General features: G+C 35.2%; 3 protein-coding genes across 3 annotated transcripts; 2 read left to right on the top strand and 1 right to left on the bottom strand.

The window, feature by feature from the left end:
- The first annotated feature begins 43,699 nt into the window (after positions 1-43,699).
- On the top strand, positions 43,700-44,089 carry LOC150093035 (protein ZBED8-like). Its single transcript, XM_090414130.1, has one exon. It carries the CDS (start codon positions 43,700-43,702, stop codon positions 44,087-44,089), a length of 390 nt encoding a protein of 129 aa, XP_090270256.1.
- A 127-nt stretch (positions 44,090-44,216) lies between these two features.
- LOC150093034 (protein ZBED8-like) lies at positions 44,217-44,795 on the top strand. Its single transcript, XM_090414129.1, has one exon. It carries the CDS (start codon positions 44,217-44,219, stop codon positions 44,793-44,795), a length of 579 nt encoding a protein of 192 aa, XP_090270255.1.
- A 33,649-nt stretch (positions 44,796-78,444) lies between these two features.
- Positions 78,445-228,866, bottom strand: Mob3 (MOB kinase activator 3). The gene is made up of 7 exons (XM_090413795.1): positions 228,808-228,866; positions 185,329-185,479; positions 158,669-158,762; positions 139,665-139,798; positions 139,469-139,584; positions 127,148-127,234; positions 78,445-79,236 (listed from the first exon to the last, which is right to left on the bottom strand). Exons 1-7 carry the CDS (start codon positions 228,847-228,849, stop codon positions 79,186-79,188), a joined length of 675 nt encoding a protein of 224 aa, XP_090269921.1. The 5' UTR covers positions 228,850-228,866; the 3' UTR covers positions 78,445-79,185.
- Between the last annotated feature and the right edge of the window lie 1,331 nt (positions 228,867-230,197).

The raw sequence follows: 230,197 nt of genomic DNA, 5'->3' as shown, positions 1-230,197 counted from the left end.
ATTCTTAGGAAAGTTTGGGTGCACCATCCTAAATGTGAGAACAATATTCTAAGGTTGGTCAGATTTGAAATTTATAATTAGCAGTTGAGCAAGAGAGAGAAGTAGTGTTTTGAATGAAAAAGAATACCAAATATTTTAGAGATTGAGGAGGCTATTGGTTAATACATGCTTATGCCAGAATAATCTTGATGTGACAGTCAGCCCAAGAAGAGAAAACTAATTTTGAAAAGATATTGGATGTATCAAAAGTAAGAGAAAGTGAAGCATGAACTTTCTTGCAAGTAATAAGATAGGGCTGTGTTTTAGTAACTTTGAAATTCACTCCACTTAAGAATGGTGAGAAGATCAGTATTTAATACCTTAATTATGGAAGCGCTTGAATCATTTGAGCAACCATACTATATGGTTGCTCAAATAAAAAAGAAGAGGAATGCAAAGTATTGTTATCAGCAAAACTATGAATAGGATTTGAAGTTAGAGAGAGATACTGAACGTCATTGATGTAAAGGAGGAAGAATATGGGTGAGAGTACAAAAACATGGGTACTCTAGCATGGATAAAGAAATCTGATAAGAGGAAGCCATCGCCCATGAAATGTAATGAACAGTCAAAAAGGGGACAGAGGAGAGGGACCATAAGAAAGCAGCTTGCTCAGAAGTAGAGCAGGTTTCTTCAAATGTTTTTGTAGCCTGTGTCCAAAAGTGGACAAAGTTAGTGTTGATGTGTGCTGAATGGTAGAATCCATATTGGTGATTACTAATTAACTGGTAGATGTTCAGGTAGTACAGAAGCTGGTTTGTGATTACCTCCTCCATCAGTTTTTTTATAGCAATGGCAGTTTGATGGCTGACTTTATCTTCCTGTTTAGTTACAGGCTAGATAAAGGATTGCTATTGGGTAGGTGCCAAATGAATATTTCAGCTTTTGTATGCAGTACTAGATGGATGTTAATTCTTGAGCACAAAAAAGTTTTGAACATGACTGGTGGGATACCATCTAGACCAGAAGACTTATTAATATCAAGACTAATGAGGATTTTTCTGATATCCTTTTGGTGAAATATCAGAGGAAGCATGCAATGTGTTTGCAGTATTACAACTTCCAAAGTAGCTCATGGTATTGGGAGATTATTTGCCTTGGTCATCAGGAGGAGTAGGAGGAAAAGACTGATGTCAAGAGATCTACTTTTATCTTTGAGTAATGTTACCATGTTCTATCACGATGTTGTTGGGGGGGGGGAAGAAACAAGGAAGGGCAGAAGTTATGCCAACAGCTTTAGTAAGGAAGGGTGACCATCAGTTGGGCAGGGGAAGGAAGGTTGTTGTATTTCACCTTTCAGAGGCAGACTTTGGATCAGGAGAGCAGAAATAGTAATCTGATCATGAAAAAAGCATTAGAAATCTTAGAGTTATTTCAGTTGGTACTGTTTTAGTGCCATAGGTTACAAGCCTGAAATTAAAAGTATCATAAATTACATGTGAACATGGTGGAGAAACAGTTAAAAAGTTGTAGTTAATTATGCTGATATTTCAGTTCCACTATCTTAAACCATCAGTGCAACAAAATAGATGACAAATTCGAAAAATAACAGTATAGATGCATTGAAGGAAATGGTATCTTTTTCATGTGTAGTCATGAGAGAGAGAACCAGGTAAACAATACTATTAGGATCTGATATAGATATGTGTGTGTGTGTGTAACAATATTAAAGTGCAAAAAAAAAAAAAAAAAAAAAAAATTACAATTATTGATAATTTCCTAAATTTTGGATGTACAATCCATCATTGAAGTTGTGCTTTTGGCAGTGAAGGACCTTAGCACTTTCTTTGAAATATCATTCAAATTTGGGGGGCATCTGTGCAGTAATTTAGCATTATTCCAGAGGATCCTGTAGCTAGTACTGATTATTCCATATTCAGCAAGATTACTCCATATCTAGATTTGTGATGTTTTGTGATGGATCTGCCTTGTTTAACCATAGCAAAATAGCTTGCAATCATGGAAATTGAATAGCCTCCAGATAGCAGTATTAGTTACACTTTATCCTTTAGAGATGATAACAAAGAGCTGATTTGAATGTGGTTAAAAATGTGAAATTTCCTAGAGAAATTTTCAACTATATTCAAGATGAAATTTTCTAAGAATGTGAGCAGCATGTTCTGAAGTGCCTGTAACATAAGATTGGATATCCTATGAGAATTATCTCTTCATTTCACTGTTGAAATGAAGCAAGCATTTAATAATGTGAAATGCTGATATTTGACAAATATAACAGTTGGATATAGAATCAATAGATTCAGTTGGATATAGAATCAAATGGAATTCTGACCTTTCTGCATCTTGAAAGAAACAGATGACTGTATCCACTTCAGTCTACTGCAAACCATCCTTTTTTGGTCATTATATTCATCAAACATCCTCCCCCCCAAAAAAAAAGAGATTTGGTATTATTAAATGCCTGCTATCAAGAATTCCTTCTTAGCATTCAGGGAAGTATCTAATTTAGCATTATTAGATGATGCAGTAATTTAGCATTATTCCAGTGGTGGTACAGTCACTTAAACAGGAATAGGAGAAGAAAAATTAGCAAAACAGATGTCAAGGAAAAGACCTAGAGGCCAAGGTCCAGGTAGACCGATTCATTCAGAAGTGCCCTAGAAGACAAATATAAGATATGATAATATTGAAGTGCTGACAAATAAGAGATTAATTTGGAGGAAAATTGTTGTAAACTAAATCTCATAGTACTGTCATAGTATCCTGTACATCCCTTGAGGGTACATATCATGAAATTGATGAAGCAATCAAGAGCCCGTGTTATCTTCATCTGAATATCTTCAAGAAATTTCCACCATCAAACAAATCTCCTCTATCAACTTAAAATAATTGTAAAAAATTGTCTAATGTTTTCTTCCTAATTTCACAAGAAAATGACCCCCCCCCCCAATAGAATATCCATCTCTTGTATTGGAGGCATTGTTGAATGTGTTGCTTGTATTGTTAGGAAATTCCATATTTCAACCACATTTAAATTTATTAATCAAATCAGCTTTACCATTTTCAGAGGATAAAGTGCCTACTACCTAAAGTCTGGTCAATTCCGTGTAATTGCAAGTCATCTTACTATAGTCAAACAGTCTGCTCTGTTATAAAACATATCTGAACACAGTCCTATACTTGATGTCTTTGAACAAAGAAAGTGCTGAGTCCTTCTTCAGTGTCCAAATCTCATCCTCAATTGATAGATCATGTGCTTTCAAAATTTGGAAAATCATAATCGATAATTATATTTCTTAGTTTGTAACATAGTTGCACAAATACACACCTATATTATGTCATAATAGTATTATGCTTACCTGGCTCTCTTGTGACAACATATGAAAAAGTACCATTCAAAAACAATGCACTTAGATTGTTTTTAATTTCTCATTATCTGTTCAATTGCACTGATGATAGTAGTTTAAGATACTTAAATTGAAATATCTGCATTATTAAGTGTTTCAGTTTATTAAGTGTTTCTTTACTGTGTTTACATGCACTTTACAATAGTTTTGGATTCAACACTATTATCTCTTCCTCTTCATTGAAGATGGCTGAGATTGATCTATAGAAAAGATGTGGGTAGGATTCTGGTCAAAGTACCAAGAGGAAAGAAGACATTTACAGTATATTTGGAGGGCAAGCTGGTTAAGAAGGGTCCTGAGTGTTGGAAGAATGATGAAAATTCTTTGTTGATAGTGTTGAACTATCTGTGTTAGATCATGACTGGTAGAAAACAATTCTGCTTCTCTTCTGGCTTGACCTGTGAAGTTAGAAAATGGAAGGCAGTTTGTATTATGAATATTAGTCTCCTAGGAAGATAATCTTGCAATCTGGGTTAGACTGTATTGAAATTAACTTTTAGAGATTTGGAAACACAAGATTTTGCTTATAAATTTTCATAAAATGCATACTAATGAGTAAGCATGCCCTCCACTCTTCTTCAGACAAACAGCTTGTATCATCACAAAATATATTTTGTGAATTCTTAGCTGTTCATTTTATTATTACAGTACACTTTCAAGGAAATCCAAGGATTCATTATGGGAGGGCACTCCAGTCCACACAGCTCATGTCTATACTACTCAATCCTCTGTCTACATACTAAATCATACTGGTGAACATCTATGCAGACCACTATCTTCTGTCCAATAGAATTAAAAACCTGAGTTTCCAGGAGGAGGAAACCCTGCTGTTTCCATATTTTCATGTTAATTTGTATCTCCTCATTTTGAAAACATTCTGCTTTCCTAATTATTGATTTTTTTTCTTTTAATTTTTCATAAAAAAATGTTAGTGGTACTCTCAGTAGGACTCCTATAACACCTAAATTCATTGCATCCTCAATTGAACATGATATTTATTTCATATTAAGCAAAAATTCATTATTTCACACATATTTGCTATACTTTTTCTCACTATATCCCTTCCCCATTGGAATACATTTTAGACATTTATTAGAACTGTATAAGCATAATGGTATGACTAAGCTTTTTTTTTTTTTTTTTTTCAAAATAAATCATGTTATACTCATTATTTAGAAGGAATTTAGAAATCTTACCTCTTTGTGAGATATTTCCAAGTTCTAAATCATCCATTCTTCTAAACAGGAATCTCAACCTTTGAAATTCCTGTTTTGGTCTGCTAAGCCTTGTTCACTCCAGTTATGGTATTTCTCTAAAATTCATCCATGAGCTGTTACTGCTTTGCTATTAATTCTTCTTACATTGATTTTAGCTTGCTAAAATTCATGCAGTGAATTTATCAGGTTAAAGTATAAAGACAATTTATTTCTTCTCAAAAACCATTGTTATAATTTTCTAGAAATGTTTCTATATTAGTGATATATTTTTATCACACTGCTTGTGTCAGTAATCTTGTCAAGTATAAAATATCAAATATTTTCTCTTAATTTCAAAAAAACTATATATATATATATATATATATATCATGCAGTATGATTCTAAGTATTGATTTTTTTGTTTGACGTACTTATGTCATGTGTAGCTGAATTCTCCTACAGGAGATTGAGAATTATGTTATGGATGTCACAAATCTGATATTTTACGGATAGGGATATAAAGTAAAAACAGAAATAATTATTTACAAAAAATTAATTCAGTATCATAGATCTCTGTAAAAATAGTTCAGAATGCTACCTACAAAACATGCTGTTACTCAAATCCATCCTATTCATGTGTATTTTCCCCTCCCTTATTTAGGTGGGGAAGGTGCAGTAGGCTACATAGCAATTTTGTTCCTTGTATAGAAGATGGGAGTGTTAAATTGGAGGAACAAGAAGTTATAAATTGTTCTTGATCCAAATTAGTTGCATATTAAGATATAAAAATGTAAGGTATTAAAAAAAAAAGATAAGTAGAAAAAAGTAGAAAAGTTTTTCAGCTGCACAACAAACATTTCTTGCTACTTGTGTGTGTAATGAAAGGTATTTATTTATTAAATTATTAAGTTTATTGTTAAAATTATTATTATTATTGTATGGACACCTCCATGGAGTCCAAAGACTCATCACAAGAGACCCAAACTGTCCACACAATCTATTAGACCTCTCCCTGAACCCATCAACAAACAAAGCACTCAAAACCGACCCCTGCAACCCATTCTGCCCATTCACAACTCCCCAAGCAAAAAACTCAGTCCCCACACCACTATTCAACACAGATGATCCCTTGTTCTGTCCCTCCAGCCAAGTGCCGAAACATTTCCTCTGCAACAGTCCTATATTTAAGCAACTTAAATGTCTCCATCGTATCCCTCTCCCATCAACCAACCTCTGCAACCCACATATCTCCAATCCACCTCCCAGGGAACATTTCACAGACTATTCACCATCCTGGCTGCTCACCCCTGAATCTTCTCCACCACCACCTCACCCCTCAAGAAACCCAGGAGACCAGACCTGAGCACAGCAATCCAGATGTAGACGTTTCAGGAGAAATAACAACCTCCCTATCCCCCACCCATCAATGCCCTCTCTGATAGCAAGCAATCCTATGGGTCACCTTACCAACATGTCCTCCAAACCCCAAATCCCCATCCACCCCCCACCCCCCCCCGAAGCACAGCACCACCAGTACTATATACAGCCCACAACCTATTTATCCCCAAATGCACAACCTTACACTTCTCCGCACCAAAACTGACAACCACTATCCACACTGACAGCCTACTCATATCTTCCTGCAAGTTCTCCACGTTGCCTTAATTAACTTTACTCTATCCAACTTTGCATCATCAGCAAACAACTGAACATCTCCTCCCAGATTATCTCCTATATTACTTATGTATAAATCAAAATATCTAAGTATTTATCTGTTGTGGTTGTTTTTAATACTTATTACGATATACTGAAACACTTTAAAACATTGTTACACAGATATCAAATAAAAATAACTACAATCAAATAACACAAGAATATCTTATGTTGTCATTAAAATTAATTGAACACTCTCTGGTTTTGTCAGTGCCTTCTGTTTAACTTGTGACCTTTGAGGTCAGTTGAGTTTGTTTATTTCATTTGCAATATTTCTTCTGTTTCCAGTAATATGGAAACAGGTTAACTGATAGCAAATACACCTATAGTGAATTCACCCACTATAGCAAACAGAAACCATAGTATTGATGCTACAATAAAGAAAACTTGTTATAGCAAACCAAACACTGTAATAAACTTTGATTCCTATAAATTCTTTAAAGCAAGAGTCAACTGCATAGCAACTAGTTTGGCACTCTAAAACTATCACTTTAATATGTCCTCATATGGTATATTCAAGAACTGATGCTTATCTTTTTGAGGACTTGTGTGTCATTTTATTATTATTATTTATATCAACAATAAACGGTTTTGCTTTGTGTGTGGGAGAGAGAGAGAGAGAGAGAGAACTTCAAATCATTTAATATTGGTAAGAAAGTAAGATGTCGTTTTCTGGACTCTTAAGGAGATGTATATTACTAGTGTCACATTAACAAGTTTTTCCATGTTAATTTGGTCCCCAATATTGGTGCATCTTTAAACTTCCATATTTTCAAATTAACACTCATTATTATCCTGCCTAAAACCAAATGGTGATCACTTACTATTTTTAAATTCTCTGCATATACAGTCAGGCTCTAAACCAGTCTAAAGATTATATTAAGACTTTATTTCTTGTGTATTTTCTCCATTTTTGCACATTTTTATCCTGGAACATGTTAGTAATGATTAATCTATCCCAATCAGAAATTGAGCTGCTACTTATTGTTATTATTAGCTTTGCTTTCTTTTCTCTGAATTTTTTGAAAATATTTCTGTATATCTGGGTTTCATTTCCTACTCTGCTGCTCAATTCTCCAACAAGAACCAACTGATCTTTTCATTTGTCCATTGTCCTCCCTAATGACTAATTTCTTCCCTACAAGAGAACCATCTCTGGGACACCATAGATACAAATAGATCCCATTGTTCAGGTTCCCATATTCAAAATTGTCCACATCACTAGTTGAAATTATCCATCATTCAGTTTTTATCTTTGTGCTTAGTGTTGAATACTCTGACTACTCTTTCTTTCCTGTGATTATAGCTGCCTGAATATGGCATCCTTAATTATTATTCAGAAGCATCTAATCTTTTTGTGTTCATCTCAATAACACAAATTATGTCAACATGATGTTTTATTAATTCTTCTTCCAGCTTCACATCTTTTCCACCAATACTTATGCTGGTGCTTATCTTCAATTCTCTTGAATTGAAGGTCATTATAATAACTGACTTCACTGTTTGTCCTGGTTTTCTGATAAAAACAATGAGGCCTTATTTAACCAGGTAATGCCCTAGCCAAATCACATTATACCAAAATGTGTGTGTGTGTGTGTGTGTGTGTGTGTGTAGTTTAAGCAAAATGGAATAAAGTGGTCATTTAAGTTTATCCTAAAGTGGTTTTGTAACTAGGACACTGGAAAGCCTCTGTCTCTAAATTCCTTGCATGTGGTGGAAAGGTTTCCTCCCTATTATCTAGTTTTGACATTTAGCGACTTAAAAATGTAAAGTATTTATCTGTTTTTTATAATTGCCATTTACATTACTATTTTCTAAATAGAATTGCTCATAAATATTTCACAAATAAACTCAATTTTTATTTAGTTTTTAATTTTAATATATTCATCTGTCTCAATTAAAATGATATTTTTGTAGATTAATAACCAGTGAGATTCTAGGTTTGATTGAAATGATAATTTTTAGCAGTTGAAACTATATCTTAACAAGAACATTATACAATTCTGGTTAAGTAAACAATTGCAATTCAGTTATTGCCCTTGTTTTGGCATGACGTTTGCATGTAGTCATAAAGAAAACAAATTTCTCTTCTTGCTGAAATAGGACTTATTTTGCTTACACCTGGTATGGATAAGTACAGAGATTCAGGTCCTATTTTTATTGAGGAGAAGCAGATACATTTGTCTTTCCTTTCTACATTAATGTATATTTTATTTTAAATATTTTGTTAAATTTGATAAATTTTTCATACTATTTTTTGAAAATTCTGAAAAATATTTCTGAGGACTGTTATGCTATTTGACAAGAAATTTTTTTTAATCCTTTACCCAACTGCACTGATGGAATTCTCAATATTTTGTTACATTAAGCTGGTTTTTTTTTAGTTGGGGGGGGGGGGGGCATTCTGGTTATGCAGCTTTTCTTTTTCGTTATTTCTACATACAACAATTTAGATAGCACTTATCTGCAGATCATAACTTTAATGTATTTATATATTAAATCCTTTTTCATATATATTATATATTTCTCCAGTCACTTGAGCTCTCATTACTTTCAAGTACTTCCTTCAAACTCTCAGTCATATTTTGTGCACTATTACTCACTGCTTCCACTACTGCATTCTCCACGACACCTTGACAATCCTGCCTTATATCCATATTATCAATCACTTCATTCTTTTGAGACTCGCATTTCTTATATTCATTTACAAAACATTTCTGACAAATATTTTCTCCATTCTCTCTCTCGTGTCACAAACCATTCACTCTCAGCAACGAATACATCAGACACAATACGTTGAACTAAATCCTGCATGTTGATATCGGCCAACATTGGTGTCTTGGTTGCCAATTTTCTCTTGTGCATCGGTGCTATAACAAAAAACGATTCTGTAAAGAAGATCACTTAATAATAGATAACAAAAATAACACAACTTAACTGTACAATCAAAATAAACAAAATACCACCAAATATGTATATTACAATTTCACTAATATCTACTAAAAAATAATAATAACCTAGCTGACGTGTACTGCATCCACTCTATACATAATAATAATTAAATAATAAAAATCTGACCAGATGAAGAAATTGTGTCTTAGCAGATCTTTTGTTCACGTCTATAGAATTTGGTCAGTTTGCTTGTGTAATTAATATCATTGGTGAACCATTCAGTTTCAACCCTTTGGAGGTGCGTGCACGCACACACACACACACACACACACACACACACACATATATCGGGTGAATATTCAGGGTGTGCTAGGTCTGCGGTGCACATCTACAGAAAGCAATATCACCGATATTATATTTTTGCATTTATTCCCATTAAAGACTTCGCGAATTGTTTTGTGGCTTTGCATGATTCCTAAAATTAAACACAATATATTGATGCTTCATGAAGAGGACACTTTTCAATGCATAAACATTGCATCGTATTCGTGTTAATAGCCCTGGTATGCAGTCACAAATACATACACCTTTGAACAGACATACAGATGCCACAGCAGGTCAAATTCTTAGAGTTCTAGTGGTTTTAAACCACCCAGAAGGCAAGCGCTGAGACAATAGTACCTAGAAATCAGTGATTGGTTATTGTGTCAATGAACACAATCAAACATTGTCATTTGCCATGAGTTATTTTTTTTTTGTTTTCTGAGTTTCATCTGTTTTGCATGTGTGAACTGACATGGTAGGCAAGTTTGTATATTTAATATATAATTTTCCATAAATTTATAACTTTTTTTTTGCACATATTTATAGTGGGAAACAGTGACGATCTAATGAATGTCATATTTTCTGCCAGAACTTTTTGCTGATTGTATGCCTGTAGCCGAAGGAAGTAAGCCTCATCCTCCTCTTTCAAATTTACTGAGCAAGCACAAAAATGCAAAAACTGAGTACACGAGACATTTCTCTATTTCACAATATGATACAGTAGAATGGTTAACTGGATGTGAACTGCAGTCAAGACTTTTTTGTTGGCCTTGTTTATTACTCTCTAGTGAGAAAGGCATTTGGAATTAGCATGGTTACAATAAATCTGTTCTGTTTGCATGCATGCAGAATAGTCTGTGGGATGCAGAGTTTTTTCAGTAAGCAAGTCATTCGAGTTGTTTTGTTTTGTTTCTAATTACGCTAATTGTTCCTAACTGTGGTACACATATGCTAAATGTCTGTTTACTGTATTCAGTGATAAACAAAACTACTTGTTTTTCTTGCTTGTGCAGTATAGCATCTGCTGAGGTTGGAATGTTTTTAACAGCATAGGGACATTTTTATTCTAGTCTTTGGAAACAACAGACATAGTAAAAATTTATCTATTCCTGAATAAAAATGAATACTTCTGTGTATTATAAGAAGTTGTTGATGTACCACAAAATACTAGCATATGTGAGATATCTATTGTTGATAAGACAATAGATATCCCAAAGAGCTGCTAACACTTAAAAAATAAAATAAAATAACAAAAAACTAATGAATGTAAGAGTACTGAAAGTGTGGATAATTCCAATAATAATCAGATATTTTGTATCCTAGTATTGCATAAACTGTATACTGAGCTCAGTAAACAAAAGAAAATTCTGAGAAAACGATGCAAAATATACATAAACCACAGAAATACACATAATGTGCATAACAAATTTTACAAGATGATTTTCTGCTCCATCAAACCACATGTATTACTGCCACTCCTAAATGAAACACCTGATCAGTATTAGTAGTTCATTTGATTAGCCCCTCCCTATAGTTTTTAACTGAACTACTACATGTATATAGTGACTGTTTATTATCAGTTATTTATACTTTGCAAACAAATCTCTTTCCCTCTCATAAGTTTTTAATTATGCTATCATAAATTCATTTATTCATGTCTAGACTTTATAAGAACACATGCTATTCACTCTACCCAGTGACTTATAGGACACACATCACAAATGTTAATTATGAATAATTTGTTTGCCATTAATGAAAGTATTTCTACTCACACTTATTCTTTCCTTTACATTTCCCATTCTTATATGGTTCACATATTTACACCTTTGAGTAATTCAAATATAGCATTCTCCTTCATTATTGTTTTCTAATATACCTTTAAACAAACACATTGTCCCCCACTCTACACAGATTTCATTATAATTAATTGATAAATTAAAGCATTCAAAGTTATCCTACAATTAATTGCATTGAATCAATTAAGATGAGCGCAGATTGGCTATGTGCTCTCAAAATTTTCATACGTCAATAAAATGCAATCATATGGTCAAATTGATGTGAATTTTGTAGTGTGGGTTGCATAAGCCACATAACAGCACACACCAAGCGAAATGAGCATGCGATGCCACTGATATATATATATATATATATATATATATCTTTTCAACTTGTAACACTACTGACACTCTAAGAGACAAGTGTTTTTTAGAGTGTCAGGGTTAATTCCTTGAAAATATAAAATATTTAATTTATACAATAGTAGTTCTGATATTGATAAAAATAATATTATAATAACTTCTGTAAGTTTATTTCTGTGACCCTTTATCTTCATCATACCTATTTGCAAGATTGTTTTATTTCTTTTTACCCTTTTAAATTAATGTTTCTCAGATTGCTTCTACGATTCATATTCATTAAGTTCACTAACTTGTTTTGGTTTGTTGATAAGCAATACCAGGAAATCACAATTATATTCCAGTGTGAAACACACTCCAACAATTAAATGTTACCTTGTAATCTTCATAGCACTATACAGGTTACTGATTGTTTCATAGAGACCTCAGGTGCAGTTTGATATAACCAGCATCAGTTTCTTTACAGTCGTATTTCAGTCTTTCTGAAATAACCACCTCTTATTATTTCAGTTGATTCTTTAAAAAGCCTTGCATAATAATAGTAAGGTATAGTTGGTCATTTGCTAATTAATGGTGGGTGTGTGGTGACTTTGAATGCTCACTAATATTCACTGTCACCAGTCAGGAGGATGTGCATCATTTGTTCTTTGATTTGAAAAGATCATCTGCATTCAGATCTTGTCTAAGACAGGAGGAACCTTTATGAGGGTTTTTCATCTGAAGGCATTTAGTTGGTCATATAGAAGTGGCAGAGTGTTTCCTCTCCTATAAAACAGCCACCAGCTAGAAAACTTGAGCAATTAATTTTAACGCATACTGGTCTTACAGACTTAGTGCTATTTGAGCTGTAATTTTAACTCTAGGTATTTTTTCAAATGGTGGCAGATCTTGGCTAATATATTAAGCAAATTAATCTCTTGAATTATTTCAAAACTGTCTTTATACTGCCTGTCTTGATGAAAGTGGCAGCCATTACAAAGGAATGTAATATCAAGGCAGTTTATAATGGTTATCTGAATAGTAAGACACACATCCTGCATAAGATATAATGAACCAGTCCTAGCAGGATCTAACAGATCTATCTCTACTCATAAGGTAAATCTCTAGAGCAGTGCTTCCAGACTATGTAAAAATAAATTAAAAATTACAAAAATATATATAATGTTGATTAAAGTAGAGGTTCTTAGCCCACCTATGGTACAAATGTACAATTGGTTTACTAATAAGTTTTCATGAGTGGCAAGCATATAAAAAAAAAAAAAAAAATCCCCATCATGAAAGAAATAACAGACTCAGATTTGTGTATTTTTAAGCTTCTTTATAAGCTGACTCATCTCCTAGTAGTCTCTGGTCTTCTGATGATTCTCAGTTTTTGGCCTGTGTAGGAATAGGCACTAACACCTATATAGCACTCAATGTTGGTCAGATTTCATCATATTCAGGAAGAGAGGAAAAAAAGGAAAGAATTAAAGAAATTTATACAAACTTGAATTTGTATAAATTTGTGTATTATTATTGATAAATCTCTAAGTAATCCCTCTTTATTATTATTACATGTGAATTTCCATAGAGTTCAGAATATCCACAAACAATTTTTGTATCATATGCATTCACTGATAGAGTACTCACAAGACTCTGACAAATCCATTCAACTCATTTTCTACTTTTCAAGTGAAAAATTTAGTCTTGAAATCTTATTTAGCCACACTCATACTGAATTTCCAGAGATGATCCCTAGTTTTTCTGCTTCTAGCCAAGCAATGCCGAAAAAAATTTTTCTTTATCAATCCTATAAAACCATTTTAGTAACAAATGTTTCTAACATCTTTTTTTTTTTTTTTGCCTATCAAGCAACTTTTGCAATCCACAGATTCTCACTTTCCTTATATGGAGTATTCTACAGACCACTCATCTCTGAATCATTTCCACTACTTCCTCATCCTCAAGAAACCCAGATGATCAGACCTGTACATAGTAATCTAGATGTGGCCATATCAAAGTATTATATAAGAGAATGAAGATATCCTTATCTTTGCTTGTTAATATGTTATACTTTTGCAATATCCCTTCTGTACTTCCCTTCTATCAACATATAGGAGCCTCCTTAGCTCAGTTGGTATCAACGGTGCCCTTTGGTTGGAAAGACTGGGATTCAAATCCTACCTAGAATGCGAAAAACCTGTATCAGGGCTTTTCAGCACGAGGTGAATTAGCTCATAGAGAGGTGGTAGTTTCCCTCCCAGACACTCGGGTTTTTCATCCTGCAAAACATACAAACCAGCCAGAATGACATACGCAGTTTACAGACATAATACACCGGCCTCATAGCCTTAGTTGCTTTAGCCGTAAATCGAAACAACCATCCACCCAGCATACCCTCCAAATACCTAGTTTCATTAATTTCTTGGGGTATTCTGTTATGGTAGCACAAAGCTTGTAATCTTTTCATCCCAAAAGATACATAAATTTATACTTTTCCACATTACACTGAAACACATTATTATTTGCCCATGGTATCATTTTGAAAACTCTCTGCATCACATTAACTATTATGCTATCTAATTTTGCATCATCAGCAAACAACTATGTCCCTTCAAATTATTGCCTCTATCCTTGATGTACAAATTAAATAGCACTGGTCCAAGCACAGTGTTCTGCAGTACCATTAATCATTTGCCTTCTCCTGGATTCTGTTCCTCCATATGGTACCTTTTTGGTACCATTAACCATCTCATATACCATTCTGTTACAAAAAGTAAATTATTGAGGCATGACCTAACCTTCAGAAAGCCATGCCCCACAGAGTAACATATTCTTGTCCACCCATTATTGAATTCTATGACCAACTGTTCTAATACATTTATCACCAACCCCTGACAAACTGATTGCTCTATAATTTGCTATCACAGTCTTGGAGTCTCCTTTACCCAATGGAACTATTTTGTCCTCTTTCCCTATTCCTTTGGGACTTTTCCAGAGCTTACAGCCTACTCAGCAGTTCCAATTCCTTAGCACATTCTTGTAATATGCTTGCTAATAGCCCATCTATTTCCCCCCCCCCACATACAATGTCCATATTTGCATTCGGATTCTGCAATATCTTAAGTACTTGCAATTCATTAGCCTCTATTCTCACATCAGTTTCTTTCACATCTGTTACAGCAAGATCCTCACTTTGATGATAGACCATTGCAAAAGTGATCACTCAGTACTTCAACCATTTTGTCTGCTTCTGTCACCTTATCATCAGCACACATTAAAGTTATCCTTCTCTAGTCTTTCTTCCTTTTACTTTTCAAGTAGTGAAAGAGCTCTTTGGGGGTTTCTTTTGGTCTGCTCAGCTAATTTCCTCTTATCTGATTTTGCTTTCTTTACCATGCTGGTCACCTTTGTGAGCTTCTTTGTTCACCTTTTTTCCTATAACCTTCACAGCATTTTCCCCTCCATCTCTTGCTTAATGATATTGCTCATCAAATAACTGCTTGATTTATCCCTTTTAACCTTGTGTATACATTCTGATATTGCTTCTTTGAGGTGCTTTAACCATCTCCCATGCACTGCTAACATCATTCCTTGCAGGTTCTTATGCCATGATACTGCTTCAAGCTACCTCCTGATCTTGTCATAATCAATTGCCCTGAAGTTCTACATATATCACTTCTCTAATGAAAATTCCATATGTTTAGCAAACTCCCAATGATGTGTGGTCTTGAGGCAGTATGGCTACCTTAGTTACAGACAGATCCTCCAATGCTGTCATCAAATTCATCACTTTAAACACTGAATAAATTCCATATCCTTCCCACTATGATCTTTCCTCCTCCTAATCTATGTCCCCATAGTTGAAGTCTCCTCTCCCAAAATAATTACTTGGTCTGTACTCATGCTAATTTGCTGATATATGTCATTCACATCTTCCCTTGCAATCCTAGCCTGTAGTAGCAACTGTGTATTTTGTCATGCTGGCCTCTATCTCACACCAGATTACCCAAATGCAGTCTTTCACACTGCCGCTATGCCCCTGACATTCTATTCCTGTAGCTACATCATCTGTCAATCATAATAATTGTAAATTATAAAGCAGAAATAATCATCTTACTTCTTGCAGCTTTCACTTAACCACCAAGCCACTAACAAAAAAAAAAAAAAAATTCCTTTTGCACCACACTAAAGGATGTATGGAGGAAGAAGGAGAGATCTCAACAGTTCACTGCATGAAATCAAAATACCTCAGCATCTTAAATCTAACCATTTTATACAGTTGACACTTTTGTAACAAGTAATATACATGCATCATTTGCTTCATTTTATGAACTAAAGATGAGCACAGACAAATAGTCCTGCAGGATTCTAACTCTCATAATAAAAGTGGAGTCTTAAGATTACTCTTGTGATTAAAATACAGATGACTTGCATAACAACCCCTTTTCTCCCTCAAAAAAAAAAAAGAGTCTTGGCTAAGGCCTTATAGCATCATGCTCTATTCCGAAGGGAATTCTTTACATTTCGTTACAATGAATTGGTCCATCTCTATGAATTTATCATAGTCAGGGTTGACATGTCTTACATAATGCATAGCCAACCAGACTAGCTGTCCTGGTGTGTCTGATGGTGTCTCTACTCTTCAACTAGTAAGTGACAGCTTCAAATCACACTGTCGTTATGGGTGTTTGTGAATGTCTAGTGGGAGATGAATTTCTTTGCACCATATAAACTCCCACTGAAGTGGCTTAAAAAATATCCATTTGATCTCTATAGCAGGTTTTCTGAAGTATTTACTCCATAGTCCATCCATGTTACTAACGTACAATAGTTTTCAGCCTTTTGTGTGGGATTCACATAAAGAAAATAATACATATATGTTAATATTAATATAAAGTTTTATGCCATGTTATACTAGTATAGAATTGTCAGTGTTGGACTATAGTTTTTACATTCAGAAAAATAACTCTACGTTGATCAGTGGAATTATTTTAAAAATGTTGTATGTGCTTGGAGGAATGTTGTGCCGAGTTGCATCATGTATACTTGCTCATTCACAAAAAAAATTGAGTGTTCTTGATTATCTGCCAATGTTTTGAAATATTTTCCAAACATATCAGTTTGGTGTTTTTTCAGGCCATAGTTATGCAGTTTTCATTTAGGACTGTTCTTATTTTTAATCCTTAAAACAAAAGCCACCAGTGTATACAATTCTGAAAGCAGCTGCATCCTTAAACTAGACTTCAGCATTTCCATGGTTTGTGAATGAGAAATTAAGAAGATACATCATTGTTAGAACTCAGTGTCGATTATTTATTCTTTACTGACTGGGAATAAATTGACCTGTGGGAACTCTAATTTCAGCCATCTTTAAATGTCATCATGAAAAAGTTTTGTTCTAAATGTAAAAATTTGCAAGTTGTGGTAATCACGGAATCATAAAAAAAAAAATGTACAGTTGGCTCTCCCTATAGCAAACTACGGAAAAAAGTCGTGATGAAAGCCCTATAAGTACAATATTATGCTAAAAGAAATTCGCTATAGCAAATTAATCCTGTGATTCTTATACTAAAAAAGTGCTACCCAAAAGTTTGGAAAGTTGACTATTTTAAAAAAAAAAAAATAAATAAAATATCCTAACTTCCACTGTCTCCTTTGAAGTAGTCCCTTTAGGCATGTATACAGCAATCCCAGTAATTTTTCTGTGATTCCATACATCCCTGGAAGTTCTCAAGTGTGACTGTGTTGAGCAAATGGGGGGGGGGGTCATTTTTATTTTTGGAAGCCAGGAACTGTCAGTAATGTGTGCACAGCCTGTTGTCATGGAGAACTTACACTGTTATGGATGTTTGTGCTGAATGCTCTCCCTTGGCTGTTTTAAAATTCCACAGTAAAACTTGCCATTGACATTTTGACCATGGGGGGAGGAATTTCTTGTGAACACCAAAAAAATAAAATAAAAATAAATATTGACTTGGCACCGCAAACTTGATGCACTTTTTCAGCCACAGTGACCGCCAAATTTTTTTCCTTATGCATTCATTGGGTTTCTGAAGCAGTTTTTTTGAGGTTGAAACAAAATTTGATGCAGACTCTTTGCTCCTTAAAATCTGCCATTTCAATTGGAGAAGAAAATTGCTAAACCATGACATTACAAAAATGCACATAACCCAAGAACAGAACTTTTCCTACTGTTGGCATACTGATTTACAAAGGGCACTGTTCCCCCTTACATGTTGCTCTAATTCCCTGAACTTTTGGGTAGCACCTTGTACAGTGAAAGTTGACTTTACTTTTACTTAAGATATTTTGTGTCTCTGAATACACTAGGAAAATGAAGCTCTGTGCTTCAGTTCAAAGGATTCTGATGTTTTGTTTGCATAGTCAAGTCACATAACATTGCATTTAATTTAATATCTTTGTTTAATCACAGTTATTTCAATTTGGCTCTCGTATATCATATGACATTTTACTGAGTTGTAATCCCCATGATAGAACAATTAAGCTAGTCTGTTCTTTTTTGTTTTGTAATCTTGCGTTGTGTTTGAGTTTCTGTAATATTTGTTTACATAGTTATAAGTAAGATTTCATGATTGCAATGGGAGAAGAGCATCTTGAGTGGTACAACATATAGTTGCATATGTAATTGATAGTTTGTACAAATTTAATTTTACATGTTTAATGTAATATAACAATCACTGTTTGATTCCAAATATTAAGCGATAATTTTTGTCAGGATGCTAACATAGCTTATTTGATGCTTAGATTAGTTTGAGTTTAGAATTACGCTTAGTATTTCATATCCAACCAAGTCATTTTATAAGATCTCCTCATTGTAATGTATTATAATCTTAATGGTGCATGAGCCCCCCCCCCATAATTTGTACTATTTTGGAAAAGCTGGAAGCAAGAAACCTGGCCATCAATTTTTGCTGAATATTTTGACATTCAGAAAGTTTGAATATTTTAATATTGACTACTATAGTTTTCCAAATAAGTGATTTTTTTTTCTTGTATTTTGCCAGTCACATTGCAAAACTGTTAGATCTGCTGGTTCTGTTAATTCATTTTGGGAGAAATTGACTGCTGAATGAGTTCTAAACCTAAATGACCTGTCACAATAAGCAGTGACAGCAAATTGATTAATTGATGGGAATGAAAAGGAATCTGAATTGTGTTGTAAGGATTGTATGTGTTTGTGGACACATCCATTTTGTTTTGTTTTTAAAGGCATGGTAGAGGAACTGGGAGATGTAATATATAGTCATTTCCAGAGTTAAAAAAGAATCATCTGATTAAAGCTCCTTCTCAAAAGGATTTGAATGTTCTGGTACTGGCAGAAAATTGAAGTTGTAAATTTAATTATCATATTAAGCTAGGGTAGAAACCATAGTGATTTGGTATATGTAAATATAGCTAACTTGTTTAATTTTATAGTGTGTGGAGTTTGTTGCACCATACATTGCTATTGTATTACTTCACAGGAACATCTTGATTAATGAAGTTTTAAAGTTTTCTTGTTTAGTGAAATATTATTTTGTGAAAATTCCATGTTGATCAGATTAAATCACTTCACAATTTTAATTATTTGAGATATATATCGCAGTTGGAATTACATTTAATCTATTTTACAGGAAACTAGTCAGTGCCAAAATGGCATTTCTTACATCATCTGTTTAAGAAATGTACTCCATTTCCCACGTCTTTTTAATATGACCTTTTTTTTTAAAAAAAAAAATTCTCTTAATTTTGGTTGCCTTGTTCTATCTGCTTTCATAGTGATGAAAAAATTAAAAGATGGTTGAACCCTAATTGGGTTTCATAGATGAATGGTAGATTAGAAATAACTGAATATCTGATTGGATGGTGTATTGTTTCTGCATATTCTGACAAAATCTAGCAAAATATGAAATTATAGTAAATCGGTTGAATTATAGCTCTGGAAATACTATGAAATATGCAGAGATATTGCAGTGAATTAGAACAGTTGAATATTGAAACTGAAGAATCATATGGTGAATAGTGGGAATTTGCATAGTGTTAGTAGTTGTTCAAAAGTTAAAATAATATACTCGTAATGGAGAGAGAGATCATAATTTATTGGATGCTATAAAAAAAATTAAATCTTATTTCAAGGAGAGAATTCTCACCTTATATGAAAGAATTGCCATTATAAAAGTTAGGCTGTGTGAAAGAAATTCTTTTACATGAAGTTAAACACATCTACTCAGTGCTAAAATCTCTTCACTTTGTACATCATTTGCTTTAGAAATGTACTCCATTCCCCTACCTCTTCTTAATGGCTTTTTTTTTTTCAGTATTATTTTTGGGTGGTACTAACATTGTTCCTTTCTGGAGAATAAGCTTATGCCATGTAGACATTAAGTAATATGTGTAGTGGATAGAATCAACATTTAATCCTTTATTAAGCACATGGATGTATCATACTCTGTGAGAAGAAGAACTATTACAATTTATTTATTATGGATGAAGTGCCAAGATCTTGTTGCTATATTTTAAAAAAATTTTTTAGCAAAAAATATTGGAAGGAAATTAAAAAGTTAAAAATTTCCTAGTGTATACAGAGTGCTCTTCTATTAAGTTAACTGTTTTGTTACATTAGTCTTTTTGTTTTGTTGTTTTAATAAATGCTTATTCTCTAATTTCTAATCTGTTTCTCTAAGTATATGTTTTATAAGTATTTTTTTGAAGTTACATTTCATTAGCTCCTCCAAATATTGGTCTCATAATCTCTCTCTCCAGAAAATGGATAAAATTCTCACTTTTTAAAATGTAATAATTGTTTTTTATAGTGTTTTGCAATTAAAATACTATAGGATTACTTAAGAGTTAAGAATCTAGAAGTGATCTCTAGCCTAACCATGAAATATATCTATTGCTTGATAAGTAAGGGTTATTAGAGAGGAGTGTAGTGTATTTCCTCAGTAAAATTGGAGTGCTCTGCATTGGAGTAATAAGCTTGTGAAGCACAAAAGAAAATAGCTGCGATTTGAAACAACCCTGCAAATGGTTGGACAGGAACTTGAAAACTATGTTACAAAACAAAGTAAATCTTGAAATAGAATCTTAAGTGTTTAATTCTGATCATCTTGTAGGAGCAAGCCATATTTCCCTAAAGGTAAATATGCAAAAATGTAATTTATTCTAATGTAATTTTAGCTTCACAGACATTATTTAAAAATAAATAAAGAAAATTTTGCCCAAAGTGGCTCCTGAATTAGGGTTATATGTTTCTTATACGTGGATATTAGTAATATGAAGTATAATGGGAAATACTTATAAAAGTCAGTCGGTGCAGCACTTTTGATTCGTATTCATTTCTGAGTCTTCATGTACTTCCTTAATCCATCTGTAAAAAAAAATATTCTGCTTTCATGTTTGAAAGTATTATTCATGATTTTGTGCATAGAACAGTTTACACAAAGTTCATAGTTTGATAAACAGGAAAGTATTCAACTGTTTTCTCCTTATAGAATTGATATACATGAAGGTGTTTGAAGTCTATGATAATTATACAACCGTGTTATTGCCTACCTGCTGTATGATGCACATGACTTCAACATACTGAAAAAATAGTATTAGCTTTTATTAATTGATGAATGTGCATTCATTGATTAGTGTTAAAATTGGCAAACACTTCATTTTTTTAAATATGTATTTGAAATATATACTTTCTGCAGCTAATTGTTTCTAACAAAAAAGAAAAAAATATTACTGAGAACAAAGTTTTGTTTACAAAGGAATTTTGATTTTCTCTGTAAGTATTAAGAACATGTAATTATCTGTTCTGTTGAAGTTATTAGATATTGTAAGTTGACTTTGATTATAGCAAACATCATAAATTCACTTACCAACAAACAGCTGAAAAGTCCCCACCCAAATCTCCATAAGTATAGTACTGTTCTAAAGGAAATTTACTATAACAAACTATTGTTGTAGTTCCTACAACTTTGCTATAGTGAGTCAAGTGTATTTTCATCTTAAATTAACCATTGAACATTATCCTTTGTTATTTTTAATTTAGAATTCATATATCTATATCTAGTCATGGGATTAATTTAGGAAAGAAATGCCTCTATTGTAACTTTGAATTTATTATTATTTAAATTATCATTTAATACAGTCATTTTAACATTTAATAATTCTTATTTTATCACTTATCTTTGTAGAGCTGTACAATGAATTATGGGAAGTTGAATTTTTATTTTTGTTGTGTACAGTCTTGATGTAATTATCAGATGTGAAGTAAAGTCAATGAGACTGATAAACTAGTTTAATTTTTTTTTTCTTGATATATTTTTAAACCCAGAATTACAAGGCCATTCTTAACAAACAGGCAAATTTATTTCAGAGTAATAGCATTATGATAGCTTAGAGAAGAACATGCATATCCTATGGCATGAATTCCTTATTATTTGATTACTGAAAACACATTCTTGTGGGGGAAATTGTAATCACATTTTATATTAATTTAGCACATGCCTCATGAACTATTATCTAGAAATTTTGGCTTCTTAGTTGGTCTGCCCTAAGTGATTTTTTTTTTTTAACCAAGGTAACTTAATTCTTCTAACTTGCTTCTAAACTGTAATTGTTTCTACAAACATTTCTCACCAGCAAATAAATCACTTTCAAGAAGTTTTGAATGTGACCATCATGAAAACGTTTTTATTATTAATATATAATTGAATATTTTCATAACTTGCAGATTATTAATAATAATAATAGTTGCTCTTGATAGTAGCAGAATCTATTTTATAGGCTTGGCTAGTTTGACATCATCATCTGTCCACATGAAAGTTTAGCTTTGTAAATTATTTTATTAAATAATTTTTAATTTTACTTATGTGAAATTATTTTATATCATGTGAACAAAATGTTTCACTGCAATGTATGTGAAATTCATGTAATTATATACAGTATTAAAAAATGATATATGAGTGAAATTGCTATTTGTGAGACATGTAAAGCAGTCATGTTCCAGGTATATTTTGATATTTGAATTAAATGTTTTAAAAGCCCAAAATGTGCCATAAAGAAAGCCCTTGAAAGTATTGTGAAAGTCAGTTTCTGATAGAAAATGGCTTGAAAAGAGAACAATTTATAGCAGTGAGATATTTTCATTTGACCAAAGGGTGGTTACAGTGACCATATGGAACAGCTTTTTGTGGTCTTCAGGGAATCACGTTATGTGGGTAAAAATTACTTAACACAAAAATTTGCATCCTATAGTAGACTTCAAGAAAAAAACTTTTTAATAAGACTTTAAATTTTCAGAGATTACATATGAAGGGAAGTTTTTGTTGTTTTCTGATTGGAGAAAAGAAAAGCACTGATTGTCCCTTAAAATATAGTGTTTTCTGATATCACAAGATGAAATCCAAAATTTGAAGAAATGTGAGAAAATTAGGAAGAAGAAACAGATTTACAAAGTAGCTAGGCATACAGAACTTGTGTTATTAAATACTGCTGATGAGGATATCAAGGAGTCTCACCAGAAGAAATTAAACTTGTTCTGATTCACTCCAGTATAAAGACACGTAATGTAATCCTGCTGAGATCTACAAAAATTCTAATGCTTTTTCAAACAATGTTGTAAATTGACCTCCAGATGTCACAGAATTGCTTAATTCTTACCATTCTTGTTTTCCTCATTAGTATGGCCTATGAAAGGTGCAGAAATTTGGCTGTCTTTTGAAATCAGTCTCAGAGGCTGTTGTCCAACTTTGGATAGATTACCTCCCACTGTTACTGAAATATTAAAATTGTAGAACTTTCCATTCACCAGAAATTCCCTTGACCTCAAGAACAGCTAATAGCTTCAGGATTTTGCTTTACTTGAATGACATTCACAAGCATACCTGTTGAGGATCATGTTTCTCTCATCAAATAGCAGTTTTTTCTGTCATCTAGTTGTTGGTTCACATCTTACACAAGAATATTGTCTTCTCCCAAGCCTCCCATTATTAATTTTTTATAGTGGAATATTTTGAAGAAATATCCTTAAAAGTGCAAAATTGGAGTAATGTGCTATTAAGACATTATTTTTGCACTTTGGTCACATTTGCTACTTTCCATAAGATTTTTTTCTTGCTCAGCCAAATCCATTTCAACATTTTACTTTAATTGAATTTATAAAAATATTTTATTTTTTTATAAAAGACAACTCATATAAATGCAAGAAGCTATACAAGCTCATCCTAAGCAGACTTTAATGAACCTTTATGCCCAATGCAGGATTCAGATCTTCAGCTTTTGGAATAAAACAAGCAGTGGATTTTACCATTAAGCTAGCAAGATGGCTACTATTTGGGGTTAAATTTAATTGCACTTAAAATTACCATGTTTTGATCTTTATTTATGTGAAGTCATACTGAGTAATATATATATATATTGCCTAGGTATGACAGTGGTGAGGTGAGGCAGAAAGCAAGGATTATGAATGATATGTTAGCTGAAATGTGTGGGGAGAATGGAGTACAGTGTGTGGAATGAGTTTGAAGGACAAAGTGAACTATATAAGAGAGAGATGGACTGCATTTGAATGGTTTTGGTGTGAGTCACTTAGAGAGACTGCTGCTGGAAGGTAGAGAAGTGAGTACAGAGAATGAATCAGATCAAGTGGGAATTGATGTGGAAGAGCGGGAGAGTAAGACAGGAGAGATTGAAGAGGTGGTTATGAATGAGGAAGTGAGGCATGAGTATGGAAAATGAGAGAATGGGTGTGCAAGATGAACAGGGAGGCTCAGGGTGGACGGGTACACAGCGTGAGAAAGGTGGATGCTCCAAGAGGATGTGAGTGCATGTGTAGATGAAAGAATGGGATGACCTGGGATCAAGAAGAATCAGTTGGACTTGGAGACGGTTCTAAAATAAGCAGAAAGGGAAATGGTCCCAGTTGAGCATGGGGAAATCACATCGAATGAGTGGTATCAGTGAAACTAGCTGTAGATCCAGGAATGAGCTATTGTGTTTGTATACAAATGCTAGAAGTGTAAGAAACAAGGCAGATGAAATGGTTGCATTAATTAAGTCTGTTCACCCAAAAATTGTTGGAATAAGAGACATGGTTAGATGAGGATGACATCCTCACAAGAATAGAGATGGAAGGATATGATGTGTTTCGTGAGGATAGAAGGGGTTAAAAGGGAGGGGGAGTGCTATTGATGATAGAGAAAGAGTTATGTCCATACAAAGTAGAGATGCAAGAGGGAAATAGTGCTAGTGGTTTTGAGGCAGTATGGTGTGAGATAGGTGAATAGAAAGATATACTTTGTTAGATGTTTTAGACCTGGTAATGTGGATGGTAGTGACTATGAAATGTATAATCAAATTAGCCAAGCAAATAAGAAAAGAGTGATTATTATGGGCAATTTTAATTATGACAATATAGACTGGAATGATGTGATAGCAACTGGAAGTAAAGAAAATGAGTTTCTTGAGTTTTTGAGAGATAATTACCTCAAACAGTATGTAACAGAGGGCACGTGAGGATTGAGGGTCTTGGATTTGGTCATCTCATCAGAAGATGTAATTATAAATGAGGTGCCAAATCATCCACCAATTGGTGCGAGTGACCATTAGGTGATTACCTGGGTGGTTGCCAGCACTGTGAGGACCTTTGTGAGAAAAGGGTATATTTGGAACTACAAGGCATGGGGGGAGGTGATTATGAAGAGCTCGGGAGACAGCTTGCAGGTGTAGCATGGAATGAAGAGTTGCTGGAAAAGAGATCAGTGCAGCTTGGAGAATTTCAAGAACTATCTAGATGCAATGTCTAAATGTATTCCAAGGGTCAGAAGGTTAAATAAGGTAGGTGTGAAATGGATGAATAGAGAGATTAAGCATGCGATACAGAGAAAAAGAGCATTATGGAGGTAGCATAAGAGAAGTGGTAATAACCAATTCCATGAGGATTACAAGGCAGGTGACTTGGTAAGGGCAGCAAAAGTGAGGTATGAACAGCAGTTAGCTAATGAAGCCAAAATGAATCCTAAGGAATTCTTTTGATATGTAGTGTAGCCAGCAAAAGAAAGAGTGATTATGTAAGGATGACATTGATTGAAGAAAATGGTATGAAGACTGCTGTTGCAGACGAAGTGGTGGACTTAATGAGCAGTTCATAAAGGTCTTTCAATCGTGTGAGTGTGACTTCATGGAGAGATTGAGAGCAGTTGATGATGTGGAGGAGAGACTGACTGTAAGTGAGCAAGAGGTGTATGGAGAGTTGAGCAAACTAGATGTTAATAAGGCTGTGGGATTTGATAATATATCACCACATATTCTGAAGGAATGTGCCAGGGAGTTGACACTGCCTTGACATATTTTTTTAATACGAGTCTTGCACTGGGTCAAGTTTCTAAGGAGTGGAAGGAGGGCAAGATTGTGCCACTTCATAAGGGAGGGTGATAGAACTCAAGCATCAAACTATAGGCCTCTTTGTGTGTCAGGTGTGGTTAAGTTGTTGGAGAAGCTTGTGAGAACTAGGATCCAGAATTGGGTTGACAGCAATGGTATTATCTTTGATGGACAGCATGAATTTGTTAAAGGGAAGTCATGCTTTAGTAATCTACTTACTTATTACAATAAGGTGACCTCTTCCTTGGACAGAGGAGAAGGATACACAGTAATATACTCAGATTTTGCAAAGGCTTTTGATAGATTAATGCATGATAAGTTGATAGTCAAACTAGAGCTGATGGGGTTGGATATTGGATTAGTGCGTTGGATTGGAGACTGGCTATCTGATAGGTATCAACAAGTTGTGTATGGGGGAACGATATCCAGGAAAAGGAAAGTTACTAGTAGTGTGCCTCAAGGGTCTGTTTTAGGGCCATTACTGTTTAACTCGTATATTAATGATATTGGGAAAGATTTGGATGGAGATATTCAGCTGATTGCAGATAATGCAAGTTTGGGATGAACCATGAAGAGTAGAGAGGATGTGGCCTTACAAGAAGACTTGAAAGCCAGCAAAGGTTGGTCGATTGGTAGAGCCTCTGCTACTAATGGCTCAGTTAAGTAAGTTTAAGCGCGGTTAGTAGTTAGAAGGGGACCAATCGTTCGATGCTGTTGGCACACTCTCCCTCGATGAGTCTTTGGACTCCCTGGAGGTGTCAAATAATAATAATAATAAATTGAGTTAATGGCACAGGAATGGGGATGCGAGTTCAATGTTGCAAAATGTAAGGTTTTAAAATTTGGGAAACATGGGATGCAGAATTTATGCTTGGTGAAGATGAAGAAGCAGGTTTTTTTCATGACAGTTATGAATGATTAGAATGGCTTGCCTGTTGGAGGTGGAGGAAATAAGAGATCTTGGGGTGATAGTGGATAAGGATCTGAAATTTAGGGGACAAATTGCCAAAATTGTGAAAACATCATTCAGTGTCCTCTGCATCATTCCCTTTGATTCTGGGAATGATGCAGAGGACACTGACTTGTAGAAGTAGAGATTCTTGTTCCGTTGTATAAGTCTTTGATTAGGCCACACATGAATTACTATGCCCAGATTTAGTCGCCTGTTTTTCAGAAGGACGAGATGTTGGAAAGGGTCCAGAGGCGACTGATTAAGGTAGTTTCTAACCTCTGGAATGTCTAATATGAGAAAAGATTGAGAAGGTGCAATTTGCAGAGTGGTGGATAGGAGGAGGGAGATATGATAGAGACAAGTTAGTAAGGGGGGTTGTTATAGGATCAGTGTTGGAGAGCCTACAGAAAATAGTGGAGATCAGGGGAGAACCAGAGGTCATTCCTGGAAACTATAAAGAGGGTGTGAGTAGGGGAGTGAGAAGCAGGTTTTTTTCATGAGAGTTATGAATGATCAGAGAATTTGAATATGTTTAAAGCACAGTATGATGAGCTGAGTGTATGATAAAAGGACCTCCTAGATTAGTCTTTGACACCATGGGGTCTCGGGTAATAATAATATTATTATTATTATGTGACACCTCCAGGGAGTCCAGAGACTCATCGAGAGAGAGTGTGCCAACAGCATCGAATGATTGGTCCCCTTCCAACTATAACCGGGCTCAAACTTGCCAACTTTGTGCTGAGCCATCAGCAGCAGTGGTTTTACCAATCTACGAACATTTGCTAGCAAGCAAAGTTCTGTACATATATATACATGAGTACAGAAAAAAGTTAATCCAATAGTGCATCATGGTAAACCACAGTAAAACCCAGACCAACATTAATTACCTTTCATGGCAAAAAAAAAGTAATACACACACTCTCCTCACTCCCTTACTTACTACACTCTTATAACACTTTCAGGGTGGCCACTTGTTCCTTTCCTCTGTACTACACCCTCTGTCCAAAAAGAAACTGAACTTTTGATAGAAAATAAAACACAGGCCAATTATAATTATTCAAATCATTTATTTCAATCAATATACTCTCCCTCAGCTTTGATACAGCATTTGGCATGGACAATTAATTCGTTAAATTAGTTTTTTTATATCGGTTTTTGGGATACTATTGAGGGTCGTGGTAACTGCAGCTTGAACGTTTTCAACGATGTATCGGTTTTCCTTTCATCGGAAAATGAAGTTGGGGGGAGAGAAGTCACAGGGTGCTAAATCAGGTGAATACGGCGAGTGGTCAACACACAAACTTGGTTTTTGTTTGCTGAAAAACTGTCTCACAATGTTCGAACGATGAGATGGTGAATTATCGTGTACCCGAGCCAGCACTAAGGACAAAAAATGGGAATGGGTCATTTAGAATAACGTACTAAGGGGTTAAGGGATTACTGCATTTCATGTATACTAATGCCAGGAGTATTAGGAACAAGAAGAATTTTTGGCCTTGATTGGCTCTTCCTGGGCACAGGTTATTGGCATTAGTGAAACATGGCTGACGGAAGAAGATATAATTAGTGGGATAGAATGTGTAGGTTATAGTGTGTTTAGGAGGGACAGAGAGAATAAAATGGGGGGAGGGGTATTATTAATGATAGCTGATGAACTGCAGCCAAGGAGAATTGAAGTTGTATCGCAGGATAGTGAAAGGAGCTCATTTGAGGCTATTTGGTGTGAGATTGAGACTGGCAGAATAAAATATACAGTTGGGTGCTATTATAGACCAGGTGATGGAATAGATGGTGGAGATAGTATGCATAGGGAAATTGATGAAATGAGTGGAAGGAGGGTAATTATTATGGGGGATTTCAACTATGGTAACATTGATTGGAAGGAGGAGTGGACATGTGAGGAAGGAAAAGGATTTTATTCAATTATTAAGGGATAACTATCTGAGACAGCATGTAATTGAAAGTACTAGGGGTGTGAGAGTGCTTGACCTGGTAATAGCATCTGAGAATTTGACTGTAATGAATATGACCATGTTGCCACCTATTGGTGAGAGTGATCATAAGGTCTTGACCTGGGAGGTGGCTAAAGGTGTGGAATTTTCGATTAAGACAGGGTATATGTGGAATTACCGTGCTGGCAAGTATGACAAGCTTAGGAGATTGCTTGGATCAGTGCCATGGCATGTACAACTGAAAGGGCTGGACGTCGATAGAACATGGGAAGTGGTCAAGGAGCATTTACAGGAGGTAATGGCTAATTGTATACCTAGGGTCCGAATAGTAAAACAAGTAGGGGTTAAATGGATGAATAACACCATTAAGCTTGAGCTGTAAAAAAAGAAACAACTGTGGAGGGAATTTAAAGAAAGGGGTGACCTGCAGGCGCATGAACGGTATAAAGTGCAGGCCAGAAAGGTAACGAGTGTGGTAAAAAAAGCAAAAGCGGATTATGAAAGGAAACTAGCTTTGCAAGCAAAAGAGAATCCAAAACAGTTCTTTCAATATGCTGCAAGCAAGGAAAAAACTGTACACGGCAAAATGATTTTAGGGAATGACGATGGTAAGGTCGTCACTGAATCAGTCGATATAGTGGAGTTACTGAGCACTCACTTTGCAAAAGCATATCATCCAGGTGATGACATTGAAAAAATGAAGGAACCATTAGTTTATACGGGAATAGTGATGAATGAAGTGGAGGTGACTAGTCTATTACAGAACCTTAATGTGAACACATCTGTGGGATTGGATGGTATACCGGCACAGGTCTTGTGTGAAGCGGCTAAAGAATTAGTGCCCTTGACCATGTTGTTTAATCTGAGTCTCAGGTCTGGCTTAGTCCCGAAGGTGTGGAAAGAGGGGAAAATAGTTTCACTGCATAAAGGAGGATCCAAGACTACGGTTGCAAATTACCGACCGATCAGCATATCAGGAGTCGTTGTCAAGGTCTTAGAGAAAGTAGTCAAGGGAAAAATGCAGGACTGGATTGATGAAAGCAAGATACTGTACAGGGGACAGCATGGCTTTGTGAAGGGTAGATCATGCTTCAGTAACTTGCTCAAGTTTTATAACAAGGTGACGGCTGAACTGGATAAGGGAAATGGGTTTACAGTGATACTGCTGGACCTGGCAAAGGCGTTTGACAGGATACCACATGGAATACTAATCCGTAAACTACAACATATCGGAATGGATATAGGGTTGGTGAGATGGATAGGTGATTGGTTGATGGAGAGATATCAAAGAGTAGTTTATTCAGGAGTAGAGTCCAAAAGACGGCCTGTGCCTAGTGGTGTGCCGCAGGGTTCTGTTCTTGGACCACTGCTGTTTAATCTGTTCATTAACGATATAGGGAATGATCTAAGTGGAACAATTCATTTGTTTGCTGATGATGCAAAGTTGGGTAGGGCAATAGTGAATGCAGAAGATGTCAAAGTCTTGCAGGATGACTGGATGACTTAGATAGATTGGAGTTCTGGGCTAAGGAGAATGGATGTTAATTTAATGTGACAAAATGTAAGGTTATGCATTTTGGGGTGAAAAGATTACCAGTAGTATACCACATTGGTGGAACTGTACTCCAAGAGATTGATGAGGCCAGGGACTTGGGAGTGTTGGTGGATAGGGAGATGAAGTTTAGGGGGCACACTGCAAAAGTAGCTAAATCAGCTCATCAACTCACTTGGTTGTTGAAAAATACCTTGACGAGCAGAGACAAGCAAGTTATTGTACCTCTGTACTGAGCCTTCATAAGACCTCATCTCGACTACTGTGCCCAGATTTGGTCACCTCGGTTCCTTCTTGATGGGGAGGAGGTAGAGAGGATCCAGAGGCGAGTGACTAAGATGATAATAGGTCTATGGAATGAACCATATGAGAGCAGGTTGAAGATTTGTGGGTTGCAGAAACTAGTTGATAGGCGGAGGAGAGGAGATATGATCGAGACATTCAAATTGCTAAAGGCATTCTATAGGATTAATTCAGAGGATATTTTTCAGATCAGGACTGGTGGTGGGAGAACTAGGGGACACCTATGGAAGCTGGGCAAGAGTGTGGTTAGCAGGGGTGTTAGAGCTGGGTTCTTTACTTTTAGAGTGGTAAATGAGTGGAATAAGCTGCCAGAGTCTGTTGTGGGTGCTATGACGGTGAACGAGTTCAAGACAAGGTATGATAGATACTGTGAGAATGTAATCGCATAGTTGTGTGGACATGATGTTTAGGGCCTCCCTCGATGAGTCTAAGGACTCCTGGAGTCGCCCCAAATAATAATAATCGTGCAAAAGTGACCAGCTGTCTGCATCATGATATTCATGTCGTACGTGACGAATTCTCGCTATCAAATCGCTTTAAAACTTCGAAATAAAACTTACCATTGACGGTTTGGCCAAGCGGAACAAATTCTTTGTGGATAATGCCCTTGGAATCGTAGAATAGAAAAAAAAATTGGCGTTGTCTATTGTCTATACTTTTGACTTCTCCACCGACTTTTTTTCGGATGCCCCTCTTCTGGTGGTCTCCACTCTGGCGCTTTGTTATGGGCTCATACTCAAAACACCACTTTTCGTCACCAGTAACGATCGTTACAAGAATGTTTGAGATAGAACAGGTGGTGCATTTTGCCAGCCATCCTTACGAGCGGTTTTAAGGAGGTTCTTGCAGTGTTCAATTCGATGCAATTTTTGGTCGTCGGTAAACTTGTGGGGAACAAATCGCGAATTCAATTTACGAAGGCCCAAACTTTCGGTCAAAATATTATGAACAGTTGATTTTGGAATCCCCAATTCATCTTCAATCAATCTCACGGACGAATTTCGGGTTTTCTTTGATGAAATCACGCAATATTTGGATGTTAACTTCGCTCAGTCCAGTTTTTGGACGGCCCGAGTTTTCGTCGTCCTCAAGCGTCTCACGACCACTTTGAAATCGCTTAAGCTACTCGCAAACTTGAATACGGGATAAGTATTCATCACCGTATGCTTTTTGAAGCATTTGATGCATTTTGCTAAAACTTTTACAGTTTAACACAAAAGTCAATCGTAGCTCTGTGTTTGAAACTGATTTTCCGATTCGTCAAAACACACTGTCACTCTTGGGACTATAACTCGGCTTCTAATGAAACAAGTGTCATAAACAGTCGATACAACACTATTGAAAGTTTCCGCTTTCGACAACAAAAAGATACAATAAGTGGCGCCACTAGTTTCCTCTATTTCGAAAAGCTCAGTTTCTTTTTGGACAGAGGTGTAAATTCCCTCCATGTTAATTTGGTAAAAACTTCAAGAGTGGATGGGAAGAACAAGAGGCCATTCCTGAAAGTTGTATGAAGATGTGGTGAATAAGGGTGTGAGGAGTAGATTTTTTTATGCAGAGAGTTGTTGATAAGTGGAATGCAGGGAGTGTAAATGATTTCAGGGTTCAGTGTGACAAACATGCTGCTGGTTGAGTGGGTCTCCCACAGTGAGTACTGACTTTGTGGAGCTTACTTTAATAATTTAAATCTATCATATTGCCTGTTCTGCTCATTCCATTGTCCCGATGTTTTAGACCATCTCTGTGGGATGAGTTTCCTCCTCATAGTGGGATATTACTTTCTCTACTTGTCAGTTTCATCCATATCATAGTACCAGCATGCTAATTAATTCAATTCTTGCGGTGTGCCTTTGAATCTACTTTAACATAGATGTATTGTATCATGTGGTGTGAGACTATCGTGTGACTTATTGGAGGTCTGAAGTGGTTGAAACAGTTTCATGCCTCCAGAACAATTTCTGGATTATCTAGTCCTTTGCCCATGGTATAAATGAGCTTTTATGGGTATGGTTGCCGTTAAAGCTTTCTGGAGTAAAAAATCTTGCAGTTATCATCTGCCTCCATTCTTCCACTTTCCTTAAAGTCTGTATACTCATTAGCAGTTGCTGGTTAACATCTGTTCACTATCTGGTTAGACACATACCAAACCAACTTCTCATTCCCTTTTCTTTCATTCTTGTCAATTTCAGTGTTACCAAAACACTGTTCTGTATTTTTTCACATGAGAGATCAGACTTCATCCCCTCACCTTTGATAACATCAAGATCTTCCTACAAGACCACAAGAGATGGTAGGGTTTTAACTCTTGCAAACTGGCCAGAAGAATACATGCAATTAATACCTAATGTACAGGGACTTCATATCCCTAAAATATTGCTCTTTCACATTTGGGATGATATTCTTGAATGTGCTAAAAAGATTTGATGTCCCTCAGGAAAGAGCATCCTGATTAATTGTGAAGCACCTCTCAGAGACTTATTACTGCCTCATTCTCATAGCACTGGCTGCCTCCATTCCTCCACTTTAAGTCTGTAAAGTCACTAGCAGCTGCTGGGTAACATCTGTTCACTGTCTGGTTATACCATACCAACTTGTCATTTCCTTTTCTTTCATTCCATCTACTTCTGTGCTTGGGAAGGGTTTCTCCCTAAGAAATACAACTCCCAGTTATTAAATAAATGCATATATTCTTAACTATTTACACACATGATACTATGGTGTTATAGGTTTTGCAGCCTCTCATGTGGATTAATAATTAAAAAATAAAATAAAAACTCTAGGTTGCTATCCATCTCTCTCAACTTATATGCCAGCTGGCTTATGTAGCAATCTCCACAGTCTGTGAATAACAAAAATATCACCTTCTATGCATCTCCCTTGTACTGTGCATTCATCACTTTTCATAAAATGCAACTGGATTGCTAAAGTAAGACTTCTAAATAAAACTGTGAGTGCCTATTGACAGTCCTATTTCTAGCCGTATCCACTCTGTCTAGTATTCTAACTACATCTACAAATATGCAGGCCAGTCTATAATTGAAAACTTCTATATTAATATCATTATTTTGCAAAATCATTCAAGGGAAATACGTCTACAAATCTTTTGCTCATTCCATTGAAACACGGACTTGAAATCTTAAGAATGAATACTGGTGCCAATGTCATGCCTCATTCACAACTAGATCCTCTTATCACAAAATCTTTGTTCTTTTCATTGTTGATGTGTAAGGTAGTTAATACGGAAACTTCAGGTATTCATTAGGATAACATGCTTTTACTTCTCCAGCCAATTTATCTACACCTCTTGCAATTGTCCTATATATATATTCCAGGCCTCAGAATACTATTTATCCAAACCTCATACCAAATAGTCTTAAAGTTATTATTATTACGGGAGACTCCAGGGAGTCTTTAGACTCATCGAGGCAGGCCCTAAACATCATGTCCACACAACTATATGACATTCTCACAGTATCTATCATACCTCGCCTTGAACTCACTCACCGTCATAGCACCCACAACAGACTCTGGCAGCTTATTACACTCATTTATTATTATTATCATTATTATTATTATTATTATTATTATTATTATTATTATTATTATTATTTCGGGCGACTCCAGGAGTCCTTAGACTCATCGAGGGAGGCCCTAAACATCATGTCCACACAACTATGCGATTACATTCTCACAGTATCTATCATACCTTGTCTTGAACTCGTTCACCGTCATAGCACCCACAACAGACTCTGGCAGCTTATTCCACTCATTTACCACTCTAAAAGTAAAGAACCCAGCTCTAACACCCCTGCTAACCACACTCTTGCCCAGCTTCCATAGGTGTCCCCTAGTTCTCCCACCACCAGTCCTGATCTCAAAAATATCCTCTGAATTAATCCTAAAGAATCCCATTAGCAATTTGAATGTCTCGATCATATCTCCTCTTCTCCTCCTATCAACTAGTTTCTGCAACCCACAAATCTTCAACCTGTTCTCATATGGTTCATTCCATAGACCTGTTATCATCTTAGTCACTCGCCTCTGGATCCTCTCCACCTCCTCCTCCCCATCAAGAAGGAATCGAGGTGACCAAATCTGGGCACAGTAGTCGAAATGAGGTCTTATCAAGGCTCGGTACAGAGGTACAATAACTTGCTTGTCTCTGCTCGTCCAGGTATTTTTCAACAACCAACTGAGTTGATGAGCTGATTTAGCTACTTTTGCAATGTGCCCCCTAAACTTCATTTCCCTATCCACCATCACTCCCAAGTCCCAAGGCTTCATCAATTTCCTGGAGTTCCACCAATGTGGTATACTGCTGCTAATCTTTTCACCCCAAAATGCGTAACCTTACATTTTGTCACATTAAATTAACACCCATTCTCCTCAGCCCAGAACTCCAATCTATCCAAGTCATCCTGCAAGATTTTGACATCTTCTGCATTCACTATCGCCCTACCCAACTTGGCATCATCAGCGAACAAATGAACTGTTCCTCTTAGATCCTTTCCTATATCGTTAATGAACAGATTAAACAGCAGTGGTCCAAGAACAGAACCCTGCGGCACACCATTAGTCACAGGCCGTCTTTTGGACTCTACTCCTGAATAAACTACTCTTTGTTATCTCTCCATCAACCACCCATCTATCCATCTCACCAACCCTATATCCATTCCCATATGCTGTAGTTTACGGATTAGAATTCCATGTGGTATCCTGTCAAATGCCATTGCCAGGTCCAGTAGTATCACTGTAAACCAATTACCCTTATCTAGTTCAGCCGTCACCTTGTTATAAAACTTGAGCAAATTACTGAGGTATGATCTACCCTTCACAAAGCCATGCTGTCTCCTGTACAGTATCTCATTTTCATCAATCCATCCCTGTATTTTTCCCTTGATTACTTTCTACAAGACCTTGACAACGACTTCTGATATGCTGATCGGTCGGTAATTTGCAACCATAGTCTTGGATCCTCCTTTATGCAGGAAACTATTTTTGCCTCTTTCCACCCCTTCAGGACTAAACCAGACCCCTAGACTCAGATTAAACAACATGGTCAAGTTTACTGATAATTCCTTAGCCGCTTAACGCAAGACCCATGCCGGTATACCATCCAATCCCACAGATGTATTCTACTTTGTGTTGTAACCATTAGTATTTAGGTAATAACAGGAATGAACTGTAGTCTTGTTCTGTTGGGAAGGTGTACTGTTCTTCAGTTTTTTTTTTTAATATTTTTGAGTAATTAAAGTTGAGTCATGCTTGATAGGCAAAACGGGGGATGTGATAGAAAAGTTTGTCACTTAAAGGCTTTTATAGGATTGATGCAGGGGTAATATTTTAGTACTTGGCTAGAGGGAGCAGAACAAGAGGTCATCTCTGGAAGTTGGGTAAGAGTGGTAAGCGAGGGCATGAGGACCAGATTTTTCACTTCGAGAGTGCTGAATTGATGAAATGTGTTGCCTGGGTTAGTTGTGAGTGCTTTATATTTTAATAGTTTCAAGAAGAGATATGATAGATATTGTGTTGATTGTCTGGGTCTTCCATGATAACTTTTAGGACTCCATGGAGGTGCCCATGCAATAATAATAACAGGCTTTCAGAAAATACTAGCAATTTGTAATGACTCCAACTCACAAAAGTTGTAAACATTGAGTGGATTTTAGAATTTTTCTATTTCTTATATATATATATATATATATATATATATATATATATATATATATATATATATATATAAATAAATTCAGCTAATGTCTTTTATTCCCATATGGAGAGTAGGCGAGGACATTTTAGCCCAATCTAACTTTTTTTGAGAAAGTGGACGTTCAATCTCCACTGGTAGCCAATCAGAGATAGCTTTCCCAAGGCTCTCACTAAATTAAGTAGCCTGCAGAGAAGAGATGGCTCTATACTGCCATCTCGTTCTCCCTAACTCAATATTTTTAATGTCTGAAAGATTGTGGATTTTTCAGTCGATTTTCTTGAGTTCACAGGAAGAAAACCCGAGTTTCCAGGAAAAGTAACCCGCTTGCCCATTCCAGAGATTGACTAACTCAGGAACCAGCCGAAAAAAAGGTTAGAAACAGTTCCTCAGGTTAGCAACCAGATTTGAACTTAAGTCTATTTTTGGATGGTGTAGTACTGAGGAGTGCAAACACCACTTCTGCTGAGCTACACAGGCTCATTTTATTCTTCTTTCTTAATCTTTCTTTCTTTTACTGTGTCGAGGAGTTCTATTCCTTATAACTGCAGCTGTTATACAAGGATAAGGTGATTGGCCCTATGCTGGGAGACATAGGGCCAATAATTCTGTATTATCAACTTTTTTTCTCCATGCTCTTAAACCTCTTTGCATCTTTTTTATAGTAAAAGTAAGCCTATTATTCAGCATTCTCCTTCCTGCATTTCCAAAATAGTCTTCCATCAACTTATTGATACATAATCATTGAAAATTTAGTCATCATTCTTCAACAACTGGAGGGAACCCCCCCCCATTGCATTGTGGACTGCCACTCCACAATTATAACATTCTTTAGTCTACCTAATCTATCACCTATAGATATGGGCATAGAAAGATCTTGAAAAACGTTTTCAGCACAATAAAAGCCTGCCTAAGAATTCTTGATACTGTCTAGATTAGAGTAGTTTTGCCCAATTGACGACCCTTGTTTCTTACTCCAGCTGTAAGTAAGGCAGAAACAGAAATGTCGGTCAGACATTTCTGTTTCTGTTTTGTCTTCTTTATGGCTGCTTCCACGGGTACTACTTTACTGAATTGTATTTGATTATTCCTCGACTTTCTTGTAAACCTGCATCCTTGTTTTTAAAATTAAACTGGTAACCCACCAAACCTGCTTCTTTCATTCCCTCAAGTGTGATTCCTCTTCCTCCCCGCCCTATCCCAAGAAAGGTTGTTCCTCTTGAACAGCCTTTCTTGGGATAAGGCGGGGAAGAAGGAGAATGTCCCCTAGGAACTGCAATTTCCATTGAATGCATTTGAATAAGGAAGATGAAAGTTGCTGAAGACTTCATTTCAGAGAGCAAAGATTTATTCATTTTGACATACGAGGGTGGTCTGAAAAGTTCTCATTCTCGACCATAGATGGCAACACGATAGTGTTGCCATCTATGGTCGAGATTTTTTTTTCTAAGTTGGTACATCTGTCATAAGCATCCATGTGAAATTGCAAGTCATTCTATCAAGTAGTTTATTTTATACAGCTATCTGAAGCAAAAGTGTTGTCTGTATCCCTTGAAATGGATAAAATTGAGCATCGTGCGGTTATCGGTTATAAAATTCTTTGTAAAAGAATGTTTAATGCCAAACGAAATTCACTCGAAGTTCATAAAACTTTATGGGCACTCTTCTCCTTCGTTTTCGACAATCAAGAAATGAGCTGCCGAGTTCAATCGTGGCTGTACCAGTCTTGAAAGTGATTCATGTGGAGGACGTTCAAAAAGTGTAACAACATCAGAAATCATTGATCAATTCACAATATGATATTGGGTGATCGGCGAGTCAAAGTGCGTGAAATTGCTGAGACTATAGGCATTTCAAAAGAATGTGTAGGATATATTTTGCATGAAGAATTGCAAATGAAAAAGCTTTGTGCCAAGATGGGTGCTCTGCTTCCTCACACATGAAAATCTCTGAATAGTGCTTGGAGCGTTTTAACACGAATAAAACTGATTTTGAGCGTCGATGTATTACTATGAATGAGAGTTGAATTCTACATTACACACCAGAATCCAAACAGCAGTCAAAACAGGGCAGAAGTCAGTTTTTCAGCGCCAAAGAAGACAAAGTCGGTTCTATGAGAAGGAAGTGTCATGGCATCAGTGTTTTGGGATGCTAAAGGCAGTTTGTTTATTAATTGTCTTGAATAGGGTAAAGCAATAACCGGTGAATATTATTCCGATCTTTTAACCAGACTAGAAGAAAAAATTCGTGAGAAAAGACCCGATTTGCAGAAGGAAAAAAATCATCTTTGATCAGGACAATGCACCTGCCCACAAAAGTTTTTTGATAATGGGAAAATTAAAGGATATGCACTGTGAATTGTTGGAACATCCATCATGTTCTCCAGATTTGACTCCCTCTGACTTCTATCTCTTCTCAAAACTAAAACTCATCCTCACTGGTCAGCGTTTTTCTTTGAATCAAGAGGTGATTGCAGCTGTAGAGGGGTTTGCAGATCTTACTGAGAACTACTACAGGGATGGGATAATGATGCTGGAGCATCACTGGAATAAATGCATTAGTCTTAAGGAAGATTATATTGAAAAATAATTTTGAAATTATAAATTCGTTTTTTCATTGTTAGGCCGAGAACGTTTCCGACCACCGTCGTATATATCTTATGTTACTAACATTCTTATCAACGATACAATTCGCCTGCATCAAAAATTATCAGATGTCACAGTCCTCTTTGATCAGCCATGTTCTTTCATATTATTATTACTATTATTATTATTATTATTTTCAACATTTGTCCTACATGGAAACAGAGACTCATCATGGGAAGTACTCACTATTGCACACAATGATCATCCAACTGCGTCTTAAACTGATTTAATATGTCCTCATCCATAACACACTCAGGCAATGCATTCCACTTACCAACCAGCTCCATGCAAAGAACCTTCTTTTCACTCCTTTGCACACACTCTTCCTATAAAGCCTCCAGTAATGGCCTCTTGTTCTACTCCCATTCTATGAAAAATCTCTTCCATGTGTAACTGATAACAACCCCTGTCCAGCTAATATATCTCAACCATATCCCTCCCCCTCTTCCTCCTATTCACGAGGCTCTGCAACTTATATTTTCTCAATCTGTCCTCGTATATGATACTCCACATTCCAAACACCACTGACTACCTTTGTGAATCTTCCTTTATCCTTTCCAACATATCCTCGTCACATGAAAACCCGGCGACCAAATATGTGCACAATAATCCATATAGGGCCTGATCAAGCCTTATTCAATGGAATCATAACCTCTCTTTTTCTGTATGTCGGAGTTCTCCGCATCATTGCCATTATTCGATGTGATGTCTTTATAATTTGTGCAATGTGGCCCCTGAATTTCAGGTCCTTGTCCACCATCACTCCTAGATCTCTCATCTCCTCTACTTCTGTTAAAGTTTCCCCACTAAGTGTATACTTTGCATCCCATCGTTGCTTACCAAATCTCAAAACCTTACACTTGGCAATATTGAAGTGACAGTTCCACTTACCTGCCCATTCATGCAACTATTCAAGTCCTCTTGTAAGGCATTAACATCAACCTGACTGTGCATTGCTCTCCCTAGTTTTGCATCATCCGCAAACAGCCGGAATCACTAGTTAAACCGAACCCAATATCATTAACATACAAATTTAACAACAATGCCTACCTCAGCCAGTCACTGATCCAACACAGAAGTCTGTTATCCAATCCAATCTGTTTCAATGTGGTATCCATCTTTTGAACTACTAGTGGTTGATTGCCCAAAGTACTAATTGTACAGGTTTTGTTTTAGAATATTTGCATATGATTTCTCTAAAGGTGTAGATATTATTATTATTATTATTATTATTATTATTATTATTATTATTATGGGCAACTGCAAGGAGTCCTTAGACTCATCGAGGGAGACCCTAACATCATGTCAAGAACAACTATTCAACATTCACACAGTATCCATCATACTTTGCCTTGAACTCATTCACAGTCATGGCACCCACAACAGACTCTTGCAGCCTATTCCACTCATTCACCATTCTCCAAGTAAAAAACCTAGCTCTAACACCCTTGCTAACCACACTTTTTCCCAGTTTCCATGGATGACCCCATAGTCCTCCCACCACCAGTCCTGTTCTCAAAAATATCTTCTGAATTAATCTCATAGAAACCCTTCAGTAATTTGAATGTCTCAATCATATTCCCCCCCCCCCTCTTCTGACTATCAACCAATTTCTGCAACCCACAAATCTTCAACCTGTTCTCATAAGGTTCATTCCATAGATTCGTTATCATTTTGGTCACTCGTCTCTGGATCCCCTCCACCTTCTCTCCATTAAGAAGAAACCATTGCACCCAAATCTGGGCACAGAAGTCTTGATGGGGTCTTATCAAGGTACGATACAGAGGAACAATAACTTGCTTGTCTGTGCTCGTCAGAGTATTCTTCAGTAACCAAGTGATCTGTTGGGCTGATTTATCCACTTTTGCAATGTGCCCCGTAAACTTCAACTCTCTATCCACCAACACTCCCAAATCCTGGCCTTGTCAATCTCCTGGAGTACAGTTCCACCAATGTAGTATACTGCTGCTAGTCTTTTCACCCCAAAATGCATAACCTTACATTTTGTCACATTAAATTGACATCCATTCTCCTTAGCCAAGTCCTCCAAACTATCGAAATCATCCTGCAAAATTTTGACATCCTGTGCATTCACTATTGCGCTAGCAAACTTTGCATCATCAGCAAACAAATGAATAGTTCCTCTTAGATCGTTAATGAACAAATTAAACATCAGTGGTCCAAGAACAGAACCCTGTGGCGCACCACTATTCACAGGCCTTCTTTTGGATTCTACTCCTGAATAAACTACTCTCTGATATCTCTCCATCAACCACCCTTTTACCCATCTCACCAACCCTATATCCATCCCCATATGCTGCAGTTTACTAATTAGAATTCCGTGTGGTATCCTGTACAAAGGCCTTAGCAAGGTCCAGCAGAATCACTGAAAACCCATTACTCTTCTCCAGTTCAGTCGTCACTGTGTTATAAAACGTGAGCAAGTTACTGAGGCATGATCTACCCTTCACAAAACCATGCTGTCCCCCATACAGTATCCCTTGTTGAGAGGCTTATACGCTGGTTAGACATAATAACTAATATTTAAGGAATTGACAACGTATACTGGAAATATAGATTAAATAAATTTTATAAATTTTAATATAGGAAAGTGTATATTAAAATTTATTTAATCTATATTTCCAGTATACGTTGTCAATTCCTTAAATATTAGTTATTAATACAGTATCCCATTTTCATCTATCCATTCCTGTATTTTCCTCTTTACATATTAAAATATTTCATTGAAATATTCAAGTCCTCTTGTAAGGCATTAACATCAACCTGACTGTGCATTGCTCTCCCCAGTTTTGCACCATCCGCAAACAGCCGGAATCACTAGTTGAACCGAACCCAATATCATTAACATACAAATTTAACAACAATGTCTACCTCAGCCACTCACTGATCCAACACAGAAGGCTGTTATCCAATCCAATCTGTTTCAATATGGTATCCATCTTTTGAACTACTAGTGGTTGATTGCCCAAAGTACTAATTGTACAGGTTTTGTTTTAGAATATTTGCATATGATTTCTCTAAAGGTGTAGATATTATTATTATTATTATTATTATTATTATTATTATTATTATTATTATTATTATTATTATTATTATTATGGGCAACTGCAAGGAGTCCTTAGACTCATCGAGGGAGACCCTAACATCATGTCAAGAACAACTATTCAACATTCACACAGTATCCATCATACTTTGCCTTTAACTATTTCAAGGCAAAGTATGATATAATTAACTGAAGGTGGCTGGGTTTATATCCTACAAAAATCAAGCATAAGAACACACAATCAGTTGATAGCTGAGGCGCGCTATATTCATTTCTGCTTTTAATTGAATTTTCTTTTTATATTTTATTATGAGTAGAACCCACATTATTTCAGACATTAAATATATTGTGTTAGGGTAGGGACCACGAGATGGCGGCACATTTGGGCCGTCTCTCTTCACTGCGAACCGCTCAATTAGTGATAGCCTTGGGCCATCTATCTCTGATTGGGTACCAGTGGAGATTGAACTGCCCACTCAGTCTCCAAAAATTAGATAGGGGTCAATGGCCTCGCCTACTCCCGTATACGGGAATAAAAAGGCGTTAGCTGATTTTTTTATTATGAGTATTGAAGTGTGGTGTGAGGAGTAGATTTTTTACATAGAAAATTGTCAGTGAATGGAACGCATTACCAGCATGTGTCGTTAATGCAATGATTTTAAGATTTGGTATGATAAATATATTGTCTGTTGTCAGTCACTATATTATTTTTGTTCTTCTAGTGCAGGGGTTCCCAACCTGGGGGGACCCGTATCCCCAGGGGGAAGGTACGGGAACTTTGTCCAGGGGGTATAGTGAATAGCAGGTAAATAAGTATATTATGCTATTAATATATTCCAAAAATAGTTATGTTATCAACATTTCCGGGTTATTCCATGTTGGTACTGTCTGTCAGCCACACCAGCAAAATTTCAGGTCTGTTTTCGGACAGTGAGGTTGCATAGACTTTTTTCTCACTGCAGGGTCCGATAACTCAAAATGCCCAGTTAAGATTCAAGATAGCTAGTGAAATTTCCAGATCGGCGCTCCCCCGAGGCTCGGCTCTACGGCATCTGCACCTGCTGCGTATGCGCGTGACGTACTGTACGCTACACACTCCAACTGCTTCATTTCGACATGCTCACAGTACACACGTTTTAGTGATAAACGCAGGTTAGCTAAATTACTTTTGCCGACTTCACTTTTGCTGACTAAATTTTAATCTAATCGTAAGTAGCGTATAGTTTATTTTAGCCTATTCTAAAAATGAAAGGATAAATCAAAATTTAAATGCATTAAAATATTATTTATTTTTTAGCTTATTTTTAAAATGAAAGATTAGATCAGGATTTATATACAAAAAAATACATTTTTGCAGATCCAAGGAATGATCACGCCATAGAAACGTTGTTACCAAGATTCATATATGCAATATAGGTTTTACTTTTGTGCTTGACAAAGAAGGTGTGCAAAAGCCGCAGTGCTTCATTTGCTTCAAAATATTCAGCAATGGCAGCATGAAGCCATCAAAATTGAGAGAGCAACTTCAGAATGTTCATCCCAAACATTCTAACGAGTCAGAGTCCTCATTTAGAATAAAACGAGCACGATTTGGTAAGAATATCACACTTCATGACCATGGATTTATTACTGCGAAGAATCCAGCACTGGAGGCCAGTTATCGCGTCTCATTGAGGGTCACCAAAGAAAAGAAACCACTTACAATTGCTGAGACATTAGTGAAGCCGTGTGCTATGGACATAGTTGAGTTGATGTGTGGTAAAGAAGCAAAAGAGAAAATTGCACAAATCCTATTGTCAAATAATACAATTTGTGATCGGATTCAAGAAATGTCAGAAGACATATGCGTACAGGTAGTGGAGGAAATCAAGAAAAGTCCGGTATGAATTAGTTTTCAGTCAACTGAAACTAAGCACAGATTCTTGTTTTTAATAGATATATACATCAGAATGAAATAAAAGAGGAATATGTTTTTTGTAAACCTTCAAAGAAACAACAAAGGCAGTGGATATTATGAATTTGGTGAATGATTTTTTTGATTTAAATGGCCTTTCATGGGAATTAGTAGAATCTATTTGTACTGACGGTACTCCCGCTATGTTGGGGAAAAAATTGGGTTTCACCGCTTTAGTTAAAGAAATCAACCCAAATATTTTTATAAGTCATTGCATCCTTCACCGGTATGCTTTAGCATCTAAAACACTTCCACATAATTTGAAAGCCGTTTTGGATGTTGTTGTTCAAGTTGTGAATTTTATCAAAGCAAAAGCATTGAATCACCATGTGTTTAAATCTTTGTGTGAAGAGGTTGGAGCAGATCATATCATACTGCTGCTTCATACAGAAGTACGATGGTTATCCAGAGGAAATGTTTTAGGAAGGATTTTTGAAATTAGAAATTTAATTGAAATTTTTTTAGTCGAAAAAGTCTCTGCTTTTGCTTTATATTTCAAAGATCCAAACTTCGAGATTTCTCTGGCTTATCTTTCTGATGTATTTGGAATTCTTAATTCTGTGAACATTTCACACAAGGTTTCACAAGGTGCAACATTTCACTGCGAGGATGACAGATGTCATCCTCGTGGAGGCTGAAGAAAAGATACAATCGTTTCAAGAAAAATTGACTCTCTGGGGAAGAAAGGTGGAGTTAGGTAACTTTGCCAATTTCAAATCTCTTGATGAACTCCCTTCAGATCCGGCATAGGAACTAAGACAGGAAGTTCGTGGTAGCATTATATTGCATTTAAAAACTTTGAAAGAGGCACTTCCAAGAATAATTCCTCCTGACCAAATGAATGAAGTCTGGATACGTAATCCTTTTCATATTGATTTAGAAAAAATCAGTGACAACGACCCAGTGAAAGACGAACTAATTGATCTCTGCAATAACAAGAACTCCGAATTGAATTCCAATCAATGAAGTTACAACATTTTTGGTGTACACTTGGAGAAGCATATCTTGTTATCACTAAACGTGCTTAAATGGCTATAATTCCATTTATAATAACTTATCTATGTGAATCAGGAGTCTCAGTTCTGTTTTCAATCAAGTCCAAAACAAGAAACAAACTGGAGCCTGAACATGATATATGGGTATCTATTTCTAAAACTGTACCAAGAATAAAACTGTTGGTGGATAAGAAACAGAATCAAGGGTATCACTAGTCGATTTTACTGCAGTTTAATAAAGATTTTATAATTTTATTGTAATGTAAATGTAATTGATTTATTTTCCGAATAAAGCTTTTATGAAAACTTAACTACTGTTTATTTCTTATATTCTTTGAATCTCTATGGTAAACTTAAGAATTTATTTCTTATTATAATGAATGGTGGGTACCGGATAATTAACTAAAAGCCAAGGAGGTACGGGAACCAAAAAGGTTCGGAATCCCTGGTGTAGTGTTTATACATAGTCTCAATCATATGTATATTATTTCTGGGAAAACTCCCATGTTACTCCTCTTTATTTAACTATTATAATTACAGCTATTTTGCCTGCTTCAGTTTAGGAGTACCCCTGTTTGAATGTCATTGGCTATTTACTCATGGATTCTTAGGGCATTATGAGTGTAGATGTACAAAAAAAGATATGTAGCCTAAGGAATAGAAAATTGCACATACCTTTTTCTGGGTGTTGTGGCTTTTCCTCTGTCTGCGATGTCGAAAACTGCAGAGTGTGTGTGTGTGGGGGGGGTAGGCAGTTTGGTAGAATAAGTTAGAAAAACCCGGGTTTTTTCGTAATATATAGAAACATATACTTTTATATAGGGTGGGGAAAAAGTGAAAGGGTTAATTTTTTAAAATAGGGAGGGGGAAGGGGAAAGGTGGTTCACGGGGTGTGGACCGTTTCGACTATTCGTGGTCGTCATCTGAACACATTGGGAAAGTGGAAGCTATGTCAGGTCGGGTGGGTGCTTCTACCGACTGTAACACGACCGACTGTAATTATAATAGTCTCAATCATAGCAAATATGGGACTCAATTTGTTTTCATTGGGCCTGTAATGTAACAAAATTTTAGCATCAGGAATATATGCTGTTAATATTAAAAAGTAAATATATTTATTGATTATGTTTTACAAAAAAAGAAACCTACGATGAAAAACATTATTGCTTTTGTTCAGAAAAAATTTATCAAGTTTAAAATTTCTTGTTTCATGACGTTAGTTCAAGCCCTGATGAGCTCCATTTGGCTTAAGACTGACACTAATTATACTGTAAAGCACAATTTTGAATAGCCACCAGTATCTTAGCCTATCACTTTAATAATAATAATAATAATAATAATAATAATAATAATAATAATAATAATAAACATACACTAGGTATTACAAAAACTATATCATATGGAAGCTCTGATATGATTTCTGAAACAGACAGCGATTGAGTTGGGGATAATGAAAACCAAGGAAGACAGAATTGAAAGGTGAATAAGAAGCTTAATTATTTAAAACTGAACTGTGAGTGGATGTTGACCTGCTAAAATTGAGCAGATTGCAGATTTAGATGTATGGTTAAGAGTTGTAAAGGTCATGGGTACAGTCATGGATATGTGTGTGGGGGTGGGGGGGGAGAAACTATATCAATTCCTCTAAAAAATAAATCTGATCTTGTCTATTGATCTAGGTATCATTAAAGTGAGATTATGCAATGAAGCCATTGACACGTTCCTCCAGCCAGAGATCATTGTCCAAGGCATTAGCTATTAAAGATTATGAAGTGAGGAATTCTGTAACATTATGAGGCCTGTCAAATAAACAAGAGCAATAAAGTATGTCATCGACACCAGCAAAACCATGGGTAAGATGTGATGTCAGTTAGAGGGCTATCTATGTATATGAAGAAGAGTATGGGTGAAAGAATGAGTCTGGGAAGACTAACCATAGCATGAGTGCATGACCAGACAGGTGACAGCAACCCAATTGAAAAGCAGTCCATAAGATGATAGTTTGGAAATCAGGTTTCTATCAAAATATCCCTAAAATGGCAGGTGCAATTATATGAGTATCTTCAAACGCTTTCACAACTTGTGTCTTAACACGTTCATTGCCAATCACGCGTTATCGCGTGGACGTCGCTAACTAAATAAATAAAAAAAATGGCTACCACACAAAATTCCAATTTTCAGCTTGGCAATGAACGATATCGCGCGATCACGCGATGCGAGTTCTCACCAAACGGCCGATCACGCGTTATCGCGTGGACGTCGCTAACTAAATAAAAAAATAAAAAAAATATAATAAAAACGACAAAAAATAGTTATTGGAAATAGCTAAAATCCATGACAATAGAAACCAACATAGAGTACAAAAGAATACTGAAAACGAGAAATAAGGAAGCACATCCACACAGAGGTGTTGGAACAAATAGCTAACAGAATTGAAAATAATATTATTATCATTCGGGTATCTCCATGGGGACAGAAGACTCATCGTGGGAGACCCAAACTATCCACACAATATCTATCATACCTCTTCTTGAACTTGTTTACAGACGAAGCATTCACAACTCAGTCAGGTAAAGTATTCTATTCATTCACCACTCTCCAAGAAAAGAATTTAGTCCTCACACTTGTTAACAAAACTCTTACTTAATTTCCAGGGATGACCTCTTGTTTTTTCACCACTATTCCACTGCTGAAATATTTCCCCTGCATCAATCTTATAAAAGCTTTTTAGTAATTTAAATGTTTCTATCAATGTAATCTGCAATCTCTCAATGTATGGATCCTTCCTTACACCACTCACCGACTTGGTCACTCTCCTCTGAATCTTTTCTACCACTTCATTTCCAAGGAATCCAGGCGACCAGACCTGAGCATAGTAATCTAGATGTGGATGTAGCAATGCCTTATAAAGAGGAATAATGACTCCTTTATCTCTGCATGTTAGTATATTCTTCAATAACCAAATTATCTTATGCTCTTGGACATCTTAGTAATGTGTCCTCTGAACTTCAACTTCCTATCCACTAACACCCTCAAATCCTTAGCACATCAATCTCTAGGGGTACTGTTCCATCAATGTGGTACACAGTTAGTAATATTTTAATCCCAAATGCCTACTGACATCCATTACCTTTTGATCACCATTTGGCCAGCTTATTTACATCATCTTGCAAGCTCTCGAATGGTTAATTATTGTGCTACCCAACTTTGCATCATCAGCAAATAACCGATTATCTCCTTCGAGTCATTTCCTATATCATTTATGTACACATTAAACAATAACGGTCTAAGCACAGAGCCTTGAAGCACATCACTGGTCACCTGCTCTATCCTGGACACTGCTCCTCCATACACTACTTTTTGGTATCTGTTCATGAGCCATTCTCTTATCCATATCACCAGCTTACTATCCCTCCCCGTTTGATCTAATTTGCATAACAGTACTCCATGGGATATCCTGTCAAAAGCCTTAGCAAAATTCAGAAGTATCACTGATAGTCATTCTTGCTGTCCAACTCAGTTGTCATCACTCTATTACAAAAAATTAATAAATTATTAAGGCAAGACTGACCTTTAACAAAACCATGTTTGCCCCATAGAGTATCATATTCTTGTCCTTCCATTCTTTAATTTAACTGCTCTTAACCAACTTTTCCAATACTTTTACCACACTCCCAAGATGATTGCCCATAATTGCAACCACAGTCTTAGATAAGATAAGAACAAAGAAATAAAAGGCAAAAATATAAACATTTAGAAAATGAATACCCTATTTTCAAAATCTCCAGATAAAGTCGTTTTTTTTTAAAAATAAATAAATAAATAAATAAAGAATAGTCTAACAGAAAATATTAAAATGTCAGAACTAATAAATTCAGTAAATAAGCTGAAATATAGAAAAAGTCAATTATCATTATTGTAACAGCATGGACGTGTTTAAAAGTGCTGTTAAAATATTTAATGAATGACTTCCGAAATTCTTTAATAAGGCTTGGATATCTGAAAAAAAACATTGGTTATTCCAATTTATAAAAAAATGAAATAATCTACACCAACAGTATCTACTGTACTACTAATATTTTTTTTTCTTCTGTAAATTGCAGGTTTCTTCAAGGCCAATGTCTGTATGCAGGATGAAAAACTCGAGTTTCCTGGAGAAAAAGCCCTACTATATTCGTATGTGATCGGATAACTCGTTCACAATTTATAAAAAAAAAAAGAAAAAACATGCAAAGATTATTCTCGTTATGAGAATAGAACTTAGTTATCCAATCGAAGAACGCAATGCGCCGTTGTTCTTCCAATTGCAATAGGAATGCGCTTGCTAATGCCTAATGATGACTGGTATACTTCTAGAGGAATTAGTCTGCTACATTCAAGGTATAGAATATATACAGGGTGTTCGGGATAAATTTGACAGTTTCGTAAGGAAAAAGAAAATCTTCTTTGTATCTATTAAATTTAATGAATTGACAAAAAAAATTACAGGCAGAGTTAATTACAATACTATCAACAAGATTTACTCAAAATAACCACCATTAGCATCGATCACAGCTTCAATTCTGCTTCGGAACCTCGAACAAGCTGATGCTACAGTCTCCCTGGGAAGGGCCGCAAAAACTGTTTTAATTTTATCCATTAACTGGGCTTTTGTATTACTGGAAGTGCGATTGGTGTCTTTTTCAACTGCGCCCCATACAAAATAATCCATGGGGTTAAGGTCTGGGGAGTTTGGAGGCCAAACATTTGGACTGGTGAAGTCGTAGAAATTTTCAGACAACCATTTTTGACTTTTCCCAGAGGTGTGGCAAGGGGCCGAATCCTGCTGCCATACATACGGCCTACCATTGGCTACCCTTGTTATCCAGGGCTTGACTACAGTTAGCAACTCCACGAACAAAGCCCGAATTCCAATGCCAGGGTTCTTCAACACCTGTTCCTGCAGATTTGCGAGGAATTCTGCTGTACGAACGCAATCAGATCGTCTGCTAGGGATCTTTCTTCTTGCTACATCCTCGTAGTCACCATTGCAAGTCTCTAGTTCATGCCTGATTGTTTTTACTGTATTCAGGGAGCATTGGGCAGCAGTCGTAATATCCTTATTTTGATGGCGGGCACGAATCATCATGATACAAGTTATTCTCTTCCATGATTCAGGTGGGTTCCAGCTATCCATCCTTTCTGACATCTTGTATATGAATGAAGAAGGGTCCAAACTTTTAAATGAAGAGAAGTGTGTGTTAATACATGTAACTTACGGAAAAATATAATTAATTATAAATATGTCAAATTTATCCCGAACACCCTGTATGTAGGAATATTAAAAGAGGACAGTGTAGCTCAATGGAAGGGGATACTTGCATCCTCTGCATGAAGGCAGACTAAAGTTGAAGTCTAGCCGCCGATTGGAGGAACTTTTTCTAAGCCTTTCTTCGACTGGTTCCTGACTTACTCGATCGCGAAAAACCAGCACGGTATATGGGTTTTTCGTCCCGAAAACTCAAGAAAATCGACTGTAGAACCCACATTATTTCAGACAAAAAAATATCCTGTTAGAATTAGGTACCAAGAAATGGCAGCATTGTTTGACCATTTCTTCATCGGTCGCCACTTATTAGTGAACAATCATGGGCCAACTATCTCTGATTGGCTACCAGTGGAGACTGAACTGCCCATTCAGTTTCCAAAAAGCTAGATAGGATTGGAAGGCCTTGCCCACTCTCTATAAGAAAATAAAACGCGTTAGCTATTTATTATATATATATTATTTTAAATATTTCCCATTTACAAATTGTTAAAAGGTGTAATAGACACTAACATACACATCTTTATACACCTGAAATAATGTTTGATTTATGATATGAAGGTAATTAATGCGAAGCCACCAGTCTCTATATACAAACAGCCTAGCTGTGAAGATATTTCATGCATAATCTTTGCTTGTTTACACTTGGATAATGGCTTAAAGAGCTTCCATAGCTCAATCAGTATATAAGATATAAGAAGTCCTTTGGTCGTAAGAACCTGGTTTTTTTTCCAGTCTTACTTCTGCATTATTTCGAAGTAATGCAAGGTACACACACTCAAAAGGATGTGAGCCTTGCATTACGGGATACTAAGGCAAATAATGTGAAGTCACTACCCTCTATACAGAAGTAGTCTGGTCTAGTCGTTAAGATTCTTCCCGCACAAACTTTGCTTGCTTACGTCTGCAAAAAGGATGATGAAATACCAGTTTCTTGGCGTCTTTAATTTACTTGCGACTACTTAATTCGAGTTATGTCCATGAGGTAACAAAATTTGAACGCAGGTTTTCCCAGCCACAGGCCATTGCACTAAATTTTCTGAAGCCTACGAAGTTTATTAAATTTGAATCACACACAGACACCCACAAGGGAGCTACGACAAACATGTTTGTAGTTTATGTTTTAATCCACAACAGAAGGCAATAATATATTTACTTTTTATAAAAAAATAGCTGCCTTTTATTCCCTTATAGGGAGTATGTGAAGGCTTTGATTTTTTGAGTGGGCAGCTCAATCTTCACCAGTAGCCAATCACAGATAGCTGGCACATGATAAATCACTAATTGTAAGTGGCCACCAATGAAGAGACCGGTTTATAAGTGTTGCCATCTCTTGGTACATAAATAAAGGATACTATCCTTTTGGTACCTAACAGGATATGATCCTGTCTAAAATAATGCGCTGTACTGTCAATTTTCGCGTTTACAGGATGAAAAACCTGCACCAGAGATCAACTAACTCAGGAAAAAATAGCTAGGATAGTGGTAAATACAAAACGAGTTTGTAGACAGTTTATGTGTAGTTTCTGAAGAGAAAGGTCTGTAACAAACCCACTGAAACACATTCCCATCAGTTGCAATGTGATATTAATACATTGAACGAAAGCAAAGATTTGCCGACTTGCTGGACACTCAACCAATGGATCGCATTCAAATGTAAACAAACAATTGTTTATTTTGTATGAATGGCGGTTTGGGGTGTATAACATGCAGAGGCACACACCCTAGGAATAAGTTCTTCATATCAGGGTATTCAATTAGCAACAGTGGATAAATGGATTAATACATATTAAAGGGTCTAAACAAACTTCACCAGAATTAATAAAATTTTAAAAAAAAAGTTGCAACAATTTAGTAATAGCCTCACATTTATGGTCCTTAGTTTAAGGACCCCCAGAGCTTATTCGTTTAGAATTTAGCCACTGCGACGCAGGTAGATAGAATGAAAGGAAAAAAAGCAGGTTGAGCATGTGCAAGAGCACAGTAAAGAGGTGCTAGGTGGCTGCTGTTCTTGTATTAACAGGTGCAACAGAAAGTGGAAGAATAGTTGCCAGTTTAGTGAAGCAATGACCATCAAAGGTCATATATAGACAGAGCTGAAACACTGTGCCTGTGAGAGAGACTGAAGGGAATCTAAGATGCGACTCGTCTATGAACGAACTGCTGTCCTCTGGACAGTCAAGAGTTTGAGGTGATGTACCTCAAACATGTGAGCATGGGCAGATTTTATGATTTTTTTTAGTGTAAAATAGTATATTGAAGGAAAATGCAGTTTTTTTTTGGATGCTGAAGTAGCTATTGTTGAGATGAGTCTGTGCCTGGAGGTGAATGTCCAAACACTTGAAATTCTACTTGCTGTATCTATTTTCTGAAACAGCCTTTAAATCATTAGTGTTCATCAAATGGAACATTTAATATCTGACAAATATTTCTTATTCTAGATGAGAAACTTTATTTATCAAGTTCCAAATTTTCTTTAATTTTTTCACAAGTGTTATTTGTTACCATTGCAACACAACAGCTAAACAACTGCTGTCCTCTGGACAGAGTCAAGAGTTTGAGGTGATGTACCTCAAACATGTGAGCATGGGCAGATTTTATGATTTTTTTTAGTGTAAAATAGTATATTGAAGGAAAATGCAGTTTTTTGGGATGCTGAAGTAGCTATTGTTGAGATGAGTCTGTGCCTGGAGGTGAATGTCCAAACACTTGAAATTCTACTTGCTGTATCTATTTTCTGAAACAGCCTTTAAATCATTAGTGTTCATCAAATGGAACATTTAATATCTGACAAATATTTCTTATTCTAGATGAGAAACTTTATTTATCAAGTTCCAAATTTTCTTTAATTTTTTCACAAGTGTTATTTGTTACCTTTGCAACACAACAGCTAAAATCTTAAATTTCTTTATGAAAGTCTACTACTAATGAAACGTTTTCTAACTTTATCCAAAAATTCAACATCTCTACATATGTGTCAGCCGTTTATTCATTCATTACCATATCCTTTTTACTAGTACATGCTTCAGCAGCATAATACTTGGAGTTTCCGGTCAGTCAATGAAGTGACAAGCCACCACGTTTACATTATCTCCACGAAGCTTTGCTTGAAAGTTTAATCTCACACTTTCAGTGAACTAGGTTTTTTTTTTTTTAGCTTGTGTTTTAAACATACACAAACACTACTGTTATCCTTATATTTTTGAATGCACTTACATGCAAATCTTCTACATTCACTTCCTTTAAAAAAAGCTTTATAACACAAAAATGATACACATACACGCCATCTAAAGTAAGTTTTAAAACATTTCCCCAAACCACAACATTGATACAGCAATAATGAAATTAGCATGCCTATATCAATTTTACCAAAATCTGAAGTCATTTTAAGATCAATACTTAATCTCTTTATTCAACAACAGATGGCACTAATTAGGACCTTAGTTCTTTGTTGTCCATTACAATTTCACCTGTTCACTATTAACCATTATTGTTTGCATACTATACTCTGAAAATGCTTCATATCAGCGAGATGGTATTCTCATCACTTTTCAAGGATTTAGGCCCAGAGTAGTCTCTCCGGGATAATAAATTTAGGCCTCATTAATCTTTTTAGAGAACTTCCTAGTTTTCTTTTTTGTCCTACTCCCTCAGCCATACAGCTGGTGGGGATAGCTATATGTTACCATATTAGGGAGATGATTATGATCAAGGTGGTTTCCCGTTGCCTTTCTTGGCATAGTATACTTTATGATTGTAGCCGTATGTGTTCATGGGATTGGTTTGCCTGTTTTGAGAAATGAAAAACCCAAGTTACTGGGAGGAAAAGCCCTCCACCTCCGCATGAGACCGGTTAACTCACCTTTAGTCAAAAGAGACCAGATAAAGGTTCCTCACGTCACTGACGGGAATTGAACCCAAGATCTTTCCGACCAAAGGGCTTCGTCTACACTGAGCAACGTCCTTTTTAGCATGGCTGTATGTTCTTTTTCCTAATGGTTTGTAATTTAAAACTTATTTTGGTAATCTGTTTTCATTCTTTCAGCGTGTTCCATTTATATTCATATATTTTTAATTTTTTGTCTTACTAATTTCTGGTTTAATTCTTTCTTAATTTCATTTCTTTTGTGATAGTGTGTTTTCTTTTTTTAGAGTATACTGTGCAGTTTTTCTCATAAACTTCATTTCAGCTGTTATTAATCTTTGTATTTTTGTTTTATTGTCCAGATTTCACTTCCATACAATAGGACTGGTAGGTATATGGTATTCTAACCATAACAATTATAAATACAATGAAGATTTACAACTTGTAAAGCAAAACTGATACAACCATGTTTTACTTCTACTCTTCTTGGCACATTTATATAAATGTACTACGTGTTTCTTTGATTGGAAAGAAAACAGTACTTTAAGAATATGTTTTATAAACTTTACTTCCTCTAACAGTCTTATAACATGTATCCACATGATACTTCTTGTAACAAGTACAGAATGTAATTATTATATTATAGCTTTATATTACAATATGGATAATTAAAATGCAACACGAGCTTTAACTTAGTGGACTCAATGAATAATGAATTAACATAATGGAGTTTTAATACAAATTAAATTATGCAAATCCCAGTTTAAAAAATTTGAACATTATGCTGTATTTTGGTGTATAATATTTAAAAGCAGTTTTTTTTTTTAAAAAAAAGGAGACATTAAAAAATTAATCGGTATCAAAATACAGAAGCATTACTCCTGAAATAAGTTTTAATTAGAATATGAAAGTACACTTAATGGAACAAACTTGTGTATTTAGTAAAATAGTTACATTAACAAAATTTGAAAAATATTCAGAAATAACAAAATGAAGTTCCCTGTATCCATTAATACATAATAAATGCAAAAATAGGCTTATACTATATATATTGCTTGGCTGTCATCTGCCATTAGTACAAAGCAATAAAAATATTGATTCTGACAATATATATTTAAAATAGTGGACAACCAACAATTATTCTGAAAGTGCTTCTATCGTATATACACAGATGGATAAACAGCATCTACACAAGAAATGAAGGAATAAAATCAAGCAGGAATTTGAAAATCATACTGAAGTATACACAGCATTTCATTATTATTATTTATTTTTGTATTCTTCATATCAACATACAATAACTTGATGTCTTTGACAAGGTTGGCATTCCCAGTCATAATAACAAGAGAGACAAAATGCTAAAATGTCTTTCCTCCTTTTGTCTATTTTCTCATTAATAGTTTTTTTTTTGTTTTTGTTTTGTTTTTTTTAGAAAGATAAGAAGTTAAATAACAAATGACAGTCAAAGTTATAAAGGTATCTAAAAAGGATATAAATGCACATATTTGAGGTTGTAAAAGTTGAATGTTTCCAGTTTTTTCAAATAGCAATCTCCAAAGATAGGATGCTGATCTAACAAAACATCTCATATCAATAAAGGTAAATAAAATTATTTCGTATTTCAATTTCTCTTTTGACACTGCATAGCTGTTGGTAAAATTATGAACCTTTTTTTCACCCCTAAGAATATATTTCAGTTGACCATTTAATACATATAAGCTGAATAACTTGTCAAACTTCATAGTAGCAGTAGCCAGGCATTCTTTCTTCATGATCATTGGAAGATATAGTTTTAGAGCAAGTGCTGACCGGTTAATATTTGGAGAAGGAGAACAACCATTAATAAACGTTCAGATTTAAACTTTTATGAATTTGAAGGACTTCATCATTAAAGAAAAATTGCTTTGCTGAGATTCTTTATCATCAGCTATAATACATTAAAACTTGTATTTTAACAATATATAAATATACAATTTAAAGATGTTTAGACAAAAAAAAAAATTGAGATAATTACTCTATCTTAATGAACAAAAATGCTAATAAAGGTCAAAATGAATCATTTCCATACTAAAAATGTGCTAAAATGCTAAGAAAAAATCTGAATATATATATTATTCATGAAATTTATACTCAAGTAATGTACTTTATAAGCAGATAAATTGGTTAGTTATCAACTAGTCATTCAAGAAGTATTTTTACTTAAATTTTATAAACAAAATTAAGCAATTAGGAAAAAAGTATTAAACATGTTTCATGTGATGCAAGTAAAAATACCAGCACTCTTAAATATGAATTTATTTGCAATAGGATTTCAAAACTGAATTTTGTTATAAAATCGGAAATGAAATGTGAGGAAAATATTCACTAACATATGCAAATATTAAGAAACTGTCTTTGGGACTATTTTGTCCATGTGTTGTCTAATTATGGTTTGCTGATATGTATTATCTATAATTCACACTGCAATCATAACTGACTTTAAAGTTCATCTCCTTTTCTATAACAAAATGCTTCACTGACATTCCTGTATTCTTTTTTCCTTTATTTCTTCCTTCTTTCTATGTAGAAACAGTTTACTCTAGTTAATTTATCTTGTGACCTCAGACAGCAGCATGACCAATCTTACAAAATGCTGTCCAATCATAAAAATTTCATATTTTTATAACATAAAATTAAAAATAAAAAAATAACGCTTTGATATACAGATGAATGGTAATTTTTAGTTGCTCCTCCCATCTCCCCCTTTTTTTATTATTTCATTCCACTTTTTGGCTTGTATATATATTTTTTCTGATTTGAGTCATTCTTCTCATAGCAAGTTGCTCACACTGATTAAGTGGTTAATAATTCCTGCAATACCAGACGATGTGAAGATGCATGTAAATAAAGGTTCGTGTGGTTTTCCTTCTGTAAATCATATTTTTTTTATGATTTAATTTACAGAAGGGGAAAAAATCATACCCAACTATCCCCCCCCTTTGTTTCCATATTCTTTCAGTTTTCCAATGAACTCATTATTATTAAACAAGACCTCATGGAGTCAAAGACTCATTCTTTGCCTTATTTATATCTGGTAATTTTAATTCAGAAATATACTTGGTTTTCTTTCACAAATGAATTTTAGTTCTTTTTTATACTTAAACAAATTTTAAGTGATCTTAATGCATTTGTCAACCAAGCAAAAACTAAAGCTTAATAGTAAAATGTCATACGATAAATTCTGAAATAACATTAAAATCATGTAAAACTAAATTAAAAAACAAAGCAAAACAGTAAATATTAAAAACATGCACAAAGAATAATCAAGAAACTAACTTTACTAAAGCAACATTTAAAAAGAAGTTTAAAGAGCTGTAGAGTGTGTGTGGTTGCTGTTTGGGAATTATGGTTGATGCAAATGAGGGCAGTGTATCATGTAAATTGTGTATGGCCAGTTTCCTTGTTTAGTAGGGTATGCATGCGTGTGTGTGCACACACGCACAGACACAGAAAGATCTAATGGGAGGAGTTATCTATTAAGCAGAATGTCCTCCCATTATAGCATTTGCAGGAATGTCTGATGCAAATATGAAAACAGTATTGTATTCTCAAGGTTGGACAAATTCGCAATTTACAGAATGTTACAGAGCCCCTGCAGGATTCGACAATGCCTTTTGTTAAAAAGACTGGAGTTTGAATCCTGTCTAGAATCAGGGCTTTTCAACTTAAGATGAAATAGCTGGTCTCATATGAAATTGGCAGAATTTTTCCTACCAGAAACTTGCGTGTGTCATTCCATAAAAACAGGCAAAACCAACCAAAAGATTGACAGCCATAATGCACTGTGCAGATAAGATTAACCACCCTATAAGAGAGCTAATTAGGTTTTCAAGAAGCCAAGGTACTTGGCCATAACAGGAAACTGAGCCTGACACACAAGAGGTAAAAGAGTACTGTTAGGAATTGTATAGGTGAGAAGTCTTGTGTGGCAAATAACACTTTTTTTTTTTTTTTTTTTAAATTAAGGCTGAGAAGGCTATGGATGTGAAGTTGTGTGTGTCAGATAGGCCTAAATCAGTCCAAAGAGATGAGATCTTTCTTTGGAGAAATAAAACAGCTTTGTGTTTTTGAGGACATTTAGTGAACATTGAAGTTCACTAAATGTCCTCAACCTAGTGAAACTAAATTTTTAATTTTGATGTTTTTAATTTACATGGCTTTTCTGAAATGCAATTACTCTGTTAATCAAGAAACACTATGTCTAAAACAACAGAAGGATAATAGTCAAGAGAACTTCTGTTGTTTTAGACATAGTTTAAGACATCAATAATTTATGAGAAATTACACAAATTATACTAAAACATTCAAGGTATTATTGCAAAAATAACAGACAGCAGTAGCTAATAGAAGAAAATTATTATTGGTATATTAGTTAAAGGGCACTTGAAAAAAAACTGAAGAAACAAAATATACACTTTTCACATCATTTTATTATTATTCTAAGATCCCACAGAGTCAGAGTCATCTAGGAGGTCCCTTTTTTTTCACACACACAGCTCATCATACCATGCCTTAAACACATTCAAATTCTCTGCAGACACCACTCTCAGGCAATGCATTCCAATCATCACAATTCTCCATGCAAAAATCCTGCTTCTCACTTCCTCCTTATACAGCTTCCAAGGCTGTTCTCCCACAATCTCCATCATATGACAAACCGTTAAATAAATTGAAACAGATGGGATTGGATAAAAGACTCCTGAGTTGGATCAGTACTGGCTGTCAGAAAGTTGTATATGGGGATGCAGTATCCTGAAAGAGGAAGGTCATTAGTGGTGTACTGCAGGAGTCAGTTTGGGACCACTGTTGTTCAATTTGTATGTTAATGATATTGGGATGGGTTTAACTAGTGATATGCAGCTGTTTGCAGATGGTGCAAAATTGGGGAGAGCAATGCAGAGTTAAGCATATGTTATGGCCTTACAAGAGGACTTGAATAGATTGTATGAAATGGGCAGGTAAGTGGAACTATCAGTTCGGTGTTGTAAAGTGTAAGGTTTTGAGATTTGAAAAGCAACGATGGGATGCAAAGTATACACTTGGTGTGGAAACTTTAACAAAAGTAGAGGAGATGAGAGATCTAGGAGTGATGGCGGACAAGGACCTGAAATTCAGGGGCCACATTGCACAAGTTATAAAGACATCACATCGAATAATGGCAACGATGCAGAGAACTCCGACATGCAGAAAAAGAGAGGTTATGATTCCATTGTATAAGGCCTTGATCAGGTGTCATATGGATTATTGTGCACAGATTTGGTCTCACCGGGTTTTCATAGTGACAAGGATATGTTGAAAAAGGTACAGAGAAGATTCACAAAGGTAGTCAGTTTTCTTTGGAATGTGGAGTACTAGGACAGATTGAGAGAATTTAAGTTATAAAGCCAAAGCCTCGTGAATAGGAGGAAGGGGGGTATGATTGAGACATATAAGCTAGTCAGGGGTTGTTATCGGTTGCCATGGAAGTGATTTTTCATAGAATGGGGGGGGGGGGGTTATAGTAGAACAAGAGGCAATTGCTGGAAGCTGTGTAAGGAGGGTGTGAGCAGGTACTTTGCATGAAGAGTGTTAGTGAGTGGAATGCACTGCCTGAGTGTGTTGTGAACGTAGACACACTGAATCAGTTTAAGGCACGGTTGGATGAGCACTATGTTCAATAGTGTGTACCTTTCCAACAATGAGTCTGACTCCATGGAGGTCAGATGACGATAATAATTTTATGAAAAACTTAAATGTTAATCCTATAACAACTCCTTACCAACTTATAAATTATATTCTTGGTTTCATCCAAGAGTAAGCAAGCAAAGTTTGCACATGAAGTCACTTCACAACTGGACTACCTGTATATAGAGGCCTTAGTATCCCACAATAAAATGCACATATCCTTATGGGCATGTATAATGCTATGCATTATGGGAAGGGCCACAACCCAGAAGATATGGTAAGGTTGTATATGGGAAATATATGACTTCTGCACTGATTCAACCTTGATATCTCTTCTGGGTCTGGCTCCCATAGATAAGACCTCCATAAAGGTTGAAATTGGTCTGGGTAGTGGCACTTTCCGTTAATGCATAGCATTATATACATCCAAATGGATGTGTGTGCTTTGCATTAACTAAGGTAGTTAATGTGAAGTTATTAGCCTAGTCATGAAGATACTTCATGTGCAAACTGTTTCTTACACTTGGACAAAGGATAAAACAATATGATTTCATAATTTGTTCATTATTTATTTCTGTAGAAAGTTCTCTCTACTGCTTTCCAATAAGTTCTTTTGATGCAGACATATATACAGTTTCTCAAAGAATGAGGCACTAAAATGGCTGTTGCTTACAGTAAGTTAAAACAACTAATGCTCATATGCTAATTTTATAGTACATTTAAATACTACTATAAAAGTTCCTCCAATTAATATTTCACTAGAAGTACAGAGAATAGTTAAGTTGAACACACACGACAATGTCCAAATTACAGAATCTTAACTTTGCATACATTACATCTTTGATAATGGTCAGATTATAATAAACTACAATGTTACATATCTATATAACATGCATGTTGTGAGAAACTGAAATTTTATATGGTCATGGTTGATTCTTAGTATGCATTAATATTGTATAAGTCTATTATAATAACAGTTCACAATGTTCAGAAAAAATAACATTATAATTAATCTTCATTACAATTGCTCATGAAATGTACATTTTTTTTATGATACATCCATGAAGAAATGGAATATTAATTCAAATAGTAAAGATGTGAAAAAATACAAGTTGAAACAGGTGAAAATAAACACTAATTTATGAGATATGACTGGTCATGAAAGCATTTAGAGGAATGGTTCTGGACTGATAACAAATTGATATTATATTCCTTCTACTTCAAGGAATTTTAGACATGAGAAAACATTTGGATTTGCTTCCATTGTATATTGATTAATCATATTACAAACCACATGAAATATGTTACTGGCAGTCTGAGTACTACCAATGGGATAAAACTGACTCAGAATAGCAATTACCACTAAGCTATGCTGCAAGACACACACACACACACACACACACACTAATTTTATTAGATCATAGAAAACTCATACAGAGCACAGCACAGATAGCACAAATATTTACAAAATTGCAGAAATGACCAAATATGCTAGTTATATAAAAAATAATGAAACAGCAGTCTCATTTCAACTGAAAAATATTTCTATATTTAATGCTATATGTAAATTTTAAAAAAATTTAAAATTGGACTTCTTGTTAGATATGGGACTTCAATTGCATGTGTATATGTGTGTATACACACAAACACATACAAAAAGACAAATAGAAAAAATAAAATTTTTAAAAAGCAGTCCATGCTTTAGCAGCAAAATAATGTGGTACATAAACTAGACCTATGGATCAGATCCAGAATGCTTTTGTTTCTATTTGGCTTACAGAGCTGCAATGACTAATTTGTTTATTATATATATATATATATATATATATATATATATATATAATCATGTAATAAAGCATGAAGGGAAGTGTTAATAAAAAGTATAATAAATCAAGTTTAGGCAAAAACAGTCATGAAATCATAGCACTGCATATTTCCCAAAAATTATACCATGCAATACCATAAGGATCCTTACTATCTCTAATAAGTATAAAACTGAGAACAAAAAGTTCTGTTACATTATCAACTGCTAAATCTCTTTTGTAAATAACAATGCTTGAATATAAAAGCAGACTACCATCTTGCTTAATGGAGGCCTAAAATGGCTTGTGTTTATCTCGTGGATTACCCAACCCTTAGCCTATCTACAGTATTATATATATTATACATTTCCATCTTTTTTTGTGGATGGGAGTCAAAAAAAACATACAAGACAATTTTTTAGTAGACAAAATATGACTCTTGCATATTTCAAGGTTGAAACATGAATAACAGCAAATTCTGCATGGAAAATAATGTGCAACCTATCAGGATCTCCAAGATAGGGTGCGTGACCCACAACAAGCTTCAGTTGGATACCACTTAAAATTTTTCTGAAGGAACAATGGCCTCAATTTTGCTGTTGAAATGGTGGCTAAATCAAACAATTAGACAACACATGGAACAAGCTCAAAAGAAAATTCTGACCATATATCTTCAAGCTAAGAAAACTTTAGAAACATTATTTTATATTATCACTATAATTATAATCACATAACAAAAATATGGAACACAAAAAAGAAAACAGCATAGAGAAAACAAGTTTTATAAGCCAAAATTATAGAAAAGGTATGTTGATGATATATTCTAAGTCTGGAACTGTGATCTACTTTCACTTCTGAATTTCCATGAATACCTCATTCATCAACATCCTAACATAAATTTACCTATGAGTTAGAATCTAATTGTTCACTTCCATTTCTGGATCTCTGACAAACTAAAGAATTTGGTAAATTAAAAGTGTATATTTAGAAAATCTACATGCCTCTTCCCATCATTATAAACCTCAAAAATTAAGCAGGAGCCAGAGCTCACCACCTCATTACCGACGAGGATGAACTAAACAATGAACATGTTGTCTCAAAACTGCTTAACCAAAACAAGAATTGAGATAATTCTAATGAGGAAACAGAAAGTTTCTCACTCTCTTGTATATTAGCTTTATTTCCATAAAACTTGCAAAAATACTTTAAAAGAACATAATATCAAAACAGTATTCACCCCTTTATCTGTAAAACCTTAACACGGCGGCCCACAAAGATATCTAGATGTTTACACTATGGTATGAATGCTGATCATCTTACTATGGACAGACAGAAAAATTTATCGAGAAATACATTGAAGAAACATAAGAGATATTGAATACCAAAGGAAGACCTCCATTTTGTCATCACATATACTCTATCCATCTGGATCACAAGATACTTCAGCAAGAGATAAAGTGTTATGGAATAAGCCTGAGGTATTATGCTTTTGCTATAAGATAACTGAGTCATTCAGGAATCCTTAGATTTGGCTTTGGATCCTAAATATAAATCCTAGTATCAACTTGTCAGAATACATCCTAGCTATAGATAACTAAACACATATGAATGTGTAATAATCAGATTCTTGTATAACTACATAGTGGTTGTCACCTTTGTTAATCTTTACTGTTTGTTTACTAGTTTTTGTGTTTACCTGAAAAAATCCTATGTAATTAGGATGAAATATGTTTTTAATTAAAGTAACTGTTAGTATATTATTCCTTATAAACTCTTACTTATGAACTGGCAAAGTCTACATGCTTTTATATATATATATATATATATATATATATGTGTGTGTGTGTGTGTGTTCAAACACACAAGTACCCAATGAATCCCCCTTGTTTGAGTATTATATAGCACGAATAGTTTATCAGCATGGACAGCTAATTAACAAAATACAATGTCAAGTAATTTTTAAACGTTTCTTGAATATTTTGTTTTGAAATTAGGTATTGATCTCATTATGCTACAAAGAAGGGAGATTGGATCCGAATGCTTCAGTAACAAATAAAAAAATAAATAAGTAATAATAATGATATAAATAATGAAAAAATAAAATATATACAACTCAGGAAAGGTAATTAATTTTAAAGAAAGACAATATGCTGCAATCATAGTATTGAATTATGAAAGGAAACTGCTTGGATACTTGCTTTAAAATTAATTACCTTCCCTTAGAGGTTGTACTCATTATTTTTTAGTTTATGCTCATTAGCATGTTTCAAATATTCAAAGCAATTCTTCAATGTGCATAATAACTTCAGTTGCAATTATTTTATTATGGTCTATATTCTATACTCATTTCCCTCTATAAAAAAAAAAATGTTGGCAAAAGTAATGAAGATTTTGTTCCTGTCTCAGATACTTCACTCAGTAAAAAAAACTAAATATTCCCTCCAATGAAGTGTCATTTTCAGCATTTAAACAACAAATCAGATCAAAGGCAGGTTAAATGCTAAAGAAAGAAATTATGCATTTAGTTTAATAGAAATCTTACAGTTATCAGGTCCTAAAGATGAAATGCTTGTCTCTATCTTGCAAACACACAACTAGCTGCACCTCTTCCAGTTCATATGAAGTGCAAAATGGTGTCTGCCAGTTGGTTAGGAACTTATCAAGCAACCAGTTTTAAGTTGATTCCATCTAGGAAAGGGTGTTACCTCCCCCAGTACACCACTATTGATAGAGCAGATGGGCCAAGTTAGATAATCCAATAAGCAAAGTGGAGATCTCACACTGAGTGATGAAATTCATCTACCACCTAAGTTGGCATAGATGACCAATGGTTTGCAGTACAAACTGGGAGACATGCAGATTGCAATACATATATTTTTAAAATGTTTATGCACTCAGAATAAGATAGTAAACCTACAGTATATACAGAGGATTCTACTCTGGAGATAAAGCATATCACTTTTTCAAGTCACTTCAGATTTCTACCTTTTTGGATGGTGGTCTTACAATAAGTTACAAAAGTGATTTATCTACGTATATTATTTGTATATTACCTCTCCAAACACAAGAAGTTGACAAACCTGTAGCCTATCATTGTTGTGGATGTATATAGCATAACTATTTTACATTTTCATGTATCTTTCATTTCAAAATGAACTTGCTTTAAGAGATTAAATTATTTGCGTTTTTTTTTGCCTTATTATTATTATTATTATTATGTGACACCTCCATGTGACTAAAAAATAATTTCTTGTAAATTAAACTAATTTCACTTTGCAACTTATAAAAATACTATCCAAATAATATAAAAAAGATTGTATTAAAAAGAGTAAAAAAATGTACAATCTTTATTACTACAAGAAATAAAATCGAATTGGTAGACAATTAACAATTAATACATGAAACTCCAAATATTTTAAATGAAACTTTTTTTTCTTTTTTTTTTTTTAAATTTAACATGTTAATTTTTGTGAATGTAATTTTTTTTTGTTCACTTTCATCAATATCTGTTATGGAAAAATAAAGGCCATCATTTCAGTCCACAACTGTCTAAATGCTGATATATTCCTTAGAGTGATTTTCATCTTTTGAGGTTTTTTTTTTTTTATTTTTTGCAACTGCTTCATTTCTCATTAACAGATTTCAGATTTTGTATTCTCTCCAATTTTTGTACAGTCAACTACAGCACACACTTATAAATCACTGAAAGTCCCAACCAAAGAAACTTACATAGAATGCTATTCCTAAAAAAAACACCAGTCAACTATCCACAAACTATTCCTGTTGTCTTTATGAGTTTGGTATATTCATTTGGTATAGTGAAAGTTAACTATACTTCAATTTCACATCATTTTCTTTTTCTTTGGTTAATTCTAGTAATCATCAGATTTACATGTACCTTAAAAAAAATTGCGACTGCTTAATCTTTCTAATATAGTCCTGCAGTTTTCTCCTACAGAAACAACTCCAAGCATTTTTTTTAAACATGAACTTATCTTTCGGGTACTTATTATAAAAATCTGCTTAGTGCATGCTCCTTATAAGATGACAAATTCAGCAATTAAGATTCATCAGGTACTAAGGTTAAATGCTGTATACCATGTATTTATGACAGCCTCTTTTGTCATAATGGAATTAACCACATATAATCCTGAATTCAATGTTGACTTGTTTTTTTTTAAAAAAAAAAACAAGATGGGTGAGTAAACAACTCTGAATGAACTACATATAGTCCATATGTTGAAATATGCTTTGCTCATTATTGCATCACATTCAAGTATATAGTAGCATTATCTGTTAATATCTGATCAGGCTAAATAATTTGATTGCTATCTAACATATTTTTTCCCCTTCTAAGCAATTTTCATTTAGTTCATGATATTCTGCAGAATGAGTGTTAGAAACTGGTGACTAAGCACATTCCATCTAAACACTAGACTATTCTAGTTTACTGACACTGATGAAATTTGGGATCATGATTCTCATTCATTGATTGAATGAGAAAGCATTGGTTGAAAAAAAAAAAATCTTTGCAAAGCAAGGATTTTTATTACAAGATATGGCCACTGATCTGGGATTTTCTGAAAGGAACAGTGCCTCTTACAAAGGTTTGCAGATAAATGAATGCTATAATGTAAACAGAATAAAAATAGCCACAAGAAATAATATATGTAATAATATTAATAGCAAATTTTAATTTAAATCTGAAGGTGATATGCACTGCATCAGTACAACAGTTACCTCTTATAAAGGAACAACTTTGCCACAAACTTAACTAGAAAATATTACATTAGAAAACCAAAAGCAGACAGTGCAAAAACTCTGACATGGTACACTATTTTACAATTCATTATACTAAATATTCAACTATAGTGGTAGCTATTCAAGATATGAAACATTAAAATTTTGAATCTGTCCTATCCACCATATCTAACTCAGACAGGAATTTACATTTGCTATAATTACATGGTTAAAGAACTAAAATAAAGTTTTATTTTTTATGCTGTTATTATAATTTTGTTTGTTTGTTCATGATATGGCTTTGAAGCACTACTGGTTAAACTGCATTTCAAGTCAAAGAACTATGTAGAAAAATAAAAATGTCACTTAAATGGCTCAGCAGTGAAAATTTCTTACCTATATACGCATGATGAAGTATCTACATTTCTCTTGAGATTTAATTTTCAAACTGATCATGGGGCATTTATGTTCACTGTTGTTTCATAAAGGTTTGCAGAGTAATAAATGAATGGCATAATTTAAACAGAATAAAAACAGACAAATAACACATGTAATAAAAAAAAAAGATTCACAATATAATTAATAACAAATTTGAATTTTAATTCAAATGATTAAATTTAATTGAAATATGATTCAACTTATATATTGAGGAAAATTTTAAAGTGGCATTATGAATTTCACAATAACGCATTTGGAGAGTCTGCCAGTTCACTTTTGACAGGTAAATACTCATGAACAGCACTAAATACATTCATAACTTAATTACTTAAAAAAAAAAAAGGGGGGGGATTTCATATATACTTGCAGATGACCTTGTTAAGATTTATTAAAATTTCTTAAACAAGAAAAGGCAAATAGCTTTAACATTACCAAAAAAAAAAAAAAAAAAAAAAAAAAAAAAAAAAAAAAAAAAAAAGCTGCACAAAAATCTTATTACTAAATTTGACTTATTTCTTAAAGTAATAACAGAGAAGGTATTTCATTAATAAAAACAATATAAACTTTTAGTTTTTATTCAGCATTATTTTCGAGATTGTTATAACTCACAGAATAACTTACTTTGAATAAATTTCAGTCAGAAGTGAAGTATTGAAAACTGACCATTTTGACTTTTAAAAGCAAATATTCAATTAACAAGATGTCTTGGCAAAGTCAAGTGACAAATAGGTTTGCTTTTTGAATACTGCAATTGTGATATTAATCATTCTTATTTCAAAAGTTTTTTCATGCTCTGTAAAGGATGTACACTAGAATCAAACGTCAAATATGTATTTCATATTGCCATTTATACTGCAATAATTTTAATTAAATGAAAGTTTAATTTTATGCCCATTTACAAAAGAAAGATGGGAATTCATATTTCAAACATGCCAATGGGTTCAAGTAACAGTGTGGACAATAGCTACTGACTTGACAGGCTGAGTGGAAAATATCTCTGCTCTCCAACCAGACTGTATTTTAATTTTACTGTAGTATGGATGTTTGTTGATGTGTATAAGAGTTGATGACTTTCATCATCTAGTGTGCCATCATCCTGTTTATTGGCAGTCTGAAAAAAGCAGACTGCCAATGTTTGGTTCTTTGGTATGGATTCCCATATTATATAATCCTTGCTACTCAAGCAGAGTACCAAAACAATACAGGTTTATAACTTTCAATGGTTGTAAGTGGAAGCAGCAAGTCTAACTCCTATGCATTCAATTCTTTAAACTGGGAGCACTTTTGCTACAATTATATTAAGCAATAAATGTTTCACAAAATGGAATGGATAGAGAAAACTCATACGAGAATTGATGTTAATGAATCAGAGGTACTTAGGATATTGCAGAATTTAAATGCAAACACTGCTATAGGTTTGGATGGAATATTAGCTCGGGTATTACGCGAATGTGCAAGGAATTGTTAAACACCACTTACTTGGTGATTTAATTTAAGTTTGAGGTCTGGTGTGGTCCCTAGGAAATGAAACGAAGGTAAAATACCAGCCTGGTTGGCTGAGTGGTTAGCATATCCACTCTCCAGCCAAAAGGCTGTATGTTCAAATCACGCAGTGGGTATGGATGTTTGTGATTATCTGTGAAAATAGTAGTGGTGGCGGTGGTGGACAGTAGATGGCATTGGTGTAGTTGGTGGAGACAGAGCCTTAGAGTAGGTGCCCTTCCTCGATGAGTCTTTGGACTTCTTGGAAGTGTCATGTAATAATAATAATAAAATAGTTCCTTTGCATAAAGGAAGCTCTAAGTCTGCGGTAGCAAATTACAGACCAATCACCATCTCTGGCATGGAGGTAAAAGTATAGAAAAGTTGGTTAAGGACAGAATTCAAGAATAGGTGGATAAGAATATGACACTCTAAGGGGACCAACATGGTTTTGTTCAAGGTTGGTCCTGCCTTAATAATTTATTAACTTTTTATAATAGAGTAACAGTTGAGTTGGACAGGGGGAATGGCTACACAGTGATACTTCTGGATTTTGCTAAGGCTTTTGACAGGATATCCCATGGAGTACTGTTGCACAAATCAGAATGGGGATGGATATTAAACTAGTGATATAGATAAGAGAATAGCTCATGGACATATACCAAAAAGTAGTGTATGGGGGAGCAGAGTCCAGGATGAAGCAGGTGACCAGTGGTGTATCTCGAGGCTCTGTGCTTGGACCATTATTGTTTAATTTGTACATAAATGATATAGGAAATGACGTGAAGGGAGATATTGTTGTTTGCTGATGATGCCAAGTTGGATAGCACAATAATCAAACTAATGTAGAGAGCTTGCAGGATGATTTAAATAAGCTGGCAAAATGGGCAAAAGGTAATGGATATCAGTTCAATGTGGAAAAGTGTAAAGTTATGCATTTTGAGATTAAAAGATTACCAACTGTGTACCACATTGATGGAATGGTACTCCAAGAGATTGATGAGGCTAAGGACTTGGGGGTGTTGGTGGATAAGAATTTGATGTTCAGAGGGCATATTGCTAAGGTGTCCAAGATAGCTCATAGGATTACTTGGTTATTGAAGAACACATTAACATGCAGAGATAAAGTTATTATTCTCTTTATAAGGCGTTGATACATCCACATCTGGATTACTGTACTCAGGTCACATTGCCTGGATTCCTTGGAGATGAGGAAGTGGTAGAAAAGATTCAGAGGAGAGTGACCAAGTTGGTGAGCGATGTAAGGAATGTTCCCTACATTGATAGATATGAGTTTGTGGATTACAGAGGTTAGTTGATAGGAAGAGAAGAGGGGATATGATAGAAACATTTAAATTACTAAAAGGTTTTTATAAGATTGATGCAGGAGAAATATTCCAGCAGTGAGATAGCAGTGGAAGAAACAGATCATCTCTGGAAATTAAGTAACAGTGTGGTTAACAAGAGTGTGAGGACTAGATTTTTTGCTTGGAGAGTGGTGAATGAATGAAATGTGTTGCCTAACTCAGCTGTGAGTATTTCATCTGTAAAAAAGTTCAAGAAGAGGTATGATAGATATTGTGCGAATAGTTTGGGTCTCTGTGACGAATCTTCTCACTCTATGGAGATACCCATATAATAATAATAAAATGCTAAGGGATAATTTCACTGTGATCTTTCTAATTTGCAGTCCTGAACATGTTAAAAACATTTATGGCAAAAATATACAATATATATATATATATATATACGTCCTGCATATATTAAAATTTAGTTCAAAAGATAGTAATTATTGTTTTTCATAAAAGTTCTGTTAAACACCCTGACAAAAGACTTAAAATTTAAGAAATACAGTCAATACTTGAAGAATGCGGGTTTGAACAGCGTGGATCCATTTATGCATGTTTTTTATGAAAAATATACTGGAAAATTTTTTGGAGATTTGCGACAATTTGAAAAACTCTCAGACGAACCGCGTAGCTTAGAAATATCGAAAAAATTAAGTATGTTATGAATGCATCAAATATATGTAGATGCTAGTCTATTTTATCATTTACTAACATAAAGTATACACAAGTTAAAATTTATCAAAACTTACGCCCACAAACACTTACAGACCGTACAAGGCCATTTGCAGTCGAGAGAAATGTAAACAAACGTAAAGATGCAGTGTTAAATCATAACTGCATAAAATTAACTGTTATTAATTAGTTAAATTAATTAGCATAAAAGAATATAACCATGCATTCATTAGTATATAGTTTAGGCTATTGCAAAGCAATCATATCAATTGTACTAGGTTACCAAAAAGCCTAGAATGAATCCTACCATGAATCGTTATACCTGTAAATAAATAATTTCTTTTTCACATTAACGTTTTATTTTTGATGTCTAGTGTTAGTAATATGCATAACATGTATAGTGTTTTGTATCATATAAGACAATATTGATGTACATACTGATAGACATATGATTTATCTTGTTAACAGACGACAAACTTACGGCACTGATAAATACAGTACAATACTGTAAATGTATTTTCACTTCCTTATTTTCTTTTCACTAGCTTACTTTATTGTAAGAATATGGTATATAATACATATAACATACAAAATGTGTGTTAATCGACTTTTTATGTTATCGGTAAGGCTTCTGGTTAATAGTAGGCTATTAATAGTTAATATTTTGGGGAATCAAAAGTTATGGATTTTCGAACAACGCAGGAAGTTGGTGTCCCTAATCCCCACGTTGTTCAAAGGTCAACCGCAGTTTGCATTTTTTCCTCCTTTAACCACTTTATAGCTTTTATACTGTACAAATGAAAATTGAATGTTCAAGTGGTATTCAAGATGAATTATAATAATTTACAAATAAGTTATTAAAACAACAAATTTTTCCAGATTACATATGCTACTTTTCAATGCCCTCAATCTCATATAGGCAGGCTTCTACGCAAACACTTGGTTAAAGACCTTCACATTTTGGTTACTTTTTCTCATGAATAAGGAAATTAAAAAGAGCTAACCATTTATATTAAAGTAATTTCTACTATAACCACAAACAAGAAAATGTTTTATTAATTTAACTAGTTTCTCAGAATGTATGGTATGCTTCTTCAGGAATAAACAAACAAACAAAATATTAAATGGATGTTTGATACAAGAGCAAACTACATCTTATAAAGCTGAAAAATGTTAGGATAATCCAAAGATAAAGGGCAGTAGATGGCATTGGTGTAGTTGGTGGAGAGTTGTAGAGTAGGTGCCCTCCCTTGATGAGTCTTTGGATTCCTTAGTGGTGTCATGTAATAATAATAAAATACAACAGACTGTGCAAACCACTATTGCATGTGAACTTGTTGAGTTGGTTTACATACCATATCTAACTCTATAAAGTTTAACTCTTATATAAGAGGACCCTAACTGGACCATTTATATTATGAAAGATGACCTGGTTAAGAATTGTAAATTTTTCAGTTACCTAGATTTCATATTTATTGTGAAAGAAAGTGGCATTAAACCTGACATCAAACTTAGTCTCTGCAGATGATGTACTCTTAAAAAATCCAGTGCAAGTCTCCAGGATTCTTTAACTACATTGAATAATAGCCGTAATAATGAATTTTATGTGAAAATTGGCAATAAAAAAAGACAAAATTATGAAAACTGGGAAACATAAAAACTTCTCCTGCATTCTCAGTGAAAAACCAATAAGACAAGTAAAAATATTTCATCTATTTAGGCACAATTTTTTAGTGAAGATGGTAAATTAAATATGGCAGTAGAAAACAGAATAAGTAAAAGCTAGTATAGGGGGCCAATATGAGAGAGAAATAATCAAACACACTAAGTCAGCCGTAAACATGACAGTGTTCAAACCATTTTAAATTATGAATCTGGGAGTAGGATTAGAAATAAAGCAGTTCATTGGACTAAAAACAGATAGAGAGTAGTGAGAAAGCTTAGGAGACTGAAAAAAATTGCTCAAATAAAAAACAAATTACACAATAACCACAGCAATTAACTTTAACAAAAGCACAAATATTAAATACTGAAAATAACAGTACATCATCATGTGCAGAAACAAGTTTCTAACCATCAGTGTGGAGAAATAAGTTTCACACAATGATGGATATCATGTAACTTGTTTAGAGTTTAATCTTTATGCAACAGTTAAAGATTAAATTGCTTAAATATTACATCATATTAAAAATGAAGGAACTCTAAATTGTTGATAATCAAGAATGGTCATGCAGAGCTAATCTAGGTGTATGATCACTAACAAAATGGGTGAGCAAAGATTAGCAAAACAAGCATTTGAAGCAATGATGGGCAGAAAAAAGACCCAAAGGATGAACAAGATTTACTTGGATTTATGCAGTTAGAAGTGCTCTAAACGACTGAAATATAAGATCTGACAATACTGGAGTCAAAACATATAGATTAATTTGGAGGAAAATTGCTGACAGGAGTTTGGCATAAATGTCAACTGATGATTTTTTATTTACATACCTTGAGTTATATCTTATTTATATACTCTATTGCAATGTGCTAGACACCAAATCACCATTAATGCTTCTCTAAATTTACAGATAAAGCTAATGAATTGTATGGCACTGAATTCAATGAAAATCTCGAATGCCAGAGATTCCCAACATACAACCTATAATTAATACAATGGTTTTTTCTGGTCATTTTTGCATGTACTAGTTTTGAAGTTCTGATAACATTTATGTGTAATTAATTTTTTCTAGTCTTTTATATAAGTTTTGCATCCCTGATGATGTTAGTCCAATGACTTATGAAATTTGTTGGATTATATTGTTTATTTTAACAAATTTGTTTTATATTTAAAAGCAAGTGATCTTAATACCAGAAATTACATTAAATAAAATGAAAATCTATTGACTGCTTAGCAAGTTTAGATTAAATAAGTATATTTATCAATGTGCCCATGGAGACACCTTATAAGAACTCTTTCTACCACCACATTAGTCTGGTCAAACAATACATCAACAACACATTCTTTTAATACAGTGACAAGTATTATGAACAGAAAAGTTTAGCTATGGGGTGATCAATATCAACACAAGTAGCCAATATTTATACAGAATCCTCTTAAGTTACCATAAAAAACCCATAATATGACTTCATTATGCAGATGATATTTTCTTATTTAGTCAGAATATTAAGAACAGCTGATTAAATTCACCTCATACCTGAATGGATTAAACTTAAGTTCGACATTTAAAAGAGATCAAAAAGAACAGTATATCTTGCACATGTTTAATGTGTGCAAGATCAATTTTTGAACATATTAAACTCAGTTTTGAACTAGAATGAATCAGCACATACAGGAAAAAAATATAACACAGGTAGATACACATCACTTCACACCAACACCCAGCACAAAAACATGGAATCATCAAAACACTGTGTACCATATAGTGGCAAGAAAAACAAGAAACAAGAACTGATACAGAACAATATCCCAAATAAAAAATAGCCACTATGCAGATTTAATACTATCCCTATAGAAAACACCTCTAGACTACTGATAGTTATGAAAATCAAAATTACAGAGAGGCTATCACTGTACCTCACATTAAAAATGTAACAGAGAGAAATGCCTTGATTTGAAGCATCACTCCAGAAAGTGACTTTCATATCATGTGAAAAAAGTATCCACAATCTTATGATCATCAAAGCAGCCACATTCACTTTGAAGAAACTAGCATGTTTACAAGATATTCTGTTCCTGTTGTACCAGATTTTAAATGCACAAAAGAGCATTTAAAACCCATATAGGAGAGGGAAGGGAAAAAAATGCTCACAAGTCAGGTCTAGTCCTTCAACACCAGTAAATGACATTAAGTTGTTTGGCAACAAATAAATATGCTATACACTGAATTCAATAATTACTATAAAGAAGTCAGAGAGAATATTTGGTATCCAGTATGTTGCAATAGGAATCAAGGTCTTATTCTCAATCTGTTATGGTTTTCACTTAAAAACTTAGTTGGATTATGATATGGGATATACATAAACCAGTTCAACAACAAAGCTTACACAATGTCTACTGCTATATTTTTTATTGTTAGATTCACTTAATTTTTTTAGATTTAAGTCATAGTTTGTTTTTACAGTATTTTGTTTATGTTTATCCCTGAAGAAAGACAAAACAGCGCAAGAAACTCACACGTCACGTTTTCTTCACAAACAATAGCTACAGAAGCCACCTGGAAACATTTATATTGCTTAATTCATAATGCAAATTAATAGAATTAAAAAATCTAATATTTATAAACTTTTTTGGAAGAAAATCCATGTAAATTACTTTAAACATCAAAGGTCCAAGTAGTGTTGATAGTTATATGCAAGTAATTTTAATTAAACCAAATATGAAATTACAATTTACAATTTAGTTGGCCAAGAGTTCCATGAAGAATTAGGTTATTTCATAATTATGAAGATTCAGTGGTGTCTCTAATTCTGAGAAAGGCCATGATGTCTGAATACTAATAATTTACAAGAAAAGAAAGTTTGAATTGAGCATGAAGTCATATCATTTAGATAAATTACTCGAGCCTTTTTAAATTAACAAACAGGACAAATTGACTATTATCAATACTCTGCCAGAGATATATTCCATAAGCAGATCTATAGAAATGTAAATGGCTCAGACCTTCAGGATTTAATTCAAGAAAAAATGACTTGCATTGCTGCTGCTACTGTATTAGTGCCATTTTTGCTTGTGGCAGCCACAAATATGTTACTAGTTATATCAATCATATGGCTAATTTTTTTCTATGATGTATACAAATAATGACCAAACCTGATCACATAATTGGGACAGTGCATGAAATGACATTAAAGATATTGAGAGGTATATGGAACCATCTTGAAAACTAATTTATCACATGAACCAAGGATTCACAGAAGGAGATGTCATGTCAATCTTCTATTTACACACAATGGTATCTATCACCCACCAGTAATATTTTTTGTCTGTAAACTGCATGTGTTCTCTGGCTGAGTTGCCTACATGCAGAATGAAAAAAACCCTTGCCATCTACCTCCATATGAAATCTATAGCTCATCTTATAGTGAAAAAGTCGATATGTAGCAGGGAACAATGAGTCTTTGAATGCAGTGTTATTACTTAGTTGTTCAAAGCTGTCAGAGCAGAATTCCTTGTCAAAGAAACTGGAACATTTCTTATGAGATGCATTATGATTTAACATAATATGTAATTTAACATAAAAATTGTTCAGATCCTATTTTCCAAGTAAACAATGGACATAATAAAAAAAATTCTTTCATTTTTTATACATAGACACTTTCAAGAGTATGACTCAAATTTAAAATGTCTCACACGTGCTGAATAAAAGAATGAATACTGCATTTTATATATACAATAACTAATCTCTTGTTACACACAGTTTCAATTAGCATGATGCGTGGATAGGGTTGATTTATTTTTCAAAAAATATCAAGTAACTGGTCTGCAAAATAAATAACAATGCACACCACTGAAACCACCTTAGTCTGCTCCAACCATTATTGGGTGAACACAATTCTGGCTGGTTGTCTTTACTGGCAAATAAAATCATTATGGACCAAGGGATGATTACAACTTTTAAGGTGCTATCTTAGAACTTTTTTGCATAGACAAAGTTACAACAGAAGACAAAGCAATTTCATTGCTAGAATTGTGGAACAATCATATTCGAAGAGATGTTATTGAAAATATTCATGAATCCTGGCATGAAATGAAATTAAGCATACTGAGAGGCATGGAACTATCATTTCACATTGTATAAATAATTTCATTAGCTTTCAAGTAAGTGAATATAAATAGAAGTAAAGAAATAACTAACCCTGGAAGAGAGCTTGGTTCAGTTGAACTGGAACACTATGAATTTGTTCAGTAATTACCTGAATCGCATTTAGAAGAATTTAGCAATGATGACTTTAACTTGATAAACTGTATGTAGACATGAAAATACAGATGCTGAAGAGTGTGAAGCAGACAAAAACGTGCAAGCGAAGGAGATAACTCTAAAGGAATTTGATGCAATGTTTTACACTTTAGAAACATTTCAGAAATTATCTTAATAATGAGAGAAGTATGCAAGTCAGATGAAACTTGGAGAAACCTTTCACTTGTTACCATCAAATGCATGCATAGAAAAGAAAAAAATAGTTCTAACTACTCTGCAGAATTATTTCTAAAAAACATTTTTCAATTGTAAGTAATAACTTTTAATTGTAGTGATCAAATTTTATTCTCCTTCATAGTTATATTGAATTAAAAACAGTAAAAAAAAAGTGCAGTTAAAAAATTAGCAAATATTTGTTAAGTGCATGGACCAATTATGAATTTCTGTAATGAATATTATATTTGATTATATAATGTATGGTGATTTTGTATCTATATTGTGGTTTCTCGGGAACACATTAAGTGTTAATCAAGGGATTACTGCATATTGCAAACCACTATGACCAAGATATTTATAATTCTGCTTATTACTAGTTTAAAACAGATTTAACAGCTAAGCAACTTCACAAAATTCATTTTTCAGGTCTTTTTAATAATAAAATACTTCCGTGAATTGCTGCATTTATATAGAGTATCTCAATTCATCAGAAATATATAATAAAGGCTGATATATTATCCAGTCACCCATTCATTCACATACATACATAACCTGCACTATAAATCATGATGTTGTAGGTGAAGGAAAAATTGAGTTTTACTGTTTCATTTATACTCAAGTATACAAAATGACTAGAACATATGCAGTAATTATGCATTTGTTGACAAATGATATATATCTACTTTTAATATAGCAAACTAGCCTGTAATATAGAAGTTTTATGGTTTCAACTCAGATACTGAATACATTTCATACTTTTACCAGATTAAAAATTGTAATATGCACAATAATTTAAACAGCCAATGTATTTGGGGAAAAAAATACATTTTTCAGGAGAAACTTGCAATAAGATATTAATGTGAAAGATCTCAATATCAAATTTCAAAAAAAATCAGCATAAGAATTTTATTTTAATGAATTAAATTGGTCTTAACAGCCAAGTGGTATTAATTACTTTTATCATCAATATGCTGTGCATATTTATAATCCTACTGGGAGCATTTATGTTTATAGAACTCTTTTTATAAACTGATAGCTATGGGAACTTTTAAAAAAGAAAGGAAAAAAAAACATACACACAGCTGATATATGTAATAGTACTTTTTTCTTAATGAGATATAGACAAGTCAATGACTTGAAACAGGCATAGTTTCTCACCCAAGGCAGTGTCCAACAACTTGTTAGTAGGATCACCATAAACACATCTGTAATAGACACAGGCATGCACACATACACACGGATTATGCTGTGTTTCGTATTTAAAATGCAAAATGATGCATTACAATAATTTTTTCTAAGAGACCTAATGTGGTTTTTGACATAACGTACACTGGTAAGATATAAAATCAAAGTTTATATATAAAAATCAACCACTATACCATTACTTATTTGTCCTTAGTAAATGTATATCATAATAGGCATGCACGCTTTTCTTCATGCTGAAAATGCCATCCAATTTATATATTATATAGTCAAATATACATGAAATATCTCAAATTGTTGCACATATGGCTATTAAACACAATAAAAGTTAGAAAACGTTTTGTCTATCAATTTAATTTTCAGGTTTTATATAAAGTTAACCACTGCTTAAAAAAAAAAAGAAAAAAGACAGGCACTTCCTCTTATATATTTCTCTGTGTTAATGAACCAGTGCATATCCTGACATTTCCTTCTATGAGTTCTAACAGGAAAGAATACCCTTCACCTATATTTCAGGTTAGAAAGCTTTAAACATTATCGTTAGCTTCAACAGACGTTATCATTTTAAAAACATTTATTTATAGTTGGATTCTCAATCTATGAGGCATTTAAATATAAGTAATCTAGCTGATGAAACAAAGCAATTTTGCTCCATCAGATTGAAATTAAATATTGAAAAAATTATTAATGAAATATGTGTTAATCAAGCTTCATCACTCTTAACCTACTTTGTATTTACAAGTTTATTAGGGAAAAAAATAACTTGCTGTTGTCTAGATACAAACATTCATGGTTTTATATGTACAGTAAACACAGCCATTAAAGAATTACAAAATTCTTTACAGTATGTGCAAAGAAAAATCAACTTAAAATTTCGACTGATCCTAAAGAATAACAATTCTTTCCTTAAAACAACTTGATTGTTTTTTTACATTTAATATCTTAGGAATGGTATAGCCTATCACTGATGTTTTTTTTTTTTATTGTTGCTTTTCATTTAACTTCAAGCTATTCCAAGTCCTTTGATAACAAAATTGCAAATAGGCAACAGCAATAAATAATAGCACAACAAATATAAAAATCTAAGGCATTAATCTGGAATTGCAGACAAAGACTAGAATTGTGAATGTACATTTTGCACATGACTAAACTTAATGGTATGAAGTTTGCTGTATGCACTATTTTGCCTGACAGCATCGTTGGAGGAGGGGGGAAAAAAAAAAAAAAAAAAAAAAAATCACAGTGCCCAAAAGATGAGTGTTCAGATGATAGATGTAAGCAAAGTCCTGAGAAGTACACAAGCCTCTAATCTCTATACTTTTGACCCAGTAACAACTTCATCTGTAAGCATGAGGAGGATCTTTACATATTTTGGTAGTCATTTCAACCTGCAAAATGTAATGCAACATTAAACGATTTCTAAAATTTCACACCTCTTTTGTACAGGTAGCACATCTATATCAGATTCTATTAACAATACTGCATAAAAGATTCTTCTATAAATATTCTCTCTCTCTACACACACACATACACAGCTAATTCTCTTTTTACATGGCTTTTTTTTTTTTTTTACATACTTTTGAAATAACAGTTTAGAAAACAAAAGCAATTACAGTATTTGCCGGCGTATAAGACACACCAGCCTCTACAACACGCCCCTTTTTTTGTACCCATTTTTTAAGGAAGAAAACTTTATCACTGAATATTATAATGAATTTACAGTATTTCAAATATAAAGTAATAAGTAGGTCTCCTTTCAACAAATACCTAATCTAACAAGAAAGAGTATCCACCTTTTAATCTTCTTTGTCAAAACCCAGAAATTCATCTCCAGAGCTAAATGAAGAGACACTCGAAACCTCTTCTAAATCAGAATCTGAATTCTCCTGCAAACAAATTGTTCTCTGTACCATCCAGTGCATTACTAATGCCACACTTAAATGATTTAACCACAGTTTCAGTTTTCACAGCATCCCGTGACACTTTGACCCACTCAGAAACTTACGAAATGCTAGGCCTCTTTCTTCTTCCTGATGGCATAACCTCAAAATCTGAAGACTGCATCCAGCTGTTCCACTTTTCCTTCATAAATCCGTTAAATGGTTTATTAATACAGACATGTAAAGGTTGAAGCTGACTAGTTAGACCTTCTGGAATTACAGCCAACTGAGTTTTCAATTCCTTGAGTTTATTTTTAACATCTTCTGTTCTGCAAGAACAAAACTGATCCCATACTAGCAGGACAGGTTTCTTTAGCAGTCCGCCAGGGCCCCTAGGCCAATATAAAATATCCATAACTTCATTCCTCCTCCATCCATTCTTTTGATCCACTGAACTCTACGTAACCGGAATGCTCTCACACACCGCAAGGAAGCAATTGAGTGACTCGGAACAGAGAAAATGTCCAGAAATGAAAGTAATAAAAAAACTGAGTATCGGCGTATAAGAAGCACCCTGTTTTTCAGACCTATTTTCAGAGAAATAAAGCGCATCTTATATGCCGGCAAATATGGTATATTTTTACACAGTATATTTTCATTTCATTTTCATGGTTCAAATGCCGCTTATTTTTAAAATTTCTGTTTGAATTCAGTTATCTTAAAAAAGGGTGTTCCATTATAATTACCATTTCCTAGTACGGTACATAGGTACTTGAATTTTGGGGAACCCCCGCTCAATGTTTTAAATATCAGGAATTACTCTATGCTACAGAATGTAGACAAATGCCAAGTAGAACTTATATAGTGAAATCACAAAAAAAGTGTTGTTGGTGGCTTTAAAGCAGCCAAGGATTGCGTGACTATTATTTTGCAGCAATGCTTCAGGAGATCGTATATTAAAACCATTATCATTAATCGACCCCTAAGACCACGGGCAATGAAAAGTGTGGATTTTAACACGTTACCAGTGCACTGGAAGGCAAATAAAAAAAAGGTTGGGTTACAAAAGAAATTTTTAATAAAAGGTTCCATCAATGTTTTGTTCCATAAGTTAAATGCAATTTGGTGGAAAAAAATCTGGAAAAAAAGAAAATTCTACATCCTGTTTTAGAACACCCAAATGTAGAATTTTCTTTTCTGCCACCTAATACAACCACTAGACCAGGGTGTGATTGCTACCTTCAAAACTTATTACATAAGAAGAACATTCCAATGCATTTTAGATAAACTAGATAAGGATAATTTACTGACAGTTATTGATGTAAGAAATTTTCTATTTTGAATTGCATCAAACTTGCTAAGTTGGTGTTATCAGAATTGAAACCATCAACTTTAAATGCATGCTGGAAAACTACTTGGCCAGAATGTGTGAAAAAGAAAAACCCTGCACCTTTGCATACAACTCGATATCATCAGATTAGCGCATGCAGTTGGTGGAGGACTTTATGATTTTTCGTCTGCAGATATTGAAGAATTGATGGCTGACAAGGCTGTTAGTGATGACAAAATAATAAAGCTGTCTTGATGTGATAATGAAGCGATTGTACTCACTGCAGGATTAATTAAAGAAGGGCTTCAAATGGCTAGTAAAATTGCAAGCATGATCCAAATACTGAACGAACGGAACAGTTTAAATGTGAACTGAAGTTAAATATGGTGCGATACGAAGAATTAAACAAAGATCTAGTCAAAACAGAATTTCAATGATTAATTACAGCGTTTGTGATTTAAAAAAAAAAACAATCTTCAGAATTATTGGAAATTAGTGATAATTTAGTTCCTTTTATTGAGGAAAACATTTTGCTATTGCAGTATGAACAGGATGGGCAAAGTGTTTCAAGTGATGTGATATAATACCAGTCTCACACAAAAGAATGCGGCTACGGTCAGAGAGTGACATCGAATAAAATTTAACTAATAACCATATGCCCAGGTATCTGGACCTTTTCGAATTTGTTTTATTAGTGGAACACTATTTTCTTTAAGAGATGCATATATGTTTTGTTTGAAAATAACTTATTGTTCGTATCAGATTTTCACATCTGGAACCATTCTTCTATTTTTTCATATGCATGGTATTCTTTTTAACACTGTTTTCATTTACACAATTTTTTCTGAAATCAATCTACTGTGTAAATAGAAAATTGCATGCTGCATATGCTAGAAATATTGTGGCCGGTATTTAACCACAAACAAAGATACTACATAGAAACTATTTCTTTATTATTTTGACTGGTTTCATGAAATCATTTGTTTCATTTCATCAGGAGATAACGTGAATAAACTAAAAAACTAGAAAGCAAGTAAAAAAAACAGTTAACATCTCTAGTGAAAATATTTGAACTCTGAACTATGTAAATAGAAACTTTTTGTTGAAAGTTTTTCACTTGGTTATATTATAAACTAAAGATACAAAGAAATTATATACTTGGTTTAATCCATTATCCAAGTGTAAGCAAACAAAGTCTGCATCTGAAGTATCTTTCAGGAAGGCAACTCATGGCAAAGGTGGTATGACTTCTCACTTGCTTTAGTATCCATAATGCAAAGCAATCTCCTTGCAGACATGTATAAGCTATGCATTATGGGAAGGGTCAATACCCAGACTGATTTTCGACCTTTATTGAGGTCTCATCAGTACGAAATGACAATCAAGGAAAAGAAGTAGTAGCCATAGTATTCAACACAAAATACAAGTCTAATATTCTTGAATGGCGGGCAGTCTCAAGTAGTGATGTGGGAAAATATGAAAATGGGTAACTGGACAATGAGACTTATTTGTGCCTATGGTCCCACAGAAGGTTCTACTCAGGTAGAAGTGGAGGAATTTTTTGAGGCTTTAGAAAAGGCAACTGACACAATGAAAAAGGAAAAGTTGGTCCTTTGGGGATCTAAATAGCAGAGTAGGAAATGATTGTCAGATATACAAAAAATATTTTCGGAAAATTTGGAGAAAAGAGCAAAGCTAATAATAATGGCAAATACCTGTTGGATTTCTGCTCAGGACATGGACTGGTTATTACTAACAACCATGTTCCAACATAAAAATGTGCACAAATTCACATGGAGAGAAGAGGCAAGGAATAAGAAAAGTCTCATTGACTATGTTATTGTTGATAGTGATTTTTTCTCCCTGGTGCAGGACACCAGAGTATACAGAGGATTTGAAATTGGAAGCAATCACTATTTAGTCTTGAGCATGATAAAATTGAATTTCATATTGAAAAGAAAAACATGTAAGAAAGTTTTAAAGCGAATAAAAGTTGAGAAGCTCTCAAGTGTAAACTATAGACTAAAATACACAAATATTATTCAAGAAAAATGAAAGTTTGAGAACAGGTACTTTGGAGATTCAGTGGCAAATCCCAAAGAAAACATTAATTGATTCAGCTAGAGAGGCATGTGGTGAGGTTGTCTGCAAGGATAGAAAAATCAGAACTCCATGGTGGACACAAGAAGTTAAAGAGGTAGTGAAGGAAAAGAAGAAAGCATATCAAAAGTTCCTGGCAAATAAGTCAGCTTTTGCTCTTAAAGAATACAGAGACAAATGTAAGAAAACAAAACACAGTGTAAAACTAGCTAAACAAAAGTCATGAGTGGAGGACTTTGGCAAGAACTTAGAAAATAAATATCAAGAAGGTGGTAAGATATACTGGAAGTTGTTGAAGAAGCTTAGAAATGGAGCAAAGTAAAAGGAGTTAGAGATGATAAAGGTGGCATTAAAACAGGAGAAAAAGATATCTTTGAAGTGTGGAGTTTTTACTTTGAAAAATTGCTAAATGAAACAAGCAGTGATAGCACAGTGGTAAAAAACACTCGACAGGCATACAGTCAGGAATACATATCCATATACTTGAAGTAGAAAAGGTCATCAAAGGCTTGAAATGTGGAAAGGCAGCAGGACTAGATGATATTCAACCAGAAATGTTGAAGTACGGTGGTATAAGTCTTACAGTGGCTGCACTGCATAGTTCAGAGAGCCTGAACAGAGGGATGAATTCCCGATGATTGGAGTAGAGTTCTAATAGTACCCATATATAAAAATGAAATAAAACCGAATGTGAGAATTACAGAGGTATTTCTCTACTGCGTGTTCCTGGCAAGATCTATGCAAGCATACTTGATAAACGGTTGAGAAGAATTGTGGAAGAAAAGCTTGGTGAAGAACAAGCTGGATTCAGGCCAAATAGAGGCTGTCAGGATCATATCTTCACTTTACGGCAAATAGTCAAGAAAGCATGGAAATATAACAGAGATCTGTATTTAAGTTTTGTCGATCTGGAAAAGGCATATGACAAGGTGCCAAGAGAGAAGCTATTCAGTATGCTACAGTTATATGGTGTCAATGGAGCATTATATCAAGCAATACTTAGTCTTTATTTAAGTTGAAAGTCAGCAGTTAGAATTGAAGTACAGGAAGATGGTTTAATGTTAAATCTGGTGTGAGACAAGAATGTACATTATCCCCTCTGTTATTCATTATTTATGTAGATCACATTATGAAGGAAAGTGGTATTAAATATTATATCAGAATTGGAGATGCTAATGTCAGCTCTTTGCTTTATGCGGACGATGTTATACTTCTAAACAAATCCACTACAAGTTTGCAAGATTCCCCGACTAAATTGAATAACTGATGTAATAGATATGGTATGAAGGTCAGCATTAAAAAGACAATGAAAATAGGCAGAATCATTGAAAATGTCAACTGTATTGTGAATGGAGAACCTGTGGAACAAGTAAAACATTTCAGCTACTTAGGCACGATTTTTACTGAAGATGGTAAATTAAATATAGAAATAGACAACAGAATCAGCAAAGCTGGTATAGTGGGAAGTCAATTGAATAAATTCATATGGAATAAGAAAGAAATTAGTCGGAACACTAAATTAGCTGTATACAAGACAGTGTTCAAACCAGTTTTAACCTATGGATCTGAGAGCTGGGTCAGAAGTAAAACACTTGACCAAAGACTAGAGACCGCAGATATGAGAGTCCTGAGAAAGATTAGAGGTGTGAAAAGATGGCATCAGTGGCAATATCATATTAAAAACAAGGATATTAGGAAAGAACTTGATTGTCAGCATCCAGGAATGCGTTAGCAGAGCTAATCTCAGGTGGTATGGTCACTTAAACAGAATGGGTGAGGAAAGATAGCAAATCAAGTGTTTTATGCCAGGTTGGCAGGAAAATGATCCAGAGGAAGACCAAGATATAGGTGGATTGATACGGTACAAAGTGCCTTAGATGATAGAAATATAAGATCTGATAATGTTGGAGTCTTGACAAGTAAAAGACTGATTTGGAGGAAAATTGTAGATAGGAAGTTAGTAATGATGTAAATTTTTCATGTAGTACTATCATATCCTGTACACCCCTTGAGGGTACATGTCAGGAATTTGATGATGATTATACATGTCTGCAAGGAGATGTGCTTTACATTATGGGATACTAAGGAAAGTGATGTGAAGTCATATCATCTTTGCCACGAGTTTCCCCTATCCTGAAAGATACTTCAGGTGCAGACTTTGTTTGCTTACACATGGAAAATGGATTAAACATTTTACGAGGTAATACTCGTATAACGCGGATGTTAGGTTCCATAGAAATGCCGCGTTACATAAATCACGTTATGCGAGACTCAGATCACATAGAAAAAGTAGGGTTAAGTTCCGAAATCGTATTTTTTTTAAAGATTATATAAACAATGACATATCCAACAAAAATATTTCATTTAATTCAGGTAATTCCTGTAAGTTAAGAAAACATATAAACTATGAAACAAATACATAGTATAAAATTATAAAAAATTATAAATTGTCCATAAACTACATTGCACATAATGCACAAATGTGTATATTTTAATCGTCATCACTCTCTTCAAAACTAACATTTCGTAGATGTTCTTTATTATGAGTGGCCGGACATCATTTGTATAATTCTCATTGCATACTTAAACTGATTTAGTTATCAAGAAGTCTGTAATACGACCTTGCTTACCATTATGCTGCAATTTTTTTATTAAGTTCATAATACGGAGCTAAACAAATATCCAATTGTCTCGTGAATTTTCCGGAGTACTCCATTAAGAGATCATTATCCATAAAATAACTTTCTCACGAAGTTCTTTGTCAGATCTTTCCCGCCTTTGGTTCGACGTTATCTATTAGTTGTACCAGTTCCTCCTCATTTAAATCTATTTCCCCATCAATTAATTCACTAATTTCGTTTTCAAACATATCGCAAAAGTGCTCTAAGTGGCCATTACTAATACATTTTTTTACATAAAAAGCATTATATATTGTATGTAACTCACCAAAAATAACGTGCTCAGCTTGAGATTAACACACTTATTTTTAATGCGCTTTCCTGGTTAAAACGAAGACAATGTTCAACAATAAGCACTTTATATGGTAAACAATTGATGTATGTGTGTGTGCTAAAAGGTATTTCCCCTAATATAAATTCGCTACTTATAACTACATGTGCGATACGGGCTGACCCAAAGTTAACGAAGATAAAATTTGATTTTTAAGTCACATGTTGAAAAATATATGAAAAGATAAAGGGTTACTACAGTTTGTAGACCATCTTATAACGAAACCGCGTTGTATAAGTAGTGCGTTCAACAAGGGATATTACAATTTGTAGACTGTGTTATACGAGGGTTACCTGTATATAATTTCTTGGTATCTTCAATTTATAATATAACCAAGTGAGAAACTTTCAACAACTTTCTATCTCTAATCCAGAGTATTTTAATAATAAGATGTGACACCTTTTGGCAACTCATATAGGAAAATATGACTTCTGCATTACTTCAACCTTGGTATCTCACTGCCTGAGGATGATACTAGATGCCCCATGGTAAGTCAGAAACCCGCTGATCCACAGAGAAACCAGATTCCCAGACATCCATTTTCTCCTTCATGACTATGTGGAAAAGTTCTTCAGCAAGGCACATTCTCCTCCTAACCCACTAATCAGACAAGCTTCCAGTTATAGTGAACATGACTATTACAAACATAAAAGACCCAAGGCAATCCTGCTCTCAGCAGAACAGAGCTAACTTGGTATCTCACCTCTGGTTCTTCCCATAATGCATAGCATTATGGGAAGGATCTGGCCCCAACTGATAAGACTCCAATAAAGGTCGAAACAGGTCTGGTGGTTATTCATAATAGTGCTTCATGGTATAAACACTACTAAGAGGGGGAAAAAAAAATCAATTTACTGATGCTGGTTTTCTAACCAGCATTGTCAGATGTCAGAGCAACAATTCAAACCGAAAACTGAAAAGAACTAATGTATTAACATGATATCAAGTGTCCAGATAACCATAAAGTTAATCTGGAAAAGTAAGACCATATTTGCTCTCAGAATGACAGTCTCGCCCAGATCTTTAGCAAATTAATGCAGCCACACTTGTTGAGATTAAGGGAGTGCTTCATAGGTGATGCTGATTCTAAAAATAGTCCCTCAGACTTATAGTGACTTCAATGTAGCAGAGTCCTCTTCCACATATCTGATTATAAACTGGGATCATACCAAATTTCAAAATCATCAACCTCCTGATAAGTATCCTCTAGGAGTGTTTCAGCTTACTATGACATGCACTACATGATTAAGTTTACAATTTTCCTACAAATTAGTCTATTACCTGTCAGCACTCCAATATTGTTCTATTTAGCATTTCATTCTTCTAAGGCGCTTCTGACTGAATCACTCAATCTAGACCTTGGTCTGCCTCTAGTTCTTTCTCCTGCCATCAAACAACTGTTTTGCTAACTCTTCTACTTCCATTCTATTTAAGTGATCACACCACTTTAGTTTATCACTGCTCACACATTCTCGAATGCAATGTCATGTTTCTTCTTAAAGTCTCCATTTTTTAATATGATTCTGCATTGAAATCACTTGTTCAGGCCTCTAATTTTTCTAAGAACTCTCATATATGTGGTTTCTAATCTTTGAATGAGTGCTCTATTTCTAATCCAGCCATCATATCCATAACTTAAAACTGGTTTGAACACTGTCTTATATGCTCTATGCTTAGTGTTTTGGCTAATTTCTTTCTTAAGTCATATAAATTTATTCAACTGTCTCCCCACTATCCCTGCTTTGCTTGTTCTGTTTTTTATTTCCAGATTTAACCTACCATAATCACTAAAAACTGTGCCCTAAATTCAGAATGCAGCCAAAGTTTTCTATGATCCTACCTATTTTCATAGTTTTGGTCTTTTTATTGTTGATTTTCATGCCAAATTTGTTACAGCTGTTATTCAATTTAGTTAAGAGACTCTGTTAGGGTCTCACAATCCTCACAATCCCCAAATCTTTCATCTCCTACACCCTCCAAAATATCTCCACCAATCCTATACTTTGCATCCCATCTTTGTTTACCAAATTTAAAAACCTTACACTAATTTGCAAAAAAATTAAAGTCTGATGTGTTTAAAGATCTAATAACGACTTCCAAATGTCACACAAAATCATCCCATGGTTTCTGATGAGAGTGCCTTGTGAGTGGATTACCACTGTAGCATCTGATGTTTTGGGCGCTGAAGTTGTCTTCTATGTATGGCATGTCCAGTAATTTTTTCACCCCAAAATGCATAACCTTACACTTTGCCACATTAAACGTAAAGCTGAACACTGCTATAAAGAAAAAAAAAACTATGTTTAAATGTTAATGCACAACTGCACTCTGTAAGGATATCAGTTCCTTTTTGTTATAATTGGAATTTCGGGCAATTTTGAAGCACGGTATGTACATATTCCAACATAAGTACATAAATTCATGAGGCGAGAAAATAAAATAAATAAGAAAAGGTCTAATGATTATGCTACTGCTATCAGTAATATCTTCAGACGGGTTCAGGAAATATGAGTATACAAGAAATTGAGATAGGAAAAAGTGATCACAGTTTAAGTTGTGAGCAGAATAAAAATAAATATCAGATTGAAAAGAAAAATGTGCACAACTGTGCAAAGTGTCAAGTTTTAAAAATAATCAAATGTTCAAATGTTAATGGACATGAGTGAAAGGTTAGAAAACAAGAACCAAACCTTTCAGATCCAGTAGTAAAAACTGAAGGAAACACTGACTGATTCAGTCAGAAAAGCAAGAAGTGAGGATAAGAAAATCAGAATATCACAGCACTCAAGAAGATGAGGACATACTAAAAAAATAACACACACACACACACACATATATATATATATATCAGAAGTTAGTGGAAAGTTAATGCCTTTAGAAAATACAGAGAAAAATAAATGGATTGTGTTTAAGCATAGCTACAAGAGAAGTCTGGTAAGAATATAGAAGATAAATGTCAGGAAGGTAGCACAAGATGTTGTGGATGCTACTGAAAAACTTTAGCCGTTGAAAAAGAATTGAGGATTAGAAAAGATGACAAAAACCAAAGATAATACCATTATGGAAGTGTTTCCCAAACTTTCAGTACCTACAAACCCCTTTTACAAATTTAGTAATATTGGTAACCTTATTAATATTTTAGTAAGGCTGGAGGGGTGCTTAAAGGTTAAAGCTGTATAACTGAGAGGAGACCTCCACATAGCCTTTAAAGGAATGCAGAGAACCGACCAGGGCTTCTGACCTAATGTCCAATCCTCACCTTCTCATGGTGCACCCTGTTGGGTATCTACTTGGATACTGAACGAACGAAGATGGGCTGGCAATTTGGGATTTAGCCAACCAAATTGTATTCTTATTGGCTTAAACCAATATACAAAATGATGGTACAACATGACAAAAATTTCATGCCGGCTGGGGTGTCGCCCAGTTAAACAAGGCACCCGTTGCTTTCGCAAGAACCAGCGAAAAGTCGGCTACTGGATCAAATCTGAAAGCACACCCCAACTCAACATCACCAGAGTTAAAGATCGGTACTATCAACATAAGAAGCCTGAATGGCAAAGAAATGGAGCTAGCTGAGGAATTAGATAAGTACCAGATCGACATAATAGGGGTGACTGAAACAAAAAAGACAAAAACTGGTGAGATCTTTCTGAGCAATAAATACAAAATGATATATTCAGGCAATGACAATCAAGGAAAAGGAGGAATAGCCATAGTATTAAACACAAAATACGAGGCTAATCTTCTTGAACGGCAGGCAGTCTCAAGTTGAGTGATGTGGTATTGGACAATGAGACTTATTTGTGCTTATGGTCCCACAGAAGGTTCTACTAAGGTAGAAGTGGAGGAATTTTTTGATGCGTTAAAAAAAGCAACTGACACAATGAAAAAGGTAAAATTGGTCCTTGCTGGGGATCTAAATAGCAGAGTAGGGAATGATTGTCAGACATACAAAAATGTTTTGGGAAAATTTGGAGAAAAGAGCAAAGCTAACAATAATGGCAAATATCTGTTGGATTTCTGCTCAGGACATGGACTGGTTATTACTAACACCATGTTCCAACATAAAAATGTGCACAAATTCACATGGAGAGAAGAGGCAAGGAATAAGAAAAGTCTCATTGACTATGTTATTGTTGATAGTGATGTTTTCTCCCTGGTGCAGGACACCAGAGTGTACAGAGGATTTGAAATTGGAAGTGATCACTATTTACTCTTGAACAGGATAAAATTGAATTTCATATTGAAAAGAATGACATGTAAGAAAGTTTCAAAGCGAATAAAACTTGAGCAGCTCTCAGATGTGAAGACTAAAATACACAAAGATTATTGAAGAAAAAATGAAAGAGTTTGAGAACAAGAACCAAACCTTGAAGAAAACCTTGATTGATTCAACCAGAGAGGCATGTGGTGTGGTTGTATGCAAGGATAGAAAAATCAGAACTCCATGGTGGACACAAGAAGTTAAAGAGGCAGTGAAGGAAAAGAAGAAAGCATATCAAAAGTTCCTGCCAAATAAGTCAGCTTTTGCTCTTAGAGAATACAGAGACAAATGTAAGAAAGGTAAACACTGTGTAAAACTAGCTAAACAAAAGTCATGGGAGGACTTTGGCAAAATATTCTGGAGGTTGTTGAAGAAACTTAAGAATGGAGGAAAGAGTACTGTAAAAGGAGTTAGAGATGATAAAAGTGACATGAAAATGGGAGAAAAAGATATTCTTGAAGTATGGAGTAATTACTTCGAAAAATTGCTAAATGAAACAAGCAATGATAGCACAGTGGTAATCACCCATACTTGAAGTAAAAAAAGCCAAAGGCTTGAGATGTGGAAAGGCAGCAGGACTAGATGATATTCGACCAGAAATGCTGAAATATGGTGGTATAAAAGTCTTACAGTGGCTGCACTGCATAGTTCAGAAGGCCTGGACAGAGGGACAAATTCCTGATGATTAGAGTGGAGCTCTAATAGTACTCATATATATAAAAAGGGAAACAAAACTGAATGTGAGAATTTCAGAGGTATTTCTCGACTGAAAACGGCATAGAAAAAGGTGCGAAGAGAGAAGCTATTCAATACACTACAGTTAATGTAGTGTCTCGATACACTACTGTAAATGGTGCATTATATCAAGCAATACTTAGTCTTTATTTGAGTTGCAAGTCAGCAGTTAGAATTGAAGGAAGTACAGGAAGATGGTTTAATGTTAAATCTGGTGTGAGACAAGGATGTACATTATCCCCTCTGTTATTCATTATCTATAAGGATCACATTATGAATTAAAGTGGTATTAAACATGATATCAAAATTGGAGATGTTAATGTGAACTCTTTGCTTTATGTGGACGATGTTATACTTCTAAATAAATCCGCTACAAATTTGCAAGATTTCCCGACTAAACTGAATAACTGTTGTAATAGATATGGAATGAAGGTCAGCAATAAAAAGACAAAGACAATAAAAATAGGTAGAATCGTTGAAAATGTCAACTGTGTTTTGAATGGGGAAAAACATTTCAGCTACTTAGGCATGATTTTTAGTGAAGATGATAAATTAAATATGGAAATAGACAACAGAATCAACAAAGCTGGTATGGTAGGAAGTCAATTGAATAAATTCATATGGAATAAGAGAGAAATTAGTCGGAACACTAAATTAGCTGTATACAAGATAGTGTTCAAACCAGTTTTAACTTATGGATCTGAGAGCTGGGTCAGAAGTAAAACACTTAACCAAAGACTAGAGACCGCAGATATGAGAGTCCTGAGAAAGATTAGAGGCGTGAACAGATGGCATCAATGGTAATATCATATTAAAAATGAGGATATTAAGAAAGAACTTGACATTGTCAGCATCCAGGAATGCTTTAGCAGAGCTAATCTCAGGTGGTAGAGTCACTTAAACAAAATGGGAGAGGAAAGATTAGTGAAACAAGTGTTCTCTGCAGGTTGGCAGGAAAACGACCCAAAGGAAGACCAAGATATAGGTGGATTGATAGGGTACAAAGTGCCTTAGACGATAGAAAAATAAGATCTGATAATGTTGGAGTCTTGACAAGTAACAGACTGATTTGGAGGAAAATTGTAGATAGGTAGTTAGTAATGATGTAAATTTTTCATGTAGTACTATCATATCCTGTACACCGCTTGAGGGTACATGTCAGGAATTTGATGATGATGGGATACCCTTCTCTCAGGTAGAGAAAATTTTGGTAGAAATTATATTTTATTCAAACAATAATTAGTATTGGTATTCATATTAGTATTAGAATAAATGGCTCACACTCATTACTTTCATTTCAAATATATGATTCTGATGCATCAAATTGTTCTTTCACAGTTACCATAAACATTTTCATTTCCTTTATTGTTTTCTAAAACATTTCAACCAACTCATTTTTAACTATTGATTCTTATTAAAACATTTAAGAAATACAAAAGAGATATTAATATTAATTATTAGACTCCATTTCAAGATTTGTTAATGACCAAAAACACAAATGCTAAAAATGTACGAGTATTACCCATGCATGAACAACCTGTCCATCCGTCACAACTTGCTGAGGACCATTAATTGCCGATATGAATGACTAAAATTTAGTGAGGATTTCTGACTGCATGGTTCAAACCATGTGGTTGGAAGGAAATCATGCAGTTAACCAGACATGTCCCTAAATTTTGATTAAAACTTTTAGATTTTTTAGTTATTGAAAAATTAATTATAGAATACATCTGAACTTATCTGCAAACAATCAAAATTATTCATACAAATCCGCTCATAGCAAATACCTAAAAATCAAAATTTTTTTAAAGTGCCTCCATACTCACTAAAGACTTTTCACGTACCCTTTAGGGAACATACTTTGGCAAACACTGGTTTAGAGTAATTACTCTGAAAAATTATTGAATGAGAAGTTGCACTGGAATGGTAGTAAAAATTATTCATGCTTAATGCAGTTTTGAAAACGTTTCAGTATAGAAGTTAAAAACAATCCACTGGAAGGCAGAATGTAGAAAGGCAAATGGAATAGATATCTGACCAGAAATGCTTAAAATATGGAGGTATCAATATTTGACAGTGGCTACACTATTCAGAATGCAAAGAATTAAGTATAGTATTAAGAATGCATTTAGAATGTTTTGTATTTTTACAATGCAAAAATAAATAACATTACTAAAGCAAATCAGTTCAAAATGGCTGCTTGTTCTTGAATGCAGGGAGATGAACTTTTACCAAACTGGAGGCAACACTTTGAAGCATGGAGTTACTGACTGCTCTGATTGCTTCAGTAATGTTCATCTTCAGTTCATCAATTATGTGAGGATTATTTTTATACCCCCCTTACCTTTCAGGTAACCCATAAGAAGACATCAGAAGTGACAAATCTGGCGACCTTGGAGACCAAAATCCTTTAGAAATATGTCATCAAAAAAAACTTGCAATTGCAATGTTTCATTTGATATAGGGCAAGTGGCACCATCCTGCTAAAAACAGCAATCAAGTTCTTCAATCTCAAGGAGAGCCACGAACTAGGTGATGATGTCTTGGTACAGTGCAGTGTTCAATGTTGTCTCAAAGAAAATGGGTTCAACAATGCAATGGTGTGATATTGCACACCACATGCCAATTTTCAGATAATGCAAGGGCATTTCATGGAAAAACATGAGGATTTTCCAATGACCAAATTCTGTTATTTTGGCCATTGACATATCCACCTAGGTGAAACAATGTTTCATTGCTGAAGAAAATATTGTTCAGCTCATGAACTCCATTTTCTTCAACAAATGATCAAAGCACATACAGCACACAACACACCATATCCAGTGGCTTGAATTCCTGAACTTAGTGAACATGGTATGGACAAAGCTTTAATTGTTTGGTGATATTATTATTATTTGACACCTCCAGGGAGTCCAAGGACTCATCAAGGGAGGGCACCTAGTCTACAACTCTGTCTCAACCACTCAATCCATCAACGAACTACACCATCTACCATCCACCACCACTACTACTCGTATGTGATGTGACATACCTGTCTGTGGAGAGAACTTTCTAAGACCATTTGAAGGTGAATGTTGCAACACACTGTGTACTGCAGTCATTTTAGCCTCAGCCAAAATGGAAGGTCTTCAATGCTGCTGTTTGTCTGCAACTCATCCAGTTTTCCCGAAAGTGTTTGATTAATCTCCTAATTGTCAAATTTTGAGGAACAATAGAGTTAGGATACTTCTGACAAAACTCCTTCACAAGATTTGTGTAACAACAACAGGCAAAAATAATGGTTCATTGGTCCTAGGAAAGTACCATTTTGCTTTCTTCATAAACAAAACTATACATGTTGTTGTCGTCCAGTCCATTGAAGAGCTTCTAGATATGACTGTGGATCTGTAAAACTGCTTTGGCAATCTGTTGAACTTTGGAGTAGAGCTTTTCTCTAGGGTTATTGTCAATTTTCTGTAGAGCAGCAGCAATTGCTGGACAAGAATAGATATGCAGGTGTAAGTTCAACTCCTGGACAGTTCTTGCATGCTTCATAGCTCCTACTACCATATGGCTCAATTTTCATGCCTTTAAAACATTCCATCCTTAGTCTGATGATGATTGTGGTTATTTCTCTATTTACATTAATTTCACTGATTGCATTCTTCTTCTTGAGTGTTTGTTTTACCAATCTTATTTTGGCGACAGAGTTAGCATCAGTTAGTGATAGTGGGTATAATTTTTGAGGTAAATGTCTTGCTTCTTTGGCTAGACTGTCTGCTCTTTCATTGCCTTCAATATTGCATGGGCTGGTATCCATTGCATTATACAGTTCTTATTTTTCAAATTTAACATTGTTAGTTGTTCATGAATTTCCTGTGTGTTTTGTTTTTCCATTTTTTAATGTTTCAAGAGAGATTTAGAGTCACTGTAGATAGTTATTCCTTCTGTAATGTTTATTAGTTTAGAGAGACAGAACTTGAGAGCTGCTTGTATGGCTGTTAATTCACAAGTGAAGTTTGAAGCTATTTTGCCAGCTGTGGTTTTGATTTGCATTTCCTCACCTCCAGGTAGTTAGAAAAACCCCCGAATCTCCATGGTTGAGTGCTTCATCAGATACTCCACCAGTGTAAGCAATGACATGGTTTAGATTATTTAAGTGATGTACGAGTATAGTGTCAAGTCCTTTTCTTTTCTTCCTGTGAATCCTTTTTTGAATAGAGTTCTAGGAGATTTAAGTTTATCATTGTGTTTTTTGGTAGAATAGTAGAAAGGAATGGCTCTTTGCTTATTTCAATGGACAGGTGTTCTAAGTTGATCTGTTTTCTAATTTCATGATCGTATTGTAGAGTGGATGATCTCTTTAGTCTAGATTTTCTTGTCCATGCATCGAAAGTCCTGAGTGAGATGTGATCCTATTGTTAGCTCCTGATTCTGTTAGTGAATTCAACTGTGGACAGTTTTCTTCTGTCTTCTAATATGTGAAGTCCACACTCTTGTTGAGCTTTTAAATTATTTGTGGAAGAGACTGTACCTATAATAATGTTTGCTGCTCTTGATTGTACTCTGTCAAGTTTACTTATGAGCTAGTAGAAGATGGAACCCAGATTGATGAGGCATATTCCACAGTGGGTCGTATGAGTGCAGTATATGTACGGAGGCTGTTCAATAAGTTATAAGACTATATTTATACAGAAAACAGATTACCTTTAATTGTCGTCATTTACATGGTTTTTTTGAAGTAACTACCATGAGACGCGATGCATTTGTCCCAACATTGTGTCCACATCTTAAACATATGTGAAAGCCCATTTTTTGAGAGTTCTTTCAAAACCACCTCTGCAGCTTTTACACATGCTTTGTTGCTTTCGAAATGGCAGCCTCTTAGTGGTTTCTTGAGCTGAGGAAACAGTCAGAAATCGCACAGTGTGAGATCAGGACTGTATGGAGGGTGTGGTAGGATATCTATGTTGTTCTTCTGCAAAACATCCACTACACCACCAGCAATATGTGGCCTTGCATTATCGCTGTAAAACATGCACATAGTATGATCCGTTTACAGTATTCCCAGGTTCTACAGCATGTTGGTAAACAATGCTTTCGTAGTCAAAAAACATTATGGTCATAACTTTACCAGCCGATTTTACAGTTTTTGTTTTCTTGGGGATAGGCAAAGATGGATGCTTCCATTCACTGCTTTGTTGTTTCAGTGTAGGGTCATAGTGATACAACCAAGCTTCATCTGCTGTAATGATGCGTTTTAAGAAGTTGTTGCCTTCTTGTTCCACTCTTTCTTTCCATTCTGTGCACACATCCACTCGATGCTGCATTTGCTCCTGTGTCAAGAGTTTGGGAATCCATCGGGCACAAACACGTTTCAGTCCCAAATGTTCAGCCATGATTGAGTGAACACTTCCCACAGAAATATTCAGGACAACATGCAGCTGGCATACTGTAATTCTGCAATCCTCCTTGATGATAATCGCTGCTGTGTTGATCATTGTCTCTGTGATGGACGTTGAAGGTCTTCCCTCACGTTCAAGATCTTCCACATTTTGCCTTCCTTCCTTAAAAGTTTTATGCCAGCGAAAAACACCTGCCCTCGACATTGCTTCATCGTGGAAAGCTTCGCGTATCGTGTTAAAAGTGTCCGATGCTGATTTTTGCAAATGCACACAAAATTTAATTCGCATAATGCTGTTCCAAGGATGCTTCCATTTCGACGACTGGTCGTGGCTCGTAGGCACGCCGAAACAAGCTTGCGTTTAGTCACGTGACACTCTGGCACATCAGCCCGTATACACCATCTATCAACCTCTTTTGTTAATACAGACAGCAAAATTTCTTTATTCCACAAAAAATTAATATTGTGATGAATGGTTTCGTGACAGTAAAATTAATCTTATTACTTATTGAACACCCTCGTAGTTTTGAGTGTCTTTGGTTTTGCACCCCACTTTGTTCAACAAAGCCTTTTGATGACATTAAGCTTTTTAAGAGCTTTATTAGATATATTTGTAATATGAGTTGTAAATCTCCGTTTAGTATCTAGGCTTAGGCTTAAGTATTTTGGAGACTGTTTTTTCTATTTTGGTATTATATATTTTGATTTTGGGGCTGAAATTGTGTCAATTTTTTTCCTATCGGTAGAGAAGATGCTCAGTTTTGTTTTTTCTGGGTTTATGTGTAATTTAAGTTCCTTTGCCCATCTTTCTAAGCCTTTTATTGAACTATTTAAGACTTTTTCAGATTGTTAAGGACTACTGCTTGTGTACCAGATTGCTATATCATCTGCATAGCATGTTATTTTTGTGTCATTTGTTATGTGAGGATGGATATTGTTCATATAGATGAGAAATAGGAGTTTGGATTAAGACAGAACCTTGTGGGACTCCAGCATACCCAATTCCATGAAGAGTGTCTGTTCTGATCAAAACTATACATTGGATGTCTAATACAACACACAAACAGATTATACAACAGTAACCAATAGTCCTAGGGTGCCATCTATAAGCAAAATGTATAATTAGAATTGAAACACTTCAATGCAGCTTGTGAAAATTATAGAAGAATTTTCCTACTAAGTCTTCCAAGTAAGATATATGAAAGTGTACTTCAGAAACAATGAGAAACTGTAGAAGATAAAAAAAGAAAGGAAAAAGCTCGATTTAGGCCATAAGGGGTTGTCGAGATCAAATTTTTATCTCAAGACAAATCCATACTATATGGACATATAAGAAAATCTGCATGTTTGTAGAAAGTTTAGTTCATTATTGATTACTGTATTTGCTGGCGTATAAAACGCACCCCCTTTTTTTGTACACATTTTTTAGGAAAAAAACTTTATCACTGAATATTATAATGAATTCACAGTATTTGAAATATGAAGTAATAAGTAGGTCTACTTTTAACAAATACCTAATACGCAATCACACGTAGCTTGTATGCAATATTGTAGCAATGCTTATGTTTTTCAGCCATAATTTGCCAAGAAATTTAGAGAAAATTTAACGGCAGAAATTTATCGCCATTCAAAACAACCACGACAACAATTGGAAAGTTTAAACGAACAGGAACACAGCTGTGATCGTTGATGACAGTGCATGTGCATCCACTGAACTTTACGTAATTGGAATGCTCTCACATACTGCAAGAAAGTAAGAAAGAAATCGCGCAATTCGGAAAAGAGAAAATTTCCAGAAATGAAAGTAATAAAAAACTGAGTATTGGCATATAAGATGCACCCTGTTTTTCAGACCTATTTGCAAAGAAAAAAAGTAAGTTTTAAAAGAGGTAAACCGTGAGTAGACATAACTATACATAATAAATAACGGAAAAACTCACGTAGAAATATTATTTAATAGTATAATTTTCGCCTGTGTGTCACAGGCATCTTCAGTACAATTAGGCACAAAAATTAAACACTAACTGACAATTCCAAAAAGCGCCACCTAAGTAGCTGGTGTAAGATAACTAAAAAGGTCAATAACTTTCCTGAAAAAAAAAAAAAAAAAAAAAAAAAAAAAAAAAAAAAAAAAATTTAATACAATAAAAAGTTAGGAAAGATTAGCTGATTTGTAAAGTACTATCTCCCATAAATGGGATAGATGTAAGCCGTCGGATCTGTTTAAGTTAGGAGAATGAAGTAGAGTTTCACATGCTTCTTTATAAAGGCGTTCCATGAGAAACTGACTTTTGTGAAGAACTTTTGTCTTTCTCCAATGAACTCTGTGTCTAGTGAAGATGGCATGTTCTGCAAGTCCAGACTTTTCAGGTTTAAAGTATTCAATGTAAGATTGGTGTTCTTCTAGCCGAATGGAGGCAGATCTTCCCGTTTGTCCGAAATAACATAATCCACAAGAACACGGAATTTGGTAGACACCTGGATGATTAAGATGTGTAGTAAAGAAATTCTTCTATAATTTTCACAAGCTGCATTGAAGTGTTTCAATTCTAATTATACATTTTGCTTTTATTATGTATAGTAAAGAAAAAAAGTGCATCTTATATGCTGGCAAAACCTTATCATTGTTTTTGCCCAATATAAAACTAGGCTGCAGAGGTATCAGGTTTCTACACTGAAATCTAAGTACACAAGTAAGATCCTAGATATTTGTATATTGCTTTGATAATTCTTTTCTATTCTTAAAAATTAAACTTAACTTCCTCAAAATCAAGTAAATTGAGTCTACACACTTCTATACACAAAACAGGTTCAACAATACTAAAATACATTAATGTAATGAAAGTAATAAAAAACTGAATATAAGACGCACCCTGTTTTTCAGACCTATTTGCAAAGAAAAAAAGTGCGTCTTATACTCTGGCAAATCCTTATCATTGCTTTTGCCCAATATAAAACTAGGCTGCAGAGGTATCAGGTTTTTACACTGAAATCTAAGTACACAAGTAAGATCCTAGATATTTGTATATTGCTTTGATAATTCTTTTCTATTCTTAAAAATTAAACTTAACTTCCTCAAATCAAGTAAATTGAGTCTACACACTTCTATATACAAAACAGGCTCAATAATACTAAAATACATTAATGTAACATACAATATTCTGGGACTTTAATCACAGTATCTCATCTTAGAATTTAAAGAAACAATTATCCAAATTGCATCTTATCTGGGCCAAAATATGCCAGCTAAAAAGAACACTGTTTCTTAATTACAACTAGATTTCTCTTGATTGACAGTTTATTTTTTCAGCAGAAACAGTTCCTTTCCTGGAAACCACTTTATTTTAAAATAACTATAGATTTGCAATTCTTAGTAAGAGATATGAAAGTTCACACTTGAATCATAAAATCCTCGATTTCAAACATTGTGTAACATTCCTCCTTTAATGGCTTCTAGAAAAATCACACAAAAATGTTTCTACTTTCATCCTCAAGATTCACAAACTTTCTCCTCTCCCTGAACATACAAAGGATTTTCAAGGAAAAATGGCCAAACACTTAAAAATCAACTTGCTATATCTATTCTCCAAAACATCTATTAAATCATTACTGTTCTAATCGAACTTTTAACATCCAGCTTCCATCAGACAAATCCTAAAGACGGAACCCGAGCTTCCTGAACTCGTACACTCACTATCTTGGGAAGAGGTACAAATAGCCTTAAACTTACCAAGAATGGCAAAGCTGCAGGAGTGGATGGTATACTCCCCAAGTTTCTAAAACATCTTGGTCAACGTGGCCAAACATGGCTGGCTGCCCTTTTCTCAGAAATCATCATGACTGGTAAATTACCAAAGTTGTGGCGGGAAGCCAAACTAACTGCCATGCCAAAACCAGGGAAAGATCCAAATGATGTGAAAAACCTATGACCTATCTCCTTGCTTTGCACCACCTTTAAGCTCTTTGAAAGAATTCTCCTTAAAAGAATTTCACCACTCATCGAAAGAGCACTCCCGACTAAACAAGCTGGCTTCAGGCCAGGAAGAAGTTGCTGTGACCAGGTCCTAGCCCTGACAATTCAAATTGAAGCAGGCTTCCAGGAGAAACTTAAATCTTGAGCCACTTTCATTGACCTAACATCTGCTTATGACACTCTGGATCAGGGACCCTCCTCCTAAAACTAGGAAATATTATAAAGTGTAAAAAAACTTTACAACTTTTTGAATCTATTCTCTCCAACAGAAAGATCCGGGTCCATATTGGTGGAAAAAAGAGCAGGCCCAAATTACTTTACAACGGTCTTCCTCAAGGCTCTGTGTTATCCCCTATACTTTTTAACATCTACACGTATGATCTACTTCATATCAGATCAAGCAAGTATATGTATGCCGATGACTTAGCGATCTTACATCAATCCACCTCCTTTACCAACCTAGAATCAACCTTGAATACAGACCTGAACACCCTGGAAGAGTACTTCAAGCAGTGGTACTTGAAGCCAAATCCAACAAAAACAGTGTCCTCAGTATTTCACCTGTACAATGCAGAGGCGAATCGACATTTCTTTCTGTGGAAAAATGGTAGAACATGAGCCTCACCCGAAATGCCTTGGAGTGAGCCTGGACAGAAGCCTAACCTATAAAAGGCACATCATCAACCTCTCCAATAAAATTAAAACCAGAAACAACATCATTTCAAGGCTTGCTGGAACAACCTGGGGTTGTGGTGCAGAAGTCCTAAGGTCATCTGCACTAGCCCTCGCATTCTCTGCAGCAGAATATTGTGCCCCTGTCTGGGAAGAAGTACACACACACCAACATTATAGACACCCAGCTAAACTCTACCATGCGTACAATTAGTGGGACAGGGAGAAGCACCTCTCTCTCCTGGCTGCCTGTTCTATCTAACATTGCTCCACCACACATACGGAGAAGACAATCCTCGATTAAGGAATTTAATAAAGCAATGAACAACCCACTTCTGCCCCCTACACCAGACTCTCATAAACCCACCTAGTCTTTGCCTCAAATCTAGAAAGCCTATCTGGTTCATGGACGAAATCTCTTCAGCTATGCTGCCATCACTATCTGACATATGGAGAGAATACTGGTGCAACAATCCCCCAACAAACGGCTTCATGGTAGAAGATCCCTGTGTTCTGCAGCCTGGTTTTGATCTTCCTAGGAAGATTTGGTCATCAATAAACAGGATCAGAACTAATCAGGGCAGATGTGGCTACCTTCTACATAAATGGGGGCTGTCAGATCACCCTTATTGTGATTGTTCTCCCGTGGCTCAGACGATTACTCATATTGTGTACACTGCCCAATGCGCCAATTTCACGGTGATGGCCTACAGGACATCCACAAGGTGACGGATAAGGCCTTGAATTGGCTTTCCAGCCTGGACCTTGGCCTGTAGTTGGTATGATGATGGCGGTGGTTATGGAGGAAACAGAAGATAACGGTCTCGTCTCACCACGAAGACATCTCGTAGTCACTCTCATAGTATCAGCAGAACTCCTCCTCATGTTAGAAGATGATATAACATGAAATGGGCCTCCTCTAATGGATCAAGTTTTCTCACACAAGGCACAAATGCTCTCTACTTAAACCTCGGATACAGCTACATTCATGTTGTTAAGTGTTGTGAGAAGATGCAGCCTTGTCATACTTGTTGCAGCAGGATGATAATTGTCCTTGGCTTGATTATGACAAGTTACTTTTGCTTTATTTTTCTTTAAAAAAAAGAGGAAAGACTTAGAAAGCAGGTTGTGCCTTTTATGTAATGAACTTTTATATGTTAAGATTTTCATCATTTGTTTCTGGAAACTGTGATTGTACTTTTCACTTACCAGTTTCATGTAGCCATAAGCATAAATAAATAAAATAAAATATGCAGTAAATATTTCCTCTTCTATATTAGAAACTTCATTTATCAAGTTCCAAAAAATTTTCTTCAACTGTTATTCCAGTTAACTTTGCAACATTCTTCTTCTTTCTGGCTCCTCCAGTGGAAGGTGACCAATGCATAAAGAGTGACCTTTATAACGTAGCTGCTAAATAACTTTTAAAACATTTCTCTTCATGAAAGACTAGTATTAACGGAACTTTTTCTAAATGGTTCCAAAAATCATTCTATATTTCTACATATTTGTATCTCTCTCACACACAGCACTGTCTTCAGCTATTTACTAGTTACCATATTCTTTCTACTTGCACATGTTCCAGTGCTCGTAACATTTCCAGTTCCACTTCAGTCACAAAGTGAGACAAGCCACCACCATTACATGTTATCCTCACAGTACTTTGCTTGAAAGCAATAAAATCTCATGCATATTTTAATCATAAAGGATGAAATTATAAACATTAAATTAAATTATAAATTAAAATCATTATAATTAAAATCATTTATATGTAAACAATCCATTGTGCTTTTTGCACAATATAAATGCACTAATAACAGAATATGCTAATTTAAAACAGAATATTTTAGTTTACATTTATTTAATTAAATAATAATACTGTAGAACATCTGTATTCTATACTGATGGTCGATATAGGATAAGGTGCCAAAAGTGTTCCAAACACTACAATTATATGGGACATTATATTTGATCAAAGACTAAAAACTGTCAACATGAGAGTTCTGAGAAAAATTAAGGTTGTGAACAGATTGCTTCAATGGCAGAATGACATTAAAAATTTTTAGAAAAGAACCCAAAAGCATTGCCATTTATGTAAGCCTGATCAGCCGACTGGTTAGGTGTAACCATTTTCCAAACAACAGGCTGCAGGTCTGAATTCCATCCATGGATATGGATGTTTATGACTGTCTTTAGGTGGAAGATGATGAATTTCATTGCCTGGTGTGAAACCAGCTCCCTGCTTAGTGGAGGGCTAAAAGTGTCTTGAGAAAGTTCCATGCTTGGTCTCTGGAGCAGCGTGCCCAGACTATGTAAAAAATAAATTACTCCAAAAAATTATTTCTTGGTTTAAAAAAAAAAAAGAGCTCATTTCTATAATGCCAGGTGAATCGGCAGCAGTTGAGGTAGGAGATATATTAGGAAGCAGGAAGCTTCGCTGCATTTTTTTTTTTTTTTTTTCAAAGAAGGCTCGGAGTATCATCTGCTTCATTGACTATCACTTGTTTTCATTTAAAATAGCTTGATAGCAAGCAGAAGCATTATTTATTTCGCTGGAAAATTTACTAAATCATTCAAAGTCTGAATCCTGCAATTCAAAGATTGCTTGAGCTTTTTTGAGAAGATTAAATGCTTCTTCTAGGCCATTTTAAGTGAAAAACCGAGTTGCAGCTTCATATTCGTTATCTTCTTTGTTTCTTTCTTGTTCCTCTAATTCAAGGAGATCACTGGGTGACAGTTCCATAGTGTGAGATGAAGCAGCTCATTAACATCACCTTCCAAATTTCCATTTGCAACTGGTTAGCATACCTAAGATCTCGAGTTTCAGAATTCACAATCTTTGTTGGGTCTTTAAAGCATTCGAAATTATCATTCAATTAAGGACAAAGTTTATGCCTTACTCCTTTCATCGTTTTTTTGGAAACTTTATGCTAGGAGGTCTGCGTTACCAAAATGTTGAATCTCTTCCAAAAAAGTTTCCATCTTTATCAGTTGTTGCTTTATTAACATTTCAAAAGTCTCTTTGAGATAATTTGGAGGTAAAAAAGACTATTTTTACATTAGGACAAATGTAAGCTACTGATGAGGAATGGCCAGGTCAGCCAATTATCAGAAGCACTTTAAATGGAATATGTTTTTTTCTCACAATAAAGTTTCACTTCAGGAAAAAAGTGATGTATAAGCCAATCTTCGAATTGGGAACCTGTGAGCCAAGCCTTCTTATTTGTCCTCCATATTACTGGGAGAGTATCTTCATTAATTTCTTTTAAGATTCTTGGATTTTCTGATCGATGCACAAATAAGGGTTTTAACTTGCAATCACCAGCAGCATTTCATCCTAATGATGCAATCTTTTGATGCTTTAAAACATGGCATTCTTCTATTATGATGACCTTTTTCTTGACCACTAGGATTAATAATTAAAGACTTATTTTGTAAGCTAGCCAATAAATAATAGTTTAATATCCAATTTCACTGACTAATATCTGTCAGCATTTTCAAAGAAATACACTGGTAGGCGATAGAAAGTAACAAAAACTAGGAAACTAATCAACAATTCTAAAAATTATATAAAGTTATCACTGAACGTGAAACAGTGATATGATACGTGTCACAAGTACAACGTTTTATTTGTTGAGATATTTAATGTAATTTTCATGAAAGTTCATTTCTTTTTGGTTAAATGATCTGATTAGAGTTTTCCATATATCTGGTAAGATTAGGCCTTGATTCTTATTTAAGTTACCTGTTGAACAGGTGACTGAAGCAGCTTCTTCGAAAGTTCTGGAATGGTAGTTCTCTTCTATGTAGGGCATATGACTCATATCTCATTCAATATTATGGTTGGTAGAGGCAAAGTGGGAAGAAAGGCCTGATATATCATGTCTGTTATTCCTAACATAGCCTATGTGTTCCTTCTTTCTTGTTTCAAAACTTCTTGATGTCTGTCCGATGTAATTGATACCACATGAACAGGGTATGCTATAAACTCCAGAGTATTTGTAGAAATGAACTTTCATGAAAATTACATTAATTATCTCAACAAATAAAACATTGTACTTGTGACACACGTATCATATCACCGTTTCACGTTCAGTGATAACTTTATATAATTTTAAGAATTGCCGGTTAGTTTACTAGTTTTTGTTACTTTCTATTGCATACCAGTGTATTCCTTTGAAAATGCTGACAGATATTAGTCAGTGAAACATTGGATATTAAACTATTATTTACTTGGCTAGCTTACAAAATCAGTCTTTAATTATTAATGGCATTCTTCTTTTGTGATGCAAGTTCTTGCAAGCATCCATTTTCAAAAAAGCCCACCTCATCGACGTTAACAATCAGCGATACCGAGTAATTTCTTTCTTTAATTATTTCTTCTAATTTTTCTGGATAAGATTTTACAGCTTCATTATTGGTGATGGCAGCTTCACCTTGTATTTTAATGTTATGAAAGCCAGTCCACTTTTTATATTGGTCAAACAACCCACTACTTGCAGCAAAAGTCTCTTTGCAGTCATCCCCTTTTTTGGTCTTTCAGCATTTTAAAAATGGCTAATGCTTTAGTACAAATCATTGAGTTTGGTCACTTATCCAAGCAGTTACCAGTTTTTCCATATGAGGAATTATACGAGTACCGCATGTTTCTTTATTATGCAACCACATAGATGGCATAAACTACAAATTTATACTTCTTTCAAATATTTTTCTTTATCCTTTAAAATTGTGCAAGCTGTAGAAGTGGCAAGAGAAAATTTCTCAGAAAGAGCTTTAACAGTGCTATCTGCTTGATAGCTGGTAATAATTTCCTATTTCTTCTCTAACGTAATTGCTTTTCTTTGTTTCTATTTCCCATTTTCTAGTTTTGCACCATTGCTTCTTTTTGATATTGCTAAAGGGTTATAGTTAAAAAGAAAACAAAATAATAAAATAGGTGTAATCGAACAAAAATATGAATAACACACTCGCGTCGCCAAGGTTCATTCTAATGATCATTACGTCATTATATATTATTTCTTAAATATTAATTATATGATCATCATCAAATTCCTGCCTTGTACCCTCAAGGAATGTACAGGATATGATAGTACTACATGAAAAATTTACATCATTACTAACTACCTATCTACAATTTTCCTCCAAATCAGTCTGTTACTTGTCAAGACTCCAACATTATCAGATCTTATATTTCTATCATCTAAGGTACTTTGTACCGTATCAATCCACCTATATCTTGGTCTTCCTCTGGATCATTTTTAAGCCAACCTGGCAGAAAACACTTGTTTTGCTATCTTTCCTCACCCATTTTGTTTAAGTGACCATACTATCTGAGATTAGCTCTGCTAGCACATTCCAGGATGCTGACAATGTCAAGTTCTTTCCTAATATCCTCATTTTTTAATATGATATTGCCATTGATGCCATCTGTTCAGGCCTCTAATCTTTCTCAGGACTCTCATATCTGTAGTCTCTAGTCTTTGGTCAAGTGTTTTACTTCTGACCCAGCTCTCAGATCCATAAGTTAAAACTGGTTTGAACACTAAGATGAAAAGCCAAAACGGCTATTTTTTTCTGGCGAAGTTGATAAGTTAAGGGGACAGTTCGTCGGCATGAAACGTTCAGATTGTAGTTTTCGATCTTAGTTTCGCTTACTGGCTGAAAAACAATAAGGGATTTTTATCCCCTTAACTGGTTTGAACACTGTCTTGTATACAGCTAATTTAGTATTCCAACTAATTTCTCTCTTATTCCATATGAATTTATTCAATTGACTTCCTACCATACTAGCTTTGTTGATTCTGTTGTCTATTTCCATATTTAATTTACCATCTTCACTAAAAATCGTGCCTAAGTAACTGAAATGTTTTACTTCTTCCACAGGTTCTCCATTCACAACCCAGTTGACATTTTCAATGATTCTGCCTATTTTCATTGTCTTTTTATTGCTGACATTCATACCATAATATCTATTACAACAGGTATTCAATTCAGTCAGAGAATCTTCACACTTGTAGCGGATTTATTTAGATGTATAACATCGTCCGCATAAAGCAAAGAGCTGACATTAACATCTCCAATTTTGATATCATGTTTAATACCACTTTCCTTCATAATGTGATCCATGTAGATAATGAATAACAAAGGTGATAATGTACATCCTTGTCTCACACCAGATTTAACATTAAACCACCTTCAATCCTAACTGCTGATTTACAACTCAAATAAAGACTAAGTATTGCTTGATATAATGCTCCATTGACACCACATAACTGTAGCATTTCAAATAGCTTCTCTCTTGACACCTTGTCATATGCCTTTTCCTGATCTACAAAACTTAAATACAGATCTTTGTTATATTCCCATGCTTTCTGGACTATTTATCGTAAAGTGAAGATCTGATCCTGACAGCCTCTATTTGGTCTGAATCCAGCTTGTTCATCATCAAACTTTCCTTCCATAATTCTTCTCAACTATTTTAAAAGTATACTAGCATAAATCTGACCAGGAACACTGAGTAGGGAAATACCTCTGTAATTCTCACATTCAGTTTTGTTTCCCTTTTAATATATGGGTACTATGAGAGCTCTACTCCAATCATCGGGAATTCGTCCCTCTGTCCACGCCTTCTGAACTATGCAGTGCAGCCACTGTAAGACTTTTATAGCACCATACTTAAGAATTTCTGGTCGAATATCATCTACTCCCGCTGCTGTCTTTCCACATTTCAAGCCTTTGATGGCCTTTTCTACTTCAAGTATGGATATGTATTCCTGACGGTATGCCTGTCGAGTGTTTTTTACCACTGTGCTATCACTACTTGTTTCATTTAGCAATTTTTCAAATTACTCCATACTTCAAGGATATCCTTTTCTCCTGTTTTCATGTCACCTTTATCATCTCTAACTCCTTTTACAGTACTCTTTCCTCCATTCCTAAGCTTCTTCAACGACCTCCAGAATATTTTGCCACCTTCTTGATATTTATTTTCTATATTCTTGCCAAAGTCCTCCATGACTTTTGTTTAGCTAGTTATACACACTGTTTAGCTTTCTTACATTTGTCTCTGTATTCTGTAAGAGTAAAAGCTGACTTATTTGCCAGGAACGTTTGATATGCTTTCTTCTTTTCCTTCACTGCCTCTTTAACTTCCAGTGTCCACCATGGAGTTCTGATTTTTCTATCCTTGCAGACAACCTCACCACATGCCTCTCTGGCTGAATCAATCAGGGTTTTCTTCAAGATTTGGCACTGAATCTCCAAGGTTTGGTTCCTATTCTCAAACTCTTTCATTTTTTCTTCAATAATCTTCGTGTATTTTAGTCTACAGTTCACATCTGAGAGCTGCTCAACTTTTATTCACTTTAAAACTTTCTTACATGTTATTCTTTTCAATATGAAATTCAATTTTATCCTGCTCAAGACTAAATAGTGATCACTTCCAATTTCAAATCCTCTGTACACTCTGGTGTCCTGCACCAGGGAGAAAACATCACTATCAACAATAACATAGTCAATGAGACTTTCCTTATTCCTTGCCTCTTCTCTCCATATGAATTTGTGTGCACATTTTTTATGTTAGAACATGGTGTTAGTAATAACCAGTGCATGTCCTGAGCAGAAATCCAACAGATATTTGCCATTATTATTATTAGCTTTGCTCTTTTCTCCAAATTTTCCCAAAACATTTTTGTATGTGTGATAATCATTTCCCACTCTATTTAGATCCCCAACATGGACCAACTTTTCCTTTTTCATTGTGTCAGTAGCTTTTTCTAAAGCCTCAAAAAATTCCTTCACTTCTACCTTAGTAGAACCTTCTGTGGGACCATAGGCACAAATAAGTCTTATTGTCCAGTTTCCCATTCTGATATTTGCCCATATCAGTCTACTTGAGACTGCCTGCCATTCAAGAAGATGAGCCTCGTATTTAGTGTTGAATACTATGGCTACCCCTTCTGTTCCTTGATTGTCATTACCTGAATATAACATTTTGTATTTATCTTTCTGAGATCTCAGAAAGATCTCACCAGTTTTTGTCTTTTTTGTTTCAGTCACCCCTATTATTTCGATCTGGTACTTATCTAATTCCTTACCTAGTTCCTTTTCTTTGCCATTCACGCTTCTTATGTTGATAGTACCGATCTTTAACCCTGGTGATGTTGAGTTGGGGTGTGCTTTCAGATTTGTTCCAGTAGCCGACTTTTTGCTGTTCGCCCTGGTTTCATGGCGAAAACAACGTGGGCCTTGTTTAACCGGGTGACGCCCCAGCCGGCATGGAATTATGTCATGTTATATCATCATTTTGTATTTTGGTTTAAGCCAATAACAATGACAATTCGGTTAAATCCCAAATTGTCAGCCCATCCTCGTTCGTTCAGTATCCAGGTAGATACCCAACAGGGTGCACCATGAGAAAGTGAGGATTGGACATTAGGTCAGAAGCCCTGGTCAGTTCTCTGCATTCCTTTAAAGGCTATGTGGAGATCTCCTCTCAGTTATACAGTCTTGACCCTTAAACACCCCATATTAATTACATTAATTATTTATATTAATAAGGGTGTGTATGGGGAATTACATTGCATAATTCCTCATACATGCCCTTAATCGCCTTCGCAGTGCACAATTTAAAATAAAAATTTGTAAAGTGAGAATTACCTGTACTGTTATTAAAGAAAACTTCAGCTATGTGTAAAACTAGATAAACACAGTTCTGAGATTTTAAAAGAACACAAAATAAATATCACAAAAGTGACAAAATGTTTCTGGAACTACTAAATTTTCTCAGAAATCTCAGAAATAAATATTTATATTAAATCTCTAAATAATTTTTAGATCAGTTTTGTAATCTAAATACATCGCAAAACTGAGAAAAAATATGAGAAATACATTTAGGCTATCTGATACTTCTGAAATCGTTGTCGGACTAATTTATGTTCCGGCAATCATGACTAAGCGAGAAGACGGTGGCCTACCGATCTTCCAAGGGCATTTAGAACAAGAGCTATGCTAAATCTCTTTGAGAATAAAAGATGTTAGAATGCTTTTTTTTTTCTTAAAAAAAAAACTGAAATGATAATTAAACAATGGTAAAAATGTAAAGTCGTAAATCGAACAGGAGTATATATAAGCACTTCAGTGCAAAAAGTCAGAAACAAACGTAGAAAGGCATCTGGAGTATATGATGTTAACTCGAAATGTGAACGTGGTATAAAAATTCTGAAGTGGCTACACCATGTATGCCAGAGGGCACTGACAAAAGTTTTGTACTCTTCGTACCAATCTACAAAAAAAGGAAAATAAAATTTGAGGATTATAGAGGCACATCTGTATGCGAGCATTCCAAGAAATAATTATGCAAGCATAAAAAAAGATTAAGAAAAATAGTTAAAGGAAAAATTGAAAACAAGCTGAGCTAGCCAAATAAAGGTTGCCAAGAAAAGATTTTGACATGAGATGCATAAGGCGAAGTAAGGTTCAGTTAAGAATTAAAAAAAAAAAACTTAGGGAAGAAAAATTATTATTATATGTTAAAAATACCTACATATATTACTTTATTTTTCCACATAATGGCCACTGACTTCCAGGCATTTGTGGTATCGTGGTGGCACCAGCTTCTTCATACCCGTGACAAAAAAAAAAGTGTCATAGGCGAGTTCAACCACTAAGTAAAACTGTTCTTTAGTTCCTCATCTTCTTTAAATTAGTCAAATGGGAGGCGTTGCTTCATATGCAGGAAAAAAGGGTAGTCACTGGGCATGAGTGAGGTCAGGACTGTAGGCTGGGAGGAGTCAAAACGTTCCCACATACAAACTTATGGATTTGCTGGGCAGTTCGAGCTGCAGTGTGAACTTACGTGTTATCATGCAAAAGCATGACCCCTGACGACAGCATTTCACAATATGCATCAGCATTAATTGTGGCTCCTTGCTGAAGAAAATCAAAGAGCACAATCCCTTTTCAATCCCAGAAGATAGTGACCATCATTTTTTTTTTTTTTTTTTTTGTTATCTACAGTGCCTGTTTGAGTTTTTTTTGCTTTCAGAGATGATAAACAGCACTACTGCAATGATTGCTATTTTGACTCGACATTTGTGTACAAAATCCACATTTCTTTGTCAATCATGATATGAGCAGAAAGTTCATCTTCATTTTTTGTAATGCTCCAAAATTTGTTGAACTGATTCCACTCACTGCTGTTTATGCACATCAGCCATCAATTTTGTGATCCATCTGGCATGCAATTTTTTATACCCTAGCCTTTTTGTCACAATTTCATGAATGATTGAGCATGAAACCACCAGGAATTCAAAAGAAAGTTCCATAATTGTGAAACAACGATTCTCACAAATTTTCACGTTCATTCACTCTTTCCACCAAATTGTCTCAAAAATGTTCATTTCATAATGAACATTGTTGCAGCCTTTTTTTAAAGAAATGACACCATTGCCTAACTTTATTACATTAAGCCCATAAACCTTACACATTGTCAAATTTCTACATAACTACTGTTTTCTGCTATCAAAAAACCATAAACCTCACAACTGATGGGATTTTTTTTAATCAGCACTCATTATAAACTATTCGTAGAAGACGATACAGGATAATGCAATGAAAGTAAAATGGTCACCAGCTAGTTAATGAGTTACTCTATGCTACCATGCATGTGTGACCCCTCTCCCATATTTTATTTGCCAGTAAATCCTGAATGGATCTTACTTTCTGGGCATGCCTTGTAAACAGTTGAGAAATCATGTATGTACATGTGTATACACCTACTCTATCTACACACACACACACACACAGCTTGGAAAAAAGTCAACTGACATCATAGTGCAAGGAACAAACAACCATGGTGCTCACCTTAATAAGATGGAGGACTTCTTTTCAGTGAGATGACTGCAGCAATCCTACAGGTCATACTTTCCCATAAGTGTATGATAGCAATCAATGGGAATTTTAGACCATTCTTTCTGTAGGCATGTAATGAGGTGCTGGACTGTTGTGGGATAGACATCCCTTGACCTTACCTGATGCTCCAATTCATCCCACAGATGGTCAATGGACTTTCAATCAGAACTCTGTGGAGGTCAATTGTGGTGACATTCATGTCTACAAACCAAGCAGTTACAGCAGCAGTCTTATGACATGGTGCACTGTCTTGCTGAAAGAGACAATGGTCAGTTGTATCGAAACACCACAAAGTAGGAGGCAATGCATTGTTCAAAATATTCAGATACTTCTCGGGGTTCAATGTTAATGACACTACAAACAGCGGTCTGAGGCCAAACCAGGAAGAACAGGACCATACAATCACACCACTGCCTCCCAATTTCATAGTTGGGGTAAAGCACTCTGGTGAGGGATTTTAACTGGGCATCAGCTACACACCCTTCTACTCAGGTTCCAAGCCTTCACATCCCACTGTAGTGTTTGCACCACTGAAGATGACACTGCATGTTGGTTTGGGTAATGTGGGTGTTGCATATTACAGCCCTGCCATGGAAACCCATGTTGTGAGCCTCAGTTCTGAATGTTTTTGTGCAGCTTCATGTTCCAGTCAATGCCCAGAACTTCGCATTCAATGCATTGGCCAACAAGTGGCAGTTTTTATATATTATCCTTTGTAGCACCCCACAGTTAAGTTTGGTGAGTGTTGTGAGTCAATCCACTGAGAGAAGTACTTGAAGTTGACTCCCTGAACTTACATCTCAATATAGTATTGCTGATTGTTGATCTGGGATGGCCCAATTTGTCAACAGACAGGCCATGGCATCCTATCACAACTCCACTATCAAGCTCTGTCAGTTACCTTCTCACAGTTTCACCCGAACACAGTTGCACTGACTTGGGAGCATCATATTCCTCCAATTTATATGGCTACAAACATGTGACTCGTTACATGTCCTCATACAGTTACCCTCAATGTACTTTACCAATGGGGGGGGGTAGTTCTGTTGATTTCTTTACAGCAGTGTATACACATAAAGTTTATGCATACGAGTATATTTATCTATATTCTTATAGATATTCCATATATTTATCTATACATGTATGTAAGGTGTACATGTGTACATATCATACAGAAAACACTGATTCACTAAGTTTCATGCATGGTGAAGCTGTTTACAGGGTTAGCAAAATCAGAAACCCATGATAAATTCTGTAAGTTAAAGGCAATCCTGGCAAATTAAATAAAGTACAGCAGACACCACTTACTGTGATCACTTTGGAACAGTTGCTTTTCGATAACAATAACTGGATGATAACATTAAGAAAAGGATATAGAAAATTGCATCATTTATTTCAATTTATTACGATGAACATTATTTAATTTATTGTTATAAACAACTTTTTAATAAGCAATGACATAAAATTTATTTTTAAAAATGTATCTAGTGTTGTCTGTCTTGTGTTTGAATATAGTAGTTTATGAATAATTGCTCATACTCATAATGCCTTTCGAAGTTTGTTCTATGTTGCACCCTGCGACAAAGTATTCATAGAGCTTCTTGCATTTGAGCATTGGTTGGAGGCTTCTAAAATTTGTTCTTCTATACTTGTGTTAGTCTCACTTTCTTCTTCTAGTTTCAAGTTCTCATTGGAAACAGCTTGACATATTTCCGATACTGTCAGTGTAGCCACTACTTCATTATCAATATCCAACCAATTTTCAAATTCTTCTATTGACATACTATCTGGGGTTTTATTAAAAATTTCATTTGTAAGATATTCAAATTCTTTGGAAGAAAGAGATTCAAAGTTTGTTTTAAAAAATCCACCTTTCTGGAAGCAGTTTTCAATAGTCTTCTCTGAGACTCACTTCCATGACATTGCTAACAAATGCAATACATTAAGGGAAATCTTTTTTGCAATTGCATCAGATTGGTCTTTTATATAATCAAGTTCAGCTATAATTCTTACATAAACTTCCCTATGATAATAAACTTTAAAAGCTCGTGTGATGACTTGGTCATGTGGTTAAATTAAAGTAAGAACATCCAAGTAAGAAGTGTTGAGCCTGTGTAGCTCAGCGGATGTGGCGTTTGCACACTGCCGCGCTTGGCCGCACGAAGGAAGACTTGGTTTCGAGTCTAGTCAGCGACTAGAGGAAATTTTTCTAAGCCTTTTTTCGACTGGTTCCCGAGTTAGTCGATCTCTGGCACGGGCAAGCAGGTTTTTCCTCCCGGAAACGCGGGTTTTTCGTCCTGTAAACTCAAGAAAATTGACCGTAGAACCCACATTATTTCAGACATTAAATATATTGTGTTAGGGTTAGGGACCACGAGATGGCGGCACATTTGAGCCGTCTCTCTTCACTGTGTACCGCTTAATTAGTGATAGCTTTGGGCCATCTGTCTCTGATTGGGTACCAGTGGAGATTGAACTGCCCACTCAGTCTCCAAAAGTTAGATAGGGCTATATGGCCTCGCCTACTCCTGTATACGGGAATAAAAAGGCGTTAGCTGATTTTTTTTTTTTTTAAGTAAGAAGTGTGTGTACAGTGGAGTTGTCTACTAACAAGACAATTTTTTGCTTTAATTTAAGATCCCACTTAAATAACCAATTGCTGAAAACAGCATTAGTCATCGAAGCATTTGCACTAGAACAGTAGTCAACATGCAAACTTTTGATGCCTTTAAATGGGCTTTTTACTTTTTCCAATCACTAGGAGCTCTCATTTCTCACCTTTCATAATTATCACAACAAAGAATTGTCACTAGCCCTTTTAAATCTTCAAATCTTTTAGTGCTTTCATTTGTAAACTAATAAGTATGCTCAGTTGCACAAAAATAGAGTCCTGTTTTGTCTGCACTGTAAATACCCTCGGAAGAATATTCAGCAATAATTTTTGGCCACTTGGTCTTAATCCACTCATTAGCTGATAAAAAAATTAGCACTTTTTTCTTCACCATGAATACGTTTATACACAATATTCTCTCACTTTTTAACCTATTAAATCATCCAGTTGCAGTGAAATTTTCTTTGCCCATTTTTTTACAAGTTCTTCTGCTTTTTGATGCATCAAAGGTCCATTAATTGAAGTATTCTTTTCATGAACATTACCAAACCAAATTTTTAATGCTGATTCAACTTGAGTTTTGGGCTCTCTTCTGATTCATGTTCTCTTTAGTAAGAGCTGAAGTTTCAATCTGTTTTTTTAAGATCTTACACAAGAGTGGTTGTGAAATTTTTAAATGTACAGTCGCATTATGCATTCATCTGCAAAAATTCTTTGCTTTTCTTGAAAAGCAAAATCTTTACATTTTTTACTGGCTTCTGCCAATGCTAACGGCTTAAAACAGCAGCCCTTAATGAATGAGCACTTGAAGTCAAATTCACTTACTGAAAGAGAGCATGAAAATAAACTTGGAAAAAAATTACAATTCAACTGTATTTATACCCACCTGCATTTGACTGGAAGATTTAAGATTAAAAAAAGATTAACACAAAAGTCAGATTTCAACAAATATTCATTTCAAATTTTCTCCTGATTAACTCTTAAAGTTCTTAATTCTGAGATGCTAAAAGCTAAACATTCGAGGATTTTGATAATAATAACCGGAACTTTGATTATAATGACAGATTATTTTTAATTCATTTTAAACGTGTGTTTTGGGACTGGGTGATTTTGATAACAATAGCCAATTGATAATATTACCTGTGACCACAATAAGTGGATTCTTGGATTCTACTGTATATTGAAAATTCATAACAGATAAGTCAATGTAAAATACTGAGTGAATGTAAAAAAAAGAAGAAATGCAACATATAAAAGTAGCTAAAGATGGGAAGACTGGTAAGAAGACAGATGATACATACCAAGAAATTATAAATATGTCCTGAAGGTTACATAAAAAAAGCTTAGAAATAAAGGATAGAGGTACTGTAAATGGAATCAAATATGATAAAGATGATATAACTAGAAGCATTAACAGAACAGATGTAGAAAACACCGAAGAAAAATGCAGTCAGGATTATATGGTAGTTCCCCATCCACAGGGGATATGTTTCAAGACCTCCCATGTATATCTGAAACCGTGGATAGTACTGAACCCTATATATATTATGTTGTTTCTTATACATATCTATGATAAAGTTTCATTTATGAATAAGGCACAGTACGAGATTAACAACAATAACTAATAATAAAATAGAACAATTATAACAACATACTGAAATAAAAGTTATTATCTGAATAAAAACATATACCTCAGCATATGTTTTTTATTATTTATATACATATTGTTTATTATAAGTGCAGAACTTTCATCTTTTCCCTTAAAAGGAAGCACTTTATAGTTTATCTTTGGCAGCATATCCAAATTACAAGCTTCACTAGTTTTGTACTTTGGGGCCATTAAATAAAGTAAGGTTTACTTGAACACAAACACTGCGATATTGTGACAGTTGATCTGATAATTGAAAACTACTCAGAATAGTGCACAATTTAAAACTTAGGAATTGTTTATTTCAAGAATTTTCCATTTAATATTTTCGGATGGTTAAAAAGTGACTATCAGGTGGGCAGTGTATACGGTACATGGAAATGCTGGACAAAGGGGTGATTCACATCCTGGGTGAGATTGCATGAGATTTCATCATGTTACTCAGAATGCTGCACAATTTAAAGCTTATAGATTTTTTTTATTTCTGGAATTTTCCATTTAATATTTTCAGACCGGATGACGGTGTATAACTGAAACTATGGAAAGTGAACCCACGGATAAGTGGGGATTAAGGTACAACAATGTGAGGTAGAAAAAGCCATTAAAAACCCGAAATGTAAAAAATAAGCTGAAGTAGATGATATTCAAACAGAAATGCTCAAGTGAAGATAATAAAAAACTGTTTAAAACAACAGGACATCCCAGCAAAATAAATCACATTATCAGAAATCTATATATTGGAACTCAGCCAGTACAAAGGACATCAGGGAAAGGAATTCAATGGAATTTATTGTTTTCTGATGCATTAAGGAATGCATCATGATAAAACTATAGAATTAATATTAATGAAAGTAATCTAAATTATTTACATTTTGCAAACAATATTATTCTATTAGCAAAAAATAAAGATGAGGTTCAGAAAATGCCAAATAATCCTGATAGAGAAAGCAATAAAAACAGGTTAAATATAACAAACAAAATTTATAAAAAATTAAGATAAAACTGAACTAATATAAGAAGATAATAATACTACTGAAATTGTGGATAAAAAACTTACTTTAGACAATTAGCTTCAAAGGAAAGCAAGACCTTTTTTTTTAAAAGAAACACTGATCCCATACCAAGAGGGCAAAGGACCTATAAGTGTATCAGTGGTGTGAATGCGGTGCAGGTGAGGACAGCAAGACAGATTTGTTGTTTTATGGTGCAAGCACTATGTGAACAAGTGCTTGTACACGTTATTTATAGACTAAATTTTTATCTTCACTTCCTGTTGTGTGTGTATATAAATATATATCACGCACAATATTGCATGACAGTCCTATATTAGGATTATCAAATACTTGATTTGCTAATCTTCATTTCTAATTCCATTTAAGTGACTATATCACCTTTATCTCTGCTCACACGTTTGAATAGCAATAATATCGAAATAACTATTTTTGACATAATTCTGCCATCTTTTCATTCCCCTAATTATCTTCAAAACTCACATCTGTATTTCTAACCTTTAATCAAATGTTTTATTTCTACTCCCACAACTTTCACATCAATATGTTCAAATTTATTTGAATATCATCTTAAACAATATTTTGATCTTATTTTTCTGTCATTCTACAAATTTATTCAAATGATTCACTGCCATAACAGAAATTAGCAAATTAATTTCTGTTATGGCATTTGCCACTGTCACTAAAATTAATAGCAAAATTAACACTAAAATTAATAGCAAAATCACCAATGTTTTATTTGTTGTATACAATTTTCAGTTTGTCTTTTTTTTTATTGCTAATTTTCATATCAAATTTGTTAGTTATTCAGTTTAGAGTTCTGAAGGCTGATGAAATAGATATTTAGGAGAATAGCATTAATTTGCATAAAGTAAAGAACTGAATTTAATATCTACAATTCTGATAGCACGTTTAATGTCACTTTCTTTCAGAATGCAATCCATGTAGATGATGAATAGTGTAGACAGCATGTAACCTAACCAACACCTGATTTTATATCAAACCATCTACATGTAACCCAGTGTAAATTGTGTAATTTAAACATACAACTTAAGCATAAATTCAGTAAATATCTCATTTACACTACACAACTACAGCATACATAAATATTTTGGGAAAATCTGGAGAAAAGAGCAAAGCTAATAATAATGGCAAATACTTGTTGGATTTCTGCTCAGGACATGGACTACTTATTACTAACACAATGTTCCAGCATAAAAATGTGCATAAATTCACATAGGGAGAAGAGGCAAATAATAAGAAACGTCTCATTGACTATGTTATTCTTCATAGTGATGTTTTCCCACGGGTGCAGTATACAGAGGATTTGAAACTGGAAGTGATCACCATTTAGTCTTGAGCTAAATGGTGATCACTTAAAAATTGAATTGGGTGCTTAAGAGTCAAAGCTGTATTAACTGAGAGGAGACCTCCACATAGCCTTTAAAGGAATGCGAAGAACCGACCAAGGCTTCTGATGACCTAATGTCTAATCCTCACCTTCTTGTGGTGCACCCTGTTCGGTATCTACTTGGATACTGAACGAAAGAGGATGGGCTGGCAATTTGGGATTTAGCCGACCAAATTGTATTCTTATTGGTTAAACCAAAATAAAAAATGATGGTACAACATGACAAAATTTCATGCTGGCTGGGGCATCGTCCGGTTAAACAAGACCCTGTTGTTTTCGAAGAAACCAGAGTGAACAGTGAATTGTCAGCTACTGGAACAAATCTGAGAACATACCCCCAACTCAACATCACTAGAGGTAAAGATCGGTACTATCAACGTAAGAAGCCTGAATGGCAAAGAAATGGAGCTAGCTGAGGAATTAGATAAGTACCAGATCGACATAATAAAGGTGACTGAAACAAAAAAGACAAAAACTGGCGAGATCTTTCTGAGCAATAAATACAAAATGTTATATTTAGGAAATGACAATCAAGGAAAAGAAGGAGTAGCCATAGTATTCAACACAAAATACGAGGCCAATCTTCTTGGATGGCAGGCAGTCTCAAGTAGAGTAATGTGGGCAAATATGAGAATGGGGAACTGGACAATGAGACTTATTTGTGCCTATGGTCCCACAGAAGGTTCTACTAAGGTAGAAGTGGAGGAATTTTTTGAGGCTTTAGAAAAAGCAACTGACACAATGAAAAAGGAAAAGTTGGTCCTTGTTGGGATTCTAAATAGTAGAGTAGGAAATGATTGTCAGACATACAAAAATATTTTGGGAAAATTTGGAGAAAAGAGCAAAGCTAATAATAATGGCAAATATCTGTTGGATTTCTGCTCAGGACATGCACACTGGTTATTACTAACACCATGTTCCAACATAAAAATGTGCACAAATTCACATGGAGAGAAGAGGCAAGGAATAAGAAAAGTCTCATTCACTGTATTATTGTTGATAGTGATGTTTTCTCCCTGGTGCAGGACACCAGAATGTACAGAGGATTTGAAATTGGAAGCGATCACTATTTAGTCTTGAGCAGGATAAAATTGAATTTCATATTGAAAAGAATAACATGTAAGAAAGTTTTAAAGCGAATAAAAGTTGAGCAGCTCTCAGATGTGAACTGTAGACTAAAATACACAAAGATTATTGAAGAAAAAATGAAAGAGTTTGAGAACAGGAATCAAACCTTGGAGATTCAGTGGCAAACTCTAAAGAAAACATTGACTGATTCTGACAGAGAGGCATGTGGTGAGGTTGTCTGCAAGGATAAAAAAAATCAGAACTCCCTGGTGGACACAGGAAGTTAAAGAGGCAGTGAAGGAAAAGAAGAAAGCATATCAAAAGTTCCTGTCAAATAAGTCAGCTTGTGCACTTAGAGAATACAGAGACAAATGCAAGAATGCTAAACACTGTATAAAACTAGCTAAACAAAAGTCATGGGAGGACTTTGGCAAGAATATAGAAAATAAATATCAAGAAGGTGGCAAAATATTCTAGAGGTTGTTGAAGAAGCTTAGGAATGCAGGAAAGAGTGCTATAAAAGGAGTTAGAGATGATAAAGTTGACATGAAAACGGGAGAAAAAGATATCCTTGAAGTATGGAGTAATTAATTTGAAAAACTGCTAAATGAAACAAGTAGTGATGATGGCACAGTGGTAAAAAACACTGGCCAAGCATGTAGTCAGGAATACATATCCATACTTGAAGTAGAAATAGCCATCAAAGGCTTGAAATGTGGAAAGGCAGAGACTAGATGATATTCGACCAGAAATGCTGAAGTATGGTGGTGTAAGAGTCTTACAGTGGCTGCACTGCATAGTTTCAGAAAGCCTGGACAGAAGGATGAATTCCCGATGATTGGAGCAGAGCTCTCATAGTACCTATATATAAAAAGGGAAATAAAACTGAATGTGAGAATTACACAGGTATTTCCCTACTGAATGTTCCTGGCAAGATCTATGCAAGTATACTTGAGAAACGGTTGAGAAGAATTGTGGAAGAAAAGCTTGGTGAAGAACAAGCTGCATTCAGGCCAAATAGAGGCTGTCGGGATCAGATCTTCACTTTACGACAAATAGTCGAGAAAGCATGGGAATATAACAGAGATCTGTATTTAAGATTTCTCCATTTGGAAAAGGCATATGGCAAGGTGCCAAGAGAGAAGCTATTCAATACGCTACAGTTATATGGTGTCAATGGGGCATTATATCAAGCAATACTTAGTCTTTATTTGAGTTGTAAGTTAGCAGTTAGAATTGAAAGAAGTACAGGAAGATGGTTTAATGTTAAATCTGGTGTGAGACAAGGCTGTACATTATCCCCTCTGTTATTCATTATCTACATGGATCACATTATGAAGGAAAGTGGTATTAAACATTATATCAAAATTGGAGATGTTAATGTCAGCTCTTTTCTTTATGCAGATGATGTTATATTTCTAAATAAATCCACTACAAGTCTGCAAGATTCTCTTACTAAATTGAATAGCTGTTGTAATAGATATGGTATGAAGGTCAGCAATAAAAACGCAAAGACAATGAAAATAGGCAGAATCATTGAAAATGTCAACTGTGTTGTGAATGGAGAACCTGTGGAACAAGTGAAACATTTCAGCTACTTAGGCACGATTTTTACTGAAAATGGTAAATTAAATATAGAAATAGACAACAGAATCAGCAAAGCTGGTATGGTAGGAAGTCAACTGAATAAATTCATATGGAATAAGAGAGAAATTAGTCGGAACACTAAATTAGGTGTATACAAGACAGTGTTCAAACTAGTTTTATCTTAGGGATCTGAGAGCTGGGTCAGAAGTAAAACACTTGACCAAAGACTAGAGACCGCAGATATGACAGTCCTGAGAAAGATTATAGGCGTGAGCAGATGGCATCAATGGCAATATCATATTAAAAATGAGGATATTAGGAAAGAACTTGACATTGTCAACATCCAGGAATGTTAGCAGAGCTAATCTCAGGTGGTATGGTCACTTAAACAGAATGGCCGAAGAAAGATTAGCAAAACAGGTGTTCTCTGCCAGGTTGGAAGGAAAACGAACCAGAGGAAGACCAAGATATAGGTGGGTTGATACGGTACAAAATGCCTGACACGATAGAAATATAAGATCTGATAATGTTGGAGTCTTGACAAGTAACAGACTAATTTGGAGGAAAATTGTAGATAGGAAGTTAGTAATGGTGTAATTTTTTTCATGTAGTACTATCATATCCTGTACAACCCTTGAGAGTATACATGGCAGGAATTTGATGATGATGATGATGATTAAAAATTGAATTTCATACTGAAAAGAGAACATGTAAGAAAGTTTTAAAGCAAATAAAAGTTGAGCAGCTCTCAAACATTATTCAAGAAAACATGAAAGAGTTTGAAAACTGGAATCAAAACTCAGGAAGTTAAAGAGGCAGTGAAGGAAAAGAAGAAAGCATATCGAAATTTCCTGGCGTAGCTTGTGCTCTTAGAAAATACAGAGACAAATGTAAGAAAGCTAAACACTGTGTAAAACTAACTAAACAAAAGTCATGGGAGGACTTTGGCAAAAAATATAGAAAATAAATATCAAGAAGGTGGAAAAATATTCTGGAGGTTGTTGAAGAAACTTAAGATTGGAGGAAAGAATGCTGTAAAAGGAGTTAGAGATGATAAAAGTGACATGAAAACGGGAGAAAAAGATATTCTTGAGGTATGGAGTAATTACTTTGAAAAATTGCTAAATGAAACAAGAAGTGACAGCACAGTGCCAAAAAAACACTCAACAGGAATGCAATTAGGAATACTTATCCATACTTGAAGTAGAAAAAGTCAAAAGCCTGAAATGTGGAAACCCCCAAGGGTAGATGAAAATCAAACAGAAATGCTCAAATATGGAAGTATAAAAGTTTTGCAGTGGCTGCACTGCATAGTTCAGAAGGCCTGGAATTGAGAATCAGAGGTATCTCCCTACTGAGTGTTCCTGGTAAGATTTATGCAAGTATACTCGAGAAGCGGTTGAGAAGGAATGTGGAAGGGAAGCTTGGTGAAGAACAAGCTGGATTCAGGTCAAATAGAGGCTGTCAGGATCAGATTTTCACTTTATAACAAAATAGTTGAGAAATCATGGGAATATAACAAAGATCTGTATTAAGTTCTGTAGATCTGGAAAAGGCATACGACAAAATGCTAAGAGAGAAGCTATTCAAAACGCTATAGTTGTATGGTGTCAATGGGGGCATTATATCAAGCAATATTTAGTCTTAATTTGAGTTGTAAGTCTGCAGTTAGAATTGAAAGAAGTACAGGAAGATGGTTTAATGTTAAATCTGGTGTCAGGCAAGGATGCACATTATCCCCTCTGTTATTCATTATCTATATGGATCACATTATGAAGGAAAGTGGCATTAAACCAGACATCAAAATTAAAGATGTTAATGTCAGCTCTTGAATTTATGTAGATGATGTTATTCTTCTAAATAAATCCACTACAAGTCTGCAAGATTCCCTGACTAAATTGAATAACTGTTGTAATAGATATGGTATGAAGGTCAGCATTCAACAAGACAGAAAATGAAAATATGCAGAAGCATTGAAAATATCAACTGCATCGTGAATGAAGAACCTATAGAATAAGTAACACATTTCAGCTACTTAGGCATAATTTTTAGTGGTGATGGTAAATTAAATATGGAAATAGACAACAGAATCAACAAAGCTGGTATGGTAGGAAGAATAAATTTATATGGAATAAGAGAGAAATTAGTCAAAACACTAAATTAGCTTATACAAGACTGTGTTCAAACCAATTTTAACTTATGGATCTGAGAGCTGGGTCAGAAGTAAAACACTTGACCAAAGACTAGAGACCGCAGATATGAGAGTCCTGAGAAAGATTAGAGGCGTGAACAGATGGCATCAATGGTAATATCATATTAAAAATGAGGATATTAGGAAAGAACTTGATATTGTCAGCATCCAGGAATGCTTTAGCAGAGCTAATCTCAGGTGGTATAGTCACTTAAACAGAATGAGAGAGGAAAAATTAGAAAAACAAGTGTTCTCTGCCAGGTTGGCAGTAAAAAGACCCAGAGGAAGATTAAGATATAAATGGATTGACATAGTAAAAAATGCCTTAGAAGGCAGAAATATAAGATCTGATAATGTTGGAGTCTTGACAGATAACAGATTGATTTGGAGGAAAATTGCTGATAGGAAGTTAGTAATGATGTAAGTTCTTGTAGTACTATTATAATATCCTGAACACCCCATGAGGGTACATGTCAAGAATTGGATGATGTACTACAGCATTAAGATCTTTTCTCTTGACAAGTTATCTTTTTCTAGATTTACAAAACAAATATAGATCCTTTTATATTCCCATGACAACTTTACTATTTGTTCACAGGTGTATAAATTTGAATTAATCATAGTGTAACAATCAGTAGGGAAATTACACTGTAATTCTCATAATTTGGTTTTATGTTCATAAAAAGGAGGAATATTATCAGAAATGTACCCTAACCATTTGGAATTCAATCTTCTGAAGTATAAGTCTTCTTCTTTAAGAGATACATATGCCATAAGAGGTTTCTTTAATTCACACAAAAAACATGAGGAAATAAGTAATAACATTTATTTAAAGCCATATTTTCTGCCTAAACATTATGGGCCATCATCAGTGATAACGATAATTAATTACAAGATATAATGAGAACAATGGAACAGTAAGAGCTGCATAACGTTATACATAAAACAATGCAATGGTATAACGGTGGAAACATTATTAATTATTCATTTAACTGTATTAAAAAAAAAAACTTTAGTGACATGCAATTAGAATAAGATTTTCCCATATCTTAGATAATGAGAGGCAGTTGTTTCAATTTATGTTTGGATGACGAAGTAAGGTCTCAGCACTTTCTTTAAATAAACATTCAAATTTATAGAAAAAAAGACAGATGAGATAAGCATGTTTCAGAACATATATTGTGGCCTGTATCAATTCTGTGCTGTGCCAAGCTAGATTTCTCAGATTTCCTGTTGCTAATGTAAGACTGTTGTTTTTGTATTCTCATTTCTACTGATTGTCCATTTTGTCCAAAGTATGAATGATGACAGTGACAAGGAACTTAGTAGACATCAGGAAGAGCCAGAGGAGAACATTGGAAGGTGGAAACCATGATGATAATTTGTTGATTGGAAGAAAAGTAGCCACTAAATTGTATTTATTAATAATTATGGAATGGATTCTGAGATGCCAGAAATGTATGGAATTGGGATTCGACATTTGTTTCCTTGTTACGTGAGCTAGGATTATATGAAATAAAAAGCTATTGAGTTTCATATATTGTTTGATGTTTAAGAGTTCCTGGCGTAATAGTCGAGCTGTAAAAAAATACTGCGTACAGAGCAATAAATTTTCTATAATTCCAGTTTTCTGAGATGGATGGTGAGCTGATTGCTATTGTTTTAGCATCCAATGAAAGTAGGCTTTTGATAAATGGAAGTAATTAATTCAACTGATGGTGAGCGGAGGTGTAGAATATCTAAAAAGGATAATTTGTCTTTTTAAAGCTAAGAATGAACTACATTTTTACCTGTGCATGAAAAAAAGTTTCATGACTACAGCCAAATGTGAAAATAAATTCTCCAGAAATATTTAGACTGCTTTTGTATGATGTGGTGTGGGATTGTCATCCATAAAAATGAATTCTTCACTTACAGTACCATGGAACAATCGAACATGATGAAGAACTTTGTTGCAATATTCTTCACCAGTCGTAGTTCCTTTTTCCAGCACTTGTAGTTTGGTGTGTCCATTAAGCATAATGCTTACCCACACCATTAACCCAGCACTGCCATACCTATTCCTTTCAAGAACATTCTTGCAATGGTAAGCAGTACCGCTTTCACATCAAGTGCCATCTAGAATCGAAGGAAAGACAAAAACAATTCATCTGTAAAGATTACATTAGCCCACTGGTGTCTTGTCCAATTTTTATGGATACAACACCACTGAAAACATGCTCAATGATAAGCTATGGATAAAGGGATGCAGACTATTGGCCTTTGGGTATGTAGGTCTGCAACAAGTATTTATCATACTTGTTGCAGATGTCTTGCCACTGTCAAGATATTCATGTAACTGTGCTTGAATGGAACTAACTTGCAAGCTGACCTGTTGTTGGCATCTATTATGTTTCGCTGTCATAACCAAAAACCTGTCTTCATGCTCCATGGTAGTGCTTGGGAGAGCTTTTAGCAGATGTCTGGAACACATTCCATTAGTTGAAAAGCTGCCCAGAGCATGGATGTAATGCTATGTGATATTCAAAGCTCTCCGGCAATATCAGTAATTCTGTAGCCTTCTCCAATAATTCTTCTCTGCATGAAATCATCTAGATGATGATTACATGCAGAGAAGAATTGAGACATTACAAGACATCCAAGTTTGCAATTTTATTCCTTCATGAAAAGAGCTTTCTACAAACACAATTCGCTTAACGCAGCCTTTTTCGTTTTATTTTGTTGAGTACACTTTGGGTGTAATTTGAATATTTGAATGTGTACCCACTTTCTACTCGAAATTGTCAGTTACACAAATTGCAACAAACTGATTTGTCTGAATTTGCAGTTTTAATCTTCAGATATAGTGTTCATCCTTAGGTTTTGGATACCAGTGTAGAGATTATGTTTGCTAAATTATTGATTAATAATTACACACATGAATCCTAACTTTGAAATTGAACATTCCAAATAATAAAGCAAACATGTATAGCATTCACAGATTAATGAAAATACTTTTGTTAAATCATAACGTGAAATGTCAATATTACCCTAAATATAAAGCCAAAAAATATGGAACGGAAATATCGGCAGATGAAAATAATGACTTAGGCAGTTTGAAGTACACAGGTTTGATGCTATAATGAGAAAGACAGTAACAAGCAGTGCTAAAGTAGTAGTTTGTTCTACATGGCTCAGATCACAACATGTCTAGACTGCTGTGCATTGATTTGGTTACTCCAATTTTGAGGGTGATGAGGAAACTAGAAAAAGTCAAGAAATAAGTAATATCAGGACTACCATATGTTAACTATTAGTTTATTTATGATCTAAATTAGATGAAGCAATGGCGATGCTAGAGCTTAAGATGGTGAAAAAAACAGATTAATAGTTCAATGAATAAAAGTTATGGTATGGGAGGTACAATATTAATTGTGCTTTTCCAAGGAGGCCACATAATAATAATGATGATAAATTAGATATAACTAATGTCGTGTAGTAACATATTAAGAATAATTAAAATAATATAAATACCAGAGGTTCCAGTTCCCTTGGACTAACCAGATCAAATTCTGTCACAAAATAGTAAAAATGCTTATAACAGGTATTCACATGAGCTTCCTGCAAAATAAATTAACAGGCACATGCAGATAAGTTAGAAGTGAATCAAAATGTACGATTATCTGATTCATTCATATATATTTATAAGATTTTATTTTTATTAACTGGTATATTACAGTAGATGCGTGCTATAGTGAACAAACATTACTATAACAAAATGTTTAATTATCACTACAGAAAAGTTCCAGCTTAAGTTCCATAGAATTGATATTTTAAGCACCTGCATTATTATATAGTAAAAATTCAAACTTTCATGACAGCAAACAATTCCTAGCAAATGACATCACAATTAGTAGACAAAGGGAATGGTGGGAAATTGAGCACTGATGACAGAACAATTTGTTATGTATTGCAGGAACCATACATAAACAAAGGAAACAGAACAAATAAATGATAGAAATGCATATACTGATAAACACAAAGTATTGACAGGAACCAAACAAAGAATACAAAACACATGAAAAAGTACAAATGGAAACAATAATCGAAGATATAAGAAAGAACTAAAACAGTATGAAATTATAAAAATGAAATTGTAGAATTAATGTTTGAATTTCAAGATGTTACATTAAATCATTGTCACTTATCTGAAATTTTCATAATGAACTAATGTGTGGATTATATCATTAAAATCAAAAATTCAGATAAAAACATCCAAAACTACTCTGATTTTGGATTAAGAATCTTTCAAACATGAAAGGAGTTGCTAACCACAAAAACTTCAAAACTTTTATTAAACTTAGAATTAAGAAATATTGTAAAAATATTGTAAAAACACATGAAAAAGTACAAATGGAAACAATAATCGAAGATATAAGAAAGAACTAAAACAGTATGAAATTATAAAAATGAAATTGTAGAATTAATGTTTGAATTTCAAGATGTTACATTAAATCATTGTCACTTATCTGAAATTTTCATAATGAACTAATGTGTGGATTATATCATTAAAATCAAAAATTCAGATAAAAACATCCAAAACTACTCTGATTTTGGATTAAGAATCTTTCAAACATGAAAGGAGTTGCTAACCACAAAAACTTCAAAACTTTTATTAAACTTAGAATTAAGAAATATTGTATATTGTGTCATATTTCTTGACAGTTCTAAGAAAACAGTCAATTTATTCCAGATGTCTATCACCGGAGGTGACCAATTACAAAGCTAATGGCTGAAGTTTGTCATATTTGATTTTAATAGTATCATTCACTATGTGTAATGGTGGATATCTTCCTCTCATCAGATGTCTTTACTCTCACCCACACTCTTCATTCTATACATTACATTACATCAATGACCATCTCTCTCTAATTTCTGGCCTGGTTGGCTGAGTGGTTAGCATATCCACTCTCTAGTCAAAAGGCTGTGGGTTCGAATCTTGCTGTGGGCATGGATGTTTGTGATTGTCTGTGAAATCTAGTGGTGGTGGTAGGTGGTAGATGGCGTTGGTAGAGTAGGTGCCCTCCATCAATGAGTCTTTGGTCTCCCTGGAAGTATCATGTAATAATATTTGTAATAATAATAATTTCAAATCTTAATCATAGTTTTGTTGATGATAAAACCATTTTTTCCTCAACAAACTTTGCAGTATTTAAATGATTCAAACCTCAAGATCTTCCATAACTCATGCCTTAAACATGGATGAAATATATAAAGATAAGGTTATAGAAGTTATGACTTTTTTGTATGGAAAGCTAAATTAGAGTACGAAAAGAAATTGGCTATGCAAGATAAAGGCAACCCAAAAGAATTTTATTGCCATGCTGTAAGTAAGAAAAAATGAATGGAAGAATAACTTAGTGAATACAGACAGTAGACCTTGTATGAGAAGCATGTGAGATCGTTCAACTAATGAGTGATCACTTCACCAATATCTATTAACCACAGCACCACCACTATACTGGATGAAGAGATAGAGGTGGATAAAAATGAGATTCAAGAGCTACTGCATAACCTAGATATCAATTCAGCAACAGAGCCAGGTAGTATATCAGCACATATGGTAAGAAATGTTCAGTTGAATTGGCTCTTAGCCCTTGATATGCTTGTATAACTTGAGTCTCAGCTCAGAAAAGACCCTAAAGGAATGGAAAGAATGTATGATAGGTCTGTTGTACAAGGTTGACAAAAAAAACAATGTGTCTACTCATTGTCCTATCAGTATCTATAGCAGGGTTCAGCAAAATGGTCGATAAATGTCTAGGGGTCAAAAGGGAGTCAATAAACACCTAAAACAATTTTGAGTAACACCTAGCAAATATGCAATGCCAATTGGCTGAGCCAACGAAGGAGAAGCGCATACTCTCCTCGAATGAACCTGGAAGAGCACGGTGACTTAAGGCTAAAACTCACCAATATCCAACCAAAGGTTGATTCAATGGCTATCATTCATCAAACACATCCTTCTCATTAACCATTCCAAGTAATTCAATAAAATGTAAGTACATTTTTAATGTTCTTTATAAATTTCATTAAATATTTCTTATCGAGAACCAGTAATCAAGTGAAGGAATTATTTTTAAATTGAGAAATTATTATTGATAACATTTATTCATTTATTTAACATGATATGGGTCAATGAGGGATCAAGGATTCCACGAGGTGGTCAATGGTCTAAAAGGTTTGCCGACCCCTGATCTAGAGTGATTGTGAAGACTTTAGAGAAGTTGGTATGAGATCGTATACAGAAATGGACTGACAAGCTATATTTGCAGGGAACAGTGCTGGAAAGGGGATCATGTTTTAGAAATTTGCTCTTATTTTATAATAATGCTAGGACTGAGTTGGATAAAGGGATGGATATCCTCACCATGATACTGTTAGACTGCTAAGATACTCAATGAAAGACTATTGAATAAACCGGAGACTATGGATTGGAATATCAACTATGGACTTGGGATAAGTAGGTGGCTGATATATATCATCATCATCAAATTCCTGTCATGTACCCTCAAGGGGTGTTACAGGATATGATAGTACTACATGAAAAATTTACATCATTACTAACTTCCTATCTACAATTTTCCTCCAAATCAGTCTGTTACTTGTCAAGACTCCAACATTACCAGATCTTATAAATCTATGTTCTAAGGCACTTTGTACTGTATCAATCCACCTATATCTTGGTCTTTCACTGGGTCGTTTTCCTGCCAACTTGGCACAGAAACACTTGTTTTGCTAATCTTTCCTCGCCCATTCTGTTTAAGAGACCATACCACCTGAGATTAGCTCTGCTAACGCATTCCTGGATGCTGACAATGTCAAGTTCTTTCCTAATATTCTCGTTTTTAATATGATATTGCCATTGATGCCATCAGTTCATGCCCCTAATCTTTCTCAGGACTCTCTTATCTGTGGTCTCTAGTCTTTGGTCAAGTGTTTTACTTCTGACCCAGCTCTCAGATCGATAAGTTAAAACTGATTTGAACAATGTCTTGTATACAGCTAATTTCTCTCTTATTCCATATGAATTTATTCAATTGACTTCCTACCATACTAGCTTTGTTGATTCTGTTGTCTATTTCCATATTTAATTTATCATCTTCACTAAAAATCGTGCCTAAGTAACTGAAATGTTTTACTTGTTCCACAGGTTCTCCATTCACAACACAGTTGACATTTTTAATGATTCTGCCTATTTTCATTGTCTTTGTCTTTTTATTGCTGACCTTCATACCATATCTATTACAACAGTTATTCAATTTAGTCAGAGAATCTTGCAGACTTGTAGTGGATTTATTTAGAAGTATAACATCGTCTGCATAAAGCAAAGAGCTGACACTAACATCTCCAATTTTGATATCATGTTTAATACCAATTTCCTTCATAATGTGATCCATATAATTAATGAATAACAAAGGGGATAATGTACATCCTTGTCTCACACCAGATTTAACATTAAACCATCTTCCTGTACTTCCTTCAATTCTAACTGCTGACTTACAACTCAAATAAAGACGAAGTATTGCTTGATATAATGTCCCATTTATATCTGTAGCGTATTGAATAGCTTCTCTCTTGGCACCTTGTCATATGCCTTTTCCAAATCGACAAAACTTAAATACAGATCTTTGTTATATTCCCATGATTTCTCTACTATTTGTCGTAAAGTGAATCTGATTCTGACAGCCTCTATTTGGCCTGAATCCAGCTTGTTCTTCACCAAGCTTTTCTTCCACAATTCTTCTCAACCGTTTCTCAAGTATACTTGCATAGATCTTGCCAGGAACTCAGTAGGAAAATACCTCTGTAATTCTCACATTCAGTTTTATTTCCCTTTTTATATATGGGTACTATGAGAGCTCTACTCCAATCATCAGGAATTCGACCCCCTGTCCAGGCTTTCTGAAACTATGCAGTGCAGCCACTGTAAGACTCTTACACCACCATACTTCAGCATTTCTGGTCGAATATCATCTAGTCCTGCTGCCTTTCCACATTTCAAGCCTTTGATGGCTTTTTCTACTTCAAGTATGGATATGTATTCCTGACTGCATGCTTGGTCAGTTTTTTACCACTGTGCTGTCATCACTGCTTGTTTCATTTAGCAGTTTTTCAAAGTAATTACTCCATACTTCAAGTAAATCTTTTTCTCCCATTTTTATGTCACCTTTATCATCTCTAACTCTTTTTACAATACTCTTTCCTCCATTTCTAAGCTTCTTCAACAACCTCCAAAATATTTTGCCACCTTCTTGATATTTATTTTCTATGTTCTTGCCAAAGTCCACCCATGACTTTTGTTTAGCTAGTTTTACACAGTGTTTAGCTTTCTTACATTTGTCTCTGTATTCTCTAAGAGCCCAAGCTGACTTATTTGCCAGGAACTTTTGATATGCTTTCTTCTTTTCCTTCACTGCCTCTTTAACTTCCTGTGTCCACCATGGAGTTCTGATTTTTCTATCCTTGCAGACAACCTCACCACATGCCTCTCTGGCTGAATCAATCAAGGTTTTCTTCAAGGCTTGCCACTGAATCTCTAATGTTTGGTTCCTGTTCTCAAACTCTTTAATTTTTTGCTTCAATAATCTTTGTGCATTTTAGTCTACAGTTCACATCTGAGAGCTGCTCAACTTTATTCGCTTTAAAACTTTCTGGCATACATCGATCTCTCAAAAAAAACAAAATTCCAAAGGAAAATGCCCATCTGAAATAAAATAGTAATATACAATAAAATAGTTGAATAAGTCAATAATTTTAATTATTTGGACTATAAATTATGTTACATTGAAGATTTATATACTTCAAACAAAATTAACAAATTCTCCAAAGTAAATGGAAGTTTATGAAGGTTCCATTCAGAAAAGCTAAATTATGCTAAATTAAGCTAAATCATGCTAAATTATAAAGCAGGAAATTATGGCCATTCAAGGAGTATGCTGGGTTCTGTGCCATGGTATCAGTTGTTAAATGGGAAGGATATTGACTGTGTGGGAATTTTTAAAAAAATACTTAAATTATACAATATCAGAATACTGTCCCTAGAGTTCAAAGAATAAATAGAGTAGGAGTGAAATGGATGTGTTATCTAATTAAGTAAGAGATTCCTAAGAAAAATATGATGTGGAAGGAATACCTCATGCATAAGGATGATGTCGGTTATGATAATTATAAGCAGCAGGCCAGAAGTTACAAGTGTTATACAGAAAGCTAAATCTGATTATGAAAAGAAACTGGCTCTGCAGGTTAAAGACAACCCAAAAGAATTCTATTATTATGCTGTAAGTAAAAGAATGAATTTGAAAGAATTACTCTAGTAATTGCAGACAATATGTAGGCCACTGATGCAGAAGTGATTGTTCAACTAATGAGTAGCCATTTTGTTAAAAGCATCAATGTGATATATGCAAAATTGAACTCACTGCTATCTCTTCACTAATGAGGAAACTCACATGTATGAGGAGGAAGTACTAGGGCTGTTGCACAAACTAAATAAGAATTCTGCAATTGGAACTAATGGGATATCAACACGGATGCTAAAAGAGTTAGTAGGTATCTACTGGGCACTGAACAAATGAGGATGGGCTGGCAATTTGGGACTTAGCCGACCAAGTTGTACCCTTTATTGGCTTAAACCACAAACACATGTGATGGTACAATATGATGAGATTTCATGGTAGCTGGAGTGTCACCCAGTTAAACAAGGCCCCTGCTGTTTTCATCAGGAAACCAGTGCAAACAGTGAAAAGTCAGCTACCGAAACAAGTTCCAAATCAAAATCTAGAAGAAAAAGAATAAACCCAACATCAGAAGAACTGAAGATAAGAACCATCAATGTAATTAATGGAAAAGAAATCGAACTTGAAGAATTGGAAAAGTATGACATGGACAAATTTGCATTACTTAGATAAAAAAAGACAAAAAAACAGGGAGATCTTACTAAATAATAAGTGTAGGATGTTGTTTTCAGACAATAATGATCAAGGAAAGGAAGGAGTAGTGATAGCATTCAATACCAAATATGAAGATAAATTTCTTGATTGGAAGGCAGTTTCAAGTAAGTTAGTGGGCAAACTTCAAAATGGAGAAATGGACAATGAAACTTATTTGTGTCTATGGTCACACAGAAGGTTCTTCTAAGGAAGAAGTGAAGGAATTTTTTGAGTCATTACAACAGGCTACTGACATAATGTCAAGGTTTGCTTCAACATCGCAATTATCCTCAGAGTTGTATTTGCAACTTTTGCTATGTGACCTTTGAACTTCAAATTCCTATCCACCAATATGCCAAGATTCCCTTGCATCCACAGTTTCTTGTAGCATAACCCCACTAATATAATATGCCACTGGAAATATCACACCAAAGTGCATAATTTTACTATCACTAACATTAAACTAACAGCCATTTTCATTTATCCAAATTTCCAGGTTATACAAATCATTTTTGTAAGTACTCATCACTATCATCCCTGATTGCCCTACCTATCTTCGTATCATTGGCAAACAATTGCACACCTGATTTAGACTCTGCCTGAATGTCATTAATGTATAGATTGAACAATAATGGTCCAAGGACTGAGCCCAGAAATACACCACTTGTCACCTTAAATCTGGCAGATTCACACCTACTGTATTCTACATTTTGATATCTCTGTCAACCATTCCCTGATCAAGTCAAGACTTTTATTACAATTCCATATTCTCCAGTTTATGCAACAGCCTTTTGTGTGGTATCCTATCAAATTCTTCTTCGACACTACAGCCCCATGTATGGCCTTGGCCTCCAATTTTTGGGTTTCATAACTAACTACGAAGTGGGGTCGTTACCCCCACATTCACCCCATGTGTAATTGTCTGTGACACGTTGTTCTTAAGACTGGTTTGCCTGCTTTGCGGGAGGAAAAACCCAAGATAAACTGGGGAGAAAAACCCTGCAGTCCACGCCCAAGACTGGCTAACTTGGCTATGTCTGAGAAAGATCCTTAGCTCCTCACGTCAGCAACGAGAATCTAATGCAGGACACTCCTTTTCCAGGAGTATGGTTGCGGAGTGCGTAACCACTCGGACATCCAATCAAATGCCTTAAAAAAATCCAACATTATCATAGTATATCCATTCCTTTTATCCAACTTGGCTGTAACACTGTTATAAAATATGATCAAATTGCTAAAACATGACCTTCCTTTAGTAAACCCATGCTGCTCCTAGCAGAGTATAACTTGTTTGTCTACCCATTTCTGCATGCAAGCTCTTATCAACTTAAAATCTTCATTACCACAACAGAGATACTGATAGGTCAGTAGTTAGACACATCAGTTTTTGCACTGCCATTGTACAATGGAACTATCATACATTCCTTCCATTTATGTGGTATAATTCCTGAGCTGAGACCCAAGTCCTACATACATGTGAAAAGTCTAGCCATTTCAGTTGAACATTGCGTTAGCAAACGGGCTGATATTCCATCTGTCACTATACAGAAATTCTTATCCACGTTATGCAACAGCTCTTTAACCTCATTTTCATGCATATCTAACTCTTCATCCAATGTAACATTAGCACTATGCACCATGTTACATACACCTGGTTGATATTTCTTAGCAAAGCGAGCACTCATTAATTGAACCATCTCATTAACTTCCAACACTCGAGTACCATCTGTATTCAATAGTTATTCTTTTAGATTACCTTTAGCTTGTATGGCCGACTTTTTGTACTCTGATTTAGTTTTCTGCAATACTCGTTACTTTTCTGGCAGAGTTTCATATATTGCATAACTCCTCTCATTCTTATTCTCGCGAGTGAAATGGATTGCACATCCATTTCACTCCCAACCTATTTATTCTTCAAACACTAGGGATACATTCAGATACCACCTCATTTAAGCCTTTTTCAAAGATTCTCATGTATTGTTGACATTTTTTTTCCCATTTAGTAACTGATAAATGAGACCAAAGATAATATTCTCCTAAGTTGATCATTATTTCCTGATTTGTAGTTCAGCATGTAACCTGTTTTAATCAGTACATAATATAATTAGATACTTCCCAAGAAATCACAGCATGATCACTATAACCAACTGTTTGGAAAAATAGCCATATTCTTAACAGAGACCACTTCTGATGCAATGAGCAAATTCAACACTCTTTGACCTCGAGTTCGTTCTTTCCCATGATGCTTGAGAAAGTTGTCTCACAACAATTCAATAAATTCCTCTTCTTTCTTATGAGATTTGTCTTCTACACAATCAATGTTTGAAAAATTAAAGTCACCCATAATGATCACTCATTTGGTACCTATAAAGCTAAATTGGCGATGCATCTCTTCATTCCCTGCAACTGAGCCACCAGATTAAACTCACCACCTACATGGGACATTATTACCATCATTGTTTTCTAGAGTTTCTACCCTAACTGGACTTAGTCATCTGATATCATTAGTAGTACTCCTCCTCTATCTCTTCTGTCATTCCTAAAAATAGTATGCACTCAATTACACTCGATCTCATTTACCATATCATTGAAGAAAAAGTGAAATTTATTGAAGAAAATTCATATATTATTGAATAAAAAAATGAAAAAAAAAATTTAAAACAAGAACCAAACCTTGGAGTTTCAGTTGCAAACGCTGAAGAAGACATTGATTGATTCAGCTAGGGAGATATGTGGTGAAGTTATATGCAAAGATAGAAAAATAAGAACACTATGGTGGACACAAGAAGTTAAAAAAGCAGTCCTGGAAAAGAAGAAAGCATACCAAAAGTTTCTATCAAATAAGTCAGCAGACATCCTAAAAGAATACAGAGAAAAATGTAAGAGAACCAAGCTATGTGTAAAAGTAGCTAAACAAAAGTCATGGGAAGAATATGGAAAATAAATATCAGGGAGGTGGCAAAATCTTCTGCAGGCTATTGAAAAAGCTTAGAAATGGAGGAAAGAGTACTATGAAAGGAATCAAAGATGATAAATGTGACATCAAAATTGAAGATAGGAAATCCTAGATGTCTAAGTAATTACTTGGAAAGAATGTTAAACGAAACAAGCAGTGAGAGCTTGAACATCTTCAAGAGGAATATGAACATTAGTACATATCAATACTTGAGGTAGAAAAAAAAGCCATCAAAAATTAGAAATGTAAAAAGCCAGCGAGCAGATGATATTTGACCTGAAATGCTTAAGTATGGAGGTATAAATGTTTTTATACTCCTCTACTGGGATCCACAGATTGTACCACACAGCAAACATGATTGCAGGACATTCAATCTCAGTGATAGTGGACTGAAAGACAAGACAGTAAAAAAAAAGACTCAGGAGAAGTACAGCAAAGACTATGGGAAGAAAAAGGCCAATACCATTACTGGGAATTTCCCTACACAATGGAGGAGGAAGGATTTGAGCCAAAGATCAATTACATATTGAAGCAAATCTAGAAAACATCTTCATTGCATACATATGTCAGCACTGATTTTAACAGATTCAGAAGACTATAAAAATATCTAGTGGACATTGTTATGTCCATGTGACTCTCAGTGCTATCTATATATCAACTTTCCTTTTCAATCTCGATAATGAAACTGAATTATCAGTTTAGATTTGTGTAAGCTGGTGTCAGTTAATATGATCCTGATGAAGCTAATAAACACATAAAACAACATGTGTGTATTGATTGTGCATTTTACTGTGAATGTTGTGAAAACAATCTCCATACGTAATGTAGCCACAGATGTCTCAAAAAAAAAAAAAAAAAAATTAAGAGAAGAATCTTCTTCTTCTGCAGCATTTCCCACTTAAGTAGGGTTGCTGTTTGTGGTGAGTCTCCTCCACAACCTCCTGTCTTGGGCTGTAGCCACATCCAAGTTCTTCATCCTCAAGTCCTCCTCCTCCATCTCTTCTTTGGCCGTCTGCGCTTCCTCTTCCCCTGCACATCCACCTGCATGACCTTTCTTCCCACATACTCTTCCTCCCTCCTCATCACATGACCAAACCATCTCAACCTTGCCTCCTGTATCTTTGCTCCTAAGTTCATAACTTTCACTGTTCCCCTTACATAATCATTTTTCAGACGATCCTTTCTGGTCACACTGCACATCCATCTAAGCATTCTCATCTCCGCTACCTCCATCCTGCTGATGTTATTTTTCCTCAGGGCCACACTTTCCATAGCATACGTCATGGTCTCACTAGCGTCCTGTAGATTTTGCCTTTAGGATTGATCGGTACCCTCTTATCGCATTGCACTCCAGACATCTCTCTCCAATTTCTCCATCCTGCATTCTACTTCCTTCTCAGTCTCACCATCCTCTTTCATTGTTGAATCTAAGTATATAAAGTCACTGACCTTCCTGATGACATTTTCTTCCAGCTCTAGATTGTCTCCTGGCTGCCATCTGCTTTACAACACATATACTCTGTCTTACCTCTGCTCAGTCTCATGCCTCTCTCTCTCTCTCTCTTCCAGTACTTTACAGTTTAGCTGCCACTTTTTCTCTTGATTCTGCACACATCACGATGTCATCTGCATACAACATAGTCCAAGGCGCGTCTTCTCTCATCTCCTCCGTCACCACCTCCATCACAATATTAAACAGGAACGGACTTAATGCTGACCCTTGATGCAAGCCAACTGTCACTGGAAAACTTTCTGTCTTTCCCAGGCAGGTTCGAATTCTTGTCTTCACATTTCTGTACATCTCCTGCACCAACCTGACATATTTCTCTGGTACCACCTTCTCCCTCAGACACCTCCAGACTTCTTGCCTTGGCACTCTATCATAAGCTTTCTCCAGATCAATAAAAACCAGATGTAGCTCCCGTTGTTTCTCTCGAAACTTTTCCATCATCTGTCGTAACCCAAAGATAGCATCTGTTGTTGATCGACCAGGCATGAAGCCAAATTGCTCCTTTGCAGTCTCCACCTCCTTCCTCAGTCTTCCATCAAGAACCCTCGCTAGGATCTTCAGAAGAATATATCTGCTAAATTAGTCAATTCCTGATAAAGCAAACATCATTATAATGAAGTTATTCAACAAACTATCAAAATGGCAAAGCTATTCTAAAAACAATGTACTACAGTGCAAGATACACTGATCTCAGATAGACTGAAAAGAAGAAGACTGACAGGACTGTGAGAGAGCTAATTAGATGGAACTCACAGATAAATTAAGGAAAAGATAGTTAACAGAGTTTGAACATGTGAATAAAATACATCCACTGGCACATGAGAAAAAGAAGAAGTGGAACAACAGGATCCATGCAGTACTCATTTCAATCACATGGAAAAGAATGAGTGACATTTCATTATTTTTCTCATTCAGAGAGAGAGGGAGAGTGAGTTAACCTACAGATTTATATATTTATTTGTAAGGGTTCCCCCCCCCCCCAGGGATAGGGGAAGGGAGGTTGAGACCTCCTAATGAGGAATTAGGTAAATATTTTTTGACTGTAAATCCATGTGTTTTCATGGGGGCCAGTTTGCCTGTTCTGAGAGACGAAAAACCTGAGTTTCAGAGTGAAAAAACCCTCTACCTCTGTATGAGAGACTGGCTAACTCACTTTTAGTCAAAAGAGACCAGATAAAGGTGCCCCATGTCATAGATGGGAATTGAACCCCGACCAAAGGGCTTCATCTATACAGAACTGAGCTACAGAGGCTCTATAACATACAGATTAATGAGGTTTCATGACAATTAAACTTTATTAAAAGTAATTAAAATTTCATGTATAACAACATTAAAACCTAAGAAACATTTAATATATTAAATAACCAAGAATAAAATGCACAAAAAGGGGAACTTACTGCACCAATGACCACCAGCCTATCAAAGTGGTGAATATACACATGGACAAATACCCTGAAAAGTCTGGTCAGTATCTTCTTACAGGTAGGAATGAAATTCTTTGGAAAAGGGATATCTGTAAAGGAAGAATAATATGCAAGAAAATAGAACCTACAGATTCATAAAATATCAATACAAAAGATTTTATGAACTTACCTACTCGAACTGGAAATATTTCTTCATTGTTAATTTGACTTTCTACCCAATCCATTAACAAGGATACATATTTTGGTGCAGAGAGTGCTGTTGGACGCTTATATTTTATACCATCTGCCCACAGATACTCAAACCTGATAATTTCACAAAAATATACAATATTAAATATGTCATACAAAAATATATACAACACATGAATGTTGATTAACCTTATTAGAAATAAAGTTAGAAATTTGAAGACGTCATATTAAACATTATCATCTCATTACAACAATAGCTGTATGTATTTAAAATTGTGTGTGTGTGAGCACGCGAGTGTGTGCATGCATTTTTTTTAAATGCATGCACACATACTTCTCAAAAATGCAACACCTTTCCAACTGCTTTCATTCTAATGTAACGTAATGCAATAATTTTATTTACTAATTAATTTTTGCTTTATTTACTAATTAATGTTTGCATGTTTTTTAAATCACTATTTTCTAACTTGTGCATTTCCATATTACTATGAAAGGTGGAGGGAGGTGTCCAAATATATCTGGACACCTCCCACCACCTTTCATAGTAATAGTAGATATCGCTTTATACATCACATGGCATACAGGAAGCACAAGATCTCACAATCTTCACAGACAAACAGTAAAATGGGCTATATTGAAGAGCTCAATCATTTCAAACATAGCATGATCATAGAGCCACCTTTGCAACAACTCAGTTCAGAAAATTTCTGCCCTGCTGCAGTTACCCCAATCAACTATAAGTAATGTTATCGTGAAATGGAAATGCCTAGGAGCAACAACACAAAGGTTTGGGTCCCCTACTTCCAGTGATGGGGAATCTTAATGATAAACAGAGATATAGATCTTGTGACTACCACAAGAGAGATTACAATGATGTGGCAATGTTATTTTAGAAATCTTGTGAGCCCTGGTGAAAGAAACTGGAATGAAAATAGATGTGAGAAATAGGGAAAGAGGTCTGACCTGTGCTTTTGTAAAATAAAAGAAAAGGTGCCAGTATTCATTCTTTGCCAGCAGGAAAAATTGAAAATCAAAAAGCTATGAAAGAAAATAAAAAAAATTATATACTGATATTTTTACTTCATAGTGTGATAATGCTTTTGGAATAAGAACATAAAAATATATAAAAAATAAGTAAAATGTATGCCATACTTTTTATTGAAAAGTATGGCATACATTTTACTTATTTTTTTATATTTTAATGTACTATTTACCACAAAAAAACCACTTTTTTCAATTTCATGATACATTACTTATAGTTGATTGGGGTAACTACAGCAAGGCAGAAATTTCCTGAAGCGAGTTGCTGCAAAGGTGGCTCTATGATCATGCTATGTTTGTACTTTTTATTAAAAGGATGGAAGAAGATGGTGAAGCCGAATACATAGCCTCTCCCACTCAAATGTCAACCTCACCTTCTCATGGCCCATCCTGTTCTAAAAGTACAAACGAGGCACTGGCGACTGAGTATGGGCGGTATAATCCTAACAGAGTAAATGCTGTTAGCTCTGCCTGTCCAGAGACATTAGGCAGCAGCCCTACCACTGACCCAGCTACAGAATAGTAACCTGCCCTGGTGAAATTCAAAATACTTTCAAGTCTCATCCAAAGGAAAGCCAGATGGACTATCAAGGAAAAGACCACAATTCAGGAAACGGTAAACAAAATTGGAAAAAGGAACACATAATGAAGATTGCAACATGGAATGTGATAAGCACTGCACACTAAAGAACTTGATAAATAACTAAACCAAGCTAACATAAAGATATGTATTGTAACAGAAACAAAGAAAAAACAAAAAGGTACAAAAGAAACAAACAACTATATACATATCTACAGTGGGATAAAAAAAGAAGAAAGATCAAAAGCAAGTATAATGATTATGGTACATAAATCCCTAAAGAACAATATTGTATACTACAACTATTGAATGAAAGACTAATAGAAATTAGACTCAAGACATTAAGAGGTCACATAACAATAATTGGTGCATATCCACAAGAGGGAAAAGAAGAAGGTAATATATTTTATGAAGAATTACAGAATGCCATAGATAAAACAAACAAAACTGACTATTTATTACTAGCAGGAGATTTAAATGCGAGAATTAGAAACAAAAAATACAAAACAAATATAGGCAAATTTGGCAAAGATACATGTAATCAAAATGGTTCCAGACTGTGCGATTTTGTCATTTATAATAATATGAGAATAATGAATTCAGTGTTTAAATACAAGGAAATACATAAATATACTTGGTCAGCCAGAGGATAAAAATCAGTAATTGACTATGTTATCACAAATTTTAAATCAGCGGAGTTAATTTTAGACGTAAGAGCATATCGAGGCTTTGAATTAAACTCTGATCATTATATGGAATCAGCAAAAATTCGATTTAAACCACAGTGGCTAAAAACACAAAATTGAAAATTCTAACCAGCCAAGCTACAAAATTTATTACAGGATCCCAAGTTAGACAACAATATCAAAAATGCACAAACTTACAAACAGAAATCACATATGAATCAAATGGCATAGAAGATGGGAAAATTTGAAACAAATTCTCACAATAAAGCACAAATGGAATTTAGAAAAAGAGGACTATGAGACTGGAACAAAGAAAAGAAAATATAATAAAAACAAAAAAGGACAGTTACCAGAAATGGCTAATTCTTGAAGAGAGGCTTATACGTTGGTAACACACGACTATTAAATTATTTAAGGAATTTACAACGTATACTGGAATATTAATTAAAAGAAACTTTAATAAATACCTCCTATATTTCGGCAATGTGACATTGCCATCTTCATGGGAACATACAACTATGACATGTGCACGCAGCAGTACAAAAAGCAAATAAAGCAGAAGAGAGAAAACTATTATTGTTGTTCCTAGAGTCCTAAAGGTGCCCCCAAGCAGGCTATATTGGGTTGTCTTGGCTGTTGGGCTGAAGTTCTCAAGATGCAAGCTTCCCAAATTTGGGAAGTCTCATGCACCCAAATTTGTTGAGGTATGGAAAGTTTTTTTTAGAGCTGAGGCTGATTCAATGACTAATCTTTCATATTTAAATTTGCTGCAGTGTATTAACATGGCTTTCTTCCAATATATTCTGTGGCAGGTATTCAGAGCATGGTCTGCAAGCCCAGAGTGGCCGTACTGGTGAAACGGTATGTAGTCTTTGTGTTCTGAAATCCTGACATTTGCTGTCCTGACTGTTTAGCCAAAGTAGGACAGTTCACAGCTGCAAGGGACCTGGTATACCCCAGGTAGGTGTAGGGGAAATGGTTGGTCTTTGGTGGAGAGTCAGGTCGTATTTTTTTAAGATTTTGGTTAACTTTTCAGAGATGTCCCATATAGGGAATGGTGATGGATTTAGTGTAATCTTTGTTATGAAGGGGGGTGGGGATTGTGGTTGACTGGTTTTAATATTTTTTGGGGGTTGTAGCCATTGGCTAAGAAAGTGTTAAGGATGTGGTTTAGTTCAGTGGTTAGGGTATTGTCATCTGAACAGATTAATTTTGCCCTGTTATATAATGTTTTTTTATAACTCCATATTGTTGGGGGGGGGGGGGAATTGCTGGTGAATGTGTCTGCCTGTTTGGGTGGGTTTTCTGTAAACAGAGAAAACCAAGGATCCATCAGGCTGGCGAGTGATTAGAGTGCCGAGGAAAGGGAGAAAGACCGTTGTTTACTCTTTTTTCCAAAGCGAATTGGATTCTGGGATGTTGGTTGTTTAAGTGTGTTAAGAAGAGTGGAGTGTATCTGAGCCATGTGGCCAAATAGCAAACACATCATCAATGTAACGAAGCCAAACAGTGGGTTTTGTGGGGCTGAGTTTAAGGCTTTCTCTTCAACTTCAAAAGTCTCCATAAAGAAGTTGGCAAGGGGTGGGGAGTGGTGAACCCATGGCTGTCCCCTCTATCTGTTTATAGAATTTTCCTGGCAAACGAAATAGCCTGAGTTCATTGTGAACTGAAATAGGGCTGAGGTATCGGGAGGAAATTTGGTTTGGATGAGCTCTAAGTTTCCTTGAGTAGGACAATTGTGAATAGGGAGGAGATGTCAAAACTGACCATTATGTTAGTATGTTGGAGTGAAAGGTTTTCTATACTGGCTTTGAAGTGGGCTGAGTTTTTTATGTGTGATGGTGTATTGCCAGTATAGTGTGTGAGTGCTTTGGCTAATTTGTATGTGGGGGAAATCTATGCCATCCACTACAGTACATAATGGCAAATTTTGTTTATGTATTTTTGGAAGTCCATGTATTCGGGGGGGGGGGGGGGGGGGGGATCTAGAGTTAAAAGGTTTTAGTTTGTTGGTAACTTCCACAGGCAAGTGACCTTCTTAAGGAGCCTTTGGAGTGTTCTAATTTGGGAGCTGGTGGGATTATACTCTATAGGGAGGTAAGTAGCACGATCTAACAATAAAGCATTAAGCTTACCTGTATAGTCGGTTTTGTTCGAGAACCACAGTGGCATTTCTCTTATCTGCTTTGGTGTTTACTATTTCTTTGTTTTTCATCATTTCTTGTAAAGCTTTATATTCACCTTTGGATAGGTTGGTTTTTGGTGGTCTTGCTTTGGTGAGAACACTGGCTATATCCAGTCTGATATTGTTGGCGATATGGTTTGGAAGGTCGTGGATACCATGTTCTATCTGAATCATTATTTCTTTGGCAGGTTTTTTTTTTTAGGAGATATAGCGAAATTGTGGCCACGTGCCCATGCGTTGAGTGCCTCAGGCTTCAAAGTAATGGAAGAAAGGTTGATTACAGTGTTGAGTGGTTGCTGAGGTTCAGAGGTAGAGTCCTTTTTTAAGTTGTAAAATTTTTTGATGTGCCGACTTCACATCTTTTCAAATTCTTTTGCTGCCAAAGTGCATGAGACGTCGTGAAGAATTGCAAAGGTCGTGGTTCAGCATGTCGGAAAACTCTAGTGCCCGAATAGCTTTGTTTATGTCAGCTAGGAAAACGTGCGTAACGGTAATTTGTTCTCATAGTAGGGCAAAGCTAGCACGGTTATAAATGCAGAGAGCCTTCTGTGAAGAGAAACGGTGCTTAAATTTTACGCAATTTGGGATTACCTCATTATCCCGGCAGCGTTTTAAGAAGGTCAAACGATTTAGCTGTCTCGATATCTTCAGCTTTAGTTTGCCGTATTGGCAGGACTTGCATGCGATGGAATCTCCATGGATGATCATAATTCTTGTAGATAGGCTTATACATTGGTAACACATGACTATTAAATTATTTAAGGAATTTACAATGTATATTAGAATAATAATTAAAAGAAACTTTAATAAATACCTATATTTCAGCAACGTCACATTGCCATCTTCATGGGATCAACTATTACATGTGCACACAGGCACTACAAAAAGCAAATGAAGCAGAAGAGAGAAAACTACTGTTGTTCCTAGAGTCCTAAAGGTGTCCCCCCCAGAGTTCTATATTTAGCCATTTATGCAAAAATGCAGAAATGGCTAACTTCCAAAACAATAAAAGCAAAAATAGAGTATAAAAGAAACGCTGCAATTGCAAAACGAGAAGTAAGGAAAAAATATAGCAATGGAATAATTTCGTAACAGAACTAGAAAAGGATTTATTTAAGCCATAACCCAAAAAAACCTAAAGTAATAAAATACATGAATAAAGAAATAAAAGAAAAGATAAAAATACAAACAATAGATTTAGAAAAATGGGTGACCTATTTCCAAAATCTCTGGACAGATGAGAACAAAGAAATAAAATTTTATAAAACAAAGAATGACCTAATAGAAAATATCACAATGTTAAAACTGAAAAATACAATAAAAGAGATGAAAAATAGGAAAGCACCAGGAGAAGACAATATAAATATAGAATTATACAAAAATGAAGGTGAAAAATTAAAGACTTCTGAAATTTTTTAATATGGTTTGGATGTCTGGAAAAACTCCTAGCTCTTGGAAAAAAGCAATGGCTATCCCAGTCAAAATAATTTTACTTAAAAATTATTAATAGAAAAGAGAAGATAATTTAAAAAAAGAAACACACGTGGCCTTTATTGATTATGAGAAAGCCTTTGACAAAATTAGTAGAGAAAAATTTTTTAAAATATTAACCGATTTAAACATACCAAACCAACTTTTACAATCCATTCAAGAATTATATACAGGAAATAAAATAGCAGTTAAATTAGAACACATCTCAGAATGGAAAGATATATCAAGAGGAGTATGATAAGGATGTACCCTCTCACCTCTGCTTTTCAATATATAGTCAGGTCTCTTTTTATGTGATAGATATGTTCCACAGAAAATTGCACAAAAAAGACCTAACTTATGTTGAAAAATTAGAGATATGTTCCATAATTTTCTAAAACTGCATAAAACCGAAGCAATGAATTGAAATAAATAAACCTAAAATCGCATAAAAAAAGTTTATAAAAATTCAGGAAAATAAGAATGCCTAAGTTTGTTTTAAAGCTTTATTCATTTAATTTTAATGAAAAGTAACAATTTTTTTACATTTTTTCATCAGAATTATCGTTGCTATTAGACAATATTCAGCAACTTTTGCAAACTAGAGCAAAATCACTTTCATCACCAGAAGAGATAGCCTGTGCATCAGATCTATATGGTAAAGGCAATGGTTCTTCACAAACAGAATTAGCTTCACCCTTGTTCTGTACTGATTTTTTTATTCTGACAATGTAATCAGTGATTAAACTTTGCGATGATGATTTTACTAATTTTTTATACAGCTCACGATATCCAGACATACAGTTCTTCAGCTCATGTTGGAATTTAAAGGCTTGTTCAGAATTTGCGTCATCAACAAGAAAATGATTTTCCAATTTATTGCACAGTTCAAGACTTTCTCAAACTATGTATGGTAAAGGTAATGGTTCTTCACAAACGGAATTAGCTTCACCCTCGTTCCTTGCTGATTTTTTAATTCTGACAATGTAATCAGTGATTAAACTTTGCGATGATGATTTTACTAATTTTTTATACAGCTCACGATATCCAGACATACAGTTCTTCAGCTCACGTTGGAATTTAAAGGCTTGTTCAGAATTTGTGTCATCAATAAGAAAATGATTTTCTAATTTATTGCACAGTTCAAGACTTTCTCAAACTACGTATGGTAAAGGCAATGGTTCTTCACAAACGGAATTAGCGTCACCCTTGTTCTGTGCTGATTTTTTAATTCTGACAACGTAATCAGTGATTAAACTTTGCGATGATGATTTTACTAATTTTTTATAGAGCTCACGATATCCAGACATACAGTTCTTCAGCTAACGTTGGAATTTAAAGGCTTGTTCAGAATTTGTGTCATCAACAAGAAAATGATTTTCCAATTTATTGCACAGTTCAAGACTTTCTCGAATTATATTTGCAGTGAGGGGAACAGGGATCTTTCTTCCGCTTCACTATCATTTTCTGGATCTTCGACGATATCAAAAGTTTATAGATATCCAATAATATCATCATGACTTAAGGCATTATCCACAAGCAATTCGCCTACGTCATTCTGGCTAAATGTATCAAAACCTTCTCCACTAATTTCATGTGCCAATGTAATGATTTCTGTTGATAATGTAGATGTTTGCAACACATCCAGGTCAAGCTGCTTTCCAGCAGGCATTTAAAGTTTGTGGTCTTATTTCAGCGATAGAATGCAACATGATTTAAGCAGCCCAAAATAGAAAAATTTTTCCAAACGTCAATTACTGTTAATGATTCATTTTCTAGTTTAATCAATATAAATTGAAATGTGTGCTTAACGTAATATTTTTAAAAGTAGCAATTATGACTTGACTAATGGCTGAATAATGCTTGTTGTATTGGGTGGAAAAAAACACTACCTACACATTTGGATGTTCTAAATGCGGATTTGTTAAAAATTAATAAAACTTCAAAATTGAGAGCTTTTTGCTTCATATATGTTTCCACTTCTGGTACAAAGCAATTATAGAACCATTAATTACAGCAGCTGTTACCCAGGCTTTGTACTAGCCATCATGGACTTAGAGATTGATTTGCTAGGAGAGGTTTCAACATTTGATCCCCTGATGCATTGCTACAAAGTAACAACTTACTTGATCTTTGCTTGCTTTAAACCCACTTGCTTTTTTCTCAGACTTTGCGATGTAACTTTGACTAGGCATTTTCTTCCAAAACAATCCTGTTTCGGCAGCGTTAAACACTTGATTGGGACAATATCCACCATCTTCAATAATTTTGGCTAACTTCCCTTGAAAATTTTTGGCTTTTTCTTCATCTGCTGTTGCAATCTTGCCTGTAATCTTCACATTATGAAGTGCATTCCTTTTTAATTTTAATCATCCTTTGCTAGCCAAAAATTCTTTATCAGTCTGGGAAGTAGAAGTAGATGGCTCCAATTGCTTCATCTGTTCATAAAACTGAAGAACTTTTTGTTTAATTAAATAGCCACTTATAGGAATTCTTCTTTGAGTTAATTCTTCAATCCAAATTATGAGCGCTCGTTCCATTTTTTCTAATAAAGCATCTCTTGAGTACAATAGTAATTCGGCACTTAGTTTTGCGCCAGAAATGAGAGATTTTCTTATTGCATTCATTCTTTTTAATTGCTCTTATAGTAGATCCGCCTAAATTAACATGTTTACCAATTGCCGCAGATCCCTCTCCTTTTGCTAAGTGATCTAAATTTGCAATTTTCATTTCCAAAGAAATTGCTTTTCTTTGGTGCTTTTTTTCCTCCATTGGGCCAAATTAAATCTTTAAAATAAAAATTACAAAACTTAGACTTACAATAATGAAAAGACAAGCATTTACTCACATGCAAAATTAAACTTCACGGACACTCACTGTTTACATGTTACGCCAGAATGTGCTGCAACACACTGTTCATTATGTACAATGGTACATAAGTTTTGAAGTTATGCACCGCATAATTTCAAAACTGCATAAAAAAGATACACATAAAAAGAGACCCGAGTGTATATATAAATAAAATTATAACAATCTGGAAACAGTATAACCCATTTGGTATAGAAATAACCCCACAAATGAAGATGGATACACTACTCTTTGCAGATGATCGAATAGTATTAGCTACATCAGAAAATGATGTACAAAGATAAATAAAATCATTAAATGATATCTCAAAACAATATGACAATATCTAAAGAAAAAACAAAAATAATGGCATTCAAAGGAGAAAACCCAATAAGAAGTAAAATAGTGATAGACAATAAAATATTAGAACAAGTAAATACTTTCAGATACTTCAGATGTGATTTATCATATGAAGAAGAAAAAGGCATAGACATCAAAATGTCAAACTTTGTTAAAGTAAATGGCATAATAAATAATATATTTAAGTCATCCCTAATACAAAAAACACACTAGAATCAGACTATATGTCTTGTCAAAACCAACTCTACTATGTGGAAATGAAACTTGGACCATAAAAAGGAAGATGAAAAATGAATTCAAACAGCAGAAATGAAGTTTCTCGAAAAACAGCTGGATATACCAAGTGGGAACATAAAACAAATGAAAAAATCTTACAATCTCTGAAAATAAAACCAATTAATTACTACATAAGACAGTATAAACAAATTGGCTAGAACATTTAAATCGAATGGACAACAGGAGACTACCAAAAATGTTATACAGATAGAACATAAGTGTAAAAAGAAGAATCGGAAGACCAAGAAAGAGATGGCATGAGACAGGAACAGGCCACTTGGCTTAAAATACATGTTAAGAGGAAGACTTTTTATTAAAAAATTTTATAACAAATATAAGTTTTATATAGCACATAAAAAGATATCCTTGAAGTATGGAGTAATTACTTCGAAAAATTGCTAAATGAAACAAGCAGCACTGCCAGCACAGTGGTAAAAAACACTGACCAGGCATGCAGTCAAGAATACACATCCATACTTGCAGCAAAAAAGCCATCAAAAGCCCGAAATGTGGAAAGGCAGCTGGAGCAGATGATATTCAACCAGAAATGCTCAAGTATGGTGGTATAAAAGTCTTACAGTGGCTGCACTGCATAGTTCAGAAGGCCTGGACAGAGGGACGAATTCCAGATGATTGGAGTAGAGCTCTCATATTACCCATATATAAAAAGGCAAATAAAGCTGAATGCGAGAATTAAAGAGGTATTTCCCTACTAGGTTTTCCTGGTAAGATTTACACAAGTATACTTGAGAAAGGGTTGAGAAGGATTGTGGAAGAGAAGCTTGGTGAAGAACAAGCTGGATTCGAGCCAATTAGAGGCTGTCAGATCAGATTTTCACTTTATCACAAATAGTTGAGAAATCATGGGAATATAACAAAGATCTGTATTTAAGTTTTATAGATCTGGAAAAGGCATATGACAAGTGTCAAGAGAGAAGCTATTCAATATACGCTACAGTTATATTGTGTCAATGGGAGATTATATCAAGCAATACTTAGTCTTTATTTGAGTTGTAAGTCAGCAATTAGAATTGAAGTACAGGGAGATGGTTTAATGTTAAATCTGGTGTGAGACAAGGATGTACATTATCCCTTCTGTTATTCATTATGAAGGAAACTGGCATTAAACCAGATATCAAAATTGGAGATGTTAATTTTAGCTCTTTGCTTTATTCGGATTGCATTGTTATGCGGATGATGTTATACTTCTAAATAAATCTGCTACAAGTCTGCAAGATTCCCTGATTAAATTGAATAACTGTTGTAATAGATATGGTATGAAAATCAGCAATAACAAGACAAAGACAATGAAAATAGGCAGAAGCATTGAAAATATCAACTACATTATGAATGGAGAACCTATAGAACAAGTAAAACATTTCAACTACTTAGGCACGATTTTTAGTGAAGATGGTAAATTAAATATGGAAGTAGACAACAGAATCAACAAAGCTGGTATGGTAGGAATTCAACTGAATAAATTTACATGGAATAAGAGAGAAATTAGCCAAAATGCTATATTAGCTGTATACAAGACAGTGTTCAAACCAATTTTTAACTTATAGATCTGAGAGCTAGGTCAGAAGCAAAATACTTGACCAAAGACTACAGATATGAGAGTCCTGAGAAAGATTAGAGGCATGAACAGATGGCATCAATGGCAGTATCGTATTAAAAACGAGGATATTAGGAAAGAACTTGACATTGTCAACATCCAGGAATGCGTTAGCAGAGCTAATCTCAGGTTGTATGGTCACTTAAACAGAATGGGAGAGGAAAGATTAGTAAAACAAGTGTTCTTTGCCAGGTTGGCAGAAAAAATACCCAGAGGAAGACCAAGATATAGGTGGATTGATATAGTAAAAAATGCCTTAGAAGATAGAAATATAAGATCTGATAATGTTGGAGTCTTGACAGGTAACAGACTGATTTAGAGGAAAATTCTATATATGGAGTTAGTAATGATGTAAATTTTTCATGTAGTACTATCATATCCCTTGAGGTTATATATATATATCAGGAATTTGATGATGAGGATATAGCACATATCTTAATAGACATAGTGAAAATGTAAATTTTATTAAATAAGCTTATTTGAATGCTAAGTAAACTGGGAAAAAGATTACTGAATATTACATTGGTTTTCAAAAGCTACATTTTTACCTGTATATAAAAAACATTCTCATGACTACAGTCAAATGTAGACAAATTTATTGCCAGCATACTAATTAATTTGCAATACGTGTTCGACAAAAGTGGCAAATTTCCTAAGGATGTAGTTCAGGAATTACTGTATTTACTCGAATATAACTCGTTTCCCCCCCCCCTCCCCCCAAATCAAAATTAAAAAATTGTGGTGCGAGATATATGCAGGGATTTCCGTAAACTAAAGTTTTTCAGGAAAAAACTAAATTGACATTTATAATTTAATCCTCAGTATTAACTATAATTTATAACTGTTCACGTTATTTATAAAATTAATGTATTTAAATCTTAATTATCAACACAATTTATGCGTTTGGCCGCTCACCTTCATCATGCGATATAGTTCAATCTTTTAGCGACAATGCATCTGTAATTAAATTGATTATTTCTGGTGAAATTATACCCCAAGCTCTCAAAATTCAGTTGCACAACAGATCTAATGATAGTCTCTTAATCCACCCCATACAATCCAAGATTGAGAAGTCAATGCTCACTCTCACATTTCCTCTACTGGTTGCTTCCATCTCTATGTATATGATTGCTGTGGTATTAACAAAAGATTGCATGACTCAATGACAAAGGCAAGACGATGATTGTTGCGATTGTTGGCTGATTCTCTTCAACCAAATTCCAAAATATCTGAACTTCCATAGCAACATTCACTATTTCTTAAAGTTTTAAACTTTTTTCATAAAGTAAAATCAGGGGTGCGAAGTATACATGAGGGTAAGTTATATTCTAGTAAATATGGTGGAGAGACATCATTATGGAATATGCCCACTTTGAACTGTGATGCAGCTCTCACAATGTCGTACTATGCTTAGTACCAAGTGATTAATTGATTTGATTAATATTCTTGGTCTCTAGAAGTATCTGCACTTCTTGTTTATGATGTGGTGTGGCATCAGGACCAGCACATAGTATTTTTCTAGTGTGTGCGATTAATGTTCAGCACCTTTCCAAAAAAGTTTTTTTTGAATAAAGTGTGAATAAAACGAACAAGAAATTAAAAACAAATGAAAACTGCTTTGCAGTATAATGTTACCTACGGATTAGTCCTGCTTATACAATTTTTTCAAGTTATATAAATTTTCAAAATAATATAAAATAGTAATGGGGTGCTTAAGGGTCAAAGCTGTATAACTGAGAGGAGACCTCCACATAGCCTTTAAAGGAATGCGGAGAACCGACCAGGGCTTCTGACCTAATGTCCAATCCTCACCTTCTCGTGGTGCACCCTGTTGGGTATCTACTTTGATACTGAACGAACGAGGATGGGCTGGCAATTTGGGATTTAGCCGACCAAATTGTATTCTTATTGGTTAAACCAAAATAAAAAATGATGGTACAACATGACAAAATTTCATGCCGGCTGGGGCGTCGCCCGGTTAAACAAGGCCCCCGTTGTTTTCGCCAGGTAACCAGGGCGAACAGCGAAAAGTCAGCTACTGGAACAAATCTGAAAACAAACCCCAACTCAACATCACCAGAGTTAAAGATCGGTACTATCAACGTAAGAAGACTAAATGGCAAAGAAATGGAGCTAGCTGAGGAATTAGATAAGTACCAGATCGACATAATAGGGGTGACTGAAACAAAAAAGACCAAAACTGGTGAGATCTTTCTGAGCAATAAATACAAAATGTTATATTCAGGCAATGACAATCAAGGAAAAGAAGGAGTAGCCATAGTATTCAACACAAAATACGAGGCTAATCTTCTTGAATGGCAGTCAGTCTCAAGTAGAGTAATGTGGGCAAATATGAGAATGGGGAACTGGACAATGAGACTTATTTGTGCCTATGGTCCCACAGAAGGTTCTACTAAGGTAGAAGTGGAGGAATTTTTTGAGGCTTTAGAAAAAGTAACTGACACAATGAAAAAGGAAAAGTTGGTCCTTGTTGGGATTCTAAATAGTAGAGTAGGAAATGATTGTGAGACATACAAAAATATTTTGGGAAAATTTGGAGAAAAGAGCAAAGATAATAATAAGGCAAATATCTGTTGGATTTCTGCTCAGGACATGGACTGATTATTACTAACACCATGTTCCAACATAAAAATGTGCACAAATTCACACGGAGAGAAGAGGCTAGGAATAAGAAAAGTCTCATTGACTATGTTATTGTTGATAGTGATGTTTTCTCCCTGGTGCAGGACACCAGAGTGTACAGAGGATTTGAAATTGGAAGTGATCACTATTTAGTCTTGAGCAGGATAAAATTGAATTTCATATTGAAAAGAATAACATGTAAGAAAGTTTTAAAGCGAATAAAAGTTGAGCAGCTCTCAGATGTGAACTGTAGACTAAAATGCACAAAGATTATTGAAGCAAAAAATTAAAGAGTTTGAGAACAGGAACCAAACATTAGAGATTCAGTGGCAAGCCTTGAAGAAAACCTTGATTGATTCAGCCAGAGAGGCATGTGGTGAGGTTGTCTGCAAGGATAGAAAAATCAGAACTCCATGGTGGACACAGGAAGTTAAAGAGGCAGTGAAGGAAAAGAAGAAAGCATATCAAAAGTTCCTGGCAAATAAGTCAGCTTGGGCTCTTAGAGAATACAGAGACAAATGTAAGAAAGCTAAACACTGTGTAAAACTAGCTAAACAAAAGTCATGGGTGGACTTTGGCAAGAATATAGAAAATAAATATCAAGAAGGTGGCAAAATATTCTGGAGGTTGTTGAAGAAGCTTAGGAATGGAGGAAAGAGTGCTGTAAAAGGAATTAGAGATGATAAAGGTGAAATGAAAACAGGAGAAAAAGATATCCTTGAAGTATGGAGTAATTACTTTGAAAAACTGCTAAATGAAACAAGCAGTGATGACAGCACAGTGATAAAAAACACTGACCAGGCATGCAGTCAGGAATACATATCCATACTTGAAGCAGAAAAAGCCATCAAAGGCTTGAAATGTGGAAAGGCAGCAGGAGTAGATGATATTCGACCAGAAATGCTGAAGTATGGTGGTATAAGAGTCTTACAATGGCTGCACTGCATAGTTCAGAAAGCCTGGACAGAGGGACGAATTCCTGATGATTGGAGTAGAGCTCTCATAGTACCCATATATAAAAAGGGAAATAAAACTGAATGTGAGAATTACAGAGGTATTTTCCTACTGTGTGTTCCTGGCAAGATCTATGCAAGTATACTTGAGAAACGGTTGAGAAGAATTGTGGAAGAAAAGCTTGGTGAAGAACAAGCTGCATTCAGGCCAAATAGAGGCTGTCAGGATCAGATCTTCACTTTACGACAAATAGTCGAGAAAGCATGGGAATATAACAAAGATCTGTATTTAAGTTTTGTCGATTTGGAAAAGGCATATGACAAGGTGCCAAGAGAGAAGCTATTCAATACGCTGCAGTTATATGGTGTCAATGGGGCATTATATCAAGCAATACTTAGTCTTTATTTGAGTTGTGAGTCAGCAGTTAGAATTGAAGGAAGTACAGGAAGATGGTTTAATGTTAAATCTGGTGTGAGACAAGGATGTACATTATCCCCTCTGTTATTCATTATCTACATGGATCACATTATGAAGGAATGTGGTATTAAACCTGATATCAAAATTGGAGATGTTAATGTCAGCTCTTTGCTTTATGCGGATGATGTTATACTTCTAAATAAATCCGCAACAAGTCTGCAAGATTCTCTGACTAAATTGAATAGCTGTTGTAATAGATATGGTATGAAGCTCAGCAATAAAAAGACAAAGACGATGAAAATAGGCAGAATCATTGAAAATGTTAACTGTGTTGTGAATGGAGAACCTGTGGAACAAGTAAAACATTTCAGCTACTTAGGCACAATTTTTACTGAAGATGGTAAATTAAATATAGAAATAGACAACAGAATCAGCAAAGCTGGTATCGTGGGAAGTCAATTGAATAAATTCATATGGAATAAGAAAGAAATTAGTCGGAACACTAAATTAGCTGTATACAAGACTGTGTTCAAACCAATTTTAACTTATGGATCTGAGAGCTGGGTCAGAAGTAAAACACTTGACCAAAGACTAGAGACCGCAGATATGAGAGTCCTGAGAAAGATTAGATGCGTGAACAGATGGCATCAATGGCAATATCATATTAAAAATGAGGATATTAGGAAAAAACTTGACATTGTCAGCATCCAGGAATGTGTTAGCAGAGCTAATCTCAGATGGTATGGTCACTTAAATAGAATGGGAGAGGAAAGATTAGCAAAACAAGTGTTCTCTGACAGGTTGGCAGGAAAACGACCCAGAGGAAGACCAAGATATAGGTGGATTGATGCGGTACAAAGTGCCTTAGACGATAGAAATATAAGATCTGATAATGCTGGAGTCTTGACAAGTAACAGACTGATTTGGAGGAAAATTGTAGATAGGAAGTTAGTAATGATGTAATTTTTTCATGTAGTACTGTCATATCCTGTACACCCCTTGAGGGTACATGGCAGGAATTTGATGATGATAAAATAGTAATATAAAGTTAAGAGATTTATTCAAATATTCTTTACATTAATTTTTCTAAAAGGGACTCGTCTGGCTTTCATTTTAGCAAAATCCTGTCGCAGTACACCAATGTTGATAAACTGAGCAATATTATTTTCTATTGAAATTAATGCCTAACCATTTAGTTTTTCTTAACTCATGCTTGATCGCAGGTAGCTCTTTATTAATTGTAATTTAGAAAATGTTCTCTCTCTCTCTCCCCCTTAGCAACTGAAATGGATAAAGTCAATAGTATTCTCAATGCAATCAGTGAATTTGCAAAGAGTTTTTCAAGGTGGTGTTGTTATAAATCCGATTCATCGATTATTTTATGTCGCTGACGCTGGCCTAACAGCCCGCTAATATAACAGGCTCGAATGTCGAGAAGAATGAGTTATCAGTAGTAAGCTGACTTTTAGGGCTGGACCACATGCATCCGATCCGATTAAAATTAGGATATGGCTCTCAACACGGTTGATTAATTGTTGAATTACACAGAACTCAACAATTAATCATAAGTTGATTTATGATACAGCAAAAAATAAAGTAGAACTATTTTAGGTATATTTTCGTAAATTTTAATCAAAAATTATATAATCAGGTCCAGGATACAATTTCAGAATTTATTTGTTCGTTTCCTGGGAGATCTGAAGGGGCCCAAATGGAAGACGACGTACATTCATAATTATATGTATCATTCTTTACCATTCGTTGTTCGTTTAAACTCTCATCTCGTATTTTTTGACATCTTTTAGGTGCCTTTTCTTCTGCGGCGCCTGTGTATATTGCACACTTCGCACATGCCACTAGCAGGCCTGTGTGGCACCGTCATCCATAAAAATAAATTCTTCACTTACACCATGGAACAACTGAGCATGGAGTTGAAGAACTTTGTTGCAACATTGTTCACCAGTCATAGTTCCAGCACAGTGCATCCATTAAGAATAATGCCTTCCCACACCATGACCCCCAGCACTGCTGTATCCATCCCTTTCAAGAACATTCTCACAATGGTAAGATGCACCACTTTCATGCCAGATCAAGTGTCATCTAGAATCAGAGGAAAGATTAAAACAATTCTCATCTGTAAAGAGTACATTACCCATTGGTTTCTTGTCCAATTTTTATGGATATAACACTACTGAAAACATGCTCTATGATGGGCTGTGCCTTTATCCACAGCCCATTGTAGGTTTTCAGACATAGGCCTACTTGTTGCAGACATCATCAAGTGCTTTTCCAGTTGTTTACATCACACCAAAACATAGTATAAACATAAATTTAAGAAGGCCTGTAAGAGTCTTATAAACCACCCTAATCTTAACAATAATGAGAATACAGTTTACAGACATATAGGCCTACTTGTCGCAGACATCATCAAGTGCTTTTCCAGTTGTTTGCATCACACCAAAACATGGTATAAACATAAATTTAAGGAGGCCTGTAAGATTCTTATCCACCACCCTAATCTTAACAATGAGGGTCTAAAAATCCCAAGAATATGGAAGGCATATATTCTACCCACTTAACCTTTCTCCCTAAGAGTTAATTATAGATAGGACCTGGATAATCCATGATCTTAAATCAATTATAACAATTGTCAAGTTAAATTAGGACATCGTTTTGACTGTAATAAAACTATCTATATGAAAGAATGTTTCTCTGTTGTCTTAAAAAGAATATAGCTTTGATGAAGTTATTTTATTTTATTCATTTATTTATTTTAATTTCATTTTCACTAGAGGTCAGCCCAGTAGAATAACAGTTGATCAAATCATCATCTCTTTAGCATACTGTGTGAAATGTAATTTAACTTGTCTCTGTGTGTATATATATATATGTGTGTGTGTGTGTGTGTGTGTGTGTGTGTGTGTGTGTGTGTACTCCAGATGAAGAAATTAAAATGAAAAAACTTAATTCTTTTCAAATTATATATTTTTACAATAAACTTTCTTCAGAGAAAAAATAAAAGAGGAGAATTTAATTTAGAAATTGACCTGTTTATAGATTATGTAAAAAACATTTGATAAAGTAAAAAGACATTGACATATTGCAAAGAATAAATATACCCAGGTGCTTTTTTTTTATTGCGGGGGGGGGATTGATAGTAAGCAATGGTATGGCATACTAGCACCTTTATTAACAAATTTCTAAATATTCTATATACAAATTCGGTATATTTACAAATATGTAATATTCTGTAAGTTTTTAAACATGACATATCCAGCAAAGTCAACACCTGCACTGTATGTGCGAAGAAAAAGAGGTGGGAAAACAAATTGGAAACACTATCTGGAGACAAAACATGGCAGAAGCCACTTAGTGTTTGCAACAGGCAGGGTGGTGATCCACAAATTGATGGAAGTCATTTCCTATAGTTTGCATACGCTTATAAGGCAGGAACATGTGCATTAATAGTTTAAAAATTAAAATTGTGAAGTTAAAGGACTCAGTAAGTATCAATATTTATAACAGTCTACTATAATTTGAGTGAAATCAGTCTCAACTGTGTCAGTGTTTATGCTCTATGTGAAAAATAAGCTAATTTTATCAATTTTCAGATATATTTTTATATCTAATATAATTTTCGATTTCATGCATTTTTTAGATACATACCTGCATGGAGAAATATATTTTTACTGATTTCATTTAACAAGAAAGTATAAGTGGATATTAGATCCAGCATTATTTCAGTAAGTATAATATTTTAGTAAGTATATTTTATTCTATCTTATAACTATTATTATTCTATCTTATATCTTATTTTAGTAAGTGTATTCTATATTCATAAAATGATTATTTTTCAAAATTGCTTGAACTTTTAAGTCTGCTAACAACAGCCAGAAATGCATTTACTTACTTGGGACCACCTGACATTGTAGGACATGTTTCTTCTATACAGTGATCAGTAACAGTTCCATATATAAGATTGATTCTATTGAAAAAATCAACCACTGAAAAAAAAAACAAAAAAAAAAAACAATAACAAATGTACTTTTATTACTTAAAATTGCAGACCATCTACATGTGTTGATGTCAGACAGTATTTTATTTAGTTAAATTGTGTAAACTTTAATTTTCTTTTTATAATAATCAATTTCTTTGGTTAATGTAATTATACTATGAATAAATTCAGCCAGTTGTTTTAAACAATAATAAATTATACACTATTTATATCACTTTGTGACTTTTAAAATGAATGAATGTAAAGAAACGTAATTTCATCTCATAATTATAATCTGAAATAATTTCTTTGTAGATAGGAAGTTAGTAATGATGTAAATGTTTCATATAGTACTATCATATCCTGTACACCCCTTGACGGTACAAGTCAGGAATTTGATGATGATGATAAAAAAAAAACTTACTTGTTTTAGCCAAAGTTTGTCAATTTCCCATTTTCAAGTAAAGCATCAAAACAAATAAAGGCTGCTCATTGTGCTCGCTTCATAGATAAAACAGAAAACAGAAACTGGGAGTATCATGCATGCTAGAACATGCATGAGGGAGAAGAACATGGTAACTATGATAACTGCTAAAGAAATATAGGGCAATTTGATAATGCATACAAATGGAAAGAAAACTGTTTATTATTTATGAACTGTTGTGTGTTACAATGGAAACTTAGAATAACAGCTGTTAAAGAAATTAGGGGAATTGTGGAATTTGTTAGTAGATATTTTATGAAGTCTTCCATAGAAAATGAGAAAAACGAATGACTATACAGCTGCTTGGAAGCATACATATAGCAAATGAAATGTTTAGAGAAAACCAGCAACTAATAGCTAACAACTTGGCTAACAGCAGATGATGTAGTTACAGGGATAGAATGTTAAGGGTTTAATATTTTCAGGGAAGATAAAGAAGATAGGATGGGGGGGGGGGGTTCTGCTGATGATGGCAGATGAATTGCAGCCAAAAATAACAGGAGATAGTGGAAGGGTCGCTGTTCATTTGAAGCAGTCTGGAGGGAGATTAAGACCAGTAAAGATAAAATATACAGTTGGTAGTTGCTATGGGCCAGGAAGTTCCACAGATGATTTGGAAAACATACATTGACAAATCAGTACAATGAGTATAAGTCAAGTGATTATTATGGGGGGGGGGGGCCTCAACTACGGAGATATAGTCTGGAAGGAAGGAAGATCACATAGAAGGAAGGAAATAGAATTTATACACTTGCAGAGAGATAAAAACAATGCAGCATGTGATGGAGAGGGGGGGACTAGGGGTAGTAGACTATTGGACCTGGTCATAGGATCACAAGAGATATCCATAACCAAGGTGACAACATTGCCTCCAACTGGTGAAAGTGACCATGCGGTCTTGACCTAAGAAACTGTAAAACATGAGAAATATTCTATCAAGAAGAAGAGGTATTTGTGGAACTACAAGGCAGGTGATTATGACATGCTTAGGAAGAAGCTAAAATTTGTACCATGGCATAAAACACTGCAGGATAAGGATGTTAGTAGTGCATGGTTAAGGGTCATCCAGAGGAAGCAGTATTAAATTGTATACCTGGGGGGAGGAGGGTTAATCAGGTAGGAGTTAGATGGATGAGTAATATCATTAAGCATGAGCTGCAGAAGCAAAAAATGCTGTGGAAGGTATATAAAGAGAAAAAAAGTGAAAAAGAAAAGTGACCAGAAAATTCATGAACAGTACAAGGCTCAGGTAAGAAAGATGACCAATATGGCAAGGAAGGCAAAATCAGATTATGAAAAGAATTTAGCTGAGCAGGCCAAAGGAAATCCTAAATATTATTACTACTATGGGCGACTCCAAGGAGTCCTTAGACTCATCGAGGGAGGCCCTAAACATCATGTCCACACAACTATTCGACATTCTCACAGTATCTATCATACCTTGCCTTGAAATCATTCAATGTCATAACACCTACAACAGACTGGCAGCTTATTCCACTCATATACAACTCCAAAAGTAAAGAACCCAGCTCTAATACCCTTACTAACCACACTCTTGCCCAGCTTCCATAGATGTTATCTAGTCCTCCCAGCGCCAGTCCTGATCTCAAAAATGTCCTCTGAATTAATCCTATAGAAACCCTTCAGCAATTTGAATGTCTCAATCACATCACCTCTTTTCTGCCTATCAACCAATTTCTGCGACCCACAAATCTTCAACCAGTTCTCATAAGGTTCATTCCATAGACCTGCTTTCATCTTGTTCAGTCGCCTCTGGATCTGCTCCACCTCCTCCCCATCAAGAAGAAACCTAGGTGACCAAATATGGGCACAATGGTCGAGATGAGGTCTTTTCAAGGCTCATTACAGAGGAACAATAACTTGCTTATCTCTGCTCGTCAAAGTATTCTTCAGCATCTAAATGATTTGATGAGCTGGTTTAGCCACTTTTGCAATGTGCCCCCTAAACTTCATTTCCCTATCCACCAACACTCCCAATCCCTGACTTCGTCAATCTCCTGAAGTACAGTTCCACTAATGTGGTATACTGCTGCTAATCTTTTCACCCCCAAAATGCATAACCTTACATTTTGTCACATTAAATTGACATCCATTCTCCTTAGCCCAGACCTCCAATCTATTCAAATCATCCTGCAATATTTTGACATTTTCTGCATTCACTATTGCCCTACCCAACTTTGCATCATCAGCGAACAAATGAACCGTTCCTCTTAGATCCTTCCCTATATCATTAATGAACAAATTAAACAGCAGTGGTCCAAGAACAGAACCCTGTGGCACACCACTAGTCACAGGCCATCTTTTGGACTCTACTCCTGAATAAACTACTCTCTGATATCTATCCACCAACCACCCTCCGATCCATCTCACCAACCCTTTATCCATTCCCATATGTTGCAGTTTAGAATTCCATCTTTTATCCTGTCAACGGCCTTAGCCAGGTCCAGATGAGTATCACTATAAACCCATTACCCTTATCCAGTTCAGCCGTCACTGTGTTATAAAACTTGAGCAAGTTACTGAGGCATGATCTACCCTTCACAAAGCCATGCTGTCCCCCATACAGTATCTCATTTTCATCAATCCATTCCTGTGTTTTTCCTTTGACTGCTTTCTCCAAGACATTGACAACGACTCCTGATATGCTGATTGGTTGGTAATTTGTAACAGTAGTCTTGGATCCTCCTTTATGCAGTGGAACTATTTTCCCTTCTTTCCACTCCTTCGGGACCAAACCAGATCTGAGACTCAGATTAAACAACACGGTGAATGGCACTGATAATTCTTTAGTCGCTTCACGTAAGACCTGTGCCGGTATACCATCCAATCCCACAGATGTATTCACATTAAGGATCTGTAATAGACTATTCACCTCCACTTCATTCATTCATTCAATGTCACCACCTGGATGATATACTCTTGCAAAGTGCTCGCTCAGTAATTTCACTATATCAACTGATTCAGTGACCTCCTTACCATCGGCATTCCTTAAAATCATTCTGCTGTGTACAGTTTTTTTTTTTTTTTTTTTGCTTGCAGCATACTGAAAGAGCTGTTTAGGATTCTCTTTAGCTGCATAGCTAGTTTCATTTCATAATCCGCTTTTGCTTTTCTTACCAGACTCATTATCCTTCTGGCCTGTGCTTTATACCGTTCGTGTGCCTGCAGGTCACCTTTCTCTTTAAATTTCCTCCACAGTTGTTTCTTTTTTTGCGGCTCAAGCTTAATGGTGTTATTCATCCATTTAACTCCTACTTGTTTTACTATTCGGAGACCCTAGGTATGCCATAACCTCCTGCAAATGCTCCTTGACCACTTTCCACGCTCTATCGACATCCAGCCCTTGCAGTTTTACATGCCATGGCACTTTTCACTATATTATTTCAGGAAATTACAACATACTAGGATATACATTAAAATAAATTTTAATATATTTCTATATTTCGGCAACGTCACGCTGCCATTTTCAAGAACTTTGGTACAAGATACGTGCACGCAGGCACAGCAAAAACAATAAATGAGTAAGAAGAATGAAGCTATTATTTCTCCTAAAGTCCTGATGGTGCCCTCTAGCGGGCAATGTTGGTATTCTTGGGCCACTGGGCTGAAGGTCTTCTGATGTAGGTTTCCCAAATTTGAGGAAGTCTCATGCAGCCAAATTTGTTGAGGTTTGGCTCGTTTTTTTAGGGCTGAAGCTGATTCTATGAAAAGCCTTTTATATCTGTATTTGCTACGGTGTATTATCCTGGCTTTTTTCCACCGTATTCTATGGCAGGTATCCAGAGCATGGTCAGCAAGACCAGAGTGGCTGTATTGGTGAAACCGGATGTAGTCCTTGTGTTCTGAAATTCTGATATTTGCTGTCCTGCCTGTTTGGCCAAAGTAGGACAGCTTACAGCTGCAAGGGACCTGGTACACACCAGGTAGGTCTAGGGGGGGAGATTGGTCTTTTGTTGAGCGGATAAGGGATGCCAATTTTTTATATGGTTTGTAACAAGAAGTTAAGTTATGTTTTTTTAGGATTTTTGTGATTTTTTTCTGAGGTGCCTCGGATGTAAGGTATGGTGATGGATTTAGAGTAATCCTTGTTGTGAGGGGGAGGGGGGGGTTACTGGTTTTAATATTTTTTGGATTTTTTTTGGGGGGGGGGGGGGGGGGTAGCCATTGGCTGAGAATGTGTTGAGGATGTGGTTTCGTTCTGTGGTTAGGGCATTGTCATTCGCGCAGATAAGTTTAGCCCTGTTGTGTAGTGTCTTAATGACTCCATATTGTTGTGAGGGGGGGGGAATTGTTGGTGAATGTATCTGAATGTATATATATGTGGTAATTCCACATATATCCTATCTTAATCGAAAATTCCACGCCTTTAACTACCTCCCAGGTCAAGACCTTATGATCACTCTCACCAATAGGTGGCAACATGGTCAAATTCTCAGATGCTATTACCAGTTCAAGCACTCTCAAACCCCTAGTATTTTCTATTACATGCTGTCTCAGATAGTTATCCCTTAGTAACTGAATAAAATCCAGTTCCTTCCTCACATGTGTCCTCTCCTCCTTCCAGTCAATGTTACCATAGTTGAACTCCCCCATAATAATTACCCTCCTTCCACTCATTTCATAAGTTTGTTTATGCATACTATCTCCACCATCATATATAGTTCTTTCATTATGTGGTAAGTAAGAAGAAAAATGACTATGGAAGATTAACCTTAATGAGTGATGAAGGTCACGAGGAGATAGAAGCAGGTAAAATTATTGATATATTAAAGGTATATCATCCTAGTGAAGTTACTGCTGTAACATATGTAACACACTAATGTGGGAACAGAGGTAAATGAACTGGAGATTCTTAAGATATTGTAGAATCTCAATGTAAATACAGCTGTGGGATTAGATGGAATATCAGCTAGGATTTTGCAAGAATGTGTAAGGGAACTGGCAATGCCTTTGACTAGGCTCGTCAATTTAATTCTTAGCTCCGTAGAGTTCCAACGGAGTGGAAAGAGAACAAAATAATTCCTTTGCATAAAGGAGGTTCTCTAAGACTGCAGCAGCAAATTATAGACAAATCAGTATCTCAGGTGTGATGGTAAAAGTACTAGAAAAATTTGTAAAGAAAGAGAATTCAGGAATGGGTAGATAAAAATATGATAATGTATGAGGGTCAACTTGACTTTGTGAAGGGTCAGTCATGTCTTAGTAATTTACTAACTTTTTATAATAGAGTGACAGATGAGCTGGATAAAGGAAATGGTTACATGATGATTTTTCTGGATTTTGCAAAGGCATTCGACAGAATACTACAAGGAACTCTGTTATGCAAATTAGAACAAATAGGGATGGATATGACACTGGTTAAATGGATAAGAGGATGGCTGCTGGACAGATATCAAAAAGTGGTATATGGAGGGGCAGAATTGAGGTGAAAACTAAAGTGACTAGTTGTGTGCTGCAAGGTTCAGTCCTGGGACCATTTCTGTTTAATTTTTACATAAATGATATAGGAAATAACCTGAAAGGAAATATTCAGTTGTTTACTGATGATGTGAAATTGGGTAGAGTAACAGTTAATCAAGGCGAGATTAACTATTGATTTTGTGGAGAGCTTGCAGTAAAATTTAAATAGGCTGCCAGTATGGGCAAAAGTTAATGGATGTCAGGTTAATGTTGAGAAATGTAAAGTTATGCATTTTGGGATAAAGAGAATACATGTCGTGTATTACATTGATGGAAACATACTACAGAAAATAGAAGTTAGAGATTTAGGAGTGGTAGTAGAAAAAGAGTTAAAAGTTTAGAGGACATATTACTAAAATAGCCCATAAGATTACTTGACTATTGAAGAACACAGTAACAAGTAAAGATAAGGGAAATTTTTATTCCTCTTTATAAGGCCTTGATATGCCCACATCTGAATTACTGTGCTCAAGTCTGGTCCTCTGGGTTTCTTGGAGATGAGGAAGTGGTAGAGAGGATTCAGAGCCGAGTAACCTGTGGAATGTTCCTTATGAGGATAGATTGAAGGTATGTGGATTGCAAAAGTTCATTGATAGGTAAAAAGAGAGGATATGATAGAAACATTTAAGTTGTTTAAAGGGTTTTATAGGACAGAGGGATAGATTGAAGGTATGTGGATTGCAAAAGTTCGTTGATAGGTAAAAAGAGAGGATATGATAGAAACATTCAAGTTGTTTAAAGGGTTTTATAGGACAGAGGGAGGGGAAACATTTCGGCACTTGTCTAGATGGACCGGAACAAGGGGTCATCCCTGGAAGTTGAATAAATGTATAGTTAGTAGGACTAGATTTTTTGCTTGGAGAGTTGTGAATGAGTGGAATGGGTTGCCAGAGTCAGTTGCAAGTGATTTGTCTGTTAATGTTTAAGGAGACATGTGACAGATTGGGTCTCTGGAGTCCATGGAGGTGTCTGTATAATAATAATAATATTTACAAGTTTCTGTTTGTGATTTAAAAAAGAAATGCTCGAGTATTTGAATTTACAAATACAGGACTGAAGCTTCCAATTTACTATTAAGGATAATACATCTGCAGCTATTTTCTGATTTTCTGGCATTTCATTTGTAGAAAATGCCTTGCTACTGCATCTTTTGAAATGGCCATCAAAAAGTGAAGTTTAAACTGTGTAGTCAAGTCTTAATTTAAAAGTTGTGATGTAATGATGAACAAATTTTAGAAGAGATGACAGATTAGGTATGAGAATGCGACTTTTACCGATAGCTTACAGTCAATTCATTAAAACAGTGAGAACTTGCTCTTCCTTTGATTTTCTCAGCAGGATAAAGAATATGTTTTAACTTCTAAAGAAAAAGAAATGTTTCGTTAAACATTTCTCTTGAATATTAATTAGAAATACTGATGTGGTCAAATGAACTAATTGTGCACTTAGAGATTAGAAAATCAGGGAGCACAAAATTTTCCTTTTGTTTAAGCAGCCAGCTGATTTCAGCCCAGTTTGATTTTTTTTAAGTCAATCATGCCATATTGGATATTTTTCTTTCAATTAAAGTAATTTGGACTTATTAAACTATTTTCTTTCTGATATTCAGAAGTATCAAGCCTCAATAACCTTAATTATTAAGGATACCAGAATGTGTTGAAATAACAGAAAGGAGAGAATTATCATTAGCAATATATATTAGGATCCAATTCAACTAAACAAATTCCAACATCAGCAAAATTCAAAATAGGAAAGAAGTGAAACAAGCAAAGCAATAAGTAAGAGGTCAGAATGATTGGTGTCACTGAAACAGAGAAAATAAAAAGAAGTGAAATTCTTCTAAATAATAAATACAAGATGTTATATTAAGGCAATAATAAGGAGAAACAAAAGGAATAGCTATAATATTCCAAACTACACATGAAGATAATATTCTTGAATGGCAGCTGATAGCTAGCACAATGATATGGGGAAACATTATAATGGGTAACAGGATGCCACTAATTTGTGATTCTAATTCAAAAGTTTCTACTCAGGAAGAAGTGGAGAAATTTTGAGTCATTTCAATGCCTTTTCTAGAAGACAGCTGACAGAAAATGTTGGTTCTTGGAGACCTAAACAGCAAATATTAGACATAAAAATGTTTAGGGCAAAATTGGAGAAAATGCAAGCTAATAATAATAGTAAGTATCTGCTGGATTTCTGTTCAAGGCATGGACTGGTCATTACCAATAAGGATGTGCACAAATTTCCAATGAGAGAAGATGCTGAATTAGAAACTTTTATTTAATACCTGTTGGACTTCCTTTAGCCTTAATTACAGCATACGTGCAATTTGGCATAGATTCTACAAGGTGTTGGATTGTATCTACAACATACCAGGAGTTCACCAGATAGTTCTTTAACTGACTCAAATTTGATGGAAGAGGACTTTGCTTCTAGATCTGTTTTTCTAATGTGGTCCTGGGGTTCAGATCCAGGCTTTGTGGTGACCAGAAGATGGAAGTTACTGTCATGCTTGCTGAACAACTCTTGCATGATGGACAGTAGCATTGTCATCCATGAAAAAACTGTCACCTGCTGGATAAAAAGTCAACATTGCAGGATAGACTGACTGACAACAATGCTCAGATATTCCTTGGAGGACATCCAACCTTCCAGTAGCATCATTGGATCCATTCTGTAACAACAAATATGCCCCAAACCACACCTTGACACCACCTCAAGAACCTTGAGCTGTGTTCATTGCTTCAGGGGGGGGCTCCCAAACTTTCTGACTACCATCAGTACAGAACATGATGTACTTTGATTCGTCAGACCGCATGACTTTCTTTCAGTCTTCCAGTGTCCAGTCATGGTGATCCTGACACATTGGATATTTTTCTTTCAATTAAAGTAATTTGGACTTATTAAACTATTTTTTTCTGATATTTAGAAGTGTGAAGACTCAATAACCTTAATTATTAAGGATACAAGAATGTTTTGAAATAACAAAGGGGAGAGAGAACTTTCTGGTTCTTCTTTGCAGAAATCAGTCGTTTCCATATAGGTATATGACTGCCAATACTAATCCTCTTCAATTCCTTGCACATAGTTTGAGGAAATATGGAATAGGAACAATCTTCGTTAAATACTTCGGTCAATTGCTGCACATAGGAAGTTCTATTTGTCTGTACAAGCCTTTTCAGATAAAAAGAAAACTGCAATCTCATTCCTGACAGGCTGTCTTAGGACCACAGTTATGCCTCTTAGACAAGCAAAGTGGATTTTTTCACTCATTAAACACCCAGGATATCTAAGCCTTTTGATAAACCAGTCAGCTTTACTGCTTTCAAAATCGTGGCTCCAACCAGACGGGCACCTACAATAAGTACTTTATCAAACTCCGAAAGATTCTTTGTGATCAACACTACTGATGATTACTGACCAGCAGAATTCTTAAATAGTTGCCCAGAACATGCGGCAACACACGTGACCAAGTATTTTGCATATAAACTGTGTATGACGTTCATGTACTGGCCAGTATGTGTTCAAAGAATAAGAAAAGTCTCACCGACTATGTTACTGTGGATAACTATATCTTCATGCTGGTTCAAGACAAAAGAGTACACAAGGGAAGGGATTTGAAATAAGAAGTGATCACTATTTAGGTCTAAGCACAATAAAACCAAATATTGTGCTGAAAAGAAAAATATATAAGAAAGTTACTGAAGAAAACATTCATTTAGACAGAGGCACATGGTGAAGTTGTCTGAAAGGACAGAAAAATCAAAAGTTCCTAGCAAGTAAATCAGCATGTTCTCTGAGTGAAGCAAGTTTGTGTAAAAACAGCTAAAAAATTATGAGAAGACTTTGGTAAGAATATAGATGATAAATATTAGGAAGATGAAAAAAATGCTCTAAAGGCTATTGGAAAAAAAAAAATTAAGGAGGAAAGAGTACTGCAAATGAAATCAGATGTAAAGGCACCATGAAAATTGAAAATAAAAATATTCTAGATATCTTAAGTAATTACTCTGAAAGACTGCTGAATGAACTAAGCAGCAATAGAACAATGGTAGAAATTTTCATTTAATTTCCAATATTGAGATTACATATTTCTAAACATAAAACAGGTTTATTAAAATAAACAATAAAACCTGGCAAGTTTTGTAAGTCATTGGAATTACATCATCAAAAGTACAAAACTTGTATAAAAGACTGGAAAAAATTAATTACACATACAGGGTGTTCGGGATAAATTTGACATATTTATAATTAATTATATTTTTCCGTAAGTTACATGTATTAACACACACTTCTCTTCATTTAAAAGTTTGGACCCTTCTTCATTCATATACAAGATGTCAGAAAGGATGGATAGCTGGAACCCACCTGAATCATGGAAGAGAATAACTTGTATCATGATGATTCGTGCCCGCCATCAAAATAAGGATATTACGACTGCTGCCCAATGCTCCCTGAATACAGTAAAAACAATCAGGAATGAACTAGAGACTTGCAATGGTGACTACGAGGATGTAGCAAGAAGAAAGATCCCTAGCAGACGATCTGATTGCGTTCGTACAGCAGAATTCCTCGCAAATCTGCAGGAACAGGTGTTGAAGAACCCTGGCATTGGAATTCGGGCTTTGTTCGTGGAGTTGCTAACTGTAGTCAAGCCCTGGATAACAAGGGTAGCCAATGGTAGGCCGTATGTATGGCAGCAGGATTCGGCCCCTTGCCACACCTCTGGGAAAAGTCAAAAATGGTTGTCTGAAAATTTCTACGACTTCACCAGTCCAAATGTTTGGCCTCCAAACTCCCCAGACCTTAACCCCATGGATTATTTTGTATGGGGCGCAGTTGAAAAAGACACCAATCGCACTTCCAGTAATACAAAAGCCCAGTTAATGGATAAAATTAAAACAGTTTTTGCGGCCCTTCCCAGGGAGACTGTAGCATCAGCTTGTTCGAGGTTCCGAAGCAGAATTGAAGCTGTGATCGATGCTAATGGTGGTTATTTTGAGTAAATCTTGTTGATAGTATTGTAATTAACTCTGCCTGTAATGTTTTTTTGTCAATTCATTAAATTTAATAGATACAAAGAAGATTTTCTTTTTCCTTACGAAACTGTCAAATTTATCCCGAACACCCTGTAGATGTTATCAGAACTTTAAAACCAACATATGCAAACAAAGTTACCAGAAAAAACCATTGTATTAATTACTATGTACACATTGGAACAATGCTAGCTATTGCTTTCACATTCTATGGTTGTTAGATTTTTGATGAAAGTGAGACAAACTCAGTGTAGGATTTTATTGGATTTTATTACACATGTGAGGATACAGACCATTTCTAAGGCTTCTTTAAACTTTCTTGTAAAATAATTGTGATCATTACATGGCATTTTTGTTTCTTGCTAAACTACTTTGGGATCTGTGTTTGTTGTATGTAAGGCTAATCCTGATTTGTGCTGTTTACTTTTCTTTATGTCTTTTATGTATTCAGACATACATACAGGGTGTTCGGGATAAATTTGACAGTTTCGTAAGGAAAAAGAAAATCTTCTTTGTATCTATTAAATTTAATGAATTGACAAAAAAACATTACAGGCAGAGTTAATTACAATACTATCAACAAGATTTACTCAAAATAACCACCATTAGCATCGATCACAGCTTCAATTCTGCTTCGGAACCTCGAACAAGCTGATGCTACAGTCTCCCTGGGAAGGGCCGCAAAAACTGTTTTAATTTTATCCATTAACTGGGCTTTTGTATTACTGGAAGTGCGATTGGTGTCTTTTCCAACTGCGCCCCATACAAAATAATCCATGGGGTTAAGGTCTGGGGAGTTTGGAGGCCAAACATTTGGACTGGTGAAGTCGTAGAAATTTTCAGACAACCATTTTTGACTTTTCCCAGAGGTGTGGCAAGGGGCCGAATCCTGCTGCCATACATACGGCCTACCATTGGCTACCCTTGTTATCCAGGGCTTGACTACAGTTAGCAACTCCACGAACAAAGCCCGAATTCCAATGCCAGGGTTCTTCAACACCTGTTCCTGCAGATTTGCGAGGAATTCTGCTGTACGAACGCAATCAGATTGTCTGCTAGGGATCTTTCTTCTTGCTACATCCTCGTAGTCACCATTGCAAGTCTCTAGTTCATGCCTGATTGTTTTTACTGTATTCAGGGAGCATTGGGCAGCAGTCGTAATATCCTTATTTTGATGGCGGGCACGAATCATCATGATACAAGTTATTCTCTTCCATGATTCAGGTGGGTTCCAGCTATCCATCCTTTCTGACATCTTGTATATGAATGAAGAAGGGTCCAAACTTTTAAATGAAGAGAAGTGTGTGTTAATACATGTAACTTACGGAAAAATATAATTAATTATAAATATGTCAAATTTATCCCGAACACCCTGTATGTCTCTAAACCTTGTCCAGACTACGTAGCAAATGCCAAAAGAACAGTGGATTTTGAAAACTGGTTTTTTTTTCATTGGAGGATGTGGAGGTTTTGGCAAATGTAAGAATGTTTTATGTTTAGAAACATGTGATCTCAATACTGAAAATTAAATGAAGATTTGCTAAACCACAGAAATATTCATATTCAGTGGCAGAAATTATTCGAGACAAATGCAATCAAGAGTACCTAATTTAGAAAGCTATCAAAAACCTGAAATGTGGAAAGGCAGCTGGATTAGATATTATTTGATTAGAAATGCTCAAATATAGAGGTCTAAAAGTTTTATACTGGCTAAAATACATAAGGCAGAAGATTTAATCAGAGGAACAAATTCCACATGATTGGAATAAAGCTCGTAGTACCCATCTATAAAAAAACAAAGAAAACAATGCAAAAATTGCAGAGGAATTTCCCTATTGAGGGTAAAAAAAATTGTGAAAGAGAAACTTGGAGGGATTCAGGCCAAACAGACATTATCAGGTTAAGATTTTCACTTTAATAAATAGTTGACAAAAGAGAAACATAAGAAGGATCTGTACTTTGGAGATATGGCTAAGGCATATGCCAAGAAGAAAAAAGCTGGTCAAAAACATTACAAATATCCTTTCTTTTAGGGTTATACGGTGATCAGCATTCACTTTAAAAATTTTTTTATGGAATTTACAACCGTGTTAAAAAAACTTTTTTATTATCCTGACGTTTAGATCTTCACATCAAGATCATCATCTGGAGCGTACATAAATATACAGAACAAGCTGAGTTACATCATTAACTGTAAGCTAGAGAAACAATGATTTGATCACATGTTATTCTACTGGCGTGACCTCTGGTGAAAAAAAAAAAATAATAAAAAAAAATAAATAATAAAAATAGGACACCAATTGTTTCTGAAAGAAAACCATCTAAAAGAATGTTTATTCCTGTCATTGTAAAAATAGAATTTAGCTTGATGTAAAAATTTTTATTTTATTTTATTTTTATTTATTTATTTATTATTTTTTTTTTTTTTCACCAGAGGTCATGCCAGTAGAATAACATGTGATCAAATCATTGTTTCTCTAGCTTACAGTTAATGATGTAACTCAGCTTGTTCTGTATACTTATGTACGCTCCAGATGATGATCTTGATGTGAAGATCGAAACGTCGGGATAATAAAAAGTTTTTTTAACACGGTTGTAAATTCCATAAAACATTTTTAAAATGAACATTACAAATATGGTCTAAACCAGTATTTCCCTAATCTAATATGGATGCATGGATGCTGATTATTACCACTCATGTTGTTTAGTGGAAAAACAAACATCTGAAGCTAATAATTAACTAAATTTATTTAGCTAATTAGGTTAATAAGCCAATATTTTGCCTTGGTAACCATGGCATCTTCACTGGTACAAAGATTTATTGATCATGTGCACACAGGCACTAGTAAAAAGGCAAACACAAAATGACTGGAAAATGCAAGCTCTAAAGTTTTCTAACTGGCATTCTTTGTGGGCGCAGTGATGCACTTGCTAACAGTCACAAAATGATGGTCTCAGATTTTTGGCAATGTGATGTAGCTGATTTTGTTTAAGTTTGGAGAACATTGTAATGCTGTGGTGGTGTCCAGAAAGGAAAGTTTTTGTTTCATTTCTTATACTTTCTTTTCTGTTTGGCAACCTGTGATTAAGCTGATTTGATAATTTAAAAAAATCAAGCAAAGATTATATATAGCTAATAAATAAAATAACTTATTTGTGTTTATGGTGACACAGAAGGTTCTCCTAAGGAAGAAGTGGAGAAAGTTTTTGAGGCACTACAGAAGGCATCTGACACAATGAAAAAAAAAGTTGACCTTTGTTGGAGATCTAAATGGCAGAGGAGGAAATGATTACCACAGAGAAAGAAATGTTCTGGGAAAATCTGGAGAAAAGAGCAAAGCTTATAATAACAGAACCACCTTCGGGAGTTTGATTCAGGACATGAGTTGGTTATTACTAATACCATGTTCAAAAAACAAAAGTCATGGGAAAACTTTGCTAAAAAACTTTTGCCAACCGGGGCGGCCCCTGAGTTTGCCACCACTCACAATACACACCAAAAATACTACAAAAAGTCAAAATGATGTATATAGGGAAATAAATTAAAACACTGTTTATTTTTGAAGTAAAACTTTAATTTCAACATTATAAAATGTTATTTTTCTTGCTTTTCTGTTAGCAAAATCGATGACATTGGCGAAGTCTATTTCATAATAATGTATGTAATTCTTAATCTATTTTATTTAAAAAAACTCCTCTCACAACTAGCAACACTTATAGAAATTGTGAGGAAAATTCGCGGTAGTATTGCAATATTCGGAAATTAGTTCTCAAGACTGTATTTTAGAATTAACTGCAAAAGTTCAAAAAGGTTCAAAGTGCCACCTGGGGCAGACCACCCCTCCCTAGCTACACCTCTAGCATTATGCGATACTAAGGCAAGTGATGTAAATCATTAGTTTCTATATATGAATTGCCCAGTTGTAAAGTTCTTCATGTGCAAACTTTGTTTGCTTATACTTGGATAAAGAATTAAACCAAGAATATAATTTCTTGGCATCTTTAATTTATAGTATAACCAAGTGGGAAAACTTTCAACAATTATGATTCAAATCAAAACAGGGATTTGATTTGATTTTGACATAAGAGCCCTCCTACCTTTTTGGCAAACATCACACTCATCATTATCCTTTCAGGGATTTAGGCTAAATGGCCTGTTCCAGTGTCATTCTGTTGGTTTTGTCTTTCATCCAACCTTATATTTGTTAGTTGTTGGTTGATCCCACATTCAAACATAAAGAAAATTTTTATTATACTATGCCACTCTATGTTTGAAATTACACAATTATCGTGAAGGAATCAAGCATCAAATAACACTACAGGCCGATAATTTCTTAACTATATTTAAGGTTTCCCGCAAGATTCGTATTTTAATGAGCGGTGCAATGAAACTGAAATTAGGCAAGTACAAGAATCAAGTTAAACAAGATATCTAATTCTCTCACAAAATTATTCTTACATAAGAAACAAGAATTCTATTAAGATCAATACAATTAGAAAATAATTTATGCATTCAATAAAGTATTAAGGTTATACTCAGCTGAGTGCATCATTTACTGCTAGAACTTATATGACTTTCGCAATTCACATCCGTTAGGATTTGAACTCAGTTTCACTTTAAACAATATCAATATTCAGCAAAAATTCAAAAGTTAATTCTTTTTAGTCTCAGTGAAATATTCATAAACTTCAATTTATCAAACACTTAACAAGCATCACCAATATTTATTATAGGATTAAAATAGTTCTTAAAAGGCTCAGTCTTGATTTTACATATACGTAGTGAGATAACACATTCAAACACGAGCTAACTCTTCAATGAAGTTTTTCATATTAGTTTCACAAGGAAATGTTTTATAACATCATTCATTCAAGCTTGACAAGCTGGCTCCAGCTACATGAAATTTGACCAAGTTCTCCAGACACAAGCAACACTATCACATGTTAATTATAGAATAGATATTCTTACTGGTATGATCATCACAGCTTGCACATTATGGAAAACTCTTATAATACTTCTAGGCATTTGATAATCTTCCACTATAGGCAACACAAAACTAATAGTATCCCTGAGTTCAATAACTTATTTGTTAAGACTGGAAAATGTATTTTCTTGCTCATAATAACTTATCTTACGATAAATCTCGATCATATTATTATCCTTTCATGCCGGTAAATTCCTTTACAAGGTGACAGGAAACTATAAATAAACATGAGTTCGAAGTAAGATTCATTAAAATCGGAACAAGTTTCCAAATCTTTGTAACGTTGTATGATCCCAGGTTAGATCACATCTCACGACCTTCCTACACTCTCTCCATTTTCCTTCTGGTTCCTTCTTCCTATATTTCATAAATCCTCTTTCTTTTTCCTGCCCAAACTTGTTTATTTTTCCACTCGTTTAGTTTACAACAAAATTTCCACGTGATCGTTGTACAGTTCCCCACACTAAGGCATGTGCTATCTAAAAATAACTTAGTTTTCTGACAGCAACCAATCAAATCACATCAGCAGAGTCCGTTAGAATTACTTTCACTTTCAGTAACAACAAATAAAATGCATATATTACAGTTTACTTAGGATACATTTACAAGTTATATAAAGAATTTATATAGAATAAATAAATAAAAAAAAATACAATTATTATTTCAATGAAAAAGTAACAGTAAGTGTTTAAATTACAATTTACTTAGGAGCAAACTTAGCTCAGGAAATGCAATTCATGTAAAATCATGAATGAAGTATTAATAATCATAAAATTCTTCATTCACAATTTAACAATTCCATCTTTTCTTTAGTCATCCCTGACTTCTATATCCTCTAACTGGGTGATACCAAAATATTTTTTTGGGTAGTCATCAACAGTCCATTCCTTTGATATGCTCACTCCACTTCTTTCAGTATTCATATACTTTGTCCAATACTGAGTATTTTTAGTTCCTTACATATTTCTGTGCTTTTTTTTTTTTTTGTCTCAGAGAGTATAGCTTGCTGTCCTTCACAAGAATTTCATTTCTCCAGTTTCTATTATTTTTTCTTCTGCAGTTTTATGGTTTATTATACAGAAGTGTATTATACAATTCACTTCTGTATAATAAAGAACATCTTGCCAAAACTTTATAAACTCTTATTCTTGTATGCTTTTGAACTTGATTAGGTTTGAAAATATTACTGATCATTCCTGTGATGTTTAGAAAGTTTGAAATTTTGATGTCAGTGTTGGCTTCTTTTGTGTATGGTATAGCACATCCAAGATATTTGAAACAGTTAATTTGTTCCAAAATTTTATTTTCAATCATGATTTTATTTCTGACTGGAGATGGCTTTTAAAACCCATGATTTTTGTTTTGTCTGTTGATATATGCATTCCATTTTTTTTTTTTTTAATAGTAATTATGCTTAAAGAGTATATTGATCTTTGGAGTTCATCTTCATTTCTTATGATTATCTAGTCATCTGCAAACAAAAGGGTATTAAGTATAGTTTCACAATCCAGTTTAAATGTTGGTTTTATATTTTTCTTCTATTTCTTGACTATTTCATCTAAACAGATATTAAATAAGAGTGGTGACAATGGATTCCTCTGTTTATTGATTTCCATTCTGGAACTTTTTCATTAATTCTTACAGCTGTTTGGTTATTTTGATACATGTTAGTTAGTGTAGCATGCAACTGATTTGGAATGTTCAGATTCTTGAGTACAGTCCACAGTTTGTTCCTCAAGATGCCGTCAAAGGCTTTCTGGTAATCTAGAAATGCTGTATGTGTATGTGTGTTTCTATGTTGAATTCATAACGTTTTTCCATTAATGCTTTTAGTGTAAAAGCCGAGTCAATGGATGCTTATCCTTTTCAGAAGCATTTTGTTCTTCACAAAGTTTATCTTCTACATATGATTTACGTTTTGAAGTTAATATTCATTCATATAACTTATAAGCAGTATTTAGCAGACTCACAGCTGCACTTATCGCTTTTTAATATATTGGAATGATAATTGCCTTATTCCAACTTTTGGGGATTCTTCCTTGCTGCCAGATATTGTTAAATAATTTTAAGTCATATGATGAATAGGATGCATACATATTTAATAAGTCTTGTATACAGCTAATTTAGTGTTCCGACTAATTTCTTTCTTATTCCATATGAATTTATTCAATTGACTTCCCACGATACCAGCTTTGCTGATTCTGTTGTCTATTTCTATATTTAGTTTACCATCTTCAGTAAAAATTGTGCCTAAGTAGCTTATTTTCTATACTTATTCCATCTTCTCCAGGAGATTTTCCTGATTTGCTTTGCTATATATGTTCTTGTTCAATTTCTTGTAATGTTATTTCTTCCACTGTACAGTAAGTAATTAGCATCACATATGCTTTAGATTCATAACTATCTTGCCATAAGTTTTTGAAATAGTCCAGTCAGGTTCTCTCTTTGATTATTTCAAGTTTCAATTTTTCATTTACCTCCCTATTCATTTTTTTAGAATTTTGTATATATTCGGCCTCTTCACTGTAAGATCTCTTCCCAATTTTGCTATGAAGTTATCCCATGTTTCACTATATTTTTCCAGCATGCTTTTTTTGTTATTGCTCTTTTGTATTTATAATTAATTTCTGTTCTAGTCATTTTGTATTTATCCATTGTTTACATGAGGGTTGTTTGAAAAGTCATCATCATCATCAAATTCCTGCCATGTACCCTCAAGGGGTGTACAGGATATGACAGTACTACATGAAAAAATTACATCATTACTAACTTCCTATCTACAATTTTCCTCCAAATCAGTCTGTTACTTGTCAAGACTCCAACATTATCAGATCTTATATTTCTATCGTCTAAGGCACTTTGTAACGTATCAATCCACCTATATCTTGGTCTTCCTCTGGGTCGTTTTTCTGCCAACCTGGCAGAGAACACTTGTTTTGCTAATCTTTCCTCTCCCATTCTATTTAAGTGACCATACCATCTGAGATTAGCTCTGCTAACGCATTCCTGGATGCTGACAATGTCAAGTTCTTTCCTAATATCCTCATTTTTAATATGATATTGCCATTGATGCCATCTGTTCACGCCTCTAATCTTTCTCAGGACTCTCATATCTGCGGTCTCTAGTCTTTGGTCAAGTGTTTTACTTCTGACCCAGCTCTCAGATCCATAAGTTAAAATTGGTTTGAACACAGTCTTGTATACAGCTAATTTAGTGTTCCGACTAATTTCTTTCTTATTCCATATGAATTTATTCAATTGACTTCCCACGATACCAGCTTTGCTGATTCTGTTGTCTATTTCTATATTTAGTTTACCATCTTCAGTAAAAATTGTGCCTAAGTAGCTTAAATGTTTTACTTGTTCCACAGGTTCTCCATTCACAACACAGTTGACATTTTCAATGATTCTGCCTATTTTCATTGTCTTTGTCTTTTTATTGCTGACCTTCATACCATATCTATTACAACAGCTATTCAATTTAGTCAGAGAATCTTGCAGACTTGTAGCAGATTTATTTAGAAGTATAACATCATCTGCATAAAGCAAAGAGCTGACATTAACATCTCCAATTTTGATATCAGGTTTAATACCACATTCCTTCATAATGTGATCCATATAGATAATGAATAACAGAGGAGATAATGTACATCCTAGTCTCACACCAAATTTAACATTAAACCATCTTCCTGTACTTCCTTCAATTCTAACTGCTGACTCACAACTCAAATAAAGACTAAGTATTGCTTGATATAATGCCCCATTGACACCATATAACTGCAGCGTATTGAATAGCTTCTCTCTTGGCACCTTGTCATATGCCTTTTCCAAATCGACAAAACTTAAATACAGATCTTTGTTATATTCCCATGCTTTCTCGACTATTTGTCGTAAAGTGAAGATCTGATCCTGACAGCCTCTATTTGGCCTGAATCCAGCTTGTTCTTCACCAAGCTTTTCTTCCACAATTCTTCTCAACCGTTTCTCAAGTATACTTGCATAGATCTTGCCAGGAACACTCAGTAGGGAAATACCTCTGTAATTCTCACATTCAGTTTTATTTCCCTTTTTATATATGGGTACTATGAGAGCTCTACTCCAATCATCGGGAATTCGTCCCTCCTGATTATTACTAACACCATGTTCCAACATTTTTATGTTGGAACATGGTGTTAGTAATAATCAGTCCATGTCCTGAGCAGAAATCCAACAGATATTTGCCATTATTATTAGCTTTGCTCTTTTCTCCAAATTTTCCCAAAATATTTTTGTATGTCTCACAATCATTTCCTACTCTACTATTTAGAATCCCAACAAGGACCAACTTTTCCTTTTTCATTGTGTCAGTTGCTTTTTCTAAAGCCTCAAAAAATTCCTCCACTTCTACCTTAGTAGAACCCTCTGTGGGACCATAGGCACAAATAAGTCTCATTGTCCAGTTCCCCATTCTCATATTTGCCCACATTACTCTACTTGAGACTGACTGCCATTCAAGAAGATTAGCCTCGTATTTTGTGTTGAATACTATGGCTACTCCTTCTTTTCCTTGATTGTCATTGCCTGAATATAACATTTTGTATTTATTGCTCAGAAAGATCTCACCAGTTTTGGTCTTTTTTGTTTCAGTCACCCCTATTATGTCGATCTGGTACTTATCTAATTCCTCAGCTAGCTCCATTTCTTTGCCATTCAGGCTTCTTACGTTGATAGTACCGATCTTTAACTCTGGTGATGTTGAGTTGGGGTTTGTTTTCAGATTTGTTCCAGTAGCTGACTTTTTGCTGTTCGCCCTGGTTCCCTGGCGAAAACAACGGGGGCATTGTTTAACCGGGCGACGCCACAGCCGGCATGAAATTTTGTCATGTTGTACCATAATTTTTTATTTTGGTTTAACCAATAAGAATACAATTTGGTTGGCTAAATCCCAAATTGCCAGCCCAACTTGGTTCGTTCAGTATCAAAGTAGATACCCAACAGGGTGCACCACGAGAATGTGAGGATTGGACATTAGGTCAGAAGCCCTGGTCGGTTCTCTGCATTCCTTTAAAGGCTATGTGGAGGTCTCCTCTCAGTTATACAGCTTTGACCCTTAAGCACTCCTGTTTGAAAAGTTTGGTAAAAAAAATAAGTTAAACATATTTTTTTGGAAAAAATCATCTTTATTTCTCAACATAGTCTGCATCGAGATCTACACATTTGGTCCAGCAAGTTTCCAATTTTTTCATCCCATCTAAAAAGTAGGATTTGTCAAATTGTGCAAAATAGTCATTGACAGCCTTGATGGCATCCTTGTTGGAAGAAAATTTTTTCCCACTGAGCCAAATTTTTACATTTGGGAACAAGAAGAAGTCACACGGGACCAAGTTTGGAGAATACGGTGGATGTGGAAAACCGATTCAAACCTCAATTCATGCAATTTTACCACTGCGATGGCTGATGTGTGGGACGATGCATTGTCTTGATGAAAGAGCACTTTTTCCGTGAGCCAATCAGCCATTTATTTTTTTCAGTTCTTCTTTTAAACAGTCCAATAATGACACATAATACTCCTGTTATTGTCTTACCCTTTTTCAAATAGTCTATCATGATAATTCCTTGGGAATCCCAAAAAACAGTGGCCATCACCTTCCCAGCCGACAAAACAGTCTTCGTTTTTTGTTTTTTTTTTGGTGCTCTTTCACCAGACGCTGTCCACTGTTTTGACTGCTGCTTGGACTCAGGTGTGTAATAGTGGATCCAAGTTTAGTCTACAGTCACAAATCGACACAAAAAATCCCATGAATTGAGATTAAACATCGGCAAACACTGCATTGAAATGTCTTTTCGTATGAGTTTTTGATCAGCAACAATCATGGCACCCATCACGCACACAGCTTTTTCATGCAGGATATTATACATATGTTCAGTCGAGATGCCTACAATCTCAGCAGTCTTCAATAACGATACCATGGATTTTGTCAATCTCGTAGTGACCTCAGTCGAGCGTCCAGAGCGCGCTTCATCTTCGATGGACTTACGACCACGTATAACATTTATCAAAAAATAAATAATCTTTAATGCTGGTGCAGAGTCCACATGAACTGCATGTAACTCGGCCTTGATCTGCATGGCTGTCCACTTCTTCAAATAAAAGGGTTTTATTACTGCATGAAACTCACTTTTCTCCATCTTTATGAAAAATGCGAACACAGTAATTTTAAATGTTTGTCAAGCGAGAATTACATGTGACTAAAATCTTGCCAGGGGTCATAAAAAAAGATGATACATGCCGACATTGGTATGAATGAACAAATTGTGTCACCGTCCATTGGAAATTTACCAAACTTTTCAAACAACCCTCGTATGTCTTTCCTGTCTTTGATTACAGCTTCAATGTTTTCATCCCAGTTTCGTATTCTCTTTCTCTTCTTCCATTTACTTTTTGCTCCAAGGCATTCTGTCGCTGCATTTATTAATATATTTTTTTAAATGATTCCATTCTATCTGAACATCATTTTCTTTTATTTGCTCTAGTTATCCATTTATTCTTTGCAAATAAAAGATAGTTAATACTTTTATCATCCAAGTTGAACTTTAAAATATCCCTGGAGATTTCTTTTAACATTAATTTGGTTAATTTTAAACCATCTCGGAGGTATTCTTAATTTTCCAAACATCAGACTGGATGTAACAAATGCGAAATATGAATGAGCAAATTCAGTGTGCAAGACTGTTCCGGAAATCTGCCTCAGCCTTAAGGAACTGCCCTAACCTCAATAAATACGGCTGTATAAAACTGCCTCAAATCTGGGAAGCACTCTGAGAACTTCAGCTCAACAGCCAAGAACACTCATCCCAGCACACTGGGGATGGGGGGGGGCACTATTTTAGGACTTTGGACTTACTTTTGTTGTTCTGCTTCAGTCTTACCCTATGTGCCTGCATGCACATATCAATTTGTTCTTTGGTACCTAAAGAAAGCAATGACTTTACCGAAATACTGGAAGTATCTCATCTCATCTTCCTTCCACTTTTACCTTGCGGTGTCGAGGGTTATTAATCATCGGATCTCAAACCGTTCACAGGATAAAGTGGTCAGCCGTACGCTCCGGCATAGCCTATGTCCCGAGTTCTCAAGGCCGGTTTGTCCTTTGCAGAATGAAAAACCCCATGATAAACTGTGGAAAAAACCCTACTGTCCATGTCCAAGACCAGCTAACTTGGCTATGGCTGAGGAAGATCCTTCAGCTCCTCAGGTCACTGATGGGGATTGAACCTGGGACACTCCTTCTCCAGGCATATGGTTGCAAAGTGCACAGCCACTAGGCTAACTGCGAGGACATACTGGAAGTATTAAATCAAGTTTTTTCTAATTGATATATTTCTTTATATAATGAATAAACAAATCATGGGAAAAAAAAAGCATATAGGAAGAAATAAAAAGAAATCAGCTAGGCAGGTTTGAATGTATTTTCAAGTCCTTTTTGCACAAAATAAAATAAGACTTGAAAATAAAGGGTGTCCCAAAATTCACGCAAGATTTAAATTTAGTGCCATTTGTGCGGTAAAGTGTTGCCAACAAGAAAAAAAAGACAACGGGACAGCTAACAGTTCAGGGTTATTAAAAATGGAGCACTACACGATAGAACAACGCATTTTCATTGTTGGCCAATATTTTAAAAATAACGAAGGTTTGGCAGCTACAGTTCGCAATTTTTGTACAAAATATGGTCGGAATAGTGATTTAACTTCATCAACTGTGAAAAGATTAATTAAAAAATTCAAGGAAACTGGATCAATTAGTGATCTTATACACTCTGGTCGTCCTTCAACGAGTCGTTCAACAGAAAACATCAAAGCAGTTCGTGAGAGCATTGCTGAGAGTCCAGGAACATCAATTCGGCACCATGGTTTTGAATGGAGCATTTCAAGAAGCTCTCTACAGCGTATTCTCACAAAAGATTTGCATCTTTATGCTTACAAAGTTCAATTGACTCAAGAAATGAAGCCTACTGACCACACACAGCAAAGAGAGTTCATTGAATGGATTATGGAACAACAACAACAAGTGGATGCTTATTTTTCGAACAAAATCATCTTCAGCAATGAGGCTCATTTTCATCTTGATGGCTTCGTTAATCAACAAAATTGTCGCATTTGGGGTTCAGAAAATCCACGAGTGATTGTTGAGAAACAAATGCATCCACAACGTGTCACTGTTTGGTGCAGATTTTGGGCTGGAGGCATCATCGGTCCATTCTTCTTCGAAAATGCAGCTGATAAGGCAATAACAGTTATCATGACATGATAATCCAGTTTTTTGTGCCTAAATTGCAAGATATGGATGTGGACGACATGTGGTTTCAACAAGATGGTGCCACATGCCATACAGCCCGAGAAACAATTCAATTACTGCACGAGTTATTTCCTGGTCATGTAATTTCCCGTTTTGGTGATCAGAATTGGCCGCCCAGATCATGTGACTTAACGGCATTGGACTTTTTTCTTTGGAGTTTTTTGAAGTCTAAGGTTTATGCCAACAAGCTCATGACCACCCATGCCTTGAAGGAGGAAATCAAGTGCTGTATCAACGAAATTCAGCCACATTTATCCAAAACAGTCATGGAAAATTTCTACAAAAGAGTGCGTATGTGCCAGCAAAGCCGTGGAGGCCATTTACCCGATATGCTATTCCATGCATAACCCTATACTGTATACTTTATGAATCAATAAGAATTGACAATTTTTAATTAAAAACCTGTGTTTTCTATCAAAATTACTTCTTGCATGAATTTTGGGACACCCTGTATATTCAAACTTTTCATGCCATTCCAGTTATATATGGATCAAAGGCTATAACAAAACATGCTGCACAAAATGAGAAAAGTGAACATAAAACGGAGAGAGAGAGAGAGAGAGCAATGTTAAAGATCAGACTATAAGACAGTTATACTTGACACGATAATCTTGTTTAATCTTTTATCCACGTATAACTAAACAAAGTTTGCAGGTGAAGTATCCTAGCAACTAGACTATTTGTATACAGAGGATGTTGACTTCACATCAATTGCCTCAGTATCACATAATGCACAGCACATTCCATTTGAGACATGTATCCCATGTATTATAGCAGAGATCAACTACTCAGACTGACCTTTACTGAGGTCTCATCAGTGGGAGCTAGACCCAGGAAGATCAGATTGAAGATACCCAGCCAAATGATGATAAGCCATTAATATAATAAATTTAGTTTAATCCTTTATCCCCAAGTGTGTGCAAACAGAGTTTGCGCCTGAAAGTATCTTCAGGACTGGGGTAAAGTGGTACAACACCGGGCAACTCCTTGCAAAGGTGGAGCAAGCTACCAACATTCCTATCTCAGTATCTCCCATAATGCAAAACATATCTCCTTGCGGATATGTATAATGTTATGCATTAAGAGAAGGGCCACTACCCAGACTAGTTTCGACCTTTATTGAGGTCTCTTCAGTGGGAGCCAGGCCCAAATAGAGATACCAAGGCTGAAGCAATTAGCAAGGTCATCTCCTCCTATAGGAGCTGCCAAATGGTGTGCCACCTTTTTATTAAATTACTCTGGATTTAGAGAAAGATGTTGAAAGTTTATTTTTCACTTGGTCAGACTATAATAAATTTAATTTAATCCTTTATCCAAGTGTGTGCAAACAGAGTTTGCGCCTGAAAGTATCTTCAGGACTGGGGTAAAGTGGTACAACAGGAGGAGATGACCTTGCTAATTGCTTCTGCCTTGGTATCTCCACTTGGGCCTGGCTCCCACTGAAGAGACCTCAATAAAGGTCAAACTAGTCTGGGTAGTGGCCCTTCTCTTAATGCATAACATTATACATATCCGCAAGGAGATGTGTTTTGCATTATGGGAGATACTGCGATAGGAGTGTTGGTAGCTTGCTCCACTTTTGCAAGGAGTTGCCCGGTGTTGTACCCCCTGTCCTGAAGATACTTTCAGGCGCAAACTCTGTTTGCACACGCTTGGATAAAGGATTAAACTAAATTTATTATAGTCTGACCAAGTGAAAAATAAACTTTCAACAATGATAAGCCAAGCCTCTATATACAAGTAGTGCAGTTATGGTAATACTTCACGTGTGAACAGCTTACTGACACTTGAGGATTAAAATAAGATAATTTCTTGTTTAGTACAATTTACTTTGTAGCCAAGCAAAAGACTTTCTACAACTATCTTTGACATGGAGTATTTTAATAATATAATGATATAGTATTTTACTACTTGCATATGGAAAATGACTTTTGCATCTCAGCATCCTCCTGGGTCCAGCTGCGACTGATGAGACCCCACTAAAGGTCAAAACCAGTCTGTGTAGCGACCCTTCATAACGAACAGCAATAAACAAATTCAACTGAGATAATTGATGCGCTACTAAAGTATATACAAATAACCTAGTTGTGAAGATATTAAATGCACAAACTTGTTTGGATCAAGGAAGATTAAAGAATATAATTTCTTAAAGTATAATTTACTTTTTAACCAGACTATAAGACAATGATCAAAAAAAAAAAAAAAATTGCAGCTTCATATAAACTGAATCTTAAATAAACTTCACTTACCATGAACTGCTAACCAATCATTTAGATCTTCTCCTGCTGGTAACCTAACTGTTTCTCTTAAGTTGATACCTGAATTAAGTGATGCTTGTGCTTGTTTATGAAGTGAATAACGAAGAGTACCACGTTCAAACTTTTTCTTTGGACGAAAGGTCTGCATAAAAAAAAAATCCATTAGTGAAATATTTTTAAAAAGAAAATATGCTATTTATGATCTGAGCAAACCAACTTTTCCTACAGTCTTCTTATTTTGTTCTTGAATGCAGTGAATCAAAAATAAATTAACTACATCATGAACCACATGTCCCACTTGCGATAAACAATTCCAGTGATATATATATACAGGGTGTTCGGGATAAATTTGACAGTTTCGTAAGGAAAAAGAAAATCTTCTTTGTATCTATTAAATTTAATGAATTGACAAAAAAACATTACAGGCAGAGTTAATTACAATACTATCAACAAGATTTACTCAAAATAACCACCATTAGCATCGATCACAGCTTCAATTCTGCTTCGGAACCTCGAACAAGCTGATGCTACAGTCTCCCTGGGAAGGGCCGCAAAAACTGTTTTAATTTTATCCGTTAACTGGGCTTTTGTATTACTGGAAGTGCGATTGGTGTCTTTTTCAACTGCGCCCCATACAAAATAATCCATGGGGTTAAGGTCTGGGGAGTTTGGAGGCCAAACATTTGGACTGGTGAAGTCGTAGAAATTTTCAGACAACCATTTTTGACTTTTCCCAGAGGTGTGGCAAGGGGCCGAATCCTGCTGCCATACATACGGCCTACCATTGGCTACCCTTGTTATCCAGGGCTTGACTACAGTTAGCAACACGAACAAAGCCCGAATTCCAATGCCAGGGTTCTTCAACACCTGTTCCTGCAGATTTGCGAGGAATTCTGCTGTACGAACGCAATCAGATCGTCTGCTAGGGATCTTTCTTCTTGCTACATCCTCGTAGTCACCATTGCAAGTCTCTAGTTCATGCCTGATTGTTTTTACTGTATTCAGGGAGCATTGGGCAGCAGTCGTAATATCCTTATTTTGATGGCGGGCACGAATCATCATGATACAAGTTATTCTCTTCCATGATTCAGGCGGGTTCCAGCTATCCATCCTTTCTGACATCTTGTATATGAATGAAGAAGGGTCCAAACTTTTAAATGAAGAGAAGTGTGTGTTAATACATGTAACTTACGGAAAAATATAATTAATTATAAATATGTCAAATTTATCCCGAACACCCTGTATATATATACACACACTTAGTTCTTTCTGCAATTTGTCACCTCCAGCGGCTTCTTTTCATTAGTGAGTAATATTTGTAGTACTTATCACTTCTGGTACACATCAGTTTCCAAAATATCTTTAGTGAAAGACCATCAATAAATCAAATGAATACATCCTAAGGAGGTTACCCTGAAAATTTCAGATGCTATCATTTCACTGAAGAATATTCTTCATGTATAAACTTAAGCAAACCACTTCCTATAATAACATCACTATGTGCTTCCTCTAGTTCTTTTTTTAGATAGACATCAAACGAATTTTGAATAGTTTACATAATAAGTTCTCAGGTCCTGATGGTATCTCTGCAGTTGTTCTCAAAACCTGATCTTGAGGGAATGTTCCAGGGAGTTAACACCTTTAATGTACATTTTCAACATGAATCTTAGATTAGGTCCCAAAGGAATGGAAAGATGGCAAAATTGTTCTGCTTCATTAAGGAGATGATAAGACTAAGGCTTCTAATTATAAGCCAATCTGGAGTTGTGGTCAAGGTGTTGGAGAAGCAAGTGAGGAGAAGGTTTCAGAACTGGGTGGGAAGCAGTAGAATTCTCTTTAATGGACAGCATGGGTTTGCTAAAGGAAAATCATGTTTTAGCAATCTGCTTACTTATTATAACAAGGTGACAAATACCCTAGACAATGGGAATACATATATAGTAGTATATTTAGATTTTGCAAAGGCTTTCGATAGATTACCAAACTAGTGGTTAAACTGGAACAGATGGGGTTAGATAGTAGATTAGTGCTCATTATAAAAATTATGGAAACAACTACTGTGTTAGAGTAAAACTTCAGTTTAATATAAACCAAAATGATCACTCGATATTTTGCCCTTCACATTAAGGACATCATCTGGAGTATACATATATATAAAGAAACAAGCTGCACTACAATCTACATGGTATGATAAAGTTACATTGCTTTCGTCAACCGTTAAAACTGCTGACGTCTGGTGGACGACAAAAAAAACATATCAATACTAGAGTCCTATTATTATCTGGTTACAAAAATGAATTAAGCTAGAGAGCAACATGTTCACACAAAGTTACTCATATAAGTATACATATAAATTAAAACAAAGCAGTAGGATTTTGGCCAATAAAACCTGAAATAATTGCTTAAAGTCCTAAAGTTAGGGTTTGTTCGAAAACTTGAACTAAGTGGGCTGAATGTGTGCCATCCAAATTCTTGGGATTTTTATGCCACTATTATTGTTAAGACTAGCATGGGTAATCAAAATAATGGATGGCTTAAGTTTTCCAGCAAACCCAGAATTTAGGAATAAGCAATTATTTCAGCTTTTATTGGCCACCATCCATAGTTTTGTGTTAATTTATATGTATACTTATATGAATAACTTTGTATGAACATGTTGCTCTCTAGCTTAATTTACTTTTGTAATCAAATAGATAATAACAACAACAGGACTCTAGTGTTGATGTAGTCAAGTTTTTTTTATCTCAGAGTTTTAACAGTTGACCAAATCAATGTAACTTTAGCATACCATGTAGATTGTAGTGCAGCTTGTTTCTTTATATGTGTGCATACTTCAGATGATTACCTTAATGTGAAGGTCGAAATGTTGAGGGATTATTTTGGTTTTATATTAAACTGAAGTTTTACTCCAACATGATAGTTGTTTCATAATTTTTATATTGAATTCTGATCACCATATAACTATGAAGGAAAGGATAGTAGATTAGTGTATTGGATTGGAGATTGGCTGTCCAATAGATATCAACAGGTTTTGAATATGTGATATCCCAGAAGAGGAAAGTCACTAGGGCATGTGCCATTGGAAAACTGTTACTACTAGTGCAGGCACAGGTCTCAACTCTAACTGGATTCAAATCATTCAATATCATTAGCAGCACACTCCTGCTTCTCCTATCCTGTCTATCCTTTCTAAAAATGCTGTTTTTTTATGTTGCTTCCACCCATTAAAGATTATCTGTAAACCTATAGTACATTTTGTACCATGGGCAGACTAAGAATATTTGTTTCTTTCTATTTTATCAATTTTATATAAAATTATTATATAGTATAGAAGTCCTGCTCTAGAGACCAAATTGGAACTTTTGCAAGCCATTTCAGGCCTGTAATAAGTGGTGAGATGGTCTCACACTGAGTGATGACATTCATCTCCCACCTAAAGACAATCACAAACATCCATGCCCACAGCGAGATTCAAACCTGCAGCTTGTTGGTTGGAGAGCGGGTATGCTAGCCACTCAGTTGCCCAAGTGGCTAGCATACTCTTTACCATGGCTGTACCCTTTACATTTGATACCAGTTAGTATGTCTGCTGATAGCCTGATCTGACTGTCTACAATCTGAGGCCTCAAATATGTTCACCATTTGTGTACAGACACAAGTTACCTGCATGCTTTTTAGTATACTCACTTTTGTAATCTGCATAACCCAGTTGGACAACTAGCAGATCTCTTTTCTTATCTAATGCCTTACTTATGCTAATATCCTTGCACTAGATTAATAAGTCTGAATTGGTTGAATGCACTATGAATTGCTAGAACATCCACCCTATCCCCCAGATCTGTCTCCCTCTGACTTTCATCTCTTCCCCAAACCAAAATTCTTCCTCGCTGGTCAGCATTTTTCTTCGAATCAAGAGGCGACTGCAACTCTAGAAGGGTATTTTGCAGATCTTACTGAGAGCCACTACAGGGACAGGATAATGGCACTGGGGCATTACTGGCATAAATGTATTTATTTTATTTTATTATTATGTTGAAAAATAAAAATAATTTTGAATTATAAATTCGTTTTTTTATTGTTAGGCCAAGAACGTTTCAGACCACCCTCGTACATAGCATGGTGGCTATACGAGGTATCAAGTAACTGGTATCTTTTGCACATATACTCACCATTATTACATATGCAGCAATGATATAACTTCCATAAATGTCCTTTTGTAAACTGAGTATAAGCTGACAGATAAGTATGGCACTTCAACACTACTGAATATAGCCTGTATGTAATACATATAATTTTTTTTAAATTATGAGTTGTTTAATTAAGGAATTTAAGCTGTTGAAATTTTTGGAGGAAATTACTTATCCAGATGTGTCTGGATGAGTATTATAACTTGACTTGGTGGTGGAGGCAAATGGTTCTAACAGATAGTGCCCAGGTTGGTCCTAGTTCTTGGTACTATATGCCTTTATATTTAAGATTTCATATTTTAGAACTGGTCATAGTTCCAAGTTCCCAATATTTTCTCAACTAAAATACACAGATCCTACTGCAAGCAACTTCTAGATTCAGATTCTTAGTGCCTAAGACTATTCTTTAACCATTACTCTGTATTCAAGCCAAGTGTTATGGGTTATCATACATCCTGATGTTCTTGACTTTTCTATTGTATGTTCTTGGGAAAATGTTTGCATGATGAAAGATCTATGACCTCTGTCAAGACCAGTTAATGCATCACTTTCATTTGAAAATTTTTAATATTTCTCTTCAAAGAAAGTAAATGAGAATTTAAGGGCACCCTTTAGACAAGCAAGAGTGAGAATGATAAAAGAATGCTGAATGGAAAAGAGAAAATAGAATTAATCCAGCTGAGACATAATGTGAACTGTAGACTAAAATACAGAAAGATTATTGAAAAGAAAATGAAAGGGTTTGAGAACAGGAATCAAACCTTGGAGATTCAGTGGCAAATTCAGAAGAAAACATTGATTGATTCTGCCAGAGAGGCATGTGGTGAGGTTGTGTGCAAGGATAAAAAAATCAGAACTCCCTGGTGGACACAGGAAGTTAAAGAGGCAGTGAAGGAAAAGAAGAAAGCATATCAAAAGTTCCTGGCAAATAAGTCAGCTTTTACTCTTACAGAATACAGAGACAAATGTAAGAAAGCTAAACAGTGATTAAAACTAGCTAAACAAAAGTCATGGGAGGACTTTAGCAAGAATATAGAAAATAAATATCAAGAAGGTGGCAAAATATTCTGGAGGTCATTGAAGAAGCTTAGGAATGGAGGAAAGAGTGCTGTAAAAGGAGTTAGAGATGATAAAGGTGACATGAAAACAGGAGAAAAAGATATCCTTGAAGTATGGAGTAATTACTTTGAAAAACTGCTAAATGAAACAAGCAGCGATGACAGCACAGTGATAAAAAACACTGACCAGGCATGCAGTCAGGAATACATATCCATACTTGAAGTAGAAAAAGCCATCAAAGGCTTGAAATGTGGAAAGGCAGCAGGAGTAGATGATATTCGACCAGAAATGCGGAAGTATGGTGGTATAAAAGTCTCACAGTGGCTGCACTACATAGTTCAGAAAGCTTGGACTGAGGGACGAATTCCCGATGATTGGAGTAGAGCTCTCATAGTACCCATATATAAAAAGGGAAATAAAACTGAATGTGAGAATTACAGAGGTATTTCCATACTGAGTGTTCCTGGCCTGATCTATGCAAGTATACTTGAGAAACGGTTGAGAAGAATTGTGGAAGAAAAGCTTGGTGAAGAACGAGCAGGATTCAGGCCAAATAGAGGCTGTCAGGATCAGATCTTCACTTTACAACAAATAGTTGAGAAAGCATGGGAATATAACAAAGATCTGTATTTAAGTTTTGTCGATTTGGAAATGGCATATGACAAGGTGCCAAGAGAGAAGTTATTCAATACGCTGCAGTTATATGGTGTCAATGGGGCATTATATCAAGCAATACTTAGTCTTTATTTGAGTTGTAAGTCAGCAGTTAGAATTGAAGGAAGTACAGGAAGATGGTTTAATGTTAAATCTGGTGTGAGACAAGGATGTACATTATCCCCTCTGTTATTCATTATCTATATGGATCACATTATGAAGGAATGTGGTATTAAACCTGATATCAAAATTGGAGATGTTAATGTCAGCTCTTTGCTTTATGTGGATGATGTTATATTTCTAAATAAATCGGCTACAAGTCTGCAAGATTCTCTGACTAAATTGAATAGCTGTTGTAATAGATATGGTATGAAGGTCAGCAATAAAAAGACAAAGACAATGAAAATAGGCAGAATCATTGAAAATGTCAACTGTGTTGTGAATAGAGAACCTGTGGAACAAGTAAAACATTTCAGTTACTTAGGCACGATTTTTACTGAAGATGGTAAATTAAATATAGAAATAGACAACAGAATCACACCTGTATACAAGACAGTGTTCAAACCAGTTTTAACTTATGGATCTGAGAGCTGGGTCAGAAGTAAAACACTTCACCAACGACTAGAGACCGCAGATATGGGAGTCCTGAGAAAGATTAGAGGCGTGAACAGATGGCACCAATGGCAATATCATATTAAAAATGAGGATATTAGGAAAGAACTTGACATTGTCAGCATCCAGGAATGCGTTAGCAGAGCTAATCTCAGGTGGTATGGTCACTTAAATAGAATGGGAGGGGAAAGATTAGCAAAACAAGTGTTCTCTGACAGGTTGGCAGGAAAACGACCCAGAGGAAGACCAAGATATAGGTGGATTGATACGGTACAAAGTGCCTTAGACGATAGAAATATAAGATCTGATAATGTTGGAGTCTTGACAAGTAACAGACTGATTTGGAGGAAAATTGTAGATAGGAAGTTAGTAATGATGTAAATTTTTCATGTAGTACTGTCATATCCTGTACACCCCTTGAGGGTACATGGCAGGAATTTGATGATGATGATGAGACATAATTACCAAAAATAGCATTTTATTATTATTAACATGACCTCATGGAGTCAGACTCATCATGGAAGGTGCACACTGTCACACATAAAACTCATTCAACCATGCCTTAAACTGATTCAATTCAACTGCATTCATAACACACTCAGGCAATGCATTCCACTCACCAACTATGCTATGCAAAGAACCTGCTCCTCACTCCTCTGATCCCACCTTCCTTATATAATTTCAAGGAATGGCCTCTTATTCTACCACCTCTCCCATTCTATGAAAAATCTCTTCTTCCATGCCAGAGAATGGGGGGGGGAGTAGAAGAAGAGCGAGGACTGATAGCCCCCGACTAGCTTATATGTCTCAATCATATCCCACCCCCTTTCCTTCGAGGATTTGCAATTTACATTCTCTCAATCTGTCCTCTTACTTTGCATTCCAAAGACCACTGACTAACCTTTGTGAATCTTCTTGGGACATGAAAAAATAAGTATGTGTGAAAGTATAGAGCTCTGATCATTTTAGCACTGGTGGGGAGAAATCTGAGGAAGGAAGGAAGCCATCCAGACATCAGCAAAGTGGCAATAAATTTATAGCATTGCTAAATGATGTGATATCTGACTAAAGAGGATTATCCTTGCAGGAACAAGATGTGATGAATACAACATATTCAGGAAGGACAAGATAGAAAATGTAGGAGAGTACTGCTGATGACTGTAGAGGGATTAAATTTAACCAGAGTAGAAATCCCAAATGGTGGGTAGTAGTACGAGTTATACAGGCAATAAGTTTGAGATTGTTTGGTGTGATGTAGAAAACAAAATACAGAGTGATGCAGCTACAGGTCCAACATTATTTTAAGAGTGTTTGAAGTATTTTCCAAGTATATATAGAAGTTCCTGTGAAACAAAAGAAATGAGAACGATTCTCACCTCAAACTATAGAACTACTGAAAAAGAGAAAAGAACTGAAGAAATCTGAAGAAAATTTTCTAGAATACAAAATTATCTGTAAGTTACTAAGGAAAAGAATTCCAGAAGACTAAAAAGCTTTCAGGATACAAAAATTAAGCAGTGCAGGCAAAAACCAGCCTGAAAAAAATAGAGAAAGACTTAAATTTTAAACAGTCAATTCCATCTGCTTTACAGGATCAAAATGGAGAAAAACATACTAATAGAAAAAGGATAGAAGAAATTGTGCAGAATTTTTATAATGATCTCTATGCAATTAAGTGCCAAGTTTCAGAACCCATCATTCCAAAACCAAGCAATATACAAGATGTACTTCCAGAAGAAATAGAACATGCCCTTAAGAAAATGAGTAAAGGTAAAGCCTCGGGACTTGATCATGTTAAGGCTGAAGAAATCCAACAAGGTGGACCAATTATTTTCAAAGCCTTGGCTCCAAGATTCACGTGGTACTTCAAAGAAAGAAAGATTCCTCTGGAATCTTTCTTTCTTTGAAGACCAATAACTATACCTCAAAAACCACACTTCTATTCAAAAAAGGGAACAAGGAAGGCATAAAAAACTATCGTCCAATCTGTCTAGTCTCTCACATATATAAGATCATGAACAGAGTAATACTGAACAGAATCCAAAACACTCTAGAAGACAACTCTAGCAGAGAGCAGGCAGGATTCAGAAGAGGCTTCTCCACAATAGATCATATCCAGGTCATTTCACAACTCACAGAAAAATGCAGAGAATACCGAATCCCTCTACGTTTCCTCTTTATTGATTTTAAAAAAGCATTTGATACCATAGAACACAATGCAGTCATCAGTGCGTACTGGAAATAAATGTGGACCCTAATATCCACATGATAAAAGAAACTAACAAAAATCAGACCACACAAATAACCCTAATTGATCAACCTATAAATATAGATATAAAGAGAGGGGTCCACCAAGGTGATGTGATCTCCCCAAATCTATTTACCAGCACTTTAGAATACATTCTGAAAAAAATAGACCTAAACGGAAGAATAAGCATAGATGGTGAAAAGCTACAAATTCTTATGTTTGCCGATGATCTAGTACTGATATCCCACAACCCAAAAGAGACCTAGAAGAAATGGGTGAAAAAGTATACACAAACAGCAGTAGGATAGGCTTAGAAATGAATCTAGAAAAAAACAAAATGGATAAAAACATCTACACAAGTGACAGTCACCTATGTATTGATAACATCCCTATAGAACAAGTTGACTCATACAAGTACATAGGACAAACAATGAAAATGAATAAAGATTTATCTGAAGAACTAGCAAAAAGAAAGAGACTCTCAGAATAACTCCGTGTGCAATAGAATGCAGGATTTGTAGATCTGTAGTTTGTTTTCGGTGCTGAAAAGGCTTCTTCGGTTGAGAAGAGTTGCATAATTGCGGAGTTTGACTTGCTGCAGGCACAATTAATATGAGAGTTAAAGTTGAGATGGTTATCTAGTTGAATACCTAAATATTTGGTGCTGGATTTCCATGGGGCTGTGTTGAAGAGTTTGACTTCTCCGTAGTGGGATGCTTTCTGTCTTGTGAAAAGAATGCCAATGGCAGTGCTTTTGTCAGCATTCATATCTATTCTCCATTTCCTGAGCCATTTTTCTAGGTTTGTTGCTGTGGTTTGTAAGCGCTGCTTAGCTAAATACGGTCTGAGAGATATACGCAGAATTGCTATGTCGCCCGCATAGCAAGCTGTGGTGGTTGATGTCGTGCTAGGGACGTCAGCAACAAAGATGGATGGACTGCATTTGAATGGACTTGGTGTGCGGAGACTGGAAAAAGTGTTGCTGAATGAAGTGAAAATGGATGAGCAGAACCAGGGAAACTAGAACTACCAAGGAGGGGGGGAAGTGGATATGCAGACATCAGTGAGACAGTTGAGTGTAAAAATGTATATAATGTACCTGAGCCAGCAATAAGGACAAAAAATGGGAATGAGATATTTAGAATAACGCATCAAGATAGGGGTGGGACAAAGGGAACACTGCAATTCATGTATACTAATGCCAGGAGTATTAGGAACAAGAAGGAAGAATTTTTGGCCTTGATTGGCTCTTCCTGGCCACAGGTTATTGGCATTAGTGAAACATGGCTGACGGAAGATGATATAGTTAGTGGGATAGAATGTGTAGGTTATAGTATGTTTAGGAGGGACAGAGAGAATAAAATTGGGGGAGGGGTGTTATTGATGATAGCTGATGAACTGCAGCCAAGGAGAATTGAAGTATTGCAGGATAGTGAAAGGAGCTCATTTGAGGCTATTTGGTGTGAGATTGATACTGGCAGAATAAAATATACAGTTGGGTGCTGCTATAGACCAGGTGATGGAATAGATGGTGGAGATGGTATGCATAAACAAATTGATGAAATGAGTGGAAGGAGGGTAATTATTATGGGGGATTTAAACTATGGTAACATTGATTGGAAGGAGGAGAGGACACATGTGAGGAAGGAAATGGATTTTATTCAATTATTAAGGGATAACTATCTGAAACAGCATGTAATTGAAAATACTAGGGGTGTGAGAGTGCTCGACCTGGTAATAGTATCTGAGAATTTGACTGTAATGAATATGACCATGTTGCCACCTATTGGTGAGAGTGATCATAAGGTCTTGACCTGGGAGGTGGCTAAAGGTGTGAAATTTGTGATTAAGACAGGGTATATGTGGAATTACCGTGCTGGCAAGTATGACAAGCTTAGGAGATTGCTTGGATCAGTGCCATGGCATGTACAACTGCAAGGGCTGGACGTCGATAGAGCATGGGAAGTGATCAAAAAGCATTTACAGGAGGTTATGGCTGATTGTATACCTAAGGTCCGAATAGTGAAACAAGGAGGGGTTAAATGGATGAATAACACCATTAAGCTTGAGCTGCAAAAAAAGAAACAACTATGGAGGGAATTTAAAGAAAGGGGTGACCTGCAGGCACACAAACGGTATAAAGTACAGGCTAGAAGGGTAACGAGTGTGGTAAAAACAGCAAAAGCCGATTATGAAAGGAAACTAGCTATGCAAGCAAAAGAGAATCCCAAACAGTTCTTTCAATATGCTGCAAGCAAGAAAAAAACTGTACATGGCAAAATGATTTTAAGGAATGACGATGGTAAAGAGTTCACTGAACCAGTCGATATAGTGGAGTTACTGAGCGCGCACTTTGCAAAAGTATATCATCCAGGTGGTGACGTTGAAAAAATGAAGGAATCATTAGTTTATATGGAAATTGTGATGAATGAAGTGGAGGTGAATAGTCTATTACAGAACCTTAATGTGAATACATCTGTGGGATTGGATGATATACCGGCACGGGTCTTGCATGAAGCGGCTAATGAATTATCAGTGCCCTTGACCATGTTGTTTAATCTGAGTCTCAGGTCTGGCTTAGTCCCGAAGCCGTGGAAAGAGGGGAAAATAGTTCCACTGCATAAAGGAGGAAGGATCCAAGACTATGGGTGCAAATTACCGACCGATCAGCATATCAGGAGTCGTTGTCAAGGTCTTGGAGAAAGTAGTCAAGGGAAAAATACAGGAATGGATTGACGAAAATGAGATACTGTACAGAGGATAGCATGGCTTTGTGAAGGGTAGATCATGCCTCAGTAACTTGCTCAAGTTTTATAACAAGGTGACGGCTGAACTGGATAAGGGAAATGGGTTTACAGTGATACTGCTGGACCTGGCAAAGGCGTTTGACAGGATACCACATGGAATTCTAATCCGTAAACTACAACATATGGGAATGGATATAGGGTTGGTGAGATGGATAGCTGGGTGGTTGATGGAGAGATATCAAAGAGTAGTTTATTCAGGAGTAGAGTCCAAAAAACGGCCTGTGACTAGTGGTGTGCCACAGGGTTCTGTTCTTGGACCACTGCTGTTTAATCTGTTCATTAACGATATAGGGAATGGTCTAAGTGGGACAGTTCATTTGTTCGCTGATGATGCAAAGTTGGGTAGGGCGATAGTGAATGCAGAAGATGTCAAAGTCTTGCAAGATGACTTAGATAGATTGGAGTTCTGGACTAAGGAGAATGGATGTCAATTTAATGTGACAAAATGTAAGGTTATGCATTTCGGAGTGAAAAGATTAGCAGCAGTATACCACATTGGTGGAACTGTACTCCAAGAGATTGATGAGGCCACGGACTTGGGAGTGTTGGTGGATAGGGAGATGAAGTTTAGGGGGCACATTGCGAAAGTAGCTAAATCAGCTCATCAACTCACTTGGTTGTTGAAAAATACCTTGACGAGCAGAGAAAAACAAGTTATTGTACCTCTGTACCGAGCCTTGATAAGACCTCATCTCGACTGCTGTGCCCAGATTTGGTCACCTCGGTTCCTTCTTGATGGGGAGGAGGTGGAGAGGATCCAGAGGCGAGTGACTAAGATGATAGCAGGTCTATGGAATGCACCATATGAGAACAGGTTGAAGATTTGTGGGTTGCAGAAACTAGTTGATAGGCGAAAAAGGGGAGATATGATTGAGACATTCAAATTGCTAAAAGGATTCTATAGGATTAATTCAGATGATATTTTTGAGATCAGGACTGGTGGTGGGAGAACTAGGGGACACCCATGGAAGCTGGGCAAGAGCGTGGTTAGCAGGGGTGTTAGAGCTGGGTTCTTTACTTTTAGAGTGGTGAATGAGTGGAATAAGCTGCCAGAGTCTGTTGTGGGTGCTATGACGGTGAGCGAGTTCAAGGCAAGGTATGATAGATACTGTGAGAATGTTGAACAGCTGTGTGAACATGATGTTTAGGGCCTCCCTCGATGAGTCTAAGGACTCCTGGAGTAGCCCGTGGTAATAATAATAATAATAATAATCCTTTATCCAAGTGTAAGCAAACAAAGTTTGCACCTGAAGTATTTTCATGACTGGGGCAACTTGTATATAGAAGCTAATAACTTCACATCACTTGCCCCATTATTGAAAATACTTCAGGCACAAACTTTTGCTTGCTTACACTTGGATAAAGGATTAAACCCAAGTATATAATTTCTTGGTATCTTTAATTTATATTATTTTAAGAGAACTGTGAAACTGAATAGACATAAATCTTATGGCTATGAGTAACTATAATTATAGGTGATCTGAATTATGTATATATATAAACTGGAGAGAGGGAAAAAAAAAAAGAGAATTCATAAAATTACTGAGAGATAACTACCTTAAGCAGTGCATGATAGGAGTCATGAAGCAAGACTGGGTTTAGCAATAGCATTTGAGGATCAATATACATGAGGTAGCTGTTTTGCCTCTGATTGGATGGAGTGATCATGGGAGGTGTAAATCATGTAAGAGTTTTTGAATAAAGAAAAGAAATATGAAGAATTATAAGGAATGTAATTAGAACTGACTAATAAAGCTGCATACCAAGAATTGCCTTCATGTTAAAATTTGCATAGTAGAGGAACCCAAGTGCATTGGAGGTGGTCAAATGATGGAAGCTATAGCTAACCACGACCCTGGAATCGGGAGGGAAAAAAAAATCACAAAAAAAAAAAAATTGATTCTCCTGCAATTTATGACAGGACAGAAACATGAGCAATATAAAAAGGAAATGCTGTGGATTCATTACCAAGCAAAGATAAGAACAATATAAAAGTGACAATTACAGTGAAATAAGCAAAATCTAAAAAAAGCAGCCTTGCAGGAAAAGAAAATCCAAGAGAATTTTATCACTATGAAAAAAGACCATGTAAGAAATGATCTTAATGATTGCAGGAGAAGGAAAGTGTTAGATGCATTACAAATAGCTGAGTTATTAAGCAATCACTTTAGTTGGTCTGGTGGTTAATGCATCTGCTCTATAGCCAACAGGCTGAAGGTTTGAATCTCACCATGGCACAAATGTTTGTCTTTAAGGAGAGATGAAATTTGCTGCTTCGTGTGAGACTATTGTCCAGCTTAATGGAGTGGCATGAAAAAGTTTTAGGTTTGGCCTAAAATAAAAATAAATATTTAAAAAAATCCTTAGCCTGCCTACAGTACTGATATCCTATAGGTTTACAACTTTTCTTGGATGAGATTTTTGATTTTGATTTGATTTTTTTATGGTGCAAAGACATCAATGGTCATACTGTGCAAGACACAGGCAAACTCAATAACTATCTGGATACTGATATGGAACTAGCTGAAAGGATAGAGGTGAATGAGTTGGAGATATTTAAGCTAATGTAAGAGCTTGATGTGGACACAGCAGTGGGATAAGATGGGTACTGACAAGAGTGTTGAAGGAATGTCAAGAGAGTTAGCAATGAAGCTGCACAATCCCTAATGAATGGAATGAGTGCAATATAACTTCATTATGCAAGGATGAAGCCAGGAGAAAGGAAACAAATTACAGATCCAGTGGTACCTGTGGAGTAGTCATTAAAATGTTGTCTGCTTCTGGATGCAAATCCTAATTAGCATGTTGAACAGAGAGACAAAACCAAAGGTGGCTAGTAATACCTTAATCCTCTAGAACAGCGCTTCCCAAACTGGGGGCCGCAAGTTTTGTTGAGGGAGGGCCATGAAATAATGAAAACAAATTTAAAATGTTTTAAGACTAAGTAGTTCTTTTTTTTTTTTAATCTTAAAAGAAACATATTTAATTTTTATTTATTTCTTTTTTGTTATTTTTTATATTTTAATGAAAAAAAAATCACACATTGGTGTTGGTTCATAAATTTTGCTTCCTGTGTATTTCGATACTCAATGAATATTAGTAAATATATGGTTATTCATATAAGTTTCATTTCAAAGGAAATAAAGCGCAAAAAAAATTACAAATGCAAAATCTTGAATATAAATTGTACTGAAATATAATAAATATTAGAATAATATATGTCTGTATTACAATTTTTTTTCGATGGGGGGGGGAGGCATGAAATATTTTAATTTTTACAAATGGAACCTTTGCATCCATAAGTTTGGGAAGCACTGCTCTAGAAGACAACACTGTTAAAAATTGGCCTTGCTTTATCAATTTGTAATATTTATAATATAATTTGTAATTATATTATAATTTATAATAGTGACTGTAGGGTTAGATAAGGGGAATGGATATGTCATAGTACTTAAATTTTGTCAATGGTTTTTAATAGGTTTCCATACAGGAAGTTGTTAAACTCAAAGGGATGAGTATGCAATATAGGCTTGTGATAAGGATGAGAATGTCTGAAAGACAGGCACTGGAATAATATATGCAGGAGATGAGTCTAAGAGGAAAGGGGAGGGAGTAATCTCTGGCATACCACAGGGTTATGTACTTAGGCTGTTGCTGTTTAATTTGTAAATTAATGATATTGGGATTGTATGGATTGCTGATAGTGCAAGATTAGGAAGAGCAAGAAGGGATGTTTCTGATACAGAATCTTGGAGGCCTACCTGAACAAAGTGATTCTATGAGCAAATGACAATATCATTTCCATGCTGTTAAGTGCAAGGTTATGCAGCATTTTGGACTGAGAGTATTATATTAATGGTAATTTAAAGCTAGAACCTAGGGTGATTATACACACATATCTAAAGTTTAGGAATCGCACTGCTAAGGTAGTTAAATAATCACATCAGACAGCTGCAATGTTAAAGAAAACTATTTTCTTTATCAAGTTCCTTTCTCTGCCTATCCTCATCTTTTAACCTCCCTACTGGTTGAAGTGAATAAAATAGTCAGACCATCTTAGCATATTCATGTATCAAAACTTCATTGACATTCTTCCTTTTATCATGTAATTATCTTCCACCATTAATCTCTTAATGGCAATTTTAGAACCATTAGCAGATTAACTGTAATGGAGCGATCTTTGCATCATTTGATTTAAAGTGTGTTACTTGGAATTTCCTTTACTATCCTTTGATACACAACCTTTTATTGCTGCACAATTTATGTACTCTCTTCCCAAAAAATAAAAACAAATTTCACATGTGCAAAAATAAATTATCAATAAATTATAAATTTAATTTATGTAGTAGTAATAAATTCAAATCAGTGCAATGAAAGAAGGCATTTTTTTTTTTCATTTTATTGACAATATAGAAGTAATTATTTTTGTGTAATTTTCAAAATGTTTGAACTGAAAATTATGTTAAACATTTATAATTTTTTAAAATAATATTTAATATGAGCTTTTTTCTTTCTTTGCAAAATACCTTAATATGGATCCCCACACTTCAGTTTTAGAAATGTTTCTATTTTCATGAACAAATGATATTAAATTGCATTACTTGGTTTCTGATTGTGACTTTTTTTTTTTTTAATATCATAAATTTATATCCAATGATATTTCTGCAGGGACTCATTTGCCTTTTGCTTAAAATTGCAAACAGAATTTTTTTTTCCTTTTTTTTTTTTTTTATGGTTGCCCAGTATCCATTACTTAACTAGTGTGTAGATATGTTGAAAATATGTGAAAGATATCCTATAAAGACTGATTCAAAATTTATGCTCATTTTGAAGATTTCATTGGCATATCCCCATCCCCCTTCTCCACTATAGAACTGAATTATAAATAAGTACTATCCAATTTTCTACTAGTTTGAAAGTTTTCAGACAGTATTCAAAATTTATTACTTCATTTTACTGTTTTGACAAAAAAAAAAGTAAGGCAATAAGTTGTCTAGCAATTTGAATTTGCAGGCTATTATTCAGTGCAGTGTATGCAAAATGTATGCATTGAGAAAATTAAAGAATATGTGACAGGAAGTTGAAACTGGAGAGAGAGAGAATATGCATAAGTGTTTTAAGTGAATGTCTGTTAGGTGATGAGAATGCAACAAAAAAGCGACAATAAGATGGAAAATGATGTTAATAATATCGAACATGCGGCCGTGGAAACAGATGAGAATAAAATGGATATTAATAAAGAAATAGCGTGCTTAAATGTTATCCTTCATAGGACAAATTGCGAAATTGAAAACCTGCAAAAGAGGCAAGAGTTAAGAGTTTTTTTCAGCAGGGCTGAAAAAAGAAAAAAGCAGGTGATCCAAAAGAATAATAAAGACTGACCGAACAAACAAGGAAAAGAGAAAATTATGTATGGAGACTCAATAATCAGGGCAGTACTCAACAAAAGTACGACAAAGTCATGTTTCCCAGGTGCAGAAATTCACAATATTAGCCATGCCATCTGGATGCAAAAAGGCAAGTCAAAGGAAATGATTGTTTTGTTTGCTACCAATGATTTGAGAGGTGAGAAGTATTCCATAAAGAAGGATGTAAAGGAGTTGTTCGAAAAAGCAAAACTAAGAGCGAGAAGGTGAAGACCGTAAGTCTCCTACTATGCTATGATAGAGACAAACTGAGGAGGGTATTGATAGCCAATGAGTCTATACGTAGATTGTGCAAAAGAAAAGTAGAATTTGAATGACCTGAATAGTTTTGGCGTAAGATGTCTGGAAAGAGTATTGTTCACAGAGCATGCTGTTGTACAAATTCAGGGAAACTTAAAAACAATTAGGTGGAAGCAAGTGAGTTTGTGTGAAGGCAACCATGAAGCAAGTGAGTATGAGAATGACCAAGTGAAGAATCTAGTCTCTCAAGCAAAAATATTGAATAGGTTAGTCAATTCGGAAAGCAAAGGTGGTTGGGGGAAATAAAGGGATGTTGCCGTTTTTATATACTAATGCCAGAAGTATCAGGAACAAGAGGGACGAGTTTTTGGCACTGATTAGTGCAATCTCTTCAAAAGTTATAGGCATTAGTGAGACTTGGCTAAGAGCAGATGATGTAGTTACGAGGAATGAATGTGAAGGGTTTAGTATTTTCAGGGAAGATGGAGAAGACAGGATGGGGGGGGGGGGATACTGTTAATGATAGCAGATGAATTGCAACCAAAAAGAACAGGAGATAGGCAGGAGGGTGGCTGTTCATTTGAAGCAATCTGGTGTGAGATTGAGACCAATAAGACAAAATATACAGTTGGTTGTTGCTATAGGCCAGGGAATTCCACAGATGATCTGAAAGACATGAATCGCCAAATTAGTACGAGTACAGATTGAGTGATTGTTATGGGGGACTTCAACTATGGAAATATAGACTGGAAGGAAGAAAAATCACATGGCAGAAAGGAAATAAGTACTTATCTCTCAACAGGTGTATAAATTCTAAGGTAGCAGGTGATGGAGGGGGGGGGACTAGGGGTGGGAGAATATTTGACCTGGTCATAGGATCAGAAGAGCTATCCATAACCAAGTTGACATCATTGCATCCAATTGGTGAAAGTGACCATGCGGTCTTGACTTGGTTAATTGTAAAACATGACGAATATTCTATCAAGAAGGAGTATTTGTGCAACTACAAGGCAGGTGATTAAAAACTGCAGTGTAAGGATGTTATTAGTGCATGGGGTATAGTTAAGGGGTCATCTTGAGGAAGCAGTATTACATTGTAAACCTCAGATAAGGAGGGTTAATAGGGTAAGGGTTAGATGGATGAGTAATATCATTAAGCACAAACTGCAGAAGAAAATGCTGTGGAGGGTATATAAAGGTGACCAGCAAACACATGAACAGTCCAAGGCACAGGCAAGAAAGGTGACGAGCATGGCAGGGAAGGCAAAATCAGATTATAAGAAGAATTGAGCAGAGCAGGCAAAGGAAATCCCAAAGAGTTCTTTCATTATGTGTTTATGTAGCAAGTAAGAGGAAGAATGACTATGGAAGATTAACCTTAATAAGTGATAATAGTCACGAGGAGACGGAAGCAGATAAAATAGTTGATTTACTGAGTGATCACTTTCCAAGCATATAACTTCCTAGTGAGGTTACTGCTTTCACCTATGTGACAGACAATAATGTGGGAGAGGTGGATGAATTGGAGCTCCTTATGTTGCAGAATCTCAATGTAAACACAGCTGTGGGATTAGATGGGATATCAGCTAGGGTTTTACAAGAATGTGCAAGGGAACTGGCAATACCTTTGACTAAACTGTTTAATTTAAGTCTCAGCTCTGGTAGAGTTCCAAGGGAGCAGAAAGAGGGCAAAATTATTCCTTTGCATAAGGGAGGTTCTAAGACTACAGTAGCAACTTATGGACCAATCAGAATATCAGGCGTCATGGTAAAAGTATTAGAAAAATTGGTAAAAACAGAGAATTCAAGAACAGGTAGATAAAAATATGAAACTGGAAGTTGAATAAAGGTGTGGTCAGTAGGGGTGTGAGGACTAAATTCTTTGTTTAGAGAGTGGTGAATGAGTGGAATGGGTTGCCGGAGTCAGTTGTGAGTGCTTTTTCTGGGTTCACAACATGGCTTTGTGAAGGGTCAGTCATGCCTTAGTAAATTACTAACTTTTTATAATAGAGTAACAGCTGAGTTGGATAAAGGAAATGGCTACAGAATGATTTTGCAAAGGCATCTGACAGAATATCACATGAAACACTGTTAAGCAAATTAGAACAAATGGGGATGGATATAACACTGGTTAAGTGGATAAGAGGGTGACTGCTAAACAGATATCAAAAAGTGGTATATGGAGGGGCAGAATTGAGGCAAAAGCAGGTGACTAGTGATGTGCCACAAGGTTCAGTGATGGGACCATTGCTGTTTAATTTATACATAAATAATATAGGAAATAATCTGAAAGGAAATATCGAGTTGTTTGCTGATCATGCAAAATTAGGTAGAGTAATAGTTAATCGTTTGCAGGACAATTTAAATAGGCTGCCAGTATGGGCAAAAGTTAATGGGTCTCAAAAAAGCCATCAGTTTAATGTCGAAAAATGTAATGTTATGCACTTTGTGATAAATAGATTACACCGCTTATCACATTGATGGTACTGTACTCCAGGAAATAGATGAAGCTGGAGATTTAGGGGATGGTAGTAGACAGAGAGTTAAAGTTTAGCAGACATACTGCTAAGGTTGCACATAAGATTACTTGGCTAATGAAGAACACATTAACAAGTAGAGATAGAGATGTTGTAATTCCTCTTTATAAGACATTACACCCACAACTGGATTACTGTGCTCAAGTATGGGCCCCTGGGTTTCTTCGGGATGTGGCAGCAGTGGAGAGGATTTAGAGGCAAGTGACCAAGATGGTGAGTGGCCTGTGGAATGTGCCTTATGAGGATAGACTGAAGATGTGTGGATTGCAGAAGTTGGTTTATAAGAGAAAAAGAGGGATATGATAGAAACATTCAAGTTGCTTAAAGGATTTTATAGGATAGATGCAGGGGAAATGTTTCAGCATTTGGCTAGAGAGAGACCAGAACAAGGGGAGAGGTCATCCCCAGAAGTTGAATAAAGGTGTCGTCAGTAGGGGTGTGAGGACTAGATTTTTTGCTTGGAGAGTGGTGAATGAGTGGAATGGGTTGCCAGAGTCAGTTGTGAGTGCTTTTTCTGTTAATGGGTTCAAGGAGAGGTATGACAGATTGTGTGATAAATTGGGTCTCCTGCAAAGAGTATTCGGATTCCACTGAGGTGCCATTATAATAAAAACACTGCTGTATCTTCTGAAGCAGGTTCTAATTCTGGACTATTTCTTTGTAATTTACTAGATAATAATTAGCCAACCAAATTGTAATCATATTGGTTAAACCAAAATAAAAAATGATGGTACAACATGACAAAATTATACACTGGCTGTGGCATCGCCCGGTTAAACAAGACTCCTGTTATTTTTGCCAGGGAACCAGGACGAACAGCAAAAAGTTAGCTACTGGAATAAACCCTGAAACACACCCCCAACTCAATATCACCAGAGTTGAAGATGGTACTATCAACATAAGAAGCCTGAATGGCAAAGAAATGGAGCTAGCTGAGGAATTAGATAAGTACCAGATTGACATAATAGGGATGACTGAAACAAAAAAGACAATGGTGAGATCTTTCTGAGCAATAAATACAAAATGTTATACCCAGGCAATGACAATCAAGGAAAAGAAGGAGTAGCCATAGTATTCAACAGTAAATACGGAGCTAATCTTCTTGAATGGCAGGCAGTCTCAAGTAGAGTGATATGGGCAAATATCAGAATGGGAAACAGGACAATGAGACTTCTTTGTGCCTATGGTCCCACAGAAGGTTCTACTAAGGTAGAAGTGGAGGAAAGTGATAGCACAGTGGTAAAAAAACATTCAACAAGAATTCCTTCAAGAATACATATCCATACTTGAAGTAGAAAAAGCCATCAAAGGTTTAAAATGTGGAAAAGCAGCAGAAGAAGATGATATTCGAACAGAAATGCTGACGTATGGTGGTATAAAAGCCTTGCAGTGGCTGCACTGCATAGTTCAGAAGGCATGGACAGTGGGATGAATTCCAGATGATTGGAGTAGAGCTCTCATAGTACCCATATATAAAAAGGGAAATAAAACTGAATGTGAGAATTACAGAAGTATTTCCCTACTGGGTGTTCCTGGTAAGATTTATGCTAATATACTTGAAAAACAGTTGAGAAGAATTGTGGAAGGAAAGCTTGGTGAACAACAAGCTGGATTCAGGCCAAATAGAGGCTGTCAGGATCAGATCTTCACTTTCTGACAAATAGTCGAGAAATCTTGGGAATATAACAAAGAGATGTTTAAGTTTTGTAGATCTGGAAAAGGCATATGACAAGGTGCCAAGAGAGAAACTATTCAATACGCTACAGTTATATGATGTCAATGGAGCATTATATCAAGCAATACTTAGTCTTTGAGTTGTAAATCAGCAGTTAAGACTGAAGGAAGTACAGGAAGATGGTTTAATGTTTAATCTGGTGTGAGACAAGGATATACATTATCCCCTCTGTTATTCATTATCTATATGGATCGTATATTATGAAGGAAAGTGGTATTAAACCTGATATCAAAACTGGAGATGTCAATGTCAGCTCTTTGCTTGCTTTATGCAGATGATGTTATACTTCTAAAGAAATCTGCAAGATTCCCTGACTAAATGGAATAACTGTTGTAATAGATATTGTATGAAGGTCAGCAATAAAAAAACAAAGACAATGAAAATAGGCAGAATCGTTGAAAATGTCAACTGCATTGTGAATGGAGAACCTGTGGAACAAGTAAACATTTCAGCTACTTAGGTACGATTTTTAGTGAAGATGGTAAATTAAATATGGAAATATACACCAGCATTGTTGATTCTGTTGGTACGAAGTCAATCGAATAAATTCATATGGAATAAGAGAGAAATTAGGCAGAACACTAAATTAGCTGTATACAAGACAGTGGTCAAACCAGTTTTAACTTACAGATCTGAGAGCTGGGACAGAAGTAAAGCACTTAACCAATATTAAATATAGAAATAGACAACAGAATCAGCAAAGCTGGTATGGTGGGAAGTCAATTGAATAAATTCATATGGAATAAGAGAGAAATTAGTCGGAACACTAAATTAGCTGTATACAAGACAGTGTTCAAACCAGTTTTAACTTATGGATCTGAGAGCTGGGGCAGAAGTAAAACACTTGACCAAAGAATAGAGACCACAGATATGAAAGTCCTGGGAAAGATTATAGGCGTGAACAGATGGCATCAATGGCAATATCATATTAAAAATTAGGATATTAGGAAAGAACTTGACATTGTCAGCATCCAGGAATGCATTAGCAGAGCTAATCTCAGGTGGTATGGTCACTTAAACAGAATGAGCAAGGAAAGATTAGCAAAACAAGTGTTCTCTGCCAGGTTGGCAGGAAAACGACCCAGAGGAAGACCAAGATATAGGTGGATTGAGACGGTACAAAGTGCCTTAGACAATAGAAATATAAGATCTGATAATGTTGGAGTCTTGACAAGTAACAGACTGATTTGGAGGAAAATTGTAGATAGGAAATTAATAATGATGTAATTTTTTTCATGTAGTACTATCATATCCTGTACACCCCTTGAGGGTACATAGCAGGTGGATTGAGACGGTACAAAGTGCCTTAGACAATAGAAATATAAGATCTGATAATGTTGGAGTCTTGACAAGTAACAGACTGATTTGGAGGAAAATTGTAGATAGGAAATTAATAATGATGTAATTTTTTTCATGTAGTACCATCATATCCTGTACACCCCTTGAGGGTACATAGCAGGAATTTGATGATGATGATGATGAAGAAAGATTAGAGGCATGAACAGATGGTATCAATTGCAATATCATATTAAAAATGAGGATATTAGGAAAGAACTTGACATTGTCCAGGAATGCATCAGCAGAGCTAATCTCAGGTGGTATGGTCACTTAAACAGAATGAGCAAGGAAAGATTAGCAAAACAAGTGTTCTCTGCCAGGTTGGCAGGAAAACGACTCAGAGGAAGACCAAGATATAGGTGGATTGAGACGGTACAAAGTGCCTTAGACGATAGAAATATAAGATCTGATAATGTTGCAGTCTTGACAAGTAAAAGACTGATTTGGAGGAAAATTGTAGATAGGAAGTTAGTAATGATGTAAATTTTTCATCAGGACTATCATATCCTGTACACCCCTTGAGGGTACATGGCAGGAATTTGATGAGGATGATAATCCTCTCAGTTGGAGGAAAAGGATTAGATTACTCTCAATGCTATTGAGAAAAAAAAGAGAACACTTCACCAGAAGTCACACAAGAGAGCCTCAGGCAATGGTGCAGAATACATCGGCAAATGTCTTGTTTCATTTTCAATTTTGATTAGCAAACATTCTAAACAGAACTGATTTCTTTTACAGGCTAGTAGATATTTATGTGAAATATCTTAATTCATAATAATTACAGTTTCAATTTTATTATCGAAAAATTATTGAATCCAATTATCTTGGAAGAAAGATTTGAATTTTGAATTTGTTAAATGAGATTATTTAACACCTGTAGATATTTCAGACAATTTATTTTTAAACCCATTTTAAACCCAAGACAATTGTCACAAATGTAAATCACTTGGGGAACATGCTAATACATTTCATTGTAAAATAATAGAAGTATAGTTCCACGAATCTAAACTAGCAGTAAATGTATTTTTCAAATGTGCATAGATTCCTTGCTTGTACTTCAAGAAAAAAACAGATATAATAAAAACAATATGTAGTATTTTATTTTCATTGGATCAATTTATAATGTTCTTTCTTAGTTTTTGGAAAAGCAAGTGCATATTTTCTTGCTATTTTTGCCAACTAAACATCTGATTTAATTATAAGAATGACAATAACTGTAGCAGAGTTGCAACCTGTAGGACCTCTTGACTTGAAAAATGTTGAAAACAAAGCAAATTATTGTTGCTGTTACTTGTAAAGTGCGCCTTTCAATAATAATAAGTTGTTTCTTAACCGTTGTAAAATACAGATGAAATTATCCGAAATATGTCCTAGATGGAATTGTTTTAAATTTTATGTTTGCTTTGAAGTATTCCAATCAATCCCCCAACAAATACACACAATATCTACTCTTTTTATATTTTAGTATTTCATACATTTTGCAGTTTGTACTTCACATCTCAGTATTTGAAATCAATAACTTCATTTTATCCATTGAGAAATGAAATGAACTAATTATTCTCTTATTTATATCCATACTATTTGATTATTCCAACCACTACTTTCTATTATTTCAGAGTATTATTATTAACATCAGACATTCATAGAATCAGAGACTAAAAGTGGGAGGTACACACTACTGCACAATGCTCATCCAACCATGCCTTAAACTGATTAATGTGTCTACATTCACAACATACTCAGGAAATGCATTCCACTCACAATGGAAAGAACATGCTCCTCACTCCTCTGCTCACACCCTCCATATACAATTTCCAGCAATGGCTTCTTCTAACCCACCCCTCCCCCCATTCTATGAAAAATCTCTTCCATGTCAACCTGATAACAACCCCTGACAAGCTTACATGTTTCAATCATATCCCCCCCCTTCCTCCTATTCATGAGGCTTTGCAATTTACACTCAATCTGTCCTCGCATTCCACATTCCAAAGAGCACTGACCACATTTGTGAATCGTTTTGGGACCCTTTCTAACATATCCTCATCACCATGAAAACCCAATGACCAAATCTGTGCACATCAATTTATACAATAGCATCATAACTTCTTTATTTCTGCATATCAGGGTCATCTGCTCATCTGCATCATTGCCATTATCCAATGTGATGTCTTTACAACTTGTGCAATGTGGCCCCTGAATTTCAGGTCCGTGCCTGCCACCACTCCATCTCTCTTACTTCCTTTAAAAGTTTCCCTACCAAGTGTATACTTTGCATCCCATTGTTGCTTACCAAATTTCAAAATCTTACACTGCAACATTGAACTGAAAGTTCCACTTACCTGGTCATTCATGCAATCTATTCAAGTCCTCCATTACATCTACTTGACTCTACATAGCTCTCCCCAATTTTGCATCATCACTGCACATCACTAGTTAAAACCCATCGCAATATCACTAATATACAAACTGAACAACAATGGTCTCAAAACTGATCCCTGCAGCACACCACTAGTGACCTTCCTCTTTCAAGATACTGCACCCCCACACACAACTTTCTGATATTTGACAGCTAGTCACAGATCCAAATCAGAAATTTATTATCCAATCCCATCTGTTTCAATTTATTTAATAGCTTGTTGAATATCAAAAGTTTTTGCAAAATCTAAGTACACAACTGTATATGCATTTCCCTTAACCAAGAAGTTACTAAAACATAATTTCCCTTTAACAAACCCATACTTTTAACCACAGAGAATACTGCTGTTATCAACCCATTTCTGTATCTTATTTCTCACCAATCTCTCTAGTACCTTCATCACTAGTTAAACCCATCACAATATCATAACCATTGCCATTATTTCCCTCTTTCATGTTCACCACAACTCCAGATATACAGACTGGCTATAATTTGAAGCCACAGCCTTATCACCACTTTTATGCAGTGGAACACTTCTTTAACCTTCTTTCACTCCCTTGGAACCTGTGCTGGTGTAAGACTCTTATTAACCAGGTGTGTCAGTGCAGTGCTACTGCCAATTTCCTGGAACATTCCTTTAAAATGTGTGGTGATATGTCATCAAATCCTATTGCCCTATTGACATCAAGGTTATTATCTCAAATACCGCTTGCTCACTCACAATTAAACCATCCTCTCCTATGTCCTCTACATTTAAGTTCCTCATGATTCACCCTGATCAGGATGAAACACCTTTATAAGTTGATCGCTGATACCTCAACAATTACCATTCTACCATTGTCATCCATTTATATCATCTTACCATAATCATTCTTCCTTCTACTTGTCACATATCTAAAAAACTCTACGGTTTTTCGTTGTTAATTTGCCAATTACTGCTTATACTCCACTTTTATTTTCCTTACTGAGTCACTCCCCTGGCCTTGTTTTTTATACTCTTCATGTAACTGATTATTATCATTATTCAACTTGTACTGCTTCCAAAGTATCTTCTTCCAGATTTCATGCTTAAGCCCCATATTCATCCATTTTACACCTACCTTATTCAGTCTTTTGGCCTTTGGAATACATTCACACATTGATGCTGTTATGTATTTCTATGTGACTATTTCAACTCCTAACATTCCATTCTATAGTTCCACGCGCTCCTAAGCTTGTCATAATCACCAGCCTTTCGTCGACGTTGTCTGAGCAATTCAGGTATAAGCTTTTTATGCCCTGTTCCTACTCTGCAGATGAAGTTGATCTTTCCACTTAATCTTGGATATCTGTGGTCTCTTCTTCCTGTGAGTTTATGTTTATATGCTAATTTGGAGAACTTATTGTGATTCATTCTTTCTATGTGGTGTAGCCAATTTTGCTGATATTCTTCTATTTCTTTGTATCTAATCGTTCTCTTATTTCTGTGTTTTTCTTTTTATTTAACCTAGTGAGTTCCAGGAGAGGTCTTAGAAACTTCATCTATGCTGCATCCAATCTTTGTCTGTTTCTTTGTTTTAGAATTCAAGTTTCACTTCAAAATTTGAGAGATGATTTATTACTAAGGGTCAAAGCTGTATAACTGAGAGGAGACCTCCACATAGCCTTTAAAGGAATGCGGAGAACCGACCAGGGCTTCTGACCTAATGTCCAATCCTCCCATCTCATGGTGCACCCTGTTGGGTATCTACTTGGACACTGAACAAACAAGGATGGGCTGGTAATTTAGGATTTAGCCGACCAAATTGTATGCTTATTGGTTAAACCAAAATAAAAAATTATGGTACAACATGACAAAATTATACGCTGGCTGTGGCATCGCCCGGTTAAACAAGGCTCCCGTTATTTTTGCCAGGGAACAGGACGAACAGCGAAAAGTCAGCTACTGGAATAAACCCTGAAACACACCCCCAACTCAATATCACCAGAGTTGAAGATGGTACTATCAACATAAGAAGCCTGAATGGCAAAGAAATGGAGCTAGCTGAGGAATTAGATAAGTACCAGATTGACATAATAGGGATGACTGAAACAAAAAAGACACTGGTGAGATCTTTCTGAGCAATAAATACAAAATGTTATACTCAGGCAATGACAATCAAGGAAAAGAAGGAGTAGCCATAGTATTCAACAGTAAATACGGGGCTAATCTTCTTGAATGGCAGTCAGTCTCAACTAGAGTAATGTGGGCAAATATGAGAATGGGGAACTGGACAATGAGACTTATTTGTGCCTATGGTCCCACAGAAGGTTCTACTAAGGTAGAAGTGGAGGAATTTTTTGATGTTTAGAAAAGGCAACTGACACAATGAAAAAGGAAAAGTTGGTCCTTTGGGGATCTAAATAGCAGACTAGGAAATGATTGTCAGACACACAAAAATATTTCGGGAAAATTTGGAGAAAAGAGCAAAGCTAATAATAATGGCAAATATCTGTTGGATTACAGCTCAGGACACGGACTAGTTATTACTAACACCATGTTCTAACATAAAAATGTGCACAAATTCACATGGAGAGAAGAGGCAAGAAATAAGAAAAGTCTCACTGACTATGTTATTGTTGATAGTGATGTTTTCTCCCTGGTGCAGGTCACCAGAGTGTACAAAGGATTTGAAATTGGAAGTGATCACTATTTAGTCTTGAGCAGGATAAAATTGAATTTCATATTGAAAAGAATGATATGTAAGAAAGTTTTAAAACGAATAAAAGTTGAGCAACTCTCAGATGTGAACTGTAGACTAAACTACACAAAGATTATTATTATTATTATTATTAAACAAGACCTCATGGAGTCTAAGACTCATCTAGGAGGTCCTTTTATCTCACACACATCTCATCATACCGGGTCTTAAACACATTCAAACTCCTTGCAGACACCACACTCTCAGGCAAGGCATTCCAATCATTCACAACTCTGCACGAAAAAAACCTGCCTCTCACTCCCCTACTCACACCCTCTTTATACAGTTTCCAGGGATGACCTCTGGTTCTCCCCTGATCTCCCACTATTCGCTGTAGAACTTCTCCACCATTGATCCTATAGCAACCCCTTACCAACTTGTAGGTCTCTATCATATCTCCCCTCTTCCTTCTCTCCACTAGTCTCTGCAAATTACATCTTTTCAATCTTTCCTCATACTCGACATTCCAGAGGTTATTGAAGATTATTGAAGAAAGATTACACAAAGATTATTGAAGAAAAAATGAAAGAGTTTGAGAACAGGAATGAAACCTTTGAAATTCAGTGGCAAACTATGAAGAAAACATTGATTCAGCTAGAGAGGCATGTGGTGAAGTTGTCTGCAAGGATAAAAAAAATCAGAACTCCCTGGTGGACACAGGAAGGAAAAGAAGAAAGCATATCAAAAGTTCCTGTCAAATAAGTCATCTTGTGCTCTTAGAGAATACAGAGACAAATGCAAGAATGCTAAACACTATGTAAAACTAGCTAAACAAAAGTAATGGGAGGACTTTGGCAAGAACATAGAAAATAAATATCAAGAAGTTGGCAAAATATTCTGGAGGTTGTTGAAGAAGCTTAGGAATGGAGGAAAGAGCTGTAAAAGGAGTTAGAGATGATAAAGGTGACATGAAAACGGGAGAAAAAGATATCCTTGAAGTATGGAGTAATTACTTTGAAAAACTGCTAAATGAAACAAGCAGTGATGACAGCACAGTGGTAAAAAACACTGCCCAGGCATGCAGTCAGGAATACATATCCATACTTGAAGTAGAAAAAGCCATCAAAGGCTTGAAATGTGGAAAGGCAGCAGGAGTAGATGATATTTGACCAGAAATGCTGAAGTACGGTGGTATAAGAGTCTTACAGTGGCTGCACTGCATAGTTCAGAAAGCCTGGACAGAGGGACAAATTTCTAATGATTGGAGTAGAGCTCTCATAGTGCCCATAGATAAAAAGCGAAATAAAACCGAATGTGAGAATTACAGAGGTATTTCCCTACTGAGTGTTCCTGGCAAGATCTACGCAAGTATACTTGAGAAACGGTTGAGAATTGTGGAAGAAAAGCTTGGTGAAGAACAAGCTGGATTCAGGCCAAATAGAGGCTGTTGGGATCAGATCTTCACTTGATGACAAATAGTCGAGAAAGCATGGGAATATAACAGAGATCTGTATTTAAGATTTGTCCATTTGGAAAAGGCATGTGGCAAGGTGCCAAGAGAAAAGCTATTCAATACGCTACAGTTATATGGTGTCAATTGGGCATTATATCAAGCAATACTTAGTCTTTATTTGAGTTGTAAGTCAGCAGTTAGAATTGAAGGAATTACAGGAAGATGGTTTAATTAAATCTGGTGTGAGACAAGGATGTACATTATCCCCTCTGTTATTCATTATCTATATGGATCATATTATGAAGGAAAGTGGTATTAAACATGATATCAAAATTGGAGATGTTAATGTCAGCTCTTTGCTTTATGCGGATGATGTTATACTTCTAAATAAATCCGCTACAAGTCTGCAAGATTCTCTGAATAAATTGAATAACTGTTGTAATAGATATGGTATGAAGGTCAGCAATAAAAAGACAAAGACAATGAAAATAGGCAGAATCATTGAAAATGTCAACTGTGTTGTGAATGGAGAACCTATGGAACAAGTGAAACATTTCAGCTACCTAGGCAAGATTTTTACTGAAGATGGTAAATTAAATATAGAAATAGACAACAGAATCAGCAAAGCTGGTATGGTAGGAAGTCAATTGAATAAATTCATATGGAATAATTGAGAAATTAGTCGGAACACTAAATTAGCTGTATACAAGACAGTGTTCAAACCAGTTTTAACTTATGGATCTGAGAGCTGGGGCAGAAGTAAAACACTTGACCAAAGACTAGAGACCGCAGATATGAGAGTCCTGAGAAAGATTATAGGCGTGAACAGATGGCATCAATGGCAATATCATATTAAAAACGAGGATATTAGGAAAGAACTTGACATTGTCAACATCCAGGAATGCGTTAGCAGAGCTAATCTCAGGTGGTATGGTCACTTAAACAGAATGGGAGAGGAAAGATTAGTAAAACAAGTGTTCTCTGCTTGGTTGGCAGGAAAACGACCCAGAGGAAGACCAAGATATAGGTGGATTGATACGGTACAAAGTGCCTTAGACAATCGAAATATAAGATCTGATAAGGTTGGAGTCTTGACGAGTAACAGACTAATTTGGAGGAAAATTGTAGATAGGAAGTTAGTAATGATGTAATTTTTGTCATGTAGTACTTATCATATCCTTACACCCCTTGAGGGTACATGGCAGGAATTTGATGATGATGATGATGATTATTATTATTCAGGCCTCCATGTAGTCATCGTGGGAGGTCCTTCCTAAGAACATAAAGTCTGTCAAGACTCATCGAGGGGAGGTCCCCCCCCCCCCCAAGAAACACAAAGTCTATCATACCACTCCTTAAACTCATTGACCATTCTCACTCTCACCACTCCATCAGGCAATGCACTCCACGGTTCAACCACCCTCCATGCAAAGAAACCACTCCTCACCCTCTTTCTCACTGTTTCCTTTCGAAACTTCCAGGGATGGCCTCTTGTCATCATTCCTTCCCGCTGTTCAACCAAGCAAAAGAACTCCCCAGCGTTAACCCTGTAACCACCTCTCAACAGTTTAAAAGTCTCAATCATATCACCTCTCCTCATTTAGAGGTCATGTTATGTAATCTTGAGTTTCTTTAGTCGTTTGTTTTCCAAAATTTCTTTTAATTATGCCATTCATTCCATTGTAACTTTGTATTCTTGCTTATAATTGTGAATCAGTATTGTATTGCGAGATTATATTTCCCAAGTATCTGAATTCTGTAACTTGTTCTATTATTTTATTATTAAGCATAATTTAACTTTTTGAATGGTGTTTCCACACATTGCCATAGCTTTTGTTTTAGAGATTTTCATTTTACATTTTTTTGCTATTTCATTTAGATGGTTAGTTGCAATTTGTAGTTTTTATGTTCTGAATTTGAAATTAGTACTTGATCATCTGCATAAAGTATTGTATTTAGCTGTATATTATTTGTTAGTTTAACTCCATCTTTGACAGTTGTTTTCCATTCTTTTAGGATTCTGTTTATATAAACAGAACAGGATTGGGGATAAGCCACAACCTTGTCTTGCTCCTTTATTTATAGTTATAGGTTCTGATAATGTTCCATCTGCAAATTTGATGCAAATATTTGTTTCTCTGTATAGACTTTTATTGCATTAATTGAGGAGGTATTTTATCATCTTGTAATATTTTCCAGAGTAGATTTCTGTTCAAGTTATCATACACCTTTTCGTAGTCAATAAATAGAAGAAAAGTGGGCAGATTAAATTCTTTTCTTTCTTCTTTGATCTGTTGCTTTGTGAAAGAGGCATCTGTGCATCCTCACCCTCTTCTAAAACCACACTGTTCTTCTTCTAAATAATTTTCTGTATATTTAATTAGTCTGTTCTTTAAAATGTTTGCATATAGTAGATTTCTGTTCAAGTTATCATACGCTTTTTCGTAGTCAATAAATAGAAGAAAAGTGGGCAGATTAAATTATTTTATTTTTTCTATGATTTGTTGCATTGTGAAAAAGCATCTGTGCATCACCCCCCACCTTCTAAAACCACACTGTTCTTCTTGTAAATAATTTTCTATATATTTAATTAGTCTGTTCTTTAAAATGTTTGCATATAGTTTAGATGCTATTATTAAGAGAGTAATGCCTCTGTAATTTCCACATTTGTCCATGGGACCTTTTTTTGTGAATATTTATTACTGCTCCAGTTTCCCATTCTTTCAGGATCTTTTGATATTTCCAGAGTTTTGAAGAGTTCACGTAGGTTTTCTTTTAAGCTATTGTCTGCATTTAAAGAGTTCAAATGTATATTCCATCCAGGCCTGGACTTTTCTATTTCTTGAGTTTTTAAATTATTTTTCTAATTCTTCCATTGCTATTTCTTCTGAACTTTCCTATGTACTGATATCTTCAATTCTGTGAGTTTTGTATTTCTTGTCTTTCATTCCACCATGTTTTATAGTGTTCCGCTTTGGAAATTAGATTATTTCTTAATTGGTCATTTTCTGCTGTTTGTAGATGCCTGAAAATTTTAAAACATATTCTTTGTGGTCCAGTGATATTCTGCTCTAATGATTTAACATATTTACTCCGGTCTTCTCTGTGTATACTTCTGGAAAGCTTTCTGACTTCAGCCCATAGTTTCTTATATTCTATATAGTCAGCAGTGTTTTTACTCTGCAGATGGATTTTATAAACCTGTTTTTTCCTTTTGATTAATTCTTTTAAGTCCTCATGCTCTGAGCCACTTTTTGTTCTTCCTTGATTTATATCCTAAACTTTCTTCTGCTGCTTTTAGTATGGTTTCCTTTATATTTTTCCAGTCAGTTTCAATATTGTTTGTGGTTGGTTTTATTTTATCTCTTATTCTGTTTTTATATAAGTTTCTGATACTCTCCTGTTCTAGGAGGTGAATTTTAAACAGTTTATTAGATGTTGGTACATTATCTTTTTTTCTTTTGAAGTATGTGGTTCTTTTTATGAATTCAAATGTGCTTTCAACTAACATGTGATCACTATCAATTTCGCTTCCTCTAAAAGCCCTTGTATCCTTGATATTATTATTTAGTTTGTTGTTAATAATAATGTAATCCATTAATGAATTAGTTCCTTTTGTTTCCCATAAAAATATACATAAGTATATTTTTATGCCTGAAGAAAGTATTGCTGATTTTTAGACTGTTAAATATGCAGAAGTCTCTTAATAAAATTTCACCAGCCTTTTTTAATTTCACACATATCTTTTTCTTACACAAGTGTGCATGTGGCTAGCCACAACCTATGTGATCACTTCATAATCGCTCTCAATCAACTGGTGAAAGTGCGAATGCGAAACCCCACTCACAATTGCATCCTCTGATGAAATTAAGAGATCTAAAACTCTCGATTTAAGCATGCCCTCCTTTACATGCTGCCTGTAAAGGAGGGCATGCTTAAATCAAGAAATTCATTTTCCTTATTCCCAAATGTTATCTCTTCATTCCAATCTATACTGCCATAATAAAAATCATCCATAATAATTACCCTTCCTTTGTTCACTAATCCAAGTTGTTTATACATTTCTTTATTACCATTCTCCACATTCCCTGGCTTATAGCAACATCCAACTAAATATCTTCCTGTCACCTTCCACCACACTGCCTCATAACTAGTGCCATTATTTCTCCTCTTTCATGTCTACCTTATGTGAACATAATTCCCCTGCTATCATCAGCAGCACTCCCCCTCCCTTCTTGTCCTTTCTATCGTCACGAAAAATACTGTATCCTTCCATTTCTATTCCTGTTGGGATATCATCTTCATTCAACCATGTTTCACTTATTCCAATAATTTTGAAATGAATAAACTCAATTAGTGAAACCATTTCATCTACTTTATTTCTGATACTTCTGACATTTGTAAACAGAAGTTTGTTTTTAGGTCTATAATCAGTAATATCGAAGCCACTTGTTGGTTGTGATTTCCCCACCACCACTGCCAAATCACCTTTATCACCACATACCCACTCAGTCTCTTTGTAACGAATGCTTGCGAATTCTCTTCAAATTGTGCACTGGCAGCGAGGAGGCACGGCCGACGTCATTTGTTTTTGCAGAGGGGAGCGTCGGTGAAAAGGAAAGATATAAACAGTTAGTGAGTTTTGCTTTCTGCAAGAAGAGTGCGGGGTGTGCGGGCTCCGTAGTATGGCGACGTTTAGTTATGAATGTATTTCTTTTTTTTTTATCCGTTTGTTCTGTGCTGCTATGTGTTTCATGTCAATAAAGGGTTAGCAGCTAATCTCAGCGAGCATTCATTCTGTGTAATGATTAGCACTTTCACCAGCTTTACCACTCACCATGAGTCCGAGTTTTACTGGCGCAGTCGACGGGATCTACAAGGTGAGAGCAATTTGTTATGTAAATGCATGCTCCCATGTTTTAAAGTTCTATTTTGATTGTTTGGGTGCAAATCTGTTTTAATACAAAAAAAAGGTGTTCGAAGGTTCCATCCTGGAACAGTAATAGTTTTGATTTCTCACCAGAGAAAGAATACATCAGTATTCAAGTTTTGTTCCATCCTGGAACAGTAGCACAATAGTTTAGATAAAAGAAAAACACGCCAGTGTTCAAGCTATATTTTCGTCCCAGATAATTCAGAATAGTTGTTTTTTTTGTTTTCATTTTAAATTTATTTTGTTCTGTTTTGCATTTACCATTTTGTCTTGTTTTACATGTTTGTTCCATCTTGGAACAGTCAGTACTTTTGATTTCTCTCCCGAGAAAGAACATGACAGTGTTATCATAGTTCATTTTTGCATACTGTTTTGATAGTTCTGTTTTGAGATTTAAGTTATTATATAGTAGTGGTGTAAAATCGAAAAACTGTTTTTTTTTTTGTTTTGTTTTTGTTTTTATATATCTACACACATATATATATATATTTGTGTATTTGAAATTGTAGTAAATTGTGTAGTTGAAGTTTTATCTGATAATATTGTAAGATTTATCTATGTTTAGAAATGATATGTTGAATTTAATTATGAGTCCCATAATCACCAAATATATACATCTCTATTTGGGCATTTAAAAAAAAAAATTTTTTTTTTTTTTTTTTTTTTTGCAATTGATTTTTTTTTTTTATCAGTAAAGAGGGTTATTGTTAAGCACCATGGCTTATTTAACCAAAGGTAGAAAGGAAGATTTACGTAAATTGGCTGAAGAATTGGGAGAAGCCAACTATTGAAATGAAAGTGATAGATCTTAAAATGATTATTACGGAAAGTAAATTTTATGAAGAAGGATTTGTTAAAGGGATGTTAGAGATGATTATTAGTACCAGACTTGAGGAAGAATTGATGAAGAAAGAAGAACTAGAAGCTCAACGGCAGAAAGAAGAACTAGAAGCCCAATGCCGGAAAGATGAATTGGGAGCCCAACAGAAAAGAGAACAAATGGAGTTCGAGTTGAAGAAACTGGAAATTGAAGCGTGTGTTCAACCAACCTCAACTCCAGTATCCAGTGACAATAAACCATATTGCCTTGAACTAATTAAGCTAATGCCTAGGCTTAGATTACAAGAGGATGACATTGTGATATACCTATCTGTTTGAAAGACAAGCTAAGAGAACCAAAATAGATGTTAAAGACTGGATATCATGTCTCTTGACTTTGTTACCATTTGAGATTGTCCAGTTAATTGGTAGAGAGCCAGAAGAAAATTGCGAAGATTATGAATATATTAAAACAATTCTACTAAAGATATTTTAACTGAATCCTGAAAATTTCAGAAAAAAGTGTGATGCACCAAAAGGTTGCTGAAAAATCTTGGAGGGCTTTCTGTTATGAAATAACTAATTATTTCGAAGAGTGGATTGGTGGCCTTGATATCAAGGATTTCGAAGGGTTAAAAGATCTAATTATTATGGGGCAACTGAAGAAGAAAGTACTACATGAAGTGAGAGAACATCTCATAGACGACTGGGCAAAATTCGTTTCTCCAACCAAGTTAGCTGACAGACTGGACGAACACGACAGTGTTCGTAGTACATCAAAGAAGTCATCGGAGCTATTCCGAAAGACAAAGTTACTGAAAAGTTTAGACCTTATACTCCACCTCCTGAACGAACATTCAAGAATAATCATTATCTCCTACAAACCAACTTGTTTTACTTGTAGAGAGGAAGGTCATATCGCCATTGTATGAAAAATAGTCAATCAAAAGGTACTCCTGCTACAGCACACAGTAACCTAGTCCAGACGTCTACCACTGGGGATGACGATAAACCAGGTATATTGACTGCCAAAATTTCCGTTCCAGTATCCAAATCAGTGGACATTGATCGAAACGTAGATGGTTTGAAGGTCGTCAAAATCAAATGTGGAAGTAGGGTTTTAAATGGAATAATAGATATGGGAGCGCAAATATCGGTAGTGCGTGAAGATTTAGTGGCAGATATGCCTCATGATGGAGAAAGTAAGATAGAAATATCTTCTGCTTTTGGAGAAAATGAAACAACACCCCTAAGGAATTTTGAAATGAAAATTGATGATAATTTACATGGTAATGTTCCAGTCACCTGTGCAGTCTCAAGAAGACTGGTTACCGATCTACTACTGAGCTCCTCTGCCTATGAAATGCTGGTCGAAAGTGTCGAGCTACATGAGAGTAGTCACCATTGGGAGACACTGGTTTTGAAATCAAAAGATTTGAGTGATAAACAGCCAGAAGATGACGAAGAAGAAGACATGCCTTTGAAAATAACCAGTACAGTATTGGCAGTAAGTATGATAGAGTCTCAACCATGTGCAGAAAATGAGTGTATACCAGATAAAACAAAATTTGAATTCGGCAAACTTCAAAAGGATGATGAGACGCTTCGAAGGTGTTTTGAATGGGCAGAAAGGCAGGAAAATTCTTATGCATTTGACAATGGGGTTCTGCTTCATAACAAACATATTTGTGGCGAGAATATTAGACAAGTGGTGCTACCGCATGTGAAACGAGAAAATGTCTTAAAAATGGCACATGAAATCCCGCTGGCTGGCCATCTCGGCTAAAAGAAAACCCGTCAGCGAATCAAGCATTCATTTTTTTGGCCTACCATTAAACAAGATGTGAAAAAATACTGCAAAAGTTGCAAAGAATGTCAAATGAGAAGGACTGCTACATATAGGGATAGAATCCCCATACGACCTATCGTCAGACCAGAAACTCCGTTTGAGGTATGGAGTGTGGATTGTATCGCACCGTTAGAACCTCCATCGGGAAGAGAACATCGATTCATAATATGTGCTGTTGATTTATGCACTAGATGGGCCAAAGCCATACCTGTCAAGGAAATAAGTGCTAAAACTACATGTAACGTTCTGATGAGAATTTTTACTCAGACTGGATTTCCTAAAATGATCTGTACCGACCAAGGTACAAATTTTACATCTAAATTCACTCAAGCTTTTGAAGATCTGCTAGGCATAGCTCCACGTTTTTCCACTCCAGGACATCCTGAGAGTATGGGCGCTGTTGAACGTTGCAACAGAACTTTAAAAGAGATGATGAATAAGAATATACAGGAACATGGAAGAAACTGGGATTTACATCTTCCCTATCTTCTATTCGCATACCGGGAAGTACCACATAGCACTACTGGGTTATCACCTTTCCAGTTGGTATATGGAAGATTACCTCCGGGCCCCTTATCTTTGTTAAAGGAAATTTGGACTGGTGAACGAGGCATCCCAACCGCTGCCTCTCGCTCGATTGAAAATTATTTACAAGAGCTTCTTGAAAATCTAAGAAAAGCTCATGAAATTGCATCTGAGAATGCCAAAGGGTCTCAAGAACAATGCTCCTTCAGATATAATCTTCGTTCCAAAGAAAAATCCTTCATTATTGGTGAAAAGGTTTTAATATTGTTACCTTCATCCTCTCATAAGCTTCTAAATACTTGGACAGGACCTGCTACAGTCGTTCAACTTACTAGACCACATTCTGCGAAGGTTGAGATGGAGGATGGAAGTATCAGGGAGTTCCACATAAATAAGCTTCGACCATATATTCAAAGAATTAATCATGTCGGTCTAGTTTTCGAACTAGATGAAGATTTCAGAACACTCCACCATGCACCTGCTGACAAAATGAATAAATCAGTTGATGATATTAAGAAACACCTTAAGGATATGAAAGCTCTCTTGAAGGGAGAACAAAAACAAGAACATTTTTGACATCCTCCGGAAATATGTAGATGTTTTTAGTTCCAAACCTGGTCATGCCAAAGTGGACGGACACTCCATCAAAGTTACAGAGAACTATTCCCCTAAAAGACTCAAACCCTATAGGATCCAATCACTCTACAAAAGGAAGTAGATCGACAAATCAAAGAGCTGTTAGATATGGGCCTCATTGAGCCAAGTGTCAGTGAATGGGCTCATCCCGTGGTTTGTGTGGCTAAGAAACATGGAAGTGTCAGTCTATGCATTGACTTTAGACTGCTAAATAGCATTACTATTCCAGATGCTTATCCAATGAAAATAGCTAGAGATTTATTATTTGAGGTAGGACAAGCAAGATTTATCACTGTAGTTGACCTCACCAAGGGATATTGGTGAGGTAATCCCTATGGAAAAGGAAGCAAAGCCCTTCACTGCATTTGTGACACATTCTGGTCACTATCAATGGAACGTATTACCATTTAGAATGAAGAACGCTGGAAGCACATTCCAGAAATCATTAGATAAAGCACTAGCTCCTCATAAGGCATACTGCCGATCTTATATCGACAATTTGGCTATATTTTCTAAAACATGGTCTGAACATCTCATCCATATAGATGAAGTCTTCAAAACATTAAAAGAGGTGGGTTTAACGGTAAACCTAGAAAAATGTGAATTTGGGAAAAATCAAGTAAAATTCTTAGGTCATTTGATTGGATCCAGTCAACATTTCCCGGACCCAGAGAAGGTTGAGGTTATAAAAGGTTTAGCGAAACCAGCTACAAAGAAGGAAGTAAGAAGTCTACTTGGGCTGGCTAGCTGGCTACTACTGTGAATACATACCACGATTCTCCCAAATTTTATTACTGCTGACAAATCTGACCCAGAAAAGTGTCCCAAACAATATTCCTTGGACTACTGATGAAGCATTTACGGAACTCAAGGAAGAGCTTATAAAAATGCCATCTTTGCATACTCCAGATCTCGACAAACCGTTCCAGTTGTATACGGATGCATCAGCAACAGCAATTGGCATGCTTAGCTCAAAACAACGAACAAGGGAATGAATTGCCCATTGCTTTCTTCAGTAAGAAACTAAATTCTGGTCAAATGAAATGGTCAACCATTGAAAGGGAAGCTTTTTGCATCTTGGAAGCGTTGAAAAAGTTTGACACATGGGTATTTGGTGCTGAAATACAGATAATTTCAGATCATAACCCTCTGACCTATCTAAAAGTGCCCTTCATGGTGCCAAGTTGTCCCGATGGGCTTAGCCCTACAACGTTATAACATGACCGTTACATATAGAAAAGGTAGTCGTCATGATAACGCCGATGTCCTTTCCAGATTAAAAACTGATATAATTAATTAATGTTATTGACTTTTTTCTTAATAATGATTGTATAGTTTCTTGATGATTATATAGTTTTTTTTGGGAGCTGCATCACACCATGAACCTCTCACCTCATTTCTTGTATTTTAGAGTCAATTACTCGCCCTGAGTTTTCTTTTAGATGCAACATCGACACTCTTGTGATGGATGTGCTTCCCCCAAAGGGAGCTGTAAGGACTTTTGTAATGAATGCTTGTAAATTCTTTTCAAATTGTGCACTGGCGGCGAGGAGGCATGGCTGACGTCATTTGTTTTTGCAGAGGGGAGTGTCGGTGAGAAGGAAAGATAAACAGTTAGTGAGTTTTGCTTTCCGCAAGAGTGCGGAGTGTGCAGGCTCTGTAGTATGGCGACGTTTAGTTGTAAATGCATTTCTTTTTTTTTTATCCGTTTGTTCTGTGCTGCTATGTGTTTCATGTCAATAAAGGGTTAGCAGTTAATCTCAATGAGCATTCATTCTGCGTAATGATTAGCACTTTCACCAGCTTTACCACTCACCACGAGTCCTAGTTTTACTCTCTTCCCCACCCATATCATATTATATTCCATCTCCATTTAATCTCCCTTTGTCATGTCTCCCTGTCCATACAGACCCCCCCCCCATTTCCCTGTTCCTCTGGCATTTCTGTTCTTTCTTTGTCTCTCACACTACTACTGTTTCCACTGCCAGGCACTTACCCCCTCAATACCACTCTCTTTATCTTTTACTTCATCTCTTACTTCTGATCTCTTGCTTCCATCACACACTGTACTTCCATCTAGCAGCACTTTCTCCAGTGCACTTACTCCAAAACCATTCAAATGCAACCCATCACACCTGTATAATTCCATTCTTCTCTCAAGCACATGCGATACATCCACAAACTGTACTCCCCCTTTCCTCACAAAGCATCCTAACATACTATTCATGATTCTGGCTCTCCATCTCAACTCATTATCATACTTCGGTAATACACTGCCAACCTTTCTCACTATACTGTTATCTTTTACTCTTCTCAATAACCTCCTGATATTCATCCTTATGTCCACTTAAATCATTTGTCCCCACGACCACTACTAATTCTCTTGCTCGCTTCCTTCTCATATCCAATGCCTTGTTAATTCTCTCCTGGATAGCCGACCTTATGAACTTTCATTAACTAATCCTCTAACTATGGAATCTCCATACGCTGCTATCCTGGAACCACATCACCTCTTTTACCCTTTTTCCTTTCATTCTAATCTTTTGAACACTTTCATTAGTTTCCACTAAACATCTATTATCACTCCACATATTATTCCTCATTTCATTTTTCATTTTTAATAACTATTTCATCAAATATTGCTTTCTGACAATTTCAGTGTCACTTCCATAGTCTTGCTACCTCTCGTTCTGCTACATCTTACTTCTGTTTCCCCCATTCATATCTCCTTTCACTCCCTATCGCTAAAACTTCACTTCTACATTCTTGCATTCTTTCACTCCCTCAGTTTCACTTGCTTTTGTTTCATTTCCATTTCATTCATTCATGCCATCATTTATCTTTTCAGTCTGTTTTGCATTTGTTGACTTATGGTATAATATATTGGACTTCCTACAAATCCACACTTTCTCTTATCTCCCGTTCATTCTCTCCACAAACAAATCTCTTACACTCTGCCATGTAGACATACATTCAGCTTGTTCAGGGAATAGTGATAAGCTAAAATTGTTGTAATTTTTAATAATAGATTACCTGTTATTGTTCATACTTAAAAAGGTATCTTTATGTCATGAAAGTTAGATATGAAGGTTTTAATATTTTCTGTAAAATTTGCCATAATATATTTTTAATTTGCTATTTTGTAATAAAATAACATATTATTAGTGTTACTTTGCAAATTTCTAATCCATGGCTAGGGCTGTACTTATGCATAGGCACTAGTTGAGGGCCCCAAAAAATTAGGAACAATTTAAAGGCTCTGGAGCCCTCCAGATGCCTCAGCCCCACCCACCTTGGGAAAAGTGCAGGTACAACCCTGTCCATGGCATACATCTATGAAAATTTAATAAAGTTTCACTATTGGTGAACTGTATTCTTATTTACTAAAAGCAATTTTATAATAGGCAAATTTCGAAAACCAGTTGCATTATGTTGGATTGTGTTGTGATTCACAAATTAAGAAATAAAGCATCTTGGAGAATAATCTACTGTTCAAAAGTGTTTGGAATATAATTAAGGCATCTTATTTATATATATATATCTCCCACAGAAGAAATTTGTAACCCATATCACATCAGTGCTGTTGAGGACAAGGGAAAATGTGTTATTTATTTATTTATTTTTCTGTGAAACAATTTACTTTTTGATTGTAGCATGTTTCTTCTGACAAAAACTGGGATTTCATGCAAAATAGAATTTTAGTATCACGAGATAACAAGAGCATTTTCTGTTGAGGATTGCTCAGTAGTTCTGAAAATTGCATTTTCTGATAGTATTGTTTTTCTTGCTTTTCCATTAGAAATGAAATTTGATAATAACAGTAATAGTTATATTACTGTTATTATCAAATTTCTTTCTGATCTCTGTCACACATTACACACTATACTTTCATCCAGCAACACTTTTTCCAGCACACTCACTCCAAAACCATTTAAATGCACACCCTATCACACATGTATAATTTCATTCTTCCCTCAAACACATGCCATACATCCAAGAGCTCCACTCCCTCTTCCTCACACAGCTCTGCCAACATACCATTCAATTTGTTAATGATCATTTAAAATCCAATTTCTTGTAATAACTAATAATGGTAATAAAGTTTACTTTATCAACATAAAAGATATTTAGGTATTGCCTGATATATACTCATGAGAACTGAGTGCTTATACAAGTTTCATTCAGCCATAAAAGGGTATGACTGTATAATTTAAAACTGTGGTACATTTTTTTAGATAAAAAAATGTAAGGTTCAATGAATGAACATTCAGGGATGATTCTCTGAGCTACTGAGCACAGATGGCTTCCTCATTGTGGATATCTGGGTCAGCAATGCCATCCCTAATGATCATATACCTTGCAATTTCTAAGAAAGAAGACATGCCAATTATCATGACTGTCAAAATAGCTTTGATGCCCCACAAAGTTAGTAATTACAACAATCATTAGGAATGGCTATTATCCAAACTTATATATACATAGGTCCAGATAATTTATGCTGAGTAATGTCTAACAAGTGCATCAACTTTTTTTTCTAAAAGAAAATTGTTAATTTTTCCATAAACCGAATTGATAGAAACAGTTTGAATCTTATTCCATGGGGAAATCAAACTAGCAATCTTTACATTTTCTTTTCATAGGTCCAAATCCATCCTTTTTATATTACATGCAGAAAGATGGATCAATGCACAATGAAACCTACAGTACTCATGATAAAGTACAACCTTATGTCATTATTTACACGTTCTCAGATTCCATACTGTTTTTAGTGAAAAAACACATTTGTATATAAGATGAATAAAAATGTCTGTAGGTTACAAAATAAAATATACGCATGTAATTTCCTGAACACAGCTTTGAATCTTTCGGATGCTTTAATCATGCTACAATAATCGCTAGAACTTCATTATTTTCTAATCCACAACTGTAATGATTTTTTTTAATTATTTTTAAATAAAGTTTCAATGGGAGTAACCTTCTGATAATTTAAAATAAAATTCTTTAGAAAATGGATTCAGCGTTTTGGAAATCGGTGCACTCCGCGATGATCCGTTGGAGGTGTCATATAATAATACAAATATTTAGTTAAGTATAACGGCTACTCAAAAATCATTATCAGCTGGCTAACCACCAGAAGTTCAACGACACAGTAACCTCACTGTTCAGCGAAATACATCTATGAACACCCAGTATGTACGAAGCCTACTGGCCCCGATTTCCAATTACAACTCGACTGTCAAGTTAAATAATACTACTTATTTAAAAGGAACACGCAATCACTGCAATGACAGAACAATGTTTTCGAGTTTCCACTTTTCTGATATAATAACACTTACCTTAGTTTTCTGTAGATGTAAAAAATCAACTAAACTCGCCATTCTGCTAACCACCGGAAATACCGGTAGGATCACACACCACGCCACCTATTATTAAAAATGTACAATAACATTTAAACTATATGAACTGGGATAATGCTTATTTTGATCAATATTTTTGGGAATTTCCGAAAATGAATGCGATCTAATTTTTTGAAAAAAGTAGTACGATTTCTAGTCATCCATGGAGTCACATGACCGGAATGAGTTTTCTTTCAGTACCACATGACGTCGTAACCCATTAAGCAAAGAAAACAATACCTAGGAGCGTCATGTCGAGCGTCTGCTGTAGCAGATTAACTTGTATCCAATATCCTCTTTAACTTTAGGCCAGCATATTCTTATAATTGTGTTTTTTAAATCTTCAATCTCATTTTCGACAAAATAAAAAATAACGTCCAGATAATTAATGCTGAGTAATGTCTGACAAGTGCATCAACTTTTTTTTCTAAAAGAAAATTGTTAATTTTTCCATAAACTGAATTGATAGAAACAGTGTGCATGACAACAACGTTTGGCTGCGAAATTAGAAACAAAATTCAGAATGATTAGCGACTGGGCTAGAGATTGAAGTGCCCACTCAGTCTCCAAAAGCTAAAGACGGTTAAAAGGCCTCACCTTTTCCCTCTAAGCGAATAAAAGGCATTAGCTTATTTATTTCAAAAAAGGCTTGTGTAGCTCAGTGGAAATGGCGCATGCTAAATGAACTTTAACAAATCAAAATGTGTAATCAAATAACAATTTGTTAAAAGAGCTAACAGTTAAATAGTTAATAACAGTAAAACAAAGGTATTAAGAATTAAACCTGAATGTAACCAATAATGTAATAAATGTCATGTAACTATTCACTGTGGTTAACCTGTGTAGCTCAGAGCAGTGGCGTTTGCACTCTACGGCGCTTGACCACACGAAGAATGGCGTTCGAATCTGGTCGCCGAATAGAGGAAAAGCCTTTTCTCGACCGGTTCACGAGTCAGTCGATCTCTGGTAAGGGCCAGAGGATTTTTACTCCTGAAAACTCGGGTTTCTCGTTCCGTAAACGTAAGAAAATCGCCCGTCGAACTACACTATTTTCAGACATTAATATTGTGTTAGGGATAGGGACCATGACATGGCGGCACTTGCTAGCCTTCTTCTTTGCTGCTTGCCAATTGATTATTGATAGCCTTGAGCTAGCTATCTCTGATTGGTTACCAGTGGAGAATGAACTGCTCACTCAGTCTCCAAAAAGTTAAATAGGGTTAAAACGGCCTCACCGACTCCCTATACGGGAACAAAAAGGCGTTAACTTTTTCTAAGCCTTTCTTCGAAAGGTTCTCAAGTTAGTCAATCTCTGGAACAGGAAAGCAGG

The sequence above is a fragment of the Typopeltis vanoorti genome, chromosome 24 (genome assembly GCF_054136105.1).
Source record: "Typopeltis vanoorti isolate ZY-2024b chromosome 24, IOZ_Tvanoo_1.0, whole genome shotgun sequence".
Classification (NCBI taxonomy): Eukaryota; Metazoa; Arthropoda; class Arachnida; order Uropygi; family Thelyphonidae; genus Typopeltis; species Typopeltis vanoorti.
The sequence above is the reverse complement of the archived record's forward strand: the minus strand, read 5'-3'. Positions and strand labels throughout refer to the sequence as shown.

Coding starts and splice junctions, on each gene's coding strand:
- LOC150093035 (XM_090414130.1), top strand. CDS start 43,700: ATGAAGCCATCAAAATTGAGAGAGCAACTTCAGAATGTTCATCCCAAA.
- LOC150093034 (XM_090414129.1), top strand. CDS start 44,217: ATGAATTTGGTGAATGATTTTTTTGATTTAAATGGCCTTTCATGGGAA.
- Mob3 (XM_090413795.1), bottom strand. CDS start 228,849: ATGGCGAGTTTAGTTGATTTTTTACATCTACAGAAAACTAAG. Junction 139,585..139,664: donor AATATTTCCAGTTCGAGTAG/GTAAGTTCATAA, acceptor CTTCCTTTACAG/ATATCCCTTTTCCAAAGAAT. Junction 79,237..127,147: donor CAAGGGAACTGGAACCTCTG/GTATTTATATTA, acceptor TACATTTTGCAG/GTTGAAATGACTACCAAAAT.